The following is a 288,358-nucleotide window of genomic DNA, read 5'->3' on the forward strand; positions in this document are numbered from 1 at the left end:
ATATAATTTAATATCATTATTCACACTTGAAAGTGCTCCAACTACATCAGTTGTTGGAGCCTGCAAGCCAAAATTTTCTGTCTTGGGTGTCCATGGCAGCATTGAGTCACTAGAAGTTGAGGGGGCGGATATTCATAGAGGTGGAAAGGAACAATTTCTGATGGGAGTATTAAGAAATTAAAAGCTTTGGCAAGAAGACCCTTTATTGAAGTGCATAAATATGGGATTAGACCCCAGAGCCATCAAGTCAGGAACCCATCCATGACTGAGCCACCTTTCCTCCCCTTGCAACCACAGATGTGTAGGGGGCATGGAGATCTATGTACATCTGCCTTTCTTAGGCATTTGCTTTTCTTAGGCGTCTGCTTTTGAAATTTTGCTTTGAAAAACCCAGGATTCCAGTATTTGTGTATGAAATGAAAAGGTAAAGCACAAAATATTTTTCTTAATATATTTAGTCATCTCTTCATTATGTGTAAGGAGCAAGATTTTATGGTAAATGTGTTAAAGTACACATTTAACCCAACTTATTACAAATATCTTTGCAGCACTTCTGTGAACATTTGCCAATAGATCAGAGTTTAATTATTAGCTATTTATTGCAGAGGATTCTCCACACTGGTAAAAGCAAATGTAAAATAAAATGCTGCTATCTGAGTAGAGGCTTAAGCAAGAGCTAAATTAAATCTTTGTGTTAATATTATTCATAGAAAGGCAGATGGGAGCAGAAAATGTTGCAATGAAGAATATGGAATGAGATGAGATCACAGCATCAGTCTGTCCTTTGTAGATCTGGACAATGATCACAGAGCCAGATTGGATTAGTGAAACCTATTTACCAGAAGTTCAGAGCAGTTGCATGAAGCTGAAAGGCAGTCAGTAGGAGAGGTGGAAAATGCACCAGATTTACAGCTGCAGCGATGAAAATTTAGAAGTTTTCACTGTGATTTCTTCCAAATGTGAGTACATCAAAATCTAACAACGGCTGTGGTGTTGTCTTTTAGAGGGGTGGGATGTTTAGCAGCGGGGAAATATTTGAAGGGAGCAGCTCATCTGTTCTATGTGCCGTGCTCTGCCTGCAGCCCAGCCCTCGCTGCTGCTTTCTCGACCTAATCCCTGCAGGTGCTTCAATATTGTGGCTCTGTAAAATCTTTACTCTGGCAAAATTGGGAGCTCTGGAATCGGTGTTGCTGTACCTATGAGGTAACTGCTAAAGTGACAGCTTGCAACTGTGTGGCTTTTCTGTGTAATAGAAAAGAGAATGAAGTTCTGCGAGCAGTTAGAAGTGGGTGAAGTGCATGAATGTTGAATTTAAGTCTGCTGGCTCAATAAGTGGAACATTTCCAAAGCCATGCCCTGGAAATGAATGCATGATTAACATTAATTGCTTCTAATGAAGAGTAAGAACCGGACAAAGCCCAGCCTGCATTTGATTGAACAAATTAGTTTAAACTCAATGGCTGCATATTTCAGCAACAAAAAAGCAGGGAAAAGCAGGGAAAACAAATTGTGGGGCCAGATCAGATCTTTACTTGCAAGCTGCAAGCATGAGCTCTCAGCTGCTAATTTTGGAATATAAGTGGAAATGACAAAGTGAACCCTCACTGTAATTGTATTTGCTGCCCGAAATCTGGGCTATACGTACAAACATCCTTTAGCAGGCAAATCCACATACATCACCTGCAAGGATTTGTTCTTCTCTCCCTTCTCCAGCTCTGCAGGAATCGGTGTTTGCAGGGACAGCCTCACAGCCCCACTGTTTGCATTGCTGCCATTGTATTCCCACCCAAGTGGGTCACTTCTGGCTACTTCTGTGATTCACCCTTCTTTCAATGCCTATTCAAGTAATTGCATGTTTGCTGGTGCTGTGATTTCCCTTTCATGCCTTGCCTTTCTTCAGCCCTATAAACCTTTTGCCACTCGTTCTGGCAGACAACAGGGGATGAGGGACTGGGGATCATATGTATTCTGAAAGTAGGCAAATTTATTACTGTTAGGCACATTTATGTGTTTTTCCTTTTGCACTAGCCTGGGCAGCAGCTATAACAACATGAGAGCACTTGCTTCTGGTAGAAATCTCTAAAAAACTGTACTCCTTACACTATGTTGTAAAATACCTAAAGTGCCAGAGAGACAAAAAGATAATTCCTTGCATTACTAAACTTTTCTGCACTTGAGTGTTTTGCTTAGAAGCAATTTGTTTAGTCCTCACACAGTGAAATTCCAGAACTAAAGGTGATGGAAGCAGCTTCAAAAACAACTTACAGCATATTCCTAGGTTTAAAAAAACCAAACCACCTTCATTATGTTTGTCTGGCTTTCATCCCACACTCAACATGGTTTAAAATATAAAACATGTCCTGCAGGAGAAGGCAGTGAGGATCCCTGAGGATATCACACTGTGCAGAGCAGGCTGTAATCACACTGACAGCTTAGCACACTCCAGGCAGGCAGACAACTTCCTTGTGACAAGCTCAGTGTGGAAGTGCCCTGTTCTGCAAGGGGCTGCTCACAGCTCACAGGGACCCTCCCATTTTCCTGTCCTGTTTCACTACAGCACAGCACAGGCCAGAATTGCCTCTCCAGTGTGCTCCCCATGCTCAGGACTTACATCCTCACTGGGGAGTGGAGGGATGGCTGTTAGACACTCACAAGCTGTCTAGGAAGAGTGACTTTGGTCTCAGTGCCAGCTCTGCTTGTACCGGAGCCCTGGAAAGGCCAGGCACTTGTTATTGCTGCCATCTGAGGAGAGGAGTTTGGCTCCAGCAAGGAGCAGCCTTGGATGACCTCCAGCTGCTTCCACAGCTCCAAAACTCTGCACACAGTAATACACAGCAGCAATAAGCACTGCAAGTGAAATGTATGCCAACAACGCCAAGGAAAGCTCACCTGGGGAGTAGGAGTCACCCATCATCCTGTGACAAACCTTCCTGGCTCCTCAAAGCCTTGGGATTATACACACAGCCTGAATAGGAAACCCCCATTCACATGCCTTGCCCCCAGGGTCAGCCTTTAGAAATGGAGTTAATTCTCCACATTTGGCAGCTTTCTGCAAGCCTGTTTCTGTCACTGGTGGCTAAATCCTGTAGCTCTGGTAGCCTGAACACAAGGCAGGGTAGACATGATGAGAGGAAGAACTGGGAGGATCATAGAGTCTTTCTGGCCAGTTTCAAGCCTAACTCAAACAACAACAGTTTAAAGAGCCTTCACTTAGTCCAGTAAAACCATCACCCAAAACCAGTTGCTTCAGGCCAGACAAAAGCTTGGCTTGTGGCCCTGGCACCCTGTGTGTCTATTAGCTAGTGGTTCTATGCTTTTGGCGTCTTTATGGGTCTAAGAAATAAAAAATGAGACAAAGATTTTAAGGAAAATGTCCCAAGCTAAAGAACAGAACAGGTAATTTGGAGAATTGAAAAAGAAAATATTAGGCTTAGTGCAAATGTTGTGCTTTGGACATCATGCTGTAGTGAAACAATGTCATGTGAGAGCTTGAGCTTATTGATAAGGTCTCTAACTAGATAAAATCATCCTCTCCAAGATAATGTATACACTACTCATTTCCTCCTGAAGTACTGGCAGGTGGGAGGCCAGATCCAAACTGAGGAAGGAGGGGGATTGCTCCTCCTGGAAGCTTGTGGGAGAAGAGCAGAAACTCGGGATGGGCTGTGGCCCTGTGGCCACGGATTTCTGTATTGTGCAGCCAGAGGATGCTCTCTGAGATCTCATCAAAAGGGACTTTGGATTGTTTCAGCTGGAATCCTCCTTAAACCCTTTCTTCTCCCCCCTCTTCCCACCATGCCTCCAGTGAATTCTTACAGAGGACTTTGGGGGGCACGTGTCCATCTCCACAGCATCCTGACCGTGTTCTGTTCTTCTCTTTGCAGCATGTAGTCCTGCCCGAAGACGAGCCAAAGCTTCACAGCACATCCTTGCAAAGAGTGTAAGAAAAATCTCTTTTCCTCTCCCTATTTTATTTTTTTTCACATTCTAGTTAGCTATGCATACCCTCAAAAGTGCTGTGGGTAAATGGGAAGCAGATCTTCCAGGGTAAAGAAGGGCATCCATGTCTGATGCAGGCAATGGGGTGGGAAAGAGAATGAGGAGTTCCTGTACAGCTGCAGTTTATTTACAGAAGGGCTTTGAAAAAAAAAACCAAAAAACAAACAAACAAAAACAACAAAAACCAAACAAAAAAAAGCCCAAAAAAGGCTTGCCATGCAGAGCCAGTCAAAATGAACATAGTGCTTACCAACACCGGCCATCTGAGGGAATCACAGACTTCATTATTGCCCATAGACCCTTCACAGTAAGCCCAGAGACACCTGCAGGAGTGAAAAGTAAGCAAATCACACCAAATCATATCAGTGTTAATCAAGTAGTAATAATAATAATGATATTCATGTTTGTCCCCTGGTCCCAGCAGTTCTTGCCTGGCCTTGCCTCAGCCTCGGTGCAGAGGGCACAGAGGAACCCCCCAGATTAAATTAACTGAGCATTTTTCATGCTCTGAGTAAATGTCTTGCAAGTTCAGCTGCTTTCACTCATGGGTGTGAGGTTTCTTGTCTTCAGAGACAGTTTTCCCTCCCGAAATCCACTTGACCCATTCACAACCCCTTGCACAATCCTTTTAGCTGATCTGCAGAATGACAGTCTCTCCTGCATATCAAAGCACTTCGGACAAGATTGAGACTCTTCTGCCAAAGCGTTTCTTCTCACCACAGACCTGTCTCTTATCTAGCACTTTGCTGAAGTATTTTGCTCCATGACCTTCCCTTTCTCCATGCCCTTTCCTGCTTCCCACATCCATCCTCATTTTCCAAGAGCCTTTTCTTTGTGTTCCTGATTCCCTGATCTCCCCACAGAACTGTAGGTCCTCCTGCTTACCACACTTACCTGTGCACTGGAAAAAAACCTCACATTCACTCCCACCCTCTCTTTTGGTTATTAAAGCAGATCACAGGATCCCAGTGCATCACAGGACATCTGAAGTGGTCCCCAGGAAGAGTCAGAAACATGTCTGGCATTTTTTGGGTAGAAGCTCTGCATGTGTATATTTTCCCAAATTGTGACAGTCTTGGTTTGGTTGATCTTGTCCCATAGCTCAGGCTGAGATTTCAAAATTACTCTTCATTCCAAAAGAAAGATGAGTCAGACTGCTGGAGTGTTACTCAAAATAAGCCATTTTGAGATATTCCACTTTCATTTGTTAAACCTTTGGTATATTTTGTTTTCCATGCAATATAAAAGCAGATAAGTCCAAACCAAAAGTGAACAATTCTGAATTGATTAAATAAAATACTATTCAGCTGAAAAAAATTCAGCTGGTTTACATCAAAATCAAAGGAAATTCTGTGTCTGTTATCTTGTCCCAAATCTCAGAAGATAGTTGTTTCTACTAAATGGAAGCACCTAATATTTAATTTGGATTAGATCAGCTGCTGTGGCAGCACTGTACTCATAAAAGCCTAAGAAAATAAGATAAGAAAGTCCCTGTTTTGTTGCTATATTTTAAGAGGATTGGGGTTTTTTCCCTTTGGGGCTTTCCTGACCCCAATTAAGGATGTCCTTTGATTGGCTCTCAGTCATGATGCAGGCAGCATCATATTAGCAGTGGGAACACCAAGCCTGAGGAATGGTCTGCAGCTCCAGCTACACAAACAAGGATGGCTCTCAAACCAAAGTGTTTGACTGAGCACGGCCAACTCATAGACATTCCCTTCCTCAGTGGGATGCAGCTGCTTGCAGCTGGTAAGCAAGCACTGAAGGAAATTGCATGAACTGGAATAGACGTGCCTGTGAGGAAGCCGTGATTGCCAATTTCTGGACCCACAGAAAAGTCACAGAATGATTGCTTATTTTTCACTTTTACATCTGCACCTGCAGTCAGAGCTGTAGAAATGCCTCAGCTAACATGAAATCTTCTGCTCTGGTGATTGCAGTGGATGCACAACTTTAATCCTCAGCAAGGACGAAAATAGCAACCAACGTGGACATCTGCCAGAGCTTTTTTTTCACAGCAGAAATACTCAAGCAGTGTAGCATTAAGTGATTTAACATTCAAATTACTGACTGTGGGGGGTAGCTTCCATCACATACAAGAACTCATCCCAAAAGCATGATAACGACTGTGGAAGGGTGACAGAAAGGAGGAAGCACCTTTTTTTTTTCAGCTGTTTCACCAATATGTATATTTGCAGTTCCTATTAAGAGTTATTTCCAGTGGTAGTAGATCCTTCCCTTCTCTTCTAGCCCCAAAATCCCCTGGGTAGAACTGTCTGGACACCAGTACCTGTCTACTTTGCAAGAAAAGTAGAAAATACCTGTGTGCATGCTAGGGCTGCCACATTAAAAATCAGCTCAGCATTAGGCCATCAAAATAACTTAACTCTACAAATCTGGAATTTTCTCCACTAACAAGCACATTGTTGTTCAGACTCTAACTTTCAAAGTTTTATCCAAAGCCAGGTATTTAATTGTCACCTTTTCTGGATGGTTGTTGGTTGGCAGTGAGATTTTAAGTCCAGGATCAGGATGGTTGGAAGAGCCTCTCTGTGACTGCCCTGTATCCTCTGTGCCCCTTCCCCCTGAGCACAGCTAATTCCAAAAGTGGGTATGGCAGGCCTCAGTGCTCTCATGTGCATGGCAAAGTCCAGAAAAAGAGAGTTTGCTGGGCTCTGATTTCAGAGTCAGAGTCCTGCAAACAGACCGGGTCGGCCAAAGGATTTACAGGTTCTAAAACCAGTAGGTTTTTAGAGAGCAGCTTGGTAATTCTGCATAGTTTGGCAGACTCTGCCATTTGCACAGATTTAAATTTCCTGGTATGACTAGAAAAGAAAAGTGACTCCAAGTTGATCCTTCTGCTTTACCCTAGGTACCCTAGAGAAATGTCAGCTCCACTTTAGATCAAAACCATGCTACAGCAGGTTTAGTTTCCTGACCTAGATAAGTCTTTACATATTACAGTAATGGGGGAGGTAGCCAAAGTCACTGTGAAATCTTGAATTAGGAGATAAGGAACTCCCAAAGTGTGCTACAACCAAATGTTGAAAAAAAAAAAAAAAAGCTGCTGAAAATATGTTGTAGACATTGCACTGTTATCTCTAGCTGTAATGGAAAATGGCACTGTAACTTATTTATACAGGTTCTGCTGCTTGAAGACATTTTGGCATTACTGATATCATATGTAACAAGGAATTACAAAAACATAGACAATGTGCCTAAATAATTCTTTCTATTAATCAAAATAAAACCCCTCTTCTTTTCCCCAAACTTTATTTCATCCTGTGCAACACGTAGGCAGAATGTTAAGTTTCAAGTCCATGGTGGTTTACACTGGTCAAGTAAGCCACTTTCAGGATTAGAGGTGACTGCAGCCAGCATCCTACTTACCAAAAATGCTCTTTCCATGACAATGCAAAATAAGTGACCACAGCTGTCTCAGGAGCAGAGGGTTGATGACATTTTCTGTCACACACCTGCAAAGACTAAGTGTGGCCAAGAGCACTGGACATTTTTCCAGAGATGGTGGGAAAAGCTGAGCTTGGTGGCTTTCCTTGAAAGCTGGAAGAGCTCAGTTCACACGAGGCAGACTCCAAGGGCTGTCATTAGAGACCCCTGCCAGCCACAGTCCATCATATTAGTCCTGAGGATGGGAGTCTCCACTGGTGTCCCCATGGTGCAGGGGGTAATGCCCTGGTGAGCAGCTTGTAAGGTTTGTGTGGCCAGGGCGTGTGTGGACACAGGAGCCTGCAGGAGCTGCTGCAGAGGGATGGGGAGGTGCTGGAGCTGCTCCAGGAGCAGCAGGGAGGGAGGGAGCCAGTGCCAGCAGCTTAAGCAGCAACAGGAGGCCTCTCACAACCAGCATCACCCTCGTTCTGAGGCATCGGAGCAGTGCTGAGGCTCAGCTCTGTTGGCAGCTCCAAATTTGTGATCAGCGGAGCTGGGAGCCAGCTGCAGCCTCCTTTGGCATGTGCTTGTCTTCAAGGACACCAGGACTCCCTTTAACTGAACACTGGGCATGTCTTTAGGTAGTTTACAGCACATGGAGCATGATAGGCTGTGTGTCAAAATCTGCAGAAATAGGGAGAAACCGCTATCCAGCTGTGGATTAGGCTTTGGTTGCCTTACCTGCCTTTTCCAGAAGTATTTTTGCCAGTTGTTGGGAGTTGTTGGGCAGTTTCTACTCCTCATCCTACTAGTCAGTAAGATTTAGGTAATGTAGGCTTGTCCAGACTCCTGAGGGTACATGGAGACAAAAGAATGAAAAGTGGTTAGGTTGGGATTTTTATTCTTTCCTGTTTTGGAAAACATGGGTTTGCATATGTTGTTATGTCTGTGTAAGAAAATCATATACACAGAACATTGCAGATTATTGGCAAATTAAATTAAAACATAATTAGAGGAAATGGACAATTTGGTAGGAGAGGACATGCTTGAATAGGTTCTTGTTTTTATCTTGAGTGTGTGTTAAAAGGCAGAGCAATAGACAGAATTAAGGCTATTTCTATGTCAATAGTGAGCTGGCCAGTTTTTGGTCTTAGCCTTAAGGCAAAATAACTATATTTATATCTAAAACACATAGACAGCAGCTGCCAGTCATCAGCTAGATGCAACTGCTTTTCTCATGGCCTTCCAACATAAGTTAGTCTAATAGGAAATAGTCAGAATAGTTGCCACATGTCTTGTTTCCTGGCTGGTTTGGATCTTCACGCTGTTTAAGCGGCTCTCTATGACACCAGCAAGTCTTTAGGGAAGAATAAAAAAAAACAACAAAGTATGAAACACTCTGTCCCTGCTGTCAGAACTTTGATCTTCTTGAGAAAACTCTTTCCAGACCATCCTGGAGAGCAGTCCTGACCAATCCACTTCTTTGAGGTGTATCCCTGTTTTTCCAAACTCACATTACCTCTGGCATCCCCAGCTGCCTTTGGCAGGACAGTGAGTGCCATGGCTTAGTCATAATTGGTTAGAAAAGAGCTTGATTTTGATCATGCTTGTTTTCAGGGACTGTGGGAGATGGAGGGGGCGAGGGTGATGCTCAAAGTTGCAGCTGTCAGTCAGTCTTGTCTGTGTGAGCCAGTGTTGTGAAAATTAATCTCTAGGAGAACAATTCCTCTCTGCCTCATAGTCTCTGTAGTTTTTTATCAGGTACAATATGTAAGTAAGTTCAAAAGACAGGAGAGACCATAAGGAAACAGCATTTGTAGTTTGCATTGCATAAGTTTGACTGGTTGCCCAAGATGTGATGCAATAATAAATCTGGGCTCTATCAGAGGCAAATCCTATTCAGCAGAGCTTGGAGAAGAGCACATTTCAGCCTCCTGAGGAGAGTATAGAAAGGTGCAGCTAAGTAGCTGGGTCCCAGAAAGACCCAGCAGGATTTTCCCATACTTCTGTACACAGCACAGAAGCTGGAGCCAAACAAAATCCCACAAATCCCACAGTCTCCACCTGACAAAATCCCCTTTGGAAGACAGCAAAGCAGCAGGAAGAACAAGCAGCCTTTCAGCTCCCCCATGACCTCCAGAGAGCACCTGTTAGGAAAATTAATCCACAAACACCAGAGGTTTATGGCCAGAAAGGAGACAGAGGAGTCCTTTCTGGCATTATTCAAATAATGGGCGAGGCCATGGGGCATTCACCTGGGATCTCTCCAATTTTTGGAGGACACAGCCTCCCTTTTTATCCCAATTTCCCAGCCTTGTTTCTCTTCTCTCTTTCCCCATTGGCCGAGGTACTTGAGAGGTACAGACTCCCTGATACGCCTCATACCAGAGTTTTCCTTCTACCGTATAACCCTCCCTTTTAATTTTTAATTCATATGGAATTTAGGGGGTTTTCTTCTCTGTTGTTTCTTTCATCTCTCAATGTCTAATTTCATTTATCAGCAAACCTAAAGTTCATTTATAAAAAGCAAATATCTTTTTCCATTAATCAATCAGTGGAATCCTTCTCATTGTTTCTTTTATCTCCCAGTGCTAGTTTTATCTACCAGCAGACCCACAGCTTGTTTGTAAAGCCAAATCTGCCACTCCTGTCACACCTGATGCCCAGGGCCGGGTGTGACGGGGTGTTTGCTGTCCCCTGCAGGTGGTGGCCATACCAGAGCACCGGTCCCACCAGGACCATCTCCTGCGAGTGCTGTACGAGGAGGAGGCGCGGGGCAGCCCGGGGCAGCGCAGAGCCAGCCCCAGCAAGGGCACTGCCCAGCACCCTGGTGAGTCCACAACTGCTGTATGGCACTAAATAGTTTATCCAGTTGTTGTTTTGCACTGTGTGATTGGAGATTTGCACTGAGCAGTCTTTATATCGCCCTGAATAGTTTATGTTACATCACATGGTTTGTTATTCCCCTCTCCCATTGCATGGTTTTTCCCTCACCCCCTGTTGTCATCTTATTACAGGGGTTCCATACTGTTATCTCTTTAGGTACTGCAGAGGGGTTCCATACTGTTATCTCCTTATTTCAAAACACCTTCTTGGTGTTTCTCATGGACAACTCCTCAGAGCACTGCCCCTTTCTTCTTCACAAAGCAGCCAACTGACTCCAGTTCCCCTCTCAAGCAGCCACCCCACCCTTTTATAGCACTCTTCTTCTCATTGGCCACAGCTGTGGCCTGTTAAAGTCAGGCCTGTTCCAAATCTTTGATAATTGATGCAGCTGCAACTCCTTAGGGGTAAGATTATTTTCTACACTATCTTTATCTTCTTATATTCTATCCCCCTACAACCCCAGTACCCCTAGTGTTGTTCTCTCCCCTGGTCAGTCCCTCCCCTCGCCCCTCCTCACTTGTGTCCCATTGGATGTGGTCCTCTTCCTCCACCCCCCATTCCCCGGGTATAAAAGTCTTCTACAAGAAGGGGACAGTCTCCTTCCCACCTTGGAAATAAATGTGGGACGTTGGTCCCCACGTGGAGAAGAGCCCTTCTGGTCTTACATGCCTTTGTCCATGTAAGATTGTGTGGGCTGGGGTTCATAGCTAGCCGGGCTGGACCCGAGCAGCCCATCCAGACATGGACTCTTAGAGCTGGCCAGAACCAGAACCAAAGCCCTTCGTTCCTCCCTGGCCCCAGAATCTTTTTGGATATCGCAGTCTGCCGCTTGTGCAGAGAAGCAGCAGACTGAGATATCCAAAACAGCAGACTGCAATATCCTCTTTATCGTGGACATGGAGGATGCGTCCGTGCTGGTGTGAAAAACACCAGTCACTCGTTTTTAAAATTTTAAAAGTTGAATAGTAATAAAATGATTATGAAGATAGGAATATAATTAGAGTAATATACATTTGGACTATTAGGATTTAGAACAACACGAGACAATAAAAACAAAGAGTTATGGGCAGTCTCGGTATCTCTTTCTGGGCAAAATAAGCCCAAAAAAGGACACACATTAACAGAGGATTAACCCTTAAAAGCAATAGCCTGTTGCATATTCATAGACCTCATACATGATGCATAAATTCCATTCAAACAAAAGATTCTGTCTGGTCAGTGTCAACTTCTTCCTCTGAATCCTAATGGCATCTTCATGGCTGAGCAAGGTGGGAAGAAGTTCGTTTCTTCTGATAATGGAGCAATAAATTCATTTTGTCTGAAAGATTTAGGTGTCCTGTGGCTGCTATCTCAATGTGAGTTCTCTCTTTAAAAAAAGTATCTTACATAGCATAGTTTCTATTTTAACATTATGTTATAACCTAAAAGTATATTTAACACACTACTTAAGAAAATTAATACAATAAACTTTCTAACATAACATATATAATATTCATTTTAATATTTGCAAAAAGCCAATCATAAAATACACATTTTTCACACTTGAAATATCCAGTGGAATTAATGAGATAATGACCATGGCATTGCTCAATTTATTCAGTCATAAACTCACTTTATTCAGAGTCATAAATACTCCCTGACAATATTTTAGAGATGATAAATAGTAAATTACTGAGTTTGCCTGAGTCATCTTATTATATAAGATCCCTGTTCAGTTGCTTAGGATCAGCTAGAAGATAATCATCAGGGATGGATTTTCAGATGCTGGATGTCAGCCACAGACCTGATTTTTTGGCAACCAAAACTTGTTCAGCATATTTGTGAGAAACCATGAAGGAAAAATAGATCTTGCCAATACAAAACCAAGGAGATGAGTAAACACAAACAGAGTGGCCATTCAGCTCCTCCAGCACTGGTGTGTTATGTTTGGAAGACTGACTTGGAGCAGGGCTGTGCAGTTTCACATGGGATGGCCTTCTAACCAAAAACACATCTTTTGCTCTCCTGTGAAAAATCACCCAGATGCAGTCAAGTTGTATTTCTTTAAAGAAATCCCACATGGCATGTTTTTCCAAGATAAATTGGACATCTGGGTGTTAAAAGGTGCTACATCTCTAAAGCAGGTCCACGAAGGTACATGTTCCTCACATCATTGGTCTGCAACCACACTGCACATCAGCCATCCCATTAAGAAACAAACCAGACAAGAGTGGGGCCTGGGAAACTGGAAAGGAAGAAACTGAGCCTGGGACCATAGGAAAAGATCTCAAAAAGATCCCAGGACCAGAGCCAAGACGTGGCTGAAAAAAGAAAGGAGCTTCAGGGCTGGAGCAGGGACAGGAGAAGGAGTGGCTGGGGCTGGCTCAGGGTAAAGGATGGCAGAGAGGCAGAAGGAGGGAGTGCAGGTCTCTGCTGTTAGGGGAGATGACAGTAAAGGACGACAGATAAATGCAAACAAGAGAAAAGCTGTAGGACTCTAAAAAGAAGAGCAGAAAGGGAGGAAACAGATCTCATAGAGGGAGAAAGGCAAATGAGTAGGCAGAACTTAGAAATTAAGTTTAAATTAGAACCAACAATAAACAAACAAGCAAAACAACACAGATGAGGCCATTAGCGTGTTTATTGCTACCACCAGAAATCCTGCACAAACAGCAAAGCAGGGCAGTCCATTCCAGCATTCTGGAAGTGGAATTCACACTGCATCCTACCACCACTGCCCTGAGGGGAGCAACTACAAACCTTGAAGCCATGAGGACTTTCTTTTGCTTAGATATTTTGTTAAAAGTTTGCAAGAGCATTTTCTGTATCTAATAAGGGGGATGGGCTGAAGGGAAGAATCAGACAAAGTAAGAGAAAACAAATAAAAATTTAAAAATATGGGCATGAGCTGAAGCACTGCTGATCCACTTGCTGGATACTGTCAGTACCTAATATGCACAATGAGAGGAGGTAATTGCATTAACTTTGACGTGAGGGATACAGTAAGGTACCTAATGGAATTATTGGAGGGGGGTGGAGCAGGAACAAGGAAGCTGGTTAGGATATTTATCACAGTCAAATATTGCCCCCAGAAGGAGGAGATAGTTCCAGTTGCTAAGTCATGCTGGAGACAGCACTATAAGCAGCACCCTGGCTATTTCTAAATTTGCTGTCGTTATTTATATTCCATTGGTCAAAGCAGTAGAGAGGTCCACATTCCCACAGCCAAATAGGAGGATTTGGCCACATGAAAAAATCTGGTATCCCTCACTCATATATTTCCTTGGCCCAGTGGGCAGGAATGTCAATGAGCATTTATCCGTGGATAAGTTATTGGATGAGCAATTACTTGAAACTGAAGGGTAACCTTCAGAGCTGAGGACAGCAGAGAGAGAGATGTCACTCAGCCACAGGCAGAAAGGTGGAAATCCCTCCCTGTGACAGGGTTGACATAGCACACATCTCTGTCCAGGTTAAAATAACTCCCCAGAGCAATACAGAAAGGAGAGAATGATCTCCTAGGCAGGACAAACCTGCAGTGGGGCTGAGGAGCAGCATTTGGGCTCTTTGCTTGTAGAAATACCTGAGTGTTTACAGAGGGGGAAAAGGCTCCCACTTAGCTTGGCCTGCTAAGGGCAGCTTGTCATCTCATTTGAAAAGTGCAGGAGCAAACTGAGAGACTTTCCAGAATGACTTAAGCAGCTCCACAATCACTTATTTTGACATCACAATAGATGATCACTCTGCTCTTTTGGCTATAATCAAGTCTGATGGGACTATAACCTGTATCTGGGCTCTGTCCATATCTGGGTTTCACTGCACAGAAGGAGGTTTTTCATACAAGCTGTGCCAATGGGATAATTGCACCTAATATCATGTTTCTTATGCTTTACAGTGGGAATTACTGAACAAGAGTCATCCAAGTCCTATAATCACCTGTTGGATGGAAAATCTTTGGTAAGCAAACAGAGCAAGACCAGCTACCAATGCATCTTAAAACCTTGTACCCATCAGCACATCCCACACTAACACCACATCAGTCTGCTGCAGCACGTGCAGATTCCACAGCTCTTGTTAAAGCTTGAAACAGGATTTATGCCAGAGGATCCCTTAGCTGGGAGCAGAACTGGCATAGGACAGAGAACTGCCCCTCAGGAACCAGGAAGAGTGGTGGGATGGAAACAGGCAGGCTTCTGCTCTGGATGCTCAACCATCTGCAAGAGCTGGGAGAACTTAGCCTCTTGTCTCTCAGGGAATTGCACAAATTGGGAAAAAATAATTTCCCAAGTGGAACAAGCACCAAATAATTTGTTTTCTCCAGAATGCCATCCTGACACAATAATCTCCAAAGTCAGAAACATAAATAAAGAGTTGATGGGAAAATTATCATACAAACCCCCAAAATGTGTTCTCTAACAGATGGAAAAAATATCTTGGTTAAAAATGACTCACCTTTACTAAAATGTTCTCCCTCTCTTCTTTGTCTTACAGTGCCCCCCTAATTTTCATAGTCTCTACATTTAATAATACATTTTTTCAAAGAAAAAAAATTTATTTTTAATATTTTCTGGCCAACACTAGACCATGCTATTGAAATGGTTTTTTATGGTTTCAGAGGCTCTTTTGGATGGCTGAAGCATGCTTGCTAGCTGATAACTGGGCTACACTTAAGAAAAATGACAGTACAATACTTAAGGATGGTTAAAATTAATGTTATTCAGTGTAATGAATCTAATTGAACTTACTAATAATCAACTTAGCTAAATTTCAAAGGATGCTTGCAAAAGTGATTTCAAACATTTCTAGATCTTAGGATACTTGAAAAACACACTTAAATGTACACCCAGTCTCAGATTAATCCTAGGAGTAATAGCCCTAGAAAGCTTAAGACCAGTTATGGCAGTGACAATAATATGAAGATTTTTTTCAGGATTGCCAGTAAAATCAATAAGTGTGTTTATTGCCTGAAATAATGAGTTCACCTCACAAGTTTTGACCTTTTTTTTCCTGTTTCTGGGCAACTCACACCTAAACTTACCATCTTGGTATATATGGATATGCTGTTCTCAGAGACCTGTTTATGGGGAGATGTGACTCAGCTCTGGTGGGCAATTTATGATCAAGTCAGACAAGGAGGAAGTGGATGATTGGGCACTTGTGGGGCCATGGCAGAACTGGAGCATAACCAGGGTGCCCCCACACCACAGAGCAGCACACAACTAAACAGGGAAACTCCTCTGAATGCTGAAGGAGCTGTGATGGCTGGGACATCTGCTTCCCAGGCAGCCCTGGAGGCGGGAGCAGCAAGAGGCAGGCTGCTCACTCTGCACAGCACCTCACTGCCTCGGGAAGCTAAACACAAAAACTAGGGAATAAAAATTCTGCAAGTGTCCCTTCTTTGGTGAGAGGTGTTTGCTGCTGGCACCTATTTACAAATGAACGGAGATGGGGTAAATTTGAACTAGTGTCGTCAGCTATTTATTCAGCACATTAGTCTCAGTACATTGTTAGGACAATGGAGATAGGATGTTAACAGCTTTCTGATTTAAGGGAAATGGTAAGGGGGTGTTGCATTATAGTATAGCATAAAGTTATCTTATCTTGGATTTCAGCTAATCACACATAGAGCAAAACATATTGACAAGAATTTTATTTAATCATATGAAACACACGTAATGGCAGTTAATACACTGGCTTGTTCATGAGAGACAAAGCACAGAGATCTATTCATACTAACTTTCTGAAGATATACATTAAATAACTTTGTTGTCATTTGTAAGGTTAGTTCTGCAGAAGTCTATTGTGCTATTTGTCACGTTTGTTCTACTGCTTAGAAAACTTTTCGCTGTATTAGCAATGTTTACAAAACTTCTCTCAAAGGCCTTTTTTAACTATTTTCTCAAAACCCTCCAACTTTATGAATCGCAGCAATACCCCCTCTCTGTTAATTAATGATATAAAATTTTGTTATTAACAGTGTAACTGTGGCTCACTCAAGTCCTGTGCTGAGCTCAGTGAGAATATTCACGTGAGCAACTGGCGATTGTGTGGGTGAGAGTTGGGCCGTCAAATCCCTAACCTGCTTTCTCTTGTTAAGAGACTTACAGCATTTACTGGTTTTCTTAAAACAGCCTCTTTCCTCAGATGAACTGCTGTCCCCACTCATCAATGGCATTTCCTAATGATGTGCTCTGTCCTCCCCCAGATCCCTCCATCTCCAGTTGCCCATATCACGGTGAAAGCTGTGGCTGTCACGGGCTCGCCCACACGCGATCGCGCTTCTACGGAAGAGTAAGTGCCTTCTGCTGGGAAAATTAATCCACAAACACCAGAGATTTATGGCCAGAAAGGAGACAGAGGAGTCCTTTTACTTTTTTCTAATAAACGGAGATGCCAGGGGGCATTCCCCTGGGATCTCTCCAATTTTTGGAGGACGCAGCCTCCTTTTTATCCTAATTTCCTGGCCCCGTTTCCCTCCTCTCTTTCCCCATTGGCTGAGGTACTTGAGAGGTACAGACTCCCCAATACGCCTAATCCCAAAGATTTCCCTCTGATGCACAAGCCTCCCTTTTAATTTTTAATTCTTAAGGAATTTAGGGGGTTCTCTAGCCCATTGTTTCTTTCATCTTTCAATGTCTAATTTTGTTTATCAGCAAACCCAAAGTTCATTTGTAAAAGCAAATATCTTTTTCCATTCATCAATCAGTGGAATCTTTCCCATTGTTTCTTTTATCTCCCAGTGCTAGTTTTATCTACCAGCAAACCCACAGCTTGTTTGTAAAGACAAATCTGCCATTCCTCTCACTCCCCACCCTCCAGACATGCCTCTTGCTTCCCCAAGGCAGGGACAGATTGCTAAAGGTTATGCTGATTTTATTATCAGCCATGGCCATTTATACAGCTATCTCTGTGCCCATTACAGCTCTACTTTATCACTGGCAAAAAAAAAATCATTGTAATTCAAAATAAAAGTATTTTCCCCCCAAGAAGTCTGTAATATTTGCCCTAAAATGTGATTAGAAAATGTAATTAAATGAGGAAAAAATTTATATCTTAAAGTCTAATTAAGGAACAGCTTGACCATAGTACAAATGCACTCATCACTGGCAGTTAACCCAGACATGTATCTGGGTGGGATGTGAGAGGCCACCATTGTCACCTGAGGGACAGTAACTAGCTCATTGTCACAGTGTCCTCACACGCCATACACAGAGATGGAAGTTCTCATGGAGCTCATCACTGCCACGTGGTCCCTGGACTTTGATGGAAGGGCCCAGCTCTCTCTTTGGGCGATCCCCCCGCTCCTTGTTGGGTGGCAACTGCTAGAGGGGCTGCACTTGGAGTGGTCCCACTTGTAGCCTGTCCCCTTGTGTCAGTGTCCCCTCTGACAGTGAGGGAACAGGGACACCAAGCTGAGTGTGGCAGCTGCAGCACCCCAGCCCCCCGACCCACAGAGCCCCTGCTCATTCCAGACCTGCTGGTCCCAGGGGTGGGCCAGGTATGGGCACACATTTCAGCCAGGCACGGGTGTTGTCATTATAGCGCAAGAGTTCTATTATCATTACATTGCAAGAGTTTCATTATATTGCTAGAGTATTGTCATTATATTGCTAGAGTTTCATATCTCCTTGATGTTTCTTGTAGGCAGCTCCTCTAGGCGCTGACTCTTCCATGTCCTCACAGCAGCCAACTGACCCCAGTTCCCACCAATCTACTCTTTTATAACACTCTTCTGACTGGCTACAAGTGTGGCCTGTTAAAATCAGGCTTGCTTCTAATCTTTAATAATTAACCCAGCTGCAACTATTTAGGGGATAAGATTACTTTCTATACTACCTTTATTTACCTATATTCGATTCCCCTACACATGGGCACTCCTTTTCAGCCAGCAGCCCTTGGTTCTGAGGAGCTGGTTGCCATGAGCAGGGAGGGAGGGCCAGGGAGAAGCACTCTGCACACACTTTGTGTTTTATTTGTTAGCCACAGGCAGCGCTGGAGGAAGACAACAGAGTATGACCTGTCTCTGCCACCAGGAGCAGAAGCTTCCCTGCCACTGACAGGAGGCAACCTGTGTGGGACACCCAGCCTTCTGAGGAAGATGTGGATGAAGCACAAGAAGAAGTCAGAGTACCTGGGGGCAACAAACAGTGCCTTTGAGGCGGACTGATAAGGCTCAGCATCCCTTGGAAAGGCAGAAGGTCCTTTAGCAGGACAAGGTGCTTTAGGATCAATGAGGGAACAGACACAGAACAGCTCATCCAGGAAAATTATATCCTTTTTTATTACTTGATGCCATTGCCTCAGAACAGTGAGAGAAAGGCTAACAAAGGTAAAAATGGTGAATATGATGCAACTCAATGGCCTTTCCTTGTTGCATTACACTAAAATCCCAGCTATCCTGCTCAATTTACCTCTTGACTCAATGCTGAGACTACTGCTGACCCACTCACCATTTCCCATGCCCTGTCTGAATGAGCTTGGACTTGCAACAAGAGAAGCCTACAAAGAGGTTTGTGAATTCCTGCAAGGCAGCAGACTGATTACAGAGTGCCATTAAATCCCAGGATCTGCTCGTGCACCACTGCCTGTCGTCCTTCTCCTCTCATATCATGAGATAAAAACCTCATCTTGCGATATGCTTGGCTGAATGACACATGCTAAACATCTCTTTTCCTTCAGTTTTGATGTTTCAAGGCAGGAGTAAAAGATGCAAAAATTCTAAAACAATGGGCCAGAATTGAGCAAGTTTGCAAACGTATGTACCAAATTTTGCTATGCGACAAAGGATTTGTGTTTTAAGTTATCCTGCCAGATCAAACTATGAGCAACAGGATACCCTCAAGGGATACCTTTTTGCTGTAGAACCTGCTTATAAGTGAAATGGTAGTCAGCAATTTACACTCCACCCATGTGGTAAAGGATATTACATTAATAAGTGCACAAAATACTAGGAGGAAGGAAAATATGTAAATCGTGCAACTAAGTGACTAAGCATAAGATATTTGCATGTAAGAGACCTGTGCTTATGAATAGATGGATTTAATGGGATTTGCTTTAAAAATTTTACTCTCTCTTTTTTTTTCAATTAGAAATTGCTGGTCAGGTCCTCTTCAAGTTTTTCTCTCAAAAAAGAACAAAACAGTTTTATAAAAAAGTTTTCACCACTGTTATGAACAATATTATATTGGCCATGAGCAGTACTTGCCTTCTGTGAGTGCTCTCCTAGTTATTATAAAAAACCACTGGTTTCCCTAAATACAGAACTTTATATTTAAAGTCAGAGGAGGCGTATCTCCTGTTGTTTGTAGTAATGATCACCTCTGATCTAACCGCCCATGCACCGAGGCGTAAATTAAAAATAAAGGTCTGGCTCTGTGACAGCAGCAGGGGGAAGGAGCTCCCATGTGCACCTTGCCTGCCTGCAGCCAGTGCAGTGAAATGCACTGAGATCCACCACAGGCAATGCCATGGTAGTGAGGGACAGCTGGCCCTGGTCAGGGTCACCGCCTCAGGAGTACCAGGGGACCACCTGGGTGGGAGGGAAGGACAGCCAGGACTTGTGGCACACAGCTTGTCAGCCTGAGCAACCAAAGTTCATGGAATGGGAAAACAAATGGAGCAGGCCTGTAGCTTCACAGAGCATATGGTCCTGATGGCTGCAAGGAGGGCAACAGCAAAAACCTGTTTAGGGCTGGACATGGTGGAAATGGTGGTAGGATGGGGATGGAAGTTCTGACTTAAACAAGTACTGTGGCTTTTCATACTACTAGAGCCAAGTCAGTCCAGAGTGTGCCAAGGACAGACACCTTCATGAAATACCTCTGCTAGCCCTCCTGCTCAGCTCTCTGTCACTGCTCCAGTCACAGGCTCCTCCAGCAGAGCTGCTCAACTGGCCAGAGGAAAACTTTGCACCTCAAAACCACACAGACTCTCCCTCCTCATTACCAAAGCTGAAAGTCCTTCTCTGGCCCAGCAGCCCAAGACAGGGATGATCTGCTCTCCAGCTTTTATTTCTTGCTCCTGGCAAAGAAGGAGAACACAGTTCCTTGTGAACCACGTGCTGGCAATGGTGACCCAGTGCTGGCCATGTGTTCTGTGCCCTGGCTGGGAGAGCAATGCTGACACCCACTGAAGGCTGCTCACCTGAACAGGTCCCTGTGAGACAGGGGTCCACCCCACCTTCCAATTAGAGCCTGGCACACTCATCCTGTGCAAAAGTCTGAGCATCCTGACACTGCCAACATCAGGGCCTCTATGACTGAGCCAAGCTGGAGCCATGGTCAAGAGTGTCCTGAAACACTTTTTAGAAATATCACTACCCACTTCAGCCCCCTCCTTAGCCCACAGAACTCCTGCCAGAAATCCATATATGTATTTTTGCACACATAGGTAAATCTAGTAAATTCAGTGGGACTGCTCCCCTGCATAGCAGTGCATACATTCAAAGAGTTGGGAGAACACCAATCACTGCTTCCCTTTTTTGGTCTCATTTCCTAAACCAAGGAAAAATAAGGTTGGTGGACAGACACTGAGAAAAGTCCATTTACTGAATTAGGTGTAATTAAGAGAGTGAACATTTATGGCACCTGTGATTGTAGTTAACATGGCTCAAAATGTACTCAAACACAGTCCAGGGCAGCAAGAGTTTTGCTTGTTGAGGAAGTTGCATTGTAGAAGTAGTATCAATTTATTAATTAATAGCTTTGAGCAGTATGAGGATGGAGGTGGAGATTATTAATATTTCTTCTTAATAATTGCTGTATTTTGACATGTGTATTTATGCTTTTCTTATTTATTTATTTATAATTTGGATCCACAAGAAAAGGAGCTATTTACAAGAAGCATATTTAATTTCCTTGTATTCCAGGAACTGTTGTGGAGATTTTTTGTATTGTAGTATTTATGTTAGTGATTTAAAACTATGTTCTATTCTTAAAAAAACCTGAAACAAACAACAAAAATAAACAAGTAGCATGTGGTTACATATGGGTCTCAGAGACTTAGTTTTTGGGAATCATTTAGTGGCAAGTAAAAGAGGGGGTATGATGCTGAAAAAAGGTGAATCTCTATTAGCAAAGAACATGAACTTTATTCTCCAGAGCCTGGAAGTGTGTTTGTGAGCAGCTCCAGTATTGTACAGGTGATGGAGCCATTTTGTTATCAGATGTGCAGAGAAAAGCCCAGGCACTGCCAGCAGCTAGAAATCAGATACACCTTTACACACCTGACCTCAAGCACATCCCAGACACAACATTTGTGTTCCCTCCCTCCCTGCAAATAAGAGTGCCAAGACAGAGGCTCCTGAAAGGGATTTAAGGCTCTGGTAGAGAATAAAGCCAATGGAGTTGCCAACAGAGTCACTGAACTTAGCTCAAACACAGCCCTGGCTTTGGAGAGCCCCAGCCTGAGGTGGGGGGCACAGGGCCACAGGAGCCCAGCCCAGGGAAGGTGACTCAGGACTGCAAATGAAAAGAATTCAGGACACAAGGAAAAAAGCTTTTGGTGTGGGCATGATCCAGCAACCCAGACTTCACAGCTCCCCATTAGAGGATGATTTATTCCCTGGCTGCCACACTGCCCATAGGCACACAGCTCTGGTGAAAAGCTGCCACATCTCTGGCTCTTCCATTACAGACTGTGTTTTGTATGAGCAGCCAGGGAGTGTCCTCTTGGTGAGTGTCCACACCACAGGACCTGCCACAGATTTTTTCCAGGACCTGGCCTCTGCTGGGAACTCTTCTGGGAATATCTGATCTTTAGCTGGGCATTAAAAATACCAGCATGAGTATGGAAGAGGATGTGGATGTGCAACATATTTTCCAGATGAAGTTGTACAGAAAGCTGCATCAGGTTGACTCCATCACACTGTCAGAAAAATGTGAAAGAGTGATTACAAAAATAAGTGAACTTTACCATTTTTCCACCAAAGACACAAGCTGTTAACTGTGCAGCCAAAGGCATTGCCTCTGGCACTACCAGACACAAGCCTGATGTCATAATTTACAACATCTGTGAGAAGATGCATTTTTTCAGACATGTTTCATGCCAGTTTATAATTTGGTGTTCCCCAAACTAGAGACTGACCAGGGCACTGATCTGACAGAAAGAGACTGCATGATGGCAGTCCATCCCATTTACAGCCATTTATGATACATTTTCCCCCCCCAAAAAAGATATCTAATTTCTCCCCACCATTTCAAAGCCATCTTTGTGACCGAGCTACTCACTAAAAGATGCATAATTACTTTGCATACCACTTTATTTAAATAAACTGCAGTGAATCTAGGCTGGGCTAATATATAAAATAATTCCTACTGATGCATGAAAAAAACCACCTCAGATATGCCTTTCTTCCCCTTTTGCTCTCATTTTACAGGTCCTGTAGCAAGCAGGGCTGCCAGAAGAGTCAATCACAGACACATCACTATTTGAGAGAATACCACACATTTCATACAGAAAATATTTAAACTCAAGCATTGACATCAGCAGAATAATTTTACTTCTGCAAGTTACCCAGTCAGAAAAGTTGCAGTGTCAGAACTTGCACACACAAAAATTGAAACAAGTCAGATTTTTCAGATGAGACCCCTGATAAGAAACTCTACAAACAATACAGATGTCAAAGAGACACTATTATCTATGCAAAGTTTTCAGAATCTCAGCATTAACTCTAGAGATGATTCACAAGTGAGCAGCTAAACCCTAAACCTTTGAGGTGAGTAATGATGTTATTCTGGGTAGTCCCAGTCTCCTACTTATGAGTACCTCCTGTGAGTATATCATCAGTGTCCTGCTAAACTTTCACTCCACTGGTATCTTTGCCAATATTTTTGCCAGCCCATGATGAGCTAAGGTGGGTGAAGGTTTGTAGCCCTGAGGAAGCCCTGTGAAGATACCTGGCTGCCCCCACACACAGAGGCAAACTGATGTTGGTCCCCACACTCCAATGGCACCATACAAAACATGTCTTTAATATCAGCAGTGGTCATGAGCGTGTGTGCCTGCTCCTGGATGGGGACTGTGAGCTCAGAGATGTTTGGTATGGCGGCTGCTAAGGGCTCTGTGTCAGCACTGAGCTGGCAGCAGTCTGCAGTTAATCTCCACTTACCATTTGGTTTTCACTGGCCATACTGGGAACTGGAAGCTGAGTGAGTGGGGATAACAATTTCCCGTTTTTTCACATCCTCTAGGGCTGGGGCAATTCCCTCCCAGGCCCCCCAAGGGCAGTCATTAGGGTTTGACATTTCTAAGTTTTGAAGGGGGAAGATTTGGGGCCATCTGCAGCAGTCTAACTTGGTGGTTGGTGGTTCCAAAGGACCACTGGCACCCCAGACTGTCATGCCAAACTCTCCCTTCCAAAACATCCAGTCCCAGTAAACTTAAAAGGAAGTCCCCTGTTGCCATGGTAACAGTTATAGCAGCTTCTTCTCCCAGTAACATCAGAATTACTGCAGTGGTGGTTACCGCAGTGTGACACCCCAGCACATTCACTACAGGCACGGGTGGGACAGCTCCTCAGGTGGCGACAGTGACATCTCATTGAGTCAGGGCTGATAGCTGAGCCCCAGTGTCCACTAAGAATGTTAGCACTTTGCTTTGGGGTCCAGGAGCCACCATCAATAGATGTCTCCATTTCCATTACCAGTGAGCTGTCCAACATAAATCAGCACAGCTGCTGCTCCCCTGCCCACCTCAAGGGAGAGGAGCTTTCAGTTTCCCTATTTTGTTTAGCACACTTTCTTCCCTGCCTGTGTCAGTTAAAGGGGTGTGCTCAGGCTCATATTACATTTCTCTGCCCTCGGCTTCTCAGACATTTTGTCCAGCCATTGTGATATTACCTCTTCCAACTTGTCCAGGGGAAACCATCCATTACTTTTAAAGATTCCCTTCTGCCAGCCTTGTGACCAAGTCGCCCCTCGTGAGTGTGCACTCCCACCCAACCTGATTGGCACGGGGAAGAATCCTGTGGGAAATCCTCAGAATAAATCAGGTGGCCCACATTAGAAAGAAATATGAGCAGCAATATTGGAGTTCTGCTGGGATCCCCTTGGCATGCCTTTTCCAGCCCCGGTGCTCCTGGAGGTGTAGGCTCTTTGACTCTCTCAACCCTAACCCCAACCCCAATGGCTGCTTGAGCCTGGGCCAGAGGTCCTCACTGCCATAGGTGGCACAGATTAAAGACTGTGGAGCTGGCAATGGTGGCACCCTGCCCTGGTGCCCTTGTCATGCCTTTTTGAGTGCCAGTGTTCCTGGAGCTGTAGGCTCTGTAGATCTCTGAAGCCTAAACCTAACCCTCAGGGCATCTTGTCACAGGGACTGAGGTTCCCATGCCCATGGGTGCTCCAGATGAGAAATATGTAGGACCAGCAATACTGGGGTCCTGCTGGATCACCTTGACATGTCTTTTCCAGTCCCACTGTTCCTGGAGCTCTTTGAGTCTCTCGACCCTATCCCTAAACTATGGGGTATTCAAAACTTATTTTAAGTGGCAGAACTCTTTATTTAAATATATCAGCACACATATCACTAATATAAAAACTGAAGTATTTAAAAGGGAAAAAAAGAGTTTCATATTCAATTCAGTGAGATGAAGGCCCAGAAAACCTCAGGAATTTAGACCAAAGGGGAACAATTCAGGATTAAATGGAAGCAGTGTGAATTATGTGCCTCTTCTTAGCCATCAGGTTGGGGTCCCTACTAGAAGAAACATCCTATTTAACAGCCTTTAATTAATAAGCCCTGTGGCGTAGTACAGGGCCTCAGAGCCTTTCTAAAGGAGGTAAATCATTGCAGACACTTGCTGGCAACCCCCAGTCCCAGCCAGGTGTTTCACCACATCAGACCTCCTGTCCTGCAGCTTCACCTGCCTGACATATGACTCTGCTTTATTTTAGATGATATTTCCCTACTGAGCCGTCACGTTTTGCATAGCAGTGAAACAGCAGGAGGTGGCACACAATCTGTTTGTCTGATGCTCCCTTTTTGGGGAGGGTGGGGTTCACTGGACCATAAAGCAGAAGAGACATGCAAAGGCCCCTGGAGCATGCAGAGTTCCTCACCCCTGTGTCTGACAAGGCACTTTTGGGTGAAGGGAGCCCTGGGGCAGCCCTGTCGGGAGCTGATGCTGCGAAACCAGACACTGCCTGTGCTGAGCCAGCACCAGCAAAGGTGGGGCTCAGGAAAAAACAGTCTCCTCACCAAAGGTGTGTCCTTGGTAACAGGGAACACAGTAAACATAGCAAAAACTTCAGCAATTACAGCCCGCTTTGGCAGTGACCTTAAAGATCGTCTAGTTCCAAGCCCCTGTCATGGCAGGGGCACCTTCCACTAGATCAGCTTGCTAAAAACCAGCCTGACTTTGAGCTCTCCCAGGGATGGGGCATCCACAGCCTCTCTTGGCAACCTGTTCTATGCCTCACTACCCCCAGCAAAGAATTTCTTCCTAATATCTAATCTAAACCTTACTTATTTCAGTTTAAAGTCATTCCCCATTGTGCTATCTGTACTTACCCTTGACAAAAGTGCCTCTCCAGCTCTCTTGTAGCTCCCTTTTGGTACTGGAATGCTGCTCTAAGGTTTCCCAGGAGCCTTCTCTTCTCCAGGCTGAGCAGCCCCAGCTCTCTCAGCCTCTCTCCATAGGAGAGGGGCTCCAGCCCCCTGAGCATCTTCAGGACCCTCCTCTGGAGTTGCTCCAGCACATCCAAATCTTTCCTATCTTGCAGGGCCCCAGAACTGGACTCTATGGTCCAGATTGGGTTTCACATTATTTATCTATAATGAACTATAAATGGTGTTCATCAACATTCAGACTCTTACAATGTCTATTCTATTCAATATATAAAAATCCAAGCCTGGCTAACAATTTTTTAAAATAATTTACAGATAGAAGTACCAAGTTATTTAGCTGACAACAACATACTGGAAGTGGGTCACCCCATTAGCTGAAGAGACACAAATATTCTAGAGGGAAAAGAGGAATAAGAAATAAGCCTCAAATAATTTTCCTCCATGGACAAACCCTTTGACATGGACATTCCAGTGGCTGACACACTGGGTTTTTGTGGCTCAGTGCAGCAGCCACACGCAGCAAAGACAAAGGTCTGTGCAAAGCTGGTGTGGGGCAGTCAAGGCTGAAGGAAGGTTGCTGTGATCCCTCATGCAGGGCTGCAAGGGGACATTCGTTTGTGGCTGCTGCACACGCCTCAGCTGACACCTGACTGATGCACAGCTCTGGCTGTGAGGCTGTTTTGGAGGCAGGCACGAGGCTCTCCCCAGACACGGGGTCTCCATGTGGAAAGCAGAGATGCTCCATGGCTGTGTAGGGCCTCAGGCAATGCCCTTCCTTTGTGCCCTTCACCACCTGAAGAAATGAGGCAGCTCTGGAGGCAGAGGAGTAACCCCAACTGTGCAAAACAGCCACAGTATCACTCCAGCACCCACCCTGTTCACATCAACCCTCCCTGTGGGTGAGGAGTGGGAATCAGCCATGCAGTCCCTGCCTGGGGACCCATGGAGCAGCAAGGACTCAGCCCATTCTGCCTTCCTCTGTGGCTCATGACATTGCCAGCCGTGTCATAGCCAGCCCGCACATCTCCTCAGGCCAGGGAGGGCAGGTCAATGCTTGCACAAATGTTGTAGCAAACATGTGGAGCAGGTTCTGGCCCCACCTGCACACCAGCCACAGCAGCTGGACACATCAGGGGCCTCTCTGCAGCTCATGCCCTCAGCTTGAGCTCCCAGGGTTACAAACACCTTCCTGCTGCTGGGCTGGAGACACTTGTGTGATGAAAGCCTAACCAGCATGATCAGTTGTAAGACTTTGTCTCAGAAGGAACAGGGATACAGCAACTCTTTTTGACTTGGCCCAATGGAAAATTTCTGCATCACAATTTGGGTCCAAATTGTCAACACTTCTCTTCTGAATTTTGATGACCAAATTGTTCTTTCAAATCCATTCACCAATCATGGTTTGGTTGGGACATGTGAACAGAGACAACTGCCCTATGGTACATGGCCCTCCCAAAAGCCAAGAAGGGATTCCTGCCCGTGCCTGATCCCCACAAATTAAAAACAAACCTGGGATGTGAATGATACAGATTATCTGCTGTGAAATGACTTAAAACCTCACACCACCTTCTGGCAGTGAATTCTTCTCGATACTCTATGATGTTGTTAAAAGGTTTGGTCTTGGAACGTGGGATAAAGACGAAGTGTAGGCAGTGTGGTGCAGGGGAGGAGCCCAACAGCTCTAACTCTTGGGGCTCCTGAGCAGCTCTGGGTAACTCTGGCAGCCACTCTTCTATGGGGTCCCTAATCATTACAGCTCACTGCGGGCAGATATAGAGGGGTTGTGTGAGGTGTGATTTGGGGCTTGGGTCAGGGATGGGTGTGTCAGTGCAATGGAGCAATCAGTGAAGGTGGAAACACTCTGAATCCAAGCACTGTGGGGGTCAGCAGCCTCAGCCCCATCAATAAAGGGTCAGGTAAACCATTCCTCACCCAGTCCAGTTGCTAGAGCTGGCACCAGCAGCTCTGTACAGATAGCAAGGGAAAGAGGAAGACTGCATGTTCCAGCTGATAACAACCCTTGTGCAAAAGCAAGAGAAATGTCTTATTGACACAACTGCTGTTTTTAGCCATGACCAGCTGGCTTACAGCAGCCTTGCCACCACACAACAGCCCCCAGCAGGCATCTAGAGTGTTGCCTGAATTACCAGTGCAAACACCACGCACCAGCATTGCCCTGACACAGAGCACAGCTCTGACACCAAGTCAGCTTCACTGATTTTCTCACCCTTTAGGTCCCCCCACTGGGTTGTCCAGGTCCATGACCAGATTTTGGGAGTGCCTCACCCTCCAGAAATCCTGCATTGATGTGGGAGGGAAATTCCTGTTCTTCCTTTCTGAGTACCCTCTAATGGAGAAGAGAGGCAGGCAAGCACCCAGGTGTGCAGAAGTAAATGCTGCTTTGCTTAGACACAGGCTCCATCTTCACATCTCTCCCTGTGCCACCAGCTAACCTGGCTGGCACTATTATCCTCTAACTCTAGGTGCCTGCATTTCTCTCAGGAGAATGTTGGTATTAGCAAGCTTGCAAATTGCTGTTCTACAAGACATTTAAAGCCTCAGTAAAAGCAGACATCAACAAAATAAAAATCTACTCCAGCTAATCCAGGTGCCTAAAAATAGGGTACAAAACTGCTCTGCTGTGATAAACCTACATGTATTTATAAAGCCACAGAATTGCATCACAGCCACTGAGCTGAAAACTTCAACAATAACTGTTAATATTAGATGGGGAAAAGTAGGTTTCAAAACTCAGATAGAACAAGCATAAAGCACACAGCTCCTGACAGCCCATGGACTGCTCAGTTCCCAGTAGTTCACCTGAAACACAAAGCCAGCACATGATGCAGTCACCAAAATGCTGAAGGAGGCTCTGAGCAGCCCTAACCTCTGGGACTGTGCCCTGCTGCCTTGGAAGCCCTCTACACAGGCTCCAGAGGAGGGGGTCACTTCACACCAGAGGAGAACACTTGCCTCACAAAGGGAACCCAGCAGTGCAAGCTTCAGCACATTCTGGGTTTAGTTGCTCAAAGTTTTGGACCAGATACTTTCCATGAGGAGCAATATTTTTGCAAAGAACTCAAGGAAATTTGAACACTTCCTTTTCCCAGGATCTGATAAATGCTAAAAAACCCTCTGTCCTCTAACTCTTTTTTGATGCACCATAACAGACTATTCAACAGATGTTTGGGGTGAAGTTAGAGATAAATGAGATTATGGAGCCAGTTTTATGCAACAGTCAGGTCGTCCAGTTACAGCAATCACTTTCATCCCTAGAAATCATCAGGTCAGCACCAAAACCCTTTTAGTAGTTCTGCCACAGAGCCCACAACAGAAGGAAAACCCCCAAGTCACCTCCTCAGCATCTAGTTGTGCTCCCAGCTGGAGAGCTGTTAGTTTAAGCAGATTATTATTTCAGAGAGAAAGCAGCACATGCAGGAGCCCTGCCGCAGCCCTCTGTGACACAGGACACAACAGCTGCCTTACAGAGAAGCATTTCACACGATCCAGGAGTTCTTGCCTCACACTTGCTGCACAGAGGGTAGGTGTTGTACACAACCACCTCTATCTCACACACACACTTTCCCTGTGGCTCAGCACCCGTTCCCAAATGACAGCTTAGCTGTGTCCTGCTGGGGCACCGAGCCAGGGGACATCTGGCTTCACCCTCTCCCAGCCAGCAACTCTACCACAGACCACCATCACCCACTGCAGAAGCACTGCATCTAATCAGGGTGAATGCACACAGCTTTATCCAAGCTCCTGCATCTTGATAACCAGCACAGGCATGGAGTCCTGGCTGCTGTCACACACTGGGAAATGAAAGGACCTCCATCATATGCTGGAAACAGCGTTATGCAAAGTTATTCTGTTGCTGTTCCATAAACATCCTGGACACCTTGGGCTGCACACAGCTGGGGAGGAGGCTGCCTGTCACCAAGACCCCAGGCTGGCTGTACACTGTGACCCACGGGCAGCGCTGTCTCAGGACACCGGATTGCTTGTGCACCACATGCTGCAAGGCAGGGACAGCTTGCCACAAACAGCCCTGGCGTCTGCACCCTCCTGAACAGCCAGCTCTGAGTATCTGATTAGGTTTTATTTAGGTGCCACAAACCTCAGCTGGTTCTCAGCACTAAAATTCCTCATGGAAAACATTTCACGCAGTGCAATGTGCCAAGAAAAATATTCCTGCAAATGCATCAACATCTTCCACTGCTACAAGGCATCCAGGTGTGGATTTAAGCCACTTTAAAAAGTAAAAACTAAATGTTTTCGAGGTTGCCCCTGCACAGGCTCCAGGCCAGTTCTGTCAGAGCACCTGTGTGCCCGTGAGCACTGCAGAGACAGGCTGAGCAGCACAGTCAGGGCAGTGCCTGCGTCCCTCACCTCCCTGCTCATTTCAAACTTTCACCAGACCTTCAGAACCAAACCCCTCGGTTGTCACTCAAATCCAGAGTGTTGAAGATTGCAATGCAGTTTGTTTTCCATTACCATCTGTATGGCAAATTACCTTTGTCAAGTGGACAGTTTGCTTTATCTCTCTCTTTGAGTGACCACATTCACACCTCCCTGGGGAGGGAACATTGCTGATAACAGACTATCGGATGTCACTGCATGGCTGATAAGAACTATAACATCCCATTGTGAGATGTGAGCCCAGAGGAAGGAGCCAAGCATTGCTACCCAGATATAATCCAGAAGACTTTGAGACACTGGCACTACTTTCTCCACGGGATTCCTCAGAGAAACAGCAGCTGTCTTCTTCTTCCACGGGATCTTCAGAGGAAGAATACATCCTTCTCTACAGATCCCCCTCACTCCAACAGAACACACCTGATACTTTAGGAAGACTGCAGCCACATTTCCAATTAGATTGCTACCAACACCCCACAGGGTGTCAGGTTGGGTTCTGACTCTGTCAGTGTTGTTCTAGTGTACTGCATTATTTATTTTTTTTTCTTTTCCCTATTAAAGAACTGTTATTTCCTGCTCCCATATTTTTGCCTGAGAGCCCCGTTAATTTAAAATTTATAACAATTCGGAAGGGTGGAGAGGGTTTACATTCTCCATTTCAAGAGAGGCTCCTGCCTTCCTTAGCAGACTCCTGTCTTTCCAAACCAAGACACAGAGTTTTTAGCATCAGTGGCTGGCTGCTGCTGGGTATGAGGTCACAGCAAGGAAACAAGTCCAGCAGCTAACAGAGCAAATGAAGGTCACTGCTATAGAGTAAATCTATTGAGGTGTCTGAAGTTCTTTCTTCCCTCCAAGATCTGTGTTCTGCCTGCTTTGCAGCTGTCATATTGCTTAAGTAAATCAATAGCTAATAGCTTCATTCATGCTCTGTAAAGAGCCAGAAAGGCTTTTTGTTCTGGGTTATGCACAGAAGAAAAACTGTGCTCCATAAGTATTATGCTACAAAATAGTCATTTCTATCCTGCCATCACACTCCTTGTGAGACAAAAAATTGCAAAAAAATCTGCCTGAAAATATTCTGTCCTCAGTCACTACACATAAAAACATCTCCCAAATGATTTAAAAATTAAATAAAATTTTTAAAATTAAATTAAAAAAAATGCCTAATAGGAAAAAAAGGTTACCAGGGTACAACAACAAGTGCTTTGGTCCAGCCACCACCTGAACTGTAGCAGTGTGTGCCTGAGGGTTCAGCTCCAAATTTCATGACACCTAATATCAACACTCAGTACTGGCACCTGAGGTGGTCGTTCTTGCTTAGCTCTACAGATTTTACTTAAATCAGCATTATCTTTTTCTCCCATCCTGCCATAGTCTGACCTTGCAGAATCATGGTGAATTTTTTCAACATTTTTAATTATTTGTATTTTTGACTGTTTAAGCAGAGCTGGCTCCAAGCACATTTGCAGAGTATGCCTTTGCTATGAATGCAAGCAGTGTCTAGCACTAGGGTTTAAAGGATGTAGAAGGATGAGTAGACAAGGACTGCTGCTGACAGCCAGATCCCGTGCCTGTCCACCTGCAGAGCTGAGCTGCTGTGGGGCAGGGGGCTGGGCTGGAACTGAGGTGCTCACACCTCCCTTTTCCCAGAACCTGGCACCAAACCTTGGGAAAGATGAACAGCATTAGATGCCGCAGGTGCTTCTTCCCTGAAAATGTGCTTGCAACCACTGAGTCTCTTCAGGGCAATATTTCTCTTCTTACCTTACTGTAACCTGCTCATTAAAAACCTGGAAAGGAGAGAAACCTGCATGCTTACTCCTGCTTTCCCCAAGGGCAAGGAACACAATGCTGACCCACACAGGGCCAGGCTGGGTTATAAACACAGACCCTGATGACTCCTGGGCAAATGTTTACCAGCAGGAAACATTACAGAATCACAGAATATGCTGAGTTGAAGGGATCCCACAAGGATCATTAAATTCCAACTTTCAGCCCTGCACAGGACCATCCATAAAACTGCTGACAGTGTCTGTCATGAGCTGAACTGAGGCTCCAAACCTCAAAGTTTTAGTGAACATGATTTCCAGAGGATTCAAATTCTGCAGCTATTTACAGACACATAGCCATTTACTATATGCATGAGATGGGAGAACTTCAGGTGAAGAGAAACTCCCCCTGACATGTTGTTAACACCCATGTTTGCTCCTGAGCCATTGCTGAGGGAGGGAATCAGATGCCACACGTTGTCACCAAGCTCCTCAGGAGCTTTGTGTGGGGAGAGAGGCATCTGCTGCCAGCCAGCCATGGCTCTCTCTCCTCTCCAGGGCCAGGACCAATGGAGCCCCTGTGCCTGCTCGGACTTTTGCTGCCTCCACTGCGCCCTGAGAAGGGTGACCTCGGGTGACCCAGGGCATGTTTGCCAGTTTCCCTCAGCCAGACAGAGAAAAGCAATGGAAGATGTAATGTGTTTTGCACATTTGCCCAATGCAATTAGCAACAGGCTCTTAGCCGAGGGGCTGCATTGTCACACTCAGCTGGAGCCAGCTAAGCTGATTTGTCCCTGTTCGCAGAACTCCCCTTTCACAGGCCACTGGCTATGGTCAAAGGACAAACTGATGAGGTCCCATGTTGGCCCCAGCTGCCAAGAGGTCCACCCCCTCCACCTGGCCCTACAGGGAGATTGGAGATTTCTCTCTTGCTGTTGGACAACCAAGTCCATGCTGCAGGAACTTCCAGGCTCCCCCATTCTCCTGTTCTGCACTGGAACTCTTCTGCCCCAGCTTGGCTGGCCAAGTGGCTAAAACACCCGTGCCAGCACTGCAGGCCACTATTTACAAACTGCACAATGTACAAACACAAGCATAACCATCGCTTACTTGGCCCAGGGGAAAATGCTTGCACTCCAGAGTGCTCACCACAAGGCACAAAAGGAGCATCAGCTCAGCAAACATAGGATGCTCCACACCCAGTCACTGAAAGTTTGCTAAAGGAGATGCTGTATTAACAACAACAACAAAAAGAAAAAAAGAAAAAGAAAAAAAATGCGGGGAGCAGAGGAAAGAAAAGAAAAACCTCTCCTCTTCCCGCCAAAAATTATGCAGCAGCAGGTCCACAGAGTGTCTGCCAGATGACCCGCTTGTCACACTCATAATTGCTTCCCATCTGGTGTCTGGAGCACACAAAGCCTGGCCGTTTGCCAGCGCAGGACGACGCACAAACTGGCCTACTTCTGGTGACACGGGCCCTCCAGACACCGCTGATCCCCCGTTTCCGTATGGCTGCGGAGAACGTGGCATTCATTTGTAAATTGCCGGCGGCTGATTTATCCGGCTATTCGCACAGCTCACGCTCTCCCTTCCCTGCGCAGCCCCAGCGCGGGGCGAGCGCTCCCGGAGCCCGAGGAGCCGCAAACTCTCGGGACCAGCGTGAGACGCAGGCGAGCAAGGGCGCTGCCCGCCCGCACACAGCTCAGCTTCGAGATAGCAACCAGCGATGCTAGTCAGCTCATCCCTACATCATCACATGGAAGCACACATTCAGCCGCTCCTGTGTACAAAGCTGGTTCCTATCCCAAACTCTGTCTCTCCACCTAACACGTAGGCATAGCTCCGGCTGTTCAGACAGTTCCTACACAGGCTTTTGAGATACTTTTTATCACTGCATATAAGCAGTCTTCAATAAGCACTTTTCTCTGACTTTTCTTTGTCTGCTTTACTATGTCCTATTGAGAAATTTTTAAATTTTTAAAATTTAATTTTTAATTTTTATTTAAAGCCTGACACCCTCAGAAAGCTGAGCAAATATTCCTCAATCTATGGAACAGACCATTTTGAAGCAGAGTACACAACACTATAAGGGGTAGAAGCTCTGATGGTTGTGCAACCAGCAAACATCACTTTTGCAAGGAGTAACTATGACCAAGTAACTGCTCAATGGTGGGCAAGGAAGCAGATGCTGAGTAAGAAGAATTCTCCCTCCCAAAAGAGAAAAGCACTCCTTCCCCTCAGATGGTGACACAGAACAGTCACACGTGTCCACCACTGCCAGCCGATGCACAGTCCATTCCCATCTTGCTTGCACTAAGGCTGTTAACATCCATTCTCTCTGTAATCAGAGGGTGTGATGACACAGGAAATCAGAGGTCAGGTAAAGTAATCCAGAGGACTCTAAAAATAAACCCAAATTAGAACCCAACATTTCTGTAATACATAGTAGCAGGTAGACAGAACTCCCATTGCAATAGCAACTGCATCACTGGGGTGATACAGCCCAAGAGTGGGCACTGTCAGAAGGCTCCTTTCAGTTCTGTGCCTCAAAAAACCACACACAGCAATGAAGCACAAGAAAATGAAATTAAGAAAGAAAACCACACCACCAGCAGAAGCTGAAACTGAAGAATGCCATATTGCACATCTCTTACTCCAGAAGCAAACCGAAGCTGCGCTACTGAAGTTTGTTAAGGTGATCTAGTATGAGCATTTGGATTTTTGCTTCATAAAAAAATGTAGGATTGTGTATAAATGTCCAAAGCTTACCTGTTCTTCCAACACATCATGCTAGCAGAACTACAAGGATCCCATTGTTCCCTTCAGCTGCAGGGCAAGAATCCAACCCACTCAAGGGATAAACTGGCTGTCTCCAGGGGAAGCCACACACACCAGTATGCTGCAGCTTCAAGAGGGACCAACCTTTTGGCTCTGCTGGCTCAGAAACAGTAATCCACAGCTTCCTCATGAAAGTAAGCATTTAAGCCTGTAAAGCTTCAGCTTATCCAACGTCAAGGAAACTTATGGAAAAAAAAAATTACATGAGGTCTAGCATTAGAAAACATCAGTGTATTTTCTGTCTAGGTACTGAACCTTTACCAGAGTATTTGTCACAAAACCAAATGCAAGGATCCATTTTGGTTTCAAAATTTTAGTTGTTGGCATTGGTCACACAAGGTATGGTGCAACCTTGGTGTGGGTCCATGAACATTCAGTGTTAAAACCCTTATTTCACAAAGCTTGATTCACTCACAGCATTGGATCAGTTTTAGTTTGGTGCAAATCTAGTAGTCATTCTCATGCAAAATCTGATTAACAGCAGTAGGAACTGGGATTATTCTCACCAATCAATTCCTAAAGACCATTTCCTCCAAATAAGTCAGACTCATAAGAAAGCTTCCTGAGTTTCCATATAATAAAAATCTACAATCTTGGCATTGTAGTTCCTGCCAAACCTTCCTTATTTGCTGTCCATCTGCTCCACTTTGTTTCACTGAGGAAATTCAATACAGAAAAATGAACTTGCTACATTACTAGACTTTGCTTTCCTCTACCTATACTTTGCCCCCATTTCAGACATCAGCAGCCAGCACAAACAACAGCTCTAGTCAGTCCACCTCACTCGTCCCAAGTGATGGAAAACTTCACTTGCAAACAAACACAAGCATGTCTGCAGGTTACTCATACAGTGGCTATGACAGCCAAATCCCCCAAAAAGCCCCTGTAACAGTCAAGAGTTTGCTCATACAGCTTAAAGCTAGATGATACAAATTACCAGGACCTATTTCTGAAGAAGTGGCTCATGTTAGTCCCTCTTGTCCTTTTCCTTCAACAGATTACCTTAGTAATCACTTATACTGTGAGAAAACTGGGAAAGGAAACTGAAATTTTGCATTGAATGCCCATGTTTTGATCAAGAGAGTTTAAGTCTAACACTAACTCAGATTAATACATGTATATGAGAACTACTTAGGGGAGGGGAAAAAAAAAATCATACTGCATAGCTTACACTTGCATTTACCTCCCAAGACTCAGGCACACATACTAAAATACCCCTATCCTACAAATGAAAGGAATGTAACTAGAGCTTTACACTATCAGTATTCATCACTCAAATTGTCTTCTATACCTAAAAATTTGTGTTACAGCTTTGAGAGACAAATATAAACTGATAATCAGATACAAGCAGGCTTACATGCCAGTGGGATTGAAGCAGGCACTGCCAAGGGACTCCATCCTGCTGTGTAACCCACTCATTTCCACATCTGCTGTCTCTGCCCAGGCCAGAAAACACAGGTCTCTTGCAGTTCCACAGGCACACATACATACATGTTGCTTTAAGAGCACTGAGTGTTACAGCTTTCAAACAAAAGACACTTACAGTAACCTGGTACATAGATGCTTTATTTCTGACATTAACGCGGTCTGTATTGTGAGATCCTCTTACATAAAAGAAAAGTTTGTAGTACAACAAAAACTAAGATAAACAAGGCATTTGTTGCACATTATGTCAAACCTTAGAACAAAAATATGGTGTAATATGTATTTAGGTTTCATGCAAGTTTGGCTGCTGCATGTACAATTTACCTATAAACTGAAAGAAATGCAAATGCACACAACATTTAAAAAGTAATAAGATGCCTGACATATGAAAGATTAAAACCTTCCTGCTAAAGCAACAAAGTAGGAGTTAACTAAACGACCCAACCAATACCAACACAAATTATGACTACTTACCATAAATCTATGCTTAAACTTGGTATAGGTAGCTTTGATGATACCATTTCTACTTCAATATACCACCCAGATTCTAGATAGTCATTCTGTCTTAATGTCTGATTTCATTTTTTGTGAATTAAATGTTGTCTCCAGCATTACATGTTGCTGTTAAATCCATTCTGGTAATGCACACCTAAATCTAGTACTGCCAAGAATTCCAATTGACTCCTTTAAATTTTGCTAGGTGAGGAGTAATCCTGGCATGATGGGCATTTTCTGATCCCTTGCTTATAATAGGATTCCCACCCCCCTTGAAATTTTTTATGTGAATTAAAAACTGCTAAAAATGTTTGTGCCAATTACTATCAGAGCCAATATCAAAAAGCTCATAAAAACAAGGATTGTATAAGCTTTGAGATGCTTTAAAAAATTTAAGAACCCATTACCTTCCTTGTGCCGCTCATCCATCACGTGTTAAATTTCTCCATTAATTAATTCTTCTCTACCATCTTTGATATTAAAGTGTTAGGAACACTTTCCACACCCTGCATAGTACTGGTTGATCTCATTAAGTTAACTAGAGAACCTGACATCGTGTAATTTTACATACAGTGCATATGATGCTCGCTCTTTCCATCTCTCATAGCAGCAAGCCGATTCTGCCACGATCTGTAGCAGCACACCCGGGAGTGGAGAGGAAGAGTGTTTGAATTATAAATAACTAAAACTACAGTGTACAATTCTATTTACCTGTCAGTATTCTGTTGAGAGCACTCCATTATAACTTGCTCGAAATTAACTACATAAAAATCTCTACAACAAAAGCAAACCAAAACATTCCTTCAAAACCAAAAATAAAGACATAAAATAAGTGCAAATACCTAAAATAGGCAACTAAAGCAAGTGTTGTGACCTGTATACCTTTAAATAAGGACAAAGACTTTTCATAAATAAAAGAATGTTCTCTTTGCTCTTCAAACATTTAGTCAGTATATAATGGTCAAAGTTAAGTGCAGATAAATTGTTTTGAGATCCAAGGTGCCAAGTTTCTTTAAAAAAAAAAAAAAAGGAATAAAATATACATATTGTAAATGCATTCGTTTTTAGTTCCTATGCAGGACAAAGTACTCCTCGGTCACATATAAGACCCCACCATTTCTTTCTAAATATATTTAAACAAGGTACAGGAACAGTTGCTGTATAATATAGGAATACCTTGTAATTATGTTGTAGACCAACATGATTTTAGGGCTATAGTGCAATCTTATGTAGATGTAACATACAGTATAGATTTTTACACTTCACCACTGTAATTCTTCTGCCATTTCATATATTTTAAACTTGTCCTTTTTCCATCTTAGCTGTTTTAACAGGAAACAACATTGGCCTCTAGACAACCTGCATACATATAAATATCTACATTTAAGCTTTGAAATGGAAATAAATTATAAAAACAGACTCCTTTCCAATTTACAAAATTTTGCTTGTTCCTACATACTGTACAATACATTCAACAATCATCTCAGTTTGAGATTTATGAAGAAAATACTGATGCTTTACACTAAACTTAATTCACCCCCCTCTGCCTACTTCTAGTACCATTTGCAAATAAATATATTTAACACTGTAGTTAATTTCATTGTTTTGCAGCATACCAAAAAAAATTAGTAGTGCAACTTTCTATCCTTCCTTTGTACTCCTTTCCATTGTGTTTCTTTATATACTAGAAAATGCTACATAAGCAAAAGCACATTCAGTCATGTATGTTGCTCGTTTGGAAACCAGTAACAACCTATAAACCTACTCTATATTGAAAATGCTCTAACAGATAAAAAAGCGATGCAAGTCAAAAGAATAAATATGAAAAATAGACCTAAAAACTGTATGTTGTCAGTACTGCAATGTATTTTACCCTTCTTTATATTTTAGGGGGTTACTCTTTTAATATCTAAAAAAATTCATTGCAGAACTGTTTGCGGTATCCCTTCGTAAAGAATGCAAGAGCTTCGTGTCTGTTCTTTGTCAGTCAGAAGAAGAAAGGAAGCTTTAAGGTAGCTTTAAGGTTTCCCTTGGCAGACTCTCTCAAAGACTCAATTCCCAAGTATGGCACGGGAATGGCCTTCAACATTGTTTCAGTTTCAATGGAAAGAGATGGCTGTCAGTTGCAGTGACCATCACAGTATCAGAGACCTTGAATTGCTGTTGGTAGCTGTGTATGTGCTCAGATACCTTCTTGCTTGTTCAGTCATGATAAGCTGGTCTTCTGTTTTTCCATAAACAACTGCCTCCCAGTCACGACTTGGCTGCATAAAATAAAGTTCATTAAAAAGGTTCTTTTAACAAACTAAAATACTTAAGCAATTCTCATACAATGCTTCAGAGTAGTACTAAATTATTAAAGCCTAGCAATAATATATTTTACTGAGAAGGATCCAGTTCTACAGTACAGTACCTAAAACTTGTGACAAAGCTCCCTCATCACCCCTTAAATACAGCTCCCCAGCAGTGCATCTGGGTTATGCTTTGAGTTCAAACACACAAAATGAAAAACATTCTTCAAGAGAGTCTAACCAGTTCAACAATTAATACATAAAAGGGAAGCTAATTAAGTTATCTTCTCTTTGAATATCTTCCTCTTTAAATGTGCAAAGTTCAACGGGCAGAAAAACACATTACTGACAGCTGTCTGGAGACACCAAGGAAGGTAAAATGATTTGGGAACTGAAAAAGAAGATTGTGAGAATTTCACTGAAACAAGTGACGGCTGTGGAAGAATGGTCAGATTTTTGGGGAATATATTAGAAACAGCAAAGGAATTGGGAATGACAATGATGAATGGAAGAACAATTAAGCTACTAGTCCTGCTTTTTCCATGAAGCAAAGCTTACATCTTCACATAAGGTACTGAATCTCAAGCTGATTCATTTCAGCTCCAAATTGGATCTGACACTGGCTGATTGTAGCATGATGAAGAATGCAAGATCCTCTTCCTCCCACATGGAGCTGGAAACTGATCCAAAGGATCAGTTCCACATATTGATTCACAAAGAAAATTAGCTGTTTGAGCTTCTCTGTAAATTTAGCAGAACTTGATTCATGGAAGGGACTTGGGGTTAGAGGCCACAAAACTGAGAGGTAATTTCTCCGAGGAAAGAGAAAAAGGAAAAAAGATGGTTCAATGAAAATATTTGTGAGTATACTATGACTAAGCTCCCCTTTTAAGTATTCTGAAGACCATACTTCTGGGTCAGATAGATGTATTCACCTTTGCTGCAATTCACAGCAGAAGAATTTTTTTTAATTTTTTGTTTTACTTTTAATATCACAATTACATGAACTTTGTTCTTCTTCCTCATAAGATCAGAAAGCAATACTGTTGTCTCTCTACTTAAAAGCATAATTGTTAAAGCAATTAAGTAGAATGTAGAAGATCAGGCTCCAGGTGTCGTGTCTTCTGGGTTTTCAAAATTTTTTTATTAATACAGAGTAGATATTCTGAGAAGACAAAAATACCTTATACATTAGCTCCCTATTGGACAAACTGGAATTGGTCAGGTCAAAGAAATCTCTTCTTAAAGCTGGTGATCAGGACAGAGGGAAAACTAGCTTCAGTGGTTTTACCAGTACGGAAAATATACATATGTAAAAGAACAAGCCTGTTACAAGAATAATTACCAAACAGAATCAGTGGATAAACTCTGCTTAATGAATCCCACTGGGCTTATTATGAAGAGTAAGCACCAGACAAATTTGAGAAACTAAAGTCCTAAAGAAGTTTGGTTTGCACCAGGTCAAGTTTTCTAACTCTTGGTCTTGGGCACCCAAACCTGTTTTGTTGGTGTCCCCCTACCCTGTTTTTTTTACCTCCCACATACAAATCTTAGTGAAATATCAATTTGTTTCACTGAACCAAAGTGTGAAACATCAGGGTTGTGTTTGAAGAACTTAGCTATGAATAAACACTTTGCAGAAAAATGACCAACTTACAAGAAATAAGAATCACAGAAACACTGAAACTGGATCACTGCTTTCAACAATTCTAGATATTAGTGCAAGACAGAAATAAAGCAATACAGAATTTCTTTGTTAACCCACTAACAGAATGAACAGAATTCTTCGCATCCAGACCTGAAGAGCTTTCTCCATTTTGACATTTTTTGTAGCACATGTATTCAGTTTCTTCTTAATTACTGCATTTGCTTTGTTTGCTGGATTTGTATCCTGTTTTTCTGATGTCAGGTTACATCTGTTGTCCTGTATTTCCAACAATGGTGTCATTAATAAAGATGTGGTGTATGCATTTTTTGACTATTGACAAAAAAGAGAGTAGAGAACAGGAATAATAATTAGTAGTTAATACATTAAGACTTCAAATGCTGTCTTCAGAGAAGCCAAAATGTAAATAAAGTCAATACTATCAGAAAGACCCTAAGAAAGAATCTGAAAAGAAAATGTAATGAAGTATATGAAGAACTAGCCTGTCCATACTGGGATCCATAGTACAACAAGCAGCTGGAAGCACGGTTTAGGCGTCACTGAGTAGACAGTTTCTTTACTCTAAAGCCATGCCACTCTAATATATTTTGTTAAGAACAAGATTTGATAAGGTGGCAACCACTGAACAGTTTAAAAGAAAAAAACCCTCACTTTCACGTCTAGGACAATCCTTGAGGAAGTCAGGACAAGGAGACTAGAGTCAAAAAAGTAGTATCACATCAATTTTAGGGGGAGGAACTGCTTTAAGAACTGAAATAAGCACTGGATGGATCATTCCAGAAGAATTCTATATATTGGTAATGTTTATGGAAAAAAAACATAAATTAATTCAGCTTCAGTATACAAAAGTGGAAGACAGATACATGTCAATTTTAAAGACCAAAAGTTAGTTCACAGTAACAATGGCAAAGTATTTGCTTGCTTACAAAAACACCCCATTAAATTGCATTAAACCACCTTTAAGTATTTATTCTTCCTCAGACCTTATTCCTAAATTATCATCACATGGACACACAATTTCAACTTAAAGATTGGCATATTTTTCATTTTTAAATAAGATATTACCACTATCTCTCTTGCTAGGAGTGAATGTTCTTGTTCCACCAGCACTCCTTATAAAAATGCAGGAAAAACCAATTTTTCCCCAGTCCCCAGCTTTTAATAGACAAAAACATCACGGTGTATCTTAACCTGGACTCAGTGATCCACAATAATGTGTCATAACAAGACAGCACTAAGAGAACAGCAGGCATTTTGGTCATGACTGGAATGGCTGCAGCACTGCTGCTCCTCCCAAAAGACGTTCCTGGGGAAGCTGGCAATTCCCACTAGGTGGCAGAGCACCCAATACCCAGCAGGAAGATTCAAAGGCTTGGCACAGAATCTAAGAGGCACTTTAGAAGGGAATTTAGAAAACCAGCTAGAAAGGAGTATGACCTAAGCACCTTACTCTGGCTTTTTAAGGAATTTGGCTCCTGCATCCTGTATATAGCCTTAAATCTAATCAAGAATTACAGACATTTACTCTTTAAGCATTAAACACATACATGCATTAAGAACTCATCAGAACTGAGTTTTCCCACTAGACTAAAGAGTAAGCTATTCAATTACTCAACTGAAAAATCATTAAGCTTCTTTTTAAAGGAAAGAGGGATCAAAATAGCCTCATATCTGATTTCTTCATGTCCTGGTTGTTGAGGCAGAAGTATTCAAATTCCTTTAGGCAGAGGAAGCACACAAACTTCATCTTTTATACGCTTGATATTTGTTAAAGTATTCCCCTACTATGTGAAGCAGGAAAAACATGCTCTCTAATATGCAATTAGGTATTTTCAGAACACATTTGCCAGACTGTCAAGCATGCACAGCACAGAAGCAAATGTCATCTTCCAGGTATATTACAGAAAGCTTCAGCATGATATGTATGCTAAAGGTTTTAGGCAACCAGCATGGAAACAGCTTTGCTACATTCACATTATTTTACCTACTCTGAAGGACTGAAAGGAAAAATTCATGCATGAATTCAAGCCCAATGCTCACCTATTTCTTATGTACTTAAAACAATATCTGAAACTGAAGGTACTTTTCACTTTCTAGATGCATTAATCTAGCAACTTCAGTCCAAAAATTTATTTTAGTGGGCAGAACAAAAGATACACAGTTCCATATTAATATTGCTGCCAGTGATGCTCTTCAGTTAGATTAGTTTAGTTTAATTCTTACCTGTACATCTAAACTATTATCTTCTGTCAAATGCTGGGCCCCAACCTCTTCTTTATCCTGTGGATCTAGGACCAGTGATTTTCTGACTTTTTTAGAAAAGTTGTGCTGAAATAAACATTTTGCAAAAAAAATTGTAAAATATTATTTCAAAGCAGGTATTACCTATTTGAAATTACTATTGTCATATTACCTCCTGCTTGCAGTTTTTATACAAAGCGTCATCCTCCTCCTTGGGAAATATATCTGTTCCAGTTTCCTCTTTCAAAACTTCCCTAATGTCTTCCTCCGAGAAGGCAAGCGGTTGTGACTAAACATTAATTAAAATTGAAGAAGAAAATACAGGAAGTCTATTAGTGGCCAGTTCTTACAACATTCTACTTTCAGCTACTGTAGGCCAGAAAAGAGATCTTGCAAAACATAGCAAGAAAGGACCTAAGCTACTGTAGTTAAAAATCACAGGGCTACACTTCAAGGCTATGAAGATTATTTCAAGTTCATTTTACTCCACATTATTTTTAGCCAGATAAAACATATATATGCACACAATGCCTCAAAAAATGCAAGGCAGCATTGAAGAAGACCAACTATTTGTTTGCAAATGGTTATCCACTGATAAAAGGGATAAAAGTGATTTATATATACTAAATACCTACCTAAAACACATATGTATATATACATGCATAAAAACATATTAAAACACTGTACTGGAAATGTGTAACTGTTGTTGTGAAATAAATTTATACCAATTTTAGCACAAATCTTTGAATAAGACATTGATAGTCCTAAGTACAGTACAGAATTTCACAGAAGCCATACAGATGGCTCCTTTGTGTACCAACAGGAGAAGAATTCCCTTAAGCCCTCAAAATTTGATTTTGAACAGGAGGTTAATAGTGGACAGAAACAGGAATGCCAAACCACTCCATTTGCATAGTGAGGGACTGTGAATCTATAGGGTAACACAGATGGTGGTGCCAAGCCCTGTGGCAAAGTCTGAGCTACCTTCTGTGTTTGCAGAAAAGAAGCAGTCAATATATATTGGCTGGAATATTTTCAGAATTTGAAGAGCATATGTCTCCTGAATTCCAAAAGTTATTATGCATTAACATACCTTAGCTAGGCTAGGAAGAGAACAAAAATTTAATTCATTTGGAACAAACTAACAAAAAAAGGTAACATTATCCATAGTCAACCAAACAAAAAAAAAGGGTGTGACAGCCAGCTGAATCAGAGGATCATGAACTGCTATACTAAAATTTTGGGATTTAGAATGAAGAAAACTGCAAACATCACTCAAGATGACCATACTGTGGTAAACACCTAGTTTCAGTCCTAGTGCTGTAGAAGCACCAAAATCAAAGAACAACTCAGCTCTTACATAGCTCTTACATAGAGGATTCAAAGATAATGCAGTTTTTCAAGTGAAATGTGAAAGTTGTTTAAAATAATGAGGTCAGTCATACTCAACTACAGCAGTTTGCTCTTACCAGATTACCCAGCTGGAGAACCCACACCCATTCATTCTCTGATTTATAATTTTTCTTTTGAAAAAACAGAATCCTAAAGTATTAAATTTCAGGCATTTATGCAGCCACCTTGTAAGAGATACAGTTTTAGCAAGGATATGCAAATTTAAAACAACTCACAAACAAGAAATTGAGGCATTTAAGATTACTGTGGATCAAATGATTATATGTACTAAATTACTATTCAAGAAGACCATGCCTTCTACTACACTGAAGGATACAAGTCTAACAACCACATCCAAAGTGGTTTTGATCCACATTCTAGCTGTTGTCTAGGATAAGTAAATGCTTTTTAAGATCACACTGAGGCTTCCAATACGTCAAAACCAAGAGGGCATTTAGACTGCAACAAAGAAAAAGTATAATCACATACCATAAGTCTGAGGGGACCATACTTTTTTTCCTGAGCAGCCAAAGCATTCTTAAAAGGAGTTGGTGTCCTTGGTGTTGAACCCAAAAGAGATCTTCTCATTGTGGGACTTCTAAAACTATTCAAGCATAGAAAAACATTCATACGTGCATTTTAACATTTTAATATTTTATCATTAGCAATGTAATAAAATTAATGTAAGAAACATTTTAAAATAATACCTTCATTTACAAAACAGATACCACCACCATGCATCTGAAAGTACTGAGATCACCATAGCATTACCCCATGTGTATTAAACTTTAATTTAATAACACCACCAGATGTTTAATGTAATAAACCTACCCCACATTTTCCTTTTGATCTTGTGGTGTCATTTCCTTGTGTAAAGGAGTCGTAATAAGAACTTTCTGCCCACAGATTGGAGTTGATGTAAATGCAGGATTTTCAAAGTTAAATTGTTCATTTCCAGAACAAGTGTTGAAAAACTAAGCACAAGAAGGAAAAAAAAAAAAAGCAACCTTACAATACAAAATTTCACCATTGTGCTGAACAGCAAAACCCTCCAAATTATATACACGTATCTGAAAGACTTTTACTGACAAATCCCAATACTCTATTCTCGACTTACACTTATTGCTGAAACCTTGATTTTCTTCTTAAAATCCCCACTCCTTAATTAGGTCACAGAAACAAAAGCTCTCTAGCAACAATTATTTGCATGAGAAAGTGTGAGCTGAGACACAGGTTGCCACTGCTGCTACCGCCCTCCCCATTAGTCTTCAAAACAGAGGTTGTTTAACAGTATATTTTTAATATATTTACCCTTATGCAGATGTTTTAAGAATTTTTTTGACATGTTTATTTAGGCTACAATGCACTACTAGAGAAGAAACTATTACAATTTATAACCCACCCAGCAGAGTCTTCACATTTAGCAGCATTTACAAACACTCTCACCTGTGATGGAGAGAACGGTAGTGTTTTCACTGGCGTGCGCTTCAGTGCCACATTGACGGCATCGTTGCACAAGCCGTCGTTCAGCTCAGGAACCGGGGACTGCCCAGCACGCAATCTCTTCTTCTTTCTCAGGATAGCAGGTGGATTGCTGAACTTGCTTAAGTTTGAGGTTGATGAAAAAACGGTTTCCTCATCCCCGCTGATGTTGCTGTGGTTTTTGCCATCGAGCATCACGCCCACGTTGTACTGGCACTCGGCAGCCCCGTCGCTGTGCTGGAGCCGCATCAGTTTCACTGGGGCCGGCTTGACAGGGGACACAACGGCCTCGGAGAGCTCAAAGCACGTATCGCTCCATGCCACCGGATCCTGTGCCGTGGGGCAAAACACGAGCAGCTTATCCCAGACTACTTCACAATGTCCAGGCCAAGCTATCAGCCCTCTACCTCCACAAGCCATATACTGAACTATTCTCTGTGTCTTTCATACAGTCATAAAACACTGGATATTTTAAGACACAATTCTTTTAAAACAGGCAATAAAGCACTTGATAAGGCAGAAATTATAGACAAGCACAAAATATGATAATTTAAGAGTATTTTACACGTATTGTGTAAGTTGACACTCCTAATTAAAAACTTATTTTTAACAAGGAATACAAACTTACAATTTCCATAAGATCTAGTGCCTCTGCAAATTCTGGAATGGTCTGTAGAGGTGTTAACATTCTATTTGCTTCTACACCCAAGTACTTAGGTGGTGAATTCTGCTGAACAGGTGTGATGCGGGTCTCATCCATGCTGTAGAAATTACTTGTTTGTTCCTCAAGGCTACTTAGTGTATTAGGCATACAATCCTCCATGATAAAATTTCCAGACCAACAAGACAAGCTTCCAGCTTGCTAAAAAATTGTGAAGAAACACATTAATCTTATTCAACTTAGAGGCTGAAAAGAGTCAATTATGTGACTGCAGAGTGGGAAAAAAAGTAGTGTGTGGAAAGACTAAGCATAACTATTAATTTTGGCATTTTTAAATACTAATTATCTGTTTCAATTTAAAAAATTAGCCTTCTCTTTACATTAACATGCTCAACATTCTCAAATTGTGTAAGATTTTTATCTTACCTCACATTCATATCTTATACACACTCACAACTTAGGTAACTATGGGCTGTATTGGAAGCCATCTCTGATGCAAGTTTCCTGTGTACCTGACCAGTATATGAAGTAATCTTCAGTACAGAACACTGAACTTCTAATTTTAAGATCAGAAAATATTTCTAGAGTGTGAAATACTACTTGTTTGATGTGGGTTTTTTTAATGCAGATTTTGCATTAATAGCTGAGTAAACTTCTAAAAGGTTATCCCACTTCAGTAGACTGCTTAGTACTGAAGAAACAAATTTTCATTTTCACTGGAAATCTAGAAGCAAACCAGATGCTATTAGATAAGCAGACTGCACTGTTTCAAAAGAATGGCAGGAATAACTCTGCCACATAAAATCTGAATTTCACCTGTAACCTAAACTAGTGATCAATATGGTTGGGTTAGTTGGGTGTCTAATATGCCCAGCCCTCTGAAGAAATCAGTGACTGCCATCTGCAAGTCACCCTAATTCTACAGAATTAGGGAAATTCCACTGAATTTACACACAAATTGTGTACAGTGCATATTTATTTAGTGTTTGTTATGTCCAAATGTGGGTATTAAGTATTGCAAGCACTCACACTGAAGTTTGAGGAAAATATAATCTACAGGACATTTCGAAATCAAATGGGGCAAAACCCATGTATTTTTCACCTCTACTGGGCAGAGGCTCAACATTGCCGATCCATAAAACTGAATGGCAATGATATCAAACATGTCACCTCCTGAAGAGGATTAAAATACTGGGTTTTAGGAACTGCCAAATTGTTGGTCATATTGCTGCTGTCTTCACAGTTTAGAAAACTGCACTAAAAATACATTGTCTCAGTTCTAATATATAGATTTTTGTTTTCCAATGCAACAGCCATAGGTTTGATTTTAGAGGGTCAGGTGAAAAAAACACCACACTAAACCACACAACCGTTACTGAATTTCTGAGGATTAACCTCAGTAATGCAAATTCAAATATTTAGAGAAATTTACAGTCCTTACAGAAGACATTTGTTTTCTTCTGATTTCATTCTCTGCTGACATAAGTAGCAATTCAAGTTCCTTTATTTTCTTTTCTTTATCAGGATCATCATCAATAAATGGCTGCTGAAAAATTTAAGAAAGAAGCCATTACTATTTTTTACTTCCATCACTTCTTCACAGGAAAGATTCTGCATTATAACACAGCTGTATTTTTAACAGGAATCTACACAGAGAGGGAACAAAACTGTTCAGGTTGTATCCCATTTTGTAGTACAGAAGTCACCCACAACTGAAACAACTCCAATTATCAGGAGATGGATCTGATGTTAAAGTGGTGTGTAAGGTGGTATTTTAACTGGATTCCAATATAGTCTGTAAGTTATCTGTGTTCTAAAGCACTTTCTGAACTAAAGTCACTATATTCTATCTTAATTAGAACCAAGTGCTGGCACACTGTTTATATGTTTGTGGTTTCACATTCCTTCTACAATTCTGTGTTATTTATCCTCACTAAGTGTGTGAGAAAGTGTTTCAAATCAGCATTTGCTGACACAGTATTTATACAAGTAATCCCAACACTACTATCAGAAAAGAAAATTAGTTAATTGGTTTTGATTGGTTTGTTTGTTCTTAACCTCCTTAACACCTTCCATAATTGCTATAAAGATAGATGAGGATATATTCTATCACTAGTTAAGAGAGTACTTCAAGGAGCAGAAAGTATCTTATACTTTTCTGTGTAGGGCAATCCAGACTGTCAAAAGCCAATTGAGGCTTTGTTGTGACTTGTATTCCTATACCATTATCAGGGAAGAAAATGCAACATGAAACAGATGACCTGCACAGGGAAACTTCAGGTTAGGTAGAGAGTTCTACAGAATTCCTCTATCTAACACAAAAAAAAAATCCATGTATTATTCCCTGTGTCTTTTTTTACATCTTTTACTAATTCCAAATAAACAAGAATTCTTCCAAGGCATCATATTAGATACCAAGATCTATATTCATTCTGCACCACATGAGGAATTTCAGATATATTCCAAGTGAGCCCAAAAAAGCAAAAGGAAATAATATATCCAATTTCTACTTGTTTTAAAATTGCTTAATTCTTCAGGATTTAGAATGCTGCAGAAGGGCAACTTATTGAAAGATGTTTATCAGTGAGAAAGAAATAAAATGAGAACAAAAAAGCACAGGCAGAAGTGTAAGTCACAGTAAGTTGAGTTTTTCAGGATAGGGTTGTATTTATTACATAAATATAAATAGTAAAGTCTTGTCTTAAAGCTCTCGTAAGCTAGGTAATGCTAATATAGGTCACAATTTAGCCCCGAGATTTAACAAGTAGACTGTTTTAAGCCATATTTCTGTCAGAAATAAGCACAAACATCATGTATCTGGGATATAGAAAGAAAGCTTCATTTTCCCTGCATAAAACTACCAACTACACTAGCAAGCTTACTTACAGAGGAACCTATATAAATGTAGGTGAATGATAAAGACTAACAGTCATTTTGAAGATACACATCTTTTCAATTTACTGAATAATACTATGCAGTAAATACTCCTTAATTTATGAAGGCTGTTAACAATTTACCTGAACTATGTTGGAAGAAGATGGAGCATGTTCTAGACAGCTGCCTTCTGGTGAGGCATACTGATATGCTGGAATCTAAAAAGACATAAAACATTTTACAAACCCTCAAGAAAATGAGGATATAAAATGAACTCTAGTTTATTATACATTAATTATTTATGGTTTACAAATCCTGAGTTGCCGTAAAATCACAAAAATACTCAACAGATGTTCAATCTTTCAGATGTGTTTCTTGTTTCAAACCAAATCAATTACTTGAAACTGGGAGATACTTATTGTTCTAAATTTTGAACTTACATGTGTCTGAACAGGCACATAAAATTGATTCTGAGTGTGCAAGTGTTCCATAGTCAGACAAGGCTGGGGCTGAAGTTCAGCAGAGCTAGCGCTTTCAGACTTTATAACACTTTGCAAATATCCTTCCTGTTCCACCTTTCTTCGCATTGTTGAATTCCAGTGATTTTTAATCGAATTATCAGTCCTAAAATGAAAGCATAAAACAGTACTGGTTTCCATATCCCAAAATTTAATATATGACACAATTGACAGGGTTTGTACAGTAGGTTAATCTGAAGCCACAAATTCAAAAAGTTCCAGCAGCTTAGACCGAAAGTTCTGTTATCAGCAGGGTTTTGGCATAATGACTAGAAAGCCACTCTTTTTAGAACTTCCTTCTACTAAACTTGAAGTGTGCCAGAAATTAAAAGCAGAAAAGGAGAAAGCCTTGGTTCTGACTGTAATCATGATGAGGAACCTTTTTTCTTAGATATGTGGAATAATTTAATGAACACTGTTATTTACCTCTCTGCTATAAATTTGCAGTGTAGGTAGCTAAGAAAATCACCTCCCTGTTCCAAAACATAGTAAAGGCACTTTGGCTGGTGTTTGCTACCAGAAGACATCTCTTCTAAAACTGACAGCCTGCAACCCCCACTCTGCATTTTATGTGCAGCTTTGTGGAAGAATGTCCTACTACCTGTTCACATCCTTGATCATGGATAGGATAAAACAGGCATGGCATTTTGACAGGCAGGCTGAAGTCACTCCAAACACTAAACAAACATTAAGGCAAGAGTAGACTATAACTACATTACTGTCTAAAACACTAGTTTTATTATTCCTAGCCTTAGGTAGGGGTACACAGAAACTTGGTTAAAGCCCTGTTCTCATTTAAGGGCACTCCAAGAAGTATTTGCCTTTTTCATCCCAGTAGTGTTGGACTCTTCAGATCTTCTAGATCTATGATCCTTAGCAGTCTTTAGCTAAGTGTCCAATTTATTGACAACAAACAAGCTAGCAAATAGGAATTCTTTTGTCAAATTCATCTTCCCTCTCCAAAATTCTCTTTAGATGTCGCTTCTCATTCCTCCAAAGCATTTATCGTGAGCCGTGGATTGTGCACTTCATCAAAACACAACATTTTTAAGCATGCAGCCCTCATTACACCAAGGTAACAAATGCTGATATTCCTCAGGCATAGCTAGACAGTCACCTCTTGAACACAAACTGAATTCAGAAAGGGACAGGTTAACGCTGAATTTCAGTTAACAGTACAAGGTAAAAGAATTATTTCATTAAACTGTTCACACACTAAAATTTTGTTTTCCACAACCATAGAAATTGGCAGTGAAACCTGAAAGAAATATAAGGCAAACAATGCATACAATTAATTCTTAACATAGAGACTTCATGATAACCAACTAACTTTGCAAAGCATGACCCCTAGGTCTGGACTTTTGAGAGTTACTAAGATTTTCTTTTACAAATGTCCAGTTCAACAAGCGCTACACAAAAAAAAAAAAAAAAAATCAGATCTTAAACCAGGAAAGTCACCAACAAATGCATATTAATGAAGGCACTTTGAGATCAAGTTTGGTATCAAACCACTTTTCTACCACTGCTTGCAGTTAATTCAGTTCAGCTCTATTATAGAGGGTTTTTAAGCGATCAGGAGGAATCTGAAGACACCTTCAAATGGTTAGAGCTCTTTTTATGGGTTTTACATCCTTTTAAGAACACAGGTCAAATGTGAAAGATTTTTAGCATCTATCAAGATAACTATATTCTGAAGTAATCTCAGCAGATGCTCTCTAACTAACGAGATTTGAAAGGGTACTGAGATGAGCACTTTTCATATTCCAACATTTAACACAAACAGAGTTGAAAAGCACCTTCCAGGAAGCAGTTTTGCTATTTCAGCCCATCGGTTTCCCAAACGCTTGTGAGCTTCATAGATTATTCTGTCCTCTTCTTCTGTCCATGAAGACTTTTTTACCTCAGGATTGAGATGGTTATGCCATCTTTCTCTGCATTGCTTGCCTATTCTTCCTTTCAGGTGTTTTGCAATTAGAGACCAGCGCTTTGGACCATACTTCTGAACTAATTCAATAACCTGCAATATAGATGAAAGCACATTATAATTTCAAAACCTAATTTACCTAATCAAAGGCTGAGAACACTGATAAACACACATTTTAGAACAGCATTCTAATAGGAACTAATATTAGGCTTAAGGAGGCACACAGTGACTTGGGGGTTTAAAAATGATTTTTCAAGAAATCAGAAATTACTAACTCCAAATTCTCTCTCTTATTTAGAATATAAGTGTATACTGATGAAAACATTCATTTGGAAGTTTCCTTTCTATCACTGACTGCATAAGCTGACATTCGGAAAGGGCAAAAAAGAAATAGGTAAACATTTCATTTGACTACTTTCAACAATATTCATGTGAGAAAAGACCCACACTTCTACATCTAGAAATGAAATGGAGGTTGGGAGTTTTTACAGAGTAGAAGCTTTTCTTAAAAGACTACTGAGAACTGTAAAAAAAATACATGAGGAAGACCATATTCATAAATTGGCAAACAGTAGTTTACAATATTTAGAACAGTTTTAAACAGTAGGAACAAGAAACCAGTTTGAAATACAACAAGAAATCTGTATTTGCATCTCCCTACCAGGCAGTTCAGGTTGTGCAGGCAAAAGGCTACAGTATGGATTACCAACAGGAAGGTGAAAAAGGAGCCTAAACCACTGATAGCTTCTTTACATAAAGAAATGGTTTGACAGAATATTCTGAGCTGAAAAGAAACCAGAAGGATCATCGAGTCCAATGGCCTATACAGGAATCACTCTCACAATTTTGGCATTATTAGCACTATGCCCTAACCAAATGAGTTGATCTCAGGGTTGTAACAGTAGGTTATGAAATAATTTCCCTTAGTTCCCAAACCCTTCAAGTCTGATGGTTTTGAGTAACAAAAGATGTAAATGAGACCTTTGACCTTTAGTGCTACAAAGAGATCCCCCCCCTACTTGATAAGCTAGAGTAATTCAGCCAGCAATCTCACTAATGGGAAATTAAATGCTTGAGCAGACCAAACATTCCATCTACTTGAGAATTTTTTTCTTCTCACACATCATAATGTAATAAAAGTATCCACATCACAAGATGCATCAGACATCAACTACATAGAAATGGAACTTAAAAAAAGTACACATTCTTAGCACTCATATGTCAATTTTATTAAAGAGCAGAGTATCAACTAGTTTTTGTTACCCTCTGATCTTCTTCTTTAGTCCAGGGACCTTTAATCAATTCTGGGTTTAGTACCTTCTGCCACCGATGCTGGCACTGAAAATCTGAACGATTCTGAAACAGTTTTAGAAGAGCAGTGTAGTTGTTATACTCTCAAATACATAAAACTGTAAATACATTCTAGCATGAATTATTAGCTTATTTCAAATTAAAAGACTTATTTAGAAATTTGTTCTAAGTATAATCGTTAAATTCTCCCCTATTATTTCTTATTCCATTTGCTTATAAAAATATCTTCTCTGGAAAAAAAACCAACCTTGCATGAAGCTCTGATTTAATTATTTCAATGTAGTAACTTGATAAACAAATTCAGAACTTACTAATTTTTAAAGAAAAATTTATATTTGTCCTCATTACTCCACACTTTCTCTGAACTTTGTGGTTGATCTATTTTTGACATTATCTATAATTTAAATAAGGGGAGAAATTTTTTAAGGAAATACTTTTCCTTCCAAATAAAAGAACACACTTTTTGCTAAATCCCAAAAGAATGTATTCTCAGCTCTTTACTAGAGTGTTAGGGAAAACAGATTTAGATCACATTTAGTTAACATATACTAATTAAAGAAGATTGTTTTTGCTGGTCAGGACAGATGGTGCTTTTCTGTAGCTTCACTAAGGATCTTTTGAAATATTGTTCCCAGTTATGAAAGAGAAGTAACCTTCACTTAGCCTCCTAAAAGCTGTCTATATGAAAAGGCTGGTCAAATGCTCACAAATATACAGGTAAGAGCCTGGCCCAGGACAGCATACTTTTTTAACACTGGGACACAATTATTTGTGTCTTGCTTCAGAGCAAGCTGTTGGATAGCAAGTACCAATTGCAAGGTTTTCCTGGTCTTGTCTACCAAATAAAGGTGTTACCTAAGATGAAGTTAAAGAAGCAGCAGTCTGCAAGACCAGAAAAACCACCCAGAACACTGACACTTGACATTACACTGTTCACAGTACCTTCAAGCTAATCACAAGTAATAACTGTATGATTAAAAGCACACTACAGTTTTTTACAAAACATCATCATTTCCTGTTGAAGCGAAGCTGTAAAAGACAGACTCAATATAGAATAGCTGTTACCATTTGGACAAAACCATTTTAAATTGTGGCCTTTTAGTGCTTTTATCTTCCAGACATTTCTGAAATCACAATAAGATTTGGAGAGAAGAGCAAAGCAAATGACAGAATGAAACAATATAATCATTTCAGTTTGCCTTAGCCACAAAAAAAAAAAAAAATCAAGTGATTACAAGCTACACTCTCACTCTTGAGAGTGACCTTGAAGCCATCTTCACTTTTTTCAGGCAGAATGGAGGGAAGGTTTATCTGTGCTAGTCCAGCAAAGAAATGAGGTTTTAAAGGCACAGCATTTTGAGGGCCTTTACAATCCAAGATATCCTTGGCTTTCCTAGCAAAAGACCATCAGTAACAAGTGTGAATTATGCCAGCCTCTATTATTTGGCTGGCAGCCTCTATTATTTAGGTCACGTAAAAAGGCTGTGCAGGCTCCATCCGTGGAGATAATCAAACCCAAACCCTGACCTGGGCAGCCTGACCTTGCTTGAGCAGGGGCTGTGAGCCAGATGACCTGCAGAAATTCCTTCCAACATCAATGATTCTGCAGCAGGCACCTGATTATGCACATTTCCTATGATAACTGGGGAACGTTTTTTTCAACCTCACTTGGGCCCAGGTGAACAACAGGTTTGTCTCCAGAAACTTTTTTTTTCAGATGGAGAATTTTTTACTAAACTGTTAGATCTGTTAAATGCAACTCCACACTACACCTGCATATCAGTATCACCAAATGTATTTTCAAACAATTTAATATAAAAGCTTTTTGATTCTCCTCTGCCATCCACTCATGTCACTGATTTTTATAAGGGAATAAGGTACGTTTTACACGACTTAAAATTAGAAGCTTTGAGTTCATTACCTGATTATCTATATTTTGCCACTTGGAAAAAAAATAGAGGCATCACAGTTGCACAAAAACATGAGAACAATGCAAAGTTATAGTTGTTAATCATTTAGAATTCAAGTCCTTTTTTACCTTACAGTGGAAGTTCATACAACCACACCATCCCACATAATATTGTAAGAACCTCAAAGGCAGAAGGAGGTCCAATTTTTTTGATTTCTAATATTTCAATATCCAATATCACTTCTAGGAAGTAATTTCAGCCTTATATTCTATAGCAGGCATTTAATAGCATTTGTTCAGAAGAGAAACAAACACCATCAATTCTAGTTGTAGGTACTTTCTACCGTTACCTCAGGGAAGCAGTCATCACTGTAAGAAAAAAATCAAACCCAAACAAACAAAAGACCCCAACAAACACACACAAATAAATAAATAAAGCACACATGCCTCCTTGCCTATGGCAGTTAAAAAATTAATCCTGCTCCTTTCAAGCAATCTTTCAGATGCAACCCACTCTCCTAACTGCCTCAGAAGCAACCTGTGAACTGTGGATAGAGCCACCACGAGTGATGGAACCACTAAGATACAGGAATGAATTCCATAATGAAAACAAATAGCAAGTGTGAACACAAGGCATTTTTGATCATTTCAGACTATCACTGAAGACTGACCCCATAAGATTCTTCAAGGTCTGAACTAGATCAAGTCTATTTTAGAAGAATCCTCTAAAATAGTTCTTATTATGTGCTTCTGAGTCTATTTCACTTCATTTCCAAGCTAGACATATAACCAAAGTAAATAAATATTAAGAGAACTTAACTGAAACAGAGATTCAACTTACTTGTAGATGACTAGCAATGAAAGCCCAATCATCTGTACCATTTTGTTCCACCAGCTTCTTTAGCCTTTCATCCTGTTAAGACATAACCTCAGCCAATAAATTTTACATGCTACCCCAATACAATACTAAATAATAACATATTTCATGAGCTAAGAAGATCAGGTAGGGATCAGAGTAAAACAAAAAAAAAAAGTATTACCTCTTCACGGGTCCATTTCACCTTGCTACATATCTTCTTCAAACCTTTTTGCTGTGGTACTTCATAGTCATGATCCATATATTGAAAGTCATCGTCTTCCTCACTGCAAAATACAACAGACAGCGAAGATCAAAAGAGTTTAAAACATCTCTGAAAAACCTTTTTTTTCTAATTACTTGCAGGCTTTTCCAATCTGTACATATTGTTCTAAAATGACACATGGGATTTGCACGATCACAACATCTGCCTCTAGCAGTCCACCAGGTCAAATTACCAAATTAATTTTAATTTCAAGGCCACACACTGGACAGATAACTCCTTCCAAGACAAGATTTAAATTTGAAGTAAAAACTACTTTTTAAGACTCATGCATTTCTAATACATTTTTTCATCTTTATTTTACATGAATGAGCTTACAGAGTGGTGTTAGGCTGCAAAACACATTCATGATCCACCTCCGTAAGTGAAACAACAAACACAGCAAGAATGTTAAGTAAGTAAATCTCAAATTGAGATTTTACGTGGGCTCCTGACTTGACCAAAGGCGTTGCCTCGGTGTTACAGGAATTAGATACAAATCTTTGAAGACAGACGTTCCAGAATAAATAATTTGGGCCTCAGCGCTGAGCCCCAAAGCGCAGAACAGCCAGCTACCGCTGCGACTCCGCGTAGATCCCGCTCCATCTACTGGAGAAACGCGGAACTCCACAGCCTGCATAAACAAAGCCTTCCAAACAGGCGGCACGGGGAAGTGCTTCATGGAATCATCGCTTAAACTTCTGTCAGTGACTCATGTTCGCATAAATTCAAACACATGTGGAAATCTAGCTCTAACTACAAGACCTGCTGTGCCCCTGCATTAATTATACCAAAGGCACAAAGAAGGGACTCCCATCCAAATACATCACTTAAATTAAAAGCAGTTTCACAGGGCAATTTTCTTCTCCATTTTATTATTGGTACAAAGCATGATACAAATATCATAAATTCAGGTTCTAAACAAAAATTATTCTCATACTTCAATTTTTTAATCAAAAGTATAAAAAGAAACTCTTCCCCAGTAATGAAATTAACCTGTGCTGGTGTCCCAAGAACACATTCAATGGATGATCTCTCCATTGTTTTCTAGAACATGCAATTTTCTAGAACAGCACGCTGATTAACCACTTACACATTTGTTATTTCCCATTAAGTCTGTTCCTGTCAGCCACCGAGGACGTACTTTATTCAAAAGCATTGCCACAGGACAGTAAGTGCCCAACTTCTGCAGACTTGTTTCTACATCCTACACCACATCAGCATTTGCCCTACTTAGCTTCATGATGCAGCAGTAAAACATAAGCAAATTAAAACTTTGCTGAGTTGCTGAAAGACAAGGCAGCAAACTTGTGGGAAGGTCAACAGCAAGTTCTTCATCATACTTTCAGAAAAAAAAATGAGCTGCAAATGCTTTAAGAGGTTTGTGTTAAGTGGCTTAAGACTTACAAAAACAGAACTTAAACTCAGAAGTAACAGTTTTTTCTGCCTCCCTACCAACTCCTCTTTTTTCTTTTGTCCACAGGTATTCGACAAACTTCAGGGATCTATCTTAGGATTGTAATACCAAAGTACACTTCTCATAATACCATTTCATACCAAGCAGGCCATACAGTTCACTTATAACTAAAATCAGGCCTTCTTGTAGAGCCCTTTGTCAACATGACCTCCTTGCCCACTGCAGAGCAAACTGGTTCATGAGCAGTCTCCAGTAAGGAGAAAAGCCATGGGGACCCAAGAGCAGAGCAGGGCTCCATGTGCACGGGGATCCAAGAGCAGAGCAGGGCTCCATGTGCACGGGGATCCAAGAGCGGAGCAGGGCTCCATGTCCAGTGCCAGAGCAGGTGGGGGCCCCGCCTGGGGCAGCTGCAGCTCAGAGCCCTGCCCCGGGAGTCCCACAGCCACACCGGTGCCTCTGCCAGCCAGGCAGGCACCAACCCCTCTGGCACCTCCATTCCGCCTGAACAAACACCTAGTCCTGAGTCTTGCTTACACCAGTGCTGTGACAGACTATAAATCAAGACTACTACTTGACTAGACTACCACTTGAAGTTTTCAATTAAAAAGACAAGATTTTTAAACACATGGGGTTGTTATAGCTCCTTTGACAATTCTCTTGCAGTTATGAAACTGCTAAAATACTGCACTGAAGTGGAAGGCATCCACCAAGTTTCATCAAATAAGACATCTGGGACAATAAAGTACATATTTTGTGAGATCTGCGCTAGCTGCCCTTGCAATTCTGAGTTGAGGACCATTAAAACAAAAAAAATCAAGCTTGCAACTGTAACAACCAAGAGAAATTTAACATTAAATGAATGTGAGATTAAACTTAATACCATTTGGTGCAAAACAATTACACTTTGTCATTACTTCACACCTAGATTAAAAGTCTTGAAGTCACTTTCATGAAAGCTCATAGCTTCAATGATTGAGTTTTGGAGATACCATCATCAGGCACTGACACAACATCCGCCTCGGGCTACCGATCTCTAACCAAACCTTCCTCTGCTATCCACAACCCGCTGTACTTTCAATCATGAAATCAAAGCACTCCACAGCCATGGGAGAGATAATACAATCTAAAACTTGACAAAAATGAAACCACTGTGTGTAATACCACAGGTGAAAGTCCCTTAAACTACAAAACGCTTATTAGGAGTGCCAAGAAACATGCTGTCTCCGAGCCAAGAACAGATAGCTTCAACAGTCAGCCTCTGCAAGCAAAGCCCTTTGTGGCTTACACAACTAGAACACCAAAGCATTGTTTTCTTGTTTTAGTTGCAGCTTTGCAGAAAAATATTCTCTCATAATTTTTCCCATGTCAGAGGAAAACACAAAAGCAGTTTTAATATGTGTAACTTTGAAACCACTCCCAATTCCATGAAAAGTACACATTCACAACAAACCCCAGATGCCACAGATAACTCACCAAGTATCCTTTCCTTTCCCAATCCTAATCCTTCTCCTACACTTCTTTGTAACTTTCCAGAAACTGATTTAAGACAGGAATAACCATAGCGACAAAACAGTTCTCCAAGACCCACCTTCTGAATACAAAACAAAGACACACCCATTCTCAGGTCAATATAACAAAAGATGTATGAAAGCCATCTAGGGCAGCTGCTAGAGCTCTTGTGCAAAACGTGACCTCTCAGGAATATTTCAGGCTAGACTGTGATATCTTCAGTCAAATAATATATCAGCTGAGAAAAAGTAGGTCCATTGAACACACGGAAAGAATCCACAACCCAAACCTTATATCAAGGCTGCGCCAAAATAAGTTGGGAGGTGAAAAGGAAAAGGTGTTACTCCAGCTAAAGGAAAATAACCAGCACGGAAAGCGACAGCGGAGACAACACAGCTGTTACTGACAAGCGCAGCTGCCCAGGTAAGCTACAACAAAGACGACCTGAGCGAAAGCACAGAAGTGAGAGCAGCTGCCAGGGTAAAGGCGGGATTTGTACCCCAGAGGAAGTGCCCAGAAGTCCGAAGGAGATACCTGCGCGGGGGCCGGAGGGGGGAGGGAGGTGGGCAGTGACAGCCGAGGCCGGGGCGGTGGAAGGAGGCCGAGAGCAGCGCTGAGGGGCGGGGCGGCACCTGGCTGCGATCCCGGGGCGCGGGGGGAGCACCTGGCCGGGATCCCGGAGCGCGGGGGGACACCTGGGCTCGGGACGGCGGCGTGGAAGGCAGCACTGCCCGGGAGGGGAAGGGGGGCAGAAAGCGCAGAGCGCCCCGGTCCCGCACTCACCTGCGCCGTCTCTCCGCCATCCTCGGCGCGCACCATAGGGGGGGCAGCCACGGCCGCGGGGCGCAGCACGGAGCCCCCGAGCCGCCCGGGCTCCCTCTCTCACAGCCGGGCAGGAACGTAGCGGGGCACCGGCGGCTCAGAATGCCTCTAGCCGGGCAGGGATCCTCCCAGGGCCCGCTGGTGCCCGCAGCGCCCCGGCGGCCGCCCTCAGCCCCGGCCCGGCCCCGGCGCGTCAGGCATGGCTCGGCCTGGCCGCTGCCCGCAAGGACGGGGCGCGCAGCGGCCCCTTTCTCGCCCCTACTGCGCCTCGCTCTCCGATGCTGTCAGAGCTGCCGCGGGGTCCGGCGGCGCCCGCCGCCCTCCTTCCCTCCGTCTCCGGGCCGCTCTGCTCCGCTGCCCTGCCCTGTGCCCGCCCGGCCGCCGCCCAGCACCGGCCGCCGCCACCGCCGCTCGGGCTCAGCCGCCGGCGCTCGCGGCGCGCTCGGCCGTGCCGCCCGAATCTCGCGCGCAGCCTCCCCCCCGCGAGCCGCCGTTTGAATCTGCGCAGGCGGACTGACGCCCCATTGGCCGCCGCCGACCGCACGCGGCTCCGCGCGCCGGGCGGGAGGGGGCGGGGCCTCGCGCCGGCGGGCGGGCGATGTGACGGGGCCGGGGCGGGGGGAGCGGGGCGGCCCCGTCGCAACGCCCCGCCGCGAGCGCCCGCGAGCCGCCCCCGCGCCCGCGGCAACGGCGGCGGCTCCCGACGGCAAAAGAGTGAGAAAGTAACGGCGGGGCCGCCCCCGCGCGGCAAAACCGAGCGTCTCCTTCGAGCCGGAATCGAACCAGCGACCTAAGGATTCCCGCGGGCCGCGCCTCTACAGTCCTCCGCTCTACCAGCTGAGCTATCGAAGGGAGCTGGCGGGCGTTGCCGCTTTTTGGCATAAATCTTTCTTCCAGGTGCTGCTGATGATGTGTGTCGTAACTGGGGCTGGAATTCCTTTCCCGGGAGCAGCTGGAGCCCGGAGACGAGCTCGGGACGGAACTGCGAGCGGCCCAAACGCCCAGCGGCGGCTCCCGCAGCCCGGGCCCTGCTGCCCGCGGGTCGCTCGGCGCAGGGGGCGCGGCGCTCTCGGCTTCTCACGCTCCCGCGCCGCGGCGAGCTGTCCCGGCGGACGAGGGCAGCGCTTCCCGCTTCCCTCCCTTGCCGAAAAACCCATGTCCTATCGCTGCTCGGGTGCTTGAGGAGAGGGAAGCGAGGGTCTCATCCATCAGCCAGCCAGCGCTCCTACGGGTTCCTGCTCCAGCTACGGCACAGGTCTGTTGGGAAGAGGCCACCCCTAAATAGATGCAGGTTGGAAAAAACCTCTCAGATCATCGAGTCCTACGTACGACAACACCACCGTCAACTGCATCACGGCGCTGAGTGCCAAATCCAGTCCTTCCCTGAGCACCTCCACAGGCGGCGACTACACCACCTCCCTGGGCAGCACATTCCAATGTTTAGTCACCCTTTCCGTGAAGAAATTCCTAATGTCTAACCTAAACTTCTCCTGGCACAGCGTAAAACTGGGTTCTCTCATCCTGTCACTAGTTGCCTGGGGGAAGCCGAACGCCACCTGGCTACAGCTTCCTTTCTGGTGGAAACATGGCATGGCATCCTCGTGTGGCTGTGCTGATGGACACGTGGACTCCACACAGCTCCTTGGAGAACAAGGTGGGAGCATCTGCTTTAAAGACAGGTGTTGGCCGCTGCACTGTCAAAAAAAAAAAAAAAAAAAAAAAAAAAAAACAAAACACCAGAAAGGATAGGGACAGCATTTAAAGTCATGGTGCTCACTTGACACTGGAGTGCTCACATCCGTCACAGGGACAAAACATCACTTTTTATTATTGCAATGTGATTTTTACTTTAGTGGTTCAAACAAATCACCAAAAACAGCAGATGGTTTCTTATGCATCATTTTCTTTCCAAATACATTTTTTTTCAATGGTTTACTTGAGGAAATTTGCTAACTACCACCACCACAGAGGCAACGACCTCCTGAAGCTGTCACCATCGTGAAGTAAAAGCTACATTCCAGCAGAACCTCTGTGTGTTCTAAGTATTTCCCAACACAAGTCTTTATCTGGAATTATAGAATGATTTGCGTTGGAAGTGACCTTAAAGATCAAGTTCCAGCCCCCATGCAATGGACAGGGACACCTTCCACTGCACCAAGTTGCTCAAAGCCCCATCCAGCTTGGCCTGGAACACTTTCAGGGATGGGGCATCCACAACTCCAGGCAACCTGTTTCAGTAACTTACCATCCTTAGTAAAGGGTGATCATTTTTTCCAAATATCTAATCTAAACTTACTGTCTTTCAGTTTGAATCCATTCCCCTTTGTCCTGTCACTACGAGATGTTCCAGTTATGCTTTAAATTGTATTTAAAAATAAGTGCTCCACTCCCTTAATCACCTTTGCAGCCCTCCGCTGGACCTGCTGCAGAAGCTCCTTGTCTCTCTTGTCCTGAGGAGCCCAGAATTGCACACAGCGCTCCAGATGTGGCCCCACAATAGAGGAGCAGGATCACCTCCCTCCACCTGCTGGCAATGCCCTTCCTAATGCACCCCAGGGAACCTTCTTGGGCACCAGGGCACACGGCTGGCTCATGACGGTCTGTTGTCCTCCAGGATGGAATACACACAAGTTATCTGAATAAACTAAGCCGTGTGTGGAGTCTGTACATCCCCACAGGACTGTCAGTGCTCCCGGTACATCCCCACAGCACTGTTAGTGTTCCGAGTGCATCCCCACAGCACCGTGGATGTTCCCGGTGCATCCCCACAGGACTGTCAGTGTTCCCGGTGCATCCCCACAGCACCGTGGATGTTCCCGGTGCATCCCCACAGCACCGTGGATGTTCCCGGTGCATCCCCACAGGACTGTCAGCGTTCCCGGTGCATCCCCACAGCACCGTGGATGTTCCCGGTACATCCCCACAGGACTGTCAGCGTTCCCGGTGCATCCCCACAGCACCGTGGATGTTCCCGGTACATCCCCACAGGACTGTCAGTGTTCCCGGTGCATCCCCACAGCACCGTGGATGTTCCCGGTACATCCCCACAGCACCGTGGATGTTCCCGGTGCATCCCCACAGCACCGTGGATGTTCCCGGTGCATCCCCACAGGACTGTCAGCGTTCCCGGTGCATCCCCACAGCACCGTGGATGTTCCCGGTACATCCCCACAGGACTGTCAGCGTTCCCGGTGCATCCCCACAGCACCGTGGATGTTCCCGGTACATCCCCACAGGACTGTCAGTGTTCCCGGTGCATCCCCACAGCACCGTGGATGTTCCCGGTACATCCCCACAGCACCGTGGATGTTCCCGGTACATCCCCACAGCACCACGGATGTTCCCCGTGCCTGCGGGCGGGAACGCCGGGCTCGCAGCGCCCCCTGCGCGGGCACGCGGGAACTACAGGCGGCGGCACAGCCCCCACGGCCCAAAAAAACCCCACAAAACCCCACCAAAACCCCCACCAAAAACCCACCAAAAATCCATATTCACCCGCTCCACAAACCCACCGTTACAAGGGCGAGCTAGTATCTTTCGCAACTTTCACAAAGAAAATTAAATCCTTGAGGGTTTTATTTGTAGTCTTTGCTAATAGGTCTTCAGCACCCACCTACATTCCCTGTGATGCACTTTCAGTATCCAGAGATGACAACGCAGCAGGTTTCCCCACATCAAAGCTCTGACAGGAGTCTTTGAACTACAAAAGCTGTAATGAAAAAGTAATAAAAACCACCCTGAGACAGGATTTGTGTCATCAGCCTCATACAGTATGAAATGGCATCTTTTAGCACTCATTTAATTCACAGTGAAAGGAGCCTGAAATAAAAATATTATTGTCTAAATAGGTGCCTTCTTGTATATTCCCATAGTAACACGTGTGTTCCTAATTTGCAGGAAATAGATCCTGAAAGCATTAGCTGAAGCAAAATGCTAAAATAATAAGCACTGATGGTCCTGTTGTTAAAAGGAATAATAGCCTAAAGATGTAGTTGTTATGACATCCAGTAAACATTCTCCTTGGAGTACACCAGTAAGCACATACATGCCTCACTTTTTTTTTTTTTTTTTTTTTTATCCTGTTTCTGTCCTGCGTGACAAGGTCTAATGTTTGAGGTTTCTTTTGCTCCTACATGATTAAAAAAAAAACAGTATGGAGATGCATTCCCCTCTCTCTGTTTCTTCTTAGCTTCTAATAACTTGACAAAACCAAGCCAGAGGTCTACTACTCTCTTTGGTGACCTTATAAGAATGTAGGCACAAACAGACACTGTCTGTGTAGCAGGATTTGGACTGTCCCCTCCCATCCCATCTGAGCTGTCATGGCCCACAAGCCACTAGACTCAGTTTCATAGGCTTCTGATAGGAGACTCATCAGCCAGCAACATCTGAGTCCCATTGTGCTTTCTGCCTTTGTTTGCCCTGCCCAAGACTCCCTTGTGACAAAGGACAGCCCAGTTCCAGCCTAGACCCATAGACCATGACCAGGTGCTGCAGGTCCAGGGTGTCAGGAGGAGGCAAATCATAGCTCACAGACCTTGAGTCACAGTGACATACTCCCAGTGGCATTTTTTGCCACTTTCCCATTACCTTAGAACTGTCCTTTGAGTGTCCTGACAAATCAAAACTAAACACTTGAATCAGCTGTTGGCATTTGGATCTTGCTTGGGTTTTGTAGTGTTGCCCAGGTATATGGCAGTGGGCAACACATTTCCATAGACAGGGACACTTGATCTTACCCAGATAATTCAAAGGGCAAAGTGCCCTGGAAGAGAGAGTGATGGTCCTACCATTCGTTCCATTATTTATTCCTTCTTGTTTAGTTTCCTGCTGATCTGCAGGTGGAAAACTTCTATTAGGTATTCATTATTACCTTAACTAACAGCAGATTGTTCCTGCTGGGCAACAGTTCCCTCCCCATGCAACACTGATGCTTCAAAAAATGTCACCAAGCTGCTGTAGCATGAAGGTACCACACTACAAGGTTATAAATAAAGCCCATGTGTATACTATTATTTACTGCTCCAATTTGGTGAGAGTTCCATCTATTTCCTGACAAAGCCTTCAGTGAATAAAAAATAGCAGCGATGATCCCACTGCCTATTGCCACAAGGAAATGATAGTAAAACTCTGAAGTCACATGCAGAAGTTTGTAATTCTTTGCTGCTATGCACTGAAATATCATTGTGAATTCAGACAGCCAATTTAACATTTCTCTGGACAATAAAGCAGTCCATGGATGTTCCCTGGGAGGCACAGGGCTTAACATCACTGACTTGAAATTAAGAATAATCAGTCTGTCCTAAATGTTCTCTCTGTAGGTTGTTTGGAAACCTTACCACAGAGGAAGCCAGAGTCTTTGTGAAGATGATTCTCAGCACAAATAATCAACAAGGCAGGCAACTGATTTCTTAGTATGAGAGAAGAATCTAGAAAAATTCCTACAAAGTAAACTTAAGAATCAGTTTTTTAATTGTAGAAAACAAGAGGCTTATTTCCTCAGCAAACAGTTTCCCAACCAATTGCTGATTGTCTCACAGAACTAAGATCTATACAGTAAAAGAAACACTTGATGATTGTAAAATAAAGAAAAAGCTCAGTGTAGGTGACTTCACAGGTCTTTTACCACGTACTTTCCTTTTAGCAGTTTTCAGTGCTTTATCACCAGTTGCTCCAATACTGCAATCTTCAGAGCTCAGCTCTTGCTTAAACACCAAATATGTCAATCAAACCACGTGTATCCATCAAGCCTTCAGCCCAGCTGCTTGACTTGGTCTCGATTCAATGTCACAGCCCCAGCATTCAGCAGCCAAGGTGTTCTTCCTTGCATCATCCTGGTGGGGTTGAACTTCCCCCTAATGTTTGGAGAAATTCCCAATGAAAAGCACAAGGATGCACACCAGATACTCTTTTAAATTAAAATAGTTTTTCATGTGACAGCACCTTATTATCTGCATCTGTTCTATGTCTCAGTACTGAATATTCCAGCTTGTCATCTGTACTCCAGTCATGTCACAGCCAGTTCAGGGGAGCTGCAGTTCAGAATAATTTAATTTGCTATGTGCCTTCAGTAATACTTAGTCATGTTTTATTCTTTTCTTTTTTCCATCTGCTTGGTATCAAAGATTTTGAAGGGCCATATTCTGTTCATGGCTGATCTGATTTTGTTGAAATTCTCTCTAAATGCTTCTTATAACATTCTTCTAAAATGCTAAGTCCTAAAGGATCAGCCCCTTTTCCCAGAAGAGTTAGCAAGTTCTGGGCACTTTGACCCAACCTATTTACACAGCCTCTTGCAGAGGGGAAGAAATACTGTTTCCTTTGCCTAATTTAATTAGCCTGTGTTCAGACATTCTGAACACAGAAGAATTGCATGTACTTTGTGATTTCATGAATTTTATTATTTCATGAAATAAAGTTTATTTCATGAACTTTACGGCATTGACAGTACTCATGCTAGAGTAGGGAGGGTGGAATCAAAAGGCTTAAAGGCTACCTACCATATCACAAAAATACCAAAATAATCTAGTGTATCTGGATGGGCTCAGAATTTATTCTGGTGCATTAACCTTCCTGACAATCATACATGCAAAACATCTTGCATGTTTCCAAAGCAGCCTATATCAGCTTATCAAGGAGGCTGTACAACTATTGAAAGAATTCTGAGGTGGCCTTGAAATCAAGCCTTGGACTGAAAAAAACAACCACAGTTCCCAGGCTCAGAAGAGCACTAAAGCAGCTCCAGGGATATAGCCCTGCCAGAGACCAACACCAGGATCCTCTTGCACAGAGTGCAGGGAAATGGTGTCACTGCACAGCTCAGATGGATGCTGTCACTGTGAAACCAAGCCCTGAGCCTCACCTCATCTGCTGTGCAAAGTACAGCGGCAGCTAGACTGATTGACAGCGTTCCTTTAAAGAGACAAGTTTCATTTGGCAGTCACATCCCCTATAGCTTCATTGGCATGAGCATTCACTTAAATGAGGCACTGTACAGGCAAATATTAATTTTTAGGGGCTGAAAGTGGAACAGCCTTGAATCAATGAAAGAGAGAAAAACACTCTTAAGTTTACATCCAGACATTACCTATCATCTTGCTATCAACTCTCACAATAATTAGTAATGATACCACACCAAGATTAGATTATAATATTTATCTCAGTTAACAACCTTTCTAATTTTTTTAATTCCACTTGTTTATTTTGGAAATTATGGAGAAATAATTTTACTAGTTCTGGTCAAGGATGCTAATGTTTTTAAAAAAGTATTTCACCAACATATTTACAACTTTGGAGACCAAAGGGGACATATGCAAGTCACCTGTTAATCAGGTACCAGCATTACCCCATGGTTTTAGAACTACATCCTAGCAAGTCATGACTAGAAATGCAAGAGAAGTCAACTTAACTCTTAGATATTTCTCAACTCCAGGAGTAAACAATTACTCTTAAAGAAAGGGACTAAACCTACCAGAGCCAGACTGAGCCACTGACAGGCAGGCAGCAGTAACAGTGTCCTGGCAACTGCCTGAGCTAGGTTCAGCCTAAATTCAGTAGTATCCTGGTGATAGATGAAAAGCACTTGCTCGAATTTCTACCCAAAAATCAAAACTACTTGATAAAAAAAACAGTGTTTTGATTGCCAGCTTTTCAAACTAGCAACAAGACTCCCAACACTAATTACAAAAATAGGAACCACACAGACAAACCTGCCAGGATCACAACCAGCACTCCCTGAGGTGCTGGCCCCTGCTGCTTGCATGGCAGTGGTTTGCCTCTTTGTCCAAGGCAGTGTTGCTCCCATGCCCTGCAGAATTCCAGCAACAGGAGAGAAGAAAGATCAGAGGGTGCTTACAGATCCATACCTGCATACCTCCATACCTGGCTCCACTTCTCCAGGCAGAACAGGTGTACATGAAAGGTCTTCAATCACTGTAAATGTATTTTCTGATTTGTGAAAGATGGGAGCTTAAGAGAGTTTACAATGTAGAACCTCAGGGTTGGGGTTGGAAAGAAACAAAATGTCAAATAATAAAAGGTTATTTTCACAGTGGCAATAGATAACTGGGAATTTTTGGGCTGCTGACTTAATAGAGACCTGAGAGTCCAAAGTTACCAGACTAAGGAGAGAATGGGCCAGCTCAGCTGACCTCAAATGCAGGGAAGAAAATAAACCAAAAAAAATGTTGGTGAATGTGGCAGGGGAAAGAAGTGGTTACCATTAGGAAAAACAGAGGGAACAAAGAAAAAAATAGTGGCATTTAGTTTATTCCATTTTACCATGCCTTGACTTTTCTTATTTTGAAAGCCAAAAGAAGCAGGTACTCTTGACCTTTATTTTCTGCATCCCTCTTTGCTGCCTGCAAAAATAATTGCTATTTCCAGCATCTGTCTTAGGAAGCCAGGAAGAGCCTTATTCTAAGAAAGACACAGTGGAGAAAGAAGTAGTGTTCTTGTATGTGCAGTGACCAGATGCAGGATTTGGTATGCACAGAGCAATGCTTGGGCAGATTTGAGCATACAAATAGAAATAAGAGTTATTCCATTTCCCCCACGTTTAAGTTAGGCTCTTGCCTTTTCTGTGTGTTTTGGCTTTTTTCTCATTGCCACAAAACCTACATCACCATGGGGCAATGTGTGGTAAGGTCTCACCCCTTCTCTCCCATGGGGTTGAAATGTATATATTTGGCAGCTTCTGTTCCTGGGAGAAAACAAAGGTGGATCTCAGGGAAATCTCCAGATTTGGAGTGAGCCACTGCAGCCTCTAAAGTTCCACCATGGAGATGGAAGGACATAAAACATGGCTGCCTACCAATGTTAATTTTTACAAACACTGATAAATCCCTGTGTATCTTCTTCCCTTCTGGATATGCAGGTAAGTACTCCCATCTCCCAGCAATCTCCCTCTGTTCCTTTCTGTGCCATATAAGGTTTCTGTGCTTGCAATAAGGTTTCAGTCTAATTTGTGTGAAATTCAATCATTTGTTGCCTCTTACTGTCTCTAAGAGGCACAGTATAAATAGAGGACAATAAACTTGCAAAAATATCCGTGGTATAAAGGATATAGACTAAAAGTTCAAGAGACAGATGAAAAGCAAACAGGAAAGGCAGCCCAGTGTCAGAAGACCTCTTGAGGATTTGCAGAGGTGGCACAAATGCATGTGGGAAAAAAGAAATTAAGATCAGGAGGTAGAGTCTGGAAGTATTGCTCTACATTTACACAACAATGTGACAATCTAAAAGAAACTTCATTTTAAAGAAAATCTTATACACTGACTTGACAAAGTAGCCTATAAAATCAAGTTTTCTTATTCTGAAAGAAGTTGCTTGAAGCATGCCTTGGGGGTTTGTAAGAAGTGACTGTGCATTTCATCCAGCCAAACTCCACAGACTGTTGGCTAATAAGAACCACAGCACCATTTAAACCTTCTTATAATTTCTAGTAACTTCCTTCCATCTGCCATCTTTCTTTTAATTTTTCATTTATTGAATATGAGTTTCCAAACAGCACAGACCCAGTCCAGACCTACAGGATCACTTTAGAAGTGAAATTAGATTTGCTACCAGCAAGACAAGCCACTAGAAGTATTATTTCCAACGGAAAACAAAATTAGGCAGTCTTTTAAAAACAGAGGTGGATGAAGTCCAAACACAAGTCTGTGCAGCTATCTCATAATCAATGTTTTTCAGTAACAGAACAAAGAATAATAGTCTTTTCTGAAACCTCTCAAAGTGCCTGCAAGTTACTGCAAGAGAGGTCATGCTTACACTGAAGCCTAATTCCTCTGTGTTAACACATGTTCAGAATAACCCAGTATACATCAATGTAGGTAATTCAAAACCAAATAATCCATTTCAAACCAGTTGCAGCAACAGGGTTTCTGCAATGTCAGCTTGGCCATCAAGTCTACTGTGAATCTAAACACCTACTTTTCTTTATCCATTTCTGAGTAACAAATACTCAAAACTACACAAACCAGTAGAAGACAACATATATCAAAGCCTCTACATCAAGCAAAGCAACATGATTTCAATTACCTTCTGCAGACAGTATAAGGAGTTTGAATTGACTTTGTAATACCAAAAGCACCGTCCATAACTTGCTACACATGCTGATGAATATCCAAGGTTCACTCTCACCCTGGCCCTAGGGATATGGTTGTATTTTGAGGAGTTTTATGGTGACAGGAAGATGGGGTTTTACAGTGATGTTACAACAGATTTGCTGTGGACATGCGTAAGAAAAAAATGAGACAAACCAACCAATCAACAAATAACCCAAACCAAACAACTCCAATCCAAAATAAAAATTTAGACAGATATTAAGGCTGTAAAATTAAATGCAGAAGTAAAATGAAAATACTTTGAAACCACACTTAACTTTGTTGCTTCATACATTCAGTACTGGTTTTGGCTAAAATGATAAGTACTGTATTAATAAAGATGAGCAAATTTCTAGCATTAATCATTTAAGCTTTTGAAATACAAATCTTCTGAAGGATAATTTTCAATTCTTCATGATATGACATGCAATCAAAATTAACAGTGTATTTACACCCATCATTTTAAAGAAGGCTTTACTGCTAGCACACTTGGAATTAAGGCCTTTCAGTAAATACAGGAAGAAGTAACACAAAAGTTTTGCAGATGGGTTTTATGGCTTGTTTCTAGGCTCAGAAGTCTTGATTAAAGCCAATTTGTGAAACAAAGTACCACATGTAGCTGGTGGGAAAAGCATAGAGATAATTTAGATAGTTGTCAATATGTTCATTTTTGAGTATTGCCAAATTTTCAAAAGCGTAGTTCTTCCAAATTGTACTTATTCATAATTGACTATTACATGCACACATTAAAATTTTGCTTTGAAATACACTTTGACCAACGTTTCAAATCACAGATTGCAAGGTATCTTAAATGCTGACTTGGTCAGAATTTTTCTACATCTTCTTCCTGACAATTTTGAAAAAAAAAAAAGATTCAGGTCTTGAATTTTGGTCTCAAATATATCAAACATACACGGTGTAGAAATCTCTCAAATTCAAAGGTCCTTTGTGTTCAATGAAATACTTAGATTAGGCATGAGGTCAAAAAACCCAAGTTTTTTCTTAAAGAGCTTTTCTCTCAAAAAAATATTTTGAAAAAGAACCATTACTAAAGGAAAATGGGTAACATCAGATTTTACTTTTCTAAGAATTGTATCAGTTTTTCAACCTCTGTACTAGTATTCATGTATGGAAGTATAATGCAATTTATATGCAAAATGCAGAAATTAATACATTTTCAACTGACTCATTTTGTAGGCAAATCAGCATTAATGAAACAAGCTAATGTGTGAAAGGCCAGATAAAAATACACATTATAAAACCAAAGCAGATGTTTCAACTTATAGTTTTAATATAGCAATCAAAGAAAATTCCAAATACTGTACAGTGAAGTGTAGTATAGTACACTATATACTGTTATAATACACTATTGTTACATTACTGATAAAAAAATCAAATATAATTAGTACAGCAATCACAAATAGAACAAACCAAACCTTGCTGGATAACAGCCAGTACTGTGAGATGGTATAGTTTCTATGCTAATTTATTTTTAATTCAACATGTAAAGCACTTACTTTTTAAAAAGATTTTTTTTCTAAATATATACACTATTTTAATTCCTATTTATACATTTTAAATAGCATTCCCTCCTAAAAGTGCACTCTTTCAATTCTTGGCAATAATCCTCATCAAACATAAAATAACTCTGAAAATACCACTCTTGTTTCAACCTTTTATTGCTCAACCACAGGCATAAGGGCTCAGAGGGAATCCTGCACTCTAAAGATCTTAAGCAACTTCTTCATGAAGCTAAACTGATATCCACAAGCAAAACAAAGAAACCACTCTCTGTTGTGGCTTTTTTTAACAAAAGGATTAACTTCATATTCATATTATTATTTTTTTACAAAAGCATGTAGATTCTTATATTTAAAAATAGGAGCCAAACAAATGTAGAGATAACTGTGGCATCTTCTTAAATCATTCATTTTCCATACAACTCAGATCGAGCATCACTCTCCCAACTGTAAACATACCAAGAATTTTGTTACCTGGCATTTTCAGCGCATTGAAAAAGTGGCAACAACTCCACTAACCCTGTGACAATGACAACAGATTCTACTTCATGAAAGTGTAAATCAAGTATTTTGGCCTTGCAGGGTTGTTAGCACACAGCCCTGTGGCACTGTGCCTCTGTGACACTGCTAAAGCACTCTGGCAGAGGCAACGTCTAGCTTGTATTTTGCAGCCAGCACAAGACTAGTAAACTACATGGAATTCACAAAGCCAACAATGCACACAGCTGTTTTGTGACTATAACAGGGAAGACATCCCAAATACATTTCTTTGATTTCATTTGAAAATCTGCTATTTCTTTTTCCTCACTGAAATGCAAACAATTCAGAGAGAAACAGCACTATCAAAAAGTCAACTAAGCAGCCAGCCATTTGAAGTAGTAAAAGTTTTGGAAAACTGATCTGTTCTCCCGAGGTTTCCCATATGCTCATCAGCAATCTGGTTCATTCCCTTTTTTATTTTTGTACTAGGCCTGTATTTTTAGCAATCATCTTTTCTTTGGGTTATACTTACTAAGCCATAGTAGCATTTAGGATTTTCTAATGATGTGTCCTCTTTACCATGAGACACAGCATAGAAGATCCTTGGCCTTCAGACAAGAAGGTAATCAAGGTTGGTACTCAAAACCACAACCTCTTTCCACAGGCAATTTGGAAGCAAGAATTTGGGTTGGTTGCCTTTACTTTTCAAGAAAAGGGCACCATTCTTGACATTTGAGAAGTCCTACTGACACATCTTCTCATCCACAATGAGCCAAAGTCTTCCTTCCTTGTACTCCAGCAGCATTTTCCTGACTCTAACAGGGAATTCTAACAAACACACTGGTGCTTCTTGGACAGGCACACAGATTTGTCTCCACTTACATTTGCACCCACTGCCAGCAACCAAATGAAACATCTGTTCCAACTTACACTTCAGTGTTCATTATTTCACTTCTCCTGCACAGTCACATCTCACTGGCACATAGATGAAGTTTAGCTTCACTTGAGAGTACCAAGAGCTATCGATCTTTCTCAAAACCACTGATATTAAATGCATGAAAAAGCTATGTGAGATAAGAACACTGCAAAGAAATATGCACAATCCTGCCTTCCAGAATTCACACCAGCAGATCTTGTGACTGACATTTTACCAGTCCTGTGAGACCATCTTCTTTTAGGAACTGGAGGGTTCTGCTCTACATGACTCGAGTGGGCCTGAGATGACACTAATGCTGAGTCAAACAGAGCTATTATCTGTTTCTATGCCTATTTAGATAAGAAGGATAAGTCAAATTACTGCTGAAATGGGAAGTGTGTCAAAACTAAACCAAGCCTTCCTCTTTACACAGTAAAAGGCACACAAACTTCTGCAGGCTTACCAGAAAGGCATGAAAGAAGCATTTTTTCCTTGAAATAAGAATGATGGGCAATAAATATTTCAATTTATTTCAAACTTGAAATTCTGTCATATACACTGCTCGCTCATTGTTTTTCCAGCCAAGGAAGACTTTTTTCCCCTAAAGAAAAGGTTAAAACTATCAAAGCATTGGTTACCTGGTCTAAAATGCAGGAGATCCAGGAGATTCCTCCCCCCCATCCTCTCCCAATTGACATTCTTTCCCAGAACAAGCCACTGCTATACTTTTTTAACACTGTGACAAAGCAGTGTTTTCATCTATTTTCTATATAGATGTAGCCTTCAGCGAGCTAGACTGATTCATGGGAGACTAAATGTTTTCAGAAGTCATGGCAGGCTTCCAGGTGCTGCATGTGCATCCTGTTTCTCATTGAATAAGCCCTGCCAGTTAATCAGTGCATCAGCAAGGTCAGTTCTGGCAAGCCAATTACTTCATACATTCCAAGTTTCCAAATTGCTAACTTACCGGATAGCAATTTGAGATCTTAACATTTTTCATTAACATTTAGTTGTGAAAATGTGGTACTTATATTTTACCTCTAAGTAGTGTATGAAATCATAAAATATTTGCACCATCTACATAAAAAGTTAACCAACAGAGCAATTTTAATTTACTTTGACAAAAGAGAAGGGCTATTCTTTAAGTGACTTGCTTCATTTCAGTTCTACATACAAAAATAAATCCTTCCCCATGGGACATTTTCTCATACTAACCCTTAGAACTGTTTAAGTGATTAAAAATGTAAAAAGTGAGGAGACTTTCCTGAATACAAACATATACAACACAAACCACATTTGTGAACTGGTAAAAACCTACATGTGCACAAACACAGACTTCAGTATTTAAATGCTCTTAATTCCTTTGAAGCTGTATTAAGATCTTTTCATCCATTCAATGTTATTTTACCATGAGAAGAAGCAACAATAGTGCTTTTAAATGACTATGAAGATAGGAAGCAAAGTGCAGTATCAGAAATACATTCCATCCTTAGGGAGCAAGCACAATGGCTGCTTCTTAAAAACTAGCACTACAGGTCTGATGAACACACTGCTTAAGTGGATACCAGCTCTATTATCACTGATGCAGGGAAATCTGCATCACAAGCTGAAGTGAGGCTGAGAGAGGTGGGTAGTCTTTATAGACACTGAAACAGCTTGTATCCCTTGTTCCCACAGAGTAAACAGCAAGCTTCTAAAAGCTCAATTATCACCAAACACTTTAGGATAATGCATGTTAGAGAGTCATTTCCTTCCAATAAATTGTTAATTTGCTCTTAAGAGGACAGCTGTTATTTCATTTTTGCTGTTTCTAACCAATGCTAGCAATCTAAGTCTTCTAAAAGAAATGGATTTGCCATTGAACATTTGCTCTTACTTGCAATTGCCAACTCTAATTGTCTCAAAAGTTGCACAACCACCTGACCAGTTTGGTATTTGGGAGGAAATGCTACCAAGTGAGCACCAAAATGGTTGTGTTGGCTCAGACAGCCAGGCATAACCACACCACATTCAATGTAGCTTCATCATATGCTATGTGGCCTTTTTTATAACTTGCTTTCTAACTGACAATAGGAGAACTTAGACTTCAGTTTACTAAAGTTACACTTATTTCAAGATCTCTGAGAGGAGGATATGAATGAAAAAGTTATTAAATTGGAGAAATGCCAGCAAAGTTTTAATTAAAAGTACTGTATATGCTGCATTATCAAATTGAGCAGAAGTTTAGTTTCAGTTACTTTTTGAAATGTATGTCTAATTTATGACAAGAGGGTATTTTTTATTGGAATTAAGTACCTGGGACAGAATTAACTTTGCCATGTCTCTAGTTTTGCCTGTTCTAGCCCTTCCAGTAACCTTAAGCTAGCATGGTAAGAACCTTGCATGGGCTTAAATTTTAAGACTTCTAAGAAATTAAAACTTACAAAGAATTTTCAAGAACCCACATGTACAGCAGATATTCATCTCAGTGCATTTTCTAATAACTAATTTACAGGTAACAGAGCCAGCCTGGGCAGCAGTATGGTAATATTGAAAGCTATTGCCAATCACATGCTTATCATGCACTGAATAAGATGATATAATCTTTGACATACATACAAGATTTAATAACTAATCACTTTGTGTGGCCCAGCCAATAAACATTACATTTGAACAGTAATTTCTTCTACCCTTATTAGATTTTAACCTATCAAGAGTGATCCATTGGCTCAGTTGCATTAGTGATTCCTGCATCTTGACTATCCATCTCCTCAAGCTCCTCAACAGAATTTCCCTTTTGTGCTTTAGACCTTGCAGGGAATGTTGTTCCCACAGAATTCACCATGTTACCATCAGTTGACTCAGTATTCAAGTGTTCAGTGCCACTTGGTGCAGAGAATGATTCGGGTAAGGCAGCCTGAAAGCTCCCAGTTTTAGCAGTTGAACTCACTGCCTCTACTTTTCTTTGAGATACATCAACTGATGCTGACTGCTCTGTATTCTGATCCCGCAAATGTCTATCCATTGAAGCCTGAATAGAAGAGACCATTTCCTGCAACTTTTTTCTCTGTGCCTCAATCAAAGTGGGGTCAAGCTGCCTGCTGTCTCTCATTGTCACAACTCCCGGAGCAATTCGAATAAGCTCACTGTTACCAGAAGCAGCTGGGAATACAGAAGGCTCAATTTTAGCAGAAGGACTGAAGTCCGTTTCTGTGCTATGCTTTCTTAAAAGTGGTGTTTCCCTGGCTCTTTGATCGTGTTGTTGACTACTAGATGCAGTTCCTAGGGAATGACCCTTTCCTTGAAATGCAGTTATGTTATGTAGTTGTTCAGATTTCTTTTTCACTACTCCACCACTACCCAGCTTGAGTATTCCATGTGAAGGACTTGCTTCCCTGCTTCTTGAAGCAGCTTCTGCTCGCACTTGACTTAAGGCCTCTTTAACCAGCTCTTCAACATCGGGGCCGATCGGGAAGTGCCCAGCAGCATCCACACACAGCTCCAGTCTGTCTTCTGCTGCATTGTACACAAAGTTTTTACCAGGCAGATGTGGGAAAGTGCAGTGCTTGCCATCAGCCAAACCTATAAGGACAGGAAAAGTTATTCAAAGTGCTAACATATTTTAAGGCATGCTCTGAACACACAGTAATTATTTTATTTAAATTTATTGAATTGAGTATGCAAAATCAAACACTGAAAGTTACTACTGTGGGAGAAAAAAAAGTAGGCTTTTATGCCATACAATAACCATAGCATGCTGCAAAGATGCTGCTGCCTTCTGTGATGACTCTGATGAAGAGACAATACTGTACTATTACAAGATAAAATGACCACACTGCTATGACTTGCAGTTCCATGCTTGCAGTAATGTAAAACAAGCCAAACCCCATCACTACCACCACCCACACCCCCAAAATCACACAAAAACAAAACATCAACAATCAAAACCCAAAAACTGACAAGGAGAACATTTCAAAACACTGTCCGGAGAAATACTATTTGAGACTACTTCCATACCAGTTAGAATTGTAGTAGGATTTCTGGTTGCCCAACTGCTGCTAAGCCTGAGAAATTTCAAATTTGCTATTTGAGAGGAAGTGTTGCTAGATTCACAGAAGTGTTTCAAGCTTACTGTATTTAGTAGTCCCAGATATTATAACTATTAACCTTTACAAAATAAACATAAGGCATAATATTATTGCTCTGCTGTTTAATTGTCCCACTTGACCAGTCTGTTAAAATTGAGAGTTCACTAGATAATTTGAAGTTCTGAAGTTTCTTTGTGCCAAAAATAGACAACATTCAGTTTTTACAGTTTATCACCATAAAACACAAAATAACCCTTTCAACTCTGTCCCATACAGGCTGTGGTAAAAGCAGTAAGGTATCACTTCAGTGATGGTGGCTTTCTGTGAGTTAAAAGCTATCTGCAGATGAAAACTTGGCTGCAACCATTCTCTTCACTTTAGTTCCATCAGCTATGCATGGAGAGCTACAATGAAAACAACACAGTTTAAAAGGTGTGAGGAACAGATAAATTGTTGGGATTTTTCCTCTCATTCTCAAAATTCTTGAAGAAAACCACCAGAAATTATTCAGAAGGGAAGAAACACAACAAGCAACTTCTATTTCTGTATTACCAAATACAATGCTTTCAAAATGAGTATTCTGGGCAACAGTGGAAAAAGGTCATTCAATAATTTGATAAGTTATTAAACTCTTTTCATCCCAATGAACCTACTTATTAATCTCATCCTCCACAGCTTCTGATTCACATATGCACAATTGCAGAGGACCTACAAATAAGATTTTATTCTGAGAGCTTCAGACATGTAGCTCCTTTCTTTACATATCCATGGGAACCAATAACCAAACAGCCAAAATGCAGAACAGAATTTAACCTCAAACACCTACCTGTCTAACTTCGCCTGAAGAACATATTTTAAGTACATACTTTAGGAGCTCAACTTTCATTCGCAAAAGAGAGAACTGAAACAATTCCTATGATTGACCAAAACTGCCTCTGAAACTGCAATCCCAAAATCTCAAAGTAGGACCTTAAACAAGATGTATTAAATCAAGTTTCAATTGGTTAACAGTGCCTACACTTCACAGACAGCTTTGTTCCCAAGGTCCAGTGTAATAGGTGCATTATTACATTACCTAAAAGATTACAAATAGGTAAGTAGCTTCTTAAAGTGGAAAGATAAGTCCAATTGTTGCATAGTGAAATTGTAAAAGTGTACTAATGCTGAAATAGGAATTGTACCTACCAAGTCACTCTGTAATTGAAACTATTGCACTTCTCTGTATGCAGGCATTATCTGCTACATCTTTATTTCTCACACAGTAAGCTGGGAAAAATGGCTTTTAAGTTAGACATTTTCTGTGAGTTGGGTTAAAATTCCTTGGATTTCACGATTTCAAATGTGGCTGGCCATTAACTGGTCAAAAATACCCTTTCCATCAGGCACTGTTTAAGCAGATTCACTTTCCACAAACAATGCAGCACTGGTTACTGTACAAGCAGAGTAAAAGAAGGAAAACTAAAAGGAAACATATAAGACACTTAGCATGCTAACTCTATTATCAGGCTAATAATTCAGTGAGAGTTAGTGGGCATTGAGTATATCACACATTTAAATTTATTTCCAAAAATAAGTAAGATAAAGTTAAGGTTGATAAAGCTGCCTAAGAAAAAAATCAAATAGCAAGAAAGCAGTAAAGGGACCATTATAATAGCTGAAATCACAACAGCTAAACTGTGAATGCAAAGATTTCATCAAGAAAATAAACTTTGAGAGAAAATAACTCCTTAGTACTTTCTTCTCTAAAGAAACAGTTGCTCTTTTTTGTGGGCAGTATTTTTAAAGCCATCTAAAAATCAAATGTACTCTACTTGCTTGGTTATTCTGCACACAACCCAAGATGCAACATTCAGCAATTCAAGAAGGGGATGGATAGTTTTGCTTTTGAACAATAATCTTAGGAACATGAAAAACAAATTTAACCAACCATTTAAATTTAAAACTTGCAGTACCCTGTATAAAATATCTACCTAAGAAGCACAAGAAGGGTAAACTCCTTATGCAGTAAGCATCTTGAAGTAAAGGAATAGGTGTTATGATTTTCTTGTTGTTTGATCTTTACAGGAGAAAAAGATTAAGAAAACAAAAAATCAGCCGATTTTTTTTTTTGGTCATATTGTTACGAAGAAAAAAAAAAAAGAAAAGAGTTGTTTGTATAATTCAGGAAGTGAAAATTTCAGGAAGTAAGAGGTTTAAGTTCAATGAAATAGGTTTAGGCAGATTCCCTAGTCTTAGTCTGTCTGAGGGAGCATTAGGACTTCTCCAATATTTAAGAATGAAAATTTACCATATTAATAGAATAAAAACAATATATTTATGCTTACAAGTGACTCAAGACCAATTTACAGTTTTCAGGATTTGGAAACAGAGGAAGGAAGGAATAAAAACAAAACCAAAAAAATACCTGTTGTTTTCTTCATTATGCTGTAGAAGACTCCACCCTGCTGAAACAACTGAGGAAGCCCCTTTGCGTAAGACCAAACATCTTCTCCTTAAAAATCAAACACAAACATTAAAATTAAACAGTTGTATTTTCATATTATAGACAATGGCTGAAAATGTAACTCCTTAAATCAAAAGTGGAGTCCTCATTCTCTTCTATGCAATTAAGAATTTGAATTTTTATTGCAAATGCACAGAACATGAGCCTGGGACATTGAAAGACTTTTAGAAAAACATAACACTGTCTGCAGTCAAATATCCTACATGTTCTAGAACAAAGGTTCCCAAATTTGATTTGATCCAAGGTGCAGCTCCTGGTTCTTTGCCAAGCCCTAAACACGAGTCTCCATTCCCCTCCTACCTCTGCTTTCAACATTAAACTAGGGAATTACTAACACACTTCCAAAATTCAAGCACATATCCTTGCTCATTAAAACTTGAATTCTATATCCCTACACCTTCTCAAAAATTAGAGCTCAATTTCACAGCTGTGACACAGCAGACAATACTGCAGCTGAGACACAAACGAGCACCCAGGCAGCTGCATAGAAGCTGTGTCTGTACCTTGCTTTTCTTGAGAGTTAGAAACAAAATACCAACCATGAGGCCCTGGCAGTCCTGTATAACCAGCGTTCCTCAACAACGCCAAAAATGGCATTGAAATGTGACAACTTTAAATGCCATGGAGAGGGAAAAAACCAACCTAGACTACATAAGGAAAGGAATATAAAAAACTGAAAAATTGGGTTACAGTGATGGAATATCAGTGACCTAACAGCACCTGCTCAATCATTTCAGATCTGCATTTTGCCTATACCCTTTTCCTTATTTTGCTAACCACTTACCTGCTTCAGAGAAGTGACATGTGCTGTAGCTGTCTAAGCAGTACAAAGTTCTAATAAATTCTATTTTCCTGATGTAGGAACAACTATTGTGCATACACATTTTCAGAAAAAATATTATTTTCCCCACTTTCTATCAAATATACAAGGAGCATATTGATACATTTTAGTCAGAAATTGCCCCCTTTTGTAGGGATTAAAATCTCAATAACAACATCTCTCAAATTTCTATTAAGATTGGAAAATGTAAATCTTCAGCTATAGTTAACTGGTTGTACTACTTGGATAGAGAAAGCTGGAATGTGTGAGGCTGTAAAATATGATCACCAATATGTCTTTGCTTGCTGTTATAGGGAAAATAAAATAAAATAAAAGAGCACAGGAGGCACAGGACTCCCTGCTCATCTGTTCCCCCACAGTTGTCACTCACCTCTCCAATGCAAGCATTACTCAAGCCCCCATTCACTTTACAAAAGTACATTGCACATTCACCACAGTCTGACTTTGGATGTTTTAAAGACAGGAGGCTGTTATAATCTGATTAATTTTGAAAACATTCCTTCAAACCATATATGCTCAGGTTCTTTGCATTCATTCGCACATCAAGCTCACAAATTCAGCCTTTGCTTCCAAGATGAACACTGAAGTAATAAACAAACTGCTCTTCTTTCTTATTTTCCATGACCTACTGAAGGAAGTCTTCTGTCACTGCCACCTGTGTCCTTACTGTCATTGGCAATTTGAAATGCACCTCCCTGTACACAGTGCCTCCAGAGCATCGCTGCTGTGCCTCTTCCAAGCCTCCCTGATGGTTTAAACACTGCCCACAGGAATCACAACAACCACTGCACTGACAACTATCAGGATACAGCTGCTGAGAACTACCAGGATACAGCTTCAGTCCACTGAAGCCTGAAGAGGCCACACCAGCAGGACTCCATACTAAGGACTCCTTTACTGCTGCACTGAGCAACCCATTACTATTTGAAGGACTCCCTTTCATTACACAAGACATCCACTGGACTTAAAGAAGAAGTCCAGTCTTAGAATTACTGACATTTTCCAAGGAAAGATTCCCTATTTGCTGTGGGCATGATTTTTCAAGCCTTGCACAAGGGAAGCATCACTGTTTAGACAGCCTTTTATGCAATACTCATAAGTACACAGGCAGGAAAGCATGGAGAGCAGGGCTCACAACACAAAAGCATCAGCCACTGAAAGAAATACAAACTAATGACACTGTTTTGATAGACATCTCCCACTGGAAGACAAAAAAGCCCAGAGTTACATCTGGACTTTCCCAGATCAGAGGAACTAGTGTGTGTGACTCAACTAAACTACATTTGAGGCTTGCACATTTTTGTTGCTAGCTGAGTTTTACCATTTGTTTTGGATTTGTTTGCCATGGTAGCAAGATGTTTATAGGTCACAAGGTAATTTGGATGAACATTTAGTTAGATTAAAAACTCCCTCATGATACTACATTTATCAAAGAGAGTATACTGTTCCTACTCCAGCACACACTTCCTCAGCCAGACCTCAATCCCAGAACATTAAGGTATGGGAACAAATCAAGACTGTCCTACCCACAAATAGGCCTTGTTCACTGATACAAGTTAGCCTGCAGCTGCTGCAAGCCCACGACTGTCACTTCAGACAGCAGAGAGAACACACAAAGTGAAACACAAATAAAAAACTCAATTGATAAACATATGTTATAGGGAAGTTCAGCTGGCTTCAAAGCAAGTTGTTTAATTCCATGAAAATCCTGGTATCACATAATACATTAAATTTAAACTTGGCTATTTTGATTCCTTGTGTATGGATGAATTCACCAGTGAAAAACAAACCAATCAAAATAAATTCATATCTGGCTTGCACATATTTAGAGTGCTTCTGCAAGGATGCAAATAAATCTGGTTTAAAATATAATGGTTGAAATATGTTAATGCAAAATTCCAATTCCTTTAGTAATTTCCCTACAGAATTCTGCATTTTGAGCTAAAAAAAAAAAAAATAAGAGAAAGCTTTACAAAAAATCATGCATAATATGTTAATTGGTCCAGAAATGAGTGTTTCATTTCCCATGAAAAAAATTTTAATTTTTAAAAATTGTATACAGAAAAACTTAAGAACATGATCTAAAATTCTAATAAGTAACTGAGACCAGAAAAATTCTAGTGACTGGAATAAGAAAAATTCTTAATTCTACGGGAGACTGTGTATGAAAGAAAATGTTTTAATCACACAGAATGAATAATTATGGAAGTCTGAAGACACACTTCTGCTACAAGCAGTGGGGAAAAGAAAAGTGTGTCCAGGCCAATGAGCTATAATCTATCACAACAGCATCTCCCCTCTACACACTCTAACCTCACTGCATCACAGGAATGTTTTTAGCAAAATCAAGTCACAAACCTGCCTCTCAGATCTTTGCAGCAGTTTTAGCAGTACAGAAATACTGTTGAAAAAAACTAAGGCTTCTTGTCTCAAAAAGGCTGAATATGCCACCTTGAGGAATTGTCACCCTTAAGAAAGTGCAAGGACTTAAAAGGTTAGCTAATCTGTTGAAAAATCACAATTGTGAACAGTCTAGTAACTAGATTTCTCTCACAAGTATTTTTAAAGGAAAATGAAGACCCAATGAGAAAAAATATGATATAATAACAGCATCTTATTCAGCAGTTGCATAAGGCTTTATAACTGGTAGGTTTATCACTTGCTGCTGATTTTACTTCTATTAGTAATGCACTATGGATGCAGCCAGAGAAGGGTGAGATAAATTCTATTCTAACTGATGCTCTTAAAGCAGAATTCAACAGTAGTGATGGCAAAGACAAAAAGCCATTCTTGCATACAAAGATCAGCTCACAGTTTATGGATAAGCACCTGTGAAATAATAACACACCTTAATGCTTAAGTAACCAAGATATTTTTAAAGCATGCCAAAGATTTATGAAGTCAGTAACTATACATCCAGCAGTATTTCCTGCAGACAGGAAATAAGTTTCATCTTTTAAGCTTCATCTAAAAGTTAAGACAACTTTTAAACCTAACTTTTTCCTGCACTTTGGAACTGGGGTGTAAATGTCAGTGTGACGAGGGGAGTAGTGATTCAGCAGACTATCTTGTAAAAGACACAGCAGTAAACAATCACACTTGGAAAAGAATCAAAGTTCTGCTTGATGAACTTCTGACATAGCACTCTGTGATTACGTAATTGTTTCGTTTCTGAAACATCACATGCTTTAGCCACACCAAATCCCTCCAGCAAAAGAGAAGGCTCCCACAAAAAAACCTGTAAACATGACTATTCAACTGGTTCGCAGAGCTGAATGTATGATAATTACAGCTCTACTTCCTGCCAAAAAGCAGCAAGAACTGTGAAACTTGATGAACAAAATACACAAACAGGGGTCCAAGTCTCCCGAGTTCCAAAAGGAAAATAAAAAACACAGGCACCTGAGAAAAGTCCTTTTGTCTTGAATTATTGACAGATTTACATGACTGATAATTTATAAGTATAGCTTTGCAACCTTATGTCCAACCTTTGGAATTCAGATCCATGTTTAGATTCTTTCAGTTTCACCTCTGTTTATATTCTGAAATAGTACTTTCCTTAAATTTTTAAAAAGACCAGATCTTAATTTAAAACTAACGGATTATCTAAGGAGAAAATGCCAAATTGATATGCTTAAACCAAGACAACTCCCTGTGGGGCCAAATGTCAGGATTTCCTCCTACTGCAAAGGTGAAAATTTGTTCCTCAAACTTCCAATGAGCAGACACTCAGCATCCCCTTCTCACCCCTGCTCTGAATTTATTTCCTGAAACCTGAAGGAGATGTATGAAAAAAAGTCTGTAGCTTTCACACATACACTTCCAATGTGTGCCTAATGAGAGACAGGAAAAACAGAGAGACAGGACAGCAGAGGCAATGCAATCACCTCTAAACAGCAATTTTTGAAAGAGGACTTTGTAGCAAAAGAAGAACAAGTAGCTCATATACCCCATATATACATTTCCAAAAGTCACTGACAGCATATTAAATGTTCTAATAAAGGAATAAGGGATTTTTTTTTTCAGCTACAAGATTAAGCGTGATTTAAGAAAAAGGGAAATGTGTATGTAACTACAGCTTGCAACATGTTATCTTCTACTTAAAAACACAATTTTGAAGAATAACACGAAGTTAGCCTTACCCATGAGCGTTGCCAGAAGGCAGAGTGAATACATCTCCTTGTCAACTTGCTCTTGCAGATCCTTTGATGAGATCTTACTGGTCACAGCAACATCTTCGTGCTTCACAGCATGGGCTGAGTGAGCTGAGGCAGCCTGCCTGCCTTCCTCCTTGCCCTTCAGAATCTCTATGGCAATCCTGTCACCGTGCTGCAAAGGAACAGGCTCGTTTTCCATGCCTTCTTTGGGAGGCAGAAGCTCTTTTGGAGGAAAGCCGTAGCGAATACACTGCAAATACGGGGGAATATTAAATTCTCTTGCTATGCCTTCCTGGAGCTCCAAGAAGGTGGTAGTGCACTTCAAGGTAAGCATGGACTGCCTCCCATCATTGGTGGTTATCCGAATTTTCTTTTCCTTTGCAGATGTTGGAGAATACGGGGTTTTGGTGGGTGTAGCGGGCGCAGACGAGGGCCCCTCACGGACAGCCCCGGGAGAAGCAGTCCTGGGCTGCCCTTTATGCTCTTGTTTCAATTTCTCACTTTTCCGTTTCTGCATTACAGAAGCCTGGTCCGCAATGTTCTGCTGAATAGTTCTCTCAGCCTTGCTCATATTCAACTCCTCCTTGTGCAAAGTTTTAGTCTTCTGTCCAGTCAAAATGATTTTGGTTGGAAGTTGCGACTCTAATTCTTGTCCTTGCTGTACATCATCAGCTCTTTGGGCGTGAGCACCATCGATATTTACAGGGGTATAATCATCAGGGTTCTTTTTGGCAGTTTGGTGCAGTATTGTGTTGACAACTTTCTGCACCAGAATCTCACTACCAAATTCACCGGGGAAGTGCTTGGTAACAAGTTTCATGGCGACATCGTACACATTGCTGTTCAAAGAGGTGTCACTTTCATACTGGAACCAGTAGACAGTCTCTCTCACCACTCTTCCACCCCACTCTAGAGTTATAGGAAAAGCTTCAGGCAGATTGTCATATTCTTTACCTTCCCAGTAATGCTTGAATCCACAGCCACACTTGCCACCTGAAGACCTGGTATTAGTTCTGTCTCCATCAATATACAAAACAGACCCATCTTCTCTGACGCGACGCATTAGGTTACCGTGGCACCAGTTACAGACAGTCAAATTACTCAGGCCATAGTCTGGTACCAGCACATCCTTCACAGGGTTGTAAGAACACACCAGACTGTTCAGGGGAAAACTGTAATTTTTGTCAGGCCTTAGCTGGCCATGAGTACTTTTTGCCAGGTTATACAGCTTCCCCCCAGGAGCCAGCCACTCTGGGGGAACGTGATGCTCTGAGAGAGCCCCACAGATGAGGCACCTGTGAAGGCGGTTGTCCATCACTGCTTTCTTGGCAGCTGCAGTGACCTCTTCGGGCTGGACCCCTATGACACCAGTCCTTCTGTAGAAATATTGATGCACATCAGCTACAAGACTGGGGTGGATACCGTGTTTACTCATGAAAACCTCCTCCATTGCAGCAACAAGCCTCATCAAGTACTTGTCCTGCAAACTTCTGTCTCCTCCAATAATACAACCACCATCCTCCTCTAACATGATGTACTTTTTGATGAGGTCTTGAGGAACTCCCCAGGCTTTAGGAAGCAGCTTCCTAGGCAGCTTAGGTAAAGCAGCACCTTTTATTCCAACCAGAGGAATATAATGGTTACGTCCTGAGCTACTCCACGCAATACAGATCGGCTTGTTCAACATGCCATCTTTCCCCATGCATTTTTCCAGAGGTATCAGACCAGGGAGGAATGTTGCCGAATAATCTCCAGAGCTTCGCATTCCACTCAAGGAGTCTAACAGGATGATAGGCCGGTGAAGCACGTTGGCCAGACCAAAGATGTGAATATTCCTAAGGCCCATTGGCACACCTTCTGGAGGAACAAACAAAGGGTCACATTCATTGATAATATCCTCCCACTCTGCAGCATCAATAAAGTCATGGAAAAGTGCCTTGTAGTGGCTCAGATTCTCCTCAAAATGCTTCTTTAGATTCTCTCGGAGAGCATGCCAGAACAGCTCCCTGCCAACAAGTGCTCGTGAGACTGCATGGACAAGGCAGTGGCCATCTCCATCCACGTGGACAGGAATGAGGCACTCTTGACTGTTGTTGGCCTTCTTGATGTCCTCCAGGGTGTCGTGCAGGTAGATGAGGCTGCCGGAGCGGTCCTTCCCATAACCCATGGTTTCGACGTGCTCTGGCTCGATGAGGAAGGCGCGGTCGCCCAGGAGGGAGCAGTCAAAGATGTCTCCCTGGTTCATCTCCGTGAGGAGCTTGGCTTTGCCAGTCTGCTTGTCCATCCCATAGCGGGCCAGGATGGGGGCCAGGAGCTTGCAGTGGTAGTTGGAGAGGCCATGGACTTTGACGAGCTCGGTGTTCCTGCGGGGCGGGCCGGCGCCGCTGACGCCCAGCAGCGCGTTCCGCAGCAGGTTGTGCAGCACCAGGTCGGGGTCCGTCACCTCCTCCACGGCCAGCAGCTGCCGCTGCTCGTGGCGCCGCCCGCAGTCCGTGCACTCGATGCTGCCGCTGCCCTGCGGCCCGTGCGCCGGGAAGAACAGCCGCGCCTGGCATTTGGGATCGGGGCAGGTGCCCGAGAAGATGCGCCGGTCTCGCTTCTTGGAGGCGGACTGAGGCGGCGGCTGCGGCTGCTGCTGAGGGGACGGCGGCGGCGGCTGCTGGGGCTGGGACATCGCTCCGCTCCTCTCCGCCCGGGCTTCACCCGCACCCGCTCCTCCGCCGCCCTCACAGGCGCATTCCCTGCGCGCCGGACAACGACCGCCGCCTCTCAGACGCCGCCGGTGCCGGTGCTGCCCGTGCGGTACCGAGCGCCGCCCGCCGCCCCCCGCCCGACGCGGAAGCCGCCGCCGCTCTCACCGCCCCTCGGCCGCCTCAGTGCCCGCAGCGCCGCGGCCTCGCGCACTTCCACGCCAGCGGCGCACGCGCGGCGCTGCAGGGGCGGATGGGAGCGATAGTTTCGTTCGCCGCAAAGACCCGAAGTGGGGAAGAGATCTACGTGCTTTGGGGAGACTACAGAGTCCGTGATGCCACGCGGCGGAGTGTGGGAGGGCGGGGGAGGGGCGAGTCCTTGCGGCGTTGCTGGGAAGCGTAGTCCGCGGGTGGGTGGGCCGGGAGGGACGGGCAGGGCGCTCGGCGGCGCTTGTTGCGCTTCCTGCGGGAGCGCTGGGGGAGGCAGTAGGGTGTGAGGTAACACCCCACATATACATTTCTGCTTTGTCTCGCTCGGATGTCGGTCTGATGTGACACCCCACGTGTATATTCTTTCTCTGTGCCCCTCAGGTGCTGGTTTCAGGCGACACTCTACGTATATGCCTCCTCTGCCCCCCTCGGGGGCGGCTCCGAGGTGACACCCCGTCTGTACATCCCTCCTCTGCCGCCTCACGCCCCGCAGGAGCACCGGGCGAGGTTCCCTCCCGTGTCACCTGTGCCCCTGGACAGGCTCGGGGGGCGGAGGCTGCTCAACTCCGACAGGCTGCAGCCGGCAAGGGACTGACAGGAAGGGACAGGGCGGGGGCCGGCCCCAGCCTTCCCCTCAGCACTACCGCTGAGGGGGAATCTGAGAGTCCCCGGGGGCTCCCCGGGCACGGAGGTTTCCAAAAGCACGGCAGGAGCGTGTCCTGCCGGGCACAGCGCCCTGCCAGGCAGCACTGCCTGCAGCCGCGGGCACACGGGCTCTGCCCCGGCCGCTGCCCGAGAGCCTCGGCGGGCAGGCCCGGGCGGCGGCGGCCGCGCTGTGCTGCCCTCGGAGCTCCTCGGGGAGCCGGGAGCTCAGCGCTCCCTCGCCGGGGTTTCGATTGCCGAGAAGCCGCGCCGAGCTCCTGGTCCGGGCGGTGAGCTATCTGAGCGGAGGTGTTCCCCGGCTGCCGGCTGCTGATAGCGACAAAACAAGGCTCACGGGGACGCGAGAGCAAGCTGTTAACGCGAGTGATCCCTCCAGCTGGTGCTACGTAGGGAGATAATGAGGGAACGGAGCTGGCGCTTACATTATCTCCAGTGGCCGTCTGAAACGATACTTTTGCCAAAATGAAATGGAATAATGTTCACAACTTCCAACCTAATTGCAGGGCTGGCAGCGTATTCATGTGGAGAACTCAAGGAGGGATATTGTCAGCAAATGGAGGAGTTAAGCTCTCTGAAGGCTATTCCAGATAAAGATTTATGCTTAAATTAAGGAAAACAACAGCTGAATGTTGGAGGACAAGGTGAAACCTCACAGCGTATTTCCAAGTACCGGTGACCTATTCCTGTTCGCAAGGGCAAAAAAAAAAAAAAAAAAAAAGACCACTTCCTCCCTCCTCCATCGCCCTTGTTCTACCAAACAAACTCCTGGAATTTACATCCTAAGGCCTCACCTATTCTACAGTCACTCAAATGATCTAAAATTAGAATAAAAATCATAGAGATTGAATCAGAGAGACAGTATTGTGCTTTTACTTTCATATGCAAAGGGATTGAAAATTTTCATTAATCCATGGAAAATAATTTATGCATCTGACATTTAAATTATAAAGATTCAGATGATTAATACATACAGAAAAAAATCTGTTTCTGTGCTTTATCACAAGCTTAAGGAAAAAAATGGCTCCGGGCCTGGCCCTGTGACAGACTGAGCACTGCCACCTTCCAGTGACAGCAGCTGAGCTGTGCATGCTCATTCCCTTTCAGTTTCAGTAATTTGTCAAGCACAGAAAATATGTGCATGTGTGTAAATGTATGCATTCCACAGTGTCATTTTTTATCTGATCTTTTAAAATATGGGGCAGGTTTGAAGAAGAAAATATTAAATTTATGAGGCAGATTTTCATTCCTGCCTGCTGCTAATATTTTTAATGTGTGTGACAGTAAGGTAGCAGCATCACCAGCTCCACAATCCTGCCAATGTGCCTTGTACTTGGGGATAAATCAGCAGTCTGTGCCCATTCATTCCTTAGTCTCCCCTTCGTAAGGAGCAGGAACGCAGTAAAAATGCAAATAGGGAAGGCTCTGTCTTCTGTGAAACTGTGTGGCAGCAGCTGAGAATGGGCACCATTCAGGGCATCGGCCGGTGACAACCCTGTGCTAACCCGGCCTGCAGTTTGAAGAAATGTCAAAAGAATTTTTTGCTGGCCTCTGGAGCAATCCAATTTTTCACATATGGGAAATAAACCCTTCTGTTACCATTTAATAGTACTTTGTAGTCAATAATAGAGAGCACTCTGATGAAATAATTCACTTGTACTGTCAAAGCCAATGGAACTTATGATGTTTTGTTTACTTCCCCAACCAGATGTTTTTATGAAAGTACTCTGACTGTAAAGTCAAAATCATTTCTCCTTTCTATTCCTTACATTAATTTTACTGATAAATTATATTCAGTAGAGGAATCTCTCTTTTATGGTGGCTTGACCCTAATTAACATGGATGTTTTTGATGAATGACATTATAAGTTTTCCAGCTATATGCAGACTTATGATCATGATTGATTGCCCATGCAATTTCTGCAACAATAAACTTTCATTACGGAATCTTTGATAAAAATCACAATTCTCTGGCAAACTAATAATTTATGGAAATTAAATGCATCTTTATTTAGAAGCTTTATACACTGTATCTGGCAAACAGGATAAGGAAGTTCTGTGTTGTAACACTGAATACAGATTACACAAGTAACTAAATCTTTAAGCAGCCTTAAAGGAAAATTCAGGAAATACAGTGTCTGCCTGGTTATTAAGTACCCTGCAGAGTGTAGCAATGAGTCCTCCCAGAGATCATGGCAAGAGCCATACTATTTTCACAGGCAAACAACAACATCACAGTCAAGAAAGTGGGATTGAAGATCACACTGATTACAAAGTTAAGTCTATTTGTAATGGGTCAGAAGAGTGATTAATTGTCAGCAACAGGGCATACCTGAACTCGTGCCACTTTGTTGACGAGAACCAAGCACTGACAGTCAAAGTACCAGGCATTCATTTCAGGCCCAGGATGGAAGATGTAAAAATTTCAGTTTGATCTTCACCCAGTGCTATTCTGTCTCTTCTTTGTCATTTACCCTCAGGAAATGGGTCATTCCCAGGTCAAAGCAATTATTTTTCATAGGCACTTGTTTCTTTGGAAGAGCAATGACAGAAGTTTCCAGCTAAACAGAAAAAAAAAGGCTTGTGCAGCATGCCAAAGAACAGATCATGATAAACTGGTAGATGGTCTTTTGTCAAGAAGTGAAAGTTATTATCAGCCTTCATCTACACCTCAGCATGCTCTTCAGAAAGGATAGCTAAAATCTGATGTTTTCTTCATTAAAACCCTTGCAGAACTGATTCTGCCTAGCCTGCAAGATAAGCAGTTTAGCCTAACCTGGCTCTGAAAGCTCTCTACGTGTACACTCAAGAAAAAAGGAGAGAGAAAACAAGTGTGAGCTAGAGGGAAGAGGGCAATATCATCATGCCCCACAGTGAACGCAACATTTTTTAAAATTTAGATGTGACAACCTAGCATCTAAAAGACATGTGTAGATCCACAACTGGATAGTACTTATGATATCATAAGTACTATTAGCAGTACCAGCTACAAGGAGGGAACAACAGCATGTGCCCCACTGCACAGAGCAGGTTTGAGTGTTGTGTGGGCTCTTTACCTCTTGCTCCTGTTTAGCCAGTTTGGCACTCACTCCCTGACCACTGCTGACCTCTGTATCTTATTTTGCCCATCACCCAAGCAGGAGTTGTTAAAAGCCCAGGCAGTCACCTCCATGCTACCTGCAGAATTCCAGAGGGGTGTTGGTCACAGGCCTCCTCATCTCCTGGTCCTCAGAGGCAGCGTGAAGCCCAGCAGTGTTCTGGAAGGACAGGAATGACCACTGAGCAGCTTTGGCTTTCATGAACCTTTGGGTTAATTAATAGTTAGTCAATAGCAGTCAGAAAACAGCACCTGACTTGTCCTGGGGGCCTGGACTGGTAGCTCGTGTCCTGGATGTATCCAACTGAATTACTTCCATATCCCTCTTCTACTGCCTTCCAATGACCTCCAGAATTAAAAAATGTTTTCCTTCAGTGCTTTTACAGAATCAGAGCTTGAACTGCTGCCATTGCACCAGGTTCAGCAACTCACACCACTATTAGATGTTCTCTGTTCACACTGATGTCATTCCTACACGAGACCAAATGTTGGCTGCCCAAAGTGTGGAATGTGTGTTAGCAAAACATGAATGCATTAGGAAAACAATATTGAAAGTGAAATACTGGGCAGAGCTTCCAGTACTAATTACAACCATTCAAATAACCTGCTCAAAGGCTTTGCTGCAGCAAAATCAATGTTCCCAATGATGGCTCAGGTACAGCCTAGTCCAGTGAGGACAGCTCTACAGCTGACTCTCATGCTGGGTCAATCTCAGCATCCAAGACAAGCTGCTCAACACTGGTTTGGGTTTGTTTACCTATGCTTCCCTTTTATTTCTTGGCTCAAAATCCAGTTCTGAGGCCCTATCTTGAAAACTTTTCAAATTGATTTCACATGCAAACTCCTCTGCAAAGTTAAGGCCCCACATTTTTTTACTCTGAATATTGCTTTGTGAATTGATGTCAGCACAACTGGCAAACAAAATGGATTCATCAGGACTGTCAGTGTTCAGGAACTGTCAGTAGAAAATCAATGTTTAGGGCAGTAGACCATTATAAAAAAGGAGAATGTAAGTGTTATTAACTTAGATGTATAACCTGATTAAATGGAAGCCTCAATGGCAATTACTGTTTATCTGCTTTCCATAGTGCTCTGTCAAATACAAATTGAACGAACGGTACAATCCCATTACATTAAAAGATAAATGCCTCAAAATAAAATAGGTTGAGCACCTAACACACTCAGCGCCCTATTGATTTGTATGTTCACAGTGCATGCAGTCACTGACCTCATCAGCTGTTAAAGGTTTACTTAAATGTGTATAACAACCCCATGTATTTAAGCATCCCAATTAACTGTCTGGTTCGAAGTGAGATTCTCTCTACAAATACTCAGTTTAAAGAATGAGCAGCATTTCCAGTACAGAAGAATTGCCAAGTCAAGGATATAAATGGGGGACAAAGACATCACATGCTTCTTACAGAGAGCATATGGCAGTGACACCTGGCTTGTGATTATGCTTCAAGTTTGCAAGTATTTAACAGGTTGAGAGCCTGTGTTTTTCAGAGTTGAAGACAGAAGAGAGAACCTGATACACAAATAAAAAATGGCAGGAGTGGATCAACAAGCTGAAAAAAAAAAAGAAAAACAAATCCACTCTATCCTTAAATTTTCTCCTGAGGGTTTTTAAACTAGATATTATAACACTTCAAATTGAAACCAGATGAACCCTTCCAACTGGTTTTCTGCCCTGTTCTTTGGCAACTGAGCTGAGCATAATACCCCACCTTCCAACACGCACAGTCTTACCACCAGTAGCCGAATGTTTTAATAGTTTCTAGTTTTCTGATATCTCAGAAGCTTCTTGGTCCTTTATATACCTATAAAGGTCTAAACTACAGCTCTTGTGTTCATTAATTCATTGCAGTTCACTAATAACCTTCCAGTAAGCGGCATCCTCTACTACACTTCCTTGTCTTGGATGTGATTTCTAAGTATTGAAATAAGTGAAAAGGAGGTTTGTAAAACTAAATAAGCAGGTGCCTACTACTGGGCAGGAATTTCTTCGAAGAACAGCTTTTTCTTGCATCTGATGTAAAACCACTGACAGTAACAATGAAGACGTACCATTTATTAAAAAAAAAAAAAAAAAAAAAGTAAAAAAAAGGGGTTTTTTTATCTTTGAGAAGTATTTTCCCATTATAAACTCATTGGCTTCTATAATGGAAAATGCATAAAGTGACTTTCAATTAACTCTTGTCCTTCACTAATTTTATCAGAAAAAGCAAACAAGAAACAAACAAAACAAAAAAAGAACAAAAGACAACAAAAACCCAAAGGAAAAAAAACCAAACCCAACAAAAACAAAAACCAAACCAAGCAAACAAAATACCCCAAACCAAAACAAAAATCCCACCATATTGCTCTTGGGTACTTTACCATTTCTGGTCTATATAACTTATTTCCATGAAACTATGGGTGGCGTTCACCTCTTGCCATACATCAGTGGCAGTCCGAAGCCAAAGCTCCATGCCAGAATCCCGCTCGCTGTGGGGACGGTGCCTTCCCCGGCGCTGTTGTGCTGGTTCGGCGCTGGCAGTAGGTGTCAGCAGCAGCTCACCGAGGGAACCTTCCCATCATCCCGGCAAGCGCCGCTGCACGGATCAGACATCAGCGCTGTAAGACACCGCTGCTTTGTCACTCTGCTGCTTTTTTCTGACCAACCAAACAACGAAAAGCAGCGGGTCCGGCTGCTGAGCATCCTACTTGAGCATCCTTGTTTGCTCCACCGCAACAAACAAACAGGTGGGGCTTTGCTTACGCACTGATAAACCATTTGCATAGCGAACGTGGTGGTTCACAAGACAGGTGCTGGTCTCGAAGAACATTTTGTGCTGGAGAATGACAGGACACCGTGATTTGCACGTTGAGAACGTGAGTGCCTGTTCTGAGGTCCGGAACTCTTCAGGCGAGTGGATCAAGTAACTGCAGAGGAAAGATCCTCCTTGTGGTACGACTTTACTGTAGAGCGCTGCATAAGGATGATTCAGGGGATAAAATTTTAAGGTGAGGTTTTTCAAATAAAATCATACTAAGGGCGAGCTCACTACTCAGATTAAGAGGAAGAGAAAGCTCATTCACAGGTAGAAATTTGGAGAGAGATTCTGTCGATATAGAGTATGTCAGGCATCCTATGGGGAAGGCTTTCTAGATTTAAATCAGGGTGAATCTAGATGAGTAAAATAAAGTGTCGAACAAGTCGCACAACTTGATGAAATAACAAGAGAGTGAAAGAAATACAACTTTGATATTTCTAGATAATATTGAATGTGAGGGAAGTAAAAATAAAAAATCATTCAGAAAAAAATCTGAGGTTACATGTGCCCAAGCCATCTCAATCCAAGGAACAGCAAATTGAAGAAAAATCACTTCAGTTAAACAATGACCTTGACTCCAAAACACCAAAAACCACGAAAAGCCACGTGGCAAAAATGTCCATTAAAACAAATTACCAAATAGAAAGCAGGATGGGGGTAAAAAAAATCCAATGATGCCAAAGCAGAAAGATGTAATAAAGGGGATATAAGGAGAACACTGCAAGTGTATTATTTCTGTTGGGAATGTTTGGCAATGCCAGCCCAATATGGTCGCCTATTTTCTCTCAGTGAGGGCAGAGCACATACAGGAGGAGAAGTGATAGCTGTCTGACCTTGGCATTCATGAGTTTTTGTATCCTCTCACATTGCAGTTTACAATCCAGCTGGCAGAAAACGTACTGATCCGATACTGCTGTGCTAGATAGAAAAGCCATGATTATAGCAAACTTACGTAACCACAGCATATGCAGAGCAGCTGGTCACTACCAAATTGTAAAACCATATCAAAATGAGGTTATGCAGGCATCTGTCCTCAGTCTGTCCATTAATTACATGCAAGATTATACTCATCAAACTTGTGGGAAACACCGAGCTGGAAAGAGTTGCAAGCAATTTGAGGGAGAAATGTATCATTTAAAATTCTCTTGACAAGCTAGTGAAATAAATAAGATTAGAAATCAGCATATATAATATTTTATTCTCACTTATAATCACAGGATAAAGAAGTACATTTACTGGAAACATTTTTCAGAAAGGATCAGGGCATGCAGTGAATCACAAACTGATTGTGAATCAGCCACGTCATATTGTTGTGAAAAAGCAAAGCCTTTTAAAGGATGCAGTGAATGAGTGTCACAGGGATACTAAAGGATCAACATGGCAACTTGCTGCAAGCACAGTGTGTGTTAGTTCCTCATTTCAAGAAACATGAGAACAAACAGGGAAAGGTCTAAGCTAAATCAACAATAAAATAATCATGATCTAGAAAAAATAAGGTTGAGAGAAAGAATGGATGTTGTCAGGTAAGCAAGCAAGAGCAAGGTAACTGAGGCAGGTGACACACAAACTGTGAGTCAAGATCTCAGTAAAGAATCATGATACAGACATAGAGAAAATCAGAAAAATATGTTAGAGATAATATGGCTTCATGAAAAATAGTCTGCTCTACTCACAACCCTTTCCTAGATTTCTGCTTGTGAATATGATTGATAAATCCACTCCTCTGATGGATAAGCTTTGTTCACCTCCTGTTTACACCAGAAGCAGCCAGCCCCACACTCAAGGTGAAATTTTGGGGAGTGCCCTTGACGAAAACAAACAAAACCATGTTACATTGAAAAGCAGAAAAAAAGCAAAATGATAGTTTGAGAAAGAGACTCAGGGATTACCTTCTGATATGTGGGTTAGCAGAGCTGAAAGATTTAGCTAGTGCTATAGTAACCTACAGAAGAATATTTGACTGAAGCTGTTACCCCTCCAAGAGCATTATTCCCAACTTGGCTCTTAAAAAGCACTTCACTGACTCTCTGTAGTGTGGGAAGAAAGAAATGCATGTGGAACCTCTGATACAGAGGGACACCTAAGCTGTCTGGCAAAGTGGGAAACACCAGCTCCTCAGAAAGGGAATCCCAACAATCCCTCTTCCTTGCTGCACAATACCTGACCCCTCAAAGAAGGCCTTCCACAGGTAAATCTACTACAGTTGCCAGAATAAGACAGAGAAGAAAGTAGAGGATTATGTAACTGCACCCAAAACACTCTCTCTCAAGTCTAGGTGTAGGAAAGACAAATAGATCTTTAGGAACAGATAGGATCTGAAAATTCTCTGAAGTGGAGAACCAATTTTACCACTGGTTTAATATTGATTTAGGTTTATCTAATCCCTACTTTAATTCTTGTGCCTCAGTCACTCCCTAGACTCCAGACTCTTTCCAAACAGACTTTTTGTAAGCAGCCATCTCCTATTGTATGCCAAAGCATTTCTCATAAACTTCCAGCAGTTCCCGCCAACAAATAAGCTACGTCAGATGCAGAAAGCTACTGGTGGTTGGAAATAGGCTCTACTGACAGCAGATCCATGGACTGTTGGTAAGAACACCTGGGACACTTGCTGGGTCCTCCCTGCTGGAGCTCTGCAAAAGTTGATTACAAAATGGATGCTTTTAGACTAGAGTTACAGCACACTGAAGACCCCAGAGTATTGTAGATATCTCTCACTCACTTGCACAGTTCAACTACCCTTTCATTGTATACCCACTAAATTTCACTATGCTTATGCCTGTATGCAAGATTTAAAAAAAAAATAAAAATAAAAAATTAGTTACTTCAGTTTTCCGATTTTGCCCTATGGTAGAGATGTCATCCATTTCCTTAGTCTGGTTGCATTTGAATTGCATTACAGGGCAGAAAAGTTCATAGAACAGAAGACAGTAAAGATAAGGAAGCAGAACAACAAAACCGAAGGAAAACAAATATTTTATTCCATTTTTAAGTTGTACTCTTGCTATCAGCAGAGCTGGAAAGCCTGCCTGTTAATGATGAATAAGCATTAAGTAACACCACTTCTAGCTGACACATATATAAAAGAATTCACATATAGAAACTTTAGTAACCCTTGCATATCACTTGGAGATGGATTACAGCTCCCTTACAGTCTTGTAATCTTGCCCACTCAAAGGGTTTATTCTCTTCTTTTAGAGGTTTTAGACCCTAACTCCTACACACATAGGAACACCTCCATGAATTTGTGGTAGGTTTTGAGATTTTGTATCTGTGAAAGCTACTGACTCATTGTTGCTACTTCCTGATAACTCATGGGAAACACATGAGGCAGGGGGTTTTCATGTTCCCCAAAAGGGCAACCACATCTAGGACAGAAAGGAAAAAGGAGAAGAAACAAAAAAACCATTTCATTAAATGAGTTTGTTTTCTAAGCAGGATATTTTCTTGAACTGAAACTTTGATAAGTTAATTCAATTTCATCTTCTCTGAAATTTACACTGTTATATCACATGACAGTTGTCTCTCCCCTATACCATTAAGATTTAATCCCAATTCCCTTTTATACAACTGTGTTAAGAAGCAAAAGTAGACTTAGGGTCTCTAATTAATCATCAGCTTAATTTTTACATTTTTTGTTGGGTAAGATGATTATATGTCGTCTCATATTTTTGTTGCTGTATTCTTTAGATTTCTATTTGGAGGGATCTTGATATAACAATTATGTTTCACCTTTGCAATACATACCATACTGTCCTTTTTTCTTGTATCTTTTTGTAGAGAAATAGCTTATAATTCTTGTCTGGATATTTAAGAATTGTTATTTAATATATTAAAAATAAATAGTTTCAAATTTAAAAACTATTTTAAATTTTAAAATAATTTTAAATAGCTTTTCACAGACTTGAAAAACATACTGTCTTCCATTATTTTAGCTAATTGTGCTTGCAGAGGTTGACTCTTAGATGCTGTAGCCAACATCACTGATGTTTCATATGATAAACAGTTCACAGCAGCAGGGACCCTGAATGCAAAAAACTTGCTCTGCTCTATATGCAAAAATTTAACAGGATTGTGGTGTGTATGGGATGGGTGTTACAGTGCATCCAGGAACAAAAGCTGAAGGGCAGCTAACCATCTGGTCTAACTTTAAACTTTACAGAGATCACACTAAAGTATGAAATAGCAACATAATATGTCACAACAGTTGAGTATGAGGATATAATTGAGGAATAACAAATTTTGGTTTTGGAAGAAGGGAAAAAAAATAAAGTGTGATTACTACCTACCTAGACAGAAGATATGATACTTAATTGCACATCTCTCACCATTCCAGGGAAAGAACTGCACTTACTCACTTGAAAGATGCCCCTAGTTAGGGTAAAAGCAACAGTGCTTGCATGTCCTGAAATATCACCCACAAACTTGGCAGCATCTTGCACCAATGTTCATCATGTCTCAGGATCAAACAGCAAATGACCATTATTTAAGAACAACTAAGACTAGGAAACATGCCTCTGTTTACACTCATCTGAATATCTGTCCATGAACTCTAATTCTGCAAAAATCCAATCTAGATTTACTCACGACACTGACAAGTACAAACTAAAGTATGAAACTCAAAGCATGCAACAGTGGAGGAAACATAACCAACCTGAAGTGGTGGCTATGAGAAGAGTGACTCTACTCCTCTGTACCTGTTGTGACTTGGGTGTTGATGTGAAAGCCTAATGGCAGTGCTTGGGAGAAGATGATTTTCCTTGAAGGCTCAATGAGAGATCCCCAGATGTGATTTGGTAACTAAGTTCTTAGAACTCAATAAAGCATTTAAGTTTCTTTTTATTTGACATTTGTGTTAAACTTTCATCTTAATTGCTGTTGTCCATGTTTCAAATGTTCAATAAAATGTGTTATACTACCTTATTGCAGGAAAGGCATTTTCAGCACTATACCTTGTAAATCTCTAAGCTAATTAGAAATATGAACTGTTAGCTAGCCTCCTGAAGATGAACTTTATAATTCCTTCAGAAACTTGCTCTGAAAAGATGGGAATTTACATGCCTGAAGATAGGAGCCTGTTCATGAGCATGGATTCAGGGGCAGATGAATCCATGTCACAACAAGCCCTTCTCGTGATACGTAATCATTGATTTATTGCCTGGTTAGTATGTGGTTGTGGGGGATCTCCCCAGCCCAAGCGTGTACTGTCAGGTCTGCTGAACAGAAAGCCAAGGTAAAAGGTCACCTTATTTAGCTCTGCTCTCGACTTCAACACTTTTTAAACTTCTTTTATTCCACTTGTCCTTAGTCAGTCTCTCTTTCTTTCGTGCCTACTTTGGCTCATAGCCCATAGTGCTAGAGAGCTTGCTACAAGTCTACATCAGCTAACAACCATTTGTCTTTGCAATTCCCCTCTGAAGTTCAGCCCGTGCTATTACGTGGCTTCTTCATGTGGGAGGAGGCAGCAGCAGGGTGTATGAAGGCAGAGTTGCTACGGGGAAAGAAGTGCAAAGGGATGAAAGGTGGAGACATGCAAATAGCTGAAGTAAGAAGGAAAATGAAAGAAAGTACAGCAAGAAGGCAGAAGTCCTGGTGACCTCACAAAAGATGTTTCTCCCCTTTGTTTTGCCTCTTGTAGTAAGATGACAATGCATCGTATCCACAACTACACAAAGGGTTTATTTTGACCTCAGTCTGTGCACCAGACTGTTGATATTGACAGGAGCTTTGTTATGCTTTAAAAGCAGAATGTCATCATTGCAATCTGTTTTTCCACTGTTTTCTCTTTCTGTATTGGTGCTGCTCTTAGGTGTGCTATTCAGACATTGACCTGAGTGTAGTTAAACAAATCAACCTGTCTGGAAGGATATGCATAAGAGAAGAAAACAAACAATGGAGCAGACATGAGGAAATGAATGAGGCACCTCTATTAGCTTTGTTTGCTCAGCAGCCGGCCTGAGACTGATCTTTTAAAGATTGTCTAAGTTTAGTGCTTCCTAGTAGAGAGGACATGGCATTAGGGACCTTGAGGGTGTACTTGTGTCCTCACAGTGGAATACCAGAGCAGGAGGAAAAAGCCACTTTTATAGGAAAACTAAGATGGAAGTAAAGGCTGGTTGTAGTAGCAAGTCACTTTTTCCTTTGTTTCCTTTTTTTTAAGGAGGCTTTTACTATATGTGAACTCTGCTTACATTGAAATAGAGATGGTTAATTTTCTCTTTGATATTTGAGTTTTCTGCTGTGTCTCTACAGGAGTGTAATAGCCTGACTAGTGACAGAAAAGTGTCTGGTGGAGAGAAATAAACTTGGAAAGAGCATGAACTTGCAGTTGCTCAGGAACTCCATCACCATGGCTGCATCTGCTCATTGCGGTCTAGACTGGAAACTTTTCCCCAGGCTGTCAGCATGGCAACCCATCACCTGCAAGAGGACCATGTCTTTCCCCAGGTGCCTAGTTTGTGTCAAAGTATGTGAAGCAGGAAAAAATGAATTATATCAGGCCAAAGAATTATTTGTAGTGTTTTTACACACACATGCACACAAAAAGGACTAGAAGAGACTTCCAGCACTTCAGACTCCTCAACTGATATAATATTCTATTTACAGCTGACTTTTTGTGTTCCTCTGTGCCGTTTCTGTGTTCTTTTAAGTGCCAGGAAAACCCTAGAAATAGTTTCTTGTTATTGTTAGTTAACTGAAGTGGATTTCACTCAAGATGGATGGTTTTAAAAATTTTTAATTTCTGGTAAGGAATAAACAATACAAGTGTGCCCGGTTAGAGCTTTGGAAATAGGAATTCTGTAGGCATTTTATTAAGGGTTTAAGAAGCTCAAATATGTTGAGATGATACATCAGGTTGTAAGCTACTTTGGGGTGGAACAGATTTTTCCTTCCTAGGGAGGGGAAAGAACATTTTTTGTTCTTAGTTTTGTCCTGATATGGGAGAAGATCTTTCAGGACTTTTTCCTCATTCAGATTCTTTAGGAGTCAAGGGGAAGGAGAGAATGGTTACATCTATTATTCAGTCCTGTCACTGCTAATTTAATCCAATGCAGAAATAGGGTTTTGATACTGACAGATTAATTCCTGAAAATCTAGGCCTTACAGGAAATGTTTAGTTTTGTTAATCAAACCCCTTCTCCAGAGTAATAATACAGCTAGAATCACTCATCACTTTTTAGCATTACTTCTGCATAACAGGGGTGGGTCTCTTGAATGGATCAAACTGCATAATCTTTTTGTCTGGAGATTTGCCTTTTGGAAGTTGTCCTGAAAATAGTTTTCTGTGTGACTGTATTCTAAATAATTACACATGCAAGATGGATCAAGGACACCCACGTGTGCTTAATATTAAATGTGTGCAAGCCTTGTGAGAAACATAAGGTTGGATGATCACAGAAACACAGAATCATGGAATAATTCAGGTTGGAAGAGACCTCTAGGGGCCATCTAGTCCAAACTGCCTGCAATGAGCAGGGACATGTTCAGCTCAAATAGATTGCTTAAAGCCCCATCCAACTTGAACTTGAATGTTTCTACTGATGGGGAATCTACCACTCACACACAGGCAGCCTGTTCCAGTGTTTCACCACTGCATTGTAAAATTTCTCTTCCTTATATCTAATCTAAACCCAGCCTCTGTCAGTTTAAAGCCATTATCCCCTGTCCTATCACTTCCTGCCCTTGTAAAAAGTACTGTCTACAGCTCCCTTGTAGCTCTCCTTTGGGGACCGGAAGGTGCTATAGGGTAAACAACCTTCCTATAACAACCCCAACTCAGCCTGTCTTCACAGGAGAGGTGCTCCAGCCCTCTGAACATCTTTAAGGACTTCCTTTGTCTGGACAAAGATTTGTTGCAACAGGTCCATGCCTTTCCTGTATTGGGGACCCCAGAGCTGGGTGCAGCACTGCAGGTGGGATCTCATCACAGCAAAGAAGTGGGCAGAATCCCCTCCCTCAATCTGCTGGTCCTGATGCTTTTGATGCAGCCCAGGATACAATCAGCTTTCTGAACCATAAGCACATATTGCTGGGTCATATCCAGCTTTTCATCCACACCAAGTCCTTCTCCACAGGTCTGCTCTCCATCCATTCATCCCCCACTTGTACTGATAGCAGGGACTGCCCCAGCTATAGTGTGTTGCACTTGCTGAACCTCATGAGATTCCCATGGGCCCACTTCTGGAGCATGTCTAGGTCCATCTGGATGGCACCCTGTCCTTCAGGCCTGTCCACAGCACCACTTGGCTGGTGTCATCTGCAAATTTGCTGAGAGTGCACTCAATCCCTTTGTCCATGCCATTGGTGAGGACACTAAAGAGCATGGTCCCAGTATGGATCCCTGAGGGACATCATTTGCCACCAATCTTCACCTGGAGGTTGAACCATTGACCACTACCCTTGGGATGCAATGAATTTTAGGTGCAGTCAGGTGACTGGGCATAATAATGGGTTAAAACAGTATTCCCACTAAAACATGGTAGCAAAATCCCTGGATGAAGAGAGGAAGTTTGCATGAAAACATGACCATCTTGGCAAGAACTGCTGATACCTACCTTTCCTAAAGATGTGGCTTTTAGCTGTACTTTTTCACGTCACTCCTTTGCTTCACTGAAAGCTGGGAAGGAAGGAACTATCCAAACTGTACTGAAGGGACATTGTAATTTAGGGATCATTCTTTCAAGATGTACTATGACAACAGATTAATTATACCAGCCCATCACATTGAGCTCATTCTCTAGGATTCACTTTTGCCAGTACTATAATCTCTACCCTCTTTCCAGCATCTCAGGATGCAAGAGCTGTTGCTGTCCTCAGTAGTCTCTTTCCTTCCTCTTACTACCACTCAAAAAAATTCACTGGTGGCCAGGTTGTGCTTGGAAAAATCTCTCTCATCTCACATCCTCTCACTGTGGCCTTCCTGGAAATTCTCATAATTTTGTGAAGTGTCCAAGCTGGTGCCATCTCCTAAGGTGTGCCATGTAGGGACCTCAGTTGGCCATACCCAGGACCATGAATCTGACAGAAGTGTTTTGAGGCTGGATTGCACAAATTGAGGGTGAGGTGGGTTTTGCTGTGCTGCATCCTGTGGTAACTTGTGGAGAAGAAAGTGTGCCAGGAAGCATAGAAAAGCAGCCAAAAGAGAGATAACAAATGCTGCTTGAGACAAACTGATAACTATTTTTACCACATCCTGCTGTAAGAAATGAGCACAAGGTGATTATTGAGAAAAAAGGCAAAATAATGCCTACAGGACAGAGTGGGAGGATGCTTCTGTGCCCTAGCTGATGTCTCCTGTGTCCCTGATGTCTCCTCCATCCAGCTCGACTGATCTACTTTTGCCGCCCAGGTGGATAAAATATCGGTATCGAAAACCGTCGTTGCTTTCTGTGCCAGGGTGTGAGAGCTCTGCAGCGGAGGGAGCGGCCCGGCGCTGGGCAGGCTCCGTGTACGTCCCGATGGGAACAGTCCCTGCCGCCGGCCTGGCAGCACCGTCGGCTCCCGGAGCCCGCTGGGTGCCGCCTGTGGGGAGGATAGCATCGCCCGGGATTAGCACCCGGTTTAGGGGGAGGATCGCGGTAATCCGTGCCTGGATCGCACATCCCGCGCTAGCCGGCAGCCGCAGGCCCTGCGGTCCCCCGGGCAGCGGCAGCCGCGGGGCCCCGGCCGGGAGCGGGGCCGGCTGCGCGTCCCCGCCTGACCCCGCAGCCGCCGCCGCCGCCCGGGGGGCGCTGCTCGGGGCGGGCCGGCGGCGGGGGCGGCACCGACAGCGACACCGACAGCGGCAGCGGCCCCGCCTGAGCCGGCGGGGAGCGGCGGTGGCCCGTGGCCGCCCCGGGGTGGGCGCAGCCCCGTGAGGGGAGCCCGTCATCCCGCGGCCGCGGCGGGAGGAGCGCAGCTGACGCGGCAGGGAGGAGGAAGCGGCAACTCCAGCGGGCGGACAAGCGGACGGACGGACATCCCCGGCCCGCCCCGACCGGCGGAGGGACGGAGGGTCGGAGGGAGGCAGGTACGCGGGGTGCAGCCGTCCGGGGCTCCGTGCCCCCGCCACGGCCGGGGTAGAGGGAGCCCGTCCGGAGCCGCGGAGGTTCCGCGGCCGCGGGGACACGGGACTCGACTCAGCCGGGGACATGGGACTCAGCCGGGGGCACGGGACTCACTCCGGGACACGGGACTCAGCCGGGGGCACGGGACTCGGCCGGGGACACGGGACTCGCCCGGGGCACGGGACTCGGGGACGTTTCGGTTCCCTTTTGTCGCACCCGAACCACCCACACGGCGCGGCGGTCCCGGGCAGCGCTCGGCGCGGCCCTGGCCGGGTCCGGCGGAGGGGCCGGGGCTGCAGGCGCCCCCGCAGGAAAGCGGCGCTCGGCGTGGGCGGGCGGCTCCGGGATCCGCTCACGGACAGGGGGCAAAGTGCTCGCAGGCGAGTAAACAAACAAACATGCAGAAACTTCTGCTCCCCTCGCCCCCGCCGCTGTAATTTTAGATATTGTATTTGCAAAAAAGTTTTAAAGTCATTTAGTGTTTCATATTCTCTCTCTCTTTTTTTTTTTTTTTTTTTAATTCCCACCCTTCTCCAGCAGTATTACTGGCTCCTGCTAGTACTCTTGCCCTAATGTTTTTACTGCGTGTATATGTAGTTTTAGGCACTACGCTTTATTTTGCATGGCTGGCTCGGTGTGGGAGGGTTTGCTTTCTGAGCTGCAACTACGGACACCACCAAACTCCATTTCAGTTCCGCTTCTTAACTCCATAAGGACAGTAAAGGTGTGCTGGAATCAGACATTTAAGAGGTGAAGAATGGCTGGGCGTGAAAGAGTCCTTTTCCAGAGTCGTTTGCCTCTGTCCCAGCAGGATGGGGAGACCCTGGTTAGCTTTGCTTTGTGCCTTGCAGAGGCAGAGCTGTGAACGCGGTTTGGGTCTGCAGTCCCTCTGTGTGGTGGTCTCTGTGCCAGAGAGGCAAGGGCTGGAATTGTCTCTTTACTCATTTAAACACCTTCAGCATGAGAGAAGGTTGGAGGCAGGGAGAGAATTAAAATAATGCTTCCTCCTCCTGTGCAGTAGTTGCAAAGTATTAGTGCTCCCTGCACAGATGTTTTATGGGAAGGTAAAATTCTGACTCAGACTTGAGGGATTTGAATTAAGGAGAGAAGTGGTCGAGCTTGAAGGAGTATCCAGTAATATTCCCTTGCATGACTTTGTAACCTGCTGGATGTCTGCCTCAGTGCTTTTGTGAGCATTGGTCAGAGCTCCTTGGCATCCCCTTGCTGAGATTTACATGCTGCTGCAGAGCTTTTCTTTTTAAATCTGAATTCCGTCAGGCTCTTTCCCTTAATTTTTGAGATTGTATGAAGAGCAGAAGAGCTTTCAACGATGCACTAGTTGGCAGCAAAAACCAGTTAGTGATCTCTGTATTTCTCTCCAGTAAGTGCTGCAGCCTCTTTATTATGAGCTCTAAGCTTTGAAATAGCATTGACATTTATACTGGACACTCAAAATAGATCTTGACAGCCCTCGCATTTAATTTCTTTCATGTTAATCTAATAAATTCAGTATCTATTGTAATCTTCAAAGAGGATTAAACATTTCCTGAGGGAAAGTTATGTGGACTGGTGAATACATGGGCTGCATCCAGAGTGCTGCAAGATGTGTAATTCATTGGTTGTGTTATTCTGAGGGCATCTTCATCCTGATAATCAACAACCCATAGGAGTTGTTGCTTTTTATGATCAGTGTGTGCATTCTCATTCTCCAGGGACAAGTATCTTTCTAAGAAGCCTGACAAATGATGTTCAAGTCTCATTGAACAGAAAACTTCAGAAGACTTATGGGGGTACAGTAGTTGGATGGTTCCATGTCCACTCTGCTTATAAAATAATGTATTGCAGGGAGCTAATAGTTCAAGTTTTAAGATATGAGCACTTTAAAACCACTACTCTGTTAATTTTTTGACTTGTTTAAAGTCAATCCACAAGTAGGTGGATAATTTGACTGTAATGGCATGTGTTTAAAATAGTGATGGGTGGTTTTTAATATGCAGAGTTGCTTCAGCCTAGCTAGCTGGAGTAGCTGCAAGCCTCCAAAGCTGACTTGACCCAGCAACAAAATATTTCAGTAGGGTATGCTGAGGGCCAAAAATAAAGTATATTAAATAAAATGACCCAGGTATTAGCAAATGAAACTAGATGCAAAGCATCTCTTGTATCTCTTGGGATCTAGGGTTTATGATGGAAATCATCTGTCAGTCTCAAATGCCATGCATGCTAATTGCAGGTTCATGTTAATCATCACTGTATAAGAGGGTATGTCAAATCCTATTTTCTTTCCTATCCATACAGGATAAGCTGCTAATAAGCTGTGATCCTTCAGCCACATCCACACATCAGTTCTCTCCTGGGTTGTCCTCCCTATATCCCAGATCATTCTCCAGATGGTTTCAGTTTTATAATTTGCATGCAAGTAACTAGGGCTTTTTTGTCCCGTGGCTACAAGCCATTTCATACACAAATACCCTGCATTTCTGCATGGAAGTAGAGCTCAGATTACACATATTTGCAGTTCCAAATTATGTTTTTGTTTTGGTTGTCTAAGTTGTCATTAAGAAGAATGTTATTTTGAAGGAATGTGCACTTCCCAAAAGGAAAGTCAGTGGTGGTTGGTTTTGTGACTTCATTTTTGGACATCCCTAAGTCATTGAAGAGTTATTCTGCTATAATATTTTTTTTCTGTAGACCAAGGAACTAGAAACTACTGTAAATAATGTATGTACTTATATAGACTGAGCCATAGTAAAGCAATATGTTGTTTTTATTTAAAGTTAGCTCTTTGAGTGTTTGTATTGAAGGATTCATTTTGTTCTAGTTTAAGTAGTATCCATATGGTAAAATGTCCTACAAAGTAAACACACTTTCCAAAGTAGAAGTGCAGGGCTTCCACGTGCTGTAAGAACATTGTAAAATATGTTAATCAGGTTCCTGCTTGCATTCCTAATTCTCAAACAGAATCTATTCCCCCAAAGTCTTCCAAACCACCTAGCACTGTGTCTGCCTGACTCTGAAAGTATCTCAAACATATTGGATCTCCCTCTTTGAGCAGAAAGTTCTTAAGCACCTTATCTAGAGCTGCTGTAGTTGAGCATCAAAGCCCTGAGGAGATGAAGAAAGTAGGGCACTGGCAGGCAATTGTAAACACGCACTGACGGATCGGCCGTGTCTCCAAATGCAGCTGTGTGTTTCCTCTTGGGAGCACTGCCCAAGGAGGAGCCAGAGCTCAGCCTTCCCTGGGAGCTGCTGCTGCTGCTGGGATTTGTCTGAGCAGCAGGCTGTGTTCTGGTAGGTGAAACCTGGCCTCCTGTGCCTGAGGGCTTCAAACCCACGTCTTCTGTCACCTCTGCAGCTGTTGGAGAGGCTGCAGGAGGCGAGCAGAAGGGCACACTTGGCTCCTTGTGTTGCCAGCTGCTGGAAGAGGCAGCAGGTTGCCCAAGGCTGGCACAAGGGAGCAGCAGAACTGTGACTCTGTCACAGCAGTGTGTGTCCTGCTGGGAGGAGGGCTGGGATCTGGTGGTTGCTCTCTGGTGATGATTATCAGAGGTGAGCATTTCCATGACATCCGCTGTGTTTGAAGAGAGGATTACCACTTGACTAATTTCTCTAGGAGAGAACTGGGCCCAGGAGAACAGAGATCTCAGAGAGCTCAGAGATCTGGAGTGGGTGGTGACAGCTGATTGTAATCCCAGTTTAGAAGTTCAAACCTGCAAGCTGAAGTAGGGAAAGTGTCCAGTGTTCCTTCCAGAAAGCCCCATTTCCAGTGCAGGAGTCCCCATCCTGGCGCACCACTGTCAGAAATGTCTCCCTGCCAGTTTTATATTATGCAGGTTTTTAGATGGTGTTTTTCATGTTCTCTGCCACAGATTTGTGTATTGGTGTCCTGACCTGTAACTCCATTCCCTTGCCCAGTTCTGTGTTAGGATTCTTTCTCCCTGCTCTTTAGCAAAGGAAGAAGTAGGGTTGTATCTTCATGTGATCTTTTCACTCCAGTTTCTCAGACACCCTGTGAGCATCACCTGAGCAGGAGAGGGAACTGCCTTATTCCTTCATATTTGAAATGCTTTGCTTTGCAATTACAGTTTTTCTGTGGATTAGGGCAGGAAAGCACCTGGGGGTTGAGGGAGTGTGGGTAAGCAAGATTGATGTCTAAATTTATTTCCCAGCTCCTTCATTCAAAGAGATGTCACATCTTACTTCTTGGCAGTCTTGTTTGAAACAGTGAGGGCAACTGGCAAGCTGCTAGTGCTGTGTCTTGCCAAACACTATTGCAAAATACTGCCAGTGCAGAAGTTGCACAGCTTTACAGACTGTTATGTTCCTCTGGGAGTAAACCAAAGGCGTACCAGCTTCTGATCCTTTGCCTCTGAAGAGAAGCAGGACCAACATGTTTCCATTGCCTCGTGAGGCACCATCATGCTGCTTTGTTGCTGCTGTCTCTTCCAGCCCAGGATTCGTTTTCTTTCAATGGTACTTCTCCATCTCCTGCTCACTGTTGTGAAATAACCAAGGAAACAGAACTATTGAAAACATCTTCACTATATTGTTAGTTGCAAAGTATTTTGGGACAGACGTTGGACCAAGGAAAGCTCTGCCTCACATCCTGGACTCAGTGTTGCAAATGCAGCAGGTGCCCCACGGAGTTATACCCCCATGTGGGTGTTTTTTGAAGAGCCATGCAACTGAAGTAAATCCCAACTATTTATCAGTATAATAGAGGATACACAATCTGATATTTGAATATATGCAAACTGTGTGCCAATTATTGAAACCTTGTAACTTTGCTGTTAAAACAAGGCATGAGTTGGAAACACAGATCTATTTTTCAGTAACTATCTTGATAGCTATTTTAGAGCTTTGCATAATTAATCTGTCCTCAAATTGGTATTTTAGTGAGAAAATGGGCACCTGTGAAGATATTGTCCCATGGTATTGTACATAATATTGCATTACAGTGATAGTTCTGGATTCAGCTAGGAAGATAAGCTGGAGGGGTAAGTGCTGCTCATGGCTAAACATCTTAAATCATGCTGCTGTTCTGGTTAGAAGGAGCCTTGGCAGGTGTTGAGTTAACTCCTCACCCTGAGTGTTCAGACAGGGCTGCTCAGGGCTGTGTTTGCCTGGGTTTTGAAAGCCTCCAAAGACAGAGGCTCCACAGCCCCCCTGGACACCCTGTCCTAGTGGTCAGTTATCCTTGGGATTTTCCTCTCATGCAATGCACCAGCAAGTCTGGCTTCTTCTCCAAGACATTGGGAGGCTGCTGTTAGGTGCCCCTCAAGCCTCTTCTCAAGGTTCACAAAACAAATCCACTTACCTCCAACTCACCTAGAGAATGTGCTGCAGCCCATGACTGGTTGTGTTTTGGCCTCTTCCATACCCCGTGTAGTTCCTGCTTAGGTGAAGGAATGTTGGATGCATTGGGATGTAAGTGTACCTGGCATGACTCTGAACTACTGTGTGTTTATATTATAATAGTTTAGGTTTAGATTTTTGTTTGTTTGTTTGTAGATTCCTAGTGTTAGGTATTTATGAACTGGGATCACTATCAAACCCTAAAATATGTTTTATACTAAATTTAGTAAATAAGTAAGGACTGAGCATTCAGAAAATGAATGCTTTTAGTCAACCACGGTAGAATTTCCAGTTTATGGTATGTGTTTTCCTTTAATGCTGGAAAGAGCATAGAGGAGGGACAGGAGGTAATTAAAGAAGAAAATAACTCCTGTACTCCCTTTGGATGGGACTTAATCATACTTTGCAAAAGAAAGATGCATTAGGTCTACAAGTTTGGAATGCTGCCAAAAACTACAAAACAGAGAAAACTTAGGACAATTCAGAAGTAAAAACTACCTGGTGAAAGTACCCAGACTGTCAAATGACTTGAAGACAAGTGCATCAAAGAACTAGGAGACTTCTGCTTCCTTGCTGCCATAGCAGTGGTGCAACTTGAATTTATTAAAGTGGAGGGGGTGGAGGGGAAAGAAAAAAGTTATGTTTTCATAAAAAGATAAGTAAAAAGAGAATGTAGCATTAAGGACTATATAGCAATGTTTTATGACAGGTAAGAAGTGAAACAGAAGGGGGTTATTTGGGATCATAGTGGATCCTGATAGCCTAGAATCCAATTATCCAATTAGCCTCCTGATTTTTTCTTTTTTTTTTTCAAATACTAGACACTCCTGTTTCATTTAAGCAATAAATGTAATGCTGGTAATCTAATCTCCCAGTACTCATGGTAAATATCTTGTAAATAATTAACTTGTTTTCATCAATTGCTCTTTAAAAGGGGTCACAGATTTTTCAGACTAGTGAAAAAGCTGCATTTTATTATTTTAATTTCTAAATTTCATCTTCCCAAATCAGCCTTTGGTAAGAGAATATCTGTTGTCTTTGGAGTACTTGGGACTAACAATTCTTTCCTGCCATCCTTCTGTTTTCAGAGCCCTGATAATAAACAGAGTTTCTCTGTGAGGGAACCCCAAAACTGTCCTTTAGTTGTGTCCCTTGAAAATGATGTGACACTTTGAGCAGTGACAGAAAACCAGACAATTACTGTGCTCTGGTGAGAGAATGTGTGCTACAAAATTTTCAGCTGTCTTGGTGTAAAGTGTTTGTATCAAGAATGAACAGCGCTGTTTGCAATGAGGTTTGACATCTTGTGTGTGTGTCCACACACATTATATGTAACTCCAAAGGCATATGCCAGATAGATTGGTTTAACTTCACTTTTCTTCACAATTTTTTGGAGGTTGGCTGCCTCTTTGGCACTCTTTTCATGTTAACTAATAGGTTACGTGGCAGATGAATAGGATTCTTTATAGAATTATCTAAAACCAGGCACTGATTTATTTGAAAACAAAGGGTTTCTTTAGAGCTAAGTTTAAGCTGGCATTGCCATGAATCCTAGAATTATTCTACATTTAAATGAGAGAACAGTGATGCACTTGTACTTGGGCTTTGAACAGCACAGAGCTGTTGACCAGAGACTTGGAGACTGCTGAGCAAATCTGTTTAGGTTCCTTTGCCCAAGTTTCCAAGCCTACTCTTCTCTCCTTACAGATGATGAGAAGCAAAGCTAAAAAGACACTATAAGTTGCATTGATCAATTTGTTTGGAGGAAGGCAAGTTGTTTGCTGGTATGTGATGAAAAAATGTATAAAGTCCTGCCCTGTAGCAATCTGAACACATACTTTTTCTCTATTTTGCTTTGGGGTGTGTGGGGTCTAGAGCACAGCAGCTAAACAATAAACTTGTTTATGAAAAACCTTGGGAAGAAGGGGTGAGAAAGAAGAAAATATTTACAGTAGCTTTCTACCCAATTAAAATCAGAGGGCAGACTAAAAATGAAAGAGTTCATCTACGATCCAAGCCAATTAAAAGTAAATTTTGCTGCTTGGATGTTAATTTACACATCCAAGGCAATATAAATTTAAACTAGAAACTTGACTTAACCTCGCCAGTTCAGATGAACTTCAGATTTATTATTCATTTAGTTTTGGTCATAGCATCTGGGTGTTTAAGCACATTTTATGTGAATTGACATTAGAAATTCACGAACTGCCTTAAAATGTTAAATCTGTGGAGTACTTCACCAGAATGTGTAAATAATGCCTGTCTGCAACACAAGCTGGCTCAGATCCTCAGTTAAGATATTCTTATGTTTTATGCCCTCAGCCATTTATCCCCTTGTTTAATTATCTGGGAATAAAACCAGATTCCTGTAGTTTCTCTCATGTATTAAAAGGTATCTTGAATTTCTCTGCAAATGCTTTAATTGTATTTGTTGATATTAGTTGAGATTGTTTGTGGGGTTTTACACATAAAATGTGGGTTTATTTATAAAGAATGGAAGTAGAGGCAGAAGGAGGAATCTCATAACCCTTACAGGGTTTTACTCAAAAATTAAACTGCAGACTTGTCAATGCATGCACAAATCAGTTTACTGTTTTACATAGGAGCGTCACTTGAAATGACCTGAAAGAAATTTTATCATCAACCACTCAGACAAATCCTGGGTAATTATTCAGGGAACCATGTTGGATTTGTGATGTGCACAGAGTAAGAAACAAAACAGTCCCTGAGAAGGAATCTGAAGGGGCTAAATATTTCAGAAGCTACAGAGCATGAGGAACAGAGGATGGCCTTGAAGCTCAGAATCTAAACAGGGACAGGGGACACACACAGACATGTGCACAATTTGACACTTCTTTAGGAAAAGAAAGTTTATGAAATGAAAATATGTTGATATTAGGAAGTGGCAAGGAGAAGCTAGAACATTCTTTGTCTTGGTTACTGCTCTATGACTCGGCAGCTGGAAAAGATTGATGACTTGGGTGCTTGGCCCTTAGTTTTGGTTTTGCTGTTTTAATTATGAGTCAGAAAGTCCCTAGACATAGGTCCTCATTTAAAGAAAAGAAAGAAAAATAGGACAGATTATTAGCAATGTTATTTTAAAGCAAATGCAGTTGCTAAATTAAAATATTGTGATAGTTGTTGCAGTGTATTTACAGATCTACCAGAGATGTCCATATGTCACATCAGATGTCAGTTAAAATCGTCAATATGTTGTCTCAAATCAGTCAGTGCCTGGTGTCTAGAGAGTGAACACTGTCACTCCAGTCATGCTTGTTGCTGCAAAATGTAACAGTGGAGGAAAGCACTGTTGTTCTGCTCTGCTATGGCTGCTGTGTCCTGCTTTGGTCTCTGCCACATGGATGTCACAGCGGGTCCCTGGATTCCTCTGGCTTGGCTTCAGATGAGTCTCTCTTACATTATTAGTTCAGTTCAGGAGCGAGCTTCTGGATTACATCCATTGTGGTTCACTCTGCTGGGGGATCCTGGGGAACATGAGCTGGATTCTTTTCAGATGAAGTAAGATTGGAAGATGTTCTTCCAGTGTGCTCTTAGCACCGATCCAGGCACAGGACCAGGCTAAAGCTGGGTTGAAGCAAAACACACAGCCTGCCATGCCAACATGGGTCATGTGGTGCTGCATCTTCAGCATCAACTCTCTTCCTCTCTGTGGATATGCTTTTCTTGCACTGCATTATTTGCTAAGGTAGACATTGAAACAAAAACTGCAGCCAGAGTAGATCCAAGCACCTGGAGCCTGTCTTTTCTCTTGACTTCAGGTGCATCCTTCTAAGTCATTGCTCATTAAAGTGTAGCACACCTCTGAAATGATTCTCCCTGCAAATGGCAGTCTCGTTTTTAATCTTTGTTTTTCCCAGCTTCCTTCCTGTCACCTGACTTCCCTCAGAGCTTCTCTCTGTGTTTCTAAACCACTTTTTCCTCCCCTCACTTCTGGTTTGCCACCATGGCATTCCTCAACCATTGCTCCCAGCCGTAAGGTCTGTCTCTAAGTGGTCTCTGCCCCAAAGATGCAATCTGTGTTTTATGAAGAAATGTTCACTTCAGCTGTTTTTAAAGCTCTTTCCTGGTGAAATCTCTTCCATTACTTCACTACCCTTCCAATAGTTTTTCCATGTTCTTGTCTCTCCTCATCCAGTGCTTATTAACCTGAACCTTTTCTGTGCTCTTTTTAAGCTCATTAGGACTTGTCATGAAGAGACAATTCCCTTCTCTTTGAAGTAGTCTTCCAGGATAACAGCCACCCCTCAAGTGGGCTCCCCCCGCCCTACCCCACACTAGCTTGTCCATGCCACTTCCCCATAAGTCACATTTTCCAGACAGTTTTCATTCTTATTTCTGTTCCCCAGACCCGCGCAGGTAGGACCACCATGCCCTAGATATTCAGACAAAAACAGACTGAAGTAGAATGACTTTTCTGAGTTCAGCAGATTATGCTCAGGCTTTCCACTCTTATTTTATATCTCACAGCAATATTTGTCTTAGAACAGCATGACATTTGTCATTGTGACCTGCTGTAGTCTGAGGCCTTGTTTCCCATCCTGTATTTCCATATTAGATGTTTCTTGCCTGTGGGCAATATTTTGCATATAACCTGCTACATTTCACTCCACTCTTCCAGATCACTACCCTGTCCTGATGATGATATATTTAACCTCTGTTTCTCACATCTAGAATTAATATTTATTCTTCCTGCTTCTGTAACCTGGTTGCTAAAATATCTCAAGGCAGTTTCAAAGCTTTTCTAAAGGGAAGGTGTGACATCTGTGATTTCTCTCCTACCTCTCTGGAAGGCTGTCAGAGGAAGTTAGCAATCTGATTTAACAAATCTCTTTTGTCTATTACTTAGGATTATCTTCCAGGTGCTGCTAATTGATCTGTTTTGGATTGTTTTCTCCAGGAATTTGAAGCTAAACTGACTCACTGGGTCTTTAATATTCTTACCTGGTTTTTGTTGCTTTGATTTGTTTACTAGGGTTTTTTCCATTGTGCAGATGTGCACACACTTCCATTCACATTCTGTGTCTCTCTCCTGTTCCTCCTGAAATCTTACCTGTCATTACTGTTATTTATGCCAGTCACTGCTTGCATTTGACCCCCTTGGTGTAGACTGATGTCCTAGACATTATGGTCTTCTGGGTGTCATCCCTCATCAGCTTTTCTCTCTGTAGAGTCAGAAGGTTTTTCTGGCTCTTAGGCTATAAATATATTGATAATAAGGATTTCTTTCTGTTGCTAGTTTGTTGGGGTTTTTTTGCATTATAGTTCTACCTTAACCGCATTGATTCTCATAACTATGTACTTTTGCAGATTTTATATTTATTGCTAGCAATTTGACTATATTTTCACATTCTGTACCTGTCTCGACAAATAAATCTTCTGCTGCTTTTGTTTGTTTTTACAGGGCACAAGCACAGATTATCATGTTGTATTGTTTTGTAGAGGAATTGCTGCTTCTTTCTTGTCTCCCCCCTTGGTGTCTCCTGTGTTCACGTTCTCTTTGCTACATCCTTGAGCTCCCCCACCTCCCATTTAATGACATTTAGTCAACTTTTCTTCTGAACTGGTTGCTTTCCATTTGTCTAGAAACAAATCTAAAGGATCCACTGCCTTTTTTAAATGTAAAAAAAATCTAATTTTGAATAAAAGAACTTTAAACTAAACTAAAGTGCTGTCAATTCACAGGCCTTTGCTCCCTATGCCATGTGACTGCTGAGATACCACATGGTAGTAGATTCTCTGCTCAGGCTCTTTGGTTTTACTTCCAAGTTGCTAGCTGTTTGATGTGTAGATTTGAGATATCAAACAAATAACCCTGGTGCTGTAGGTGGTTTTTAATGGCTTTGTTGTTGTTTAAACTGATTAGCCCTGTCAGTGCAAATGGCTTGTTTTTGCAAGGCTTCAGATTCTGCTGGCTGTCATTATCTTGTTGTCTGCCATTGTGCTGTGACAATGGATTTACCATGGTGGGAAACAGCAATTTAAAACCTAAGGAGAGTGTATCCTTTCAGATTTACAGAATGGTTTGGATTGGAAGGGACCTTAAAGATCACCTAGTCTCCATTTCTGGTCTGTAACCTCAGCCCATTCGTGGGATGGTCCAGATTTTGTTTCACAAGTTGCTGACACTGTAGAAAGGTCAGATGCTGGATCCAGACTCTTCCAGCTGTGGATTTCTCTCCGTGGCTCATCACAGCAATGACAGTAGAACATTTTAACTGAACCATTTCATCAGGACGAGCAGCTGCTTGACGTGGGTGACCTCAGCAATGAACTGAAATGCCTCCCCTTGCTGTTTTGAATGGGGAATGCTGTGCTGCAGTCCACTCCCAGGAGACAGCTGAACCTTTGGGTGTTCACCCTTGGTGACAGCAGTGATGCTAAAGGATTACCATTGACTTGTTTCACATCCAGGGTGGGTGGCAAAGGCACCTACCCTGCTGTGGGAAGCCCATCAGTTTGGAACTTCCTCTGAATTAAAGCTGTGACATGTGCTGCCACACTTGGAAAAGAAAAGGATCTGGTTATGAAATGTAAGATAAATTCCACAATTTACATGTTCAGAAGATACTAACAATTATTCTCTGGAATAAAGTTTTGTTAGTATCTGATTTACTTACTTTTGTAGTAAATTTGTCCCTGCTGCCCTCCCCCCCATATATGTTTGGGGTTTTTTGGTGGGTGGTTTCTTTCTTTACAAAAGAAAATCTCAAAATAACAATCATTATTTTAGTTATAAAGTAAAGGAGTGCAAGTTCTGCGTATTTTCCTCTCTCCTTCCAGACACTACAGGAAGTCATGGTCTCTCCTCTCAACTTTCCTGGACACACAGTAAAACAGAACTGAACATGATCCCATGTAAATTAAATAAATAATCCCAACATCTTGTTTCCATACTTCCACAATTCTAACGGTCATACAAGTATAGTTTGGCTCTACCTGTCCACCATGATTCGCATATTAATGCTTTCAAATTTTCTTTTATGTGAAATGTCCAAAATGTATTTTTCTTTGGTGTTTGATGTTTTATTTGTTCACTTTTTGTGTCACTCAACCACTGGTTCTTTTGTTAGTTCATAGAAGTTCTACTGCCTCTTGTTTATCCCATAAATTGCTCTGACTTGTGTGACTTGGGACATCCTTCCAATAAAACAGATTTGAAGATGTGGCCCAAGTTTAACTGTGCAGGTTCATGTTATGGTTTAACCCCAGGAGCCAACCAGGCCCTTGCTCACTCCCCCTGTCCTGGTGGGACGCAGGGGAGAATTGGAGAAAAGTACAACTCATGGGCTGAGGTGAGAAAAGTTTAATAATTGAAAAAAAGTAATAACAATAAAAATAATGGAGAAAATGCAAAGAGCGGAATAAAACCCAAGAGAAAGAAGTGATGGACAATACAATTGCTCATCACGTCCTGATGCCCAGTCCATCCCTGAGCAGGGATTGGTGGCTCCTGGCCAACTCCCCCAGTTTGTATGCTGAGTGTGACGCTCTAAGGTATGGAATATCCCTTTGGCCAGTTCAGGTCAGCTGTCCCAGCTGTGATCCCTCCCAGATTCTGTGCACCTGCTCCGTGGCAGAGGATGGGAACATGAAAAGCCCTTGACTTAGGGTAAACACTGCTTAGCAACAACTAAAACATTAATGTGTTATCAACACTGTTCTCAGACTGCATCCAGAACACAGCACTGTACCAACTAATAGAAAGAAAATGAACTCTATCCCAGCTGAAACCAGGACAGTTCAAAATGTATGCAATAAAGTGTATATGAAAATCTTTGTTTAGCAATTATGTGTATAGGAAAGCTGGAAATAGGAGTCAGCAGTAGAAACAGCCAACCTCCTTACTGTGACTTTAAAAAAATCCTGATTACTTCTGCATTTCTCTTCTCAAAATTAGTCATCATTCCTGTAAGAGTGAGAAATAAACAGTGGTTGTATTTTCTGACTTTGGACTCGCTCAGGGGAGGTAGATGGGTGAAGGATGAAAATGTGCACAATTATCCCAACTTTATTTTAACAGAGGTGTGTGGTGAGGACCCCTTGGCTGGACATTCCCAGCTCCCCAGGGGAGGTGACCGCAGGTTCTGAGGTTCCCTGAGGTTCTGGTGTGGCAACAGCCGCTTTCGGGAAGGCATAAGTTGGTGACAAACAAATCAAAAAAAAAGAGCAGCATAGGCCTGGGAGAACCACAGTTACATAAAGGTGAACAATGAAACATTATTTCTCAAGTGGGTATTTTGAAGGGCTGTTACCGCAACACTTTTTAAATAAATGCAAGGTACATTTGAATCGGAAGCAATTTGGTGTAGCAAACTGCTGCTGACTCATCCCAGACCTGAGGAGAAACAGAGCTGCTGTGACACGGAGAGATTTTTGAGTGCTTGCATGGGGTGTGCTTCAGACCATCCAAGAATGAGAGATATTAGTACCCTCCTCCAACACTGCTCCTGTTATTATCCACTAGCACAGTGCACATTCCAGTTAGGAGATCCTCACTGCCACTGCAGTTGCATCTAAACAGAGGTTGATTGTTGGTAGCTTCTTGAATGTTACACAGATTCCATACATATCCCATATTGTAATACCAATGCAAAACCAATGTATTTCTCAAGAGCTATAGTGCAGGAGATGTATATCTTGAGTTCTCATGGCTTTACAAAATCTTTTATCTCCTTTCTAGAAAAAGATTTTTTCTTCAATTCAAAGATTTATAAAAACATTTAATGAACCAGGTTGACACAAAGATTGCCATGTAATTAGAAAACTCTGACATTCTGCTCTTTTGTGTTCTTGTGCGAACTTAGAATTGTGCTGTCATCTTCAAAAACTACTTTAATTTGTACAGCATTGTTGGAGAAAACTGTAGTTGGAATAAGACTTGCTCTTGATATATCCAAGAGTAGCTTGGATTGTGTGCAGGGACATCTTTATATGAAACATTTGAGTAATTTGAACATGGACTTCAAGAAAATACCATGTTTTTTAAATAATCTGATTCTTACTGTCCCTTTTAAAATGGCTGTATGTACATCTAAATGTCAATAGATACAATTTTTTGGTAATTTCTCCTACCTGGTAGTCAAGTTCCATGCTGTAATCTACAATATCTTGCCTCATTCCATGTTGTCCCTACCCTGCAAGACCACAACACCTAACATCAAAAAACTATTGACCTCAAATATTAAATACTGCCATGTTCCTTTTTAAAGCTGCAAAATGGTCTTGAATTAGTATTGAGATTAGATGGACTTATTTACTTGTTGCTTATGCTCCATACTTAGATTTATAATATTCCATTATCTGGCTTCTGCTAGATTGCCATAGTATAAAAAGGAAGGTAAGTTAAAGAAAAAATTAGTTTACTGGAGTCCAGAAGATGATCTGTACCTGCTGCTTGTTGTATTGGTTTTACCTGGTATAAGATGACCATATGCATCTTTAAGTAAAATATTGCTGATGTGTCTTTATATAAATCCTTTCTGAAACTCATTTAAAAGTTCAGACTCACATGTACCTTCAAACACTTACCCATAGTTCCCAGGACAGAAAATGTGAGAATGAAAATGTTCTTGGAGAACAAAAATCAGACTCTCTGACTAGTAGATGAATGTACATCTTCTCTGTGGGTCAGGAATAGCATTGGAAATCTGGCAAACCTGGGAAATGGCTAGATAAACAAGTAAGCAAAGTAAGGTCAGCAAATAATAAACTCTTGAAACATTTGTCTTAAATCTTTGTCCTTTTTGGATTTTAAGATACATCTTCTTACTTTGGTAGGTTGGGTTTTTTTCATTGTTGCTACCTTTTTTCTGCTCTGAGTTGGTGCATAACAGTGCTTTAGTGGAATTGATGAGTCTTTTGCCATAAACAGTTTGTTGGAAATATTAATAGAATAGCAAAAACAAATCTGGCCAATTCTGTAGATCCTAGGCTGCCTTTAAAATGTTTTTATTTTGGAAAAAGCCTGTGAGCCTTTTGCAAGGGGACATACACACCCCAAACCAAAGCCCTTGTTCAGTTTCTTTTGACTAGAATACCAGTAAATAGCTTGAAAATGCAAACAGGGTCCTTGTGTTCTTGCTCATCTCTACAATTTGAGGAAGAACTCTTGACATTCTGGGTAGACCCCACCTACATAACATTGTGTGCCAGAGAACTTGTTTACCAAAGCATGTTTGTTCACCTCAGCCTGTATTTGCAATTCTAGCAGAACGTGCTGTAGCTGGGATTCAGGAGGCTGAAATAAGAAACATCCATACAGAATTACCACTTAGAGAGATTTTTTTCTTTTTTAACTTAGCTTTGGTATACCTTCCTGCACAAATCGCTCAGATCTCCTGGAAACTCAGAGACTTGACCTATTTTACAGAACTGTATTTATAAATGGAATTCCAAAGAGTCTTTGTTGAGAGCAAAATGCAGGTCATACAGTGCTGTCAGTTGGGAGGGTTTTTTGACAATTTATACTTTATGGGCTGTATTTGATAACTTCAGCTTCACAGTGTTTACCAGTGCAGTAATTTATCACTGTGTTTTGTGCATGTCTGCTGAAACTAGTCCCAGAACATGTCAGCATGTACCAATAAGCTGTATATGTGACATGTCAAGCACATGTTGCTATATGCCTATAAAGCAGCTGGGTATCTTTGTCCTTTTGTTCTCTATATATTCCCTTTTGTTATGTGTGTATTCACCCTTGGTGGGAAGCCAGGTCCAATGTGCTTCTCTTTTTCCTCATATTCTTGGAACCCATGTAAATCTTTTAAGCTTGCATGTGAGCAAGTGGAGGTGGCTTGAGGCAGCATCCACGCTGTGGGTCTCTGAGATAACTGATCACTAAGGTAAACTGGGCTATCAGGAACTCAGCATTCACACTGTTCTTCTTCTGGCAGCTAACCTGAGAAAAAGTACTCCATATAAAGTAGCAATAATACATTTTGGTGTGTGCATGAGGAAAGTACTTGAGGATGAAATCAGGAAAACAGAGATACATGTATTGAAATTGCAGATATGGTATTTCACTGCCCAATTTTGCATTTTGACTTTGAAATTTCATCATTCATTTATGCTGTTGGCAGAATGCTTGCTTGTGTACTAGTGTTCCTTTAGTATGCTTCAGTTGATTTAAACCAGTTTTCTTCTGAGCTTCTGTGAAGAATTTCTTTGATGTGGTGCTGCTGTCATTTTTCTGGTTCATGTTATACACACTCTGTGATGTTCACGAAATGATGCAGTTTATTACGGTTTGTCTATAGTTTTCCATCATTTTGATTTGTGGTGTTTGCTGTGCTGAGGGAGAGTCCATGTAGTGTTGTTGCAGATCGTGGTTTGGATGTTCATTAACCTCTGTGCTCCAGGACATTCTTCTTGTAATACTCATGGATCATCATCTTTGTGTCTGGAGTGCTGGAAAACTGCAGTTCACTATGTCACTATGAATGAAGCATCCTTTTACTTGCCAAATTGTTATGCTTTGTCAAAAGATAATACTAAATCTTTCAGCTGTGTTTAGGAGGCTTGGGGTGGTTTCTGGTGGGTTGGTTAGTTTGCTTGGGAGAAGGGGCTGAAGTATATGTTTGCAATGAATCAGTCTTTTAAGTATTCATTTCATTCCTTCAAATTGAAAGACTGTCATGTAAAGACATTCTGTAGCTGATCTAGCGTACAAAAAGAAAGTAGGGAAAAAACCATTTCCTCTGTGCAGCTCATGTAAAACTGAACCATTACTCAGACTCCTCTAATAAGCACATGCATGCAACTATGAAAATGAGTTAAATGAAATCTATTAATATGCATACATTCATTAAGTGTTACAAAACCAGCTTTGGTAGAGAACAGTTACCTGGTGATACTATTGCTTGCACCTGCATTGTGAGCTTTAAATCTTCCCAGCTGGTGTTTCTTCAACAGTTTTAACTCTGAGGCTTTCAGCCGGTTCACTTTCCCACCCAGTGGCTTCCCTTACCTGATGTTGTCCATGGTAGCCTGTGTTTTCTGGTAATCTCATGAGCCCAGGGAGTCTCTCAGGACGCTGTTTTCTCCAGTGCACTGCTCTCGGGTGCCACACTGCAGGGCTGAACGCCAGGTCCACAGTGGCCCCTGCCCAAACCTCCTCTGTTCCTAATCAGGCAGTGGGGTATGAGCATGGCCCAATTAGCTGCCAAACAGGAGGCTGGAAAGCAGTGTGAGAGCAACCCATGGAACAGGGCAGGTACATATCTGTCTTCATGCATTTATTGGGTCTTTGTGGCAGCCAGAATCCCTGTTAGACACCATTTGCCTGTGTCTTTGTGAGGCCCTCCCATTGCAGCCCGAAGCCTTTCTGAAGGGCGACGTCCTCAGACTGCTCAGTGCTGTGCAGGTGGGTACAGCCTGCTGGGACTTGGGCTCTTTGATTAAAACAATTGGCACATGTGGTGTTAACTGCAGTGGCCATGAGTTGTTTCCTGAATGGAGTCTAAGTCCAGGGCTTGATGGGCTAAAGGCTAACAATAACTATTTAAAAGATTGCTTCATATCTATTTCCGTATCATGTTTGGAGGGTTTTGAACAGACACACTGAGTTTAACTGGAGTTAACAGTTGGCAAGATACTGCCATAGAAGGAGCTTTAATTCCAGACACCATCTCATTTTAGTGTCCATATCTCTTGACTATTAACAGTCTGTTCTGGAGCAAGGAGGTTGTGTTTTCCTTTGTGTGAGGATACATAGCTTGATGTTAACCGAGATAGGCTAAGATATTCATTTGAAGATGCAAGAACTGAAATGGAGAGCTGTAATGTTAATGCTTGAAGCTGATAGTGAAGTAATGATTTTGTTGCTCAATGACCTGCTGTGTTTTAGAAGTAACTAAAATTCTTGGACTACGCTTGTCAAGTGGTTTGGGCTGTGCTTTTTGTGTGACTATTTGAAAGTATACAAAAGTTTCATGGTATATTTATATGCAACAGTATTCACTAGCAAAACTCCTGGCTGCATTTAAACAAGTCATCTGTATTCTTGCTTGTCTTTGTCTCACAATTTTTTTATGCTCTGTTTCTTTCTGTATAATTCTCTTGATGTTATAAAATGAGACTTGATCTTTGATCAGGGACAAGGTTTTCATACTAATTCAAGTACATTTTCAGTAAAACCAGAACTGAATAGTTCATATTGTTGCTTCCTGCTCTTCCTGGGCTTGGACTAACATGTTAAAGGTACTCTGCATTTCTGTGACCTCTCACATTTGCAATGGAGTTGAGATGGGTCCTTCATTTTTCTTCTGTTTTCTCATATTTTCCACCCCCACCACCCAATCACTGATATGCCTTGAGAAAAGGCTTAAAATAGTTGGGATGGCAGCACACTACATGGATTTGTAACATTCCTTAGAAGCAAAGTACTGCAAAGCGGTGGAAATGAGGTTCTTTGTGTGTATTACTGCCCAGAAAACATAAATGGGGAATGCAAGGGAGTTCCTGGGGACAAAAATGTCAGAGTGAATGCTGACCTTTAACTTCACTAAAAGGCAAGCTGAGTTCCATGCATTTCTCTGTGTGCTATGCAGTTAACCACCAGGTATCTACCTTGACATTAGAATACTAGCCTTTAAAAGCTCACCAAGCAAATCTGTAAATTACAATTTATTTAAATTTTAGGACCTTAACAGTGTTTTGCATAGCATGATGTACTAGACAGATGAATGTACTGTGGAATTCGTTCAGCAAATTACAATTTAAGGATATGTACCGTGTTGCTAATCTCTAATTATCTACTCCAGAATAGGGAGAGGAACTGTATAAAATTAACTGCTCGACAGCCCAGTCTGCAGAGGGATGTTCAGTGTGAGGAAGGACAAAAAGCTGCTCTTTAGCCAAAAGTTTAGGGCTTAGACTGTGAGACAGAGTTAAATTATCTCCAAGCCAGGGTCATCTTCTCACCTTTCCTGGGTTGAGGCTGTACTGTAAATCAGTCCAATAGCTCCATTTAACTGATCTGCCGACAAGTGAATGATTAACTGAAAACTATCAAGCAGACAGAAGCAGAACACTGCTCAACAACTGCAAAGTAAAATAGCTCTTGAATACAGATTACCTGACTAAATTATTTGCCAGTGAGTTATTCTAGCTGACTGAAGTTCGGAAGCATTCTGGTCTGGGGCTCACCTCGAGAAGTCCTAACAAAGCCTCTTAAAATCCTCTCTGTGAATGCAGAGGCAAATACCTTGGCAGATCTGAAGGAGCAGAGAAGGCTGTTGCTACAATGCCAAGTCTCAATATCTGGCAGTACCTATCCAAAACCACAAAGCTCCAAAATCAGGAAAGGGCAGGTTAGAATGGTAAAATCCGTCATTTCTTCCTGTGTGGCCTCTACTGAAATGGAAGCTTGTGATCCAGTTGACTTGTAGCTTGTATGGACACAGTTACAACACCCTAATCCGAACACTGACGTATTTTAAAAACTGCCAGACTGCTTCTCTGATTTGTTTTTGGAGAATGCGTGGATGGCTGTCAGTGCCTGACACATGAGTGTAGTATTATGCAGGAATACTTCAGCAGCAAGCAGCACTGTTCAGAAACAGGATCTCCTGAATTGCTGCTTGCCAGATACGTGCCAATACCTGTGACTGTTGAAATGAGCACCGTCATGTCCTGTCAGGCCCAATACAAGTCTTGTGAAGGCAGGCCTGTAGAACATGGGGCTTCTCCATAATCAATGGAACAGTTCCTTATGACAGCTTGTGGGGTTTTGGGGACACCCTTGTGTTACAGTGGTAATACACTGGAGTGGGCTGCAGTATTTTCACACTTGTGTTCATTCTCTGCATAGCCTTTGAAATCCCAAGAAACATTTCAGGTATTTATGGGGAGGAAGCTAAAATGGCATAGGCTGTTAACTCATGCTGAATGTTACCATTTGCATTAGATATTCCCTGCCTCTTAAGCCTTCTCTGAATGTTTGAAAGCACAGCAGATCCTCAGTAAACATGAGGCTTTACTTTAATGGGTGTGGTGGTCTTTTCTGTTAAACAGAATCCATGCTAACTCCTGTTTGTCTCACACTTTTAGATCTCGTTAACAAAATAAAGTGAGGAGTGATACTGTCATTAAAAGAGCTTTTTTTCCTCCCCCCTATAATTTATATTTTTATAACTGTTTTATGGCCTCAGTTTGCTCAGGAAAACTTAGCAAGTTACAGATCATTTTAAGACGTCTGGTTGAATTTTAGTGGGGGTGTTGAAACTTACCCCTGAAATTTCAGAGGTTGCAGAAATAGTTCCCTAAACAGTGCTAGATATCACACAAACCTATCTCATTTCCCCTGTGTTATTGCTCCTGCCCATACAGCAGGAGAGCTGTCATTACAGCGGCTGGCTGGCCTAATGACGGCCTTGCCGGTGGATTGTGGGCACCCCTGGGCACACTGGAGAGTTAAAGTGACACCCCTCGTGTGCGCAGGGGTGTTTTAAAGTTATTTTTACCCGAGCGTTGCTTTTTTTCCAGAGTTTCTGTGGGGAGCCGCCCAGCAGAAGCAGGAGCATCCCCCTAGGGGCTGGGTAGAGAAGAGGGGCCTGAAGCCTTGGGATTAGGGGAAGTGAAAACTTGCCCCTAAAACAAAATATGGGTTTTAAAGTGTTTTATTTTAGTGTGGCTCTATAGATATAGATATATATAGGGCGTGAGGGGGAGAGGATCTCCCCTCCGGCCCCGTCCCCCAGCCCGGGGCAGGCCGCGCTCCGCGGAGGGCTGCGCGGGCGGGCGGGCAGCCTGGCGCCGCGGGCGGGGAGGGGCGGGAGGCAGGCACGGAGAGAGGGAGGGAGGGAAAGAGAGAGGGAGGGCGGCGGCAGCCTCGGCGCCCAGGCGGAGCAACGCGCCTTTCCCTTTCCCTTTCGCCGCCGCCGAGCCCCGAGCGCGTTGCCCTGCGGGGGCGGGCCATGGCCGCGCCGGGCAGCGGCGGCGGGAGCCGGGCCGGCAGCCGGAGGAACAGCGCCTGAACTTCCTACAAGTCCTGGAAGAGGAGCCCAGAAATAGTTGCTGGGGTGAAGGCGAGAGAAGCTGGGTTTGCTTCCCAAGGTCCCCGCGGTGCGGTGTAGCCGGTGGCTGCGCCCGTGAGGAGGAGGAGGGGGAGGAAGAGCAGCAGGAGGAGGAGGTAGGGGAGGTAGGTGCGGGTCCGTGGTACCCAGGGAGGGGAACCGGGGCGGCCTCGGCGCCGTCGTTCTCCTCCTTCTCCGAATGGTTCGCAGCCAGGATGTGCTGCTGTTTCGGAAGAGCAGCGCTGAAGCGTCTTAGGCAACGCTGCTTTGTCGAAATTCAGGTACCCTTGAGGAATTCAATTTTGTGGAGGTTAATTAAAAGGTTGTTGTAAAGTAATATGGCTAAAGCTCTTTTGACAGCTCGTCCTTTCTTTTTTTTTTTTTTTTTTTTTTTTCCTTGTGTTTGTGTGTGTTTATGTGTGTTTTCCTCCTCTAGGAGCTCATAAAGGTGTCAGTGCTGCTGTTTTGCAGGATGGAATGCGCCTTTCTTACTCCCCATTGAACTTAGGATGCGTTGTTATGCGGGTAGTGCATTTCATCACAGCTCAGCAGTATTCTGTGAATATCACTTGCTGCAGTGTCCTTGTAGCTAAGGTTTGTTTTTAACTTATTTCAGACATTCCAAGTGGCTTTATAGACACACATAGAATGAGACTGTATTTTTAAGGCTTGATGTTAGAGTCTTCTCAGTGTCTAAATATAGTTCTGACCTTTTTTTTTTCCTTCACCTGCACATCAGTCTCTTCAATGACTGTAATATGAACTAATGGTAAAAACAGAAGCTGCATATGGAGGAGTCTTTTCCTGAAGGCTTTATGATACTTTAGATTTCAGGAAAAATTGTTACTAGCTTTTGGAAAGCATGTTGGAAAGTTCAGTGTTGTTAAGGTAGTCTCCATACATGGTATTTCTTGTAACATAAAGCCAGAAAACTGACCTGTTTTTTAAAAGATACTTTGAGATTCTCGTTTAGATCAGAAATGCAGTACAATTGACTTGCCCATGTCAGTGAGAGGTACTGGTTGTTTTAAAAACCTTGGCAAAGCTGAAGAAGTAGGCACTAGTGATTACATGATAATGTAACATAATAATAATAACAACATAATGTGTTAAAATTGCTTTCCAGCCTCGAATTCCCACCTGTGATGTAAATTACAGCCTCACCACATCTGATGCTGTTGCACTAAATTCTGTTTTCTGTACATAAGCCACTAATCTGTGAATCCTTATGAACTGAACCTTCTCATTCTCTGTACAGCCCAGAAATATGTGAGAGTTCAGTGTATGCTCTCACCTGTGGGAGTCTGTAAACTCTCCTGAAGAATGGATGTAGAATATTGCTGTGGCTGCACTGATGTAACACGATGAATCACCTGGTGATGAACTGGATGGGCAGTTTGTATAGTGCTAAAGGGTCTTTCTCCTGCTTGCTTTTTATATTTCCAGTGTTTAATTTGTTGTCTTTTCATTATCCAACACCTTTATGGTTCTAGGCAGCCATCAATTCTGTAAAGCCCAGACTTCAAAAGTGATTTCTGGATTGTGGCCTGTAACTTGGATTTGCATATTCCATTATATTATTATCCAGCTATATTCTGTTATATGGATTTTACCTTTTGCTGATTACAGTACATAAAACCCTGGTACTCTCTCGATGTTCCATGTGTTAGCAGTAACATCCCTCTTAAACAGATTGGAATTCTGTATTTATGTAGTGAAATTGAGGGAGAGCCGTTGGTGACTTTTGTTGAAGGTCATGTAAGAATGTGTCCAATAAATCTGGAATTGAAGTGTGATGTTCTCTCATTTCAATTTCATCCAGAGGGGTAAAATGAGGCTGGATTGTTTGCCTGGTGTTTACTGAAGTCTGACTGCCCTCTTATGTAGAGCTGACTATGTTGCAGGTGGCTGTTGTCAGCTGTCTCTAAGAGCTCTTCAAAGTTGTTTATGGTGCTGTTGCTGCAACTCCTGAGCTGTGCTATCCTTAGGCATCTACATTTAAGATTTAATTGGACCTGGTGTATAGGCAGACTGAGAAAGCACACCAGGAAATGTGCAGGTAGCAAGTGTAATACAAACTGGATTTTTTTAATATACTCTGTTGTTTGTGTAAGTTGTACCGTCTGACACACAGTGATCCTTGTGGGTACTATGGACACAGGCTAAATGGAATTACTGGAGAATGGAATTACTATGGAGATGTGTTCAGGATTAAAAGACAACTGCCTCTTACTGGCTGTATTTGTTCTTAAGACCTGTTTTATTATTCAGAGTTTGCTTACCACAGCAGAGAACCTGTGTTCTGTCATGTAATAAATATGAATGCAAATAGGTCTAATCCAAGCCACAGATCTTGTTATAGGCCAGTTAAGAGTAATTTACTGGAGCTTCTTTTGGGAGGTGGGGCAGAAGGGATGTTCTTGGGTGCAGTAACAGTCATGGGAAGGTAATGTTTGCCTGACTTCTCCAAAGTAAATTTGATAGAGACAAAAAGAGGGTAATTACTTATTTCATTCCTTTGGTTGCATTTTCACTTTATTTGCAGTCCTTTCCTGTAACTAGAAAGATTCAGCTGAATTGGACTTTGCCCATGTTGCTGCAGAGGAGTGGTGCTACTAGAAATTTTTAAAACTGCTAGGTAGTGGGTGGATGTGTAAACAGAGAACTTTTTCCTTTATAGTAGTGGCTCAGTTCTCAGCTCTCTCAAATTATACTCTAGAAATTATTGTGGAGTTAAGCCAGGGACTGACTAGAGTATTTTGGCTAGTGCTCTGTTTTTTAATTCAGGTGAAGTCTTGCTAGAGGTCTACCATGGTGTCTAGTGTTACTGTATTAAAAATTGGATGTAATGTGATATTTAAAAGGATGTATTTTTGTGAATGAAACCTATTTTCTCCAGAACCTTGTTATTGAACAGCTTCTGGCCATCCCTTTCTCTGTAGAGATTAGCAATCTGTGTTTTGCCTTTGGCTTTTTATGAACCCCTTGACTTCACATGCAGTGCCTCATCCTGTACTTGTGTTGCACTGGATTCTGAATATCTTGTCTCCCATTTCCTATGTGTCAGCTGCTGTCTGGTTACGAGAATGGGACACTATTTCTCCATAGAGAAGTTGAGAAAAAGTTGACTTTCTGGGCTTTCTACAAGATTGCGTAAGGCCCAGTGGTATGTTGAGCCATTATCAGTGCATTTGTGGAGAAAACTGAGGAAGTGATGAAAAGCATGCCAAAGGTGATACTTTTTCTAAAGTTAGAAGAAATAGGGTAGTGTTAATAGTGAATAATAGGAGTGCCTCCTGTGCCTTGCTTTCAGTTTCTTTAAATGCAGGCTCCTTCTGTAATTAGAATCACAGGTGAGATTTTCAGCAGCTGGTTTAATGATGGTTCAGTCCCAAACTAAGTCCTTCAGGGCAGATGATTAGTGTCTGGGGAAGTGCCTATATGCTGATCCAATGGATATGGATCCTGGTGATGCCTCCAAACATGCTTGCAGGGAGAGTCTCCTGGGGGTTTTGTCTGTTCTTGTCCCTGCTTCCCTTGTCTTACTCAGAGTGAGTGTGATTTGCCCTGGCCTTGGAGGTATTTAAGGCATTGTGGCAGCAGCTGGAGAGGCACCAGATGAGTACACAATTACCTGATCTAGCCTTGGACATTGTAGGCAGAGGTTGAAGCATAAGCACCCAGAAAAGGATCTTTTGATTATCGTGCTACCATCTTTAGGCCATTACCATTTTAAAAAGAAGAGAAAATGTTTCAGTCCAAGATAAAACAGTCTGATTAAACTTCAGAAACTTTTTCTAATCCAGTTTGCTTATGTAGAAGAGAGTAAAAGGAGGATGCCACACACTGCTAAACTATGTTGTGTTTGCCTCTTGCATGCAGCTATGAGGAAGCTGTACTGAATATTTTATAGTCAGGCATTCATTTGTGGGTGTAGTAGATCTGTGTATGCTCTCATGGTGTCAGGGTTCTGCTCTTGCCATGCTCTTTCTTTACTGCAGGCAAGGGTCAGCCTGAAAATTGATGTTGTTGTGGCTTCCTGCAGGAAACAGTGAAAATCCTGCTGGCTTGTATAAATCCATGGAGAAAATGGACAGTGTAGCTGTTGATAGGCTTGAAACTGTGCCAGGAGGACTGGTGATTTCTGATCTACTCTATAACTTTTTCTGTGTTTTCTCCTGTTCCAGGTCTCCATAAGACTGTTTAAGTTTTAGCTATTTCTGGTCTCAGCATTAATCTGTCTTGCAGGTTATCTACATTATCTACATCTTTCACTGGTGGCCAAGTTTGATTTGAGGGGACTTACTTTGATATGTGGTTTTTCTGAAGTTCCCTTCCCCTTTGGTCTGTTATCAAAGTTGAGCCGAGGGACTGCTTGTTTTTAGTTCCAGGAAATGCTGTAACCAGAGGTAGAGATTCTCTGCTGACTGTGTCTGTTCAACTCACTTGTACCTGGCATCCTTTAAAATTCTGCAATTTCCACTTTTGAAGCTGTGGATTAAAATGTCTCTACTGTTTTCTCTCCATTATTACTTCATGTAGTTATCACAGCATTAGTGATTTTACCTGCTGTTTAAAGCACAGCTGTGTTCCTAACTGCAGCGTGGTAAAGATTAAGGCAAGTCTGTCCCTATTTCTGTAGTCAGACCTACAGTTCAGATGTAAGAAGCTCTCAAGAGCTGATATGCTCAAGGCAAATAGAAATTGAAAGAAATCTCTGATCCACTGGAGCTTAGTGGCAGAGTGAAAATGCAGTTCTTCCAAGTTTGTCAGTTCAGCTTAGTGTTGGTGACCCAGGCACGGCTCAGAGGAGATGCCTCAAGGAATGAAAATAATCACAGCCAGTGATCTTCCAGGCAGCTTAAAGAACAAAATGTGAACATTACAGTTTTGGTTTCTCAGATGATTTATTCTTCATCTCCCCAGTAAGATGAATAAATTCTTCCTGAATTAATCTGGTTGACACTTCCTCCTTTTGTTTTTCAGAGGTTTTTCAGATATGAAATAAAGCTCAGTCTTCCAAGACTACAGCTTTTAATCCATACAGCTCCTGTGCTGGCATTTAAAACTCTGACACTAAAAATAAGAAACTGAAGGGATGAGAGAAATACAGCCTGTATTGTGAAAATGAGTACAGGCATCTTGGAAACCTTTGTAACAAACTTTGGTTTACAAGAGGAGAAGGACAGTGAGTGATATCAATCAGGGAACACCTAATCCATTTTAAAGCTTTACTTGTTTTTCTGTGATGAGCAGTAAGACGGGGGCTTATGCTCAGTTCCTGATACTGGACCTCAAGTAGATAAAGGTTGACACAAGTGCTTAGTAAAGTCTAAGCTTAGTGAAACACTTACTGGAAGTGGTGCCTGTTGACTTGTTTTAGTGGACCTGTTATGATGGGGAAGAGCTCAGTTAACCTTTACAGCTCAGTTATAGTGTGTGGCAATGGGAAAACACTCTTAATCTCATGCTGGTATAAAATTATGGAAGGTGTGCCTTGCAACAAAGCTTTTAACAGTAGCTTTCCAAAGGAAAAGAGAAACCGATTTGAAACCCATGGTCTGTGTAACTGTGTTGAATAAACTGTGTTCTAGTCAAATAAAGGTGGGGAGAAGCTTAACCCTGCTCAACACTGTAATTACCTAATTGGTGAAGTAGGCAACAATCAAATTAAAGTAAATGCAATTGTAGCTAAAAAAAAGTTTGAGTATCTTGCAGTATGGGATGATCTATCACTTAGCTGTGATTATAGTGGTTGTAAACATTCCTTTTTGTTCAAGTCATCAGATAGGTCTTTGAAAATTAACTTAATTTTAAATGGCAGAAAGAGAAATAACAACATGAAGTTTGATGATCTGGCTTTTGAGAGCAAGAAAAATAGTGAGTTGACTGACTGAGACTAGTTGAGTATCAAGAACAAATCTTTTCACTGGATTCCAGGAGCTTCGGCCTTTGTGCCAACATAAATATGGGTGTCTCTCTAATAGCAAAATTGCATGGGATTAGTTTGTGCTTTTTGGAAATTTATGATATGAAATATAGAGTTTACTTTTATACTTCCCTGTTTTAAGAAAATAGGGAGTCAGTGTTGAACTGGGCACTCCTTTTTCCTCTGGCTGTTTTTAAGAGATGAGGTCTCACTCTTTCTAAGCCACTTCTCTCATGTTTGTGAGTTGATCAGACACATCTTGCTCTAAAGCTGTGCTGCATTCAGTGAAGCAGCTCAGATGGATGTGCTGTGCTGGCCAAAACAGAGGCGTGTAGCTATGCAATGTTAATTTTGGCTGCTATAAGCACTACTGAAGCTCCTGTTGTTATCAGTGGGGTCCAGTAAATAATGTGCTAGTTCTCAGGGAGGGCAGGTAAGGAAAATGCTGTCCTTCTGTGAGTAAAGAGGCATCTAGTTGACACTCAGCTTTCTGCCTTTTTGATGGCTTTATTCTCAGTCTCTTGTGTTGTGCCCTTCTCACATTCTGCAAGGAAATTTAACTGTTCCACTGAAGGGAAAGGATGACCTTACACCCTGTGTTCTGCCAAACACAAAGTATGCCTGGTAAGGGGAAGGAGGGGCAGAGAAGGTAAATATTCAGACAGACACATGATGATGCCTGTGTCTCTCTCTAAAACTCACATGAAGAATTTGTTTTCCTCATGTCGTCTTTCATCTCTGATGTGACATTTAAATGCGCTCAGCATGTTCTGACAAATCTGAAGTGCCCTCTGGTAGAGATTCATGCAGTTGAAAACCTTTGGTATTGAAATAAATTGTTCTGAATGTAAAAGTTGGTGGCATTTCTCAGATGTCTGATACCAGGTTGTCATCTTCAATTATTTCTTCATGCCCTTTGTTCCTACAAAGTATTCTCTGCAGTGGGCCCAAATCTGTTTCAAGTATGTCTACACAGCTCAATGAGCTTTTGGATGTGCTTGTGTCTTTGGAGAATGTGAGTGATTTCAGTGAAACAACAAAGAACTACAAGCATGAAAGTTTACAAAATAGCCATGATTGTGGCTTTATATGTACATATTAATGTACATTTCCTGCCAGCAAAAGTTCTTGTCACACAGGTTTTCAACAATGTGAGTTAAGAGCTCCTGTACTTAAATTTTCCTTCTGTGTTCACTTTAGGATAACATGATGGAATTCAGATTTTCTCAACAAAAGCTGCAGATGTTGGACCAGTACCGTTGACGAGACCTCCTGACTGCAACACCCAGAGCAGGGTCCTGTGAGGAGTTTGTCACAAGAAGCACACAATGGATCTCAAAGAGAGCTGCCCAAGCGTTAGCATTCCCAGCTCTGATGAACACAGAGAGAAGAAAAAGAGATTTACTGTAAGTATGTAGGAGAGTAAGCACTGTGGGCCAAGGCATAGACTATTGGTGCCTAGCAGCTTTCTTCTCTTCTGCTGCTAAGCTTCGTATTATTTTCCATAGGTTTATGGAAATCAGTTTCCTTGCTCTTGTGAGCAGTGGCCATAGTCCGGTGTGAAAAGTTGTGAATATTTTAGTGTTTACCTGTATTGCTTTCTACATAAAGAACTTGCCTTTACAATTTTCTGCTGATTTTATCCCAAAATAGCTGCATTTGCTTGTATAAAATATTTAAGTATCCAAGTACAGGAAAAATATTCTGGTACCATTTTTGGCATTCTACATGATTTTTCATGAAGACATTTATTTTGTAAAGGGATAAAGTGTGAATTTGGTTCTTTGTGGGGGTTTGGTTTTTGTTTTAACATCCATTCTTTCACAGATATCCTATTATACTGTTGTAATTTTTTGTGTAAAATGAAAAAAGATATAAACCATCAAATTTTTTCGAAACCTTTTTTTCTGTCTTCCTTCCTGTTTCTGATTCTAATGCTTATGAGTTTTTTCCTATCCTGTTCCCATTTCCTTGTCATTTCTCTCCCTCTTCCTTTCTTTACCTTCTAGTTTGACTTTCTGGTTGTGAAGTCTTCCTATTGTGTGGGAAATTCGTTGCATTGCATAGTGAAAAATAAAGTAGTGTGGTATGGATTTTTGTTTGGCTTTTAAATAACCCTAAATGACAAGATCAAAATACTTCCCTTAGAAGGCTCAAACTGTTTCGTTGCTCTTGTGCAACTTCCTCTAAGATTTTTTTTTTTCATTGAGCGAGTTAGTCACTCTTCAGATGAGGAATGCAAACCCTGTGGAAACAATATGGAGTTGCTGAAGAATACAACAATACAGTGTTTTACTAGGAGTTATGCTGTCTCCTTCTCCTCTTCACCTCCTTTTTTTTGGAGAAGAACAGTGCTCTCTGATTCTGCAAGTGTGTCAGGATGTAGCTTGGGGAAGGAGTGTGCCAGTAAAGGGAACTTTAAACAAAAGAGAACTTTACTAATTCATTAAACCTCTGCATTCATGTGAAACTCAGGTGAGCAGAAAAACCTTTTTGAAAGTCTAATCTTGAGCAGAGCAGTTCTGTTTTGTTGCCTCAGTGCTGGCAGGTCTGCAGTTAAAATTTGCCAGTGTGGTACATTGAGCATGTACTAATGCTCTGGTGTCCAGGTCATTTTACCTGAAGGTCTGTGAGACAGCCTGGGCGGTGTACAGGCACTTTCTTGGGGCATGCTCTTGAGAAAGGAGTATGAAACATCAGAAATGGGGGGCAGAGAGAGAAGAGGGGAAGGAATCCAGCCTAGATTACACTGTGCAGAGGTACACTTTGTCCTGCTGTCTTCTGCTTTCTGTGCCAGGGAGTAATTAGCAGCTTGACAAGAAGTGCTTTCACAACCAGGCTTTCGAATATTATCACATATATTTTAGGATTTGGTAACAGAAGTGAGGGTCATACTAAACTTCATGGTAGAAACTGTGAATTCCATCATGTGTCAGTGCTGTTTCTGTGTCCCCTGTGCTGTAGCTGTGTGTAATGACAGGATCCCATCAGTACTTTGGCAGGGAGTGAGAAAGGGATACAGGGGGAAGCAGCTCATAGCAAATTTGTGGTAGGTATGACTTTCTGATAGCTATAGTAGTGCCATTTCTGTAAAGAGCAGTAAGAAGGGTTTTCACTTGGGGTGAGAAGAAAGGTCAGAGTGATAAAGGCTAGGAAGGATTTCAGGTGGCTGTATAGTCTTCACCTTACCATTGCTCATAGAGTGTTTCACTGCTGCTTCTGAGACTCTTCTAGAATCTTCCCGGTCTGAAGAGAAACTGATTTTCAGCTCAAACCTTTCAATGGCTCACTGAATGCTGGCATGGAAACAAGACAAGTGTGTGCAACTTAGCTTTTGCTAGCTCTGCTTTTTCCCCTCACACTCTGATAAAGCATTTTTAAAAACAATCATGTCTCTGAGCAGGCATCATTCTGATAATTAAAGGAGCTTTTCAGTTTTGTCTCTGGAAGTGAAATCCTCATACTTTCTGATCATTTTCATGATCTTTTATTGAATATTTTATTTGGTTTTGTTAAATACTGCATACTTGTGATATATTTACTACTACTTTTTTTTTCTTTTTTTCAAATGTTTACATGTTTGCAGTTTTTGGGTTCTGGCAGGGAAACTTTTTTGCTCCCATTTAATGCATGGCAACAGCCTCTGTGTAAATCCATAGAGGCTGATCCTCATTTTTCAAAAGATTCAGCATTCACTTTCTCCATAAAAGGAGTAAAGTATTTCCTTGTTTGGGACCATATCTAGCCTATATTAATTGCTTTCTGTCCTTGCTGCATATTAGGTCATTCTTTTGCCTGTTTTGACAAATAGCTTTGTTTTGGGTTTCTCACTTTTGTCCCTATGCTGTTTGATGTCTGAGGCTTAATTTTCTCTTCTGACCTGTTCTCATCTCCCTTTACACCCAGATCATATACAGGCTTATTAAAAAATCTCTTTCAAGGATGCTGTTTGTCTGATTAAATCTGAAAACTTTGTCTCAGACCTGTGATGTATAATATTTATCCCCAGCCCTGTGGAAATTAGGAGTTGTTTTTTTTTTTATTTATTTGTTGACAATAAATATTTTCCTTACTTTCTCAATGATTGCTCTGTCAAAATTGGAAAACAGTCTACCTTTTAATTTTTTTTTTATTTAATAAAAATCAAGCATTTAATCCAGGAGCAAGAGCTACCACAGACAGAGTTGAAGGCTTTTAATTTCAGTGACTTCTTTTGTGAAGAAATTCTACTGCATCCAGAAATAGCTGGATCCTGTCCTGTCTGTATCTAGGAAGACATTTTATGGTGATGTTTTTAGGAATTCTGTTCATTTTTCTTCCTTTTTATTTTTCTCAAAGCTTTGTGGTTTTTACCCACATACTATGAGTTGTGATGCATCATATGCATGTTTAAGGAGTTTTCTAAGACCAAATTTGGATTAGGAATAATTAGACTTGAAAAGGTTATTATCTAAGTAAGTCTACATTCTTCCTCCCCACCTTTCTACAAATAAGCATTGCACATCCCTCTAATCATTACACCATAGCTGAGAGTAGTAAGACAGCCCTGACATGTCATGGTTTTAATTTTTATCAGATTCTTAGTGGATATTGTGTGTTTTCTTACCACTCAGTGTGCCCATAACTGTTGGACTTGAAGCTGTTCCTCAGTTGGGGCGTGCAAGAGCTTTGTTGTGTGAACTGGATGACCTCATACAGGTTTTTCTATGCTCTCTTGTGTAAAAAATGTTGATTGTGTCATTGTTCTGCAGCTACTCTGAGAACAAAACTGTTTAAATTTAGCGGTTGCCAAGGAGGTGGATATCATCTCGTATCCTGAGTTCTGCTTGCCTGTGCACTCTGCTCTCTGTGCTTCTGCCCAGCTGCCTTGGCCCTCTGCTCAAGTGTGTTGGCATTGATGTGCCCTGCAGTCATGGGGAGCAGAGGTGTTTTGTGATGGAACACTGCTTGCAGGATTTGATTGCTGTATAAGTGACCCAGTTCACAAGGACAGTGCTCAAGTTTTGCAGCTGAAGCTTTTGCTGCCTACAGCGTAGGGAGGCTCTAGAGGGGGAGTGGGTTGGTTTTATGCTAACACTTGTTTAGCAGCATGAGGCAAAGTGGGTTTTCTTAGAAAGTCTCATCAGCATTCTGCTGGATGCTTCCATTCAGCTTCCTGTGCTCCCCAGGGCCAGGAACTGAGAACAGCTTATGTGAGCAGTTAGCAGAGCCTGACTGCAGCCCTCAGGCTGAGGAGCCGATGGTGGTGGCTGCCACTTGCACTGTGGGAGTTAGAGAGGGAGCCAAGGTGCTGCTGCAGGGCAGAATGGAGGCTGGGGCATTGGTCCAGTAGTCTGCACTGGGAATTAGCAGCACTCTGCACTCATTTCCTTGCTGTGCCCATCCTCCTCCCTGAAGGAATAGCTGAGCTCCTTCTGGAAGTACAAGAAAGTAGAGAAGTGAAGACAGCTATTGCCTGAGAGACAGGAGAAGCCTGCTGGACACACAGCTGCCAGCCAGGTTCGTGAATCCAGGGACTGACAATCTGTCTAGTTACTGAAGTCCTCTGTGGCATGGCCTTTGAAAGGCCTGAAGTGTGCAGTGGGTTCCAGCTATACCTCCCTTCATCACAGTGCTGTGTATTATGTTTAATAGGCTGTATTTCAGCCACAGCACCACTTCTTCCTCCCTGAACAATTGTGCCATCAGCCAGGGTTCTTCTGTATTCAAGGTGTTCAAATGAACAGTTATCTTCATACCTTCCATATGTACTTTCTCTTTAGGTTTTGGTGAAGGCAGTCTTCGGTAATTTTAAATGCTTTGCTTCTCTAGTATTCATCTTTATTATGAATTATTGAGTTGTTAACAAATTTCATATTAAATTTTAACAGACTATCTGATGGTCAGGTGCTCTTTTTGGATAGCAACTGATTTATGAAACTCCACTAAATCAATTTTGGTGTTAGTTTTCACTTACCTGGTGTTTAAAAAATTTTCTGCAAAGTATCAGATTCTTTTAGTTGTTCTTTTAATAATTTCTGTTGATGTCTGTGTGACTTAGCTATAAGAAATACATGGTTCGATAAGTGCATTTACACAATAAATTTAACAACCTGCCCTTACTTTCACCATGAGATTAAACCTGAGAAGTTTTACTAAGCTTTGTGGGCCATAACACTGTCCTTGTTCCTCCAGGTTTACAAAGTGTTGGTCTCTGTTGGCAGAAATGAGTGGTTTGTCTTTCGACGGTATGCGGAGTTTGATAAACTCTACAACACGGTAAGCAAAAAGCAAGTTATGAAATCATGCCAGAATAGCAGAGTAACACTTGCAGTGTTATGGTTTGAGTTAATCCTCTCTTGAGGAGTTTGAGTCAACATTTAATAACCATAGGAGTCTAATTAAAGAAGATGATGGAGTGGGTTTTTTAAACTTGGGTTTGTTTGAATTTCAGACTCAAAATCCACTTATTTGTCACGGTTTTTTATAGTTCCTTGGCATCATAGCTCAATGAAACTTGCAGCTTAGTTGTTGTCAAAACATATAAAATGTGCTTTTGTTCATGATACAAAACCCACAAAACAGCTAGATAGATGCATTCCTCCTAAGGAAGTGTTTTTCTTTGAAGTACTGAAAGCAATGACCAAATCCTTGTTTCTTAATAGAAATTTTGTAGTCAGTCATTGATGGCAGTTCACACCTGCAGTTTCAGAGCAGGTATGATTCTTTGCACAAAAAAATGTGGTCTGTGTTCCAAAAAAAAATAGCCCCCTTCAGCAACTAAGTATGGATTTCTTGTGTTTGTTGCTAGAAGAGGGTTTTTGTGTAGTGGGCAAGTGGGATAAATACTTGTTCAGATGTGAGTATGAGTTATGTGTACTGCGCCCATACTTTCCTGCAGTTTTTTGTGTTTAGAGACCACAATTTTTGCTTTAACAAAAGAGGAAATAATTCCCCTCTGATTCCCATACTAAAGTATTACCAGCTGCTTATTTGTGCCTTCCTTTCCACTGTCTCTCTGGGAGATAGTCAGGCCTTCTCTCTCCTGCCTCCCTGTGCATGGATTTGCATGTGGCAGTGGTCTTCAAACACAGGCTGTGAGCTTGGAAATGTTTGAGCTGAAATGCCCCCGGATTCCCCATGCTATGCTTTGCCTGCATCTTGCAGCGATAAACCTGTAAGGGATGTGAAAACAGAAAATCCTCCTTTCCTAGGGAATGTTGGTGATCCTGTTGCCGTGTTCTCTTGCCATTAGAATTGGCCTTGCTCTGCTGAAGTTTGTTCAGCCCTGGTCTCTCTAAAATGGGCAGAGGTGAGGTCCTGGGGAAGCATAACTAGGAGGACATTTACTCCAGTTTTTGTTCAGAAATTTGTACAATATATACACCAAAAAGATCTCGTGCTGCTAACTGAAAGAAATACTGGTGTTGCTAAGGGAAGAATTGCCAGCTACTGTATTAGAAAACTACTCTCTTAAAAAGGATGAGAGTAAAATTGTTCTTCTGGAGCACTTGAAGTAAATGTAGTTGAGGCTTGATTAGTGCCAGGTTTGGGGTTTTCTTAATATGCAATTCACTGTTGTTGTGTACGATCTTCTGGTCAGTTTATCAAGTGAAATAATAATTGAATTATCAAGTGCAGGATCCTAAAATAGACTGTTCATCTACTTGTAATTTTGATGTAGGGGTAGACCACCTGTGATTTCTAAAGCTTAAAGAATGTAATTTGGACAAAACCCAGATGCCTGTATCCCCTGTATCCCATCATAAACCTCATGCATAGAGCTCTGTGCAGGCAAGCAAATAAAAGAAAAACAAACCCAAAAGAGGTAAAGAATTGATGGAGGAAGGAAGAAAAACAAAAAGAACATTGAAATTTGGTTTTATAACCTGGGGCAAATAATTTTGCACTATTGCTCTAGTAGTCTGTAAAATGAAGATGAGATAGCCTTTGAATTTAAAAGGATATGCCTATTGCAAACAAACTGAGTACAGATTGTTCTGGGTATGTTTTTTTCCCCTTGTGTATGAGCAGAGGAAATGGCACAGCGGAGCAGAATTACTAATAATCAGGTGTTCAACCTGTTCATCAGAAAACAAACAAAGTGCAATTATTTCTAGGTACTTTAATGTCTAAGCACAATCCAATTTTATGTGTTTTGTTTTCAGCTAAAGAAGCAATTTCCCACCATGAACCTGAAGATTCCAGCTAAAAGAATATTTGGAGATAATTTTGATCCTGGTATGTCATCATCTTGTTATTCATTTTGTCAGTTTCTTTATATGAAAATTGATCTATTCCAGCCTACAAGAAGCTGTCTTAGATGAGTTTTGCAGCGGCCCTCAAAACAGTGACTAAAGCAAAGTTTAGTCATGCTTCAGTCAAGAGCAGGAACTAGCGTGGGTAGGTGTTTTACCTTGTGATTGTGAACGAGGCATTGCTTGGTCGCCCAGTGCCTCTCTTGCAGTGAAGGCTATAGCTCCTCCCAGCCCTCCCATATTCAGGATTCTCATTCTGAACTGTCACATGGGACCTCTCTCCTATAAAAGCAAAAGCCAAACCTCAAACTCTTCCTTAGCATTATGTGTAGTCCATTTTGAACTTTCTTTGTGTTACATGCCTCACATGTTCATTTTCCCTGGAAAATGAAATAACTCAAGGATTTATCTTTGAGGACTTTTGACCTCTCTGTATCTAAATGTGCTTCCATATACAGTTCAGGTGAAAACGAACTTCTTCTATAAGTGGAACAACAACAGGAAGCTTGTCTGATATGAACGTGATGTGTGTGACATACCAGTGATAGGTGGCCATTTAGCTTGCTCTGTACACAGTGAAATACAAATGAAAGTCACTTGAAAATTCCCTTGAAGTAACCTGGGTGGCACCATGGATGAATTAATAAGAAGGCAAATAGGAAGGCCAGGCCATTGCTCTGTGTGTTTGTACAATTCATTCAAGCCATTTTCACTTCAGGTTTTTCCCTTTGGACCCCTCCTGCCCTCCCCTGGCTTGCTGATGTGGTCGGACTGTAGTTTCATCTCCTCCTGCACCTGTTTCAACTGTTCATTTTCTCCTTTGCTGAGGAACAAATTGATCCAAAGCTGTTGAACTCTTAGGATGTGTATGTTTGGGTTTTTTAAAGTTCTGACAAACAAACCTAGTTTTTTGGCAGTTGCAGTTAATCATCTGGATCCTCATGTGAAGTACTGTTTTATTTTTTATTAGAATAATCAAATACAAGTATCCAAGCTCTGATGTTCTCTTCTGATAAAGATGTAAACGATTGCCAAAAGTTCTACATGTATTTTGTCTACAGGGACTTTTTGTTTAGTTCTGGTTCCTTTTCTCTGACCTTGGGATTCTCAGAGGTGGCTGAAGACCAGAGAATGCCATGCAGTCTGGTTTGCTGTACAGGCAAATATGCAGGTGGATTTCTTGGAGCCAAATTTAGGAAACTGAAGTTTTAAAGGGGGAAAAAACCTCAACTAAAACTTTATTAAAATTATATATGTAAAACAAAGTCCTCAAACTTGTTTCAAATTTCCGTGAACTACGCTGAAATCCTTGAAGCATGAGAAACCAAATAGTTCTCAAGATGTTTCTTGCTGGGAGGCAGGGTGGAGATGGAGCCATGATGCTTATGTAAATAATTCTTTTTCTTAACACTGATTTATTGAAGCTTTGATGTAATGTTTCTGCTGGCTCCTGAAACAAGCTACATATTTTACAAATATTGAAAAGGTATTTTACTTCTGTAATCCATCCATGGGTATGCAGCATTGTACTATTGCATTGAAATACAGCAGAGTGAGACCTTTACATCCTTTTACCCAAAACTACCAAAAATACTGTCATTTAAATTGTCATTTAAATGCTTCAATTTTATTGGCACTTAGGTTATTTTAAAATTAATCTTGTTTTAACTTGAAAAAAATGGAACAGAAACTAATCAGAATATAGAACCTGAAAATTTCAGATGTTACAGGTGTTTTATCTTCACCAGCATGGATAGCCCTGTAGGCTTAGAGTGACTGATGACACTGTACATCTGCCACACTGAAACTGCTGATGTTTTTCACTCCCATAATATCTGTATGCAAATTTATTTTTCTGTTAGATGTCAGTAATTTGTCAGTAATTAAATACCCTAGGAAGGGTTCAGGGATTATATCCCTGAAAAATATGGACATTTTTCTTAAAATTTTAAGTACAGCTGTTAATTAAAACTTAAAATTTTAATAATTGTCAGTAATCTGGATATAACAGTCATTGAAATGCCTTAAAAGTTAGTGCTGGAGTGAAATATTCTTTTTTCCATACAAATTTTTGTTGATATGAGTGAATGAAGGATAGGATTATTCCATTTTACGCTTTATTTTATGTTAGAACTCAATTTCTATTCCAAATCCTTTATGTGTCTTTCCATGTTACTACAGAATAGTTACATGTCTTAAGCTTTAGACAAGGGAAGGGATTCTGAGGATTATCTTTTTTTAATGTTGGAGATGATGTCCAAAATCTAAAGGAAAGTATTTTATTTTGTTATCTTCGATGGCTTTATCTGAGTGCCTGCTGGCAGGATGAATTGTGCAATTTTCCCCCTGCCATACATATATTATGGAAATATGCTGCTTGGTGGGACTGTTCATGTAAAAACTTGACTTGTGTAACTGATGGCAGGTTTTGCCTGTGGCTTCTTGGGGTTTTTGTTTCTGTGGAATCAGGTGCTGTAGGGCTCACCCGTGCAGCCTTCACTGCAGTTACACATTGTTCTAGGGTGGCACTTCTAATCCACCTGGCTTTCAACATTTTTAAGTTGCGTTACAGAGACGCTGAAATTTATTCTCTCAGCTCAGTTGAATGTTTAAAGCTTGCAGTTTTCACATGTAGAACCAATCCTGTTCTAAATTAGTCATGGGCCAGTCTCCTTTTAACTGCTGTTTTAAATCCTAAAAAACCTGAGTAAGAAAATAAGCTGACTGATGATTCTAATAAGCTGACTGATGATTCTAATAAATCTGTTTTTTTCAGATTTTATTAAGCAGAGAAGAGCAGGACTGAATGAATTCATTCAAAATTTAGTTAGACAGCCAGAGCTATGCAACCAGTAAGTAGTTTCATTTCTGTTTTATAAGGGCTATTGAAAAGACATGAGATGAAAAGATACGTTAAATACAAAATTGCAAATTAGTATTTAACCAGAAAATGTATTTTACCTGTTCAGAGCTCTTCAGTATAAAAAAAACACTATATATGGCCATCCATTCAGGAAAAATCTACAGACTGAGGAGTAGGAAAGTGTTTTTGTTTTCTGAAAAGCAACCTACAGATCAATTTGCCGGCGATTAACTGATCTTAATTCCAGGGGTGGAGATTCCACTGTACACTGCTGCTGTGCTGGGCAGGTGTTTGTTTTGCTAGTGGCTGTACTGTTTGAGAGCCCTGCTGTCACCTGCTGCTGTGTTGCTGGCAGTCAGTCACTGCCTGCGTCCTTTTCTTGTTAAGGGCAGTTCATGTTTAAAGCACGGTAACCAAGTGCCTTAATTGGCTTCCTGAGGTGGTTTGGGACAGCCAAGCTGAGCTGCCTAAAGGAAATGATGGATAAACTTGTGCCTAAACTCTTCCCAGCAGGATAAGCTTGTACCTAAACTCTTCCCAGCAGAGGAACTGCAGGTGTGTTCACCACTACCAGTGGTGAATGGAAGGTGGTGCTAGGACAGAGTCAGCTCCAGTTAAATCTGGAGAGCAGCACTTTGTGCATGAACTCACTGCAGGGCAAACAGGCACGTTCTTTCAGTCCAAAGCTGTAATCAGTTTCAGCTAAGTCCATGCAGCTTTCTAGATTTCCTGAACTGGTAAAATGGTAAAGCTCTATGCTTAGCTTTAGTGTTGAGGAAATGTCTTTAATAAATACGCTTTGTTTAATTAGCCTATTTGTACAGCCTGTGAAATTGCCTATTTCCCACAGGAAAAAAGTAACTCTAACAGAATGTCACTGCAGTTTGCAGCATGCAGTCAGATTTTCTTTTTTCACAACAAATGAACTATTTAATGTCCTGTCAACCTGAAATATGCACTTTCTTTCCTTTCTAGAAAAATAAAAATAGGAGCACTTTAAATATACTTCCTTTGATTAGTGAAAAAATAATTAGTAACAAAGTCTTTATGGAAGGATACCTTTCCACCAGAGCAAACACTATGAGGTTTTTGTTCATGGTACTATTCTTTGGGAAATAATAAAAAGCACTTTAATATAACAAATTACTGAAAATCAATCTGTTTTTTTTCATTGGGAAAGGATACTGGTTTATTTAGGCCAGTCTCCTCCTCTGGCTCTCAGTATATCCAACTACCAAATATTTTTGTTTCAAAACATACAATATTTTTTCTCCAGAGGTAAAATGGTACTTTTGTTTTTGTCATGGACAGAATAAAATGGTGTGCTTAAAAAAAGAAAAAGTCATCAAACCTCAAATCCACCTGCCTTCCTAAATTTTTGTGAGCTTTTAAAATTGTTTGATGCTTGAATGTGACTGTAGAAGAACCAATATTCTTTAATATGGCACTTAACTTGCCTGATCCATTAAACTAACTTTAACTAGGGTTAAGAAATAGGCCTGATAGTGTTTGGTGCTGATGAATGTGTTCAATAATAAGCTTATTAAACAGAGTTCTACAATAAAAACAGTAAATAGAGACCAAAGTTTGTCTTTTACTATTCTCCTCTACCCCACCCTTAAAGAAATACTGCATTAAGCAGGAGAAAAAGCTGTACACCGCTTTTAATCCACAGTTCAGTGCAAAAGCATTTAATTTTGTAGTAATTTCTGTGTTGTTTCTCTTTTAATCACTGCAAGGTGATTGTTTTTCTGAAGTGACTTTTTACTTTTTGCAGTGTTGCATTGCAACAAATCATATTTATAATTATGTAATCTGTCACCTTTTCTGTTGTGCCAGTGAATGTTGTTATAGAAGAAATACCAAATCTTTGATCTTGGTTCTTGGAATTTTTAATAAAATCTGATGGAAGCTACTCAAGCGATTTGTGGTGACTGAGTCTTCACAGTTAGTCCATCCTTGCTTTCTTAGTTTTGCTTTAATGTGCTAATTAAATTTGAAACTAGGTCAAAAAACTTATGTAAAGTTAGTGATGTGCAAAGAAGACTTAGTGGGTTGTGTATCCTCACAGAACCATTAGGAAATTCACCTTCCATGGCATCTTTTAAGCATTAAAACTAATGTCAGCATGTCATATATTTTAAGTCCTGCTTAGGAGAATTGTTTCACTAAAAGCTTAAGGATGATTCAGTATGTTCTCATTTCTAAGGATGGGAAGGCACCTGAACATCTGAAGTGAAAAGCAAAAATGTCAGATTCAGTGTGTCCAAGATGGTCATATTTACATTATTCTTTGAAACATGCAGCACTGTGTTCTTATTTTGCATCAGTGGATTTTTTTTTCCTTGGGTCTGACACATTTCTTGAATATTGTATCAAAGCCAGACCTTTTTGCTCAATAAAAAATGCAAGAAAAGCCTAAGGTGAATTGGAGTGCTTAGAGACAGACCCTGTGACAGTTTTTCCTGCAGTCACTGCCAGGTAGAATACAGGGTGAGATCACTGGCTTAGTCCAGATTGGGAATTAAGATGGGCTTCAAGCTGCATTGCCTCAAATTTACTGTGATAGACAGCTTGCTCTCACAGGTGGAATGCAGATGTTCCAAGAAAAGGTGGGGATAGAAAGGGCAGAAAGGATAGAGGCCTGACAATGTGTCCCCCTCGCTGACTGCTGTCCTTAATAGGAGCTGGGAGTTTGTTCCTAGTGAGCACTGGGAGCCTCCCTAAAACACTGCACAGCTCCTGCAAGTGGGCTGCTCACCCCCTCAAATGTAGGCCTTCACTGAAGTATTAATGCATTTAATTGCTGTCTATCAGAACATGTCCAAAGAAAACCTGTTTGAAAAACTGTATAATAGAGGATGCATTAAAGATATAATGCAGTTATTTTTAAATAGTCCAAAGTAGCTCTTTAATGAGAATGAGAACATTTGCATAACACTTGGAGAACTCAAGGATGACAATACTCTGCAACCTGTGGGGAAATGAGTTATCGGTTCTTTAAGTGAGAAGCAGGGTCTGAATGTGTTCCTTAGAAGAAAATCAGTCACAGTTTTTCTCTGATTTCAAAATCTGATGAATATAAAAGTAAATGTGAAACCCCTGAATTGTAGAATCTTGCAGTCCATGCTGGGGAAAGCAAACTTTGCACTATGTTACTGTCGTCTTTTAAAGTGTTACTGTGCTTTATTGTATTAGGGCTTTTTGAACCTTGCTTTCTGAAAGAAAGGTAAAAGTGGTTTACTTTTTAAGAAAATTTGGTAAGAAGAGGGAGGAGTTGGACACTGTTACTTAAATACAGTGTGTCTTAAATGTTAAGTTTCTGGTCAGTGGCTATTAATTTTACCGATTTGCTTCAAAATTTGTGTGACCTTTTGGGTTTGTTCATATTTCTGCGTGCATCCAAAATTTTTGTGTGGTATTATATTGTTTTTGCAGGAAAACTAATGCAGAATGACTATTACATAAGCAACAGTATTAAGCAGAGCTTGACATTCTTTTGTGTGTTTCAGAGATAATCCACAAAATAAATTTATTCAGTCAATCATAAAAATCCAGACAAAACCAACTTTTGCTGGTAGTATATGTACAATGTATACTGAGTATCCCTTTTGAAGTGGTTTTCTCAACCCTTTTGATTTCATAGGTGAGGTTATTTTAGGAATAGTTTCCATGTATTCTTAATACATTGAGTTAATCTGTGTGAGTTAATAGCATAAAAGTCATATCAATCTGTATAGCATTTTGCATAACATGCTGCAGTCTTGCCTAAGAAAATGGTACATAATTTTTTAAAATTTTTAATCAGTAGTTCTTTGCAGTGCTTTTTGAATTGCAAACGTGAACACTGTAACATCAGTTACAATTCTGGCTGTTGTGGAGTTGTGGGATACCCTGCAACTGTACAGCAGCCTTTTCCTGTGAATTGATATTTTTATGTTTTTCCTGCTGTGAATTCAGTCATGAACAAAGTTACTATAGTAACTATTTGGATGTATGACAACATGGTCTATTTAATCAGCCAGTTGTCCAGAATAATTAATACCGAAAGGTAATAAAGGTCTGTTTCTGTTTTTCTCTCTTGTGAAAAGCATTAACCATAACTTTTTATTCTTGATTTTATGATATCCAAATGTTCTGAAATTTAAATTGTTGTGTCATTGTTGCACCAATATTACTACAGTGTTTTTTTGTCTTTTTTTGTCACTGTGATTTTTGTCTTCCTGGCCTCAGGATACAAGAGAGATGCTGAAATAGATCAGAATTTGGAGCTCATATAAAATGGGAAGTATTAAACTGAAATAATGATGGGAAATTATGTGAACAGTCTTGTTGCTGTGCTTTAAACATGAAAGGCTGAAGGTAACTGAAACATATTTCAAATAGGACTTAGGAACACAGAATGTAGGTGATGAAAACTGGGAGGCTCAGATAGCCTAGGATATGAGGTAGGTTCAGTAGTGCTGACAGGAAATCACAGGAGCTGGAGAAGTGTCAGAAACTGCTCATCTCTTACTTCTGATCCTCACTGATCAGATGGAGGGTGAATGGATTGAAAATAGGGAGCACATTTGTTTCTTACTTAAAATTACCCTATTTTATATATTCTAGGGACAGATTAAAAGAGCAGCTCCATAGTAAGCTAGTGCCTTTATTGTACTGAATGGCCCATCTGGAGTTTCCTATCAGTGACTGCCCTGAGTCCTTCTCAAACAACTTTGTCTCTGAAATGCAGGAAAGATTTATTCCTTGATAAGAAGGTTGCCTTTTAGTGAACTGAAGGAACTTGAAAGATTCAAATGATCTCTTGAAGTGATTTATACAGGATATACACAATACCCATCTTTTTAGGAATTAATTTTTCCTCAGTTGTATTTCAATATTCTTGCACTGTGCTATGGTTCAGTAAGTTCATTCTTTTGATCTGTTGGACAAGCCTTTCTTTCTGGAAGAAGAAATTTTTGGAATTCTCTTACTCCCCACCTTTCTCTTAGTCCCTGTCCCCAGCCCCACCAAGACAGAGCTTGAAAATGCTGCTGAAGATAAAATGCATCTCTTTAGGTACTGTGGGAGGTCTGTCACTAATTCCTGAAGCAGTTGTGTCCTGCAGCTGATTGAAAGGATTTCTGAACACTGTTTTGACAGTGTCCAGCCAGAAGGAATTCTGAATACAGGATCACCATCTTCTGCTTTAAAGTGAATGGGGAGAGGAACGTTACTGCTATGTATCTCTTGGAACACATGTCTTCCCTTGGGATACAGACGAAGTATTTCATTCCCTGTTGTATTGGACAATTCAGTTCATTTTAGAAAGCAAAAATTTAAACTCTTTGGTTTTTGGGAAGAAAGTTGGTTTCTTGGTGTCTGCTAGCCAGTTAGAACTCATGCTTTCTTCTGATAATTATCTTTAAATGCAGTTCTGCAGGGTTTCCTTCTGAAGTCTTTATATACATATACTTTAACATGTCAGGTTTTTGCAAGTGAAAAGGTTTGTGCTGTATAACACACTTGGCAGTTGAATTATGTTGCTGTAAAACAAAGTATTGCTTGTACACAGTTCTTAATTACCAGAACTTAAATATAAAACTTAATGATGAGTAACTCCTCTGTATGCTGCTGTTCAGTCCTATGCTCTGTGTTTATGGCTGAAAATCATGCAGATTATTGATGTGCTAATGAAGTTAACTGTGTTTCTAGCCCAGATGTCAGAGCATTTCTTCAGATGGATAACCCAAAACACCAGTCAGATCCATCTGAGGATGAAGATGAAAGGAGCAGTCGGAAGGTAATAAAACAGAAGTAGAACAGTCTTCTAAATTTTAGCTACTTGAGGGCAATCTTCTTAGCTATATTATTTACTGAAAACTGCTGGTACACTTTGCAATAAATCCCCTCCCTGTTCTTTTAAACAACTCAGTTCCACTGTGGGCTGTAAGCTATTTTTCTGTCAGGTGTGAACTGCAGAGAGGAGTAAAAGTGATTGCTGGCTTTGTCTTGCTTTCCCCCCTTACTATATGGGTTAAAGAAACACTGCTTTAGTCATAGCTTAGCTGCCAGAGTTTTTGCAGTCTGTTCAAAAGCTCTTGCTAAGAACATCTGGCAAGGAGAAGGGGAGATTGAATGTTTAATTGTCTTTTTGTTTGCTTGTGTGTTCTTCTTTTTTAAAGATGGGGAGAAATAGAATTCTCTTAGGGGGAAAAAATGCAATCTTTCTAAAATTCACTTAGGAGGAAGGATGGATTTAATTTCATTTCATTTCATATATAACACTGTGTGAGGTCTTTTTTGTTTCTTTTGTCAAGAAAGCCACTATATAGCTGGATATATTCTCTGAAAATTAGTTTGCAGCCTCCAGAAACAGTGCTGTTTGAAAAAAGGAGTATTTCTAGGAAGGCAGAAGTGCCATATTAAGCTTGTCCTCTCTATTACTTACTACTTGGCATAAAGATGTGATATTAGCACTTCTTTTCTTATTCAGCCCCTGTTAAAGATTTAAGATTTGTTTCAGTTTGTTTGTGATCCATGGGAGATTTAGTGTGTTCTGAAAGTTTCATTTTAAAGTCACTAGTTTAAGATACCAGTTTCCTCCTCCTGTGAAAGGTATTTTAAGTAATGTGGAATGATATAAACCATCTCTGGAAAATTAATGATGTGTTGGCCTACAACAAATTCCAAAAAGAGAGCCACTGCATAATGGCCTGGACCCCATATTTTTGGTGGAAAATTCACCTTATGTTTACTGTAAATGATGAAGCCAAACAACAAGAAACAAAAAAAAAGCCTTAAAAATAAAAAGTCTTTTTTACAGTAGCTCTTTCAAAACCCTCCAGCACCACTGGCTCATTTCAGTCAGTAGTGGCATCCAGTGCTGCTGTCAGACCATTTTCCACTTCTGAAGTACTGCTTTGTGCTGCCTGGCAGCCTGTCCCCAGGTAACTTGTATTTGTGTGCAGTTTATTCTTCTCTGATGAATTCCAGAATCACAATGAGAGTAAAAATACCACTTTTCTAAATCAAAAACAAAATGGAGAAAACCACCTAAATGACAGTGGCTTCCTCTGCTCCCTGTAATTTACAAATTCTGCCTGGGTGTGTACCAGTAGGATTCATGGAATTCCAGGAATTGAGTTATTTAACCTTTAATGTCAGGATAGAAAAGGTTGGTAATGTTTTTGTTGGGGTTGAAAGAATGTTCACTTCCATGTTTTTAAAAGCACTGTGTCTTTCATTAATTACTCTTAAGTAAACAGTGTGGGTTTAAAATTATTGTATTAGTAAGATCTTGAAGAATTTGGATTAAAAGGTAGGAAATATGTTAATGAAGCAAGTACAGAAAGGGTTAAGTTCTGAATGAGGAACAAGCTGTTTATTGAAATACCCTTCAATATTTATTTCTGATCTTTTCCTCTCTGAATGAACACAGATATTTTATTACCTTCATCTTGGAACAGGATGTGTGTAGAAAGAATTTGTGACAAGGTGATGATGGCCAGGTATTTCAGTTCCCAATCTAGATGTTAGATCTCTTTAAAATTTTAATGTAACAAGTGTAAAGTATGGATTGAGCAGATCAGTAGAGCATTTTGAAACTAGGATTGGTTGAAAGATAAGAGAAAAGAAAAAGTATTACAAGTATACCTCTTTGTTTCTCCCAACAGTTAAATTCTACCTCACAGAATATCAACCTGGGACCATCTGGAAATCCTCAGTAGGTTTCAATTAAATTGAATTTAATGTAATTCAATTTAATGTAAATTTAAAACTTAATTAAATGGGATTAAAATTAATTTGAAAACCTGTAAAGTTAGACTGACCTGGGGAGTGGCCCCACAGCTTCTGAAAACAAGTTTGGTTTATTGCATGCCAAAGGAGCAGCTTGCCTCGTTGGTGCTATGACCCAGTTACTGCACTGGTAACTTGTGTCTCTGTTTGGTGTTTTCTGCAGAGTTTCTGTTCTCAGTTCTGTGTGAATCTGCTTTTCTCCTCTGGGAGATGACTGTTATTTTGGTTTTGCTTTCCTCACAGATTTGTTCTGGGCTAGCAGGAGGAAGTGGTTAATAGATTGCAGTAAGAAATGAAATACAAGAGTCCTTCCCTTCGGGGGCAATAAATAAGCGAGGTGTATGGTGATGTAACTTGTTTTGCAATTTGAAAACACAGATAATTGTTTTGCTGACAGAATTGTATTCAGGAAAGAGTAAGGGAATCCTGGGAAAAACTGAAAGGAGTGGTGATGTGGGAAATGGAAAAACTGAGAGCGAATTCATGCAAACACCAAGAGGCAGGTGTTAGGACCTCCCTCCTCTTACTGAAATTTAAAACAAGGGAGGATTTGGTGGAGAGAAGAAAGGAACAAATAAGAGGGAACAGATAACAAACTTGGTCCTTCCTTTCCTCATGTAAGCTTTAGAATCCATTTGGACCACTGGAAATAAGCTCCAGGAGACATCATGGGGAAATTGAGACTTAAAAATTATGAAAAACTAGACCATGGAGAATGAAAGAATGGTCTTACCTTTCATTTACATCAAAAGGTTAAACTTAGTAAATAAAATAAACTCAGAGGATGCAACTTGAACACTTTCCCTAGAGGAAAATAGAATTGCAAAATGAAGAGTTGTGTCTGAGGACAGGTCTGCAGAAGCAGTGCTGGGTGGAACAAAGAAAAGGAGGGTGCTGCACTACACTGCTGTACAGCTATAAGGATTGTCATTTCTACCCAGATGACCTGTCTCCTTCCTAAATATCTTTCAGTGCTAAACCAACAGACTTTGATTTCCTGAAAGTTATTGGGAAAGGCAGCTTTGGCAAGGTGAGCTTTTATTCCTGTGTCTTATGGTGGTGCAAGGATGCTCTCTGGTTTCTCATGCACAGTGACTTGGCCAGAGGTTCCAGAAGTGGTGTTGCTCTAGGGTGGCCCATAAACTGTTCTGTAGGGTCCTCATTGCTGATGATTTGTGGCCCTGCCATTTTTTCCCTGCTGCCTCAGCCACTTGTTGGGACTCAAAAAAGGGAGATTTTCCCTTTCTCATTAGGGGTAGTTGGGATCCTCTGTTTCCCCCAGGGAGGAAGGGAGGTACTCCTCTGCTTATGCAGCAGCTGGAGTACAAATTGTGCTTTTCCTCTTGTTGTCAGGGACTATTTTGTGAAACCTCTGATTCTGTGGAGCAGTGTGAGCAACAGCACATTGAAAAGTGACTTAAGTATTGATATTTTACAAAGATGCCAAGAAAAATCCCTTTTGAAATCTTCATTTCCAAATTATTTTTTGTGTTGTGGTTTTTCATTCCATTATCTTTGCAATTTATCCCCAAAAAGCTGAAATTAATTTTGATAGAGATTTAGCAGGTCATGGAAAACAAATGTTACAATTAAATCTTTCATGATACCACGGTTGTGATCAGTTTTTACTGAACTGTAAGCTTACTCTATTGGCAACTACATTGCTGACTGACTGTATTAAAAGCAAAGAAACTGTATTGTGAAAAAAATAGCATGAACCCCTTCCAGTTAGGCCAAAATGACAAAATATTACCCATAGTATGTGAACTGCAACAATCAAATTTCTTCCTTTTCTTTTGAATTTCACAGGTTCTTCTTGCAAAACGAAAACTGGATGGGAAATACTACGCTGTCAAAGTGTTACAGAAAAAAATTGTTCTCAATAGGAAAGAGGTTAAGAGAAATAGTCTTTTTTCCACCCACCTCCCTTGTTTTTTCCCTTAATTACAAAATCATTCCTGTTTACTTATTGATCTCTTACTTCTTGCAGCAAAAACATATTATGGCTGAACGTAATGTGCTTTTGAAAAATGTGAAACATCCATTTTTGGTTGGACTACATTACTCATTCCAAACAACAGAAAAGCTTTACTTTGTCCTGGATTTTGTTAATGGAGGAGAGGTATATGGTGGTTTTGTTTGCATTGTAGTCTGTCTATTCTGCTAATTCTAGGTGGGAGGAGTGAAGTGATTCTTTACAATGGGCTGTGATCCACATTCTCCCAATTTTGAAAATTCTATTGTAATCTGCTGTTGCTACAGACTTCTGTAGCTATTTGAACCCTGTTCCTGTTTTATTGACAACTTCAATCCAAATTTATTCATGCTTCTCAGATACAAATACTGTATTTTACAGTTACATAAAATTACTTTAATTATAAATTAATCTTATGTTTACATTTTTCACCATGGAACACTGGCTTCCTCTTGCATGTGCATTAACTGAGATGCTGATATTTCAAAAAGGGAAGAAAGGAAACTGACAGCTGAATTTATTATATTGTGTCAGAGTTGGAACAAGATGGGCATTTCTCTTGTCTAATATACCTTAATTAGACTGTATTATGGTTTGCCCTGAATTGTGGTCAGAACTTAGTTTTGTATTGTTTCAGGCAAACTAAAATAGAGTTCAAAGCATCTTTCAAATTTGAATGGAAAGCTAGGGTGGCTGGGGTGGCTTTTTATTTTTCCTGAACTTTGTAGGCAGAAACCAGAAAACTTCATTTTTCTTTAAGTCTTTACTAGTGAAGTTTGTATTATAGTTGAATCTGTATGTTTATGATTTCATATTTGTCTAGACTTCTGTATCTTCTCAAATTATTTGCAGCTAGACAATTCTCTGTAGTGGAGAGCTTGGAATATACATCTCACACAATGATCTACATCTAGGTTATTTCAGAATACAGTTCTATAAATAATTATGCAGATCTTTGAATACACACATTTTCAGAAATGAAAGATGACTTACTTGACACCAGGTTATATATTCTCCTTGGAGGCAATCTTGCATGATTTAGTCTTACCAACTTCTATTCACAGCTTAGTGATTTACTCTAGCTCCTTTTGCCTAGTCCTGGTTTTAAGGGAATGTGTTTGAGTTACCTATCCATCTGAGCCACAAAAGAGAAGCAGGGAAGAGAGTAAAGTAATGACTATGTCATGCAAAAAAACCAATTCTATTTCATTGTGCTTAAAAAAAAAAAAAAAGTGGACAGCAAAATAAATTACTCTTCTCTGTAAAATTACATGTTATTAACCTGACTTGTTTTGTCTGTGTAATGTTCTTATTTCCTATTTGCATATTTACAGCTGTTCTTTCACTTACAAAGAGAACGTTCCTTTCCTGAGCACAGAGCCAGATTTTATGCTGCTGAAATAGCCAGTGCACTGGGCTACTTACACTCCATAAATATAGTCTACAGGTAAGTTTCTGAAAAGTACCCTTGTCCTGCTGAAATTCGAAATAGGACAAATTACCAAATTAAAATCATCTTACAGGAAACCTGAACATAACACTTTCATAAAAACTTCAAGCTTTCAGCTAAAGAGTAATAAAACCCCTTGCCTCTGAAGCACTTGTGACTGCTGTTTTGGTTTACTACCTTTTCTTTTTTAATAGGGATTTAAAACCAGAAAACATTCTCCTAGATTCACTAGTAAGTATGCAAGATTATTTCTGTTTTCTGTGTTCTCTCACAAAATTGACACTTCTGTGTACTCACATGTTGAGCATGTTCTCTTTTTAACTTATCACTCTTTCTTAAACAGGGTCATGTTGTCTTGACAGACTTTGGACTTTGTAAAGAAGGGATTGCAACTTCTGATACCACTGCAACGTTCTGTGGGACCCCAGAAGTATGTTGACAGCTTTCATGGGTTTTTTATCAGCAATTAATGACTGTTGATCACTATTAATATTCATGTAGCTGGAAGGTCAGATACTGTGTTTTGTACTGCTGGGAGGTTTGCATTCTTTGAACAAGATGAAACCAGCCCAAAGACAAGCTCTCTATGCATCTATTAATTGTTCTTCTTACTAATATGCAGTGTCTGCTGCTTGCTACCCACATGGCCTTAACTCATCTCTTCCTTTCTCTGTTTTTCCACCCTTTTTGAAATACTGTTTTCTTCCATGTCTCCTAACTGCTGGGTAGACACAAAACCATTAGCTTGTCTAACAGCTGCTACAGATTTGTCAGTATGAATCTACTTACCATATCCTGCCATTGATTCTTAGTAAGTTTATAGGGAATTAATCTGTGCCTCAATCAAATTGTTGCATATGCAAAAAACTTTGAACTTCCTGACTGAGTTATTGGACTCTGTTTTTTTACTGGGAAAACTGCACTGGAAAACTCAGAATGTAGAAGGCTTGAACACGTATGAGGGATTCACCAAACAGAAGATTGGTAACAGAAACTTTGGTAACTTGATAAACATATTTTAAATTACAGGAAAGACCTTTGAATACAGTGAAAGATGAGTGAGGTGTAGTATTTAGCTGAAACATTTGATTGTTAGGAAGCAACTTTTCTTGAAAGTGTTTACTGTGAGGTGTAGTATTTAGCTGAAACATTTGATTGTTAGGAAGCAACTTTTCTTGAAAGTGTTTACTGTGAAGTGACTAAACTGTAGGTTTTATCCATGCTAGTCTAATTCTCTAAAGAACTTTTTTTTTATTCATTTCAGTATCTTGCACCAGAAGTCATTAAAAAGCAGCCCTATGACAACACAGTAGACTGGTGGTGCCTTGGTGCAGTTCTTTATGAAATGCTTTATGGGCTGGTATGTACCTGATATGTAAAGGTTGTTTTCCTCCCCTCTCCCCTTTTATTTGAAGTAACGTTTGAGTGTTGTTAAAGATGTTAACTTTTTCATAATATTGAAATACTCCATTTAAGGAGATTAACAGATTGTCTTGTACTTACATAGCACTTATTTTTCTCTTTTGGATTTTACATTGCCCCCTGGTATCTGATAGTTCATGGAAAAGCAAAATCGGAGACATCAGCAAAATCAGTAGTGATCACTTTGAGGGACTGTGAGAGTAAACTGAATCAACAGTGATAATACACAAAAAACCCCAAAACAACTTATAAGTAAAATTTTGTCAAATATTGCAATAAATAAAATTAAAATACTTTTCTTTTACTTAGGTATCCCAGGTTTTCTCCTAGCTTTTGACAGCATTAGAATAAAAAAATATTACTACACTTCTTCTAGTCATATGTAATTACTCCAGTAAGAATCTGTTCTTCTACTTCTCTTGAGTTCTGTCTCTTCCCATAGGACCTTAAATAGGGAGATGGATTTGTTTTGCCATTCTCAGATTCTTTTCAGGAAAGTTCAGTGGGAGCTTTGAAGCTGGATGGCATCTATGGCTACTTATTAGTGAGAACACTAATAGGAGTAGAGGAGGCGGGTGGTGGGAAGTTATCAAGTGTAAAGTTCTGGCAGTGGTGATGACTGAATTAGAAGTTAGCAGTGCATAAAAAGGAAATTTCTGCTTCACTGCTAGCAGTCTTGCATGTCTAAGAGAATCATTTACTGATCATACCTAATATATGAGACAATGTTGCATGTGGCTTCAAGTTAATGTAGAACTTGTATTTTTTTTTAGCCTCCTTTTTACTGCCGTGATGTTGCTGAGATGTATGATAATATTCTTCATAAGCCCCTGGTTTTGCGCCCAGGAATCAGTCTTACAGCCTGGTCTATCCTGGAGGAACTTTTGGAGAAAGATCGGCAAAGCAGACTTGGAGCTAAGGAAGACTTTGTAAGTAATGTCCTAATTTATCAAGCCCTATTTCACTTAAAGGGACTCACCAAATCAATGTGCACAGCGCAGGATTGATAGTTGGAGATAGAAACTGCATTGCTGCATCTGTCTCTGTTTTCCTCTTTTTTATTTCTTCAGTAAAGACACCAGTGGGGTCTATCCCTGCAAGTTGCTGGGATAAGAGAGCAATGATTGTTGTGGGGTATTTTGAGCTTGGTTGCTGCTGTACCTGCCAGCAAAGAAAAAACACTTGCTGGTGTAGCAGTCGCTAAGGTGCACAGAAGTAGGTTTCACTGTTCATAGTGAAATTGGGATATAATCAAAAGAAAAGGCTGTCCTGTGGTAATACTAACAATTTGGAAACCAGTCTTCAGGTGAAGAGGAACACTAGTTCCATGCAAACAGCAGCTTTTTTTTTAGCCTTAAAATCACAGCAGACATTTCCCCACTGTAGCAACAAAACCTTTGTTCGCAAAAAGTTGATGTGAGAAAGTTACACGTCTTCAGAACTGCGATATGAGGAATGATCTAGAGGATGTCCTCCATCCATTAGGGGTGGGATCTTTGTAGTCTTTGGTTTGCAGTCCTTATGTTAGTCTGTGAACCTTGTAACTGAGCGAGATGCAAGGATTTAGCATAGCTGTTTGCTGCTTCTTGAATAGTAAGTATATTGCAGAGCTGTTGAAGCAGCTGCTTCTCGGACTGTGATGTGCTTTACAAAAACTAACAAAACTTTAAGGCAGGAACAGATATCAACAGAAGACATTCTTGTTCTGGAGTAGACTTCAGGGTTGTTGATTTTAGGGCTTAAAAGAAGAAAGTATGATTTTATAAGGAAAACTGTTTATAGAGGCAGTCTCACAGATTTTAATTGCTGTTTTTTGCCGACTACAACTTCTATTGCAAAGTAAATTGTGAATAAACAAACTGATAAGGACGTGCACATAAGAACTTCCCTATGTACATGTAGTATGAAGTAATGTTTACTACGATGCACAGGATGGAGTTATGAAATATCTAAAATCTTTGTTTGCTACAGCTTGAAATTCAGAAGCACCCGTTCTTTGAATCTCTCAGCTGGACTGATCTTCTTCAGAAGAAGATTCCACCACCATTTAATCCTAATGTGGTAGGTGCCTGGGGAGTGGTGGTGGTGGTGGTAGTGTTTGCGTCTCAGATCACACATCACAGAATATTCTGAGTTGAAAGGGACCCACAAGGATCATCAAGTCCAGCTTTGAAATGAATGCCCCATATGGGGACTGAACCCATAAACTTGGTGCTCCTAGCACCATGCTCTAACCAACTGAGCTAATCTCCCTAAGAGACACTTTTTTCATATTTTTTTAGGTTTATTGGATTATTAAGAATATAGGGTTTGGTCAAAACTCCAATCTCAATGAAAAAACCCCAGCTTTTTAATACCTATTTTCAGAGACAGAGTGATGTGCTTCCTTAAATTTATTTACTTCAATAGAATATAACAACAAAATAGATAGCTTTGAGAGTTAAATTTGGAATCTCAAGGATAAGGACAACTTCAAAACACTGTATTAATTTGATAACTGACAGATCCTTCTGTTCTCTAGGTTGGACCAGATGATATTGGGAATTTTGATGCAGTGTTCACAGAAGAAATGGTCCCATACTCAGTTTGTGTTTCTTCTGACTACAACATTGTTAATGCCAGTGTCCTAGAGGCAGATGATGCATTTGTTGGATTTTCTTACGCACCACCTTCTGAAGATGGGTTTTCCTAGGGACTTAAAAGCAAAGAGTGGTTTGGAAGTCTTGGCTTGGACTGAAATGTTAGGGTATGGACACATTCCAAAATAGCGTAAATAGTGCCTCGTCTTGTATGTAGGTTTGAAACCTATGAACAAACTTTCTCTGCTGTATAGGAAGAATTTGGGCATTTTGGATGGCTTTCTTTGGGGTTTGAACTGTTTGTTCCTGCTGCAGAAAATATTTTTTAAAACCTTTAAAAAGCATTCTCTATGTATTTTTTAAGCAAAAACACTGACTGTTCTCCTCAATCCCTTCGAGTTTACATTCATACCTATCTAATTTGACCGGCACAAACAGCAGCAAATTTAGTAAATTTATAAATGCTTTTGTACTTATTTACAGTGACTTTGTGCTTGAATTGTAACTATGCAAATTGTCTTTTGTATATCCTGGTTTAAAAAAAGGTAAATGTTTTCCCTGTTAGCAATTTGGAATATGTGTTTACCTGTCAGCACTTAAATGATACATGTTAAGGACCAAGATTCTTAAAGAACTTCCTCAGAATGAAAACTTGGTCACATAAAACTGGATTGTTGCTCTTGTACTTGCTGGAGTATCCATTTACTCAACTGGATTATCTGAGGTATGGGGGATTACTCAAAGCAAGGACAGAAAAAATTAACTGGATTGATTTGATAACATACTTATTACGTCTTCTGCTTTTCTTTCTTCCCTAAGCTAAGTATGTCTATATTTCAACTACATTAAAAATATTTTTGGTTAAAGCTCTGCTTCTCCAAAGATCTAATATGCAATAATCATGGTTACTTTAAAAGTAAGTCAATTAGCTTTGACATTTTGGGGGTGGGTGGTAAGATGATCATGCCAAATATTAGGGATTTTTCTCACAGATTGGTAGTTTAAAACACTCTTATGTTCCAAATTAATTGTATTTCAGCGCTCATAGCTACTTGTCTTTGTGTTTCAGTTTGCACCATTTTAAAATCTTCACTTGATATTGGGGGGAAAATGTAAATTACACTGATAATTTAAAAAATGTGAAAAGCTATCGTATTTCTCATAACATACGCGTGTATGGACAAACATAATTCTGAACAATTTCTGTTTAAGGAATTTTTTTAAACAATGCAAAAATTGACTGCAGTTACAGTGTATAAAAGGCATATAATGGTAGTAGTTTTATTATATATATTACTTGTAAATAACAACTTATTTTTGTCTGTTACTCCAAAAATGTTCAGCGTTTTTTGTTCACAATTAGATTCAGTTAAATGCCTTGATTTGAGAGAAGTCTGGTTAGATACTGATGCATCATAATGACACATAAATTGAATGAATATTACATAAATTTCAGTATCTAAGTCACCTTGGTTTTGGCAAAACAGCTAAAATAAATATACAGTGTCCAGATCTGATAAGAATTGTGAACCTAGGGGGAGAGAGTATCAAATCATAAGTCTTTTGAAATAAATGTTTTGTCAATACATTAGAAAAGTGGAAAGTAAAACAGGATTCATTGCTTATTTCCTAGAGCACAGTCTCCTGCACAGTGGTTAAGTGACGCTTAGCAGTTGCTACATGAGGTTTTGGAAGGAGTGATTGGGTAAAAAGTAAGAATTTACACTGGCAGGGGTGGAAGGAAGGAACTGTATCATTTGTGGGAGCAGAATGGTGGTTTGGCTTATTTTCCATAGTTCTCTTCTGCATGGGTTGAAAAAAGCTGTTCAGGACAACCAACAAGTATGTGATTAGTTTCTTTGGCATTAATATAATTTAGAAGTACAAGCCCTGGGGTTTTTGGTTGGGGGTGGGGGGAGGCGGTTGTCAGTTGTTTTGGTTTTTGAGTTTTTGTGTTGGTTGGTTGGTTGGTTGATTTTTTGTTTGGTTTTTGTGTTTTGGTTTTGTTTTTTTTTAACATGGCTTGCTAATGAACTGGGAAACAAATTGGTGGTATGAAAGGAAGTATCCATTTTTGTACTGAATTTTTAGTCTGTATGCTCCTGAAATTATTGTGTAATTATGTGCTACTGTAACTACCTTCTCTTTATGGCAAGGAGCTACAGTGGATGGGAAGGAGAGTAAATACTTCAGAAATTATTGTTGGAACTAGCACCCTTTTTAATTTTTGCCTTGAATTCTAAGATGTTCATACCTAGCTGCCTGGCTGGATGAAGAGTTTTGTTATTGTTGTTTTTTTGGGTTTTGATTTTTTTTTTTTGTCAGAATTCAGCAGTTCTTAAAAAACAGTGTGGCGGTTGAAGTTATTTTTGGAAGAGCACCTTAAAATTGCTTATTAAGCTTTTTCCTTCGCAGAGTCTGCCTTTTTGGCAAAGTGTGAATGAAGTACTTAAGTTCTTTGAACTAAAGGTTAACAGACTGTTTAACATCAGGCAATAAAGCCTCACGGTATTTCTGTACCCAGTGCTCTTGTTCCACATCTCTGTGCATCCCATGAGGATGGTTTCCAAGTAATTTGTGTGTTTGGAGTGTTGTAGCTGCCTCACCCAAGGCCGAGCTCTGGCAAGTGATACCTGAAAGAGGTGGTAAAGCCTAGAGAGGAGAGTGGACCTGCACAGGAACCACCTGTGCTACTCCTTTCCTGTTTTGGTAATAGAGGGAGGCAAAATTTGGGCTTTTGGGCTTTTGTTCTGCCTGTCTGGAGCAGAAGGGGATTGATTGTTGCTCCCCTTGCAGAGATGGAGCCGGAGCCCTCCATGAGGAGCAAGCCTTTCTCCGTGCTGCTGCTGTGGTCTCTGATCTCTCGGCCTGAGGAGGGGAAGGAGAGACTGTAGGAAAGATGGACTGACTGAAAAGCACGATGGTTGTAAAAATATGAACTCAAATACGACACAAAAGAGTTCAGAGGTCTCTCCCGGAGAGCTAAGTTTGGGAGTGCCTGCCGTGCTAAAGGCAATGTGTAAAAATGCAATGTGTATTGATGAGAGACGATGGTTCTGTAAGTAGGTTGCCGCAGTGCTTTGCACGCTGACAGAGCCATGTCCCATGCCCAGTGCCCTGCCCGAGGGTGAAGGCAGGAGCTGTGTGGGGCCGAGACGCCAGTCCCGGCGGTGGCCGCGGGGCTGGGGCAGCTGTGGGTGTGGGATGGGCTGGGAATTGCCTTCCCTGAGGGCTCGCACTGAGCGCGGTCGCTGCCCCTGTGCGGCCGAACCCTGCGGGCCGCGGCTCTCCCCGCGCCGCCGGCTGAGGGGCTGAGGGGGCGGCTCTGGGAGCGCTGTCCCGCCGCTGCCGGGCCGTACAGAGCGGCCTTGCCTCCGCCGCGGGCACAGGGAGCGGCCCCGGGGGCTGAGGGCAGCCCGGGCCCCGCGGTGCCCGCTGCTGCAGACCCGGCAGCGTCGGGGGAGGACGGGGCGCAGGAAGCCTGGTGAACAGCTGGTGGGGAGGTCTGTGAGGCAGGGGTGCCGGTGGCATGGAAGGTGAAGCGAGGCAGGAGTTGATGTGCCGAGTCGCACCTGGAGTGGGGTTAGCTGGCTGTGGGGCACTGGTGAACACCATCATCAATCACCCTGGTCAGGCCCTATATTCCGAAGCTTAGGTGCTGGCTGCTCAGTGCCCACTGAGCGGGGCCATAGCTCAGTCCTTCCTATCATATGTGGTGTCCTGCGTGTCCAGCCCGGGTAACACAGGATCCAGGGATTTACAGTGGATCTATGTGTGTACATTTCTTTAACCCCTTCTTGCTGAATATTTCAAGGGATGGAATAGTAATCGTGCAGGAGTAATCCCAAAGATTACTCTTTATGGGGGGGATCCCTATTATAAATTATTTTTTAACTTGTGCCTTTGTTACTTCAGGCGTTAAACACGTTTCAGCCCACAGTGTACAGGTCTCAGGCCACGGGGTTTATGCTGCTGCCACACTGCATTTGTGCTGGAATCTGGTTACTCCCCTTGGATGTTGATCTCTTTGTCCTCCCAAAGTAATTTCTGTGCATTCCTACAGGGCATCTCTCATATGCTGTGAGCTTTGATCCCTCATCAGCTCAGTAATTCCATGTCCTATCCTTAACCAGGTAGGTAAGTCTTATTTTTGAAGATTCGCGTGTTGTTTCATATTGGTCGTCTACAGAGACAACTGTGGACATTTCACCGAAGAAAACATGAAAGACATTGAAACAAATGCATATATACTGGATACCGTATTTTGGCCTTAGTAATTCTCCTTCTAAATTCTGCAAAGTAATGCTTCATGGTACAAGACTCTGCTCTTAAAAAAAAAAATAAAATAGAAAGAGATGTGGGTAATACACAATGAAAACCGCACTAAAGAGCAAGATCAGCCTCCAAACCAAAACTGTAGTTGTTAGAGCTTTGCCAGTGGGAATCAGAATTGAACATCTGTGTACATGCATGGAAGTAAGTGCAAGATCAGCACCTTAAGTAGGTGCTACAGGAGATCACAGCAGGGTAGCAAAGTCAGATTTTAAGAATAGGGATGTTGCCCAGTTTCACACTTTTAACAGCTATGACAGACTTCTCAAATAAGGGAGATAAAATTTTAAGTCTTACTCTTGATAGACTGATTATAAAATCTACAGGGGAGGTTAAATTAAACAGAGACTTTAATTTCATGGGTTAGGGAATTAGGAGAGTGAAATAATTCACCAAGGAAATGAAAACACTAGAGCATTCTTCAGAAATTTACTCTAGAAACAGAGTATGTGTCAGTCATTGGAAAGAGCTTTGAACTGAATTTTTAAAATCCTTCAAGAATTGCCTAGCTACAAAAAGAGACTATTTTAATTTTGTGTGGCTTTGTTAGTATGTACCCTTATTATTACTGTTATAGCATGGCCAGTGCTACCATCATTTCTTCATAGTTTATTCCCACAGCTGGATAAAGTGTGCAAAGATCTTGGAAGATGGATCCTGAAATACAGAAAATGAGGGAAGTTATCCTTGTCTACCTTGACAGGAGTGGTGGCCTTCAGAAATTTGTGCATGATTGCAAAAAATATAATGGTATTACTTAATACATAGTCTGTTGAATTGATACATAATGTTATGTTAACAAATCCATTATTTTAAAATACTTTTTGCTCTTACAGACTCAAAACAAAGTTATGCTGTTTATCGTTTCATTATTTCAATCAATCCTTCTGACATTGCTGAATTGGATGCAACTCTTGGAAACTATATTCTTCATAATCCCTTACAAGCTGCACAGATTTTTCAGTCAGTAAGTGCATAACAGATGAATAGGCAAAAGTGCATCATCTAAATTTTAACAAGATTTTCCTTTCTTAAATGAAGTTATTTTTCCATCACAGGTATGCTTTGTAGCTATTAAGACACTATCATTAATTGAACAGTTGCAGACAGAAGCCCAGGTGAGTCTCCATTGGTTTTCTCCATTTAGATCTTGAATCTTCTAAGTATAGTAAAATATTAGCAAATATTGTTGTATTAAGTTTTCATTTTCCCTTTGGTTGCAGTATTATTTAAATTATTAATAATTTAAAATAGCTGGAAGAGTCACCCTACCACATTGCAATTGTGAGATGAATTAATATGGAACCTAGTTACTCTTCATGTGTTTCTGAATTTTTTTAACAGTTATGTATCACATTGTGTGTTTGTCCATAAAAAGTAAAGCAGTTTTAAATAAAAACATGTTTTTATATTAATGTGTTGTGTCTCTTGCTAGATCAGTATATTGCTGAAACCAACACATTTGCCACCTTTACCGAGTTATGTTCTGAGTCTTTCTGCATATCCCTTTAATTACACATCTCAAAGATTTTATATGTCTGAAGGGATAGTGATTGCAATGGGAACTGTAACAAAATACACACAAGGAGCAAGATTTCTTTGTACTGAGGAAACCTGTCCATTCTCTGAAGGTAGTAAAAATTATAAAAATTAATCTGTACTATTTCAAAAGCTTTTAAATAAATTTGATAATAAGACATTAAAACCTAGCCTAACAAAGGTACTTTCCTATATAGTTTTATTGCATGTGCATACATTTTTGTAATGAACACAGCAGGACTTTTGTTAATTGAAAGGAGTGGACTTGCTCAGCATTATTAAATGTTTTGGAAGAACAGCTATGCCAGCAATCCCTTTTTCTAATGCTGAAGATAGTATGTAGGAGAAAACATAAGTCACTTGTATAACTTGAATATCTTTAATATCTTAAATAACTTAATACTTAAATATCTTAATTTAACAATAAAATATCTTAAAAGTAAATTAGCTAAACTAGTAACATACCTTTTTCTTGGAAACTGTCTATGAAAAAACACCACAGGACAATACGTTGAAGTGGCTGGCAAAAGCTCCTAGCATAGAACAAGTGGTGCTTGGATGAGTAGTTGACTTCTGCGGAACTACTGCTTTGAGGAGTATTACTGAACTGCTTGTACTTTGCAGAGAGAGGCCCTAAGTACTTTTAAGGCTGTTTTTTGCTTCTTCTGTAAGAGAGTCCATACAGTTATAAAAGAGATGCAAAATCCCAGAGTTTGGAGTCAGCAGATTAAGTCACCCAGACATCTTTACGAGGACACGTCCCTCTAATAGTAACTATCCATATCCCATGTCATTCCCACGGCAGGCAGAAGCCGCAGTGGCTCGCTCCCCAAGAAAGCCCGGCCAAGCTGTTCGTCTTGGGAATGTGCAGTGGGAAACTGCCATCTCGTGGCCAAACACGATAAATCACATGGGTTATTTTAGTGCCATGTGTAAGGGAAGCTCATCTGAAGAAACACATAATAAATTTAGAATTTCACGGTCCAGTGTTTTAATTGCTTCTGTTCTCCCTGGGAAATTTAAAACTAGAACTATGCCCTCCTTTTAAATGGTTGGTAATTTTTTATTTTTTTTTTTTAGGGTTTAGGTGCATCAGAGTGCATTGCCCTGGAGCTACAGAGTCTGCTACAGTGAGGACTGATTTTGTGTGTAGCTTGTGTTCCTCACCACTGCAGGAAGACATGAAATTTAGAGTACTTGGTGGTAGGATCTATGTAATCTTACTTTTAGATCTGGTAGTTTCCTACTTCTGTTATATAATAAGTAAACAAAATATTTAAGTGGGAAAAGCCCACTTAAAATACACCAGTCCTTTAAAAAGAGATGTTTTCAAGAGAATTAACCTTTTTCTTTGCCTTTTTTTGAAAGATAAACAAATAGTTGAAATGATTGATGCTAAAATTCTGAATGCTTTGAAAGGATATTCCATTGATAAATCACATTTTAGGATTCAGGCATTTACATTGTTCTTGAGAGGTAAGCTGAACTTTGGAGTTCCGTCAAAAATGTTTTATAATTGATCTATAAGAACCCCTTGCAATTGTAGCTCATTTTTTTTTGTTTGCTAAAATGGTGAAAGTTATTATTTGTATTGCAGTTCTTTCTGTACCTCCCCCCCTTAATTTGATAAAAAGAAGCTAGGTGACAAAGCAGTGTGCACAGGTGATTGCAGAGTGTAAATAACAAAATTCTTGTGTCACTTTTACACCTCCATTTAATTAAAATCCCCTGCCCAACTCAGCAGTGTCTTACTACAACTGTTGCTTGTTTTTTTTTCCTCCTTTCTACTTCCTTTAGTCATGCTGTTCTGTACTAACTTCATGTATATTTAACATCCTTACTCAATCTAGCTGTTTTCCACATTCCAGCAGGATTTTTGGCTTCTACTACCTCTACCTCCACCACAAACATTAAATGATTTCTAATGTTAATATCCAACTAAAATCACAACTCAGCAACATACTTCCATGAATTCTTAAAAGTACCCCAAACAAACACAAAGACAAGCAACAAAAATCCTCATCCATTCTAAAAGTCTAGGGAATTCTATGGTACATTTATTGAAAACTAAATAGAAAGAACTAGTAGTACTAAAATTATAATAAAAATTTATAGAACAGTCTGTGGTCAAGATACTGAGAGTTGTGTGCAGTAAATTTCTGCTGGCTCTAGTGCTCAGTGTGGTTACAGTGTTTCTCAGGCTGAGATTGAGATCTGGTTGGATCTAATTCTCATTTTAAAAAAATAAGTGGGCTTTGGTTTCCTAAGGTGCACAAGAATATAAAGGTTCACAAAGCTATTTGTGGGTCTTTTTGAAATCTATGTAGTTTGTATCTCCTTTTTATTGTGTTGGGGTTTTTCTCTGACATTTTATAGGACAGCGACTGATAATGGTCACAAACTTTAGAGTAGGAAATGTACTTGCAAAAAATTACTCATTTTCTTTTCAATGCAGGACTAAATGCATTGTCCATTTTCTTTTTCATGAAATCTATTTTCCCTAACCTGGTGTGGCTTCCTTATCTTTTGCACTAAATAATTAAAATTGTATGTTTCATTTTATTCTAATCCATTATCGATCTGGCCTCCAGCTGTTTTCTGCCAATGTTAAATCATAAAATCAAACGTTCAGAATGTGTAGAAGTTTTCTGACCATATCTTTAAAACTGTTTTTATGCCCTAACCTATCTGTAGCTTTGCCCCCCTGCACTTAGTTTTTTTATTATTTGCAGATGAACTGGCCAATAAAATGACAATAGGAAACCATTACAGGATTATAGGAATTCCAGCTTGTGTACAAAATGGCCTACAAATGACTGCATGTATAGAAGTCAATAGTGTGCAGCTCTATAAACCAAATGGTAAGAAAGTTCCATTAAAAATTGACTTAAACCCTGGAAAATCTCCTAGAAAAAAATCTTGATAATTGGTACATTTTTTTATTATCTGAGGTCCAGAGTACAAAACTACTCAGGGACTTTCCTCTTATAGCCTCAAATGTGTACTTGCTGTTATTTGAGAGTATCTGCTTTTGCCTGCTTTCCATGCATTGAGAAACTCCCTAATTATGTAGTAGTTCTTCAACTTTTCTTTCCATCTTCTGTCCATTGGAAAGTACTTTGTAATCATATAAAATGAACCTGATATTTCAGTTTGTTTTTCCTTTCTTATTGCATCAGTTCTAACAGATCATGTCTGCCACCTTTTTAGAAGTAAAATTAACAGTGTCAGATGCTTACATTCTGAGTTTGTGCTTAATACAAAGATATATTTGTTCTTGATAAGTTTTTTGTATGAAGACTCCAATGGTGATTTGTTCTAACTTACCTGCATAGGTCTTTTGAATGTGTTTGTTCACCTGTACTTTGTTTCCATTAGGTCCTTCTTTTGTCAGTGAGAATTTTAAGTATCTGCTCTCACTGACTTCAAGTTCATGCTGGAGGTTTACTGCTGTCCTGGCCAACATCTTTGCTTCTCAAGTTGTTCCACCAGGCACTTACAATACTCTTAAACTTGCAATATTGCTGAGTCTAGTACAGACATGTGAAAAAGAAAATTCAGATTATCTGGATCTCTTGATTATGACAAGTGACCCACTAGTAATTGACAGGTAAAGAGATTCTTTGTTTTCCACAGAAATTAGAATTTAAAATCTAGTCTTTTTAAAGATAATAGGATTGGTCTGATATGAAAAGCTACAGACTTTATTTTAAAAGAATATACAAGGCTCCAACTTAGTTAAATACTCAATTTTTATCCCTTGGACATTTTTCTTTCACATGATAACTCTAGATCAGAACATTAATTATAAAACTTCTGAAAACACTCATAAGATTACTGTAAAAATTTAACACTAGCACTGGTTTGCAGAGTTCAGATAAAAGCTCATTCCTCTAAAACCAAAACTGAAGGCTGTCCCAGAAGCTGGTAACAAAAACAAAGGGCTCAACTTTTCAAACCTTGTGTCAATGTAAGCTCTCTCGTCACTGATTTCCAGCTATCAGCCTTTTGAATAAATAACCAGTGTATAAATAGATACTTACATTTTTATCTCCTTTTCATAAAAACCATTCAAATAAGGTATTAGAATTCACATGCATCTTTACACATAATAAATCTGCTGCTTGTTGCCTTTAAATATTTTTCACTATGCATTTTATGTATTTACCTATTCATGCAATAATAAACTGTTGATATAATCTTACATGCACTGCAGAAAAGTACAATATACTCAGATTTACATTAATTTAAGCAAAATCACTTTCTCCTGTCATAACTCAAGATCTTGAAAGGGGCATGAATTTTATTTTCACTTGGAATTTATTCAACCAATTCACTAATATATTTTGTTGTGAAAAACATCCCAAAACTTTGACCTTTTAAAAATTTAACAGTTGTAGGAATTAGTTCAAATTTTTAAAAACCTGAACTGCAAGATTTCTTTTTTCACAGGTTAAGATTTCTTAAGACAAACAGCAGTTCTGTGTTTTAAGAATCAAAACATCTGGTTGATATTTAAACAGTTGCACATTGTAAATCATGATTGATATTGTAATTTGTACTATTTTGCATTAGCACAGTGTTCACTATCAGCAGCCTGTCAAAGTAGGCATTTCCTACATATTTCCATTGCTGCAATAACCTAGTTACTAATTCTTACTAATTTTACTTAGTAATTTTCTCCCAGGGCATAACAGTGGGGCAAACCATGCTCTGACATCTTAAAATCATTAAGAAGCATTGATTGTGGAACCAGACAGACAATTTGCAACCTCTCTGTGCCAAAGGACATAGTACAGGAGATGAAAATGATTTTTTATACCCTCTTTCTCTGAAAGAATTGGAAGGGAGTGTGTAACTCAGGAAGGCAGAGCTTATAAGTTCCAGCTTTTTCATTTTTCCCAGATGGCCAGAATTACTAATCCTCTAAAATTTTAAATCACTGGAAAAGTTTCTGTAGAATAAAAAGAGGAGTTAACAATGTGGGGTTAAATGATGAGACATCTTTGATTTCCTAGGATTTACTTCAGCAACCCATGATTTGCCTCATGTTTAATTCATAAGAAAGTGTCTTGATGGCAGCTGTTAGAAAGCAGGCTTGAACCTTTTGTATTTAAACAGTTAGTTTTGATGCTGGTTTCATGTTAAGGATTTTTTGTTGTTGTTTTTTGAGTCTTAATACTTACCAAGCTTTTTTTAGAAGTTAGTAATTTAACAATTTATGACTGACAGAATTATTTAATCCTCCAGGCTTCTGAATTACAGCTTATGTCTTCTGCCCCGTGGCATACGACACCCACCTTCCAGTGACATTTTCCCTTCTGTGTCCAAAGATAAACACGGAACTGGAAGTGCCAGCATTCAAGCCTGCAGCGCTGTGCTGGCCAAGGGTGGCATCTGTTACATAGGAGACTTGAGTTCATATAAAAAGGATAAACTTGAACTTCTACAGTCTGGTAATCTCCCACTCCTAATGAGGGGACAAAACTAAACAATATGAGATTTAAGGCTAGGTTTGCTCCCCAGCTTATGGCCCTCAAATGCTGCAAAAATATGTACTCTGTTTTTAATGGGTCTGTGTAGGACACAAGGACAAAAAAGCCAAGGTCCTGTAAACTTAAATCTGCTACATTACAGACATTCATTAATCATAACAATCCAGCAAAATCATAATCATGACTGAATTCAGATGTGTGTGGGACTAGAATTTATAGCTAAGCTCAATCCATCACGTAACTGATGAATTTTGTCTTATCCTAGTGCTAGAGAGCAGAACAACAACAGTGTTTATTCCTGGGAAGAAGTATGGAGAAGAGGCTGACCAACAAGTCACTGTTTCAGTTCAGACCAACTTTTGGTCCTTTGTAGATGTGGACTCTTCCTCAAAGAAACATATACAAAAGGAGAACTTTCTAATAGGACAGATGGTAAAGCACATGCCTTGTTCTGAGAGGAACTGTGCTATAGCTGTCACTGGTGTTTATTTCCACCAATAAAATAATGAAAACAATAAAACTTGTTAGGAGTTCCCAGAAAGTCACAACTTAAGTAACTTTAAATCAAGTATCTTCTAAAATGAGATAGCTTTCCCAAAAAAGTGAGTGTCATTCAAACAACATTTTACCAAGTCGTACAGGTAATTCATTAGATAATCTTGCAGTATAAGTGGATATAGGATATTTCAGATCTAAAACACTGTGATGCTTCTACAAGTCAAACACCCAAAATAAAGATACAGATGTTTTCTCTCTATGGATCTTTTCTTTAGGATGTGAGTTTGATTCCAGTTAACCTTGTAGATGGTTTTGGAATTTTGATCTACAATGAGTTTCCTTCCTGTCGCCTGTCTTCTCCTGTTGTACATCACACCTTGAAAAAAGCCATTCATCCTGAAGCCATGCTGTACAAAGTTTCACAGCAGTTCAGAACACAGGATTATGAGGAGGTAACAAATTACAATAATTTAGAAATGCATTATATTTCTGAATATCATACTGGGTTTGGCATCAGAAAGTTCTCTCTGCTGTCTGCTTACTTTTAATACTCACTTTCTGCCCTTTCCCCCACCATATTTCCACTAGCATTCTTAGGATCATTGACAAAAGCAGCTTCAGGTCTTGACAAGGGTCAGTGTGAAAAATACAGTTTGAGCTTTGAGCTTATTTCTGGAAAACATACCATGTTAACATTCATACGAGAACAGATCTCCAGTATCTATTTTTGACCAAAAAGTTTACAACCACCAGTAGAAGTTAACATTGAATTCTAATTAAATTGTCTATAGCTGTAGCATAACTAACAGATGATTCCCCCTTGAAGTGTTCACAAGGCCAGGCTGAATGGGGCTCTGAGCCACCTGGTCTAGTGAAAAGTGTCCCATTGGAGTAAAGTTGGAACAGGATAACCTTTAACATCCCTTCAAACCCAAACTATTCTATGATTTTGTTTACTATCCAAGATGTGTCCTTATTATTATCCTTCATATTTTTCTTATTCAGTATAGCCAAATGGTGACAACTGTCTTTACTAGTAAAGCTATTTGTAGAATATATTGTCCAGCCTGTATTACTATGCCACTGGTATATTAAAAGATGTGAAAAAAAGGTGAATTCCTTATTTTCCTGTTAAATATTTAAAGTTCATGCCCTCTCTCTAGTTTATTTTGTTTGCTAGGAATCTTCATGTTGAACTGAGCTCAGAAGCAGAAAGTCTCATTCAGGGCTATTATCTTGCAAGTCGTAGGGTGAGAAGAGATTCCATTCATGGATCAACATTATCAGCCTCTGCTCTAAAAATTCTGTATGTCCTACTTCCCATTTTCAAAGAGAAACTGTGCTAATCTGCTCAAGAGCTTGTTTAATAAAAAGCTACGTAAGATTCATGTTTTGAAAAGTTCAAGCATAAACAATCTTACTATTTATGAATGCCATTTATTTTATATATTGACACTGTTAAAAGAAACCCAAGTTCAAACAACTTTGCCAGGCAAAAGAAAACAAAAAACCCCAGCTATTTACAAAGCATATAATTCATAAAGTTATCTGGAAAAAAAAAAAGGGATTTAAATATGTACAGCTTTATTATGGGAGGAAAAAAAGTATTAATGGATAACATGCTAAGTTCCACTTTTTAGCATGCATAATATGTATTTTGTCAGTGGTAAGTGTAACTGCAGAGCTGAAGTATGAAAAAAGCCACCCCAGTGTTAACGTAATTTACACAAGTGCTTGATACAGAGCAGTACACATTGCATTCGTGCCTGCAGTTATTTTTTATTTCTGACATGCTTCTATTGATCTCTTAGGATTTCACTAGCTAAGGCTCATGCCAAGCTCAGTTTAAGGCAGAGAGTACTTGAGGAAGACGCAGTGATTGCGGTCTTGTTGCTCGAGTCATCGCTGACCCTGAAACACGGTAAATAATGCACAACAGTTCCTTAGCCTTGGGTGCATCACTGTCACATCTGCCAGTCTGAGCAAATTCTACATCCATTGATTGCAATAGCAGGTAATTTCAAATCAAAACCCAGAACTTCCACTGCTCAAGATTGGTACTGGAGAAGTCTGTCAGTCTGTCTCAGTGCTGTATGTAATAAGCCCACAGGCCAGCACCAAGTCTGTCCTTCATACCAGTTTATTTAAGGCACTGCTCTTCTAACACTGGTTCAGGTTAAACCAAGGACAGATTTCCCTCCCTGGGGAAACAAAAAACATTGGACTTCTTTTGTTTATTAAGCATCAGCCATTATTTGTTCACACACAGATTTGGAAGCAAGGTAACAATTATGATCTAGGACTGCATTGCTATATAATTTGCATCATAGCTCTTTTTTCCCCCGAAGTACTGGCAAATATCAAGTCTTACAGCTTAATTTCTTCTTTGCCTAGGCACATCTCCACTGTGTGTGGCACCAAATCCTGTATTTCCATTTGAGCTCAGTGATGAAAACTCCCTGCAACAGAGAGATATTTACCTCATGCAGTGCCACCATCAACTGCTGAAGTTTATTTCTGCCTATAGCCCAGGAATTCACATTAACACTAATGAAGAGTAAAAACTCTAAGTAAAGCCTGAGGCTTTGGCTTTTTGAGAGGCTACAGTTAGAAATCCAAAATTACTAAAAACAGAGGACAGTTCAGTGATGTTTTACCAAGGAATAAAGCATAGCTGACAGGACTTGAATTACAAGTTTCCTGAGTTATTTGAATGCAGGAGGTATGTCTTCATCCTGGAAAGCCATGGCTTCAGAATACAGCCCCAACCAGGGGGCTGTATTCTCTTCCTAGCTACCACTCTCCATCAACAGCTAAGCAAGGAGTAATTTAGGATTCAGGATTTTTAATAAGATTACAGCTATAAATTAAACCACCGGTTCAGAATTGAATGTTTCATTTCAGCAGTTTTTCTTGTTGCTTCCTTTCAAATCTATCACTCACCAAAAGGGTTAAGGAGTTTTTAAAACATTAAAAATCTTATTTTCATAGTTTAAGTCAGTCTTTACTTACTCATGTTGTATGGGTTTTGAAATGTATAAAAGTATCATCATACTGCTTCATGTTATGTGTCTTTTTTTTACACTACAGCAACACAAGATTAGACAAGGATGCCAGATGCTCCTGCAGCCAAAACCCAAACAAAACAAAAAAGCCTACAAAACAAACCACAAAAGAAACCCACCAAACCACCCCAACCTGCAAAACCCAGTGTTTCCACATTATTTTATATAGACTGCAGGGGATAGTAGAGTGCTACAGTTAGGTAAAAGAATGTTAGACAATCTGGTAAGCAGGTAGCTGGATGAGTTCAGCTCTGTATACCTCACTGTAAAAACAAATGAAGAACATGTGGTAGGAGATGAGTTTTTGGAGCACCCTATGGTTCCCCAGCTACAGGCTTTCCTGTGTTTCATCTTCCTAGTAAGGATATAGCAGTAGGAATAATCCTCAGCAAGCCTTGCATCCAAGAGATACACCTTAAATAAAAAGCTGCAGTAAAATTGTCCAGACTTCTGTCAAATCTGAACAAGCTGAATAATTAAGGCTTGTGTTACTCATGCTCAGGATGTCATCCAGCAGGATCAGAGTGCTACTGCTCCCATAGCCTCAACTAAAAAATAAGCTACTGAAAACAGAAATCCAAGATTTTATTTTTCTCACATTTTAATCTTTGCCTTATTCACTTTGGATCCATTTATTTGATACACTCAAAAATTGATACTAAGTCTTCAGACTGCCCAGAAGGCCGCTTCTCTTTCTAGAGTGACACTCTACCCCAAACTTCATTCCAGGATTATTAATTTTCAGCGAACAGTTACTCCTCGCTGTACTGTGGAACCAAGCAGGATTTCTGACGAGCAGAAGGGCAATGGAAGCATTTCCAAGTGCATTAGAACTCCACCTTCCAGGCTGCTGTTTTCAAGCTAAGAACAATAGCAATAATGAGTTAGTTTCCTGTACCCTTCATTAATCTTACACAAAGGCATTACCCTCACTGGCATTTCAGATCTCAAGATACACATCAAAAAACATTCAGAGGGGTAAACGGCAAAAGTCTCATCATTATGCCAGAAAAATTACTCTTTAAGGGTAGACTGAAATAGAATTCCTTTATAAATCACCGGTTTTGAGAAGCAATATTAAGGGGTTTTCTGCAGAAAGAGCACAACATTTAATCCTTGCTTCTTCCCAGTTTCTCCCATGAGCTCTTGCAAATTGGAAGAATTGTAGCAGTACCACAATGAAAGGATGGTAGCCAACATGGCCAGTACAGGCTTTCCTGGATGGCAGTAGAGCCTGCAGGAGTCTGAGCACTGTGACAGTAGAAAAGCAACTGACCTCCTTAAACACCCACACTTCCACAAGTGGATGGGCTCTCCTGCTGGCACAAGGCTGGAAGACCATGGAAGTGGTCATATGATGTCACAGAACCTTGGAAAAAATAAATAAAATCAGAAATGACAGGAGCAAATCAAAGTGGAAAACCCTACTGATTAGCTGGCACATCAGATATACAACAGTGCTCATCACAACATTCAGTTGGGTAAACGGCAAAGGGTATCATCACAATGCCAGCAGTTTCCTGCCTGTGTAAGGCTGCTTTTCCAGGTACTAAATACAAGGGAGTTGGTTCAGTTTGTCTCAGGAGTTGTAGTTCCATAAGGTGAAGTAGAGCCTTCATTTTAACTGCTAAGCACAAAACAGACTGAGTACAACCAAGAGAAAAACAGCTGTTTGGGCACAAAAATGCAAGCCCCTTTTCTTACATTCAAGCCCCAGATGCTGATTATCTTTCTACAGGTGAATCTTACTACCACAGCAACCTTTCCCTTTGCAATATATTCCAAGATTGACACAGTTGAAGTCCCAGTATGGATTACTTTAAGTACAGTAAGACTTACTTCTGTAGCCCCAGAATTCACGTGGCATCTTTCTGCTTGCAAGGCATGGCAGAGTCCAGACTGAGGATTCCCAAAGCCAGCAACAAACTCATCTTGACCTTCACTTTTTGCCTAAAACAATGAAAAGAAGATATTTGATTCAGACAGCTCCACTGCTGAGCCAGCAGCAGAAAACATTAACACTTCTTTGGGAACAGTAAGCCAGTTCAAGAAACAGGAACCCCATGCTCTCCTTGTAATTACCTGGGACAGAGCATCAGCTGAGATCAAGGTTAAGCAGAGACATGACCATTTTCATACAACAAGCTCCAATGACTAATTGCAGGACAAGTACAGTGCTCCTAATGACCAGCCAGGCTGGGGAGAGGAGCACCCTGGCAGGGTACAGCCTTTAACCCCAGCTCATGTGGGACACTGGGGAACTCACTGATGTTGTACCACCAGTTGAACTGAGCTCAGCACTCACACCACAGTCTGTAATGCAGGAGATCATTATCCCAGAGGCTGCTGATACTCCTGGGGCCCTGTCCCTGACAGACCCCACCAGTTTGGATCCGTGCCTATAACCCAAACAAGGGCATAGTCTGGGTCACCTCAGCCCTTGTCCAATTCCCTAAAGGAAAATAAAAGGTAATTTATCTTTTGAATCATGACAGGCATTTGCTGATGAAAACGATCTGTCAGCAAAACCAAGTGTCTCTGAACGTCCAAGCTGTCATTCCTTTCAAGACTTGATGAGCCAAGAGACAGCTCCAAGTAGCCACCAAGTGGCACTCAGTAATTAGGTCCATCTCGGTCTCCCACGCACCGGCTCTCCTGGGCATCCTGTGGCTGGAGTGTCAGCTTGAACCGTGCCACCCCAGCGCCCAGGGGAACACAGGCACAGCCACAGCCGCGTGACAATCCCTCCTAGTTCAAGTGACAGCTCCGGCTGTTTAGAAAAGCACCTGAAACCATCCCTGCAGTTCCTGAGATTACAGCCATTGCTTTGACCTGCCATGTCAAAACAATCCCGATTTCCCACATTCACCACCCGGGACCATTTCTAATTCCTCTGAGAAGGGCAGAAATCACTCGACTGCTCCAGACGAGCACATGTCTGGAGTGCCGAGCAGGACTTGCTCCAAGGAGCACGGCGGGGGTCAGGCGGCTGAGGAACCACACGGATCGCTGCGGATCCACACGGCAGGACCACGGAACCTCAGAATGTTAAAGGTGTGGAACGGACCTTAGCGATCATCCAGCTCCAACCCTTTCCCGCCACGGGCAGGGACACCGCCCACTAGACCAGATTGTTAAAGGCCTTATCCAGCCCGGCTGCTTTACACGCCACCATGGCTTGGGGCGCTCACAGCCTTCCTGTTCCAGAGGCCTCGCCACCCTCACCGTAAGAATTTCCTCCCGTACCCGACCCAGATTTCCCCTCTTTCAATTTGTACTCATCAGACTCGGCGGCCGCTCCCACGCCCGAGGCCGGGGCAGGGCGGGACGGCTCCCAAGCCACGGATCAGCACGGGCACGTCCCACGCCCCGGCATTCCCCTTCCCAGCCACCGCCTGGGGCTCCTCCGCCAAAGGGAGCCCCGCAGACGCGGCCGGGCCCCGCCACATCCATCCACGCACCCCGAACAGAGGCGGGCAGGCGCAGCCGCTCCAGTTCCGTGCCCGTTGGAAAGGGAAAGGCCGATTCCCGCCGGGATCCCGCTAAATACGCGGCGCGCCGGGGCGGGGCGGGAGCGGCGCCTTCCGGCTGCGCGCGCAGAGGGACACGGGGACAGCGCCCGGGGGGGCGGGATTGGGACGGGAAGGGAAACGATCCGGGTCCGCAGGCGGTGCTGGAGTTCCGGCTGCGAGCTGCCCAGAGGGACGGGATTGGGACGGGAAGGGAAACGATCCGGGTCCGCAGGCGCCGCTGGAGTTCCGGCTGCGAGCTGCCCGGAGGGACGGGATTGGGACGGGAAGGGAAACGATCCGGGTCCGCAGGCGCCGCTGGAGTTCCGGCTGCGAGCTGCCCGGAGGGGACATCCCTGCCTCTGCTGTGGCCGCGGGAAATTCACCTGTCCCATCCCTCCGACGGAACGGCTGTGATGACAGTGACCGATGTTTGCCGAGATCTTTTAGCTTCCTCCATGAAGAAAGCCAGCTTTTGATAGCAGTGTGTAAACATTTTACAGCTGTGTTCCTAGGCACGTGCATATTCCTAGTGTTAAATGCCTAACTCTTCAGTTTCAGTACACGAGGATATTAACTGTTCTTAGGAAATGTAGCACTGGAACCAAGCATCAGGTTTGAAGCAAGCAGGTTCAGAGAATCTGTTGTTATCCTGCTGTGTAAATTTCTAGAAGATAAAAGCTCCTGCCCTGGTCGAAGGGAGCGTTTTGCCTAAGCTGGTGTCTTCTGGAAGGAAAGGCATAATTCTGATGCAGAATAATCTGTCTCAAGGGGAAAAAAATCCCCACTCATAAATATGAAGAACTCTTCTTAACTGAAAAACTGCTGTTGTAATTTTGCATGTTCCAACAGGCATGTAAGAATTCCATAAAATGCTGAAAAAGTCTTAGGGACACAGCTACAGTAAGTAGCTACAGTGCTTGTTGCTCTGATTCTCTGGCTGTCTGCAGAGCATTGTCAATATTTAGTTGTACACACTGCAGGGGTTGCGGAGAACTCCAGATTTTACCATACTTTTTTAACAAAAGTTGTTCTTGGTGGTATTTTTGGTATTTTTGTTTTCCCTTTTTCCTAAATGTAATTCTAAAGTTTAAAGTCTGCAGAAAGAAGACAACATCTATAAATTCACAATATTATCATGTACAATGAGAAACTGATACAGGTCTTGCAGCTTGCTTGAGTCTGAGATGTAATCTCTGTGCCATCCATTCATAACTTTCCATGGTTTTAGCTCTTATTGCTAAAGCATTTTTCATTCTTACAAATTCAGCTAGGTTGGAGAAGACTACTGATCTCCTTTGACTTATCACCACCTTGTCAGTTTGATCAACCTACTAAGTGGCATTTCCTGACTTTCCTTGAACAGCTCCAGGAATGGTGATTCCACCACCTGCAACTCCACCACCTCCCTGGGCAGCCCATTCCAATGCTTAGCAGCCCTTTCTTTGAAGAAATTCTTCCTGATGTCCCACTGACCCCCTGCTTCTTGGCTAAGCAGTCAGAATCTTTCAATGCCATTTAAAGGAATAAGCCTTTTAAAAACACTGAGGAATATTTTAAAATTTTTTTTCCCTGTTCTTGAATACTGTCCCTTCCAGGTATATTATCTTGTTAAAAGCTCAGAATGCTGCAGGGGCAGTTGAGAGCTCCAGATTTTACCATACTGTTTTTATGAAAGTTGTTCTGGCTAATAATTTCATTTTTCTAAATAAAATTTTTAAATTTAAACCATGAAGCTTTCAGAAAGGAGACAGCATCTATAAATTTAGAATATTATCATGTACAATGAGAAACTGACAACAGATTTTGCAACTCAAAGTATATGATATTCACTGAATAATATTTAATAGAACATTTACCTCAGCAATAACAAACCATATGAGAAGTACAGTGTTTTACAGAACAGATAGAAAGGATGACATTTGTGCATTTAGTTTCAACTTTTTTCTTGCCTAAATACAGATGTTTAAGTGAACAAGCCAACACTTTGGGTTCACCTGCTCCAGCACGTGAACCCCTTAAATGAAATGAGCCGTGGTGTGGTGAGCAGACGTGGCTGTGCCGGGGGAGCAAACACAGCCTGAGCCCTGTGTAAGATGCAGCACAGTCCTGGGGTGGGTACAAGCAGTGCCCAAACTGCAGCACTCTGTGCAGGAGGGATAGGTTTCAGCGCATTTTTACTCCATGAACATGCATCCATACTCCCAGCAATAGCTACAAACGCGTAGGACTCTCCGATGGCTGGAGCCCTGACCTGACAGCTGTGGTCAGGGGATTTCTGCATCGGCTTTAAGCAGTGGAGAAAGTCTGTGTGGGATTACAGTTGCCTGTTTTGCCCTGTACTTGGCCATTAGCACATAACTCCTCCTCTCCTTTGTCTCAGCACTTGTCCCAGAGAGGACAAGGATACCTGATTCTGCTGGCAGCTCTTTGCTGCTGCTGCTGCTGGGATTGGTGCTGGCTGCAGTCACCACCAGCTCCCCTCATTCAGATGGCAGCAGTGACAGAAACCAATGATGTGTCACGTTAACTTAATGAGGTATTAATTATATTTAAGAATCAATTCCTTCTCCTCTACAAACAGCATTTCAGCAATTACAGTTTGTCTGTAGATACCGTTTTTTTAACTTAAATATATATTTATATAAGGTGTAATAAATAACCATTTTTTTCAAAGCAAGAAGGGAGGTTAGATCTGTGAAGATGTTGATGTTTCCCCATGGTTTGCGCTGTCTCCTTGTGCCGAGTGAGTCAGAAACTGTCCCGTGGCTCCAATGTACAGCCTGGAACGCATGGGCCACTTCTGCAAGAGAGGAGACAAGCACAGCACTGAGACACCTGGCATCTCTGCACTCCAGCTGCACTTCTCAGCAAAGGTTTGATGGAATCACAGTACGAGAAAATAGGAAACTCTTGTTATCACCAAACAGTTCGTGTTGTGTCATTCGATGGAAAAACATTTGGAGCTTGTTTGGAGCTCAGCCTGGATATTTGCTTTGGTAATTAACTGTTATGCACAGCTCCCAACCCTGCCATGCCCCAGCAGGCTGTGCTGGTCAGTCAGCCAAGCTCAGTTTGTGTCACAGATGTTCTGTTAGAATAAAACAAAGAATTCCCTCTCAAGGCACCAACAAGTTGTCTCTTCAAGCACCCACCTCTCTAATAGTGACCCTGGCACAGCAAACAGAGCTGGATGCTCCCTCCCAAGTTCTGGGTGCCCAGCTGCAGCCACCTGCACCACAGGGGCTGCTGCTGAAGGCTGTGAGCCTAAGGGAATTTAATGTAATTGCACCTTGGCAGTCTTCAGCACTCTCAGCATCTTGTTCTTGTCAGCTCCAGCTATTTCAGATGGCGCAGCTCATCTTTACACTCACTGATTTTTGGAATCATCAGTTGGTCTTGGTGTTAAATATTTATTCTGACAGCTTGAGTTTCTAACCCCAGCAGGTTTCTCACTGCAAGCAGCCCTGTGGTGCAGGTGGCTGCAGCTGGGCACCCAGAACTTGGGAGGGAGCATCCAGCTCTGTTTGCTGTGCCAGGGTCACTATTAGAGAGGTGGGTGCTTGAAGAGACAACTTGTTACACACATTGGATGCAGAAATGCCTGAAATGCAGCCAGCACATTGTTCCAAAAGAATGCAGTTTTTTAAAGACTTTTTTGGGAACAGACTGGCACCTTTCCTGTGGGTAAAGGGCACTTAATAATACTGCAGATAAATCTCAGCTCTTCTGTTCAAAAACCTAAAGCATCTTCTCACTTAGAAAGACTGTGTGATCTCATTCAGCAATTTCATTTCAAGTGTGATGTTAAGAGTTTGTCACTAATAAACCATCCAACTTCAAAGCCATTAACCATACTTTTCAATTAATGTACACACAACTGTACTTGAATATTTAACTTTCCTCACTATTTGCATTTACTATGCTTAATCTATCAGTTTAGTTAAAGATTTTATCTCTAAAGGTTGTCTCATATCCTGCGTTTTGGGGTTTTTGAAGCACATACTAGGATTTGACTGTGACACATTCATCAAACATATTCATTAAAAAATAATTGCTTAGGTGAATCCAGCATTACTCTCTTCCAGTAGCCTGGGAAATGGGCATCTGGATCATTTAACTGCTGTAATAACTATTCAAAAGTATTTTTCTGCCAGTAGTAGTTGGCAGCTGGATAAAAAGTGCCATGAGACCTGTGTCCTTTCACTCTGACAGAGGGAAGTAACAGAAGCTATTTTGAAATAATTTTGAAATACATCACAGTATTTTTTTACTTAAATTATGGCCATCTTCTAATTGATATAGAGGTTTTGCTTTCTTTATGAGTCTGCTAATCATTTAAATGGCCTCAGAAGCCTACGTTCACATCATACTGTAAAATATAGCAATCAACATTGTGAACAAGGAACTCTCTGTGAATTAGGCACTTTTTAGAAATTAGAGATTACTTCACAAATTAATCTTAATGAAATCATTCTAAATTCAGACTCTTAAAAAGAAAAGCAAACACCCCAGTGCTCTAACTCACTCCCTGTGAGCAGAGCCAAAGAAAACACCCGGTGGTGTCTGAGCCCCATCCGTCAGTGAGCGCTGCATTTGGAAACAGTTTCCAGCCCGCTCCTCTCCAAGAGCAGTTCCCCTCTCTCATCCCCTCTGCATCGCTGTGATTTTTGTTTGACAAAGGGAAGAGTGTATACCAACCAGAGAAATGCTTCAGTAGAGCACTTTCATAGAGCAATTAACACATGGCTGGTAATTAACACTTCTGTGGGCACTGGGCTGGTGGGGCAGCAGAACCAAAGCAGGCCCAGCCATGCTGGGTCACTGCTGTGGGACAGTGTTGGCACAGTGTCACCTCAGCACATACATACACCCCTCAGTGCTGTGGGACAGTGTTGGGACAGTGTGACCTTCCTACATACACCATTCACAGCTGTGGGACAGTGTCACCTCCCCACGTAGACCCCTCACAGCTATGGGACAGTGTTGGGACAGTGTCACCTCCCCACACAGACCCCTCACAGCTGTGGGACAATGTCACCTCCCCACATAGAGCCCTCACAGCTGTGGGACAGTGTCACCTCACTGCATACACCCCCCACAGCAGGATCCATTGGGTCCCTCAGGGTCATCAAGGTTTCCACACGAGGACCAAGAAGATGCAAGGACTCCTGCTGTGCTGACCTTCATTTCCAAAACACAGGTTTGGATCTACACAAGATTTGATATTTTGGTGCAAAGTTCCTGAAGCTGGAGGAACAAAGCTCCAAAATATTTCTATCAGACCCCCAAGACCTGGGCACAGTGGTTAGTCCAGGCAGAACTTCCATGTAATACCTCTAGGCGAGGTACAAGGACATGAAATCTTTAGTTTCAATTGCATGTCCAAGGCCAGTGTACTCACTCACTGGTGGCTGTCCCTCAGCTCCCTACCTTGACAGGGTGCAGGTATCCATCCCCTCGCAGGGTGCCCAGGCCCTCTCCCGGTGTCTCCTCCTCATCCTGCAGGCTGCGGGTGAGGTGCGCGATGTAGGTGGTGGCCAGGAGGAGCACGTCCAGCTTGGAGAGCTTGGTGTCGGGCGGCACCGAGGGCAGGGTCTTCTGCAGCTGGAGGAAGGCGTGCCGCAGGGTCTGCACCCGGCTGCGCTCCCGGGCCGCGTTGGCGGCGGCGGGGCGGCCCGGAGCGGCACCGGCACCGGGAGCGGCACCGGCACCGGGAGCGGCACCGGCACCGGGAGCGGCACCGGGAGCGGCACCGGGAGCGGCACCGGCCCGCGGCCCGGCCGCCAGCGGCGGGCAGCAAGTGCTGCTGCCGGCAGAGGAATCGGGCTCGGCCCCCGGGCTGGAAATCTCCTCGCTGCTCTCGGCCGAGTGTCCGCAGTCCATCCCCGGCAGGGAGGGTCCTGCAAGCAACGAGAGCATCTCCACAGTAAGATGCCGCGGTGAGCTGGAGCTAGCGCGTTCTGAAAATAAGGATGGTCAGAAAGGCAGGCACTGCCTGTGCTGGGAAAAGCTGGAATGCAGCTCTGTGAGCCGCTTTCCCACTCGCTGCTTACAAATTCAGCATCACCCAGGGGTACAGAACAGAGGTTAAAATCTCCACAACAATTAGTATTTGATTTTTTGGGCAAGATTACACAGAGCAACTTTTTGGAGTCACTCATAGCCCAGAGATGACTTCTGAGAAAACTCAACAGGCACCACCCAGAGGCACTGCCACAGTAGTTTCCATTTATAATCAACTAAAAATTACGCTAAAGGCAGTTTTTAAAACTCTATGATTTGGGATGTGGAACTCTTAGTATATTTTCCATATAAACTATATTTTTCTATATTTTCTATACTGTTAGTATATTTTCTATGTATAGTATATTTTTCTGTATTTTCTATTTTCACTGCAATAATTTTATGAACAGGTGATCAGTGCTCCATGGACTATGGAAAGAAAAATATAATTTTCAAATGCATCAATAAGTGAAGCTACAGAGCATGGACTCAGTTTTTGAAGGGCAAAATTTGACCCATAATTTTAAAGGATCAGGAACTGACTTCTCCTGTCCTCCCACCCCTAACCTTACTAAAGAAATTGCATGCTTATCCTTTCTCATCTACATTTTCAAACTTCAAAAGAATTTTGTAAGATGTATTTTGGCCATTGGGGGGCAAAATAACCTTTTGAAAACATCAATAAAAAGATTTAAAGAACAGCTGAAAACAGTGACCTTAAGGTCTTTTTTCAGCTTTTTATGAGGATGGTCTGTCAGCTCTGCCTGTAATACAACTCACAGTCCTTTAATTCATTCAGTTTCACAGAAAAATGCAATTCTATCAATATTCCCCGAAGTGCAGCACTTCTTAGCTGGAATAATACCTGATCCTGTTGCCCTCAGCCAAGCAGCCCTCGTGGGTGTCCCAGATCCTGGCTTTCACGTGCTAGGAGTGTCTGTTCCTGTGACAGCCTGGCTAGACAAGGGCAGGAATAGGTTATTAAACCTTTTAATTTCATCCAAATACCGTGTAATTAATAGTTTAAATAACATTGATGCACATAAATGGCTGAATATATACATTTACAAGAATTAGCTCTTGATATTGCAGAGCATTTCAAGAACATACTGAGGTTAAAGATTTCTATCAAAGACAAGGAAAGGTTTCTAAATAAACCTTTTTGCAATGCTACAATTTGATTGTATTTAGGATTTTTTTATTGTTATTATTTTGGGTAATTAATTGTGATTAATTTGCTATTAATGTGGCTCACAGAGTATTATCATGTAATGGTCTCTTCAGTAGCAGTACAGTTTAGACTGAAATTATTTGTGAAATATTCTATGCACATTATAACTCTAAACCAAAGGAAAAAAATTTACTATTATTTTTATTGTGGTGTTTATGATTAGTAAAAAATAAATCTTACATTAAAACCCCATGAGCTTGTCGTGAGTGAGGGCTGAAAAATGGTCTTTACATTGGCTATTGTCTCTAACTTTAAAAAAAATCATTATGTGCTTTTTTGTTGGTGTGTGCGTTAAGGCATAGTCAGATATGGATGCATTTTAGTTTAAAAAAAATCATCATTGTGGAAATGGACATCAAGACATTCATTTCAGATAATTACAGTGATCTTCACTGGCACTAAGAAAAAGAATCTAACAATTTATGTTTAACAGCAGGATAGGGACAGACTGGGTTAGCAAAAATACCTGCTCCTCTACTGAAATGCAGGACTAGGGCTGCTTTACACACACTTTGGTTTTGCTGTGCTGGTGTATATTCACATTTAGAATTGAAATTACATTGAGTGACATACAGTACATAGTAATGTACATACCTAAAAACCTCATCTCCTTGGATGCCCTTGGAAATAGGAGTTTCTGGTTTAGGAGCTTCACATCTATATGAGATAAAATCCTGGGCCTATGGAAAAAAAGTACTAAATTTCAGCTGTGGAAATGAGAGATTTCACTCTGAATTAAATGTCTCTGCTGTCAGACAAACAGCAAATGGCCTGGGAATATCTGCTACACCAAACAAAGGATCTGCAGTAGGTATGTACACATGTGTAGTCAAATCGTGGTGGTTCCTGGATTCACAGCCAGCATCACTTCTGTTGCACTCTGGGACCGGGCAGCATCATTCTTCTCCCCAGAGTAATCAGGACATTCATTCCAGGTGCTTCAAACTCAGGCATTGCCAAAACCTCATGGTCCAAAAAATGCAGCTAAAAACTAAAGTAAATGAAAAGCCTCTGGGCAACAGTCATTTTGCCTTTTAAAATTTTACAAGAAAAATGTTTGGTTTTTAAAGTAATCGCAGTAATTTTTGCAAGCACCCACTTGCCACCTGGTATGCTGAGAGAGTTGAGGACAGGGCTGTGAAAGTCAGTTAAAGTATTTGTGTCGTTTCTAAAGCACTTCTAGTGCACTATTTCTAATGCATGCACATGCATTTGTATTTTACATGACACTACAAAGACATGATTGGTTTGACATCTTTTACCAAGAAAAACCCCAGCACAACACTTTTTTTAGTCTTGTATTCTGTGTGAATGAAATGGCGATGAAGGCAAGCTGCCCATGCAGACAAGGAGAAGACGGAAAACGCCAGAGCAGAGCGCACAAACTGAAAACAAACAGGTGGAAACCTTAGATAAACTTTTCCGTTGCTCCTTAGGGGGCAAAACACGGTGAATCCGAATTATCTTGCATCGGGTTTAAAACGGCCTTGCCCTCCGCGTAACTCCGGTAACAAGTACCGAAAGCCCTTTCTCCGGCGCAGAGAAACAGGAGCTTGCTGTCGCTGTGCGGGGGCAGCACCGGCGCCCACAGCCCCGCCGGCTGCTGCGTCCCGGTCCCGCATCCCGGTCCCGCATCCCGGTCCCGCATCCCGGTCCCGCATCCCGGCTGCCCGGCAGGACCCCGCGGTGCCCGCCCGGGGATGAACTTACCGCTCCCGCCCGCTGCCGGGTTCCGGCGCCTCCGTCCCGTCCCGTCCCGTCCCGTCCGGCCGCGGTGTTTTTAAGCCGTCGTGGCCGGTGGGTGCGGCGGGGCTGTGTCGTACCTGATCCCCGGGCTCCCCCCTCCAGCCTGGGCGACAGCGACCGCCCCTTCCCGGGCGGGTGGGTCATCAATCACGGAGCTGTCGGGGCGGCATCGCCTCCCGCTCCCCTCGACCCCCGCCCTCCCCCGCGCCCGGCCCCGGCTCCGTGCGGGTCCCGCCGCCGCTCGCCCCGCTCGCGCTGTTTTTCTTAGGATAAAGTAACGGTGTTGCTGGAGGAGAGAAATTTAATCGCTGGGCTGGGAGCTCGGGCGATGCCCTGTTCAAAGCGAGCCCTTTCTCTTCGCTCCGCCGCCGCATCTCCGGCTCGCGGATGTTCCCGGGCGGAGCGGGCTCCCCCGGGCGAGGCTCCGTCCGCAGCCGCGGGGCAGCGGGTCCTGGCTGACGGGCACGGGATGGAAACACGAACGGGGTGGAAGAGGGGAGCCTGGGCGGGCAGAGAGAGGGGATTTAACCGGGAACGGGGAGCGATTAGAAATCAGTAACGCTAATGAGAAGGGACAGTCAAAATAAATACCGGGATATGGAATTAGCCCAGAATAACATTTTGAACGAAGCCCGATTGTGCGATAAGAGAGACACAATAAATCAAGCCTCGGGAGCAGTGGAAAAACAAAGTCTGAGCGATTCGTTACCGGGTTTGCCGCCAAGAAAATTAAAGTTTAGCGATAATTAGAAGTCCCGGGAAGGCAGGAGCCCGGTGAGACCCGGCGGGGCGGGAGCGGCGCAGAGAGAGCCGGACACCTGCCTCCATCCCCGCCCGGCCCGGCCCGGCAGCGCCCGCGCATCCCAGCCAAACTGCCCGGCCCGAGAATTCCACCAGCGCCGCGCTGGGAGAGCGGGCGGGACCTGCCCCGCCCGGCCCCGCCGCGATTTCTGCCCTCTGGCTGACATCCACAGCCCTGAGCAGCCGCCTCCGCCGGGCCGAGAGGGCTGGATGGCAAGGAATGCTGTCGGTTCTGAATTTAAGCACTAAATTCTAAGTTAAGTACTTAATTCATCTGTATTTCTAAGTCCTGAAACTGTGCCTCAACGTTTACCTCTGCCTGGTGCTGGCAGCCTCGGAGGGGGTTTCCCTTCAGCCATGAGGAGCCACTCTGACAAAAGCTACTCTTGTCAGTACGTACAGGGGCGCGATGATGGACTTCAGCGGCACCACAGATCATCCTTTGGCCGCCAGGGTGCAAAGCAATGAAGACACTGCTTCTCTGGAGGACAGTGGAGGAGCCTCCCAGCGGCCCTGGTAAGCCATGTTTTTGCGGCCCCAAGGTTTCCAGGGCTGCCTCCAGCCCAAGTGAGCATTGCTGAATCCTTTCTGCAGTCAAGACCTTTTCAAAATGCACTCGACAGACATCCCTCTGCTCAATCAGCTTCTGGGGCTCAAACAAGCAGCTCTTGCTTAAGGAACATATCCTTAAGCTTGTACTGAAAACCCTCTGACTCTGTGATGTGATGTGGAAGAACTGATCCCAGACTCCCCAGGGAGCAGGGAGATTTGCCTTCCAGCACACAACTCTGGGGACCAGCTCTCCCCATCCCAAGGAGATTTCTTGGTCTGCCCAGAAAATGCCTACTAAGGAGAACTAAAAAATGCCTGCTCAAGGAGGACTTCTCCTCACTAGGCCATGGGATGCTCAACTATGTCACTGACAGAGAACTTGACAGCAGGTGTCCCAACACCCTGAGACTTCCCAGCCACCCTAAATTAGCAGATTGTGAGTGCTGTGCTCCTCTCTGCTCTGATTGGATTAATGACACAGTATTTTTTGAGTTTCCCACTGTACACAGAGTTCTGCCTCAGTGCAGGAAATCCAGTGGAAGGCGTTGGAAGAGAAGTGGTGGTGGAACTCCCATTACCATCTTTAGACAACACCAAATCCACCTTACTGCAGAGTGCGATTAGGGAGATTGCACAGTAAGAAATTGAGCAGTGTTTGGAGACACCACTCTGGCTGCTAGCCTTGTTACCAAAAAAGGGGTGCTTTAAATGCATTTTAAAAACCCAAAGAGATAGAAATGTAGAAATAGTTGTTCTTTGCTCCATCAAGACTTTCTCCCATCAGATGACACCTCTGTTATAAGCACAAAGACATCCAGTGATTATTTTCTTGTACCAACCCACTGTTCAAATCTAAAGCTGTAACAAATGGCTGCAGCTGTTTCTTCTTTTTCTTTCCCAGACAAATGACTGAGAATTACTTTTCCTGCCTTACTGTCCACAGTATATCTCAAATCTGAAAACTGCCAGAGTCATAGATTTCCAGTGTGATTTAGGTAAGAAGAAGTTCTACCACAGACAGAACGATGTTTTTCCAGGTACACTCTGCTCCCTTTATGTCAAATTAGTTTCTGGTTTTATGGCTACAATTCAGCACAAACATTCAGGGTATTTCTTTCCAATTTGTTAATTTTCTCCCATTCCCATTTCTGTATAAGGATTTCTCAAGTGTCCTTGCCTGCTGGTACAGTGCAGCAGCTATTGGTGCTTCTGACAGAAACTAAGAGAAGCATTGCTTGTCTGAGTAAAACAGCTCCGGCAGGAAGCCACACACAGATTGTACCTGCTCAGGTCCCACAGATTCCAGATGTAGCCTGGGAGCAAATCAAAGGCAGGACACAGCCACAGGAGAATGAAAATAAGTTGTAGTTCACAATTTTTGCATCTTGGGGAAATCTTAGCATAATGGATTCCAAATCCAAATAAATATCTTGAAGATTTCCAGTTAAATACTTTCCCCCACCTTGTTTCAAATGCCATGTTGATAATGTACTGTAGAACCATAGCATATTCCACAGTTATGTTAAATGTGTGCCATATTACAGTGTGTCAATACACTTCTTATAGCATTTTCTCAGTAGTAATTACTTTAAAAATATATTTAAAATTTGTAGTATCAAGAGGGGTCCATTCTGTGTATGTGTGTGTGTGTGTGTGTGTGTGTGTACACAAGTGCTAGACCAGGGTATCGAGACTTTCTTAGGGCTTTGCTTTGTGTATTTTGACTTGAGTTGCTTGGCTGTGGGATTCTCTCTGTGAAACCCCATGGCACATGTTGCATTGGGAGTAGTTAATTCAGGTCTTCAATGTTTTATTTATCATATAAGAAGTTAAAATCTTTAATTCAGAAATACTCAGAACCTGTGAAAAGTATGCGATGCTCCAGGTGGCTTACACAGCATAACCCACATTAAAAAATAGTAACAAACCCTTAAATAGCTTTAAATGGGGGTGCATAAGGCAGAGAGAAGTGTAAGATGCAAAGGTAATACCATGATATAGAGATCAGACAGTGACTTCCTCATGTGCTGCTTTGAGTAAGCAATCAGCAGCTGACACTGTGAACGTGCTCATCAACACTACTGACATTCTTCTTTGGAAATTAAAGAATCAAGTTTTATTTTTAATGTATGCTTGTCTGTCCTTCTCAACCTGAATATCATTGTGACTACAGCTAGAACAAGAAGTATCAGTACTTGGTTAGTAGTGATTTCAGTAAGGGACTAACAGCTACACATCTGAGCTTTATTTCGTGTTTGGAATGTTCTGATTTTGTAGGCAAATGACTCACCAGCCTTATAGGCTGCTTTGGACTGGGGTAGAGTTAATTTTCTTCACAGTGGCCAGTATGGGGCTGTATTTTGGATTAGTACTGAACAGAGGGTTGATAATCTAAAGACGTTTTTGTTATTGCTGAGCAGAGCTAACACACCGATGAGGCCTTTTCTGCTTTTCATACTGCCATGCTGGTGAGGAAACTGGGGACATGGGAACTGCCAATGTGGCAAGTTGGGACAGGTGATCCCAACTGACCAAAGGAATATCCCATTCCATATGACATCATGTTCAGTATCTGAACTAGGGGAAGAAGGAGGAAGCAGGGGGATGTTTGGATGTTTGGTGTTAGCCTTCCCAAGTAACCATAGCATGTGATGAGCCCCTGGTTTCCTGGCAATGGCTGAACACCTGCCTGCCCATGGGAAGTGGTGACTAAGTTCCTTGGTTTGCTCTGCTTACATGTGTGGCTTTTGCTTTCCCTATTAAACTGTCCTTATATCAATCCATGAGTTTTCCAGCTTCTTCCCTTCCTATTCTTTTCCCAGTGCCAATGGGGAGAGTGAGTGAGTGGCTGTGTGGGTTTGGATGCTGGCTGGGGTTAAACCACAACACTTTAACAGAAACACTGGCACCTCAGAGGTACAGCCCCACTCATTTACTGTCTTAGCTTTGGAAATCTTGTTCTTTATAATGAAGATGAAGATCTTGTTTTTCAAGGGGAGAATGCATGCAGGAGTTAAATGTATTTTAATCATCTCTACCACATTATAAATGTTCACAAAATACACAAAACATTCCATGCAAAAAGACAGATCCTGATTTCCTTATTTAGGATAAATTCCTTTCTTATTTCAGAGAGGGCTGTAAGCATAAGCTGCTGAGCTGCCATTCACACAGAGAAACTGCACTAGGAAAGGTCTTTTCCCAGGGGCAATTTGTAATCCGGGCTTTCCTTTCCTTACCTGTAGGACTGGAATTTCCCTATATCTCTCAAGTCTCAAGCATTTATTTAATTACTCAAACTAGTCCAAAGCTGCCAAACAAGCAGAATTTGAAGTTAAATTAATGAACTATACTCCCAATCAAAAAATTAATCAGCACAGACATCATTAATCTTCTCGCGCCTCCTCTGCTAAATGCTCCACAATATTCACCAGAACTTGGAAAAATCCAAATGATGGAAATTAGTTTTTAGGACTACAGATCTTCTCAAAAATCATGTGCTAATAGCTTTTTTCTGCTTGAAAGGAAGTTGTGGACAGGTGGGGGCTGTTTTTTTCTCTGAAGTAACAAGTAACAGGACAAGAGGAAATGGCCTGAAGTTGCACCAGGGAGGATTTAGGGCTGTTGAGAAAAAATTCTTTTTGGAAGGGTGGTCAAGCATTGGAACAGGCTGTCCAGGGAAATGGTGGAATTACCATCCCTGGAAATGTTAAAAAAGGTGCAGATGTGTGGTTTGGTGTTCACCACACCATGGTTTAGTGGTGAATATGGCAGTGTTAGGTTTACAGTTGGACTGCATGATCCTAGAGGTCTTCTTCAACCTTAAAGACTCCATGACTCTGCTGTGAACACGTCTCTGCACATCTGCTGGGTGCCACATAGGGAAAGAAGCATCTGCTAGGTAAGGCACTGGCTAAAACCAGTTCATTTCTTGAGGAAGCTTAAGAATTAGGCAACCAGTTTAACATAGCATGTGCTGATGTTTTTACATGTTTTTGAGACAAACATTGCTTCTAAATAAATAGGCAGGCTCCTTATTTTTCTAAATGTTCTTAGAAAGCAGTGTTAAGTTCAACATAATTTTGTCTGGTTTTGAGATTAAAAAGACACAGGCAACATATCCAAAGGGACACCAATATCTTTCTTTGTAAGCTTTGAGGGAAAAAAAGGAAAAGGAAAATCAATAATGACCAAATCTTCACTTCCTGTAACTTCTGGCTTTTAAAATTCAAACAATTATGTTGTTGCTTCAGATTCCTCCTCCACCTACATCAGAGAGATCAGAGGAGACAGGTGAGATCTTCATGTCACAGCCCCACAAAAGCACCTATTGCTCCTGTTGTCATTTACACTTCCTGGGAGCACTCCACATTTCTATAACAATGATAAGCAATGTTATCAAATGCTGCTGATTAGAAAAAAAGATCTTTAACTATTGCAAGATTACTGGCTGCTGCAGTGAAAGCCCTTTTGTTCTTCTTCCCAATGCCAAATCTGAAACCAGAATATTCTGAATTGACAGAATCTGTCTATTTAGGGTATTGTACATCCCTTTATTACAAAAATTACTTTTTCCATGGACAGAAATGGTATTAACGTTTTTTTCCTACATAAATGTGTATCAAATACTTTAATTTTCAAGTCCTATAAGAAAAAAAATCTTATTAATAATCAAAACAATTTCTCATATAAATGAAGAGTCAGTCTTTTATTCCCAAATATTTTCCTACAAACTAAGTGTAACTGATTATACCCAACTTTACTGGACGTGTAATCAGTGGTTACTATGGCAGTCTAACATATTAACTCTCCAAGAAAGGAAGAGCTTATTGATTAAAAACTCTTTTTGATTTAAAGTATTAGTCTATTACATGGATCATTTCACAGCTGGCTTGAATTTATCTTGTTTTTGATGCAGCAATTAATTTTGCTCAGAATTAAGAGAACAGAAAGATGTAGTCAGTCATTTCTGTAGTGTCTGGTTACAGTGTAGTTTGATTGAAGAGGTAAGGCTTAAATACAACTCTTTTAGCAGTGAATTCCTAGAATTCTTCAAGGCCAAGTGACTTAAAATAAAAACACTGGGTTTTTTCCCTAGCAAAGTAAAAAGTATTGTTTCCAGTTACAATATATAGCATTTATAATTTTGTGGCTGTAAATAATCAGGTTCACATAATTAATCATTTTGCCTCAGAGCTCTGTTAGTCAGGATAGCTACTTTGCACACCCCACTGAGATAAAAAATAATAAAAACAGGGAAGATAGCCTTTCAGTTGCACTTAACTTTTACCAGTTACACTCTGAATACAATCACATAACTATCCCATATTAATAGATCATGTCTGAATCCTCATCCTGAAAAATCAATGGGCACATCTTGAACACTGACAGCTTTCTGGCTATTTTTCCTCCTGTCTATCTCAGGACTTTTGAACTGTATGGCTTTTAAAGGTGTATCACAGGCAGTGCTGTGTACTGCTTTATACCTGCATATAGAAACAAATAATACAGCATTAGAAAAAAATAGGATTTTTTCATTGGCTATGGGTTGAAAGTTCAAATATGAGCTTTAGATCAGTAACTCAAACCCTGTGTGTTTACATATATTCTGATTATGGTAACAGCATTATCAAAGGAAGGTATTTGGGCAATGATGTCTATTTTTTTTCCTTTTGGTACTTCTAACATAGTGACACACTAACAGTACTGTGGAAGCTCTAAAAGCATCGGAATCTTTACTGGCCTGGTCTCACACCTCTTAGGTCCTACTTTCTGGTGGGGAGAAATTCTACCAACAGTAGGTCATGACCGATTTAGGAACCACTAAGGCAAATCTGACATATCCAAGTCTTTGCAACTGGATGGGATACATCCCAAGGGGCTGGAAGTGAATTTGAGGAGGTATAGCTGCTACGAAGGAATTAGTGGTTGCAGTGCTGTCCTCCAAAATGTAGCAGCTCATCTTGCTAGATGAGGGCACAGTGACTGTGTTTTCACCTCAACTTTGTTAAAGCAGCTGCTTTCAACTTTTCAGAGAGGGGAGTGTGCCTACATAATGTGAGACAGGGTACAGGAAGGGAAATATTGAAAGAGTGTTTATATTATTGCAGTAAATTAGATTATTGGAACTGACTTCAACAGAATTATACTGAAATGAGAGAATTTATTTATATATTCCTATTCAAGCAGCAGTCTTTATTTAAACCTCAAATTACTTTTTCCAACTCCCATGTAGTTATGTATTTTAAAAACCTAAAACCACAGCATTACTTCTTTAACAATTTTCTAATTAGATTCAAATTTTTGTTATTAAAAGGATATTTATAATTTTGTCAGTTACACAATAAAAAATGTGCAATGCTAATACAGCAGACCAAAAATGTTATGAAGTTTTGAGGTTTTATCTCAACAGTGCTCTAAAAGTACTGACAACAAAGATTTAAGGATGGGGAAAAAATAAATACTGCATACTGAATGTTTCATTTATCTAGTAACTATTAGGGTGAGCGTGTAGACCTGAAAAATAGATAGGCAAAGATCTGAGTTTGCTTTTTGTTTATCATCCTAAAATAGTATTTAATTCCTGATACAGTCTTGATGGACCCAGTTACAAGACACAACTCACACTAACATCACTAAGTAGTCCCCTCTCATTCTGCATTCTGTTTAAAATGTTACTGACTTATGGTTGGATTCAATGATCTTCCAACCTAAAGCATTCTAAATATTCATGTATTTTATGCAGAAGGCTTCAGACAGTCTGGGTTTCAATGTTCTTGAGAGCATCTGACAGCCTGCAGCCCCAGATGTGCCCTGCTAAGTTGCTGACAAGTCACATGTGCCATTTGGTCTTCTAAACGTCCAGGAACAGCCCCTATCTCCTGGCAGAGGGAGCAGACTATTGCAAGCAAGTGTGCTGCTGCCAGATTGCCCAGCAAGAACGTGCCTGTGCTCTATCTGGCCAGCCAGACATGTAGGAGTATCACAGTCTAGCTGGCAATCTGCTCACCAGCTAACATGCTCTCTGTCTGCTTTGAAAGAATGTACTCCTCTCAAGGGCACAGGGGGTCTGTGCACGTGTTCTGCCAGCACGGCTTAGATCCTTACTCCTCCTCAGCCTTGGGCACAGGCACAGCACAGGGAACTGGAGTGGGGACAGGAAAAAGGGATGCCCTTTGTCACTGCCTTTAGGACGCTGGATGACATGGCACTGCTAAGTATTACAGTTTTAGCATATAGTAGACCTACTTTTTCTTGGTTTTTAAAAATTATCACTACTGAAAGAAGTTTAGACAGAATGCCATTGTTTGTGTCTTGTATGTTTTTGTATGTTTGTGAAGACAGTTATATTTTTGCTTCTGAGCAGAGTATGAACGATCATGGGGAGAATCATCCAGCACCATATTCAGCACGGCTGTAAATATGGATACCAAAAATACCACTAGGCTGCAGATTACCGTAATATTAATTATGTCTCTTCAAAAGTATTTAAACTCACTTTAACAGGTAGTGCATATTCTCCACAAAAAAAAAAAAAAAAAAAAAGGGGGGGGGGAACCAACCACTAAAACTGGCTGATTTGCCTGCTGAGACTTTACATGGGCCACAGTAACCAGAAACTTCTAATACCTGACCTTCATTCAAAAGGCTCTGCTTCAGCAATCCTATTTAATTTCAGAACTTCACTTTATCTCTTTATCCTTACACTTTATCTAGCATTATGGTGACTCCTTTCATATCCTATGTCATGGCCGAATAATTCAACAGCAAGTAAATTCCTTACATTTCTCTTCCACAGCCCTCAGCATTAAATGCTGATTGGTGCTTTGTAGACCTCACTAAGAAATGTTTACATTTTTCCTTCAACACAATCACTAAGGAAAGGCAGTGAGAGGGCAGAGAGAAAAGGCACTCCCTGTCTGTTCTAAGCATGCTCTCAGCGCTGGCAAAGTGCTCCAGCTGCTATCTCGAAGTATTTAATGCCCCTAATTCTGAATACATTTGGAGTGCTTGCAAGCTCTTTGCTGCTAAAACCAACTCGAGGGTGCACAGCTAAAACTGCCCTGGTTTATATCTTAAATCTGTATTTCTCGTTCTCCTGCAGCTAACACTGAGGATATTTTTTTATTTTTGAATTTTCAGATGTTTGCTGAAATTGATATTCAGTAAGAAAACAAGAATTAGGTCACCCAGAGGTAACATATTTCTCCACCTCTCTCTCAAATAAGAGAGCTCCATTCTGTAATGCAAAGTGTATGATTGCAAAGCTTATGTTTTGGGTGTACATCATTACCATTATCAGTCCCAGTATCATTTCGCCCCAAAAACCTGTCATATAATAGGCTGTAATGATTCTATTAATTATGATGCTAGCTAAATTAATAAAAACAAAAACCCAGTATACATGCAGAACATGCACATTCCTACCTGTTATCAAATATACACTATCCTGTGTAGATTTCAGACCACACACATCACTGCAACTCAGGGCATTGATAAATATTTAATTAATTAAATGCAATGTTCATACAAGCATCTGCCTAAGAAGAGGGAGAACTAACACTGTTCACTGCAAGTTCCTTCCTTTTAGACTAGAACTTGAAATATTCATAATGCGCATGGTGGCAGCAGAGTAGCTTATGACTAGTTGGCACAATCCAGTGTATTTATTACATGCTGACTGTAATTTAAGGATATTTCCACATTGCTAATCCCATAACATACAATGGAGGGACAAAAGGTGACTTTCCCACCACATTCTGAATTGCTACAAATACCTACCACAATATTTAATTCCATGAGTAAGGCAATCTGGGCAGAAACTGCTGGTTACAGATTAAGTTTACAACATCAAAATTTCAACAACTTCTCTACTCAGGGAACATTAATAATGGTGTATCCCATTGGAAGGTATTAGGTATCTTCAAAATAGTTAAGTGATTTGGTTTCTTTTAATTACTTCCTGCCAATATCCATAATTTTCTCTGAATGTTCAAAACTAACTTAAAATTCAATATAAAATTGCTATTGCTTTCATATCATCAAAAAGGAAAGATTAATGACATATTTTAGTAATCTAGTAATAAGTGGCTTTTTTCATTGTTCAAGCTACATGCAATCCTCAGTGGATCTTAGATGTATGTTAGAAAGGTATTTAATGCCTATTTTTCAGTTGCCAAGGTCAAACATCACCTAGTATGTATAGGGAAAGAGGAAACATCTGTTGGAATAATTTATTTGACTAACACAGGATTAAGACCCACTAATTTCTTTGGTCTGATACCGAATTTCAATTAAACAATACAGGTATTTGTTCAGTTTGAAAAAAATTCCTTCCTTTACTTGTGAGCACATTCACGTATATCCCTTATTAGTGGATCTGGCAAGGGAATACTATGATTTGTCATTTTTTCATATCTGCATAAGCTCTGAGAACGAATATTTCTATTTTTTGAGGTTTTGAGGTTTTTCCCAACATATGTTCTAAAGAATTAACAAAACTTTAAAACGTTGCCTTCTATGAAATTCCTCTACTGACAAGATTAGAATACATCTCAGGATCAGTGATTAGATGTGAAATTGTAAGGTACAGTAACCTTCAGCATCTAAGATAAAAGTCCCATTTAGAAGTTTTTAGAAAATATTAAATGCATGTAATGTGACTACAGTTTCTTCTAACCTTTCTGTGAAATCAGGCTAAAATCTTCTATATTAACAGTTTAAAAAAATCAATTAAATTGTTTAATTTACAAATGTAAATTAATTAAAATATAGACATTTTATTTCAATCAAGTATGGAAGGTGCTCTCTTTGCCTTTCTAGGGTCAAAAGGGATTTCAACAGAGCCGTGATTGTATTCCAGATTTTTAATACTGGGAAAATATTTGCCAAGAAAAGCTCAGCTTGTTACCATTGTAAAGCAGAATCAGAATGCTTTGCCTCAAAGGGAATAGCAGAAAATCTTACAGGAGAAAAGACATTGTGCACACATGTTCCATTCTTTTTTAGGACTAAGGGGAATGGTAAATGCAAAGCACAGTTTTGCTCAGCTTGGCCCAAAAGACACGATGCTAATAGAGATGGCATGCAAGCTGACAGAACACTGAGCATGTGGACAAACCCATCTTACAATAGAATTTTAAAAATCCCAACATTTATATGGCATGTGTATTAGTCTGTGTCACTCCAAATTTCAGAAGCCTGTACTATTCACTGGAAAATAATAGTGTACAACTATAATAGTACTAAAAATATTACTTTTAATAGTAAGGAATACATTGTTCCTGCAGTTCTTTTTTTTTTTTAACTGCTCCACTGCTTTGTGCTTTCTGAGAAAGAAAAAAAGTTCAATAATGGGTACGTATTTGACAAATTCAATTTCTCCAGAAATACATCCAGAATATATCCATTGCCTGTGATGAACAAAAATTATTATTTGAAAGAGAGGAGCTTTGTGATTTGCAATTCTTCTTCCCTTCTCAACAGAAAGGCAGCTATTTTTAATCAGAACAAATAATCAGAATAAACAAAACTCATAGAATGTAAAGTGGTAAGGTGTCAAAAATAAAATAGCATTAAATATTGCTCGGTTAAATTGTCAAACATACTAATAAATTCTAACTTGAATGTAAAATAGAATACTACATTTACTAATTTAATTACAAAAAATGCCTATGTCAGTTGCATGCATTTATTTATTTTATTGACAGCATTGCATAAATGATGTGGGTTTTTTGTTGGCTAGTTCAGCTGATAAGTAATAAAACTGTTAGGTTAAAAATAGCATTGAAAATCTGGAAGGAGTGATATTAGGTCCCAAATATTTGACTATACTATTGCCACAGGTGAAACTGGAGCATGGCTGTTAGAAGTAAGCTGTAATGATGAAAATTGATTGTTTCTCCTTTTCCAGATAATTCTGTCCACAGCATCACCCTTCACCAATGGTTCTCACACGTCAACTTACTTCTGAGAGTTAACTTCAACATTATTTTACCCTTGTGGAAAATGATTACAATTAAAGGCATATGACAGAAACTAGCAACCTTAAAGTTGCTGCTATTAGCTAGTCCATTGATTTGTAACCAGAAACTGAAAGCTATTATCCTGTCTTTCAAAGAAATAAAGACAATAAATATAACATGGTTAAAAAAATTATTTCAGACAAGTAATAACCAACATAACTAAAAGGAAGTTGTTAGAGAAACACACCTGAGTTTTCATCTGACTTCTTCTTTCATGGATTCTTGGCGGAGGTTTTCTTTCACCTTTCTGCTTGTGAGCCAAATCTAAAAAATCTGGTTTTCCTTTTTTTTCTTTCACAGGGCGACTGGGGTGAAGAGGAATTGTGAAATAAGGTGCTTCAAAGTCAGCTGCAGAAAACAAACAAAAAAAAGGATTAATTCAAGATCCCAAGTGAAACCATATATATTCAGTGTGATTGATCACAGGTTCCAATATTTCTCATTATAGAAAACAATGTAATGAACCTTAAGGTACAATACCTCAGATTTGATAACTGAGAACGGAAAACTTTGAATGGAGTTATAGAAAGTGCTGCAAACACTGATGAAGGTGAATATTAAAACAGGTATTCCCATTCAGGTAGAGTTATTTGAAAGGGAGTAAATTCAATTAGCACCTCCTTATATCAGTAGTTATTCAGAAGACCATTTCAGAACCATTGCCTTTTACATATGGCTTCCAAACAATGAGCAGAGACTCCAACTGTTTTAGGGCTGGTGCTGGCATGCAAAGCATCAGCCTTCATGTCTTCAAAAATAACATATTAATTTATTTTCTGAAAGCAACAGTGTAAATGCTCCCAAATTTATTTTATAAATGTGGTAATTCAAGCAATTTTGAATAATTTCAAGTTTAATGTTTGTATCCAAGTCCTGCAAAATAGCAAGACATGCTGTTAAGTCATTTATGTTTTAATCTGCAGCCAACTCTGTAACAACCACCACCTGCCCACCATTTTTTAAAAAACATCAAAGTTTATTTCAGGTTTTGCTTGAGTTTCAAAACTAATTTCTTTTCCCCCTTGAAGAACAGGTTGCCTTTTAACCTCAAAAAGGGTTTAAGGCTTTTTTACCTCCCAGACATTTTTTTCCAAGTTAAAAACTTGGACTTCTGCTAGACATGTATCTTGCAAAGGCCTTTAAAGGGCTGACAATATACAGAAATCAAATAAGTATAAGCAAATAGATTTTAAAAGTCTGATATATTTTATGCATATTTATTCTAGAATGCCCAACATTTTTAAAACATGGATGTAAATGTGAATATTTACACAATCAAAATACACTAGCTACCTTTCCATAATTCTGGGTGATTGGGATGTGAGGAAACAAAAACGACATATGAACTAGTGCTAAAATTAAATATTATATTTAAAAAGCTCCATTTCTACTCAAGTCTTTTGGACTCATCACTGGTACAAGTGTCTTATAAACAATTCTTAGTATATTTATTTTTAGCAGTAATTTTATGATTTCTGTAAGTTTTAAATAAGCATGAAGTAATTGATTTGTTTGCTTACAAGATTCTACTTTGGCTGCCTGTTCATCAGTCTTTCTTTCATTGCTTTTTTGCCTGGCAGCTCTGGAGGCTTTCCAATTCATTAAGAAACGTCTTTCCATTTCTTGAATTTCTTTCCCATCCAGGGATTCTGCAAAAGAGAACATTTTCTGTGATACAAAGTGAACTAAAGGATCATACAAAGTTGTAGGTAATGTGTGTTTGTTCTATATTAATTCTCTTCAAGTCCTTTTCCTTTTTCTAGCATTTTGGTAAAGAAAAAAATACCCAATAAAGACTGATATTCATATTCAAGCTGCAAGAGAGTTAACATGTCTTAATTACAAAAAAAAAAAATCTACAGTTTTATAAATTTCAAGGGAAATATACATATTTCACATTTGGTTAACATGCAAGACTTTCTATAACATTCTGCAGAAAAGTTATGCTCTTCCACAGGGTATAGATAGATGCAGAAATCCAGGTGGAGAGGGAAACTGCACATCTTAGCAATCAAGGAATTCTACTGGTCATGGAGACAGTCCCACAGATTTGCCTCTCTGAGATCAACTTTACTCACTTAGGTGCCATAAACCTTATGCTCTATGATTCATTGGTTGCATCTGCATGTTTGAGTCAGCCCAAATGAAATACCTCATGTGCCCACAAATTTAGGTTGCATTAGAACTGTCCTAAGGCACTGTTATTTTCATTGTGCAGAAAGGTTTTTTCTTTTTCTAAATGGCCAATATTTTGTACTATGAGAAAAACCAAGTTCTGTCATTATAACTTTAAAAATAATCACCATCTTTATCCAAAAAAGGAAAAAGAAGCAGATTTTTTTAAACTTATTTCTACAGTATAAATATTTAGATACAGAAGAATCAGCTTCTTCCTTTCATGCTAAGATTTTATGCAAAATAATAATAAAAACTGCACCATAAGTGTTAAGATTAACAAATAGACTCACAACATAAGTGTGAACTGCTTATAAGTTTAAGGATTAATGTTATATGACAAATTCAAACACAGTAATGTGGGATCTGCATAACTGGCACTGTACAACAAAAACACTTTAGCAACTACTACAAATTGATAGGGGAATAGATAAAACTGATCTTTGAAAATCAGTTTCACATCTGGAATATTAACACAAAAAACTGTCTTGTAACAATCTCACCAATCATCTATTATAAAACAAATGATTACTATGACTAATACCAAAAGATAAGCAAGATGGCTTGTGAAGCTGATTACATAAGCCATTTTAGCTTTCTACATAAATTAAAAGTTCATGATTTGACATAAATATCTATAGCAGTAACTGTGTTTACATGCAGAGTGCTACTCAAGAACAATTAATTTTTCAGTTGTTTCCTAAAAGACTGGGGGTCATGGGTGGGCTACTGATTGAATTTTTTACCTAAAGTCAGTGACTGTACTATAATCCTATCCTTGTACTTTGGTTTTTGGCAGATGGGGTTTCCTGTAAGATCTATTCTGCGTAGCTTTGTCCATTTTTTTAATACACCCTCCAAATCCTGCAATCGGAACAACAACAGAACATTGTGATTATGTTTTCCCCTCCAGAGTAAAATTCAACAGTAATGTGATTTGTTCAGCCAGGCCCAAATCCTGCACACAAAAATAACTTCAGTGAGACTATTCACATGTATTATGTACATTAAGAATGTGCATTTTCAAACACAGTGGTCCACAGCATCCTCTGAATGTATCAAAATTGCACAGAAGAAACAGTGATGTTGGAAGATGCTGCATTTTTAGGGATACAGTAATGCCAGCTATGGAAAATTACCACTTCAATCCCACTGATAAGCACCCAAAGCCTAGGAACTAGCAATGAAAAAATTCGTATTATACACAGTGTCTGTTAGTGCATCCCCAAAGTCTAAAAGAGCCCTTAAGAGTATCATTGTGTGGAAGAATAAATACCTTATACAGATAAAGTACAGACTAAAAGAAAAAAAAGCTAAAAATCATGCAATCCACAGTGGACTGCCTCTCTCTTTTTATACATGTAGAACTGTATTTTACAGGAGAAACAGTAACCCCCCCCTTACCTAACTGTGGGTGGTCAGTTACAGTATTGGCCTACAAAGTGAAATTAGTGAAATATACCTTTCTCCATCTCTGTTTCTGTCTGCTTACCCAGGGGCAGTATGACCTAGATGAAACTACTCTTTCAAATATAATAAATCCAAGTTGAAAACATGCAGACTTTATCAGATTGGTCCTTTCTACTAGACACCTTACTTTCTGAAATACTTTCTTTCCAAAATTCCATTGAACTTTCACTCTTGACAGGTTTTCCTTGTATGTGTGAAAAGCTCAAAGAGGGATTCAAGACAATAGGTACAAACAGGAGAGAGGATTTATGTTCTGCTGTTGTAATAATTTGGAAAATTCTACTGATCATGCTGTGATGGATTCTAAACCACAGAGGGTGTAAAACTTTGTAGCTTGCTGCCAACCATGAAATCTCTAGCAATGTAGATATCTCTTAGCTCCTTCAAATTTAGAAACTTGCTTGCGTAACACAAGCAGGGAGAATTCTGCTTTTGCTGGCTCATCTCCCGTAGTAGAAAATCCTCCTGGAAATATTCTATCAGTTATATAATCCATGTTTAGAAAAATCATGTGGAAGAGAAAGTGGCAGCACAGCCTCATACCTCCAAACCCTATAATTTTTGTCTACTATGGTGACGGTGATATCATCTATTGTTATTCAGTGATAAAAATGTATTTTTATAAAACTGGAGAGCAAAAGTCTGGTTCTGTGAGGATCAAGACTGATAAAACAATGAAAGAAACTCTGAGGGCTAGTCCACATGAAGAAATGTTAATAATTTTTGTCATGTTATTCAGCAAAGCTTAATCAGTATGTATCAGAATAGCAACGTGATAACCCCCACAGTTTAGGTGCTAACACTTAATCACAAACTAAATTTAGGGGCAAAATATTTTAGGCTAGACTTACTAAAAAAAAAACATTTAGCAAGTATATTTATTTATCCTTACCTAAGCATTCAGATACTGTCATTGAAGTCTATAATGTGTTCTAGATTTCATTAGAAAGAATTTTTCCAAGTAATAGTTTTGCAACACAAAGTTGTCTATGACTGAAACAAAATGTATACAGTTTAACTTTGATGAATGTATACAGAGTCCTGTAGATTTTTGTTAGCTGTTACTTACTTGATAAATGACCCTGAACATGCTTACTCCAGTGTGTGTTTATCTAAGAGCACACTAATCCTGTGCTGAAATATGATTACCCTTTCGATACGCTCCACTTGTTCATTGCCTTCCTGTCTCTAATAAAGTGCTTTCACTTCCCAGCCTTTCAATAAGCTGTACTAAAGGGACCAGACACTCTTGTGGGCAGGCTCCGTTTGATAAATGATCATGTCATGCTATCACTTTGAGGTCTGCTACAAAATACTGACGAGCAAATTATATTCCATCGGGGAGGGTGGGGAGGGGGAAGGGCAAGTGCCTGAGTAGGCAGCTGTAGTGCTGGCAGTAACTTTCTTACCAATTAACAGTGGCCATTTAAGAATTGCTATTTGACCAGTATGCTCCAGTTTTTATTGGAAACGTCTAATCCAACTGCCCCAGCTACATCTACAGACAGCCATTTGTCACCAGTTTGATTACCTGTCATAATCTATTTGAGAAAATCTATAATTTCTCTCTTGTTCCTGACTCAATTCTAAAGCGAATGAATTCATCTTTTGTGATATCTCTTGTCATAATCAATACTGGGCAGAGGTTGAATAAATTAAAGACTTGGGAAATACAGATTTTTTCCAGGAATTTCTAGCTACTTTTCTCTATCTATTCAAAGACTCACACAACTCATAGTATTTCCAAAACTAATGAACTTAATAAATAAATTGTATTCTGGCTTTTTGTAAAAAGGAATAGGTGTGGGGTTTTTTTTAATAGATACAATGCTTTAAAAAATTTCCTTAATTCCAACCCAAGTACACTGCAGTCTAGAAGACCTTGTGATCCTGACTAAAGCAAACCAGAACCTCAATACAATGAATAAATGAAGTAGCGAGCAATAGAAAACAAATAAAAGCCACTTCTATTAAAATCAATTATATTTTTGATAACTGACCTGAGACTTTTTGCATGTGGTAGCTAGTCATAGTTATTTTGCATGAATTCAGAAAAATTACTTGATTTTCATCTGTCTACTGTTCAGACTTCATTATATAAATTTCAGTCAAGTGAAACAAGTTCATATGCCTTGATGTCTGTTAATTATGCTAACAAAGCCATGTATTAGCCACGACCTTAAATGCTTGAATTTATTGAATTTATTAGTCCTAATTTTTAACTATGCTGCAATCAAAGTGGCATAGGTAAGAAATCAAAGGAATATGGGTTTTCATAATAAAGTGAAAAAACTGAAATTTTAAAATAGAAAATAATTCTACTAAGTACACAAAAGTGAGAAAAGTCTACATAAGATTGTATTTCATGATTTCTTATGCCCTTCATATCTTCCTCTTTCTCAAAGATTCCATGTTGTTCCTGCAGTTCACCAGACCTGCTCCCCTGCAGCTTCTCTCCCCACCAGGTGAAGCACAGCTGGGTACAGAGCTCTGACACTTCCCTGTCATGTGGCACTGCCACGATCTCTGATCAGTGCTGGACATTCCTGGGGAAGTTCTTGATGGCAGTGATGGCAAAGCAAGAAAGGGAAAACAGGGGATATAGTGCTTTTGGCATGAAAAAGAGCTATACATCAGAGTTTTGATAACAGAGGGGCAAGAGGGAGGAGAAGGGAAGCAGCTCATGTGGGAATGAAGGAGCCTTTGCTGCATGAAACAAGTTCAGCCAGCAGAACCAATTAAGTGTATAGAACTGTATACCCCTAAAATCCTTGCAACTTTCACAGCTTAGAATAATGTATGCTGTGAAATCATGAAATTCATGGATGCAAAAAATATTGAAATATACTCAAAACTTTCCTCAGCTATTTCTTAGAACAGTAAGTGGCTGTATAAGATTGTTCTCCTGCTAGATGTCCACTGTGAGCTAAACCCTTATACAGAGTAAAAACTGACTTTGTAAAAAATACTTTTCATGGCTTACTGCTTTTTTGAACAGTTTGGTTTTTATTTATCTAAGAATTTATATTAGTGATATGTAGAGACTACCAAAATGCAATCTCTTAAAACTCAGTAATTGTAGCTGGAAAGTTGAATATCCACCTGCATTACAATGTATATTAAACACATTTGATATGTTCATTAATTTTACATATCTGCAAAGATATGAATAGAAACACTTTCCCTGTTCCATACATTTCCAGACTTGGAGATTGTTTAGGAAACACACAGAACAGTCACTTTCAAAATATACTGGAGCTTAGTACAAGTGTAAGGGATAGCAAACTCAAATGCTAATTGTATAATTTTTCCACAGTTGTGACTATACAGAAATCTTCAGGTCTAACAGGTTTGGGTAAATGTAATTCTGGTTTTCCTAATGATTAAATAATGAAATTTAATAAAGAATAAATAACATATACACAGTTACTGAATAATGCAGTAATTTTGTCCTCTCCTTTTTCTGTTTCAGAGGATAGTAGTGGTTTTTCCTCTAAGATACTGAAAATGCTGTCTCATTCTTAAAATTAATTGGTTCTTTGGCTATGATAATTTTATTTTAAAATCATCACAACAGAAGTATATTTTATTTATAAGAAAGAAAGAGCCAATATAATTATTTTTGTAATACGTTTTATTCAGAAATTGATTCCTTTAAAAAAGAGAAGATTTGGGGAGATTGCCTATTTGAAAAAAGCTTTTTGCTATTTGGATGTAACCAACATATTCAATGTAAATTTAATTACTCAGCAAAAGTCTATATGAATTGTATTTTGATATAAATTCAATCACAACTGCCAGCCAGGACTTCAAATACAAACCATTATTAGTTCTGTAGTAAAAAAGAAAGGCATAATTCAACATTTTTTAATATTATAGTGTAAAAAAATGAAGAGTCCAAATAGAGTAAATTCATCTAGATAACTGATAGGTTATGCATACAAAATACTGCAATGTCCTCTTTAGTAAAGAGAATTGCCAAATTCTCTCAAAAATCAGTTAAAAATATGTTGTGTTCTCAGAAGTAATAAGAATAGTTTTTTTAATAACTACTAAGCAATGAAAGTTAAGTTTACTAAGGAAATAAAATGATTATGCAAACCAGAAAATAAAGAGTTTATTTCAATCAAGACTTTGTCTTGGTGATTTCGGTTACTATTTAATCCAATTAATTTCAATATTAATTAATAAAATTATAAATTTTTACATCCCAGGTAAATGCTTCTCCATTTTTACTCTCAGTAATATTTTTATATGAGAAAAGAGAGCATGCTTGACAAGCCAGATTTAGTAACTGCAGAAGTAAAATTTGTTTAGATGTATATATTTAGTGATAAGGATGAACGTGGCTAATTTTTGAACACCCATACTTAAAATAACAAATATTTACTTTAATACCTTCATATGTTTAAGTTGATTGTCGACTGCTTTAAGATAAGAAAGATTTTCCAAAACTGCCAGTTCTTCTAATTCATCAATATTGTTATTGCTGATATTCAATACAGACAAAGATTTCTGAAGGAAGAAAAGCAGAAAAATATTTTTTTCATGCCATGCATGAGTCAAGTTATAAATTATTACAGAAAATTATCTTAAAAGACGAACAAACATATGAAGAAGAAACATGCAAACACCACCTCCACACACCATACAGATTGTTTTATGCTGGTGTTCCACCTTGTCCTAAAATGTAATTTATTTTGGTTTTGAAGTGAAACCAAAGTAAGATTGTTTCTCAATTATTTCAGAAATTCTTAGTAAATACAGAATTTTTAGGTTTCTGTAAACACCTTCAAATTCTTTACAGAGTTCTGCAAGTGCTACAAACTCTACTTTCGAAGTATGAAACATACATTGAAACTGACTGCATTTTTTAGAATCATAGAATGGTTTGGGTTGGAAGGGACCTTAAAGATCATTTAGTTCGAGCCCCCTGCTATGAGCAGGGATGCCTTCCCCTGGACCAGGTTGTTCAGAGCTCCATCCAACCTGGCCTTGAACGCTTCCAGGGATGGGGCATCCACAGCGTCTCTGTGCAATCTGTTCCATGCCTCACCTCAGTCACAAGCAGAGAATTTCTTCCTAATAGGGAATCTAAACGTGCCCTTGCTCAGCTTCAGGCCATTATCCTGTGTCCTCTCACAACACACCCTTGTAAAAAGTGCCTCTCCAGCTTTCTTATAAGCCCCCTCTAGGTACTGGAATGCTGATATAAGGTGTCCTTGGAACCTTCTCTTCTCCGGGCTGAACAAGCCCAACTCTCTCAGCCTGTCTTTATAAGAGAGATGCTCCAGCCCTCTGATCCTCTCTGTGCCCTCTCTGGACTTGCTGCAACAAGTCCATGTTCTTAGACTGTGGGCCCCAAGAGTGCATCTGAACTGCAGAGCTGAAGCCCATATGTGCTACTCACATGGTCTCATTTAACAGCTGGACTACACTGCTTTTCTCTCAGGCCTGATCCTACAAACCTCTTGGTATCCATACCTCTGATCCTTACTCCTTCTCTGGAACAGTACTGAGCCACATACTGCACTTTGCCATTTGTAACAGACAATAGTTACAGAGATCTTTACATTTTAGATAAAAATCTAAATGTGTTTCAGTTGTTTATCTTGGGAAATACTAATGTAGTTTCACATGAAAGGAAAAAGTTTATATGTCTAGAAAATGACAAGGACTCCTAATCCAGTGAGTTTAGAATTATACAAGAAATAAGATTTACCATGATTTGGAAAAATCTCTATTTCAGCAGTTTATACAGGAAAACTAAGCCCCTTCAAAAATTTGATCAAGACCTACATTGCAGATGGAAATTACCAGTATCATCCTCAGAAACACAGTTCATAAACATAATCTTCTCAGTCAGATTCATGACATTGTCATCATCCAAACATTTGCCTGTGGTAAACACAGAGCTATACAGCCTCATGATTTTACCTCTTTTATCTCTGACACCATTAACAGAGCCAGAAACAGATTAAGAAGTAAAAAGTAATGCCTTAAAAAGGCTCCAAACACTTGACACTTAAAGGATAAAATAGAATATTTTTACATTTAGCCTCCACAAAAGATGTTGCATCATCAAGAATGCAAAATTGTTTCATAGAAAACAAACAAAAAAAAAAACCCAAAAAAAGCCCAAACCAACACATCAAAAGGCCTTAAAAGCCACAAAGAACAAAATCTAGACCAGGCTTCTGAAAAACATGGAAGAAGTTATTATACATTATTATCCTGGGAAGATTACAGCTGTAAAACTTTCCTTTACTTTGATAATTTCTCCAATATAGAAGGAACAAAGTACCAATGCTCTCACAGAAATGACTCATCTCTATTAAAGAAAAACAGCAATGCATGTCTTGGATTACATAATCTCAAAACAGGAAAAAAATAGAGCTAGGTCAAATATTTATGATATACATGTGAACAAAAGAACTCACTTTTTAGTGAGTTTTTAATCTTCACAAAAAGAGGCTTATCAAGCCCTGACTACAGTATGGGAGATACAGCAAGAGGAATTTTTATAGTACAGAACTACATCCATTAGCAAATAAATCCTACTTTTTAACCTTTTCAACTATATGTTTTATGAGCAATTAACATGTTGAAAGACAACTTCAAAGAGATTTCCTGAACTCTTGACATAACACAACATAGAAGAACTGCAGAACTAAAACTGGATGCTTTTGATTGTGTTGTTCTTAATATCCAGGAAGAAAAATCTGTTTGTGCCTTCTTTTTCCATTCCATTTTTCTACAGAAATACAAAAGGCAATAAATAAACAACTATACCAATCAAATCACTGAAATATCAACAAACTAATTCACTACAAATGAAACAGACTAAGAAAACTAAGTGATAAATTCCAACCTCCTTTTTAGTTAATTCACATTCTGTTGGTACAGGGCATCCACGTACTTCCTTATTTCCTCTCTCTCTCTTGATTCTCATTTTCATTCTTCATAAAGAAAAAAAGATGAAGTAGAATTTTGGGGACACCTTATAAGAGAATTAGGGTGGAAGTCTCTTGGTAGAATTTCAAATAATGCCACCAGTTGGCAAAGGAGGAAAACACAGAATTATCAACTCTAATAATTTCTCCTAAAAATACTGATCTCCTGATAATTGGCTCATTGTAATTCTCAAAATATACTTACTGCCAGGGAGTTAAGAGATACTGGATCAAACAGAAGCTTTTCACCAGGAGGGAGATGTTGACTTTCAATATGTAGCTCCCTCAGTTCTCCTACTTTATCCAAACCCTCTACTACAGTGATATAGTTGCCTCCTAAATACCTACAGAATAGAACACAAAATAGATTTAATATCCTTTGAAAGTAAGAGCAAACACAAGGCTTCAATATATAGAGAAAAATATTTTCCAAGCATTATTGAATAATACTTGGAAATTATGATAGCTACAGTAAATAACCTAGCATACAAGTAGAATATACACTTAACTGATTCAAGCAGTTTTTTGCAGTTTTATCTGTTGCTATTATTATTAATATTACTAGACTGAAAAAATAAAATCATCTAAATACAAATATATGTCAAGATGATATTCCCTTTATCACAGAACATCTCATAAAAAACAATAAGCAATTATTGTTTTCTATTTGAAAAGCAAAATTTAAGAGCTGAAAGGACTTTAATGGCTACATAATTTAAACAATTTAAGTGTCATAACTATTCTTTTTACTAGTAAAATAAATACATTCTTTTCAACTTACAGTTTTTCAAGTTTTTTCAGTGGTGAGAGATTTTCTATACTGGAAATACGATTGTTCTGAAGGTAAAGGTGCGTTATGTTTGAAGCAAAGTCCAAGTTCTGGATTTGGTTGATTTGGTTATCATATAAATACAGAACTCTCAGATTTCTACAGAAAGAGAGGTCACCCTGAAATAAACAATAACATGCTACTTAACATTCAGTCACTGCCTGCTTCTGGAAGCTATTGATTGTTCTTATATTTAAGTTCTGATGCATGATTTATAAATTTTCACCTTTAGTAAACATTTCTTAAAACTATTTTTCCTAGAAAACCAGAGTTATTATATATTGTCAGTTATCTACAGATTAAAGACTGAAATCTGTCATTACCATTTTGCCCTACAGAATCTGAGGACTACAGACATTACCAGCAAATACTCCACATCCAGTGTGACTTCATTCCCTTCCCTGGCTTCATCACATGGATCTCAGAAAAGCACAATTTTTTGTGTAGTTGTCTCCATTAAACTGCACTGATGTAACTGGAAACCAGTTCTTGGCAAAGAATTATTGGTTTTTACAAAACCTTGCACTTCAATCTGTTTTAATATGTTTCTGAACTCAAATTTACACTCAAATGTTGAGTTTCTTTGAACATTTTCCTATGAAACAACTAAAAGACCATTCCCCATGAAGGTTTCTGTAAAACTTTGCTGTGGCAGCTGATGAAGCAGACCCCATCCAATGGACTGATCCAATTATTAACTTGCTATGGCTGTGCATAGGAGTGGGCTGAATAAACCTGTTGGTTTGCAGCATCTGTTCACACAGAACAAACAATTTCTTCTTAAATAAAATCACACTTTTAGAGCAGAAATTGAAATTCACCACATTCAACAATGCAGTTGTTCTGGGCTCAGCAGTTTCAAAACTTACTCAGTATCTTGAGGGGATCTGAATTAACTCAGAACTTATTGAAACCTGTATACATTTCCTATTATTAAACTCAGAGGAAGGAGGACTGGGTTAGGTTTGCAGATTTAGTCTTTGAAAATTAAAAGCTCATGGATTATTTTTTAAATGAGTAAGCCCCAGGGAGCAATTAAAAAAAAAAAGAAGTATATTTTTAACCTGGCTAATTTGAAAAAGCCACTACACCAGTCCTAATTTGTTAACCTCACTCGGGTTATTTCCTGTTCCTGAACTCTCCTTTCCTTTCTCAGACTTCCTCTGAAATTTAAGGAATAAATCACAGATAGATTGAAAAGATTATGCTGTGAGTTTACAAATTTGTAAAACTTGGCTTTCCATGTTTGTCTCTCCAACAACGAACACCTCATCTTAACAGTAACTACAAAACATTAGAGTAGCCAGTTTAAAAGGAATAATAAAAAATAAATCTTACAATTGAATCTATATTTTTATCTGATAAATTCAGATGAGTTAATTTTTGCACATATTGTCCAAAATCCTCTTCACTACGGTTCTTGTGACCAGCATTTTTAGCAATTAGGTCCATTGTTAGTCGAACCATGGTTCTGTAATAGGTCAAGCTGCTCTACTGCTTCTTTTAATACTGTATTCCACGTGCTCTTCTAAGTAGTAGTAAAGAATGCCTTAAAAACAAAAAGGAAAATGTTATATTACTCGTACTCCAGATCTTCAACAAAGCTTTCATGTGTACTTCAAATCTGACATAACCTCACCAACACTCTTTTCATTTACAGTGATACTATGTTGCTTATAAAATCCTACCCATTTATTGCTGATATTTTATCAAGTTTTTGGTGTATTAATAAATATTTAAAACATTTTTTCTATTTGATTTGTTGATTCAGTTCGCTTAAGAATATTATATCCTAGTTTTTTGTCTTTTTCACAAAGAAATATGAGCACAATGCTCCAGAGGAGGCATAATTCTCACACATAGTAGCTAGTTAATGGAAGCTCACAATTTGATTATAAATTAGAAAATACAGGAGACTGTAACAGGTTTTACAGGCTGTGAGAGGTGGTATTAAGCTCCAGAACTCTTTGTATATCTGCACAGCATTTTTGTCATGCACACAACTGCATGTTGTGCACAGTTAAAAACTGTGAGTTTTTCCCACTGTGTCATATTATAGAGACTCTCACAATACCAACTTTTTTTTCCAAACTCTGGCTCATATAAGTGAGCTTTTAAATGACAGAATGGGGGAGAGAGAAGAAGGCCAGCAGCTAATATTGAACGGGATGCATAAATGATGTGGGGATAAAGATACCCTAATGGATACAACTTAATGTATCAGAATAGAAAGGCCACCTGTTTAGCCAGTGTGAAAAACGCCAATCACTTGTTTTTAAAATTATAAAAGTTTAATAGTAATAAAATGGTTATAAAAATAGTAATATAATTAGAGTAATAATAATTTGGACAATTTCAATTAGGACAATATGAGGCAATAGAAACAAAGAGTTAGAGACATCCGGGTACCTTTTTCTGGGCAGCACGAGCCGAAAAAGGAACCCTGTTAACAAAGGATTAACCCTTAAAAGCAATAGCCCGTTGCATATTCATACACTTCATACATGATGCATAAATTCCATTCAAATACAGGATTCTGTCTGGTCATAGTCAACTTCTTCCTCTGAATCCTAACAGCATCTTTGAGGCGGGAAAAAGTTTGTTTCTTCTGATAAGAGGGCAATAAATTCTTTTTCTCTGAAAAATTTAGGTGTCCTGTGGCTGCTTTTCGCTGCAAGTCCTTACTTTTAAAAAAAGTATCCTACATAGCATAGTTTCTATTTTAACTTTTTTTTTATAACCCAAAACTATATTTAACACACTACTTAAGAGAATTAATACAGCATTACTTTCTAACACAACACATATAATATTAATTTTAATATTCGCGAAAAGACAATCATAAAATACGCATTTTTCACAGCCAGTAAATATACCAATGTATATTATGTATTATAGCTTGTACACAAAAGCCCTACATTAGTGTGTCAGAACAACTGAGGAGACAGCAAAAAGCATCCCAGCGCTAAACCTCGCACAGAGAATCCTCCCTGCCAGCATTACAATTAGGAGAAGCTGAAGAAAAGCCAAGATCGAGGCTGTGGAGGCAGAGGAAACTTCCTTTCTTAGTAAACAAATCTGAAGCTCAGTAGCTCTCCTTTATCCATACGGGATTTGCTTTTTACTTTTATTTGAAAAAGTGGGAATGAAGAAGAGCTGAAAGGACAATGTGAGTTGCCTTTCTACTGTGAGTTTCTTGCTTTTTATATAAAATACACCTTTCAGAGCCCCTTCTCAGACCTTTTTCCAAACCCAGCAGAATAAACGAGGGGCAGCGGGCAGGTCTCCCCTCCCTCGGTCCCCCAGCTCCTTCCTACCTACAGCCGCGCGATTTCACAGCGCCCTCCCCGTCCCTCGGCCCGGCCACCCAGCGCCCCCCAGCACGGCGGGTGGGAAGGCGGCTCTGACGGCGGGCTCGGGCCGAGCCCCGCTCCCCGCTCCTTCCCGGTAGGAAGCGCCCCCGGCCCGGCCCGGCCCGGCCCCGGCTCCGCTCTCCCCTCAGCTCCCGGCCCGCGCGCGCCGCCCGCCTCTGGTTGCCGCGGCAACCGAACGCCAGCGCCCGAGGGGCGGGGCGCTCGCTACCGGCTGCGGCGCGCGCCCCCCTCGGACCAATCAGCGCCGAGGAAAGAGAGAGAAGGGGCGGGGCCTGTTTGCACACGCGGCTTGGCGGGTCCGGCCGCGCTGGCGGCCATGTTGGGCGAGTCGGAGAATATCCCAGCGTGGGTCGTCGGGTCCCGCTCCTGCACTGGGCACCTCAAAAGTTACACCTTGTGCCTGTGAAAAATGCGTATTTTATGATTGGCTTTTCGCAAATATTAAAATGGATATTATATGTTTTGTGTTAGAAAACATATAATAGCTGTATTAATTTGCTTAAGTAGTGTGTTAAATATAGTTTTAGGTTATAACAAAATGTTGTAATATATTAGAAATAATTCATGCTATAAAAGAATGTGTTTTATAAAGATCGTGAAATCCAAACAAGTCTCTGAGCACAAGCACCCTGAGAGGCGGATGTCCGTTCAAACTCTGAAATTCCTGGAGTCAGCCAGATAACCATCAGCATTTAGCTCATTAATAGACACACCCAAGGCGATGATCACCGGCATCTCGATTCATCAGAAACCGCCTAAGTCGCCAGGAACATACATAAGAATACGCAGCTTCACGAGATTCAATCAACGCTGGCTATCAACCAGGAGACGGGCGATTGTCCAGCTCTGCACAGTGAAAGAACCAACTATGAATATGCAGACTTACAAAAGAAACTTGGACTCCTTCGCCTGGGGCACAATAAACTGTATAAAACATCCCCGCTAGAAGCGGCTCTTGTGAATAAGGGGGGATTCAATGAGATAGAGGTCAGATCCAGGTTGACCCAGCGCCATTCCGGGGCTCGACGCTCTCTCTTTGGCTGTGGTGGTTTTGAGGACTGTATTTTGGTTGTGCAAAAAGATAAATAAATCTTTTCGCATTTTTGATAATTTGTCTTTCTATTGATCGTTTGTAACAATGTTAAAATAGAAACTATGCTACGTAGGATACTTTTTTTCCTAAAGAAAGGACTTGCAGTGAGATAGCAGCCACAGGACACCTAAATCTTTCAGAGAAAGAGAATTTATTGCTCCATTATCAGGAGGAATGAACTTCTTCCCCCCTCGCTTAGGCAGAATGTTGCCGTTAGGATTCAGAGGAAGAAGCTGACGATGACCTGACAGAATCCTGTATTTGAATGGAATTTATGCATCATGTATGAGATGTATGAATATGCAACAGGTTATTGTTTTTAAGGGTTAATCCTCTGTTAACAGGTGTCCTTTTTGGGGCTTATGCTGCACAGAAAAAGATACCCAGACGTCTGTAACTCTGTGTCTCTATTGTCTCATATTGTCCTAATTCAAATTGTCCAAGTTATTATTACTCTAATTGTATTACTATTTTTATAACCATTTTATTACTATTAAACTTTTAAAATTTTAAAAACAAGTGATGGGCATTTTCACATGCCTGAGTGCAATGCTCTGACGCTTCTCAAACTCTTATTACCCTTGGTGTTGTGACCACTTCCCGAGAGAGCGTGTTCCAGGGCCCAACCACCCTCTGGTTGGAAAACATTTTCCTGATAACCAACCTAATCCTCTTCTGACACAACTTTGGGCCATTCCCTGGAGTCCTGTCACTGGACACAATAGAGAAGAGATCAGTGCATGACCTTGCACTTTCCCTCATGAGGAAATTGTGAAGTGCAATGAGGTCTCCCCTCAGTGTCCTCCAAGCTGAACAGAAAAGGTGACGTCAGCCGCTCCTTGTACAGCTTCCCCACTCTCCAGGCCCTTCTCTGTCCTCCATCCATGCCCTCCTTTGGACCCTCTGAAACAGCTTCATGCCATTTTTATACTGTTGTACCCAAAACTGCACACAGGACTGTTGCAAAATGTGGATTATGTAAAAACTTTTTAAAGAATGTTATTTCATGTTTGATCTTTGTATACCTTCAAGTCCAATCAACAAGGCAGGTTTAACTTGTGAAACAGCAGCTAACAAGCAAACTCTAAGTAATATCTGTGATATCTATGATATCTAGAAGAACAAATTACTTGTTTGTAGAATTACCTTGTTAAAGTTTAGGGCTTGACATGCTTCAATGATCTGAGACCAAGGGGGAGGTTAACAAAGCTTGGGAAAAAGGATCCCAACTGATACTAGACACAAAGAATGCAGAATTTATGACCTACAAAGACATCTGGTAGAATTCTGAAGATAAGGGAATAACTAATAAAGTCAACTCAACAACTGTGCTGAAATCAGCTCTGAGTGAAAGGTAGTTCCAGCAGGGGGAGATCTGCAACTTCCAACTCAGAGACCACTGACCCAAAAGAAGAGAAAGATTGGGCATATTGACTAATTAGCATAAGAAGCAAGAGAATTGTTAACCAGTAGTAGAATATTAATTCATAAGGAAACTATGTAACTGTTAGCTAATGAACACTAATTCCTTTATCTGCTAAACTGTATAAATTGTAAAATGTTTTGGTAGTCCATGTGCTTGATTTGCAGAATTCCACCAGACACCCAGGCTTGTGCAATTTTGAAATCAATGTCCCTCTGAGGTGTGTTACTGGCTTGTTGCACACCGAGTAATAAATACAGTTTTTGTGGACAACATTACTCAAGGTGAGGCCACCCCAGTGCAGAGCAGAGCAGAGCAGAGCAGAGCAGAGCAGAGCAGAGCAGGACAATCCCCTCCCTTGCCTGAAGCCCCCCAGGACATGGTTGGCCCTCCTGGCTGCCAGGGCACTGCTGGCTCACATTCAGCTTTCTTCAGCCAGGATCCCCAGGTCCCTTTCTGTGGCATTGCCTTCCAGCCTCTCATTCCCAGTCTGTACGTGCATCCAGGGTAGCCCATCCCAGGTGTAGAATCCAGAACTGCCCTTGTTTAACTCCCTGCTGTTGCTGATTGCCCAGCTCTCTAATTTGTCCCAGAAGAAATCTTTGAAATCTGTTAATGCAAATGGACTTTGAACAACATCCCCCACACTTCCCACCCCTACAAAGAACTCTGTCTTATTAATGTCTTAATGAGGCTATGTGTTTTTAATTATTGTTAACCAGTAGTTTTTCTGTTTGGTGTTGCCTCTTCTTCCTCCATGCCAGGCTTTTTTTTGTGAGCATAGACTACTGGCAAAACTAAGATCATATGGTTCCTTTTCCTCCTGCTTGAATTGGAGAAGTTAATAGTTTTATAAATGAAATTAATACTGTATTTGACAGCAAAGTTCTAAAAAAAACCATGTTAGAATATGTTTAATTGATTTTATTTAATGGTGAAATATTATTCCAATTTGGGTTGGTTGGCTGTTGGTTTTGTTTTGTTTAATCAATTATACTACACTTTTTAGTGTGGTAATTAGTTTCTGATGACACAAAAGTGGGAGGTGGGGCTGATACTCCAGTGGGTTGTGCTGCCATGAGGAAGGACTTCAACAGGCTGGAGAAATGAGCCAAGGGGAGCCCAAAAAAGTTCACCAAGGGAAAGTGCTAAACCTGACCCATTGGGAGGAACAGCCCCAGGCACAGCAAAGACCAGCTGGAAAGCAGCTTGGCAGAAAATGACATGGAGGTCCTGGTGGACACCGGACTGTCCAGTGTAGCAGCAAGGAAAGCAAATTGTATCCTGGGCTGCCCTAGAGGAATATTGCCAATTGTAGAAGAGGATCATACCCTTTTTATTCAGCAGTGCTGAGGCCACACCTGGAGTGCCAGTGTCTGGCTCTGAGCCCTTAGAGACAGGGACATACCAGAGAGAGACCAGCTGAGGGCTGTAAAGATGACTGAACCATCTCTCTTTTAAGGAGTAGTTGAGAGAGCTGGGACTGTCCAGTCTGAAAAAGGTTCAGGGTGTTTGCTTCCAATGAAACTGAGATTATGACTTCATTTCTCTTATAGGAAAAATGACACAAAATGTTGTTAGGAACAGACATGTTTTATTGTGTAAAATATGTCTGAAATAACTTGGTCCAATTAATTTCAATTTGGGTTTTATGTTTTCAAAGGTAGAAAATATAAGATTCTCAAAAACATGGAGCAGAGCAAATAGGGGAATGGGGATTGTGGGAAGTGTCACTCCTTCCTGCTTTGGAGGTTCTTTACACTGTTGTCTGTTCTTGCATGGGCTTCCCACAGAGTCAAAGCCTCCTTCAGGCACATCCAGAGGTGTCTGTCTGCTCCACCACAGAATTCCATGGGCTGCAGGGCCACATCGTGACTCACCATGGTCTTCACTAAGAACTGCAGGGGAATCTGTGCCCTGGTGCCTGGTGCTCCTCCTCCTCCTACTCCCCCTCCTTCTTCTCTGACCTGGGGCTCTGCAGAATTCTTTCTCTTCCATATTCTCACTTCTGTTTTCTAGCTGCTAGTGTTGCACAAGTTTTTCTCCTCCCTTCCTAAATATGTTATCCTGAGGTGCTACTACCATCAGTGATGGGCTTGGCCTTGGCCAGTAGTGAGTCTGTCTTGGAGCTGGCTGGCATTGGCTCTATCAGACATGAAGGGAACTTCTAGCATCTTCTCACCTAGTATGAAGAAGCCACCCTTGCCTCCTACCCCTATTAACTGTCCCGCCTTTGAGGCTATCAGGGCTCTGGCTGCCAGGGACAGCTGTGAGCTGCAGAGCCAGAGCCAGGGTACAGCTGGGAGTGTCTGTGATGGGCTTTGGCCCTATGACGTCCTAGGGGATGGGTCACAATGGGGCTGCTTTTCAGGGCCTGGACCAGAGGTAAGCCCGTGAGGGGAGGCTGGGCTGGGCGAGAGCTGGGACAGAAATGTGGATTCTCACCCTGCATCAAGAGCCCAAGCCCCTGCCAGCCCAGCCTCATCCCTTCTCCTACCTGCTCCCTGCTCCTTCCCAGACCAGCTTGACCCTTTCTCTCCCTCTTCATCCAGGCCATGGCTGCCCGAGTGTTCTTTAAAGTGGTGCGGAACATCCTCATCCATCACCCGTGGATGGTCAACAGGGAGCTGGATGAGGCCACACGCGAGCGCATGCGGCAGCGTGAGGAGATGCTGAGGCAGGAGATGACTCGGCTGCTGCAGGAACTGGAGCAGGGTGACATGGCCCAGAGACACCTGCTCCCCACTGCCACGCTGCAGTGGCAGAGCTGGGCTCTGGCTGTCGTTGTGCTCTTGGGGCTGTGGTGGTGGCTCCGATACTTGAGAAATCATAGAATTGTAGAATCCTAGAATGGTTTGGCTGTAGCAACCCTAAAGATCCATTTAAAGGTCATCTCCTTCTAACTCCCCTTCCATGGGCAGGGACACCTTCTAGTAGACGAGATTAATGCCCCATCCCATCTGGCCTTGAACACTTCCAGGGATGAGGCATCCATAACTTCTCTGGGCAGCCATTAACCACAATTCCAGTACCTCACCACCCTCACAAAGAAGAATTTCTTCCTAATGGAAATCCAAAGCTACCCTCCTTCAGCTTAAAGCCACCCCCCCTTGTCCTATCACAGCATGCCCTTGTAAAAAGTCCATCTCTGTTCTTCGTGTTGGCCCGTTTAGGTAGTGGGAGGGTTCTGTAAGGTCTGCCTGGAGCCTCTCCAGGTTGAATGACCCCAGCTCTCTCAGCCTGACTTGATAGGAGAGGGGCTCCAGCCCTATAATCAGCTTAGTGGCCCTCTTCTGAACACATTCCAACAGCTCCAGGCCTTTCTTGTTTTAGGGGCCCCAGACCTGGACATAAGTACTCCAGGTGGGGTCTCACGAGACTGGAAGAATCACCTCCCTCAACCTGCTGGCCACACTTACTTTGATGGAGCCCAGGACACAGTTGAGCTTTCTGGGCTGTGAGTGGACACTGCTGAGTCATGTCAGACTTCTTGTCCTTTCTCAGCCCAGCCCATACTTGTGCTTGGGATTGCTCTCACCCGGGTGCATGTGGATCTGGCCTTGTTGAACTTCAGGAAGTTTGCATTGGCCCACCTCTCAAGCCTATCAAGGTCCCTCTGGGTGGTATTCCTCCTGTCCAGCATGTTACCACACCACACAGCTTGGTGTTGTCAATAAACTTGCTGAGGGTACACCTGATCCCATTATCCATGTCACCAACCAAGATGTTAAAGTGACTGGTCCCAGGACCGATATCTGTGGCTATGTAAAGCCCATTCAGCCCTAACACTAATAAATGGGATAAAGTCATGAATGTTTCATGAATGTTTGGCTGCTGCATATTCTATTCCTTAGCTAGCACACTATTTGTAGACAAAAAGTCTACCATAAAACAAGAAATTTAATATTGATGCTCAGGACTTTGGCTTCTAAATTTGTACGGAGTACAAGTTCATTTTGGATCAACAGTTGTTAGGAATTATGTTATTCAGACCTCTAAGTGGCAAAATGCTATAAGTATCTATAAAAATGGAGAATTGGCAGTGTTATCATCCTGCTATGCACACTTCATGGGTTTCAACACTGTTGTCTGCAGACCTGAAGCCACCATCTCAAACTCCCATCTCATACCAACATGAACACACAGCATTTTGTTCCCACATCCTAAGAAAAGTGGGGAGGAAAGAACGGGATTTTATATTATTTTGGCTTGAAATGATTTAAATATCATTACAGGACATAGGTTATTTTCTTGTTTTACTTACATGCAAGATGTCATCGATCACAATATCTTTTTCCTAAAGCCAAGAATATTACACACCACCCTGCTTTCCCTATTTTCCATGCACAGTACAGTGGTTCTACATTTATTTTGCAACCATACTGAGTCCTCTGCAAAGGTTTGCTGTAAGTTCAGAACAGGAGAAAAGTCTACATTTCATGTTGCCTTCCTTTTGCAAGATTAATTCACATCCTTAGACCTCCTTTTAGAAAGCTAACAAACCATGTTAGAAGAAAAAAGTCTTTTATGGAGGAGCATTGCATTCAAAAGAACATTCAACATTGACAAGAGGCCACAGTTCAATTCTTTGGCTCATCTTCTGTAGCAGCATAGACAAGAGATCTACACATCTTTTTTCCTGTTAGAAGCAAAACCTGGTGCTCTAGGCAGCCAGACAACTTTGTCAAATGATTTCAGAGATAAATGAAAGGCTTTAATGTTTATGAGGAGTAAACTAATACCTTGAAATTATTGTAATTAAAAAACCCCAAAACACAACAACAAAACATAAGGGAGGAAAGAGAAAGTTCAACTATCTTTAAAGAGACTGCCTTTCAATAGAGCAAGTTCAGTCTGAAGTTAAGATCTGTATTTGTATCATTTGATCCTTCTAGAACTTCACATAAGGTAAAAGTTTTTATCCTATTAAACCATGATTGCCTTGTTACAGCTCCTATAACCTCACAAGTTGTTAAGTTTCTCAAGTCTGCTTTGTGCAACCCAACCAGTATGCAGGCTGGGGCAAGCAAAACTCTTAACTTAAAACAAGAAGTTGAAGTTTTAGAGAGCTGATTCTATTTGTGCAACGTACTACAACAGCTAATTTCACAGTGAGATGGACAAACCTCTTCAAAGCATCTGCACTACATACTTACATGATCAGAACAATTAAGCAACTGGGATTGGAGCACCTCCAGTCACCAAAGACTATGAAGTGGCATCTCAGATCTGCAGCATCAAAATCTGCTGGAGTCTGGAAACAAAGGTGAAGTCATTAGAAAAATATTTGTTTGTCAGGAGAAACATTTTATCTTCATAGTGTTTTTTTTTTTCTTTTAATAAACATTATATCTTACCTCCAGCAGAGATGACAATGTAGATTTGGGAAATGCAAAATCCTGTTTCCAACATCAAGTTTTCACCATAGAGGAAATAACAGTTTGGCAAATTTTGTAATGAAGCTTAACAGATGAATCAACAATAGAAAGAAAAAATTATGATATGCTGCTATGATTCAGAAACAGTCCAAAGATATACTGGCATCTCAGCATTATTTTGTCAAACATTGTACAGATATCTGAGTACTCACACAGTCATTCTTTATTCTTAAATACTGTAAAATGTTATTTATGTGTTATTTGTCCCCAGCTGATGATTTACATAAATATTTGTGTTAAACCATTTTTGCTATTCTCAGAGTTTTACCTAGATGTCCTAAGAAGAATTTTTAAAGTGGAAAAGGAAGAATTCCACACAAACTTGGAAAAATGAAGAGCTAGTTTGGAGCTTGTATCACCATATAAAATACATCTTGTTTAAGTTGAAACAGTATCTGCCATTTTCTCTAGTTAGATCTTTGTAGAACTCAGACTGAAAATGCCTCCCTTAGTAACAGATTTAAAATACAAGCTTAATTCTAACCTCAAATGATGTGAATGCAACTTGTCTTCAGCTGGAGAAGAAAGTTCAGGTGGTTGTAATTACTAAAGATTGCATGCCATTAGATGCAGGCATATAAATTAATTTCCTTTTATAATAAAGTAATGCCACTGCAGTTGCACATAAACCCTAAGGTAATCTGGGCTAGAGCAAACAGAAATTCACACAGGAAATGATGGACAAATTTACATAGGGGTTGAATACATGTTTCAGCTGAAAATGAAGAGCTCTAAACACAATACTTTCATAATCCCTCAAAGGGCTTAGCCATTTCCTATCTGTGGTCATCTGAAGAGAAAAACTGTGCAGAACAGATTAAACACTCTTTGCTAACAACATTGTTACAAATTGTTATTAAAGGTGGTAATGTCTGACAAACTAGAGATGTTATGTTAGTGCATATAAACCCAGTAATACTTACATATGCTTTACCAACTACATTTTTAAAAGGCTGATGATCAATCTTCTTATTTGATAGAGGGAAACAGACACTAGCTCTGGCAAAAATGCCTTGCTAAAGTTTATGCACTCCTGGTTTTTGAAAAGCCAGGAAGAAAACCCCATTCTCCTGAGATGCAGTCCTGTGACCTATCCACTGGACCATACTACTTCCCAGAATACTGTAGTTTTCAGAAAGTCCTCTATGAAGCAATTTTTCATAATTAAAAACAAACCAAATGTCACAGCAAATATTTCATATGCCAGAGGTTTCATCTGAGGGTCAAAATTAACTTTCCTAAATTACATATTTCCTTGTGGATATTATTCTGAGGCTCTGAAAAGTAAAACTACAGCTCATAAAAATACACCCTGAGGAACAAGATACTTCATTAATTCCTTAAAGGTTTAGCATAATTGTTTTTAACTCAAGAAAAATCTTTCAACTAACTGGATACTCTCTGATGTCAGTTCTTCAAGACTTGACACACAAAAAAAGTTCTATGTGCATGCAATTAATCTTGTATTTTATCACCCCATATTTTAATAATTTTCACCTCTTAGGGACTTGTACTTTAAAATGATGCTATCTCAGCTGTGTAGTATTTACATTTTTCTGACTTTTTACTTTTAAAGTATTTATCTTTTTATCTTAACCTAGTTTATGGTATGATATAGAAAATACCTTATGATGGGATTTCATAATAGTGTAGATAGATTTCATAAATATAATAGTGTAATTAAGATTGGAAAGATCATTGCCCTAGCACTTGCCAAGTCCACTACTAAACCATGTCCCTAAGTGCCACACATACATGTCTTTTAAATACCTGCAGTGATGGTGGCTCAACCACTTCCCTGGGAAGCCAGTTCCAGTGCTTGATCCCTCTCAGTGACAAATTTTAGTGGTAAAATGAGAGTCCAGTTCTGATTTGGAATTTTTGGGGCACAGCCATAAAAATAGATTAAATAAATAGCATATTTATTAAAGAGAAAGTAACATACCAAGCTTATTTCAAAACACTGACAGAAAATAAAAAACCCCACAAAATTTAGCAAAAGGGAGAAAATAATTAAGATGATTAATGTTTAATTATATTTAATATATTTTTAACCTCATAAACAAAATAGTAACATGTCAGCAATTAGCTTTACAGCTTGTATTCTTCAACTTTTCATAATCAACATTAAATAATAACTGGCATTACAGTTCATAATAAATGGAGGACTACTGTAGAAACACTGCATGTCTTGGGGCAATGTACTATGCTGTGCAGGAGTGATCCTGTACTCAGCTTCATGGCAACCTTATACTTTCTGAAGCAAATGTATCTGTCACACTGAAGTTTCATGAAACACTGGACAAGTTAGGGTAAAATCAAAATATTCAAAACCAGCTGCAGTCAAAACTTTATAAAGGCACAAGTGATAGAAATGCAACAACATTATGCTTCATTTACTAAATATCAAGTTTAAGAGAGCTCATTCTATTTAAGCTGAGCACATGTGCCCACTGCCACCAAAGTCAAGGAAAATGAGAAAGTCCCTTGTCAGAGAGGGTCAGAACAGGGGTAAAGCAAGTTTTTCAAGGAATACCAAAGATAGAGAGTGAACAGAGCTCTTGTAACCAGGTCACAGATGCCTGTTATTCCAGTACTAGAATCAAAGATAATTTATGGAAAGCTCGAGGAATATTTCTTCTGTCCTGGCATGAATGTGAGGTAAGGAACAACTGAAGAACTTGTGACACTCCTCAAAAGCAAAACGTTAAGGTCAGCCTTTTTATTAGCTTTTTCTGAAGCAAAAATATTTCTTGTCTTGACTGAGGCTGCTTGTTAAGAGTAGAGTTTGTGACAAAACCCAGATACCTGTGACTAATGGTGCCAGAAAGTTTTTGGGACTGAAACATATTCTAAAATTTGTCTTTCTTCAGTGTACTGAGCTTCTTATTTAAAATTCCTGTTTAATATAAGCCTTCAGAAAGGCTCACTCTCCAGTAGATATCTAATGTAAGAGATCTAGGCAAACACTGAACATTTACTAACCCCCACTTTCCCTCAGAGTAAGGGCTGAGGTTTTGCAAATCTGTGTGCTTCAGGATGCAAATGGAGCTGCTGGATGCAGCTCATACATATTTAGCAAAAATTGACCCTAATAAATAGTCTGTCACCTAATTAGGTTTTTACAAGCAAGACAAGGGAATGAGGGAGAACTATTTTCCTCTCTCTAAAATTTTGGTGCACCCAAATATTGAGTACAGCGCAGGTCTGGGTTCTGTGTGTCAAGGTCAAATTAGGAGGTAGGATGTATGGAAAGCAAATAAAATTGTCAAGTGGGCAAAGTGGCAGCTTTATAATGACAACATAAAAAAGCTGAAATATAACGATTTAGAGAAGGCTGAGGTAATTATATGATGAAATCTAATAAAGGCGGAGGTTAAAGCAAACAAAATTGTTCATCACTCCATGCCATGCTATTAGAACTAGAAATACTCTAGAAAGCTACTAGATCCATTCAAAACAGGTAAAAAATGGCCAGGTTCAGGTGCTCTCCCTAGCAGCCCTCCTACAGCTGTCTTGGGAGATGGTCCATCAGCAGGGCATTTCCCATATCCCCTCACCTTCTCTTGCCTATTTTTGTTTTATGTAGACTGGGGGACAAGACAACAAGAAAACATGCAGAGAAGCCAGTCTCTCACAGCTGCATTACTCCATGCAGTAAATTTAAAAATGATAAAAGCAAGAAAAAACATGATGTCTTTTTTCTCATTCTGTTGCAACAGAAGCCAAGCCATTCAATCCTCAGGCAATAAATTAATTTATTGGAGCTGCAATCCCATTCCTTACCAAACATTTTAAGGGGACTTCAAAGGAGTAGCAGACCTGATAGGATAATGAAGCTATGTAGGATATCTGATAGGATAATCTTTGTCCCAGTAATCACAGAATAAATCTGAATGGCTCTGCTTTTAGCCCATTTGCAATAAGGCAAACCAGTATTCTATCAGGAATTTCAGTGTAGTCCTTTGTATTTGATTGTCACAAATACACACGTATTTCTTTGGATTTTGGTGGTATTAGTATGTATAAATTATTTTAAAATGTAATTTGCGTGCATGAGAAAGGTGAGCATACAGGTATGCTTCAAAAAAGAAAACCAGAACAGGATATGGAAGAAGTTCAAATACAATTCAGCATTTTCAGCATTCTGTAGTTTAGTATGTTGACAAATACTGTTAGATGAAGAAATTATTTGTGTTCATTAAGATTTTTATTTATTGAAATGTAAAAGGCACTCACTATTTTGGAATGCATGCCTGTCTCAAAAAATCTTACCAAAGAGAATCCATTTGTATGTGCTTTAGTACTTACTGCATTACTTCAGCTGTCAGCTACCTGATACGTGGCACTCATTTGCATAAACTGATTTCTAAATAAAAAGTGGCTGCAAAGGTGAATCAATGTAAGTGAACATGTACTGTTCTCAAGAATACCCTCATTACTAATATTTTTGAAGTCTCACAACTGCTTGGTAGAATTAAGGCATCTATCCATGAATGATTCTCCATTGTTCAGGATACAACTGTTTGTGAATGTAGATGGGGATGACTCCTTTGTGGTAATGATCCTCAATGCATGGAATTCTGATCTCAGAACTTGGAATAATGCTAACATTAAAAATGGCTGTTCAAAGACAAAGGCTCTGTTCTTCTGGTTCCTGAACACTGCAGAAAGGATCCTATGCAGGCAACAGGTACAGCCCCACTACATGTATAATTTTAAACTGAGTTGCAACACCATATGCTCAGCAAGTAACAAGACACATAACTCAATGGACAAGTGTTCACATGAGCATTTAAACATCAGCATTCATACTGCAACACTTTATATAACAACTTGGTATTTTGAAGTCATCTGTGTCTAAAAACATGGTGTGTGAGCCTGCATGCAGAAAAACTCAGTTCACTGCTATCACAAACAAGGACAGTTTAAATAGAGTAATAGACTAATATGAGATGAAACTATTATTTTATATGTTAGGTAGATACAAGATGTGCAAAACTTTTGGATCATGCAAAGAGAATTCTACAAAGTAGCAACAGAGATACCTATTAGGAAATATATCTCACAAAGGCAGGGTGCTTTGTGTAAACACACACTGACTGGGATAATGGCTGTGTGTTCAATTTAAAGTCTCAAAGACCTATGGAAGAAAATTAAGTAAGAAAAGTTCACTGGCCAGGTACAATTGCTTTGTCTTCCTTGAACTTAAAAGGAACTCCTGTGTATTACACAATGTGCTTGTTTGTACAAAAGTCTACTAGTGCATTTCCAAGAAAATAAATACCTTATTAAAATACCACAGCTTTCTTCTCCTGACTCCCCACCACCACTATCATGCTGAAAGAAGAATGAAACTGTTCTCCTACCAAATTGCACATCTGATTATTATCTCAAATTTACGAGCTACAATTAAACATATTTTTCCTATACACTTGGATGCTGCTGTTTTAAAACTCTTGATGAACTTCTGCTTTGGGCTATCTGCATTTCCCTGCTGAATTACAAATTTTCATTGTATAACTTGCATCTTAACTTCAAATCCACTGGAATCTGTTTGTATGAAAAGGCCTAAATGAGTAATAGCTATTAAAATTTCCAGACCAAAACAAAAACAAAATCCACATCAAGGCAGAGCTAAGGTTGAAAAGGAGACTCAGTTACTTAAGGTATAAAGCATAATGGCATATTGTATAAAGCATAAATTATCCCAAAAGTAAACATTCCAAAACCCCCAGGAAACTCAGGATTAAAGATGAAAACTTAAAAGGAATCCAAACATCTTGTATTATTGAAATGCAGAATGAAAGCCTCCAAAACAAACTTAGATCAGCCCTGCAGCAGCACCACATTGTAAGCCAGAAATTATGATTAATGCATTTAGTATCTGTGGCCTGAAATTAGCCTAATGTGTATTTCAAAGGTAATTTTTCATTTTGTTCCTTTGTATGCAACAAGTGACTATGACAAGCAATAGAAGGTGAGTTACAGGAGAAGAATAATGGTATATAACCATGTTATGAGTTCCACTGCAGAGCTGGTCAATAGTTCACTACTTAGAAATATAAAATGTCCATCATGAGTGTGAAGCTGTAAGCAAAACACCGTTGTACCATGCATAAATGTTCCATTACTGTGAAAGAAACCACTTCTGGCTGGAGCAGTAAACCTCAATCAGGAAAGGCTCCATTAAATTTAATAACTTGTTGAAAGATAAACAAGTGGGATTTCAATTCTTAAAATTAAGCACAGATATTAAAATCTGAGAAACAAACTTCTTACATTACATAGGTTACCTATCTAATCTGTGCAGACAGAATTTTTCCACGGAGCAACAAGAAAAAGAGAAGATAAACATTTGCCAAAAATATCAAGGCCCAAAACGCACATTTAGTTTCAAAATTCTTTTATTGCAGTTGGGTAATAGAGATAAATATCTAAGAGCAAAATCCAGTAAGTCACATTTATTTTCCTTTGGAACAATTCTGCAAACTGGTTTATGATAAAGAACAAAAAGTTGCACTGCATTTTGGAACCTTTTGTTCTTTAAAACTGGTCAGACAGGTGGGAAATATTAAAGAACTACAAATTAAATGAATAATTTTCCGCTTCAGCTTCATTTCCAAACTGAACAAGTCCAAGCAAAAGAAACGATGGTATTTTCTGCTTTGGAGATACATATCAACTGGTAATGCACTTCAAGCTATATTAATTTGATTAAAAAGTTTATCCTTAATAACCTGAGACATCAATCCATGTATAGCTTCTATGGTGGTCTTGCAGCTGAAAAACAAGTATAAATTCAATGTTGGACAAAAACTGAACTGAACTGTCATTTTCCTTGAAGATATCCAGCTGTTTTGGAAGTTCAGGGTGCCCATAACCCCATGAATCTTAAAAACTGTCCAGAAAGGAACAGTCACATAGAGCAATTTAGCCATTGTTGCCAATACCTTTTTGTTACTTGAAACGCAAACTAACCATACACACAAAACCACAGAAATAACAGAAAACTTTGTCTTGCAATTTATGACATCTTATATTAACAACAGCAAGTGGGCTCTATGGTCATTTGAACAAAGAAAAAAAAATCCTTAGGGGAATGGAGCTATCAGCTGGTATTATCAATGGTATTAGCAATACCTGCAGACTCTCACTGCTCTCTATCTCCTTTGCCCAAGCCCAGGGCAGTAGTGTACAGTAACCATGGTTCCTCTGAGAAACTTTACACGGAACATTAAAGAAATGTTTACAAAACAAATCAGTTATTGGTCAAATTATGTAATGTGCAAAATTTCAAAGAGCTGAGAGGATTCCTACTGATCCAAGTTTTCCCCAGTGTCTGCCATAGGGCAGTGTGGTGTCAAACTAACAATTAAAACAGACTGTAAAAATGCAAAAGATGAATCAGGACTGAAGGCATGGAGAACAGGGACAAATTATTAGACAGATAAAGGAATCCTAGGGAAAGCAAGTTGACTTGGAGCACAACTTGGCTAATGCATGTGCTCTCTTAGAAAATGGCTTAGAGATGTACATGGACAGTACCAGAACTTATCAGACAGCCCAGTGGAAGCACCTTGATGCTAATGCTTTACAGCACTGTTTTCCCAAAGCATGTATGTCTAACAATCCTTTAGTGATCTCTGCAGCCTTATTTCTTCAGAGTAATTTAGGGTGACACCAAATTAATTGTCCTGTGTCTGCACAGGCCTTCTACTGTCTTTTCTGTTAGGAAAGATCAGTAAGTGAAGAAAAACATGCATCTCTAAAAGTGTTACACTCAATTTTGGGAACTATGGTAGCTTTTGTTGCACAGGAAAGCAGAATTTTTGACAAAAACAATTCCTTCCAATCCCTTACAATTTATAAACCAACTACTGATGAAGACTAAATAAAAACAGAAAAGAAAAATGCCTAGAACTACTGCAACAAATAATATAGTAGCATGATCAGATAAAGAGCTATTTCTTAGAATAACTGTAAACATGTGAGAGTAAGGGGAAAATAAAATGCAGTCAGTTTTATGGGACTCCAGACAGCAATGCAAACTTATCAGCAACTCCCTCCTCTTCATGTCTTTAAAGCATTGCTATTCTGTTCTGTTTCCCTACAGGAACTGGGAGGTATCACTTAACCTGGCTGCTATGAGCTAGCAACAGATTAACTCCACTGCAAATGTATTCTGCAGTTAAAATAGGCTAAATGAGTATTAATTTTCATAAAGTCAACCCCCCTGCAACTCGATCATGTTTGTCAGGAAACTTGTAAGAGCTGTTAACTTTGCAGAAAAATAAACAAAGGTGTGTCAGGAGGAGAGAATACCAGGAAACTGTTCTGTTAGCAAGATAAAGTCATGGGGAAGAGGGACAGAAAGCCTCAACATCTGAAAACATGCATATGCAAATATCCCAGATTTTGTTCAGTTTTGGCACTCTGTTCCAAGGGATTCTGCAGAATTATTTCCTTATTCAATGTAATGACTACATCTCACTCAGAATACTCCTAAGATGAATGCAGGTGAGTTCTGCCTTCTCCACAGAAGGACCTGAGTTTGTACCACTATATAAAGTGCAGTATTTCCTGGTTTTCAAAGTCTGAAATTTCCCAAATACAATGTACTTGAACAACCCAGCTGTATGAGCTGTTGGATACTATTAACCTCGGTTAAAAGATTTTACTTGGAAAAATGGTGACTAACATGATATAGTTTAAGCACACATGTAATTCTTAAGGCTAATGGGAAAGAGATGTGAGTATTACTGAGAAGCAACTTGTGTACTTCAAAGCTCAAAATAAACAGAGCTGATCACCAATAAACATAGGGAAAACCGAGGGAAAATATTGCAACTTCTTTGAAATAACGTTGTACACCTAGTGATAAGAAGTTTATTAACTTACAATAGCAAGTATTTGCTGTCAGGCAGGGTAGCTAAATATAAAGGCCAGAATATCTGTAAGGCACTTCTTAAAAACAAAAAGCAACAACAAAAACCCAACCTTTTCTTATTTCTTAAAAAATGATACATTATTTAAGAAATATGAAAAAAGGAGGTCATAATTTTTACATTAGTAAAAGTATTAGACAAGTGTAAACTGAACTTACTGGACTGTTAACACTAGTTCTTAAAATCATGTTCTATACCATAATTTTACTTACTGTTAGTTTTAACCTGATTAACCATAAAAATGTGTAATTTCTAGTAAAGTTACAATTTTGCTTTAGACAGAAAACATTTTTTTGTTTGTCAGACACTGATGGAATTTTACAGCATTTTTTGTTTAATAAACTAGAGTTAAATTTATTCCAAACACCCTAAAATTAAAAATTCATTGTAGGTTTAATATAGGCAATATTTTCTTTAACTTTCAAAAACAACTAGTGACTTCTGGACCCTTTCATTTCTACCTACAACCTAATTCTTATCTCTAATCTTCTCAGGTTACAATTGCAGGCATGAGAAAACTTTAAAACTAAGTAATACTTTTTACATGAAGCACACATGGATGTGTTATCTTACCTGTCTCTTGTTGCTTTTGCAAGTTTGTCTTCTGATTTCTTGTCATGAGTCTCTAAACCCAGCATGAAACTGCCCCTTCCAAGCTGAGCCTCTGACTGTTCTAATTTTTCAGACAAATCAAAGACTTGGCCAGTGGTATAGTCAGCATTCTTAAGAGAAAGAAAGTAATAAATATTTTGAATTTAAGCTAAAAATTCAAGCATTGGTACACAAAATAAACCCCATCTGAGAAACATTTTTAAAAGTGTAGTGCTGCATATTTGAATCTATATCTGAAATTGAAGATATAGAACATGACTGGTGGTTAAGAGAACAGAAGCTAAACATCTGACAAATGCTCAATCCCTAAAGCCTGATTTGGGTTCTTTTTATTACTTTCAACCCATGCCCTAAGTCAAGTAGGAGTAAGTAAAACTTGGTTTTGACCAAGAGAAAAAAAAATTGGCTTCTGCAAAGGGAAGGTTTTGATGCTCAGCTGTTACACTGAAGGTGTACCTGCACTGCTTCTGTTGTAACCTAGTTTCAACAGTTCCATTGTTTATTTTTTTTAAAGTGTTTACTTATTAAACACCGTTATTCATTACAGTGCTCTATAGATACAAGGTTAAAAACTATTTAAGACAAAATCTACGTGTATAAACAGAACTCAGTAAAATTAAATGTGTTATTCCCACCTTCTACTTTTACAGAGCAGATATGAGGAACATTTCAGTATTTATGATTAGGAAAACCTTCCCTTCTTCTTCTACTGGACAGATTCTTAATGTGGGGTCTGTATCTATCAGTGTTCTATTAAGTATTTTACAGCAGAGGGCCTGGCTTTCAGACTCATGAATGCACACAGCTGTGGTACTTACAGTGAGTAGACTAGAAGAACTGAGAGTGTTCACCCAGTACTTGTTCCACAACAGCTCAAGCAATTTACGATCCAAAGACGATTTAAAGTATGAGACTTCTAAAGCATAATACCTTTAAAAACAGACATGCAAACAAAAGAAGTGTCCCTCTAAAAATGTCTTGCTTGACTGTCACATCCAAAGTACATGCAACTCAAAAAATCCTTAACAATGACATATATCTTAAAAAATACAAAGCACTTAAGGTTACTGCCAGTTCCAATTCTCTGTATGATGTTCCATAACTAATTCATATGTAGATTTAATACATAATCCCCACACAAACTGCTGTGTTCTGCTAAATGAGATTGCAAGAGTTTTTAACATTATTCTCTTAACATATTTCATGCTTGGGTTCTTCAATACTGTAATAACTTACAGATGATTGTAGCTTTGCATGTATCACTTCTAACTTCTTGAGGAATGCCTGGTAGCAGTAAATGTTACAAACAGGCAAACAATCCTACATCCTACCACACCTATTTTGAAAGCCAGGCTTTAGTGGTGTTACAAATGAACACTCAGTAATGCAAGAAAAGGAGGTGTACAACACTTGCCCCCACTAAGAAGAGCAGTGGGATCACAGCCTCCCCAGTCCTGCTGATCAATAGACATGTGACCCAGCAAGGCATCACTACTTAAAAGTGTTCAGCAATCAGCTGCTAAAGCTTTTAACCAGGTTCATCTTTATCTTTGCAGTTCTCCCTTAAAAACATCTCCTGATAAATGCCAGTAACCCTTTTTTCACAAAAACAAGAGTGCTAAAGCAACAGTAACTTCAAGATTTGAAACACTACAAGAAATTTGCTTTTCCATACTGAATCACTAACCTAAACACAAACACACAAAAAAAAGTTAGTAGTTTTTTGTTACTTACTGTTTACAATGTACACCGAAGTCTTCTATTTTATTGAGTGGAATAGTCTGGTATTCAGAGGGACCTTCATCTGGAGGTTTATAGCCCTAAAAATTTAACAAATGGCAAAAATGACACAGTAATTCCGAGGCTTTTCAGAATACCTAAACTTTACAAAAAAGTTTCTAGCTTATGCAACTCTAGTTGTTTTGTTGGGGTTTTTTGGGTTTTTTTTTTGTCTAGAGAAAATGACATTTCCCTGGTAGTCTGAAATTTGGAATTTTCCTGGATCTCAGGACATTTGGCTTTACGAGCTGTACTGGTCATTACATTTGTAGGTTTATCAAAAGCAAAGCAGTGGTTATAGTTGAGTTTTTTCAAATAAGTAGCTATGATTAGATCAAAGAAAGGGCAAACTTCTTCTTAGACAGTATTTCTCTACCTATTCTTGGAAATTTTGAGGGAAGATTTGAGAAGAGGGAAGAAACATCCATGGATATGCCTTAGAGATACCTAAAACTTTCAGTTGCTTGTTTAGCCAAGATGGTGCCATTCACAGCTACTGACTAAGCAAGAACTGCCTGCAGTCCACTGTGAGAACTCCATAAAAATATGCTTCTCGTGTGCCTTTTCCAGATGTGATTTGGTTTTCAGGTACAGGATTCTTCTCCCTGTTCAAAATTCTCTAAGTATTTATGAACTGATTTTGCCCATGGAAGTGAATATTCTCCTGAATCACAAACTGTTCTAAGATATCTTATGGTTTTGTCAACACAAAAATAATGCCTGAATAATGCCTGGACCTCTCACAATCATTTTTGTTAATTACAAAATTTAATTTTTATTAAGCAATTAATTTTGGTAATTGTTTTATTGAGTGCCTGTCTGAAGTTCTTGATGAGTCACTCATAACTGGGTATTTAAAAGATATACCTGAACCTCACTGGACTGAAATTAAATAGCACAGCCAGAAGTGTACATGAGAGGATGCATTTGGAGATGTAGATCTCCAATACTGATGTGATTTCTTAGTTTTAAGCCTAACCCATACTGTTTCATTAATTTTTTTGTACATTAGTTTGTGAAGATTCGTAATATTTATTTGAAAAAGTTAAGTAGATAGTTTTGAAGCTTCCTTTTCTAAAATGAAAAGCAAATTACAACATATTAAACATGCTATTAACATTTGGGTTTAGGTCTAAAAAATAAACAGAGAACAACTAACATAAAACAATTTTGATGACTGCTACCTACAACTATATCCATTAAAAACCAGGTATATAAAGCTACATAATTTTGGGACAGCTCCACAATTTTGGAGCTGTGTAATTGATTTAACACTGCCAAAACTCTATGAAAACCAAAATAAAAGTTAACCTTTATAAATGTAATCCAATATAAAAAGGCATGCAGAAACAAGTGTATGGACACATTTTCCTTTGGAATGAACATTCAGTACAGCACAGCAGACCAAACTCAGACAATCATTTAAAGACAGTTCAGTGTTCACACACTAAATAATTTTAGATAATTTTAGCTATTTACCTTAGGATATGTCCTAAAAGCTCCAAGATTTACTTTTCCTGCAGATATTGTTCTTGTTGGATCAATCTGTAGAAATACAGGAAAAACTCATTACATACATTTTATTATTTATTACAGGCTGAAATTAAGTTTATAGTAATTTTATTTCAGAAATGTAATTCATGCAAATTGTGTTAGTTCTGTCATAAACAGTACTTTTTGTGTTGGTATAAGACTCTCTAAAAGGATGGGAGTATCAATAACCTTCAGTGAATTATTTTTTAAACTAATTTTCCTTATTTCCTAAGGAAATAATGCTTAAGAAGGATACCATAACTGAAACAATGCAGTGAACATGGTCTAGCCAAGCAACACGACTGGTTTGCTCGGTATGTGGCCAGCAAAGCACAAGCAGTGGCACCAGTTTAAAGCGTGGATCTAACACCTCCATCATACAAAGTACACACTGCTAAAATGCTAAGAGACAGAAATCAAAAAATCCAAAAATTATTCCCCTCAACATGATTTGCTGTGCAGGGTTATCCCCAGCAGCCAGTACTTACAACCACTGCTACGAAGGGCTCCTGAAATTGCTGGTTGAGCATCTGGGTACTGACGTCGATGCCCGAGAGCCAGCAGCCGTAGCCGGGGTGACTGTGGTACCAGCCGATGGCATTTTCCAGGCGTCCCACCTAAGAAAGAGCAGGGAAGGGACAGCCCCGGCGTTCAGCTCCATTCCCAAAGCACCGGCCGCCCTCCAGCGGCACTTCCAGCACGCTGCAAGGCGCGCCAGGATAAACAGGAATTTCCACTCCCGATTCCCTAGAAACCATACGAGTAGCACTGGCATTCTCTGCCACAGCTGCTGCCACGGCACAAAGGCATTCAAGGAGCCTGGAGCTCCTTCTTCAGTGACAGCTGGAGTACAGAAGAGGTTCCACACAGCTGGATGGTGAGCTGCAGTGAGCAGGGCTGAGAAATTTCTTAGTGATATAGCACAAGTATGTCTAACCTCATAACATCAGTAGAGAATTAATTATTTAGTATGGTAACATATCTCGCAGGCATATACTATTAGATTAGTGATAGGTTTAAAAAATAACTTCAAAGGCATGCTTTCAAACACCAGAAGGGACAGAAATTATTGCCTGGAGTCAGGTTTAAAAGCCAAAAGATGAAATTTTGACAACTTTTTCTCAGATAAAACCTCAAAATAGGAGTTTCCAAATAATACACCTGCTATCTCTAAAAATGCTGGGAGAGAAAGGAGCAAAGCCAAAAAACCCCAGGAGAATAAACACCCATTGAACAGAATATTTGTAATCCTCTCTAAGGAATTGTTTACTAGCTGCTCCAGTAATGATGAGATAGAACATACAAACTGCCTACTTTATTTTTTAACTGAAGAATATTTTTATTTTCTTTACAACTCCCATGAGAGAGACCAACAAAACACTAAAGAACGTGTGTTATTTTTCAAAGCCAAATGATACGTTTGAACTAATTAAGATCAGATCTTGTCCATGGAGAATCAACTAATTGAAGCAGCAGGATCTATAAAGCATTTCTATAGGGGGATATATTAACTAGCACATAATGATAAAAAGAGCATTACATTACAGCTAATGATAAAAAGAAAAGTATATAGTTCTAAGTGCCACTGTTCTAGGAACAAGTGCTTGCTAAAATCAAATATGAAACAGCCAGCATGAAAATTCTGCCAGAGCACCAGGAAAGCGGAGTTATTTTATTTGCACACAAGTTCATTTTTAAAATCGTGAAACCAACTACAGACAAAACTGAACAACATAAACAAGGGGAAAATAAACATTTCCTGTCACATAAGAACTCCTACAGAAACCTGGACTGTTTTAAACATAAGACAGGCTGTTTACAATTTTATGCTATATACTTACCACTTTGAAATTTGGTATTTCTACCTAAGAATGGGATTCTATGAATATATCTGTATTTAAAGATAGCATTATTGTATCTTTAGGCAAAGACGTCTCTTCAATTTACCTACTTTTTGCAACAAGAGTATAAGCATCACAACATTGTCTTCAGAGAAAACATTCTAGATTAAATGAATTATTTCTGCATTTTCTCACGGGGATTAATTATTTTAAAAAGCTCCAGAACATAAATATTTCTGCATTATGTTTACTCTTTGCTGATGTTATGATTCAGCCTAATGCACATCCATTTCAAGATCTTCAACACTATGTAAGGCTATGAATATAAGTCCAACTCTCCAAAAGAACCCAAATACTCCTCTGTTATATCCACTTAGTATGTAAGGGGCTTCTAATTTTAGCAGGTTTAAAAATCAGTGGGTCAACTGGGTATCAAAACTGTTTGAGCTTGGAGAGTTAAAGCCATTTCAAGTTATAAGTATAGAATTGTCCTGTATTGGAAGAGGCCTATCAGCAGGTGCCCTTACATGCTGTGCTGGTTTCCACATCAGAGCCAAGTTGTGTTTCTGTTATCCTTCTGCACACGAGAACTTCACTGTATAGCCAGCTTTAACATGAGGTGGATCTCGGAATAGAGAGTGACGAAGATGGGAAACAGACAAGTGAGTCTGTTCATCTAAATTTCCAAATGATAAATATGAATAATTAAGTTGCACTGAAACTTACTTATTCCTTCACAAATATGTCTTTTTTAATGGAAAAGAGCAGCATGCTGTACACTAAGACCTCAGAAGAATGTAAGAATGTCATAATTCTGATCTACAAATACTAAGTACGTCAAATGCACACATATATTTAATTTTGCATACTGATTTTAGAAAGAAGTATCAGTTACTTTAGAAACACACTCTCTCACACAGGCAGCAGCCTCAGCCATAAAAACCCTTCCTCAGCAATGAAAATAACGTACAAAGGGAAGGAGCAAGCACTACTTTTTGTAGGATCATTAAGGTTGGAAAAGACCTCCAAGACCATCGTGTTCAACCTCTGATGACCTACAGCAAGTCAAGGAAATCTGTATGTGACAATGTTTACAGGCCCCTGCGTTCCGTGCTGCTGACATAGTTCTTACTGCCACGTTTGAGGAGAGACAGGACAATGGGGCAGGCACTCCATCACGGGGGGAGGGAGGAAGCCTGCAACCCTCCAGGGATGTTCCTGCAGCTCACCAGACACACAGGATCTCCACGGGGAGGGTCGGACACCGCCTGCCAGCTCTCCTTACCTGCTTGGCGTTCTCGATGTAGGCAGCCATGTACTCGTAGGCGGCGGCCTGCGCGTTGACGCGGGTCTCGGTGCCCTCCACGGGCAGCGCGAAGCTGTCCATGATGATCATGGTCTCCCCGTCCACCTTGCCCAGCATGAGCCCCATCACCTCCAGATTGCCGCCGGACCTGGCGTGCATCACCATCTTCAGCAGCGCCAGCGCGGAGATCTTGCAGTACTTGAAGTAATGGTGGCTGCAGCAGCGCAGAGGCCGCGGAAGGCAAGGGAAGGCAGAACCCTCAGATCAGGCCGGTGCTCCCCGCCCAACCCGCCCGCCCGCTCCGCCGCCCCGCTCCGCCGCCCCGCTCCCACTCCCACTCCCACTCACTCCTTGGTCCAGGGCTTCGCCGCCAGGATCTCCTGCTGCTGCTTGCGGTCGTACTTGTAGATCTCGTCGATGCTCTGCGCCTCCTGCATGTTGTTCGCCAGCTCCCAGGTCTTCTGCGCCATGCCGCTCCCGGAGGCGCCGCTCCCCGCCGCCGCCATCGCCCCGCACCGGGCCCCGGCCCCACAGCCCCTCTCCCGGCCCCGCTCCGCCGCACCGGGCCGCCGGCGGAACCAACCGCGGCGTGGGGGGACGGACGGACGGACGCACAGACGGTGGTACGGTCCGCGCAGGCCCGGCGCGGGCGGCGCTGCGCCCCCAGCGGCCGCGCTCGGCTCTGCACGCGGCTGGGCCCGACCCGCTCGCCCTGTAAAGCGGCGCCGCAGAATCCCGACCCCGGCCGGGCCCAGGCCTTTCTCACTATTTATCCATTTGTTTATTGACTTATGCTTTTTAAATTACTGTGACCAGTTCGGGGCTACTCAGTACGAGAGAGACACGGAGCATCTGGAGCGAGTCCAGCGGAGAGCAACAAAGATGTTTAAGGGACGGGAGCATCACTTTCGCGAGGAAAGGCTGAGGAAGCTGTGCCTGTTCAGCCTCGAGAAAGAGACGACTGAGAGGAGGCCTTATCAATGTATATAGGCATCTAAAGTGGGAGGCGTCAAGAGGATGGAGCCAGGCTCTGCTGGGAGGTGCCAAGCAATAGGACAAGAGGCAAGAAAATTGATGCAGAGGAACTTCTCCCCGAAGATGAGGAAGAGCTGCTTTCCTGTGCAGGTGACCGACCACTGGAACAGACTGCCCAGAAAGCTTGTGGAGTCTCCCTCCCTGGCGATACTCCGGAGCCGTCTGGATGCCACCCTGTGCCGTGTGCTCTAGGGTGACCCTTCTTGAGCAGGGAGGTTGGACCGGGTGACCCGCTGTGGTCCTTTCGAACTGCCCTACTCCGGGACGCTGGCAGGCCCGCCCGCCGCCGCCGCCGCCTCCCCTCCCGCTGCCTGTCCCCGCCCGGGAGGAGGCGGCGGCCGGGTCGCGCCGCCCTCCGGGGCAGCGGGGGGCGCTGCGCGGCGCCGCCCGCCGGGTTCCGGGGCGGCAGTAACGCGCGGGGCGCCGACGGAGCCGCGGCTGCCGGGACCGGTGAGCGGGCGGAGGGGGCGGCGCGGCGCTCGGGGACCCTCCTCGCAGCCCCGCCGGGCGGTTCCATCGCTCGCATCGCGCACAGCCCGGGCGGGCCGGCGGCGGGAGCGAGGGGGGTTCGCCGGGCAGCGGGACGGGCTCCGGAGCGGGACGGGGCGGGGGCGCGCCCGGGGCGTACCGCCGGGCCTGGGGGTCCCCGCGGGGGCGGCCGGGCTCGGCCGGGTTCGGCTCGGCTGGGCTGGTGCCGGCTCTCCGGTGGGGCCGCTTGTTGTGCGGCCGTTGCCTGACAACGGCGCCGCGATCCGGAAAGGGGCCGAGCCCCGAGTGCCGCATCCCCGCCCCGCAGCTGCTCCCTGGGGCGGCGGAGCCTCCGGGAGCGCCCCAGAGCCGCTGCCCGGGAGAGAGAGAGAGAGGGAGGGAGCCTGGGAGGCGAGCGCTGCAGGCCGGGGGAGAGGCGCTTTCCCGAGCTGTGGCTCTTGGAGAAATAAACCTGATCTCCTGGGTCTGAAAGTTTTCGAAATTAGTGTTTTCGAAATTTTTGGATCAAACTGCGTGCTCTGAAAAATAGATAATGCCTGTAGTGGAGGGAAAGTAACTCGCGAAACTTGTTGCTTGGTTGTTCAGAGGATAGATTGCCTTCTCAGTTGAGAAAAATTCGCGTTGCATTAGTCAAGAGTTTATTATTTGTGAACGGCCAGACCCTGGAATCTGTGCTTTTCCAGCATTGAATTTGAAAGAAAAGTACAAGGAGCGTGTCTCTAGCTTATTCTAAATGCCATTCACAAGGGTACAGAAGCAGTCAGTACTGATTCCTTAGGAAGTTTGGGTTAAACTTTAAGCAATGTTTCTTAATGACACAATTAGTGGCCGTGTAACTTGTAAGTACAATTACTAAACGTGGCACACAGTTGCTCTTTCAAAGCATTTCCCTCCTTGCCACCCGCGCTGCAGTTCACGTGGATGGGGATTGCCATTTTGCCGGTGCTCCTGATAATATTTCAATATTATGGTGGCTCAGAAGAGACGAAATCTGCTTGCACGTGCTGATTTTAAATTTTGTGCGTTTCCCTGAACAATTAGGAGGGGAAAGGAAAGATTAAAATGGAATGCAGTAAACATTGCTTCAGGTGATAAAGTAGCTACACAATACATAGGCAAATAAAGTACGTACAATACATATGCACATAGATGTTTTGGATACCTTGAATAGAGAGATGTACATTGTTAACTCTCTTTGGGCATAGATCCAATAAAAATCTCGTGTTCTAACTTGACTTATTGTTCTTGAATATCTGCATGCTTTCTATTGCTTAGTATGCTTGCTTAAGTTGAAGTCTACCTAGGTCACTCTAATTACTTAGAGTTGCTTTTGTGAAAACTTTGACTAAGGAAAAGAGGCTATGAAAGTAAAATCTTCTTGAAAGAAAAAAAATGTCTAAACATGTTTTTATGAGACATTTTCAGATAGTACTTGAATATATAGCAGCAATATGTTTAATGGAATTTCACTTGGAATAATGCATTGTTTTGGGAATACAAATTACCCAAGATTTAAAGTTGCAAGAGCTAAAAAAAGGCTGATAGATACATCCTCTCAAACATTTTTCAGAAATACCATTTACAAAATGCTCTGTTTTCCAAAAAGCTAGAAAAATATGCTTACACTCTTAATTTTGAGGGCATATGGATAGATTTTTAAGTGTTTACAGCATATTCTGACTTTCCTTTTGTGCTCTCTACATGCCATGGAGCAATATCTCCCAGCTTGGTTTTGATTCTGCTACTTTTACTAGTAACTGCAAGGATCTAGAAATGCACAAAAAGAATTCAAATGCATTGCTATACTGAAAATAAAAGATTTTGTTCTGAATTGGTGTTGCAGTGTCAGGCTGTGCCTCAGTGTGTTTGTGCAGCCATGGGAAGCCAGTGTGAAGTTGACAGTTCCCTGTGAGTTTGGTGATGTCACCTCCAAGACAGCTCACTGCACACCTGGGGGCTGTGGTAGCTCTTGTCTCAGACAGAAATATGTTCTTTCTTTATTTTTATTGTGATTAGTCATGATCTCCTCACATGGTACAGTAGGTGATAAAATTGACTAATAGTCAGTAGGATATTTGCTTACATGCTGGTATATTTTTGGAACTTAACAGTGTATGCTTCACATGGAAGTTGTCACTCTTTTGCTTAGAATAACCAAGAAATTTTTCTTTTTTGGTATAATACATTCTTTTTGCTTATCTCATAAAGTTTGCACTCATGCGTATTTTAAGAACATCAACTGAAGTAGAAGGATGTTAAGACATAAAATGTCTAGAGAGTTCTAAGAAGGATTTGGCTACACTTCCAGGCAATTGTGCTGTGTTAAAGGTATGCTGAATCAACAGTGCTGTAGCATTAGTCAGCTCAGTGTTCTCCAGGGCCTGGAGTTGCCAGCTTTCTTCACACCAGTTGACTTTTCTGTGTAGTTCAACTGTAACTGTTTTGTCTTTGATTTTTAATTTATTATGTTGCTCTTTTGAGCAATATGATAGGAGTGCAGAATGCTGGCATATTAATTGTGTTCCTCATGCTAGTTAGAAAATACCCTACAAAGACTCCTTTCCTTATGCCAGCTCTCAGAATAAGTTTGGTACCGTTCCCATACAGTGATTTGGATACAGTGCTGGAGTTTATAAATGCTGTTGTAAATAGAGATAGGAAATATAGATGTTACTGTCAGTGAGCTTTTGGAAAGGCTTCTCTCAGTGCCTCCTACGTGTGGTAATTTTCCTCTTGATGACTGTGGAGCACTGGGTAGGTGATGAGAACAACTTATAAATTTTTTTAGTATGACAAGTTGTTTCACCCTTTCAGAACAGTTTTTTCTTTATTGTTATGTAACACAGTAGGCTAAATAAAATTTACCATGCCTGGAAACTTATCCTCTTTCAGATTTCTTTTATCCTTTATCAGTGTGCAAAACTAATGAGATTAAAGATTTAGGACAAATCAGATGGGGGGATTTATTTTTGGCATTGATTGTCCTGTATTACCACTAGGAATTGTAAATGGGTTGGCCTAGTTCTGCCTCCTTTGTAACAATATTAGAATTTTATGTTATGAATCAAAAAGGAGAAAAAGTTTAAAGGAGTACATTCTAAGGAATACATCAAGCAAATGTATTTTTAAATTAAGTTAGCATGCAGTTACTTCACCTTATCTTATAGAATTTGTGCATTTTTTATTTCCATTTTGCTTCTACTGAGAATTTATCCCAGTCTCTCTGGACACATTATTTTTATGTTTACCTTGTGTCACCTTATTATTCTTGAGGTGGTGGTTTGGGATTTTTTAATTGCTGTTGTTTTTAAGTTCTTCAATCCTCTTCCTGAAACTGTTTTCTAATATACCTTTATCACTGGCCTCTTGTTTACTTCATACAATCACATAAAGATACTGAATTAGCCTCAAAAAAACCTGCTGTCTTAATTTAGATACTGGATGTGATGGGATTTTTCAGGAACCTGCATAAGCAATCCTTTTGCTTAAGATGCATGGAGTGATTTGAGGGTCATAATTTTCTTAGCAATTTCTTCTCATGATAGTAAGTTAAGCACAGAATTAATTGTGGGATTTGGTCCTTATTTTAGACTGTGCATGTATCTTGCACTTTTTGTAGGTTTTTCTAGTGATTCCTTCATTCTTCATCCCATGTTTACTTTTCTGTGTTTTCTGATTTTGATTTTATAGCTCACTAGGAGTAAGCTTGTGCTAGTGTGTAGTGAAGGGTCATTGGTAGACTTGCAGTTAAAACAACCAACCCCAAATACTTCAACCATGTTAGGGAAAAAAGATTAGAGAAGTATCTTCAGTCTTGTAATCTGGAATCTTTGAATTTTCTCTCTGTGAAACATCAAGTAGCTCTTTCATGGATGGCTTTCCCAAGTCAGTTGTTTTGTTGACCCAGCAAATATCTTAAGGCTTGTCAGTTTGAGGGAGAAATTTGATTATTTTTAACTGCAGTCTTAAGCAGCAGTATTTGAACTTTACATTTTTGAGGCTCTCATGTAAATGCCACGTTCTCCATCTTTTCTGTAACCTAGAAATGATGGCAGATGATTTAGAAAAATTTATTGAAGACCAGAAGGCTAAGTTGGCACAAGATAAGGCAGAGCTTGAAAATGATCCACCTTACATGGAAATGAGGGTAAGAGTATTAAAAAGCTTTACTGAATTTAAATACTTCTGTTGCCAAAGTCTTGACTGAAGCTTGTTTTCACTGTTCTCTTAAAACTGTATTTGTTGTTAAAGAATGTATTAAAGATTTATCTATTCAAAGTAATTTCCAATTTGAATACTTCATATCTTTATGTGGGTTTTTAAAAACCTGTTTGCCACCAGGCATACACAGTAAGATTTGTGTTTTGTGAGAAAGGTTTTGTACATGGCTTTTATAACTCCTTCACCCCTCCCTAGGGAAGCTGACTAGCAGGAATCTGTCCTCTGCCCACTCCAGAGCTTGGATGTTGGAGTGGGAATGGAAGGTATAAATATCCTCAAAATTTCTATTCCAAAAACTATGAAATATAAAAGGCAAATAACAACAAAAAAAATTGTTCTTATCATAGCTTTCCTATTAGTAATTTTAATGTGTAATCCAGCATTACTTTCAACCTCTCTGTTCTCCAATGCTAGTAATTACAAATGTTGTTCATTTATGTGATATTTCCTCTACTCTGTGATGCAGTAAGGCATTTTGTTTTGTTTTCAGAATAAAGAGTCAGAGAAGCTTTCTGGAACTAGCAAGATGTTAATCTCCATGGCTAAAGAAAATATACCTCCAAATAGTCAACAGAACTATCCTTTGGGTATAGTATATTTTTTTATTTATGTCTTCTAGATTTAAGTAGCATTTAATTACCTTTGACAATTTTTGGAAGGGTGTTACTGCTTTGTGTCTTTAATCATTAGGATGATCGTTGTAATTCAAGTGCATAATAATTCTTCAAAAGTCTTTCAAAAGTCTTAGCATTGTTGTAGTTAGGAGTTATTTGGTTTTTTTTTTTTTTGAGTCTGGAAAATATGCCAAAAGTTGTGTCTTTCTTTTTGCAAGGTAGTGCCATTAAAAATATCCCAAATTAACAAAAAAAAACCAACAAAAACCAAAAAACACAGAAAGCTTGCTTGCTTGCTCAAAGTCCCTGATAGGTGATGTGTCCTTTCCTTTTGTATTTGGGTGGAGCAAATCTTTGAGAGTCTTTTTCATCTGGATTTTACTGCAAAAGAGTATATTCCAGGGAAGCAGGGCCTCTTTCTTTCAGCCTCTTAAAAGTCCTAGTCCAACTTGGCTAAGATGCACACAGCTGAACTAATTTTTCTTTTAAATAGTGTTTTTCAGACAGTTTAAACTGTTCCTATTGCTTTTGTAATTTTGTTACAATGTAGTTATTCCTTGTGCAAGGAAAGAACAAGTACTTAATTTTGATTGAAATCTTAACCAGGTGAAATAGTTAGATTTATTTTGATGTGGCTACCAGCTTAATATCTGTTTTCTTTATGTATTGTCCTTTTTCTTCTTTTCTTTGTGTTCTTTGTGACATTTGAAAATGTTTGATAATATTGTTCATTTTCCTTGCTTGCTCTACCATCTCCCTTCTGTAGGCACTACTGTTTTTTCTTAGCTACACTTGTGCAGCTCAGGTTTGTCCTGAAAGCTTTAGAGCTTTTCTGTGTCCTATTTCTTGTAGATAATTAACGCTTTTCTTTCATGTGTAGACACTTTGGGCTGTGACCTCATTAATTTTCTTACTGTGCCTACTATAATTCTGGTCCAATTCTGCAGCTTCCAATGGGATGGAGTTTGAGCTTGTCAATCTGTGGTCTGAACTGGTCTTAGCTGCATAAATAAAACCATGGTTTTTATAGGGATGTTGTATAAATAGAACTTCCAGCCATCAGCAAGGTAAACTCCTCAAAGACCTTTAGAGGAAAACTTCACTTAAAAGTACTTGAAATGATAATTGAATATTCCTTGCCTCCAGAAGTGATAATGGATAAACTTGGTTAGAGGGCAGCATTTGGAAAGGTATCTATCACATAATTTTGGCAGTTTTATTTGGTTCAGCAGGTTATTCCTGGTGTTGGTAATTCTTTTCTTGACTGAGGAAACACATGATACAGAAAACAGAACATAGTATCCCACTGGCTATGGCAGACAGTAAAGCTTTATTAATATTAAAATAGTTTTATAGTTTTATTTCTTGTTGGAGAGCTATAATTGTTGTGTTTGTTACTGTGAATTTGATCTAACTGTTGACACCTGAATATACTAACAGAATGAAGTATTACAGATGAGAGGCATTCAGGTGATCTTAAATGAAAAGAAAAGTAGGGGTTGCCATGTTGTGGTATAATTGCAACTGGCAGCTGAGCACAGCCACTCACTCACTCTGCACCAGCAGGGTGGGGCAGAGAACTGAAAGAGTGAAAGTGAAAAAACTCATGGGCTGAAATAAAACCAGTTTAATAATTGAAAAAAGAAAGTAATGAAAAGGAAAATAACAAAGAGAAAGAAGCAAAACTCAAGAAGGACAAGTGATGCAAATGTGAAACAATTGCTCACCACCAGCTGTTGCCCCAGTCCTTGAGCAGCAGATCCCCCCAGCCTCCCTCCTAGGCTTGCTGCTGAGCATGATGCCATATGGAATGGAATGTCCCTGTGCTCTGGGGTCAGCTGTCCCAGCCATGTCCCCTCCCAACTCCTTGTGTGTCCCCAGTCCCCTCCTTGGCAGGTGAGAAGCAGGAAGTGTGAGTGAGCAGTAACTGAAATATCCCTGTGTTATCAGCACTGCTTCCTGCACAAATCCAGACCACAGCTCCATACCAGCCCCATACCAGCTGCTATGAAGAAAATTAACTACCCTAGCCAAGCCCAGCACTTTCTATAATAACAATTTAGGTGCTGAAATGGATGGTTGCTGATATTACTGGCTTGCTCTGCTTTAAAGTACTGTAATTTCCTGTGGATTAAATCAGATAGGACTTGTTCCTTGGTAGTTATGAAGTATATTTTATAGTTCTAGCAGTAATGTTGAGGCTCAGACTGAATAAAATTGCAGTTATTTCTCAACATTACATACATGGAAATGTTTTTGTAGAAATGCATTTAAAATTGTGACATTTAAAAGCAATCATTGTCAGTGTGATTATTTGTGGTTAATGGAATGTGAAATAGCAAATAGATACAACAAATACAGAATAAACAAAAGTAAAAAACAGTTAAAATGAAGATATATCTCTTATTCTGTCAGAAGAATTCAGAAAAAGTTTGCATGAAATTAGGTTGAATGTATGTTAATGGGAGTGATTTTGCTCTGCTAGGCTCTCTCAGAGTAAGTTTTTGAAATGGGTTGTTTCCAAATATCCTCCAGATCATTACCCATAATTTTTATCTCAGTGCTTTTCTGGTGGAAAAAAGTTATTTCTAACAAAATTAATTTTAAACCATCTTTTGTTTGAACACTTCATATATTTGAATCAGAGCACTGGATTCTCACTCCTTTTCTCCTTTTTTTTGGTACTGAATTTCAGTGGCATGTGTGAAATTACTGAATTAATCTCTCCTCTAACTTGTTAGTTGCTTTTTATCTTTTTCTTGGTTTTCTACAATTAATTCAGTGCTAATTAGGCATAAAATAAAAGGCAAGAGCAAGTAGCTGAAACAAACTATTTCTTCTTCTGTATTCTATTCTGCTTTATAACTCCTTTTCTGAAGTTTGAAATGGTACATTATTTTTTTAACGGCACTCACACTTACCTTATGTGCAAAATTAGGAGAAAAGGAACTTGCAGGTTGGAGAAGAACTTCCCATGCAGATTTTGGTTAATGGTTGGACTCTGCAGGCTGTTTCAGAATAGCATAGGAGATATTTAATCAGGTATTGGGTCCTTTGGTTCTGAATATCAGACTGACACCTGTTTGCCATTTCTTCCCTGTCACGGTTTTCCTGGCTCATGAGGATAGAACAAATCAGAATGTATCTTGAGCCAGGCCAAACAAACTACCCTGCAATAAATCAGGACTGATCTAAGAATGAGTCTTGAATTTCCTCTCTTCCCTTTTACTCCTTGCTACTGATTTTGCATAGATCATGAGATGCAGAAATGCTTTTAGAGAAGAAGTATGAAATAATAATAGTACACACACTCACTCCCAGTTGTAATCTTTTTCATTAGTTGTGTGATTTTGTGGAATTCACTGCTCTGTGGAGGGTGGTGAAAGTGAATGCAGAGATGGGCTGCTGAGATAGAGGATGTTTAATATAAAGTACTTTGAGATGCATTTTGGGAACAGCTAACAGCTTGCATAGCATTATATTTTATTATATTTTAAGAGTGCAGCTGCAATGAGACCTGAGCTGCAATGAGTAATCTCAGAAAAGTACTAATGTGTTTTGGGTCTACTGAGGTGGAAAGAAAAATGATTATTATTTTTATCATATGGTCAGATTCCCTCTAGTTATGTAGGAGCAAACAAATTTTTCATGAGCTAAACAAACAGCTTGTTGCTTTCATTTGGGAAGTATGTTTTCTGTTTGGGAAGTATGTTTTCTATTGTGTGGTAAACAAAGCTTAAAATATCAGAATAATTTAGTAGCTCACATGTCAAAGGAGATTTCCTTGGAAACATACAAAACAAATATGCACAATATTCAAATAAATTCAGCTTATGTTTGGTTTTTTTGTTGTAATGGGAAGAAAAACTGTAAGGATGAGAGGAAAACTATCCAAATACCAGTCTATTTTGCTTTTCACCCAACTACTCATACAGAGAAGGTGTTTTTTTCAGCTGTTGTGTAATTACTGGTTGTATGGTTAATTCTTTTTTTATTGCTTGTGTCTAATAAAAACCCAGACGTAGCTTTTGCTTTGTATTGATGCAGAATAGTAAATAATGATATTTAATGGTGTTAAACTTTCAGGTGACTATGGCTTGAGTTTGCCTCTTGGAGAAGAATATGAACGAAAAAAGCATAAACTCAAAGAGGAACTTCGACAAGATTACCGGCGATATCTTTCTCAGGTAAAGTGTCTTGTCTGGTTGCTTGACTTTAGTGAGTCTCTTAAAGTTCTTCTCTCTATTAATTGAATGTAGACTAATATATGTCGAAAAAATTTTAAGGAGGCATTCATTATGAGCAATGGCTGAATTTGAAGACTTGAGTGAAAGAAATTTCAAAATGTTTTGTTTATGTATTTTAGGCTTCTACAGATCTCATGGCCATGTGACTACATATTATTTAGTTCACTACTTTCTATTTTACTTATTGGTTTTTGCTTCTTCCTTGTTTTTTTTTCTTAAGAATTTAAAAGCTGTTACTTCCTGAAGTACTTATGTATTCTATGGTCTCTAATTGGGGTAAGAAGTACTTAGTGTGACTCCATTTGACAGCTTCTTTTCAATTTTAGAAAGAAAAACCTTTGATGTTCTGCATAACATGATTTACTAAATGTCACAATAAATTTAAAATTGAAATGGTATGTATGAAATATCGTCATCTTGGGAATATTCTGGAGATGCTCTGCATGAATCAGAAAAAATAAGGAACCAAATAATTTCTGTTTTATGAAAATACTATTTACCAGTGTCTTTAGTTCTTAAAATGAATGAATGGATTTGCTTTGAGAAAGGAAGTGTCTTTTATTAAGTCAAATATTTTTGACTCAAAGACTCCTTTTGAATAGTATCTTTTCCCTGATTTTTAGGGAATTTCACAGGCAAAAAGAAAGGTAGGGTGCCTTTAATATTATTTTCTTTTCTTTAAAATTAGTTGCTTTTTGCTTTGTTTGAAAACTTTATGCTCTTGGAATTTAAAAAATCATTACTTTATTTGTGCTTTGTGCATTTATGCATGCTGTGGTGATTAGCTGTGACTAACAGCATTGCTTGCTTTGTGCAAAATGATTACTTACATATATAATTTTCCATTCATAAGTTTTTAAAACACTTGCTGATTTCCTTTTCCCTATGCAGTTGCCATTGTTGCTGTCTAATGCTGGCTCTACAATAGTTTTTACTTTAGTAGACATTTGCTTCAAGGATTATTCGTTATGTAGGTAGTAAGAGTTTGGGGATTTTTTCTTGGTATACATATTTTATACAGCTAGAATAAAATAGTAACTTCTATAAATATTAAATATATCATCACAACCAGAGTCAGGGCTTTTTTCTTCCCTGTCTCCACTCATCAGTGGTGCTCAGGGGAGCAGTAGAACCATTTATTCAGCACCTACTGGCCAGAATGCAAGAATGCAAACAAGCATTATGAGGAAAAAATAACACCTCTGGTGTTATTTTTACAAGCTTTGTTTAATTAATTTTAATTAAAATTTAACTTTTTTTATACTCTTATGTATCTATAATTTTGAGATTGAATGCTGTCCATCCAAATTGTTCAGATTGAGCAACATCAGTGAAGGACCAGGAGGTAATGTGGTAGAAACAGTCTGCTGGTTTTTTCTAGGGGTTTGAATAACATGCATATGATACAAATTTTCTATATTAGCATGCTCTAGAATTCTTAAATGGCAATAGCAACTGTCTTCTTAACCTCTAACCAAAATCATCCTTATATAATTTTTGTTTCTTGTTTAATTTAAAACTCCAGATTATTTTCAAAGTTAGAATATCCTGTTAAAACTTAATGTTTCATAATTATCACCAAAGCATCCAAATAATATAATTTTTACAGTAATTTCTAGTGTTTTATTCTCAACTGGACTTTATGGGTTACAAGGCCTTTTTGTTTGTGTGTTTGGTCTAGTACATGTTATCTATATTAAACTGGTAAGGATTGAGGAAGAACTAAGATAGCGATCTATAATTTCTTTTTCCCACCTAAAGAAAACTGGTGAAACTTTTTGCAGTTTTCAGTGATTTTTTTTGTTAATAACTTGCTTAGTCTTGCTTAAGTAGAAAAATGCAGCTTCCATATCAGGTTCTGATTTTGGAAAAGATATTTGCAAGATCAGAGGTATTCTCTAGAGATGTCTTCAAAATGCATGCAAAGAATTACTTAATAATGAGGATTACAATTGATTTACTTTTTCTAATAGAAATAACTTGGTTTTCCATATAAATCTAGTTGTCTTGGTGCTTAAATATCTTTGCATGATTATTAAGTTCCTTAAATCTTTTAATGTCTAGTTTGAAATCTCATTTATAAGGATGTAGGTTTGTACTGGAGCAGATAGAGCTCTTACTTCTTGACATGCCTCTAAGCATTTAGGCACATTGCAACATAGATAAGGAAAGGAAGCAATGCTGGTGAAATACTATGATGAAATACTGTATCTCACCCTCTTCAGCTCCTGACACACAAATAGATGACCTTTTTATTAATCAGATTTATAAAACATATGATTGACTGGAAATGGCCTGGGTATACTTTTAAAAAAGGAGTGATTATGACAAATCCTCTAGACCTGCGCTCTAACAGCCTGCATCAGGCCTGGTATTTGGTTTGAAGAGCTGGTCCTTTGACTTGCTGCACTGCCCAGGTCCCAAGCTGCAGCCCAGGGATCTATGTGGAAGAACAACATACTGGTTTTGATGGGAAGTCTGCTCTGGAAGTGGCTGATTTTCATAAGGAATGACAAGATTTGGTGGTGGGTCACTATCCTGGGAAATTTGGGCACTGCTGGTGAGGAAAACACTGTTGAGATAGAGGTGTGCTTCTGTTAGCATGAATTCCATCTGTCCAAATAACAGGTAGACATATGTTTTCTGCTGTTACAAAAAATAATTTTTTATCTTGAGTAAGGAAGTGTCTTGGAAGATTCCTTTTATTTTTGTACAGACGCTTATGCTACAGAAGAACTGAGTGGGGTTTCTTTGAATAAAAATAGTTTTTTTAAATATGGAGACTAATTGAATATATTTAATAATACTGGAAATAGTTCAACATGGGAGAAGTGAAAAACACTTTCAAACTCAAGCTTAAAACTTGTCAAAGACATTTACTTCCTGCATTCCTTGACTTCACTTCATTTATGTGTTCCAAGAACATCCTACATTTTCAGAATGTGAAAGTTGTTTTCAGTCTTTATTTCATCAAATTACTCAAATTACTTCAGAAAATATAATACCTAATAACTCTTTAATGAGTTAAGATTTGGTATTTTAAAATGTATTGATTGTTTTTATATTTTTTGTTTAATGTAGAAAAATTATCTGACTACTGATGAAGTAGATCCAAATACTCAGGGATTATCTCTTCCTATTGACGAGCGAAGATCTGCCAAGGTAAATATATTAAGGAAATTACTTAAAATGGAGTATAACTTGAAAATGTGCCTAGATGTTAAAACTATCACAGAAAAAATATTTCCACTTAAATTTTTTTGTTTGGTTGGGTTTTTTCTTTGTTTTTTCTTACACAATTGAATGTTTTTGGAGGTGGTAAATAGTACTAATTCTCAGAAAAGTCTGTTCCTTCAGTTTTTAAAAAGAATTTGATCCTAGGTTACCTGTATTCATAAGCTTTAGGTATTTAGTTTTTATTATGTAGATCTAATTGTATACTGACACTAGTTGGAGGTTTGCTACCTCTGATCCACACTTTTAGAGCACTTGATCTGTTCAAAACCTCTAGTGGTTGCTCTTGGGTTTTGTTCAGTAATCACTATTGATCTAATCTCCTGCCCTCATGCTGTTGGCCTTATAGTCCCAGTTTCTTTCTTGTGTTTGCTTGTAAATTGATCCATGAAGTTGAATCAGCAGAAACATTGTAATTTATCAACAATTTATTAATAATTTTTTTGTGACAAATACTACTCTTTGGTTGTTAAGATTGGTCATAGCACTGCAGAGATTCAAGGCAATAAGATAACCTGTGTTGCTGGAGGAGGACCAGACATTTGCACTTTTGGCGGTTTTGTTGGTTCTTTATTTTGTTTTTAACCTTTGTTGCCTTCAAGTTGCACTGTTGGTCAGTGTTTGGGGCTGTGCTGTCACTGCAATATGGTGCAAGAATTCTGCTGTGGCATGGGTTTGCCTTGCCCTTGTACTTAAATTTTCTGCCCCTCTGGTGCTCTTGGTTTGGCTGTAGGAGGAGCCAGGTGAGAACTCAAAGTGAAAATTGCTTTTATGAAAAAGCCCTAAACTCCAAGTTATACAAGTGTAGAAAGGAGGCAGCAAGAATGAAACACCCAGGTAGGGGGAAAGGACTCCTCAGGGGCAGCATGCACAGGCACTGAGTTTGTGTTAGCTTCAGGTTCTCATGAACTTTGGATTAACCTTTGCAAGTATGTGTGCTGAAACAGAGAAAAGGAAAGTATGTTTGATTAATTCTGTGGAAATTAATTATGTATTTGTACTGGAAACATGTCTTATCATTGATGGGTTTATATCATATCAGCTCTGTGCAGGTGTGTTGTATCCTTTCTAGCCAATTTGCTGCTCTTGCAGAACCTAAAAGCTGCCAGGAGATGTCACACTGTGCCCTGTTAATCAGTTGGCCTCTGGGCAGAATATTGAGAGGTTAACATTTGCATTTGGGTTTGCTTTATTAGGTCAAATGTGCAGTCACATAGCATATTGAATTTTCTGCTGAGTGTTTTGCCATCTGTTAAAGACGGGACAGCTTTCATGGCTGTCTACATGCTTTATGTTGTCACTGTTAGAAAAGCTATAGAAAACTTATTTTTTTGGCTTTTTTTCCAAGAAAAAAAGAAACAGTTTTGGAGAGGATTAGTCTAATCTGTGAAATTTCTAGTAATCTGGTATTTAAGTGGTGGTTGAGTTATAAATTATTTTTATTTGAAATTTGTTCATGAGAAAGTAAATTTATGTGTGATGCTCAGATTTTGTAAATACTTTTGCTTTATTATTGGAAAATGCTGCAGTGGAAGAGTGCCTTATTTTTAATACTGTAGTATAATTCTGTTTTTCTTTTATATGATTGTTGGAATGAGCTAGTATAAGAGACACCCCATGCTCTAAATGGGCTAGTCAAGAAATAATACAAATTAAAATTTGCTTTATCTGGAGACTTTTGTATTTTGTATTATATTATCAGGCTGTTGATGTACAATTCATGTATATTTTTAGACCTGAGAAAGCTGATTATAAATGTTATCACGTTGCAAAAGCAGCTAGGACAACAAGTAAAGGTCCTGTTTTTCTTGATTTTCTTTGCATTCTTCACACTTGACTTTTTGCAGTCCGTTTAACTGCTTGAATTTGACAGTTCAAATTGTAATTGATACATCTTGTCTACACTTGTATTTGTTATCCTGTTTTAATTGTGAGGGGGGAAGTCACAACTAATGTTGAAGAAAGAAATTGTATGTTTGAAAATCAGCTGTAAATACATTCAGATTGGAAATTAGAAGGTGATTCCTAATTGTTGGAGTGAAGCTTTGGTAAATTTTGGAATAGGCTTAACAGGAGGAAACCTGTTTGGTTTTAAAGATGGACCTTGATACACAATAGTGTCTCTGACGATCAGACTTTGTGCCCAAGAAGCTGACTTCTACTTACAGATTTCAGATTAAGAGAAAGTGCTATGCTAAGAGAAAATGAACTAAAACCTCAAAGTAATTCAAGCCTTTCTTACACATCACAAAGAATGGGGGGGTGGCAAACACACAGTTTGCATTTATTCATTTAGTACTGCAGTTCTATGAAGTTAAAAGCTACTAAAAATGCAAAATTATGATGCCCTTTTCAATGCCTATTTTAGGAGAGATTACGGCTTGAAAGAAACAAGGAGTACAATCAATATCTCAGGGATAAAGAAGAATGGAATGAAAGGCTAAGGAAATTAGGGAAGAAAAACAGAGAGGTAATACAATTTTATAGTTTTATCATTGACTCACATACAAAGTCAGACAAAATACATAAATAATATTGTTCAATTAGGCTGCATTTTTATTAATGCATCTAAGCAAGTCCTGGTTACAGCTCACATGGTGCAGTTTCTGGTTCCTGCTTCCATCATGTCTGTCTGCTAGAAGGATCCTTTCATTTGCATTATTCTGAAGCAAATGCTTTCATTATTCTGATGCTTTCTGTGTCTGAAGCAAATCCCTGGTTTGTTTTTGATGATAAAAGTGATATCCAAAAAAAACTATCTGCTTGAACAAAATACTGAACTCCACATAGTGTTCCTTAGCTTTTGTTTGTAGATGCTGTTTTCCTCTGCCACGTAGAAAGCCAGCAAGTGTAGCAGCCATACAGAATATGGAGCTGTACATTTGTGAATAAAAATCAAAAAGTCTTTACTGCTGAAAGTGAACTAGACATAGTCTAGTCTCAGTTCTGAGCTGAGGCCTTTGATTTGTATGGCAGCAAGCAGCTAGGAACACACACACACACACACACACACACACACACACACACACACACACACACACACACAGACCCTCCTCTGTCGGAAGGGGGCGAAAATCCGAAGAGTGAAAGTGAGAAACAGTGTGGATTGAGTTAGACAGTTTAATAGGTAAATTAAAAGCTGCTCACACAAGCAAAGCAAAGCACACCAAGGAATTCATTCACTTCCCCTGGACAGGCAGGTGTTCAGCCATCCTCAGGAGAGCTGGGCTCTGTCACATGCAGCTGTGACTTGGCAAGACAAATGCCATACTCAGAATGTCCCCCTTCCTTTATGGGGAGCATGACCCCCTAGAGAGTGGAATATCCCTTTGGTCAGTTGGGATCAGCCGTCCTGGTTGTGTCCCTTCCCAACTTCCCATGTACCTGCAGCCTCCTTGCAGGTGGGGCAGTGTAAGAAGCAGAGAAGCCCTTGACACTGTGTTAGTGCTATTCAGTAGGAATTAAATTATCCCTGTTTTAACACCACTGTTTTCAGCACAAATCTAAAACATAGCCTCATACAAGCTACTATGAAGAAATTCATCCCAACCAAAACTAGTGCAACAGCCAGTGGGATTTTTAGGTCTGATTAACATTGTTCTGAGACTCTTTGTTTTAGTAATCTGGAAGCAATAGATTGATCTGTAAAATCTTCTTAACTTTAAAGTTTTGTCTCGAATAAGTAAATTTCCTTTTTAAAATACTTTTGTGTAGTGATGGACTGTAATAATTTGGGACTCTGATCTAGTGAAAATTTTTAGAAGAAAGGTTTAAGAAGTCCTTACACTTCTTTTTAATATGAAAATTCTAAAGTGTACAGTAGTGTGAAAAGTATGTCATTCTATAAAAGACCTTGTATTTGTACCCAAAGCAGCTGGAAGTTTGTCTTCCTTACAACAGTTGGCAAGTGCAAATCCACCTGTATTTGTAATTTCTGTCTAGAAGAATGTTTCTTGTCTATCTCTAGAAAGATTGTTTTCTCATGAGAAACATCTTTTCCTTCAAGTGCTCTTGAGTTTCATATAGTTGAAAACTGTTTTAATTTGTGAAGGCATCTATAAGGCAGCATTCAGGCTTTTTTCAGATGTTGGAATTCAATTTCATTCTTACTTCCTTCTTCAAGGTTTTGAGGTGCTACACAACAGTGATCCCTAGGAAATGCTGGCAAAAGTGTAGCTTATTTTTGTGCAACTGAATCTAAAAATCTCTAAAATTTTTCTACATGTTTGGGCACTCACATTTCCTAAGCTGACTTACCTAATGAAATCTATCAAAGGTTTTTCTTTTTGCTTTATTTGTCATCCACTTGGACCTTTAAGTTGCATTTTTATTTTTCTGGTTAGAAACAATTTTACTATCAGAAAAGAACAAACAGGAAGAAAATGGTTAGGATTTGTTTGGGTTATGCCATCTCTGAGGGGTATTTAACTTGGAGTGAGAGCTAAATTATATATGTGATGTCCGAAATTTGATCCAACAGTTTAGATAGTTATAAGATAAATCCAACTCTGAGTAGTGTTATCTTCACAGTTTAGATTAGGGTGGTCAGGCTTTATTTGGTGGAGTTTTGAAAGGATGGAGAATTCACAGTCCTGGACAACTCATTCCACTACTTTAACTGCTTGATCTGAACTTCTGTCCCTCTGTATCCCATTGGAATTTTCCTTTGCTGCAACTGTGGCTGTTGGTTGTTTGAAAACCATGAATACTGGTATTTCTGTAACTACCTTTTACACAGGGACTGCAATTACTAGTTCCTCCTTTCCTGTACACATCCTCCTTAATCTTTTTCCTTTATCCAGCTGAATAAACCCAACTCTGTCAGCTTCTTTAATAGCTCAGATACCATCTCAGTAGGCACCCTCTTGCACTTTCTGCAGGTCATCAGCAGGGACTGGGCACACTACAGCAGAACCTAAATATTAGATAAATACTGAGCAGAGGAGAATCACTTGCCTTGACCTGCACAGATCCTGCAGCCCAGGGTGTGGTTGGCAGTCACCACTGCAAGCATGCTCTGCTGCCTCATGCACAGCTGCTTGCCCATGATTAACCCAGGCCTTTTTCTGCAGAGCTGCTCTCTAGGTGCTCAGGGCCCAGCCTATCCTGGTGCATGGCACTCTTCTGTCTTAGATGCAGAGGTTTGCCTTGGCATTTGTTGATTTTCATGAGCTTTTTGTCAGCATGTTTCTCCAGTTTGTCAAAAACCTTCTGAGTGGCAGCCATATCCTCTAGGATATTGATCCTTCTTCCCAGTTTGGTGTCATTTACAACCTTAATTTATTTTTCATTAAATATTGTAAAGTATGAGTTAGTGTTGTCTTTATTCTATGCTGGAATGAATAGATCAAAGATTAGTACATAGAAATACTACAGGGTTTATGCAAAACCAGTGTGTTTTTAAGGACTGTGTATTGAACACTAGTCCAGAGTGTCAGAGGGTTGTTTTTTATTTGCTTAACTATCCTGTCGCAGACATATTTTATGCAAAATCTTTTCGTTAAGATCTTTTCTCTTGAAAAGCTTGAAATGTAAACAATAATTATCTGTTGCTGTAAAATGTAACAAGGGCATCTTTGATTGGTTTCATGTAGTAGTTCTTAATTAATAGATAATTACAGTCTAGCTGTCTCAGACACTCTAGTCAGTCACAAGATTTTACTATCATTCCTTTCTATTCCTTGCTAACCTTCTGATGAAATCCTTTCTTCTATTCTTTTAGTAGAGTTTTAGTATATAATTTTTTAATGCAATATATCATAAAATAATAAATCAACCTTCTAAAGCATAAAGTCAAGATTCTCCTTCTCTTCCCTTGTCCTGAGACCCCTGTGAACACCACCACACTATCCTTTCTCATAATGACATTTCCTGAGGAGTAAGAAATAGATTAAGAAATGCTCAGGTTAAAAGGTTGTGCTTGTAGGTAAGAGCTATTACAGACTTGCCTGAATCTGGATAGAATGAAGATACCTAGTCTCTTGATGAAGTAAAGTTTGAAGTGTTTTTTTGATTCTTTGCGCCTCAAAAACTGAAGGTCAGATTGGAGTTCATAAAAGATCTGTCCAGTATTGATAGCCTTTCTTCTGAAAGACATTAGATAAAAGGAAGACTACATGTTTTTCCCCAAGAAAAATGAATAAGACCCTAGATTTTAAGCACTTGAAGTATTTTCCTTGCTCACCTCTTGCCTTTCTTCTTGTTTTGGTATATTTGAAGAAATACAAAACTAAAGTTTTACTCAGTGTGATTTCTTTATATTCAACTCTCAATATTGTTTCCATTAAACAGAATGAGATGCACAGGAATAAAGCACCTATTGCTGTTACCAGGCTCCAGCCAGAATTACATGCAGAAGTCCAGCCCTGTAATCCAGGTGCAAAACCTCCCAAGAAGGATGCTTTTACTTCCACAGAACGTTGTGAAGAGCTGCTAAATAAGAGATGGATGGAGGAAGACAGGTACCACAGGTTAGATGATGAGGCTGAATTGAGAAGTTGACTATTAAATAAAAGATTTGATGAGGATTTGGATGTTCCCAATCAAAGAAATCATGGATTTACTAGCCAATCTGTAATTCCTACTAGGAAGCATCACAGAATTGATGAAGATGGTGATTTTGGTAGAAGATACTACAGAGTGGATTATGATCCTGAGACAAATGCAGAAATGGACCCTAGATTTAGATCTGAAAGCACCTATGACAGAAAAACTCCCCGGGGTTTTTATGCTGAAAGGTATTCTTAAATTCTGTTATCTCTATTCTGCCATTCTGTTTTCTCCTTTATTTCTGTAGTGCTTGCTGATGGCCATGGTTTACTCCCTTTAAATATTAGGGAAGATTCCCATGTGAGAGCAGGATTTTTGTAAGTACTTTTATACTTACAAAAAGGACCTTTGCAATAACGTATAGAAAAAGTGTTGAAGAATTGGATCATTTGCTAAGACTTTACATGTATTAAGAGGCATTTTATATATCACAGCAAACCAAGGATACTACAGAAATTACCCCAGAAGCAGCAGTATTTTTATGAAGAGGGCTTTGCCAGAAAATATATTTGAAAGCAAACCCCTGCACTGAGAACCCAACGTTACCTCTTTGTCCTTAGTCTGTAATGGTTACAGTTAAAAATCCTCTTTTTTCCTCCATGTCTTGCTAAATGACAGACTTGAAACATCTGTGTAGTTGAACCAAGTCCTGATGGTTTTAATAGGTGCTAATCTCTGTAATAACTGCACAGTTTGAATAAGCATTTATGAAAGCCCAAACCAAACAAAATATATAAATCATTCAGGGGGAAAACTGATACTATGTACTGTTCAGTATTAAATTGTCTTTACTGTGTTAACTGATACATCAGTTGGGTTACTTTGACATAAATTGTTAATCTTTCTCTTCTAGTGTACTCATTTAAAAGAAAAAAAAAAAAGTATAGCCTTCCTAGTCATCCAGGGTTTGGCATTCTGGCCACCTTTAGGTATTCCATTGCAAGAACTGGTTGCTTTTAAAACCAGATGGCTTGTGGTGTGAAACAGCACCAAACTTGACATTTGTTTATACAGCTAAATAAAGCAGTAAATTTATTGTAAATAAATTTTCAAATGATATTTTAAAAGTGTTAATTTGTTCCCTTTCCGGGTCTTGGGAACATGAGTGTTGCAGTTATTTTTATTTCTGTTAAGCCTGTTGCCAGAATTATTTTCCTGCAGTTGCTTCAGTGAAGGAACCACCAGTGTTCTTCCTTTGCAAGGCAAAATAAACACTTTTTCTTTTTTCTAGAATTAACACTTAACAAAGACAAATTGTACCATTCTCAACAGTGTTGAATATTACTATTATGTTTTGTTGTTAGTGGCTGGTGGATGGTTTAAATGATCTTTTGAGTCATTGTTTACAGGGATAATTTTCTGGATAGTATGCAAGTTAATAACTGGGGGGAGGGGAAATGTTCTTCTACTAGAAAAGCGTTTTCTGAATTCAGTGAACTCCTATTCCTTTTCCAGTTTCAAACGTCAAGAGAGTTAGAATAATTTTTCTCCAAAAAAAGCTCTTGATATTCTTTCTCAGCCTTTAAAAAAAGTAATCGTAAAGGAAGTAAGTCTGTGGAAAAAATGAAATGTCTGGAAGTAGTTGGGAGAGGCAGACTCTAATAAATGTGTTATTGCTAAGTTTCAGACTGTGTGTTCTGGTGTGCTTCTAAAAAGCATATTTTTATTCATTCAGTGTTTCTGAAAAAGACTAGCAAATGGAAACAGTGGTTAAATAGATGAGAGGAATAAGATTGTCTGTTTTCTGCTGAGATTCAGAGAAGAGACTGCAAACTTCAAAATTTCTTCCATTCTGTTGTTTATTACTTGTAGAAATGAGTAAATGAGGTTTTAGGATAGAGTGGACTTGTCCTATAGCTTTTCAGAAATAAAAATAGTTAGAAGCTTAACTTGGTGTCTAACAAAGAATCAAAATATTTTTGAAACTAACAGCAGTATTTATTCTGTGTTAGTTAATACTCAGAAGGATGAGTGTCCTCTTTTTATTAGGTAGCTGTTTGCCACTGTCTAATGCAGTTGGACACACAGTCTATTATTTAAATAAAAGTAATAATTTGATAATGTTTCAGGGTTTACTTTGTTTTGCAAAGAATTTATACAGAACTATATAAATAAAATATCAGCAAGGATGGTGTTTGAACTAACAGTAGATATCATATTGAATATTAGTAGACTAGTTTTTAGTTATTCCAGAAATCATGGTGCTTATAAATATCTGTGACTAATATATCACCAGGCAATCCATGAGTTATTTGGAGAGACCTCTGAAGCTGCTTCATCTCCAGTTTTCTTTTAAAAGAGAATAGGGAGGGCACTCTTATCTTGGCTGTTGGCAGACTTGGTGCATCTTTTCAAAAGAAGCTGCTGTACCATTACCTGAATTCCCTGAACAAGATTGTTTGGGGGTTTTTGTGTATATTTTCTACTAATGAATTATTATTGAAAATTAATTTTCAGTATTTCTTTATTAAATGTGTTTTTTAATCTAGAACTTCCTTCTCCTTTGAAAGGAGCTCCACTTAACCTCCTATGAAGTAAATTCATTCTCTTCAAGGAGGAACTTACCTGTTAGTGATAGCTCAGCCTCTGAAGAGTTAGCATTTTTTTTCTACATTTCAGGCAAAGTCAACTTTTCCCAAACACACTTGATTCATGATGGATACTAAATTCAAAAGGAGGCATATTTTTATTTACTCTACTGACGTTCTTAGGTTTTATATGGGGTTTATTAGTTTGGAGAGGCAGATATTCATAACAGGACTTTTCAGAAGGGTTTCTGTTTTGATGGAGGCACAAGGTCTGTGACATATTTCAACCAACAGAAATGGTGACTGGGAAGTGAGAAGAATTGCAAAATGTTTTAGTTCTCAGGAGTGGAATGCTTTAGTCCATCCCCAGCTGTCAGGTCTGTCCTGTAAACAGGCGACAGCAGCTTCTGGATTGAATTGGGCCAGCATGTCTGGGCCTGCCTGCTAAGCTGGCTACTTTTTACAAAAAAAGATTACCTCTTAAATTTCAAGGTTTGTTTTTTGCTTCCTCCCTGCATCCTGTCATTACACCGGAGACTTGGCTTTCTGTTTTCTAGCTGTGTTTCAGCTTTATGTGCCCAGCCTTGTAAGGAGTAGATTGATTGCTGTCATCAAGATGAACTTCATTGTGAAAGATCATTTTATGACAAGAGGATAAATGTTCTTTCATGTTGTTTTGGTGGGTTGTTAAGATGCCAGATCAATGTTTAATAACCAGCATGCATCCTTTTGCCTTTGATTATTGGCTTCTATTTAAATTAGAGATTGACAGAGCTGTGGTTATTTTTATGTAAAAAAATGAGGTTTTTTCCCCATGTTTACCTAGTTTATGGTTTTTGTTTGTTTGTTTGTTTGTGTAACTGGAAGTTCATGGCTCTGTCCAGCTCTGGAGAAAGTATAATTTTGATAGCATTTGTTGAGTACTTTGTTTTTCATTGAATACCTATTTTTGCCCTATTTTGTCATGATAAGTTGAAGTCCTCCTTATAAAGCCATTATTTTGCAAGTCAAGAAAAGTTTACAAATTCTCCTACCCCTGATCTTTTCTGGAACAGATCTCTTGTGTCTATACAATATTTGGCATCTCTGAAGTTACTTGGAGTTTCTATTATATGATTTCACTTCTTATGTAGATGACTCAAATTTTAGCTCCTGAATTTTTGTGTCCATGGTGTTGCCAGTCTTTTGCCTTGAACAAAAGTCACCTCACCCTTTTAAAGTCTATCAGGTGTGTAGTGAAGTGTAGATTGCCATTGAAGCAGCTTTTCATATCTGAATTGGCTGTTTCACCAGACTTAGCCAATAGCTGTGTGCCAAAACCTGTTGAAGACTTTGCTGGCTCCTGGGGATTGAGAGTAGCAAGATCTGTTTCAATTAATGAGGTGTGAGTGTCAAAAGCCCTTTAGCTTTCAAAACTCTTAACCAGGCTCATTAGATAAGGGCTGCAGGAAAGCAGGCTTGGGAATTCACATTCCAGACAGAGAGCTGCCCTGACAGTGCTAGCAAAGTGAATTATTTCTAGAATATTTTGTGATATTTTCAGGACTGGTTCTGCTGTCCAGTGTGCATTCAGGCAGCAAATGCATTTGCACAAAACTGCTGAACCTTCCATTTCAGATTGGCTGTTTCTGGGCAAGCATAGCTGAGTATTTTCTATTTCTTTAAGGCCCTATCTGAATGGAATGGTAAGAGATGCACCTGCAGATTATGAAGATGAATTAAAGGAGAGAGCGCGTGTGTGGCCGCTGTCAAGAACTGGAGATTCTAGGTGTGGTATATCGTGTACTTTTCTGATAATTGCACTGCAAAATCATGGTGAGATGAAAATCCTGAGTTCAAATCCCAAAACATTGTCTGAAATGCCTGATAGTTTTTCCTGCAACTAGAATATAGTATAACAAGACATGTTTCCTCTGAAAATGGGCATTGAAGCTTGCATGCCAGTTTTCTTTTTGAATTAATAGAGCACTTATTCTCCAACAGAGAACTTTTATTGAGTCAAATACTGTGGAATTCTGTTTTCATAGTAGTTTTAAAATTTTTTTTCTTCGTCTTGTCTTGGTTTTGCACACCCTGAAATGATCTAAGTGGGTGAGGTAGAAGCAGAACCCTTGTAAAGTCCTTACGTAAACTCTTGACTGGCACCATTCAGTCTGTGAGCGTGGCTGAAGTGCTCAACTGAGGCAGTTTTACTCATGGCTTCAGAAACCACAGGCAAATGGGAATTGAGAGAAGTGTCTTTTTGCCAAACAGTTTCTTTTTTTTGCTTGGGATATTTCTTTGGATTGTAGAAAAACTGTTTGTCACAAATGTGTCACATAGTGATGCAAGTGAGTCTGTCATGGTTCCCGCAGACTGTGTAGGAAATTCTTGAGTTTGATCACTCCATTTTCTTTTTTGTCTTTGCCAGAAATCAGATGCAGATTAGTTCTTCAGCTAGTGAACAGGCCAAGTCTGCAGGTGAAAGGCGATATGCAACAGGCCTTGTTCTTGGTATGTATAAAAACCTCACTAATAGTTAGCCTTTCATTGCATATGTGTCTTGGTTTGAAAAGACAGGTATCTGCTAAGGAAGGCAGGAGCCTTTCCTCAACTGGTAAATGTAAACTCCCTCCCTCCAAATTGTTATAAATTTGAAATTAAGGGGAGCGTTCAGGCAAAGATATGGGAGCAGGAATAACAGTTTTTTTATTAGGGAAAAAAATAAAAATGAAATAAACAATGCAGTAATACAAAACAACACTGACAGAGTCAGAATACAACCTGACACTGTTGGTCAGGGTGTTGGTAGCAGTCCAATTGAATGGTGGCTGCAGTCCTCCTGGAGTGTCAGGTGTGGCTCTCTTGGAGCAGGCATCCTGTAGAAGGGTGGAGTTTTCCTCTGAAGATCCAATGGTTGTGTAGATGGGCCTGGTCTTCCTCTGGAAATCCAGTGAAAAGGCAGCTGCTCTCTGGGAATCCAGTGGAAAGGCTGTCATGGTGTCCCAAAATCTCGGATTATATCCAGTTAGGAATGCTTGGCTCCTCCCTCTGGACAGAGCTTCTCACAGTGGAATGCTCTAATTTTTATCAGTCACACTCAGTGGCTTAGTAACAGAAGATATCTCCTGAAGGGAGGATCGGTTTGTGGAAGAGATAAAGAAAACTGCCCAATTAACAGAAGATAACTGCCACACCTCTGACAGATGGCAAATAGAATAGACACATTACCTTGCAATCTAGGACAATATGTTATTTTTCCATGTGAATAGTTAAAAACTAGAAAAATGAGCATTTGTTTTTCCTTCTGCTGGTTGTCTCCAAGACTGGTAAATAAGTGTTATTTACATAGAGAAGCTAAAGCAAAACATAGTCCTTTTCTCCCTTAATGTAACTTACTAATTAATGTTTGACTTACTAATTAATTTTGAAGAGCCCAAGTTTCTTCTTAGATTTTATTAACATTTTAAGGCCCAGATAAGTGATTAAATTATTTTACAAATTGAAGTATGGGAGAAATCTTAACCTCTGTATTGTTAAAGACACAGGTTTACAGTGAATTTTAATTGCAGAAATATGAAAAATGGTACTGTGAAAAATGATTCTGGTTATCTCTCCTGTAGCCAGAAAATTTAACAGGAAACATTAGTATTGAGTGTAACAGAGAGAAATACTGGTGAAGACATAGCATTCTTAGCTGAATTCAGGAAAGTGTAAGGCAAGAATAAAAGAACTCTAGTAGTGCTTTGGATGGGAGTTTTTGAAGGCAAGCTAGCTTTGAATTATGGCAAAATAGATTAACAGTTGTCAGAATAATTTCTGTTAATTTTTTCATTTTAATTGACCTGATCTTCAAAGCTATATGTAGCAGGTCAGTTTTTTGGAACTGTTTAAAGGCAGCATTAAACCAGGGGTGTCATAGGGGTCACTCTCTGGCCTGCCCAGTCATCTCATTTGAAGTAACTTGAGGACACAGAGGTGTGAATTTGTACTCCTAGCAGTCCTGGTTAGAAGAGTATTGTAAACTATACTGTGTAAAGATTAAGTAAATTAAAACTGGAATTTTTTCAGAATGGGAAGTGATTTCACACTCTCCCAAACTCACAAACCACGAGGTTGTCTTGCACATTCTGGTCACTTTGTAATCCCAGCACAACAGGGACTACAAATCACAAATTTGATTTTTAAATTAAAAAATCAGTTAGTCATGCATCAGGTTTTGTTGCTGTTCCTTATTTGGCTTTTGTTTTAGGTTCTTTCCAGCCTCCTTCTCTTTATTATTCAGATCTACTTCACCAGAAGTCCAGTCAGTTTGTGTACACAGTATGTTAAGAGTCTTTGTGTCTGATAGTCATACAATACAGAAGGTGCTGCTGATGTTTTTTGGGGTTTATTTTTAAAATAATAGAAGACCTCTGCACTTACTGGGGGAGAACCACGACAAACTAAAAGTTTTTTGTGTTCCTTAAAATCTATGTGAGCTGTTATCACCATTTCCTTTTACATACACACATCTGTTGGTACTCGCTAATTCTTAGCAAACTAGTCATGGGAACCATCCTAAAAGTGGAGCAATTTACTTTCCCTCCCCATGGGTTTGACTCCCTTCAGTGTTAATGTTCAGTTTTATGCAGAGCAGTGCCTCATAATTTTGGAGTGCTGTAGTGTATCTTCCTTAGGTGAACATTAGATTAAAAAAAAAAATTAGGTTACTTTTATTTAGTTGCTGTTGTACCAAATAGCTTTGAAAATTATAGCTTCCTTTTCCTATAAATTAGGAAAATTTCTATTTTCCTACCAAAACCAGGTAAATAATAATGAAAATAGTAATGAAAGTTTTAGTAGTTTTGATCACCATACTCCAAACAAATTGTCTATTAAAGCTAGATATCTTTTTTTTGTTTTAGTCAGTAGAGATACAGTGTTTGTACAGTGTGCTGTGTTTCAGTTTCTAAATTGGCTGAAAGGCAATGTTTTTGTCCAGTACCTTTAGTGTACTTTGTGGAACATTTACACAAATGTGTGGTCATTTCCATTAGGTGGTCAGGACCAAGAACTTCTTCAGAGGAGAAAGGAGAAATACAGACAAGAACTGATGGAACAGATGGCTGAGCAGCAGCGGAACAAGAGACGGTAATGGAAAGTTACTGTCTTTTTAAAAGATAATGGCTGAAATTTAAAGGCATTCCATTAATTCAGTGTAGTAAGAAGCAGTTTCATAACTAAGGGGTTCCAGGCAGCTGAGTAATATTGTATTTAATTAAACTCATTGTCATGTAAGCTTTAGTTTTTAATGAACATATTCACAAGCTTTCAGTGGAACGAAGAAAACCCAGATACTTTTTCATTTTTACAACTGATTTTTTAGTTTCTTAAGGGTGAAGAAGCTTTAACTAAAGTAATCTTTTTATGGTGGTACAGAATTTCCTAAATAGTTGGCAAAGTTGAAAATTATTTTGGTTTTGCCCTCCAATTTTGGAAAGTAACCTTTCATTTTTAAAGCATTTGATCATCTGGCTTATGCAGAATAATAAAATATTAATTCTTCTTTACCTATTAGTCACTGTCTACTGAATTATATCTGAATACATAAAAACACACAGCAACATTAGAGAAGGGATGAGGAATTAAAAATTTGTTACTATTGACTCATTGTGACAAAAATTATACTATGCAGAACAAGCCTGAGCCCAGAAATTTCAAAACAGTATTTATTGCTGCACTTTTAAATAATTCATTTCAGTGTGTTTAATGTTAACTTCTTGAATGTGAATAAAACCCAATTTTTTAGGAATGTCCTGAAAAGTTGTAGTAAATAAGAATTGTGGTGGTTTCTCCTTTTATGGTAGGTGGATTTTTACTAGGTGAAATGGGTGGTAGCCAGATACTTCTTGAGAATTTTCTGTATTTACAGATATTATATAATATCTTTCCCTGATTGCAGAAGAATTCAAGTGGAATCATTGTCTTCCGTTTTCCTGTATTTTTGGAGTTTTTTTAAATACAAAGTTGTGAATTTGTGCTTTGAAAGAATTAATATAGTCGTTATTGCTTTCTGATTTGATTCTTTTTTTTACAAAAACAAAACAGTGAGAAGGAACTTGAGCTCTCAGTTGCTGCCTCTGGAGTTCAAGACCCAGAAAAGCAGGTAAGAAATTTGGATTTTCTTTCATCTATATAGCCTATTCTTTTTTTCTCACATGCACACTGTGGTTGCTTAGTCACATAACTCTGTGGAGTTTCTATAAAATGATAAATGTTGGGCTATTTAATAGGGCATCAGTGTAGAACAAAACTGAAGCCCAGGATGATGAGGCTGTGTCATGGTTTAACCCCAGCCAGCAGCCAAGCCTCACGAGCAGCTGCTTGCTCACTTCCCCACCAGTGGGACTGGGGAAAGAAAGAATAGGAAGAGAAAAAGCTGGAAAACTCAAGGGTTGAGATGAAGACAGTTTAACAAGGAAAGCAAAAGCTGCACACACCAGCAAAACAAAGCGAGGAATTAATTCAGAGCTATCCATGGACAGGCAGGTGTTCAGCCATCACATGTCTTGGGAAGACAAACCATCCCTCCAAACATCCTCCCCTTCCTCCTTCTTCCCCCACTTTATATACTGAGTGTGATGTCCTACGGTCTGGAATATCCCTTTGGTCAGTTGGGGTTGCCTGTCCCAGCTGTGTCACCTCCCAGCGCCCCCAGCCTTGCCCAGGCTCCTCACCAGCGTGGCAGCAGAAAAAGCAGAAAGGCCTTGGCTCTGTGTAAGCCCTGCTCAGCAATAAAAAAAACACCTCTATATTATCAACCCCATGTTCAGCACAAATCCAAAACACAGCCCCACCCCCCTTCACTGTGGAAAAAATTAACTCTTCCCCAGGCAGAAACATCACAGGCTGTAAGTCATTAAACATACTTTCAGCATCAGAGGAAAATATTTTCATGGAAATTATTGAGCATTTTCTTTTTCTGTGTCCAAATAGAAATTTGTACCAACAGTGGGTATCATGGAAAGAATTACTTGGTGTCCAGTGGTAGCCTCTTAAATGCACACTGTAGTAACCTTTCTTTGGGAATGCAAAGTATGCTGTAGAAAGCTTTCTCTCAATTAAAAAAAAAAAGGTTGTTTTGCATATGAGTTGATCTCCTTCCAACAGTTTTTAATATAAAAATTTGTAATTTTTTAAAGTGATCAAATATACTGCTTAGGATTACAAGCATTTTTATAGGATTTTGTAAAAAGCAAGTTGTTTGGTGTTGTTTGTAAGACTTAATTCAGAGTTACTACTGTCTCCACTTCCTTAGTAAGGTGATGATTACATGAAGAATTTTGATTAGCATGCATCCAGGAGCAGGTTGTCAGCACTAGTAACATTATTAGGAGACTGATAGTCTTGCAGAGACTGACAGAACTTGTGTGATTTGCATGTACTTGCTATGTGCCCAAAGCCATTGAAGCTTGGGTATGGTGGAGATGGTGCTGTTTAGGATGTAGGGTGGTAACTTTCAAGCAAGAATAGACTAGTTATTAAATTAACTGGTTACTGGTTTAAATTATCACCAGTGCTCTTTTTGGGGAATGGTTTGACACAGGTTGAAACTTGTGCCTTTTTTGGAGGGTTCAGCAGAAGGGAAAGAAGGTCCTCTTTGCTAGAAAATGAAGGTGGATGAATAGCTAGCTGTAAGATGCTATTAGTCAGATCCTTGTGGGTCCCTTCCAACTCTGAATATTCTGTGAAACCATTTCTTTCTTTCTGTGAAACTTGGGAGACAGAAGACTGAGAATGCAGACAGACAAGCAATGAAGCTGAATCAAAATTCTTACTCCTAAATGGGGAGGAAAAACACCTGTCTGGTTGCATGTTCCTGCCTTCACTGCCTAAAGTTTCTGTCATGCTTGTTTGATCCCTGTTTCAAACTCTTTCAGCTCGGTTATCTGGCAAAAATCTGAATCTTTTTTGCTGCTTTAGTTGGTATAAAAGGGTCAGCTGGCTGATCAGGGATTCACATGGTGAAAGGGAGAGGAATAGAGGGTACAGCTGGGAGGCAGGCAGGGAGGGAGGCCGAACTGAGCAGGGGATGCTGGCTCTCCTGGCTCAGCAGGCTGCAAGGTCAGTGTAAACAGTTCTGTGTAATCAAAGCTGACTATGCAGAAGCATGCTGTGCTGCAGCACTCAATACACCATACACATCTCAGTCAGAGTCTGCAAAGTGCCTGTTGTAGGAACAAAATCCTATCCAGAGCAAGTACACAGCATGCATAGTGTTTTAAAAGCACTAATTTAGCTGAAAGCCTTCAATTAAGTTGAATTGCTACATTCATTAGGCATCAGTCACTGTTAGCCTTAAATTGCCTCTCAGGGAGAGATTCTAATTAGGTGCATTTCGTGATTAATTACAGGTTGGTTAAATAGCAATGCCTGATTAAGAATCTATAAATGTAGACTGTTGTATGTGCTGCTTGTTTAAACTGAAACAATCCCCAGGATGAACTGAGTACTGAAGTCACATCTGAAATCAGCAGTAGAGCTAAAATCTGGGTCACTTTGGGAATGCTTTCATATTAAAGTCGTTAGTGAGAAAGGCTGTTTTAAATGTTCTGCTGCTCAAGACATTGGATTTGAAAAGACAAAAAGTCTGTATACTGCTTTATAAAATTCAATTGCTTTAGCTAGTATCTCTTATCCAATTCTGTGTTCACATCTAGAAATTTGAAATTAAATACTAAATGCAAATATTTATGTCTAGTAGATTTTGAGAATTTGTGTCTAAACACTGTATTCCTTGATTGGTGAGTACTAACTGCCTTGTATACACTGTCTTGCAGCTAAATGATGAGGAGGTAAAGATTTAATATTTTGTTGAAATATTTCCATATTGTAGGGTATATGGTTTTCTGGTGGATATTAATATGTAGCTGGTTTCGGGTATTACTTTCTCCCAATGCATGTTAGTTGAAGAACTTCAATATTAGCACCAATAAATTCAGAACAAAATCTCTTTTACTTATACAGTGTATGATTTTTTTTCCCATTCTTCTATTCTATTGCCTTATTGAAACAAACATTAGGATAGTTATGCAGAGCACTTGCTGTAAGGGCTTTCTGGGTGTGACAGGGTAGTTCTGAAACTGACTTGCATGCCTTCACATTATTTGCTTGTTGCTTTTGACTTTTTTCTGAGGCTGACAGTTATCAATAAACATTTGCTACTTATGTTTTAAAAAGAACTCCCTCCAAAAACATGTAATTTTTGTGACTGAAAAAATTAATAAGGTCAAAGGAATTCAAAAAGTAAAATAATGGTATTGAAGGAAATGTTTATTGGAAAAAGTCTCACTGTGTATTTGTATTTTAGTTTTTACTGATTATGAGCTATTTCAATCTTGGGTTGGAGGGGAGGGATTTCAGAAACTTTTCTTTGCATAATATGAGTATACTGTCACTGTGGAAAATTGATAGCTGTAGATAAACTGTTCTAAAGACATGTTCTTTTTTCTGGACATTAACTAGATTTATATACTTCCTGAAACCAATGACAAGGTTGCTTTTTGTAAATCTCTGATAAAAGTTTTGAATTTCCTTGTAATACTGGATTCCCAGTAGATCACTGGAAGAAAAAAAATGCAGTTACTAGAAATTTGAACATTTGAAATTTGAAAGTTGAGATTCAGTGAAGTGTTTAACCCAGCGTAAATGGAGGTTCAGAATATTTCCTAGTAATGAGGCAACTGTTTTGTTTTGGTTTTTTTCCTCTCTCTTTTTCTTACTACTTCTTTTTTTGTTTTTTCCCTTCAGCCAAATAGATTGAAGCAGTTTGGCATCACAGCAAGAGCTTTTGAAGAGAAGGTACCTCCTGAAAGGCCCAGGGTGGCTTTCCAGACTCCAATGCCAGCCCGTTCAGCCTCTCCAGTGAATGAAGACTCTCAGAGTGATAAAGACTTTCAGAGGGGTCTAGTCAGCAGTCTTGGGGAAATGGTGGCTCCCAGGTGCTTCACCATCATGTTCATTTTACATGTTAAATAAGATTGTTGTTTAGCATGTTATTACTCTTGATCCTTCTCCAAGGAGCTGATGAAGGTAGACATAGTATTTTGACAATTAACAGAAAACTTACTACTTTGTACTGGAATAAACTTTCAATGTCAGTTTCCTCATGGTTTATTTGAAGGCATCCATGGAGGCTGGATTATCTCTGAAGGTAGCTGTCTCATAGTGGATTTTTGTGTAGGACAAGGGTTGAGCTGTAGAAATTATGTCCATGTCTGTAATACTGAGTTGTGAGAATGCTTGGGCCCATGCCCTGCAGTGTCCATGTTTTCAGAAGGCTGATGTGGCACCAGTTTGGCTCCTATTAATTAAGCAGTCTTCCAGGGCTGAGCTCAGGAATGCACTGTAGGCAAGGGCAGCTTCCACTGGGTGCTGTGATTGTGGCTAAAATGAGAGAAGGCACGTGGCTGAAGCTCTGCTGTGCTATTCACCCTTTGACCAGATCTTGCCTTGTTTTCTCTACTGATGCAGCCAGGAAGTACCATTAACTGAGCCACTTAAAGGAGGAGTGCTTGTTTTGTGTTCTTAGATCTCTGGAATAGTCTGGGTTCATGTGCTGCTCCCTCAGGGAAGGTTAATTCCCTGCTGAGACTTATTGTATCTTGTTCCTGCATGTCACTAATGAGAGGTCTTCAGCTGAACTAAATCTAGAATTTTTCCATAATGAATTCTCCTTCTGTCCCCATCCCTGCTTCATTCTCTTTCCCTCCCTCTCCTTCTCTCCTCCTCCCACTTCTTCTGATGATATCTTTTCAGTTGTGCAACAAACCAAGGAATTGTGTCCCTTTTTTCTTTAAGGCTTGCACCGTTGCCACCGCCTCCACCACCAGTTTTGACAGACAACTATAAAACACCTTATGATGATGCTTATTACTTTTATGGGGCTAGGAATCCCTTGGATCCTGCTCTTGCATACTGTAAGTTGATGATTTTAGGTGGTTGTTTGAGTGATTCATATGACTGCTTTTAATCTAGTTAAATGATGAACAATGTAGAACTTGTAACAACAAATTAAACCCATTTTTAAGATGTGTAGGGAGTTAAAAGGGCTTTTTTTCAATACTGTTTTTGAATGAAGTAATTTTCTCCAGCAACAAAAAGGGCTGTGACTTCCTGAAATCTTGTTCATCACTTGAACAAGCTCTAGTCTCAGATTTTTTGCTGTTACTGCTCCCAGATAATTTTCTTTATAATATTGGTAATTAAAACATTATTTCCTATAATCACTTAAATACTAATTAATTACATGTGTAGGTGCTGTTGCAATTTCAGATATAATTATCAATATTTAAAAGATATTTATTAATACGTTAGATATATTAAAATAATGTATGAAGTGGTCTACTTTTGTATTTTAAGGACTCCTTTTTTGTCTGTCCTTTACTTCATGATGATTTCATGATTGAAACTTATTGTGATTTGTGTAGGGAGGGACTGGATTATGTGGTGTTCGTTTTTCTCTTTTCTATTTTTTTCTTTTTTAGAGAAAAAATCAGAAATACTTTAAATTTTTTTGTGCTATCTTCATAGAAAAGGTAAAATAAAGGAGAAAAAAACTTAGAAAAATAGCTCTTTTACTAGTTGATTTAAATGACATTTGGAAAGAATGATGATGTGTCACCATTAAGCAAGTAATTTAATTTTGTTATTTGATATAGAATATGTTGATGAGGTAATTTGTAAAATCTAAAGGGATTTAGTTGAATTTAAGAAATAGATTTGTACCTTGGCATTGTATTTCTTGCTTTAGAGGGCATATTAAGGGTTAGCTGAGTTTGTTATAGAAGCTGAGAGTTCTGTTTGTTCTATACTCACAGAGTTTGACTGATGAACTCTGTTCTTTTAGATAATGAAAAATATTTCTATCTGAGCATTCAAAATTTTAAATATGGTTTGTTCTTGTTTTTTACAGATGGTACAGGAATGATGGGAATGCAACCCACACCTAGTCTGGATCCTCCTTTAGGCCAAGCTCCAGTAGAGCAGGCTGTGTAAGTATTATCTATATTTGTATTCTTTATGTATATTTATCTCTATGGATATTTTTCTTGTATGTTGGTAATATTTTGCTAAGAACAGATATACCTTTGAAGTAAAATGTTAAAGACAACTCTTCAAACTTCTATCTAGACAATAAAAGAATAATTCATTGAACTGCTATTTTTGTATGGATTTAAGAAAATGTTTGGGATTATAAACTGCCAGGCTATGGGAAACAACAGCTCTTAAATACTTCAGGAATGGATTTTTAAAAAATTTTTTTACCTCACTCTGCACCCTGTGATGTTTTCCTTTTATATGTGTGATTTTTCAATTTAGGAGTAACATTGGACAGAGGAATACAGGAGACAGACAAAGAGGCATAGGAGTGTATTCTGAAGAAAAAACAAAGCCTTCCAAAGAGGCAACATTATCTTATCAACAAGAATTACAACAGCAGGTACTGAGTGATAAAGTTTCTAACTCTTCATTCTTCATTTTTTTGGCATATGATGGTTTTAACTATAGTACTCTTTCAGAGAACTTTATGTAGCATACAAATAAGAAGCTTTTTAACTCTCCTTCCTTTCATCACTTCCTTCCTCTGACTCTGCTTTAGCTCATTTTAGCTCTTCAGGTGGACAGTAAGCTCTTCAATTTTTTTGTCAGAGGCAGAGAGAATGTTAAGAATCTTACAGCAAACAGATTAGTTCCAGGCATGTATCTTTATGTAATTATTTTCATGAAGATAAGAACCTGCATCTTAAAAGGAATGGCTTGTATTGTTCTGATATTCCATTATTGCTATAATTACTAGGAACAGCCTAATTTCTGTAAGTTTTTCATGATCATTTGGACACTAATTCAAAGGTTTGCCAAATGTTTATTTCCAGTGTGTTTGTAGGCATTGTCTCATTTTTTTTAGCTTCTCTTTTGATAGACTAGACAATTTTTTTGTGTCTCCTGTTCCAGTAGACACCTTAGTCCTATACTCACTTTAGTGGCCTTTTGCTGTTGCATCTTGAGGGAGTTTATAGTTACAAAATGTATTTGACCATGATGAAATATGTTACTTTTGGAGAAATTTTCCTAGTACCCAGTTCAGGGGCACTTAACGTTTTCTTATCTGATTTTTCATGTATTTCCTTGGTAGAGGTAAATAATACCAATAAAAATAGTGTAGTTCTAATTATGTTTGTGCATAAGGGATAAAGGAAAGGCTTCCATCCAAGGGCAAATAGAGAATAGAATAACCATTTAGGAATAGTTTCAGGTACTGTACATATGGTTCTCTGAAGGCATTTTCTCAGTGTAGTCCTAAATAAGTATTACCTTGCAATATGAGAGACTGCACAATATGACATAAAGGTCTAATAAACATGGCATGATACAACCTTTCATAGTTGTTATGGTTGAAAGTTGAAAGCAATCAGGATATTCTTATTTTTGCTATAGATAGACCTGACTTATGATTTTTGTAAACAGTTGAAGGGGCTAGATGGGTCTTTGTTGACTTGTTATATCTCTTATGGAATTGGGATTACTGGGAAATTATAGCATCATAGAGTGACCTAGGTTGGAAGGGAGCTTAAAAACCATCTAGTTCCAACCCCACTGCCATGGACACCTTCCCCTAGATGATGCTGTGTGACACCCCATCCAACCTGGCCTTGAACACTTCCAGAGATGGGGCATCCAAAGCTTCTCTGGGCAACCTGTTCCAATGCCTCACCACCCTCATAGTGTTTTATTTAATTGTATTTATCTAATGAAATGTTTTTCTAATGCACATGAGAAATAAAGTTAAGAAAATTACATTAATATATTTCAAATACAAAAAATAGTTAATGTTTTAAAAGCTTTGAGTAAAAGGTGACTTTTTAACAGCTGTTCACTTTATTAATTCTATAAATAAGGAGACTTAATTACATAAATGATTTTGAAGAAAGAGAAGAACAAAGCATATGAACATTCTTGTGTTACACATAGATCATAGTGAACTACCACTGAAAACTATTTTATGAGTGATTATGGAATTGTGTAGGCATTTATTATTAGGAGTCATCTCCAGTCTAAGTTTTGGTTAAACAAAACATACCAGATTGAGAGAAGCAAGTGCAATAATATTGTAGAATTTTGCCTTTTAATTTTCAGCCAGTATAAACATGTGTATCAAAGATCCAGAGATAGGGGACTTTTGATCTAGTGCAAATGTCACATGTGGACATTTCTGGAACTTGGAAGTTTTATGATGTGTAGGATGTTTCTCTGATTATGCACAACTGCCAAGCACAACCAAACGTGATGCACTGTCTGCAGTGTAGACAGTGAACTGTTTGGATTTTCTTGCTCTAGATGAGGGAAATAGATGAGAGAATTCAGTTTGCTCTGTTAACTTTTATTCCACTTCTACTTAAAGTGATATTATTGTGGAACTAACTTTGGTTGCATTGCTTTTAGATAAGAGAGAGAGAAGAGCGACGCAGGCAAGAGCGAGAGGAGAAGGAGAAGTTAGAGGCAGAAATGAAGAATTACAATCCTTGGGGAAGAGGTGGTGGTGGTGCTCCTCTCAAAGATGCAGAAGGAAATCTGATAAGTATGTTTGTGAAAATTATGGGTTGTCTTTTCAAAGCTGATGTTTTCTTGCTCTTGTAAGAGCTCTATTCAGCCATATTATTCCTTGTTTTGTTACGCTGGTAGCCTTTGACAAATAAGACTTGTTTCAAGGATATGTACTCCAGGAATAATTGAGTTATTATTTTGATTTCTGTAGAATCATTTAAAGAGTACAATCCAAACAAAATGGGAAACACAGGATATGTCAACTTTAAGTGAAGACACAATGCAGTTGTAAAGGGAGAAGGAGGAAAACAAGCTGTCAGAATTATCTGCAATACAAATATGCTAAAGTCTGTTGTGAAGATTTTTATTTAAGCATGTCCTAGGAAACAGGTTTTTAGGGTTTTTTTTTCTTTTTAAAAATGGTGTCTAGGCTTAGAAATCTCTATTTGTGATATGAAAAATGGAAATGTGTTTATATAAATATACAAAACTAAGTGGAATATTTATACTTCCCTAAGTAACACTGCTGGTAAATGGCTATATAAAGAGCACTCAGCAGTAATGTTTTATAAGGCTTGCTTTTTTCCAAGTGCTATTTTATACAAGATGGGAGTAGGGAGCTGGAAGATAGCTGTAATCCAGGTTGTTAATCTACCCTTCCAATAAATTGTTTAATATTTACTGGATAACAGTTTATATACAAAAGTAATTTGTTTTAGTTGTATGACACCTGAGCAACATGTCAAAATTAATAGTATATTTTGAGAGTAGTGAGTAAAGTTTAAATGCTTTTTAAAGATTTTGTGGCCAAATTAAAAGTTTAGAAGCTTTTATTAAGGATCCAAGCTTGTGTTTATCCTCAGGGCAGATAGAGGTGTTCATACTGCCTGACTCCAGGCACTGTATTTATGTGTTTGGCTTCTTCCTCTAGGCTTCAGCAGTGGTGTGGCTGGAAATGTAAAGGTCTCATACTGACCTGAGCCCTACACATAACTGCTGAGAAGTTTATCTCTCTCTGTAAATGAGAAACCAAGAGAAAGAAGCTTATTACCTTGTCTTCCTGAATTAAATATGTAAAATACTTTTCCCATCATAGGTTGGCAACATGATGTATAAGCTATGAGTCGAGTGTTGTGAATCAGGACATGCTTTCTGACATGTCTTTTTAATGTGGTGTGACTTGTCTTTTTATCCTCCTAAAAATCTCTGTAAATAGCTTTTTATCACACTCTGATATATGCAAAGGTTGTTTTACAGAGAGGCATGGAATTTAAAGTTCTCGGAATCTGTGTGCTTAAATAACTACAGTAATTCATAATTATCAGAAACACTATTTCAAAATGTAATCTGAAAACTGTGCAGTGCTTTTTTTGTTTTGAAATGAGCCTTCTAAGTGTAGTATGGTAACATTTCAAAATCAGCTGAAATTAACATCTTTGATCAGGCACCATGTAAATTTTGATGAAAATGTCACATAATGTTGCTTTGCTTACATATTGAAATCTGCACCTGGATTATTACTGAAGACATGAAGAGCAAAATATGCTTCAGTGCTTCAATTACACTTATTTCCCTCAACAGTACTTAGAGAGATTCAGCACTTAAAATATCAATACTAAACTCAGAAGTATTTTACAGTTTTAAGGAGATAGAAGAAAGGGTGGTTTCTAAATATCTATTTCAACACAGACTAGACAGTCAGTTTTGTCTTTGAGTTCTTTATCTTTCCAATTAATAGCATTTTGAGGCAGGGGAGAAGGGAGGTTTGTTGGGAAGAATCATTCCTGACAAAGGAAAAGTGATAAAATGAATCTTTTAATCTGTTAATTAATTAATAACTCGTTAATTATTAGAATCTCACCCTTAGCCTCTGTATTCTTGTCTTTGCCTGATTTTTTTGTTTCATATCATTGCTGATATGCTCAGGAAGAGTGGAATCTGGTCAAAACCCCCTGTATTTTGGAGAATCTACAGTGAGCATGCCTTGATGAGATTAAAACACTATAAACAGTTATTTCCCCTTTCCTTTAGCGGACTTGACTGTCATGCACAAGCGAAATGAAGAGGCTTATTATAATCCAGAGCCAAGACCAAATGAAGATAAAAGGGCTATTGTTGACCTAAATCTGGCCTCCTCGAGACCTGAGAACTCAGAAGCATCTACAAATAAAATAGCAGGTTTTTAAGAATACTGTATTGCTCCTCTAACTATCCATAAGTCTCAGTGACCAAAATTCCATAGTCTTTACCTCTTTCTGGTAGTCCTATGATAGTGTTAGTGCTCTCTACCTGTGAAGTCAGTATCATGCTTGTTTCCCAAATTTCTTCATTGCTGTCACTGTGTGCTCTTAAAATCTTATCTATCTTATCATCATGATAACTAAAGCTGTTTTAGCCCCGAAGAGTCAGGATCAGTATATTAATTTTCCAGATTTGATGTTTCTAATCAAATCTTTGTACATGTTTGTCTTATTTTTAAATGACACAGTAAAATACAGCTGTGTAGTAGGTGAGACGGTGGAATAAAAGGAGATCTTCAGGTATATGATGTTAGAGTTTAAGGTGAGATAGGTACAGTAACTAGGTTAACAATTTCTGAAAGTTACAGGTAAATTGGGTACATATGGAGCCCTATGCATTGCCTTCAAGTTCTAAGGATTTTGATTTATTTTCATTTTTTTAAACTAATGCATTTTTATCTTCTAATGTTTTGTGAGACATCTAAATGAGAGCACTGTGTTACTCCAAACCTGTCCCTAATTTAGCATGGGCAAAGGCCAGGATTGTTGATGGTCTTCTCAACTCAGCTTAGATGGTACTTTTCCTTATCTTGTTTGAATTGTTGCACTTCTTAATAAAGAATTACATGGTATTGTACATGATACAGGTTGTATATTTAACCATTTAGTAAGAAGTGAAACAGGAAGGCTGTTAAAGTAATAAAGTTAAACAGCTGAGAGCCTCTTGTTTAAATCACTTATTTTGGGATCAGGAGGTGGTGCAGATCAGTGATGGAAACTTTATCGTCTTGCACCTTGAATTTGATCAGCCATGTATTACAGTGGCTTTGTGTATGTTTTGGTGGGTTTGGTTACTTGGACTTTTGGAGTTTTTTTGGTACGCTGCCCTGTTAAAAGAGGAACTTGCAGGATAGTAACTGGTACACAGCAGGCATTTTCCTTGATACTTTCCGTAGTAACTTGTCTGTCTTGCACCCATGCCATCTAAATGGTATATAAAATTTATTCTGCTTTTTTATATGGAAGTAACTCCATCATGAAAGAGCCACATGTAAATTTAGTTTGATTTTGGAAGGATTCAAGCATTGCTTCCATGTAAGGAAAAATAATCTCAAAGTGTACTCCTTGGTATGCAAACATATCCTCCTAAGGCTAGGCTGTAGCAGTAAACATGAGAATTCCTATGAGAATACTTTAATGTGTTATTTATGCTTTCATCTGACTTGGGTGTTACCATATAGGGAAATGCAATGTTCATCTCAGCTCAGTGGAGCTATTGCTCTTGCACATCTTTGAGGCACCATCCTTCAGGGCAGACATGATATGAGTGAAGAACATGCTGCATGAACTGGGAAGTTAACACAACTTCCTCTACTTTTCCTTTACTTCCTTTCTTTCTCCTCTGCTTCTTATAGGGATTCTGTTCTGCAAAACCTGCTCTGTGTGCTATCTGAATTAATCCTCCTATCTAGAGCTTTGGGGACAGTATGGTTATGTTGTGGTCGTAACTCAGGGCTAAAGGAGACCTGACATTTCAAATTTTATAGTACAGAAAAAACACTCTATACTGGCAGAATTCAGATTTCTGACTGCTTAGAATTTTATTTGCCAGTCTGGGGCTTTGGTTTTTGTAGCATCCTTTGCTGTTTTGTGTAAATATTTGTTCTATTAGGATGCTCGGTTGGAAAAGAGTGAATAAACCTGAGGAACATAACTGTGTGTTCTAAGTCAAAAGAATTGCAAGCAGTAAAGTTACAAGGTGTAAAGTTACAAGGTGTAAAGTATTTGCTATTCCAATTAATTTGCAGGTAATGTTCTTAGATACTAAGCTGCAGATTGAACACTAGAATAGGTGACTTTAGTAGGTGTTATTTTGTAGAAATGAAGCTCACTTGGATGGTATTAAACAGTTCAAGTAAGAACTTTCAAGCCCAGCTATAGCCTTGAGTTACGACTGCCATGAGCTTCCTTTTCAAACCAGTGTCTCGGATTCCCCATTTCTCACTCTGGCTTCCTGTCTTCAGTTTGTTTTTTATCTGTAACCTTTCCCCTCCCTCAGGTATTACATTTGCACAGGCCTCTCCTTTTGCTCGAGGTAATGTGTTTGCTGAGCCTCCATCTCCAGAGCAGCTTAAGCGACAGGAATCCTACAAGAACTTCCTGCGTCTACAGGTGAATGCTCGTGCCAGATACCATCCAGTGAGATAAATTGTACAAAGAGGATTTGCACTCAGAGTAAATTATCAATGCCCACCAAAGACCTTACCTGTGCTATCACAGCCAATTCTGCACACAAGAGATGTACTAAAAGCTACATACCATAGAGTTTCTTGGATTTTGGCTTACTTAATAGCATCACTTAGACAAGCATTTCTTAATAGTTGGCTTCTATAATCTAGGCTCTATATAATTTTTTATGTACAGCTCTCTAAATACAGTATTGAGTTCTGAAACTGTTTGCATACATAAATGACTACAGAAACCAAGATGTTTCCCTTGGAGGTCTACATGACAAAAATGCACGTTCATCAAAAAGAAATGGTGATCAGTCATAGTGTAGTTATTTATTGATGGGTATATAAAACCTGGTTGTTCCTCAACCAGCTTATGTCTTCTGTCCATAATGTTTGACATTTAATCTTATGCTGCGTGAATTAAATATCAGTGTAATTAAATACCATTATCAAGGAAATAATAGATAATTTAAGAGACTACTAAAGTTGTGCAGCGTTTGATGTGGATCTCTTGAAAAGAAAAGATCAAAGGTCTAATAATACTGCAATAGTGGAATGGAAAAAGATAATTACCATATCTTTTTTGTTTCCCATCTTCCATTATATAACCAGTGAATAAAAGTGTTACTCCAGCACCTCTTGAACAGAGCGAGTGTTAGGAAATATTCTGGTTTTATTATTGTTTATAAATTATTTTCCTGTAGAGGGGTGGCTCTGATGGCAAAAAAAAAATAGGAAAATAGAATCTCATTTTAAGGGAGTTCTGAAGCTGAAATATAGGACAGGCTCTAGGATTCTTTCAGTTGCACCATATAGCTTTTGATTTGCAAGTAGGTACTGCAGAAATCATGGTGGTAAATGTTGTTAATCAGATTGCTACTGGCTATTGACAGTTGAATACTTCTTTGTTTTATTTTTAAGATTGAGGAAAAGAGACGTAGGGAAGAAGCTGAGCGAGAAAAACTTCGCATAGAAGAAGAAAAAGAGGAAAAACGACTCGCAGAACAGAGGATGAGAATTCAAAAAGCATATGAAGAGGAGCTAGAGGAGAGAAGGAGGAAAGATGAGGAGGTGTAGTATTTTGATACTTTGACTTCTTTCCATCCTAAACTAACCCTTTGTAATACCTGTTGTGTAGAAGGTAAGCCAAGAAATGTCCTGTGAATTGATCTTTGCTTTTAAATGGGTCTGCATTAGGCAGAGGAGAGGTGGAAGATTGCCAGCATTAACTAGCTCATTCTTTTCACTGGCCATGCTATACTGAAAACTTGAAGAAAAAAACTTCAAGAAGAACTTCAAGAAAAAAAACTGTAGTTTTATAAATGACAGTGGTGCTTTCCTCTCTAAAAGAAATTGGTGGTGAGGCCAATAAAAAGATTTATCAAATTGGTGAAGTAAAAAAATATAATCCCAGTTTTTGTCTTAAATCTAGTTATCATAGAATTATTTGAAAAATGTACCTATGCAGGAATATTTTGTACAAACTTTTAGAATTGGCAAGGAGATAAGAGAGATAAGAATACTGTTTGTTTTTGATGAATGCTAAGCAGATCTAGTGAATACTTTTCACGGAGGTAAATTCAAACCTAAATCAATAGCTATGGATTTAATTCATACCCCAAATTTTTATTTCTTGGGTTTTCATTTTTTAATAAATTTGCATTATTTAGAATATGATAAATAATTGTAGGAAGAGGACGCAAGGCCATTAGAGAAAGATGACTCTTTTAGTGCCCTGTGGGATTACGGAAGATAAGATTAGGATGTAGGACTTGAAAATTTCTAAGACAAAATGTTTATCTTATATTCTAAATTCTCCTTCCCTAGTATGAGCAGATTAGTTGGATGAGCCTTGTCTTCTGGATACCAGAGCTGTTCTAGCAGAGAGTAGGGAGCTACCTGATGTCATTGCTATTCACAGTCACACGACTGAAACTGAGACCAGATGATAATTTCTCTGTGGTGTTGTGATAGTGTGGTGCATGTCTGCAGTATGTTTTAGTTGAATCCTAATTTTTGGAAATGACTCCTACAGTTTAGCCTTAGCTGATGGCAGATCTGGGGTCACAAACTGATGTAGAAGTTATTAGGAATTCTGTTTAATGGTATTAGCAAAGCCAGGGCTGCTGCTATTTGAGGTTGGCATGAGATATATTTGAATTTGGACATTTGAAGTCAGACTAATGAAATATGCTTTTTTTATTTCATACTAATCACTTTGATGTGTAATTTTAGCTTCTCAAAGAGAAAGAAAACATATTATTAATTGAGTCTTTTTTAATGTATTAATTATGTTACAGAGAAGATTGAAAAATAAAGAAGTAATTCAATTAGGGGAAGAAAGGAGAAAAGAGGCAGAAAAACGACAAAAAGAAAAAGAAGAAAAGCAAGAGGAACAACTTAGACAATATTTTGAGAAAGAAAAGATGGAAGAGGAGAAGAAGATGGTATGTTTAAGTGACTTGCTAAGAAAACTTACAAAAATAACTGGATTTTAAGGAAATCACATGACTTCTTAGATATCTACCTTCAGTGTTGTTTCCCTGTTTATCAAACTGCAGTATACTTAATGCACAGAGAACAACTGATGGAAAAATCAGTCATACTGCAGTAGAAACTTACCTTGTTGGTTAAATTTGCATTAAAAATAGTAAAAGTAAGATTAATAATCTGCACTCAATAGTTGATTTTTATATCTGCTGTGAAATACTGTGACCTGCATTTGCTGAGGTGTAAATATAAATAAAATTGTTTATTGGAGGACTGATAGGACTGTTCATCTTAAACAATGGTGGTTTTGGAAATTTAATTATTTTCCTTTCATCTGGATGATGTAAGAAATCCATCACATAGCATTCTGATGGACAAAATCTAATTATAAAATTCTCTTAGGAAGTTTGTACTAAGTTTCTGTAATTTCTCTAAAATAAACTGATATAAAGATATAAAGGAAGTGTCTAGAGGAAAAAAGATATATAACTGAAATATAAATTAAGAACAAAACACCCTACAGCATAGAAAAAAGTCTTAAAATTTCTATAGGTTGAAAACAAAAATTACATTAAATAATTTTTGCTGTTGTTATATGCACTTAGGAACATTTCTTTCTGTCAAAGGGAAAACACTAACAAAACTTTGCCTGTCCAAAAGAACACTTTATTCAGAAGCTGTAGGGATGTAGTTTCAGTCTTGGTTTCCTCCCTGCAGCTGTCACGGCAATCTTCACCTGTCATTCCTGCCCTGCAGAACAAATCAGCGAGAAAAGAGGAGAGGATTCCCTCTGCTGAGAGCCGTCTGTCTTCCTATGCACAAGTATGTGAGAGCACAAGATTGTCAGAGCAAACTTCTACTGCTTTGTTTAAGACAGTACTGGGTATGAAATTATGCCAGGATTTTCAAATTTGGCAGTTTTTACTGCAATGCCACGGATAACGAGACAGCCTTTACATTAATCAGTCTTGGAGCTCTGAAATTTAAGGTTAAATTTTATTTCAAGTATTGGAGAATTTTTTTTGGAGGTGGGTTATTTTAGGTTTTTTTCAGCATGTGCATTTTCTGTAGGAATGAGTACCTCATTTTGGAGAGGATATTACACTGTCCAGACCCTTACAAGGGGTCTGATGATCTCAAGATTTAGGATAAGAAAGTTTACATGTAATCTAGCAGCTCATCATTTTCACTCACAGAAGAACTTTGCTCAGGCATGAAATTTAATGTTGATTTGTAGCTACTGACCTTCTTATGTAATCTTTACGTTTTTCAAAGTGCAAGGAGATTATTACTCCTAATATGCTTTGCTTTCTTCTCTGCATCACAAATGAGTTACAGTAGTGGTTCTGAGACCTCTCATTTCTTTTACTTGATAGTCTTCTCTGGGGCTTTTTTGGATTTTAAAATAAATTTCTCCTAGAAGAGAGTAGATTAAATAATTGTTTATGAGATTTGAATCTCAGGCTATACTTTTGTCTTTTTATTGAGAAAGTGTTTGTTTGTTTGTTTTTACCAACTCTTTGTCTGAACTGAGCTAAATACTTTATAGTTTCAGAGAATATTTTATGTCATACTTTAAACCATTGTTTTCCCTAAATTTCCTAAAAGTGGATAATGCTCTGGAGGTAGGTCAGTTTATTTCTTTAGCAGTACTTGGAATAGATTTGTTTAGAACTCTGAATAGTGCATTATAGGTATTGTCATAGTAATTTTGGATTATACATTGAAAGATCAGATTTAAAAATTTTAGGCATTCACAACCTGTAAGTTTACTGTTCTGACTTCCAACTGTTAGTGTACATTAGCTGTAAAATAAGGAATTAAAATGTACTGCAATTTCTTCCTTTTACAAATGACATTTGATATTGATGATGGTCACTAGGATCCTCCACAGCCCAGAGCTCCTTCTCCACCTGTCCCTGCTCGAAGAAATCAGCTGCGTTCATTAGGTGGGTACTTGTCCTCATTGCAGGCTCACTTCCTATTACAGCAAACCCCTTCTCTGTTACAGTACCTTTTCTTGCCTGCAAAAGAAGAGTCCTTTCAAGTTTGCATTTCTGTCTAGGTGTTTTCTCTCTTAGTACTATCAATGTACTGGTATGTCTGAGTTTTTAAGTATGGTATGTCTGAGTTTTTAAGACAAAATGATAATGCATTCATTATGCGTCATCATAAGGAAACATGTTTTTGTAAAAACTCTGGTAATGGAATAGTCTGCATGAGAAGTGCTGGATCTCTTGGAACAGTGGTACCACTGTGCCCAGAATATGGCAAAAGGGGAAAGTTTTGGATTGGTGCAGTAAGGGATTAGACCAACAGAGTGTAGAGCATTGCAGCTCTAACCCTTAAATTCTACCTACCTTTGTTAGTCTGCCTAATCCTCTCCTCATTCCTCTTAGATTTCACTGGTTGTTCTAAAATTCAGAAGTGCTAGAAGGATCTCCTTTGGTTTTTTTTATATTAGTTATCCTGGCAATATGTGGGTGGAGAGCAGTAATCTTTCTGCTGATACTTTTTTTACAAGTATATAAGAAATATACTTGTATATGTAAATGTAGCAGTAAGTAAAACGAAATGAAATGTAAGTGATGGCCTACAAATGGTGCTAGCCTGCAGCAGAAAGTACCTGAGGCCATTCCAGGGATTTGTGAATTTTCCACTAAATGGAAAGCAGAGCGGTTCTTAATTCAGCCTTTGGAAATTTATTGACTCAGACCTTCTGTCAAGAGAGAAATAAAGACATATAAACTGAGTCTCGTTTCTGAGGATTTAAACTAGTAAGACTTGCCTGCTAAGTTCTGGACACTAAAATCTAAAAGTCAGTCAAATATCCAGCTCTAAGTATGTTATTTGGAAAATGAGGAATTTCTGAAACTGATTTAACTTGTGGAGGAATGCTGTCCTGACCACAAAAAACAGCACAGATCCAAAGCAGGTCTGAAAAGTCAACATAAGCATGTAATAAAAATTGAAGTTGGAACTCTTGACCACTTAAGAGAATCTGCACTAGGCAGACAGATATCAACTTTTGAGTCAGGGAAAAAAATTATACTAAGTGCTTGCAGATACCACTGCAGTTCCTGTTATCTGAAGACTATGTAGGTTTGCATATTTCAAATTAAGCCTTTTTGCTGGCTACACCCACTTGTATCCCATAGCTTTTCCTTTTTTAAATACAGTGAAACATTTCCAGTGACATTTGTATGTCTTCTGCTGTTAAGAGGTTCTCATCCTTGTGCTGTCTTAAAATATAAATTCTGATCTTTCTAGTATATTAAATATTGTGATTCTTGTGTTTGTACAATCCTTTTTTTAATCCACATTTCCTCATATGTGTTTTTTCCCTTTATTTTTTACTTATGTTTATAAGTAGACAGCAAAGTTGCTCTGATATGCTTTATTTTTAAATTATTTGTGCTAAATTCCAGAGGAAAGGAAGAATGTGATCAATGAATTATCAGAGATGAGGAAACAGCTTCGTAGTGAAGAGAGGCGACTGCAGGAACAGTTGCTAAATGTGGCCAGTCATGATAATGTACCAATTACACGGTAAGAATTTAATCTTCTCTTTCAAAAGCTAGATTTTTCACAGGAACTTACTGTGTAGCTGACCAATATACATGAGTAGAATGAAAATACCAAGGTAGAACTTGTAAATATTTTTTTTCCTTTTTTTTTTTAGTGTGTTTGTGTTTTTTCCAAGACTCATGCTAAAATTTATTGTAAGAGTGGCTGTACTGGTAAGATAAGAAGCTGCAGTGCTCTGCCTTGAAGAGTGGTCTAAAGCAGATGTCTAAGGCAGAATTATATCTCATTACCTTTTTTTCTAGGGCATAATTTATGCCTGTAAACTGCAGTACTACAGCTGCTGAATATGCTTATAAATACTGTACTGTTGTGGAAGTACTTTCTTTCTTACTGGAAAATCATATTCTCTTTATTTAATCAATTTGGTTTGCTTCCAGAATGCATTAGCTAATCATACCAGTTAAATGGAAAAGGCACATCTAATTACCAGCCTTAGTTCCACTCTGTAAAGTATGAGGGTTTTTTTTTATTTTAAGTAGGTTATCTCTTTTTTATAACACAGTATGCAGTGTCTTTACTTTCAAATATATTTTCCTGTTTTGATAGCTTTATTTAAAGATAAAAAATCTGAACATTATCAGTATTTCCATCCAACTCATTAATAGCGTGGTGTTAAATTGCTCTCTGCTTGTTCTACAAACCTGTCCAGCAGGAGGAGAGAGAAGAATCCAAGGGACATATTTGAGATGGCCAGGCTTCGTCTGCAGGCTCCAGCTCGGAGACCTTCCTTGAAGGAGGCACAAGATCCTGTCAATATACAGAATATCTGGGAATTTAATGAACTTAAGTACAAAGGCAGGTACATCTTCTTGTTACTGATGAAGAAGGGTAGGAAAACATCTTCTTTCTCCACTTCCCATTGCATGCAGGATTTAAAGACAAAAATAAAGATCAGGCAGCTTCATGAGCTACTGGCCATGCAATGGACTTTGTGGGCAGTATTTTGTGTGTGTGTGTATCTCTCTGTGGGGCTGTTCCTGCCATTCCATGGAATTCTTGGCCTCACAATACTGTGTCATCACTCAGAGCACTGACCTGTCTTCTTGTCCCTGCTGCTTAAACTTCTTGTGCATTTGATATCATGGTGTTACTGAAAATAGACTGAGTTTGACTTTTTTATCAACCAACAAATAATGCTTCTGTGTAATTTTCTGTTCATTCTTTACCAGAAAAGATGTATTTTTAATATAGTAAAATTGTAAAATCATTGCTAAGTTGCTCATCCTCTTGGCCATTAACACTTTTATTTTTAATGGTTATTTTATGACTCTTTAAAATGCTTTTCAGAAATGGTAATGTAGGGAATAAATGTAAATTTCATCTCTTTGCTCTAGATCCTGAAACACGTATGGTCTTGAGGCACATGTATCCTGATCCTCCAAAAGATGACCAGACTCTAGAGATTCAACAGCAGGCACTGTTGAGGGAGCAGCAGAGGAAACTTGACAAAATGAGAATGAGGAGAGAAACAGAAGGTGAGGAATGAATGCTCTGAGATACACAAAAATCTTTGAGATGATGTGGTTTGTATTTGGTAAGAATTAAAACCCACTAGCTCTAGTTTCACTTCTTTCAAGTGCACTGTCAGCACTGCAGTGTGAAACACTAAAACACCAGAACACTGAAAGTCTATTGTAATCTAAACATAAGAATGATAGAATGTTTAGGGGAGCTTTTGTGGTTTTGTACTTAGTTTTGGGGTTTTTCAATTACTTGTGATTGTTTCTCTTTAGTTCCCTGAAAGTAATTTAACTAGTGCCTCATACATTTAAAAATTCTAAAGGAAAAGTGGTTTTGCTGCTGTTTATTGGAGAAAACTACAGAACTGTGAAACTCTTTTGCTGAACTGTGAAAAAAGTGTTAGCACATAAGCTCCATGGAGCAATTCTTGAGTTCTAATAGAGGAAGTAGGATGGCTTTGAGCTGTGAATGGATTAAAATACAGCCAGTGTATCTTCAACTTGGTCTCCTTTTAATGGATGAATTTTTTTTAATTTCCATTACCATGGGTTGATTTATTTTAAAGTTTCAGAAACCATGTAAACCAATTTGCATTATAGCTATAAAAAGCCTTTGCTTTAGAAACCACCTGTGAGATACTGTAACTACTTGGAGGTTCTGGAAGGAAAATGTTGCTTGTGTCACTAAATAGAGATGATCCTAAGATAGTAAACATTAGCAGCCTAACATGGAAAGTATTTTGGCTGCATATGGCAGAAGCAGTGAAAGCAGATGTATTATCTCTTTTTTTTGCTACAGTTAATTCCAAATGTAGGGTTCATTCAGGTATCTTTTACAAACAGTCATGAAAGAGCAGTATTTCCAGTTGTTTTAGAGAATATTTAAAATTATAATGAGAGTTGCTTAAAGCTGTACAAATGAACTCAGTTTTGAGTGAAAGAATCAGATTTCTTGGAACCGTGTTTGCCTCTGTAATTCAGAGTGGTCTAACTAAATTTCTGAAGAGAAAGTAACTTTAACTTTATTTCTGTGGTGCTTAGCCTTTGCTAGCAGCCAGACTCCCACTCCTGCTCTCTTGCTTATGTCTCCTCACTCCTGCCCTTTGGGAAACATGAAGAATAAAACTTGTTAGCCAAGGTGCAGGTGGGGAGATTGGTTAGCAGCTGCTATTGTGGGCAAAACAGACCTGACTTGGGGAAAATTAACCTAATTACTATAAGCCTAAATGTTTGATGACTGACTTTGAGTAGCAGAAAATAAATTCTGTCCCTTTTCTGTGCCCAGTTTCACTCCTTCATTCTCAGTGTCCCTGCTTCCCTTCCTTGGTACCAGCCCAGGTACCAGTTTACCTCTGTGATGCAGTGAGTGGTGTCAGCCTTGGGAAGGGGCATTTTGGCCATTACACAGCAGTTTCTCTCTGCTGCTTCTGTCTTCTTGCACCTTTCAATCTGCTCTACCTTAGTGTCCTGCAGGGGCTGCAGGGGAATCTTTGCTCTGGCACTTGAGCACTTCCTCCTCCTCCTTCTCTGGCCTTGGTGCCTCCAGGGCTGCTTCTCACAGATCTGTCAGTCCTACTGCCATGCTCTGATTTGCTCTTGCTCTAATTTGTTTGCAGAGGCATCACAAACATGACAAAGATGTTTCCCTACTGTGTCCTGCAGCAGCTGTGCCCCGCTGAGGGTGTCCCCTGGCATCTTCCCACAGCCCCCACCTTGCCACAGTCACCCATGGAATTGCTCCTCAGACTTTACTAGCCTTAGGTAAAAGTTGAGCATTAAACAAAACCAAGCACACATGGAAGGAAAATATTTGCATTTTTGCATACTGCTTTGGAAAAACTGAATGCCTCTTCTGGTCACTGGTGCTTTGAGGCTTTGAGCTGGTGCCAGACCTGTGAGATGTGATAGCAAGATGTGAAGGGTGACAGCTGTGTTCAGTTCCCTGTTGAGTGTTAAAGATGATCCCTGTTCTGTCTTGGACAGATGAGCTGCTGTTCAAGCAGTGTGGGCTATATTGGATAATAGAACATCACACTTGCAAATAAGCACATCTGTGTCACATGCTGTGTTAATTACATGGTTGTGAGTATCTTTTAATGCCTAAATGGAATGTGTAGGCTTGACTTCAGTGTCCCTCTTTATGAGATTGACTGAAATGCTGAAAAATAATTCACTGGCTTCAGCTGAGATCTCTCTGGAGCTTGGTTCTGGTTTTCTGCCATTAGAGTAATTTTTAATAGACCAGTCTGAGAAAGTTTTCATTTAATGTTTTCTGCAGAGAAACCTCCACCATCTAAAAAGCAAATTTGCCTTTTCCATTAATTTCAAGCACATGGAGTCTTTGAGACTTCTGCTAATGGATAATGTAGGCTTCCATGATGACATCCAAGGAAAGGCCTCTTCAGGTTAGATTAGTTGATAGGCAGCTGATTTTTAGTATTTTCTACTGATGCTTCTAGAGGCTCCTTGAACAGCTTTTTCTCTCTCCTACTGCTTAACAACATGATTTAACTTTATAGTCTGTCACTGAATACCTAGCAAGAGAATTAGTTGCCATCTCTCTGTTTCCAGTTTATTTTCCTCAGAGACAAATTCATCACCTTCCTCTTGCTGAAAATAGATGAGTGGTTTTATTGTCTGATTTAAGGTAGAAAGAAGATGAATTAAA

At 40.1% G+C, this 288,358-nt stretch overlaps 9 protein-coding genes, 1 long non-coding RNA gene and 1 other non-coding gene across 17 annotated transcripts in view; 4 read left to right on the top strand and 7 right to left on the bottom strand.

Annotated features, from left to right (window-relative positions):
* Nucleotides 1-895: 895 nt before the first annotated feature.
* VXN (vexin) lies at nt 896-18,418 on the top strand. Its single transcript, XM_058819315.1, has 6 exons — nt 896-959; nt 3,885-3,940; nt 10,090-10,216; nt 14,147-14,208; nt 16,457-16,542; nt 18,232-18,418. Exons 1-6 carry the CDS (start codon nt 896-898, stop codon nt 18,416-18,418), a joined length of 582 nt encoding a protein of 193 aa, XP_058675298.1.
* Nucleotides 18,419-36,410: 17,992 nt separating this feature from the next.
* MYBL1 (MYB proto-oncogene like 1) lies at nt 36,411-60,076 on the bottom strand. Its single transcript, XM_058809013.1, has 16 exons — nt 59,858-60,076; nt 56,071-56,173; nt 55,872-55,943; nt 53,074-53,166; nt 51,683-51,903; nt 49,809-49,992; nt 49,512-49,586; nt 47,936-48,040; nt 46,462-46,695; nt 45,798-46,163; nt 45,183-45,325; nt 44,841-44,955; nt 43,132-43,248; nt 42,942-43,046; nt 40,851-41,030; nt 36,411-39,025 (listed from the first exon to the last, which is right to left on the bottom strand). The coding sequence occupies exons 1-16, from the start codon at nt 59,875-59,877 to the stop codon at nt 38,897-38,899; spliced, it is 2,262 nt and encodes a 753-aa protein (XP_058664996.1). The 5' UTR covers nt 59,878-60,076; the 3' UTR covers nt 36,411-38,896.
* Nucleotides 60,077-60,658: 582 nt separating this feature from the next.
* TRNAY-GUA (transfer RNA tyrosine (anticodon GUA)) lies at nt 60,659-60,748 on the bottom strand. The gene is given in 2 exon segments: nt 60,659-60,694; nt 60,712-60,748. It is a non-coding gene; the product is annotated as a tRNA-Tyr (tRNA).
* Nucleotides 60,749-70,704: 9,956 nt separating this feature from the next.
* On the bottom strand, nt 70,705-87,213 carry VCPIP1 (valosin containing protein interacting protein 1). The gene is made up of 3 exons (XM_058806327.1): nt 84,469-87,213; nt 79,387-79,473; nt 70,705-76,476 (listed from the first exon to the last, which is right to left on the bottom strand). The coding sequence occupies exons 1-3, from the start codon at nt 87,155-87,157 to the stop codon at nt 75,605-75,607; spliced, it is 3,648 nt and encodes a 1,215-aa protein (XP_058662310.1). The 5' UTR covers nt 87,158-87,213; the 3' UTR covers nt 70,705-75,604.
* A 16,536-nt stretch (nt 87,214-103,749) lies between these two features.
* On the top strand, nt 103,750-159,191 carry SGK3 (serum/glucocorticoid regulated kinase family member 3). Of its 5 annotated transcripts, none has more exons than XM_058816755.1 (17): nt 103,750-103,964; nt 132,517-132,722; nt 137,491-137,574; nt 139,464-139,536; nt 142,330-142,405; nt 148,114-148,201; nt 150,075-150,124; nt 151,171-151,228; nt 152,008-152,091; nt 152,189-152,320; nt 153,508-153,620; nt 153,818-153,854; nt 153,967-154,053; nt 154,888-154,983; nt 155,819-155,974; nt 157,017-157,106; nt 157,567-159,190. In XM_058816755.1, the coding sequence occupies exons 2-17, from the start codon at nt 132,645-132,647 to the stop codon at nt 157,735-157,737; spliced, it is 1,473 nt and encodes a 490-aa protein (XP_058672738.1). In that variant the 5' UTR covers nt 103,750-103,964; nt 132,517-132,644; the 3' UTR covers nt 157,738-159,190. The 5 variants fall into 5 exon arrangements, with proteins under 5 accessions (XP_058672738.1, XP_058672657.1, XP_058672820.1 ...); XM_058816674.1 differs by lacking the exon at nt 103,750-103,964 and adding an exon at nt 125,286-125,512; XM_058816837.1 differs by lacking the exon at nt 103,750-103,964 and adding an exon at nt 125,478-125,503.
* Nucleotides 159,192-162,431: 3,240 nt separating this feature from the next.
* Nucleotides 162,432-172,434, top strand: MCMDC2 (minichromosome maintenance domain containing 2). The gene is made up of 14 exons (XM_058811994.1): nt 162,432-162,706; nt 162,793-162,923; nt 163,015-163,074; nt 163,392-163,587; nt 164,576-164,698; nt 164,864-164,971; nt 166,228-166,356; nt 166,874-167,105; nt 168,746-168,951; nt 169,256-169,422; nt 169,764-169,940; nt 170,652-170,794; nt 171,300-171,409; nt 171,883-172,434. Exons 1-14 carry the CDS (start codon nt 162,607-162,609, stop codon nt 172,047-172,049), a joined length of 2,049 nt encoding a protein of 682 aa, XP_058667977.1. The 5' UTR covers nt 162,432-162,606; the 3' UTR covers nt 172,050-172,434.
* Nucleotides 171,030-176,125, bottom strand: LOC131562347 (uncharacterized). The gene is made up of 4 exons (XR_009275148.1): nt 176,015-176,125; nt 174,393-174,503; nt 173,830-173,922; nt 171,030-173,414 (listed from the first exon to the last, which is right to left on the bottom strand). It is a non-coding gene; the product is annotated as an uncharacterized LOC131562347 (long non-coding RNA).
* A 2,626-nt stretch (nt 176,126-178,751) lies between these two features.
* On the bottom strand, nt 178,752-181,948 carry TCF24 (transcription factor 24). The gene is made up of 2 exons (XM_058818840.1): nt 181,496-181,948; nt 178,752-178,865 (listed from the first exon to the last, which is right to left on the bottom strand). The coding sequence occupies exons 1-2, from the start codon at nt 181,946-181,948 to the stop codon at nt 178,752-178,754; spliced, it is 567 nt and encodes a 188-aa protein (XP_058674823.1).
* An 8,686-nt stretch (nt 181,949-190,634) lies between these two features.
* Nucleotides 190,635-210,316, bottom strand: PPP1R42 (protein phosphatase 1 regulatory subunit 42). Its single transcript, XM_058806300.1, is given in 9 exon segments — nt 190,635-190,664; nt 197,610-197,770; nt 198,943-199,071; nt 200,344-200,461; nt 205,466-205,589; nt 206,798-206,862; nt 208,226-208,364; nt 208,802-208,968; nt 210,188-210,316. Coding segments are annotated over 9 exon segments (1,062 nt in total).
* Nucleotides 210,317-226,566: 16,250 nt separating this feature from the next.
* Nucleotides 226,567-236,773, bottom strand: COPS5 (COP9 signalosome subunit 5). Its single transcript, XM_058809235.1, has 8 exons — nt 236,545-236,773; nt 236,176-236,410; nt 233,538-233,666; nt 232,996-233,061; nt 231,472-231,557; nt 230,556-230,667; nt 229,699-229,847; nt 226,567-226,960 (listed from the first exon to the last, which is right to left on the bottom strand). The coding sequence occupies exons 1-8, from the start codon at nt 236,700-236,702 to the stop codon at nt 226,876-226,878; spliced, it is 1,020 nt and encodes a 339-aa protein (XP_058665218.1). The 5' UTR covers nt 236,703-236,773; the 3' UTR covers nt 226,567-226,875.
* Nucleotides 236,774-237,600: 827 nt separating this feature from the next.
* Nucleotides 237,601-288,358, top strand: part of CSPP1 (centrosome and spindle pole associated protein 1) — a 62,325-nt gene continuing 11,567 nt past the window's right edge. The window contains exons 1-27 of one of the 3 annotated variants that reach the window (XM_058801620.1): nt 237,601-237,681; nt 241,764-241,867; nt 242,432-242,528; nt 246,642-246,742; nt 247,426-247,449; nt 249,884-249,964; nt 252,405-252,506; nt 256,328-256,506; nt 256,624-256,773; nt 260,780-260,881; nt 261,524-261,606; nt 264,132-264,225; nt 265,183-265,240; nt 268,885-269,075; nt 269,935-270,053; nt 271,049-271,127; nt 271,456-271,576; nt 273,577-273,712; nt 275,710-275,856; nt 277,978-278,090; nt 279,074-279,223; nt 280,453-280,599; nt 281,360-281,464; nt 282,525-282,591; nt 284,071-284,191; nt 284,880-285,025; nt 285,565-285,705. In XM_058801620.1, coding sequence (XP_058657603.1) covers nt 241,766-241,867; nt 242,432-242,528; nt 246,642-246,742; nt 247,426-247,449; nt 249,884-249,964; nt 252,405-252,506; nt 256,328-256,506; nt 256,624-256,773; nt 260,780-260,881; nt 261,524-261,606; nt 264,132-264,225; nt 265,183-265,240; nt 268,885-269,075; nt 269,935-270,053; nt 271,049-271,127; nt 271,456-271,576; nt 273,577-273,712; nt 275,710-275,856; nt 277,978-278,090; nt 279,074-279,223; nt 280,453-280,599; nt 281,360-281,464; nt 282,525-282,591; nt 284,071-284,191; nt 284,880-285,025; nt 285,565-285,705 — 2,956 coding nt within the window. In that variant the 5' untranslated portion in view covers nt 237,601-237,681; nt 241,764-241,765. The remainder of the gene's footprint in view (nt 237,682-241,763; nt 241,868-242,431; nt 242,529-246,641; nt 246,743-247,425; nt 247,450-249,883; nt 249,965-252,404; nt 252,507-256,327; nt 256,507-256,623; nt 256,774-260,779; nt 260,882-261,523; nt 261,607-264,131; nt 264,226-265,182; nt 265,241-268,884; nt 269,076-269,934; nt 270,054-271,048; nt 271,128-271,455; nt 271,577-273,576; nt 273,713-275,709; nt 275,857-277,977; nt 278,091-279,073; nt 279,224-280,452; nt 280,600-281,359; nt 281,465-282,524; nt 282,592-284,070; nt 284,192-284,879; nt 285,026-285,564; nt 285,706-288,358) is intronic. The other 2 variants (XM_058801630.1, XM_058801638.1) reach the window with 2 other exon arrangements.

Source organism: Ammospiza caudacuta, chromosome 1 (genome assembly GCF_027887145.1).
Source record: "Ammospiza caudacuta isolate bAmmCau1 chromosome 1, bAmmCau1.pri, whole genome shotgun sequence".
NCBI lineage: Eukaryota > Metazoa > Chordata > Aves > Passeriformes > Passerellidae > Ammospiza > Ammospiza caudacuta.

Excerpts from the sequence above, each read along its gene's own strand:
- SGK3 (XM_058816755.1), top strand. The coding sequence starts at position 132,645 with ATGGATCTCAAAGAGAGCTGCCCAAGCGTTAGCATTCCCAGCTCTGAT. Across the intron at positions 152,092-152,188 it reads TTGTTCTCAATAGGAAAGAG|CAAAAACATATTATGGCTGA; the intron begins GTTAAGAGAAAT and ends TACTTCTTGCAG. Across the intron at positions 155,975-157,016 it reads TTGGAGCTAAGGAAGACTTT|CTTGAAATTCAGAAGCACCC; the intron begins GTAAGTAATGTC and ends TGTTTGCTACAG.
- MYBL1 (XM_058809013.1), bottom strand. The coding sequence starts at position 59,877 with ATGGCGGAGAGACGGCGCAG. Across the intron at positions 48,041-49,511 it reads CTTCTTCCAACATAGTTCAG|CAGCCATTTATTGATGATGA; the intron begins GTAAATTGTTAA and ends TAAATTTTTCAG. Across the intron at positions 46,164-46,461 it reads CACTAGATCTTATGGAAATT|GATCCGGTGGCATGGAGCGA; the intron begins GTAAGTTTGTAT and ends CCCACGGCACAG.
- MCMDC2 (XM_058811994.1), top strand. The coding sequence starts at position 162,607 with ATGGATCCTGAAATACAGAAAATGAGGGAAGTTATCCTTGTCTACCTT. Across the intron at positions 168,952-169,255 it reads ACTTGAACTTCTACAGTCTG|TGCTAGAGAGCAGAACAACA; the intron begins GTAATCTCCCAC and ends GTCTTATCCTAG. Across the intron at positions 171,410-171,882 it reads ATCGCTGACCCTGAAACACG|GCACATCTCCACTGTGTGTG; the intron begins GTAAATAATGCA and ends TTCTTTGCCTAG.
- TCF24 (XM_058818840.1), bottom strand. The coding sequence starts at position 181,948 with ATGGACTGCGGACACTCGGCCGAGAGCAGCGAGGAGATTTCCAGCCCG. Across the intron at positions 178,866-181,495 it reads GATACCTGCACCCTGTCAAG|AAGTGGCCCATGCGTTCCAG; the intron begins GTAGGGAGCTGA and ends CCTCTCTTGCAG.
- COPS5 (XM_058809235.1), bottom strand. The coding sequence starts at position 236,702 with ATGGCGGCGGCGGGGAGCGGCGCCTCCGGGAGCGGCATGGCGCAGAAG. Across the intron at positions 230,668-231,471 it reads TTCGGTGTACATTGTAAACA|GTATTATGCTTTAGAAGTCT; the intron begins GTAAGTAACAAA and ends CTGTTTTTAAAG. Across the intron at positions 229,848-230,555 it reads GTTCTTCTAGTCTACTCACT|AATGCTGACTATACCACTGG; the intron begins GTAAGTACCACA and ends CTTTCTCTTAAG.
- VXN (XM_058819315.1), top strand. The coding sequence starts at position 896 with ATGCACCAGATTTACAGCTGCAGCGATGAAAATTTAGAAGTTTTCACT. Across the intron at positions 960-3,884 it reads CACTGTGATTTCTTCCAAAT|CATGTAGTCCTGCCCGAAGA; the intron begins GTGAGTACATCA and ends TTCTCTTTGCAG. Across the intron at positions 10,217-14,146 it reads GGGCACTGCCCAGCACCCTG|TGGGAATTACTGAACAAGAG; the intron begins GTGAGTCCACAA and ends TATGCTTTACAG.
- VCPIP1 (XM_058806327.1), bottom strand. The coding sequence starts at position 87,157 with ATGTCCCAGCCCCAGCAGCCGCCGCCGCCGTCCCCTCAGCAGCAGCCG. Across the intron at positions 79,474-84,468 it reads CCTTCTGGCAACGCTCATGG|GAGAAGATGTTTGGTCTTAC; the intron begins GTAAGGCTAACT and ends TTGATTTTTAAG. Across the intron at positions 76,477-79,386 it reads CATAATGAAGAAAACAACAG|GTTTGGCTGATGGCAAGCAC; the intron begins GTATTTTTTTGG and ends CTGTCCTTATAG.